The sequence below is a fragment of the Heterodontus francisci genome, chromosome 20 (genome assembly GCF_036365525.1).
Source record: "Heterodontus francisci isolate sHetFra1 chromosome 20, sHetFra1.hap1, whole genome shotgun sequence".
In the NCBI taxonomy this organism is placed as follows: domain Eukaryota; kingdom Metazoa; phylum Chordata; class Chondrichthyes; order Heterodontiformes; family Heterodontidae; genus Heterodontus; species Heterodontus francisci.
Genome location: NC_090390.1, coordinates 76985798 through 77274155, shown reverse-complemented (window position 1 = coordinate 77274155; position 288358 = coordinate 76985798). Strand labels below are relative to the sequence as shown.

The 288358-nt window shown below is 44.3% G+C and overlaps 4 protein-coding genes across 15 annotated transcripts in view; 2 read left to right on the top strand and 2 right to left on the bottom strand.

Annotated features, from left to right (window-relative positions):
* Positions 1-2358, bottom strand: part of sufu (suppressor of fused homolog (Drosophila)) — a 225435-nt gene extending 223077 nt beyond the window's left edge. For 2 of the 5 annotated variants that reach the window (XM_068053061.1, XM_068053063.1), the window contains exon 1: positions 1925-2355. In XM_068053061.1, the coding sequence (XP_067909162.1) occupies positions 1925-2061 (137 nt within the window). In that variant the 5' untranslated portion in view covers positions 2062-2355. Of the gene's footprint in view, positions 1-1924 lie in introns of all 5 variants that reach the window. The other 3 variants (XM_068053060.1, XM_068053059.1, XM_068053062.1) reach the window with 3 other exon arrangements.
* Positions 2359-56526: 54168 nt separating this feature from the next.
* LOC137380751 (alpha-centractin) lies at positions 56527-136843 on the top strand. Of its 4 annotated transcripts, XM_068053054.1 has the most exons (11): positions 56527-56616; positions 92906-92970; positions 108919-108994; positions 110581-110706; positions 115169-115293; positions 116807-117023; positions 119910-120002; positions 121855-122029; positions 131160-131221; positions 132529-132569; positions 135016-136843. In XM_068053054.1, the coding sequence occupies exons 1-11, from the start codon at positions 56569-56571 to the stop codon at positions 135116-135118; spliced, it is 1131 nt and encodes a 376-aa protein (XP_067909155.1). In that variant the 5' UTR covers positions 56527-56568; the 3' UTR covers positions 135119-136843. The 4 variants fall into 4 exon arrangements, with proteins under 4 accessions (XP_067909155.1, XP_067909158.1, XP_067909157.1 ...); XM_068053057.1 differs by lacking the exons at positions 56527-56616; positions 92906-92970 and adding an exon at positions 95685-96015; XM_068053056.1 differs by lacking the exons at positions 56527-56616; positions 92906-92970 and adding an exon at positions 101220-101399.
* Positions 136844-153620: 16777 nt separating this feature from the next.
* Positions 153621-266574, bottom strand: mfsd13a (major facilitator superfamily domain containing 13A). 5 transcript variants are annotated; one of them, XM_068053050.1, is made up of 10 exons: positions 201578-201747; positions 191950-192079; positions 191096-191374; positions 175953-176032; positions 168511-168960; positions 164414-164525; positions 162324-162420; positions 161542-161713; positions 157988-158181; positions 153621-156916 (listed from the first exon to the last, which is right to left on the bottom strand). In XM_068053050.1, exons 3-10 carry the CDS (start codon positions 191276-191278, stop codon positions 156663-156665), a joined length of 1542 nt encoding a protein of 513 aa, XP_067909151.1. In that variant the 5' UTR covers positions 191279-191374; positions 191950-192079; positions 201578-201747; the 3' UTR covers positions 153621-156662. The 5 variants fall into 5 exon arrangements, with proteins under 5 accessions (XP_067909151.1, XP_067909153.1, XP_067909154.1 ...); XM_068053052.1 differs by lacking the exons at positions 191950-192079; positions 201578-201747 and adding an exon at positions 266215-266574; XM_068053053.1 differs by lacking the exons at positions 191950-192079; positions 201578-201747 and adding an exon at positions 202303-202388.
* On the top strand, positions 219086-232434 carry LOC137380972 (uncharacterized). Its single transcript, XM_068053387.1, has 2 exons — positions 219086-219250; positions 231451-232434. Exon 2 carries the CDS (start codon positions 231567-231569, stop codon positions 232182-232184), a length of 618 nt encoding a protein of 205 aa, XP_067909488.1. The 5' UTR covers positions 219086-219250; positions 231451-231566; the 3' UTR covers positions 232185-232434.
* Positions 266575-288358: the final 21784 nt, after the last annotated feature.

The window sequence follows — 288358 nt, the reverse complement described above, 5'->3', positions numbered from 1 at the left end:
TATACTGTCCCCAACCACCACTACATTCCTTTTTGATCCCCCCCACTTGAATGGCTTCCTGTAACACGATGCCATGGTCAGTTAGCTCATCCACGCTTCTCAATAACAGCATTCAGATTGCACAACAATACAGGAAAAAAAAGACAAGGAAGGTCATTCAGCCCATCTTAGCTCATCCATCCAGAAAAACTTACAATACCCTAGAATGCCATCTAACTGTCTCTTGAATGAGACAAAAAGTTTTCATCTATACTACCCTACCTGGAAGACCTTGGTGTCTGGCAGCTAGGTGCTCATTCTAGGCCTTGAGGTAAGAGAAAAAGGAAACAGAGCATTAAAGATAAAGACAAAGCAGACAGCAAGAGGAAAATCAGATAGAAACAAATTGAGACAAAACATGTACAAAAAGGTTACTAGATTTGAACCTTCCATCAGAATTTTTCTTGTATACATTCAACAATATTGTTGTGAAATCAGCATATTTCCAAAATAATCAAAACCTCCCAACATTTTCTGGTTGTATTCATGCCTTTGTCTATAAAGAACAAGATTACCCAAAACTACAAGAGTAAGAAGTATGCTAGGTAGGAGGTCTTGCTTTATGGGAATAAAATTCAAAATGGAATGCCTCAAGAGATCCAGATCTGTCATCACATGGACATGCCTTAATTAACCTGCAAAGGGAGATGTGTCCCAAACATAAAGCCAGAAGTGATCCCTACGTTAAAAGCAAACCTACTGAAATGCATCAAAACTCTTCCCTCCATCAACTGCAAAGGTGCTGTATAACATACAACATGGGATTAGCTATTTTCTAACAATGTAGACAAGGAGGCCAAAGAAAGAAAGAAGTATAAATTGGTATTTAAATAACGTGTACAGCTGCAACGTCAGTAAAAATATATGGCAGTTTAGAATTCAAAGCCAATTTTATGAAATCTCAATTTTATCCTTAGTCCTTTGTGTATGGTTTCAAGATTTCAAAATTTAAAATGACCAAATTACGATCACACCTAGTACACACTGCCCAATAATCTAAATTAATGCAAGTTAAATTTTGAGATATGAATTTGCCATTTTAAAAAACAAAATTACAGAAAAGTTTCTAATAGTTTTACCAGTTCAAATTGAAAGTCCCAAAAGTATGCTTTGAAAGTTAACTTCTTTAGAAGATTTGGATAATTGCTAGTGAGAAAAAAGTAAACCACAAATTTTAATCTTTAAATTCACAAATTACTTACTTTTGTTACAATTATGATGGTGGTGGTTAAGTTAAGTTAAAGAATTAAACTCAAAACAGAAAAATCACTTTATCCACCCATTGACAACACTTTTTTAAAAATAGAAAAACAGACTAGAAAATCCGAAAGCCCGTTTTATTATTAGGACACTACTAGTTTACAAGACTAGTTTGTCTTGAAATAAGCTCAATGGTACAAACAAAAGTTCTTTCAAAACAAAATAAAATCTAATACGCAGAGCAAACTTCAGATGTTTATGTAAAACTACAATAGTTTACTTCTATTCAAATATAAGTACACGTTTGCTTTAAAGCCCCGTGTTAATGGTAAAGATCCAATTCTTCTCAAAGGTTTAACTTGATGGTTGCAGAAATTTTCGTCTAACTTTGCTGCAAATGATTGAGATTAAAAAGGTAAACATTATGCATTCAAGCACAAAAAGATAGAAACTTTTCTTAGATGCAGCGATAAATATTTCAACAAAGAAATCAGTGCAGTACAAAGGAAATCGTTGGGGGGGGGGGGAAATCTAACTTGCCAACACAAAAATAAAAGTCTGCTTTTAAATTCCTCAAATCAAAACGGTTGCGATGCCTTGATTTAAAGTAACTTATTCTTGTTGGATATGGGGCCTCGGGAAACGGGCTCAAGCGGGAGAGATGTTGACGGTCGAGGTAACGTACCAGTACTTGACGATGGCGGTGACTTGCAGTGGATTCGGCTGGTCTGAGTAAAGCCTCCTGCACTCCTGGTAGATAGCGTGCAAACCCGGGGGCAAGAGCGCCGCGATACCGGGGCCGCTAGGCCGCAATTCCTCCATCGGGTCGGCTACACCGACACCGGTTGAGAGACTTCCACCGACTTACTAACTGCTGCGGCCGGCGGGAGATTCTCTCGCTGGAAGTCGGCCTCTTCTAGGCTCAATCCGAGCAAGGCGTCAGCTCCGCTGCCTCCCGTCCAATTCCCTCCGTCCGTCCCGCCTGCCGGCCGCCGCCGCTGTCGTTTCGCTCCGCTCTCCCTCGCGCTCGCTCTGATTCGCTCCCCGGCCGCCTCCCGCTCGCGCTGCCGGCGCTCAACGCGCTCCACTTCGACCGCTCGCGCCCCTCCTGCCAACCGTCCCGCTGCCCCTCGCGCCCCTCCTGCCAACCGTCCCGCTGCCCCTCGCGCCCCTCCTGCCAACCGCCCGACTGGCCTGCACGCTTCTCCTGGCAACCGCCCCTGCCCCCCGCGCTGCTCTTGCCAACTGCCCCCTGCCCTTCACGCCACTCCTGCCAATTGCCCCCTGCCCCTCGCGCCGCTCCTACCAACCGCCCGACTGGCCTGCACGCTTCTCCTGGCAACCGCCCCTGCCCCCCGCGCTGCTCCTGCCAACTGCCCCCTGCCCTTCACGCCACTCCTGCCAATTGCCCCCTGCCCCTCGCGCCACTCCTAGCAACCGCCCCCTGCCCCTCGCGCCACTCCTGCCATCCGCCCGACTGGCCTGCGCGCCTCTCCTGCCAACCGCCCGACTGGCCTGCGTGCTTCTCCTGGCAACCGCCCCTGCCCCTCGCGCCGCTCCTACCAACCGCCCCTGCCCCTCGCACCCCTCCTTCCAACCGCCTGCCTGGCCTGCGCGCCACTCCTGCCAACTGCCCCCTGCCCCTCGCGCCCCTCCTTCCACCTGCCCGACTGGCCTGCACGCCTCTCCTGCCAACCGCCCCTGCCCCTTGCTCCGCTCCTGCCAACTGCCTCGCTCCTCCTGCCAACCGCCCCCTGCCCCTCGCACCACACCTGCCAACCGCCCCCTGTCCCTCACGTTGCTCCTGCCAACTGTCCCCCTGCCACTCATGCTGCTCCTGCCAACCGTCCCCTTGCCCTCGCGCTGCTCCTGCCAGCTGACCCGCTGACCCTCCCGCCACTGCTGCCAACTGTCCCCCAGTCCCTTGTTTTGCTAACACTCCCCCTGCCCTTCGCACCACTGTTGCTGCCAGTTGTCCCCTTGCCCCTTATGCCACTGCTGCTGCCAACTGTCCACCTGCCTCCCGCACTGCTGCTGCCAACTGTCCCCTGCGCCGCTAGTTGTCCCCCTGCCCCTCATGCCGCATCTGCTGCTGCCACCTTTTGCTCTGCCCCTCACGCTGCTGCTACCAACCGCCTTCTGCCCCTCGCACTGCTGGGGCAACCGTCCCCCTGCCTCTCGTGATGCTGGCAGGGGCAACCAACCCCTGCTCTCGCATTGCTGGGGACAACTGCCCCACTTCCCATCGCCACTGCTGGGGCAACCAACCCCCTGCCCCTCGTGCTGCTGGCGGGGCCAACTGTCCCCCTGTCCCTCACACCACTGGCAGGGGCAACCATCCCCCTGCCCCTTCCGCTGCTGGCGGGGCCAATTGTCCCGCTGCCCCTAGCGCCGCTCACGGGACCAACCGTCCCCCTGCCCTTCACTTCACTGCTGCCAATTGTCCCTCTGTTCCTCCCGCCAGTCCTACCCCTTGCCCTGACCCTTGTCTTGCTCCTGACGCTCTCTCTCTCTTTCACTCTACCCCTCTCCCTGCTTTTAATGCTCTCTTGCTGTGCTCCTGACGCCATCTTACTCTACCCTTGCCCTGAGTCTCAGCAAAATCCAGGCCAATATTTTTTTTTAAAACAATATTTATCATCCATTAACAGAACTTCAGACCCAATCGTTAAACACCACTTGGAGGGAGCACTGAGTGTGGCATGGGTGCAGAATGTACTCAGTGTGGGGGACTTCAATGACCATCACCAAGAGTGGCTCGGTAGCACCAATACTGACCGAGCTGGCTGAGACCTAAAGGACATAGCTGCTAGAATTGTTCTATGACAGGTGGTGAGGGAACCAACAAGAGGGAAAAACATACATGACCTCATACTCACCAGTCTGCCTGCCGCAGGTGCATCTGTCCATGACAGTATTGGTAGGAGTGACCACCGCACAGTCCTTGGGGAGACGAAGTCCCGGCTTCACACTGAGGATACCCTCCATCGTGTTGTGTGGCAGTACCACTGTGCTCAATGGGATAGATTTCGAACAGATCTAGCATTGCAAAACTGGGCATCCATGAGGCGCTGTGGAACGTCAGCAGCAGCAGAATTGTACTCAACCACAATCTGTAACCTCATGGCCCCCCACTCAACCATTACAATCAAGCCAGGGGATCAACCCTGGTTCAATGAAGAATGCAGGATAGCATGCCAGGAGCAGCACCAGGCATACCTCAAAATGAGATGTCAACCTGGTGAAGCTACATCCCAGGACTACTTGCATGCCAAACAGCATAAGCAGATTGCAATAGACAGAGCTAAGCGATCCCATAACCAACGGATCAGATCAAAGCTTTGCAGTCCTGCCACATCCAGTCATGAATGGTGGTGGACAATTAAACAACTAACTGGAGGAGTTGGCTCCACAAATATCCCCATCCTCAATGATGGGGGAGCCCAGCACATCAGTGCAAAAGATAAGGCTGAAACATTTGCAACAATCTTCAGCCAGAAATGCTGAGTGGCTGATCCACCTAGGCCTCCCCCTGACGTCCTCAGCAGCACAGATGCCAGTCTTCCAATTTGATTCACTCCACTTGATATCAGGAAACGACTGAAGGCACTGGATTGTGCAAAGGCTACGGGCCCTGACAACATTCCGGCAATATTATTGAAGACTTGTGCTCCAGAACTTGCTGCACCCCTAGCCAAGCTGTTCCAGTACAGCTGCAACACTGGCATCTACCCGGCAATGTGAAAAATCGCCCAAGTATGTCCTGTACACAAAAAGCAGGACAAATCCAATCCGGCCAATTACCGCCCCATCAGTCTAATCTCGATCATCAGTAAAGTGATGGAAGGTGTCACTGACAGTGCTATCAGGCGGCACTTGCTTAGCAATAACCTGCTCAGTGACGTTCAGTTTGGGTTCTACCAGGGTTACTCAGCACCTGACCTCATTACAGCCTTGGTTCAAACATGGACAAAAGAGCTGAATTCAAGAGGTGAGGTGAGAGTGACTGCCCTTGATATCAAGGCAGCATTTGACCGAGTATGGTATCAAGGAGCCCTAGCAAAACTGGAGTCAATGGGAATCAGTGGAAAAACTCTCCACTGGTTGGAGTCAGACCTAGCGCAAAGGATGATGGTTGTGGTTGTTTGAGGTCAATCATCTGAGCTCCAGGACATAACTGCAGGAGTTCCTCAGGGTAATGTCTAGGCCCAACCATCTTCAGCTGCTTCAGTCATAAGGTCAGAAGTGGGGATGTTCGCTGATGATTGCACAATGTTCAGCACCATTCGTGACTCCTCAGATACTGAGGCGATCCATGTAGAAATGCAGCAAGACCTGGACATTATCAAGGCTTGGATTGATAAGTCGCAAGTAACATTCGCACCACACAAGTGCCAGGCAATGATCATCTCAAACAAGAGAGAATCTAACCATCTCCCCTTGAAATTCAATGGCATTACGATCGCTGAATCCTCCACTATCAACATCCTGGGGGCTACCATTGACTGAAACTGAACTGGAGTAGCCATATAACTACAAGAGCTACAAGAGCAGGTCACAGGCTTGGAATCCTGTGGCAAGTAACTCACCTCCTGACTCCCCAAAGCCTGTCCACCATCTACAAGGCAAAAGTCAGGAGTGTGATGGAATACTCTTCACTTGCCTGGATGGCTGCTGCTCCAACAACGCTCAAAAAGCTTGACATCATCCAGGACAAAGCAGCCCGCTTGATTGGCACCCTGCCAACAAATATTTACTCCCTCCATCACCGACACACAGTGGCAACAGTGTGTACCATCTACAAGATGCACTGCATCAACACACCAAGGCTCCTTAGACAGCACCTTCCAAACCTGCGACCTTTACAAACTAGAAGGACAAGGGCAGCAAATGCATGGGAACACCACCACCTGCAAGTTCCCCTCCAAGCCACACACCATCCTGACTTGGAACTATATCGCTGTTCCTTCACTGTCGCTGGGTCAAAATCCTGGAACTCCCTTCCTAACAGCACTGTGGGTGTATCTACCCCACATGGACTGCAGCGGTTCAAGAAGGCAGCTCACCACCACCTTCTCAAGGGCAATTTGGGGTGGGCAATAAATGCTGGCCTAGCCAGTGACGCCCACATCCCATGAAACGAATAAAAAAAAACACTGACTCTTTGTTTACGATCTGAATGTCTGGGAGGGTGAAACCCTTTGTTCTTTAGGTGTTATACCCCTGCAGTCTTTGCTTTTGAAAAAAGTCTTTGTTCTGGGATAATTGTTGTACTGCTAACCAAGATTTCTGTCTTGTCATTAAGCAAGAGTTAATGTGAGATCACCTGATTTCTCTGACTCTAGAATTGTTTTAGCTACTTTGAAGTGCAAAGACTGTCGTTATGCAAAAGAAGGGCTTTGTAGGAATAAACAATAACTGTGACATAAAAAAGTAGTAAAGTCCCAGGTTGGATCTCAAGTCTGTGCTGCCTTCGCTGATCTTAGACAGGTACAGATAGGGGCACAATTGGCCTCAGCATCTCCCCTTCCCTTTCCTTCAGAAGTGCAATACTAAAGTAGGCATTTTGATCCTGTTCCTAATCACAATGCAGTGACTTCTACTGTGGTTCAGTGGGTCAAAACACAATCAAACTTGGGCTGTGATCCCTTCCATCCTTTCCAGTCAAATACTCTGCTAACACTTCTATTAAAGCTTGCCAATGAAAAATGATAATTTCAGCAAGGTTCAAGGGGCAAACTGCCGTTTGTGTATCCTTAATCCAACACTCTTCAGGAGCAGAGAGAACAAAATCTAATTCAGATCATTACTTCAACTTTGGAAATAAGCAAATATGTTGCAGTATCTTATCTGAAGTATTTCTTTCAAATGTTCAATTATTAGATATTTGAATCCGGAGGGCAAAGCATTCATAATTTTAAGCGCAGGTGCTCTATCCACATTTTAGACCGCTCAACTTTTTTTTAATTTTTGGTGGTTTCTTGTGTCTGTCAAGGTGACGAATGTTATTGTTACTGAGCCTAATGCTAACAGTATGCGCTCTCAAATTAAGGACCACTCAAATAAATGTAAAGATACCTCTACCCTGCCTATATAAAATGTCTTAAACCAAAACCCTCAGAAGGGCACCTCCAGCTGCAATAGTGATATTTTCCATCTCACACACACTGAGTGAGGCTGCCAATTGGTATGAAATTAGGACTAGTATTGTGCTGTGGATCCATACTCATTCCGAATTGGGTTCAGGATGTTCATTTTGCACAAAGTTTTTACAGCCAGCATATGGAGGATGTTTTCTAACCATGTGTATGGGCAGATCAACTTGCAACTTGAGGGCTAGAGAAGTTCAGTGAGTCTCTTTGGGGTCAAGGTGGTTCCAAGATGGCGTACCTGGAAATGGCAGATCGGAGCCAAGAATACCCTCTAGGGGCAACTCAATAATCTGACACTGCAGCCTAAGAAGAATTCCAGGACATTACTAATGATTGACCAGCCAGTCTGGTTTGTTCATGGAATTTGTTGTTGGAAGCTGGTTAGACAAGCAATAGAAAACGTAGTAGTGTTCTGTGCTGGTAAGCTTCACAGTTTTACTTGGCTAAACTGCAATATTTTTGCACACACTTGGGAGCCTGAAGTCTTGGCTCTCGTCAACCTGTGCCTAAGTTCTCTCACCTTGGGTAAGTGGAATATGTCGCAATGAGAAAATACATGTTGGGCCAACAAACTATATTTTTGTGAATTTCTCTGTAGCTTGATTTGGAGACTCAAGCAAGACAATCAGTTTCTAAAAGTGTCACACCCCAGATGGTCAAAACCAAAATCAGCATGGACTGTATTCAAATTCAGGTCACTGAGGTGAAAGCAGTGTCCTGAACTTCTGAATCACCAATTTGCCCCAAAATGTTAAACTTTTTTTGAAAAAGTGTTACAAATATATACTTACAGATTTCTCAGAACTGATATTTTGGATACGAAGCCACAAAGCTTCCCATCCAATCAACCCTCCAATTAAAACAACTATCATGTGGTTTCTTTAGGAAAATTTAAAAAAAAATTAATTTAAAGGTGCCTTTGGAACAACATTCTTTTTTTAAATTTGTGATTTTTAAAAAGTCGTAATTGAAATGGAAGCTTATAATGTGTATTCTTTAAGGCAATACTTCCCTTCTTGGTTGGTTCCTTTGAACATAGCATTCAAAAAAAGATGTATATGTATATTTAGGAACACTTGGGAAAAAGAAGGATGGGAGTTTTGACTTCCAGCAAGTTACCTGGGTATAGAACTGTTATTGACAAAAGGAAATGTCATAAGTGGTGGCAGTACATGTTGAAATATTGTGGTTTCATAAAGTATATATGTGTAAATGTACACCCATATGTGTAGTGCCTTCATAAAATGTGAATGTACTTTCTTCAGAATCTAATACAAAAGAAGGAAAAATTGTGGAACAATTCTACTACCTGAATTCTAGTTAATGTGTTGCATAAAGAGACTTCAGACCAGAACCAAAAAGTGTGCAGACAATGGAGAGAAAATAATTTTATAATTAAAGGGCATTTGAGACCTTGGGTCCTTGTAGGGTAATGAATAAGTTTGCAAATTTTGTTTTTAAAAGAATACATGAGGATAAAATTTTACAATATATTATTATTGGTGGTGGTGATGTTTATGCTCTCAGCCGTCATTATCGCTTTTTAGGCAGGGATGTTCCTGAAAGCCAAGTCTGAATGAAGCAATACCTTCAAGTGAATTTGATACCTACAATGTCAGGAGAGCAAGGGGCAGCTTGTAGGATGGCAACATCTATTAATATCAATATTAAATTGACCATATATAACAAATACAATAAATATTTGTACAAGCTGAATAGAAAATTCAGAAGTAAAACCAATTTATTTCTTTATCACATAATCAACTGTTATACTAAACATAAATTATATATTTTTTGTTCAGCTGACTATTACAATTAGGCTTCCTCCCAACACTTTCAATTTATGTTCATAATAGAAAGGTTGCTTCCAAAAGCAGACTAAGTCTCCTTGTAACCAAACCCTTCTTTGAGTGATTGGAATAGCATGATACAGCACCAACAATTGCCCTTCAACTAATCATAAAATACATTGCAGACCATGTGCATGCTGCTGTCTATTTTGAAAGGCAGCAGACATTACTTTGACAAACCATTATATTCCGGCTAAAACTAATAGTCGGATTTATTTCTTCTTCTTCTTTGGCCTCCTTGTCTCGAGAGACAATGGGTAAGCGCCTAGAGGTGGTCAGTGGTTTGTGAAGCAGCGCCTGGAGTGGCAGACTCTTTCACAGGTGCTGCAGATAAAATTGGTTGTTGGGGCTGTTCCACAGTTGGCTCTCTCCTTGCACTTCTGTCTTTTTTCCTGCCAACTGCTAAGTCTCTTTGACTCGCCACTCTTTAGCCCCGCCTTTATGGCTGTCCGCCAGCTCTGGCGATCACTTGCAATTGACACCCACGATTTGTGGTCAATGTCACAAGGCTACATGTCGCGTTTGCAGACATCTTTAAAGTGGAGACATGGGCGACCGGTGGGTCTGATACCAATGACGAGCTCGCTGTACAATGCGTCCTTGGGGATCCTGCCATCTTCCATGCGACTCACATGGCCAAGCCATCTCAAGCGCCGCTGGCTCTGTAGGGTGTTTATGCTGGGGATGTTGGCCGCTTCGAGGACTTTTACATTGGCGATACGGTCCTGCCACCTGATGCCAAGGATTCTCCGGAGGCAGCGAAGATGGAATGAATTGAGACCTCGCTCTTGGCTGACATACGTTGTCAAGGCCTCGCTGCTGTAGAGCAAGGTACTGAGGACACAGGCTTGATACACTTGGACCTTTGTGTTCCGGGTCAGTGCGCCATTTTCCCACACTCTCTTGGCCAGTCTGGACATAGCAGCAAACGCCTTTCCCATGCGCTTGTTTATTTCTGTATCGAGAGACAGGTTACTGGTGATAGTTGAGCCTAGGTAGGTGAACCCTTGAACCACTTCCAGAGTGTGGTCGCCAATATTGATGGATGGAGCATTTCTGATGTCCTGTCCCATGATGTTTGTTTTCTTGAGGCTGATGGTTAGGCCAAATTCGTTGCAGGCGGCCGCAATCCTGTCGATGAGTCTTTGCAGACTCTCTTCTGTGTGGGATGTTAATGCAGCATCATCAGCAAAGAGGAGTTCCCTGATGAGGACCTTCCATACTTTGGTCATCGCTCTAAGATGGGCAAGGTAGAACAACCTGCCATCTGATCTTGTGTGGAGGAAAATTCGTTCTTCTGAAGACTTGAACGCATGTGAGAACAGCAGGGAGAAGAAGATCCCAAACAGTGTAGGTGCGAGAACACAGCCCTGTTTCACGCCACTCAGGATAGCAAAGGGATCTGATGAGGCACTGCTATGCTGAATTGTGCCTTTCATATTGTCATGGAATGAGGTGATGATACTTGGTAGCTTTGGTGGACATCCGATCTTTGCTAGTAGTCTGAAGAGACCACGTCTGCTGATGACGTCAAAGGCTTTGGTGAGATCTCTGAAAGCAACGTAGAGGGGCATCTGTTGTTTGCGGCATTTCTCCTGTAGCTAGCAAAGGGAGAACAGCATGTCAATGGTGGATCTCTCTGATCGGAAGCCACACTGTGCCTCAGGGTAGACATGCTCAGCCAGCTTCTGGAGTCTGTTTAAAATGACTCGAGCGAAGACTTTCCCCACTATGCTGAGCAGGGAGATTCCATGGTAGTTGTTGCAGTCACCACGGTCACCCTTGTTCTTATAGAGGGTGATGATATTGGCATCGTGCATGTCCTGTGGTACTGCTCCCTCATCCCAGCACAGGCAAAGCAGTTCATGGAGTGCTGACAGTATGGCAGGCTTGGTACTCTTGATTATTTCAGGGGTAATGCCATCCTTCCCAGGGGCTTTTTCACTGGCTAGAGAATCAATGGCATCACTGAGTTCCAATTTTGTTGGCTGTTTGTCCAGCTCATCCATGACTGCCAGGGACTGGGCTGCATTGAGGGCGGTCTCAGTGACAACATTTACCCTGGAGTACAGTTCTAGGTACTGCTCTACCCAGCGGTCCATTTGCTTGCATTGGTCAGTGATCGTGTCCCCTGATTTAGACTCGAGGGGGGCGATCTTCTTGATGGTTGGCCCAAAAGCTCTCTTAATGCCATCATACATTCCTCTGATGTTTCCGGTGTCGGAGGCCAGCTGAATACGACTGCAGAGGTGTTGCCAGTAGTCATTTGCGCAGCGCCTGGCTGTTCTTTGTGCAGTGCTTCTGGCTGCTTTAAGTGCTACGGATGTTAACTCACTGGGGGCTTTCATGTAGTTCAACAGTGCAGTGCACTTAGCCGCTATGACAGGTTCCAGCCCTTCAAAGTGAGATTGAAACCAGCCTGCATTGTGCTTCTCACGTTTGCCAAAGGTGGTCATTGCTGAATCATAGATGGCGTCTCTGATGTGGGCCCACTTGGTCTCTGCATCCCCTGTAGGAGTGTTTTGAAGGGCTTTTTCAAATGAATTTAGAAACTTATGTAACAGCTGTGGATAAGAAATTCTGTTAGTGTTGATGCGCGGGCAACCCTTCTGCTTGGAGTAATGTAGCTTCTTTGGTTTGAGTCTAACCTTGCTGCACACCAGGGAGTGGTCGGTGTCGCAGTTCGCACTGTGGAAGCTGCATGTGATTTGGACACTGTTTATGGAGGCTCGCCTTGTGATGATGAGGTCCAGCTCGTGCCAACTTGGGTGCCTCCATGAAACCTGGTGACAGGGTTTGGTATGAAAGTCTGATTTATTTACAAATATATAATTACACCAAAACAGAAAGACAAAAACAATGCTGGCATAGGTACTTCAAGAAACAATTGTATGCTCAAAATATTTTTTCAGAATGCATTTCTTACATAGTTTGGTAATCTGGAAAATTTTCAGAGGCAACAATCTTATGTTGACCTCTTTATGTGATGGTTGTACATGGACAATGCAATTCCTAAGGCAGACTATTGAATCCAAATGTTAATTTTAGAAGCTCAGCCAAACTGAACAAAATATGTTGGGATAAGTTGGCATTACATTTCAGCTCACAAATTAAGTTCAAAGATACAATTTTGCATAGAATCATTTGATGAGTATTCACACCTAGACCAAGCTTCATCTATCCATTAATGCTTTAACCATGTATTTTTAGATTGGTACCTATGACAAAGCATCCACTTCCTGGATAATCTACAGACCAAACTAATTGCCTATATTATTGCAGACAGCTAGGCTCGAGCTTCCATCTTGTCGTTTAGCAAGGAAAGGTATATTAGCAAGAAAAGACCGCTTCTATATTAACTCTTTCTAAAATCAAACTTTCTCTACTTGTTGCAGGATGAAAACTTTGCTTCTGGCTTAATGATATATTTTACTGAGTTCCAGATCAGATTTGCTCTGGGCCAAGAAATTCACCAGACTTGGTGTTCCTGCCTATCACATGTCTTATCTTGAATTATTTTTTCTTTTCTTATTTGTGACAAATACAATACCTTATTATAATTTGAAATGTATGCACACACACAAGGCCAGGATTTATATATAAAGGCCTTTCAATTGCTTATAGGTCCCCCAAGGTGGCTGCTCTGAGGTTCCCAGTAGGCAAGTTGTTCAGCTTTATGTAGGTATGATATTTTCATGTTGCCTCAAAATGTCCAGCAATATCTCGAAGAAGCAATCACAATAATTGACCTAACTTACACAGTTATTCATTTTAATTTACTCTCTTATACTCATGCCTACGTAAATATGATCAAACAAAGGAACGTCAGGATGTTTATCAAAAGGGTCAAACAAGTGATTAAAAACACAGCTGGAGCCACAGCTGTCTGCAAGAATAGAGGCAAGTTCAAAAGCAAAATACTGCGGGTGCTGGAAATCTGAAACAAAAACAGAAAGTGCTAGAAATACTCAGCAGGCAGCATCTGTGGAGAGAGAAACAGAGTTAATGTTTCAGGTCCGTGACCTTTCATTGGAACAGAATATAGGCAAGTAGTTTGGTCTGTTGATTATCCAGGAAGTGGATGCTTTTTCATAGGTGCCCCCCAATCTAACCATACATGGTTAATGACATTAATGGATATATGAAGCTTGGTCTAGGTGTGAATACTCATATCTATTTCTATGCAAAATTGTACCTTTGAACTTGATTTGTAAGCTGAAATGCTAACTTGCTTTAAAGTAAAACCATAGCTTCAAATTTATTACATTATTTTACAGTGAAGAAATTTGATACTCTTTTGGGCCTCCTTATCTCGAGAGACAATGGATACGCGCCTGGAGGTGGTCAGTGGTTTGTGAAGCAGCGCCTGGAGTGGCTATAAAGGCCAATTCTGGAGTGACAGGCTCTTCCACAGGTGCTGCAGAGAAATTTGTTTGTTGGGGCTGTTGCACAGTTGGCTCTCCCCTTGCGCCTCTGTCTTTTTTCCTGCCAACTACTAAGTCTCTTCGACTCGCCACAATTTAGCCCTGTCTTTATGGCTGCCCGCCAGCTCTGGCGAATGCTGGCAACTGACTCCCACGACTTGTGATCAATGTCACACGATTTCATGTCACGTTTGCAGACGTCTTTATAACGGAGACATGGACGGCCGGTGGGTCTGATACCAGTGGCGAGCTCGCTGTACAATGTGTCTTTGGGGATCCTGCCATCTTCCATGCGGCTCACATGGCCAAGCCATCTCAAGCGCCGCTGACTCAGTAGTGTGTATAAGCTGGGGGTGTTGGCCGCTTCAAGGACTTCTGTGTTGGAGATATAGTCCTGCCACCTGATGCCAAGTATTCTCCGAAGGCAGCGAAGATGGAATGAATTGAGACGTCGCTCTTGGCTGGCATACGTTGTCCAGGCCTCGCTGCCGTAGAGCAAGGTACTGAGGACACAGGCCTGATACACTCGGACTTTTGTGTTCCGTGCAAGTTGTTCAGCTTTTTGTAGGTATGATATTTTCATGTTGCCTCAAAATGTCCAGCAATATCTCGAAGAAGCAATCACAATAATTGACCTAACTTACACAGTTATTCATTTTAATTTACTCTCTTATACTCATGCCTACGTAAATATGATCAAACAAAGGAACGTCAGGATGTTATATATAAAGGCCTTTCAATTGCTTATAGGTCCCCCAAGGTGGCTGCTCTGAGGTTCCCAGTAGGCAAGTTGTTCAGCTTTTTGTAGGTATGATATTTTCATGTTGCCTCAAAATGTCCAGCAATATCTCGAAGAAGCAATCACAATAATTGACCTAACTTACACAGTTATTCATTTTAATTTACTCTCTTATACTCATGCCTACGTAAATATGATCAAACAAAGGAACGTCAGGATGTTTATCAAAAGGGTCAAACAAGTGATTAAAAACACAGCTGGAGCCACAGCTGTCTGCAAGAATAGAGGCAAGTTCAAAAGCAAAATACTGCGGGTGCTGGAAATCTGAAACAAAAACAGAAAGTGCTAGAAATACTCAGCAGGCAGCATCTGTGGAGAGAGAAACAGAGTTAATGTTTCAGGTCCGTGACCTTTCATTGGAACAGAATATAGGCAAGTAGTTTGGTCTGTTGATTATCCAGGAAGTGGATGCTTTTTCATAGGTGCCCCCCAATCTAACCATACATGGTTAATGACATTAATGGATATATGAAGCTTGGTCTAGGTGTGAATACTCATATCTATTTCTATGCAAAATTGTATCTTTGAACTTGATTTGTAAGCTGAAATGCTAACTTGCTTTAAAGTAAAACCATAGCTTCAAATTTATTACATTATTTTACAGTGAAGAAATTTGATACACAAAACCTTAAATCAGGCTAGAGAAATCAGCTAGTTGCATTGATAGTGTAGAACAAAATTGCAAGAAAGTTTTGCGGACTAACAGAAATAAGTATTGAGGATTGTACATAACTATCTGGGTGTGAAATTTTTTTTTATTCATTCGGGGGATGTGGGCACCTCTGGCGAGGTGAGCATTTATTGCCCATCCCTGATTGCCCTTGAGAAGGTGGTGGTGAGCTGCCTTCTTGAACCCTTGGGGTGTAGGTACACCAACAGTGCTGTTAGGAAGGGAGTTCCAGGATTTTGACCCAACGACAGTGAAGGAATGGCGGCACAGTGGCGCAGTGGTTAGCACCGCAGCCTCACAGCTCCAGCGACCCGGGTTCAATTCTGGGTACTGCCTGTGTGGAGTTTGCAAGTTCTCCCTGTGTTTGCATGGGTTTCCTCCGGGTGCTCCGGTTTCCTCCCACATGCCAAAGACTTGCGGGTTGATAGGTAAATTGGCCATTATAAATTGTCCCTAGTATAGGTAGGTGGTAGGCAAATATAGGGACAGGTAGGGATGTGGTAGGAATATGGGATTAGTGTAGGATTAGTATAAATGGGTGGTTGATGGTCGGCACAGACTCGGTGGGCCGAAGGGCCTGTTTCAGTGCTGTATCTCTAAATCTAAATCATAGTTCCAAGTCAGGATGGTGTGTGGCTTGGAGGGGAACTTGCAGGTGGTGTTATTCCCATGAATCTGCTGCCCTTGTCCTTCTGGGTGGTAGAGGCCGTGGGTTTGGAAGGTGCTGTCGAAGGAGCCTTGGTGAGTTGCTGCACTACATCTTGTATATGGTACATAGTGCTGCCACTGTGCATTGGTGGTGGAGGGAGTGAATGTTGAAGGTGGTCAATCAAGCGGACTGTTTTGTCCTGAATGGTGTTGAGCTTCTTGAGTGTTGTTGGACCAGCACCCATGCAGACAAGTGGAGATTATTCCATCACACTCCTGACTTCTGCCTTGTAGATGGTGGACAGGCTTTGGGGAGTCAGGAGGTGAGCTAATCGCCGCAGATTTCCCAGCCTCTGACCTGCTCTTGCAGCCACAGCATTTATGTGGCTGGTCCAGTTCCATTTCTGGTCAATGGTGACGCCCAGGATGTTGATAGTGGGGGATTCGGTGATGGTAATGCCATTGAACATCAGGGGGAGATGGTTAGATACTCTCTTGTTTGAAGTGGTCATTGCCTGTGTCACGACCAGGTGGGAAAGGTGTCTAGGGGTCTTTTACTGTTTTCATTGGTCTCATTGTAACAGGGTTTAATTTTAAACACATTGTGTTTTGAGCTCCCCCTTTGGTGAATCCTTGTTCACCACTTTCCAATTATAAGGCAAAGAAATGCGCATAAGCAGGCTTTCTGAGGTTTAAAGAAGAAAGTGAAATTTATTAAACCTTAAACGTAAACTCTAATATGGTTAACGCCAATGGATATACGACGCGCCCACACTAGCATGAACACATGATACACACATGCAAATATGGACAGAAAAGAGCAGAAGAAAACATAAAATGGAGTGGTTTGAGTCAATATCAGAAGAGTTTCTTGTTTACTGTTCTTCAAGCTCACTCTAGTCCTTTTGTAAGTAGTCTTGCTTTCGTTGGGGCCCAGTATTAGTCTTAAACCTTGTTCACTGTAGGAGACTTTTCTCTCTTGGAGTTCATGTGTCTTCAATGGTTTCCGAAGCTGGTGAGAGTGAGATGAGAGCAAACAGGAGAGAGGTGTTCTCAGTCCAGGAGAAAACAGCTATCTGATTTCAAATTCTTTGTTGGATGTTCACATTCAAAAAGCACCAACAGTCAGTTAGTCGTGTGACTAACAAAAACAAGAAATGCTGGAATCACTCAGCAGGTCTGGCAGCATCTGTGGAAAGAGAAGCAGAGTTAACGTTTCAGAAGAAGGGTCACTGACCCGAAACATTAACTCTGCTTCTCTTTCCACAGATGCTGCCAGACCTGCTGAGTGATTCCAGCATTTCTTGTTTTTGTTTCAGATTTCCAGCATCCGCAGTATTTTGCTTTTAGTCATGTGACTAAACTTGCCTCACCACATTTGTTTGTGTATTCAGCCATCTTAGTAGTTAACCTGGAATGCTTCAACGTCTGGTAAACAAAAGTCCATTGTCAATTAAATTGGAGCAGGGAATAGCTCCTTTGTCCTTTGGAGTACTGTCTGTTGATATGCTAATGTCTCTCTCCAGCCAAAGTCTCCAATTGTTTTTTTAAAGCAAGTTCTTTCTTCACCAACAACTGTTTCAAATCACTGTTCATGTGGTGAAATTAATTGTCCTCATTCTTGGCAGGTGGAACATCATTGAACATCATCAAGGGGAGATGGCTAGATTCTGTCTTGTTTGAGATGGTCATTGCCTGGCACTTGTGTGGTGTGAATGTTACTTGCCACTTATCAGCCCAAGCCTGGATGTTGTCCATGTCTTGCTGCATATGGACATGGACTGCTTCAGTATCTGAGGAGTTGCGAATGGTGCTGAACATTGTGCAATCATCAGCGAACATCCCCACTTCTGACCTTATGATGGAGGGAAGGTCATTGATGAAACAGCCGAAGATGGTTGGGCCTAGGACACCACCCTGAGGAACTCCTGTAGTGATGTCCTGGGACTGAGATGGTTGAGCTCCAACAACCACAACCATTATCCTTTGTGACTCCAACCAATGGAGAGCTTTCCCCCTGATCCTCATTGACTCCAGTTTTACGAGAGCTCCTTGATGCCATACTCAGTCAAATGTTGTCTTGATGTCAAGGGCAGTCACTCTAACCTCACCTCTTGAGTTCAGCTCTTTTGTGCATGTTTGGACCAAGGCTGTAATGAGGTCAGTAGCTGAGTAGCCCTGGTGGAACCCAAACTGAGCATCACTGAGCAGTTATTGCTGAGTAAGTCCCACTTGATGGCACTGTCGACAACCCCTTACATCATTTTGCTGATGATCAGGAGTAGACGGATGGGGCAGTAATTGGCCGGGTTGGATTTGTCCTGCTTTTTGTGTACAGGACATACCTGGGCAATTTTCCACATTGCTGGGTAAATGCCGGTGTTGTAGCTGTACTGGAACAGCTTGGCTAGGGGCGCAGCAAGTTCTGGAGCACAGGTCTTCAATAATATTGCCGGAATGTTGTCAGGGCCCATAGCCTTTGCAGTATCCAGTGCCTTTAGCTGTTTCTTGTGATCATGTTGAGTGTATCGGATTGGCTGAAGACTGACATCTGTAATGCTGGGGACCTCATGTGGAGGCCTTGGTGGATCCTCCACTTGGCCCTTCTGGCTGAAGATGGATGTAAATGCTTCAGCCTTATCTTTTGCACTGAACTCCCCTGTCGTTGAGGATGGGGATATTTGTGGAGCCTCCTCCTTCTGTTAGTTTAATTGTCCACCAACTGGATGTTGCAGGACTGCAGAGCTTAGATCTGATCCGTTGGTTGTGGGATCGCTTAGCCCTATCTATTGTATGCTGCTTCTGCTGTTTGGCATGCAAGTAGTCCTGGGTTGTTAGCTTCACCGGGCTGACACCTCATTTTGAGGTATGACTGCTGCTGCTCCAGGCATGCCCTCCTGCACTCTTCATTGAACCAGGGTTGGTCTCCTGGCTTGATGGTAAAGGTAGAATGGGGGATATGCCGGGCCATGAGGTTACAGCTTGCGGTTGAGTACAATTCTGCTGCTGCTGATGGTCCACAGTGCCTCATGGATGCCCAGTTTTGCATTGCTAGATCTGTTCGAAATTTATCCCATTTAGCACGGTGGTAGTGCCACACAACATGATGGAGGGTATCCTCAGTATGAAGATGGGACTTCATCTCCACAAGGACTGTGTGGTGGTCATTCCTACCAATACTGTCATGGGCAGATGCATCTGTGACAGTTAGATTGATGAGGATGAGGTCAAATATGTTTTTCCCTCTTGTTGGTTCCCTCACCACCTGCCGTAGACCCAGTCTAGCAGCTATGTCCTTTAGGACTCGTCCAGCTCGGTCAGTGGTGATGCAACCGAGCCACTCTTGGTGATGGATATTGAAGTCCCCCACCCAGAGTACATTCTGTGTCCTTGCCACCCTCAGTGCTTTTTCCAATTGGTGTTCAACATGGAGAAGCACTGATTCATCAACCGAGTTGGGGGGAGCGGTAGGTTTCTTTGTCCATGTTTGACCTGATGCTATGAGATTTCATGGAGTCCAGAGTCAATGTTGAGAACTCCCAGGGCAACTCCTTCCTGGCTGTATACCACTGTGCCGCCACCTCTGGTGGGTCTGTCCTGCCGGTGGGACAGGACATACCTAGGGATGGTGATGGTGGTGCCAGGGACATTGTCTGTAAGGTATGATTCCATGAGTATGGCCATGTCAAGCTGTTGCTTGACTAGTCTGTGGGACAGCTCTCCCAATTTTGGAACAAGCCCCCAGATGTTAGAAAGGATGACTTTGCAGGGTCGACAGGACTGGGTTTGTCGTTGTCGTTTCCGGTGCCTGGGTCAATGTCAGGTGGTCCATCCAATTTTAATCCTTTTCTTAGGCTTTGTAGCGGTTTGATACAACTGAGTGGCTTGCTCGGCCATTTCAGAGTCAACCACATTGCTGTGGGTCTGGAGTCACATGTAGGCCAGACCAGGTATGGACGGCAGATTTCCTTCCTTAAACGACATTAGTGAACCAGATGGGTTTTTACAACCATCAACAATGGTTTCATGGTCACCACTAGACTAGCTTTTTAATTCCAGATTTATTGACTGAATTCAAATTCCACCATTCGCTCTGGTGAGATTCGAACCCTAGCCTGGTGCTCTGGGCTACTAGTCTAGTGACATTACCACTACACCACCACAAATATCTGCATGTTTGAACAGCTGTTTCCCGAGTTTCTCTGCTTGATTCTCCTGCTATGATCCAGTTAATTCCCTACCATTTTAGAGCTGTTTTACTCAGCTTTTGTTTTTCTGATCCCTTCCACAGGTTGGCTCAGATGACCATTCTGTATTATTCAATAGACTGCATTTGCTGACAACGTTAACGGTAGGGGGCGCTGTTGAGGCACATGCGCAAATGTGGCATGTGCCACTAAAATGTCACAGACTGCGACTTTAGGCAGCTGCCAGGACTAAAGATGGCGCTGCTCAAATAATCACACGGAGGCAACATAGAAAACACATGTCAGCACACAATGGCGGAGTGAGAGAGCGAACGAGCTGGCTGGGGAGTGCGGGCCGGGGAGGGAGTGGGGGAGCGGGCCAGGGGGAGGGAGGGAGGGAAGGAGGGGGGGGGTGGGAGTGGGCCAGGAGGGGAGGGAGGGAGCGGGCCGGAGGGGGAGGGAGGGAGCGGGCCGGGGAGGGAGGGGGGGAGCGGGCCGGGGAGGGAGGGAGGGAGTGGGCCAGGGGGAGGGAAGGAGGGGGGGTGGGAGTGGGCCAGGAGGGGAGGGAGGGAGCGGGCCGGAAGGGGAGGGAGGGAGCGGGCCGGGGGGGGAGCGGGCCGGGGAGGGAGGGAGGGAGTGGGCCGGGCAGGGAGGTAGCGGGCCGGGGAGGGTGGGGGGAGCGGAGCGGGCCTGGTAGGAGCGGAGCGGTCGGCGAGTGGGTGAGCGAACGGCCCGGTGACGGAGGGGAGCGGAGTGGAGCGGGCCGGCGGGGAGTGGAGCGGTCGGCGAGTGGGCGAGCGAACAGCCCAGTGATGGAGGGGAGCGGAGCAGGCCTGCGGGGAGCGGAGCGGTCGGCGAGTGGGCAAGCGAACGGCCCAGTGAAGGAGGGAAGCGGAGCGGCCGGAGACAGCAGCGTGAGGTGGGGGGGGGGGGGGGTGCGTTTTTCTACGCATGCGCCATAAATTTGCAAAGGCAAAAGACTTTCCAAACTTACCCGCACCCGGCGACACCAAGGTCTACGGCCTCTCGCTTCCGGCCCTCTCCATCCAGCCGTTCTCTCCAGGTGCAGATCCCCCATCCAGCCGCTTTCTCCCCTACTTCTCAACTGTACTTCAGGCATTGCAGCTCTCTGCTCCCTGCCTTTTGCATCCCTCTCTTCAGGAGCTTCTGAATTTAACTCCCTCCCACTACCCCCCCTCTACCTTCCCCCTCTCCCACCCCACCCCTTCACAACCCCCTCCCTCTTCCCTCTCCCCCCCACCCCCAAGGACCACACCGCAGTTGAATATCTGAAGTGCAGTTGCAAAGTCGGGAAAATAACATCAAATACCTCAACAATTCCAGGTTTAATTATTGAGAAATTTTATTAAGTGCATTAAACATTCGAGGCACTGCTGTGCATGGATACATGAGTGTTGTGTTGCCAGCATTCCCGTGAGACAGACAGGCCGAGTCTCTGCTATGCAGAACAAAAGAGATTGTCCTTGGAGAGCCTTGTGGTGAATGAACACGTGGCTGTCTATTCCACTACTGTATTGTCCATGTGAAGAAGGCAAAGTCACAAGAGTCTGAGCTCAGTCTATTCTTGGTGAATGTTCCCCAAACGCATTCCAATGTGCGCTCCCACTTCATCCATAAATGCAAGGTTCCTTTCCGTATTGTGACAAACTCCGCAGCATGATCCAGTTGCCTTCGTTGCTTGAATGCTGACCTTAAGTCTCAAGGATTGTTTTCTCAAGGGCATGTTTTACATGAAAAGAAATAAGGAAAGAACATGAATGTCAGAGCTTCCCCCCCTCCAATGAAATTACTGTTGAGCATGCTTTATGTTCTGCAGTAAAGGCATGTACTGATAACACCGCCAATTAATCACTTAGTACCCAACTCAGCTGTAGGAGTCAGGATGATGTTACTGCCCCTATCTCGTGATGGTTCAATGCTGCTCTCAGGGAAATCATGAATGATGTGAGGGTGCTGGAAAAAGAAGCACATTTCTTTTGGACTATGAACATAAAGCAGGCCATTTAGCCCAGCTGTTCCCTGCTAGTGGTTATGCTACTCGTGCGCCTTCCCATCCGCTCCCATTTAATCCTGCCTACTACTATCAGCATCACCTTCCATTTCTTTCGCTCTTATCTACCTTTGCCTTCAAGCAACACTGAGGATGGAGAACGGTGTGGCTGCACTCCCACCTCACCAGTTGTGTTCTTTCTGAATGTTCCCCAAGTGCTTGACCGCTTTGGATGCCCTATCTGCTTGACAGGCAGCAGCTGGCAATTGCGGAGTCTCACAAGGCTCTGCATGGTTGTTTCAAGGGCGGATGGGGAAACATGTGGCTGTGTGTTCATGTGCACGGCTCTAATGGGTGCAGGAACAGAGCAACTTACAACAGGGACTGGAGCACATGTACTGCCTGCACACGTACTGCCTGCACACAGCCCCAGACAATGGAAAGGATTTTAGTGCAGTGCAGTGGACTGGAGCACATGCAGTGCCCCAGACCATGGAAATGTTTTCAGAACAACTTACAACAGAGTCTGGAGCACATGCAGTGCCCCAGACAATGGAAATATTTTCAGAGCAACTTACAACAGCAGAGCAACTTACCTTGGAGCAATCTCCTCTTTCTAATAAAAATGAAGCAGACTGAAATCTCCAAAACGACTAAATAATTGCGAGAAAATGTCCGACGAAACCTCTCCTCCTTCAACTTTCAAAAACTCGCGCCGAAGTTTTGACGCATGCATGAATATCAGAAGATTGACGCATGCGTGAATACCCGTTGGCATTGCATAAAGCGTATGCGCAGAGGCCGACCTGGCGCGTTGCCCGAAAGAGAACACGTCACGCGATGAGGTCATCGACGCATGCGCTAACCAGTCCTGGCAAGCCAGAACGCAGCGCATGCGCAGAGAGCAGGAGACCGTCTGCGCATGTGCGCACCGCGGCGCAGCCTGATGACGTCAGCGGCCGGCTGCGTTGTCAGGAATCACTTTGTATTCAATATGTTTCACCTTTTAGTCCATCCTATAAAGGGGCTGCTCGACACCAATTCTGACAAAAGAATATAGAACTTGCATTTTACAATACCTTTTGTGATCTTAAGACAACCCAAAGTGCTTTGCAGCTTATGAAACACTTTTTGAAATATAATCAATGTTATAATGCAGCAAAGTGCCAGATAATTTGCACGCAGCTATCTGATAATGACCCAATAATCTGTTTTAGCGATGTTGTTTGAGACATAAATATTGGGCTAGTACTCAGGACGAGGGCTTCACCTGATGTGTTAACCTATCTTTTACCTTTGAGAAGCTGTGAGAGTTGCTGTGAATGTTTTTTTAAAATCTTGCATTTATATAGTGTTCCTTCATGACCACAGACTGTCCCAAAGCATTTTATAGTAAGTGAAGTAGTTTTGAAGTGTAGTTACATTTGTAATGTAGGAAATTCAGCAGCTAATTTACGCACTAAAACTCCCACAAACAGCAATGTGATAATGACCAGATAATCTGTTGATTGAGGGATAAATATTGACTGGGGATAACTCCCCTGCTCTTCTTTGAAATACTGGCATGGGATTTTTTTACATCCACCTGAAAGGGCAGACAGGGCCTCAGTTTCACATCTCATCCAAATGACAGGACCTCTAACAGTGCAGTACTCCCTCAGTACTGCACTGGAGTGTCAGCCTAGATTGTGATATATTAGAGGTAAGTGTGCTACCTACTGAGGCACAGAATTCCAGAATTTTCTACTTATATTAATGGAAACGTTGCAACGCAGACTTTTTAATAATAGTCAAACATCAATTACCATAATCATTGGGATGAGTCAAATTAGTAACGGGGAGAAAGTTTTAAAGTGAATATATAGTAAACAAGAATTTGTCGTTAATTTTAACATAAACGCAACAGGTGTTCGCATTGTATTAAATAACATTAATTTTTATCTTTTTGATTTATATGTAACTCAGTATTGAAATGTTTTTATTAATAACTATAGCACTGAGTCTTGGAATTTCATGGTTGACAAGGAATCATTTCCACTGCTGTCACCATGGAACCAGTGTGGAGGTCACAGCATCTGTGTTTTGCCTGATATTGATCTAGTAGGTCACACAAACTTTGTATCTGATGATCTGAGTTGTTAATGAGGCTAGACAGCATGAGGTCATCATTGGAAACCGTTTCCATTCTGATAGGTTGTCAAAGAAAAGGTGTGGCTAGCAGGTATCTTTCCAAGTGACGTGAGCAAAGTAGCATTATGATCAGTTGTCCAATGTTGCAGGTAATGAATTGGTATTATTCTGTTAATAGATGGTGATATGTGTGATGCTTTATTAGTTGATGCGGAGTAAACGTTCTTGATAATATGATTTTATAACTGGCAAGGGAAAGGTGAAATTAATGAAAAAGAAAGGAAGACTTACATTTATATTGCATCTTTCACAGTCTCAGGATGCCCCAAAACACTTTAAACCCAACATAGAAACATAGAAAATAGGAGCAGGAGTAGGCCATTCGGCCCTTCGAGCCTGCTCCACCATTCATTATGATCATGTCTGATCATCCAACTCAGTAACCTGTTCCCGCTTTCTCCCCATATCCTTTGATCCCTTTAGATCCAAGAGCTATATCTAACTCCTTCTTGAAAACATACAATGTTTTGGCCTCAACTGCTTTCTGTGGTAGCGAATTCCACAGGTTCACCACTCGCTGGGTGAAGAAATTTCTCCTCATCTCAGTCCTGAAAGGTTTACCCCGTATCCTTAGACTATGACCCCTGGTTCTGGACTCCCCCACCATCGGGAACATCCTTCCTGCATCTATCCTGTCAAGTCCTGTTAGAATTTTATAGGTTTCTATAAGATCCCCCTCATTCTTTTGAACTCCAGCGAATATAATCCTAACCGACTCAATCTCTCCTCATACGTCAGTCCCGCCATCACAGGAATCAGTCTGGTAAACCTTCGCTGCACTCCCTCTATAGCAAGAACATCCTTCCTCAGATAAGGAGACCAAAACTGCACACAATATTCCAGGTGTGGTCTCACCAAGGCCCTGTATAATTGCAGCAAGACATCCCAACGAAGAATAATGTAGTCACTGTTATAATGGAGGGAAATGCAGCAGCCAATTTATGTACAGCAAGATCCACAAAAAGCGATGTGATAATGACACATTATCTGTTTTAGTTATTCTGATTGAGGGATAAATATTGGCCAGAACACTGGGGAGAACTCCTCTTTGAATAATGCCAGGGGATCTTTTATGTGAGGGCAGACAGGGCTTTGGTTTAACGTCTCCTTTGAAAGACACAAACTCCTACAGTGCAGAGCTCCCTCAGTGATGCACTGGAAGTGCTAGCCTAGATATATATGCAGAAGTGGGTCTTGAACCTACAATGTTCTGACTCAGAAGGGGAGAGTACAAACCACTGAGCCATGACTGACACCTTATATAAAGTTATGTAAGGCAGAACAAGCTGGTAATGGAATAAGTAAAGAGGTGTAAATAAGAATAGCAGAAACATTACCGACAGCTGCTATCAGAAAAAATGGGGAAGGGTTTTCTATGTAAATTCTACTCCCATTTATCTTCCTCTAGACCATCTTTTGTGTCTTTACTTTTCTCATTATTATCTCCTTTGCCTTGCACCGTCATCTCTTTCGTCATTTAATCTCTCCTGCCTTCCACCCTATCAGACCTTCTCTTTTGTTCTTTCCTCAATTCCCCCATTTCTCTGCCTCTGTAGTTGCTTAAACCCTGTTATGTATGTGACGTTTTCTTGTTCTGATGAAAGTTCACACACCCGACATGTTGGCTGTGTTTCTCTCTTTACAGATGCTGCCTGTCCTTCTGAGTGTTTCCAGCATCTGCAGTACTTTGCTTTTGCGTTACTTGACTAGATGATTTCCTTGGAAAGGAATCAACCAGGTCCCAGCAACTCAGACATATCACGTTCCACATTACATTTAATCATCATTATTTCAACTTATTCTTAAAACCTCAACTCCATATATTCATCAAACTCTTCTAAATGTGTCAGTTCAGGAAGTATTATATGCTTTAATTGGGAGTCGAGTTGACCTATCCACCACTCCACACAACAAAAAGAACCTCCAAATTTCTTCAAAATTCTTTTTAACAGGATAGTGCAAAGGCTGGATGATAATTATAAGATCCTTATAAATTAAATGCATATGTAGTTGTTTTTCTAAAGCACATGAGGTAATAATTTATGCTGTTTTACAAAAATCCTCCAGTTGTCATGATTGTTTTGCATTTGTTCTAAGCCTCTACATTTACAGAATATACTTTAATTTTAGCTCTCCACTTCCTTAATGTTGGGTAAACAGAATCCCTGGGCAGCAGTTGATCTTTTCCCAGAGCGTCATGTTTCTACTTTGTGAAACCTTTCACAATGCCTGGATAAAATCATAAACCAATGACATCACATACGCGTTCCATTTCCAAATTTATTATTGGAGATCCATTGGTGGTTTTCTCACCTCTGAGAATGCAGTAGGTTCACTCTCCCCACTCCAGGATTTGAGCATTAATCTAAGTTGATACTCCAGTGCAGTACTATGTGATTTGTGCATGTCAGATCTTTGAATGAGACTTCTGCCTATTCAGTGGGTGTTAAAGATCCCATAAAGAAAGATTTTGCATTTATACTGCACCTTTCACAACCTCAGGACAGTCCAAAGCACTTTACAAACAATGAAGTATTTTTAATGTGTAGTCACTGTTGTAATGTAGGAAACACATGTTGGGTTTTGATAAAGCCTAATATCCAAATGATTTGATGTTGACTCATATTGGTAGCAGATTAAACTTTATTCAGAAAAGAAAGATTTGCTTAACAGAATCAGTGGCACAGTGGTTAGCACCGCAGCCTCACAGCTCCAGCGACCCAGGTTCAATTCTGGGTACTGCCTGTGTGGAGTTTGCAAGTTCTCCCTGTGTCTGCGTGGGTTTCCTCCGGGTGCTCCGGTTTCCTCCCACATGCCAAAGACTTGCAGGTTGATAGGTTAATTGGCCATTATAAATTGCCCCTAGTATAGGTAGGTGGTAGGGAAATATAGGAACAGGTGGGGATGTGGTAGGAATATGGAATTAGTGTAGGATTAGTATAAATGGGTGGTTGATGGTCGGCACAGACTCGGTGGGCCAAAGGGCCTGTTTCAGTGCTGTATCTCTAAACTAAACTAAACTAATCACAGAATCATTACAGTGCAGAAGGAGGCAATTCGGCCCATCGTGTCCACACTGGCTCTCTGAAAGAGCTACTCCCTCAGTTCCATTCTCCTGCCTTCTCCCCATAACCCTGCACGCGCTTCCTTTTCATATAACTAATTCCCTTTTGAACGCTTCAATTGAACCTGCCTCCACCACACTCAGGCAGAGCATCCCAGATCTTAACCACTCACTGCGTGAAAAAGTTTTTCCTCATGTCACTTTTGCTTCTCTTACCAAATACTTTAAATCTGTGCCCTCTCGTTCTCTATCCTTTCACGAGTGGGAACAGTTTCTCTCTATCTACTCTGTCCATATTCCTTGTGATTTTGAATACCTCTATCAAATCACCTCTCAGACTTCTCTTCAAGGAAAACAGTCCTAACTTCTCCAATCTATCTTCATAACTGAAATTCCTCATCCCTGGACCCATTCTCGTGAATCTTTTCTGTACTCTCTCCAATGCCCTCACGTCTTTCCTCAAGTGTGGCGCCCAGAATTGGACGCAATACTCCAGCTGAAATTGAACAAGAACAAGTACAAGTCAACATAACTTCCTTGCTCTTGTACCCCATACCCCTATTAATAAAGCCCAGGATACTATATGCTTTATTAACCATTGTCTCAAGCTGTTCTGCCACCTTCAATGACTTATGCACATATACACCTAGGTCCCTCTGCTCCTGAACCCCCTTTAGATTTGTATCCTTTATTTTATATTGTCTCTCCATGTTCTTCCTACCAAAATGAATCACTTCACATTTCTCTGCATTGAACTTTATCTGCCACCTGTCTGCCCATTCCACCAACTTGTCTATGTCCTTTTCAAGTTCTACACTATCCTCCTCACAGTTCACAATGCTTCCAAGTTTCATATATCATCTGCAAACTTTGAAATTGTGCCCTGTACACCAAGGTCTAGGTCATTAATATATATCAGGAAAAGCAAGGTCCCAACACTAATCCCTGGGGAACTCCACTACAAACCTTCCTCCAGCCCGAAAAACATCCATTAATCACTATTCTTTGTTTCCTGTCACTCAGCCAATTTCATTTCCATGTTGCTACTGTCCCTTTTATTCCATGAGCTACAAGTTTGCTCACAAGTCTGTTGTGTGGCACAGTATCAAACACCTTTTGAAAGTCATGTACAGCACATCAACAGCATTGCCCTCATGAACCCTCTCTGTTACCTCCTCAAAAAACTCCAGCAAGTTAGTGAAACATGATTTCCCCTTAAGAAATCCATGCTGGCTTTCCTTAATTAACTCACATTTGTCCATGTGACTATTGATTTTGTCCCGATTTATTTTTTCTACAAGTATTCCCTCCACCGAAGTTAAGCTGGCTGGCCTATAGTTGCTATACATATCTTTATACCCTTTTTGAACAAGGGTGTAAGGTTTGCAATTCTCCAGTCCTCTGGCACCACCTCAGAGTCTAAGGAAGACTGAAAAATTATGGCCAGTGCATCTACAATTTCCACCCTCACTTCCCTCAGTATCCTTGAATGCATCTCATCCGGCCCTGGAGTTTTATCCACTTTAAGCACAGACAGTCTATCTAATACTTCCTCTTTCTCAATTTTAAACCCCTCTAGTGTCTGACTTAACTCCTCTTTCAACATTGCCTGGGTTGCATCTTCTTCCTTGGTAAAAACTGATGCAAAGTATTCATTTAATACCTCAGCTATGCCCTCAATAGGATTTTCTACCTGGCATCTGTCATAAGCACACTTTTTCTTCTTTATCTTAATCCCTACTTCTTTTGTCATCCAGGGGAGCTCTGGATTTGTTTGCCCTACTTTTCCCTTTCGAGGGAACATACCTTGACTGTGCCCAAACTATCTCTTCTTTGGAGGTAGCCCATTGTTCATCTACTAGTTTTCCTGCCAGATTTTGACTCCAATTTATTCGCCCCAGCTCCATTCTTAGCCCACTACAGCATCTGAGCAGCAGTTTTCAGTACATAAAAAAGAATTATATTGCCCTGGGTAGAAGTTGCAATGGCAGAAAGTGGTCTGCGTCCTTTGACCCATGCACACCACCCCTGCCCCTACCCCTCCCAGTTCTGTCCTTGGTGTCTTTTGACTGCACCCTCTGGCCCATACCCCTGGCTCCGTCCTCTGATTGTTTCTCTTCCTGAAGTCTTCTACACTTTCGTCTGTTCATACCCCCTTTTATTAAATTCCAAACCATTATATTTTACCAGACCAATTATCAATCCACACCCATCATATTACTATCCAAGCACAGACATGCAAGCACACAATGTCCCTGCTGCCTCAAGTTTTGATCACTTATTTTGACTGTTGGGACTGTTGTCAGTGCAGTATTGTAGCACAAAAACAGTGTCTCGACACTGGAGAGTTTCGGATTGTTATAATCACATCCAAATTGATTAGGTCAGTCCAGCTATTGTAGTTCAAAGAAATGTGTCTCCACTCTGAGAGTTTGGTTGTTTTGATCATACCCAAAAATTCATTAGCATATCTGCCTATTCTTGGTTCCAAAGGGAATATAACTGCCTCCATTTACTATCCAACTCTCTCACACTTCTGTTCATAGCTGACTTTTTCATGTAATTTTAGCCAGGTTATTCGTAACTGTGTTAATTGTCTTGCTTCTCCTTCTATTCTATTTGTGCATCACACCCTAAAACTGCCAGCTGCTGGCTCTGAGATTGCACAAGTAGTTAAATATAATAATGGTGTAATGCACCAGGATATACATACTTCAATTAAACATTTATTCTTAATAATTAATGGACACTGGAGGATTCTCAGGTAATCCCATCCCCCAGCAGCCAATTTGCACACACGGTCCCACAAATAGCAATGCGATAATGACCAAATAAACTATTTTTGTAGGTGTTGGTTGAGGGATCAATACCGGCCAGGAAAAAGGGGAGAAAGGTACTGGGGTATGGTTACTCTGGTGCCAAGTTAGCAGTTTTGCTTCAGAAAAACAGAAGAACAGAAAAGACAGGAAAAATACGTCACATTTTCATTTAATATGTAAAAGTATAGCTTTAAAATCTAGCTGCTTAGACAGTGCAGGGGAAACTGGAAAGACCAACAGCTTATTTGTGCCTTATGAAGCTTTGCTTATTCTCTTTTTAATCCTGGTTTTCTCATCTCACGTCTTCAACTTCCATTCACCTATGTCTGAGAGGACAGGACAAGCAACATGTTCCCAGGCGCCACTAATGTTGCTTTTGGCCAGTTGCCCAGAAGGTGTGTGAAGGCAGCTCAGTGGGGACCTGCCAACTGCTACAGCATGGCTCAATTTATAAACGCAGTGAGTTAGGTATCAAAACTGCAGCCCATCATTCTACAGTGGTGTTCCAATGTATGGAACCACTGGAAAGAGACATTTCTTAACATGCAGTCAAAAAGCCTCAGAATCAGGAGTGCATGCTAGCTGTTAGTATATTTGCTCATATTGTTGCTCACAGGTACTCTGGGGCTACGCAGGTAGAAGGGATTGGATAAGGAATGGAGCACCAATCAGGAATAAAACAAGGACCACGGCAGTCTGGAAAACTGGGAGCTGTACTGGGACATGAGGGGCACGTTGAATCAGGAGTGGAGTGGGATATTTCCTATTACCTGGTGCATGGAAGCACCAAAGTGCAGGGTCAGAGGCAGCAGGCAGAGCTGTTCCTGAGATCTTGTTTGGGAACAGAGGCTCTAAGATAAGGAGATCCTGGGCCTAAAACTAGGAGTTAAAGGTACTGAGGCCAGGATGAAGCATTCCTGCGACTGGGCTTCAAGTGTCCTGGGGTTAAGGCCGGGAATGGCAGAACACTGAGATTTGAATTTAAGAGTGTAGCCATTCTGCATGCTGATCCTGGGAATTTAGGTATTCCTGGGTGAGGGTAGGGCGGCAAAGCTGTGCTTCATGTTGCGGCCTATGGATGCAACACCACCCCCAAATTCCAAAATGTGTTCATTAAATTCAGCAAGTAGGACCCCTTGAGCTGTGTTCTGCGAGTTTTGTCTACCACCATTTTCACAGAATGACACTAGTTTGCTCATCCTCTCCCATTGCCAATACTAAACTGAGATCATAACCAAAAAAAGTTGAGTGAAGACGGAAATGGACGTGAATTCCAATTACCTAGGTGTGGTAAATCACATTGCCAGTTTGGTTCCAGTTGCACAAAAACAAATTGAAAGCAGGACTTGCTGACATTTGACATGTCATAGGGCCGGGCCTTGCAGTGTATGCCATTAGCTAGACTTTTTCTGCACCCTTCAGCTCAAAGATTATTGTGTTGCAACTTGCTGGAGGTGTGAGCTGATAATGGCACAGTGGTTGAACAGCCGTTGTTTAGTGGGACATTACTAGGACTGGCACTGTTGCTTACATAACAATAGTAACTACACTTTGTTTCTACAGCATGAATCACAGATGTGTGTGTGGTCCAAAATGTCTTTGGACCAGTTTAGTAATTGTGCAGACAAGTTTCAATCCCACGAGAGACACCATGCAAGCCTATAATAATACATCCCCTAATCTAGATACTAGCACTCACTAAAGCAAAAAAAAAAATCAAAATGGAGTTGTTTAAATCAAACTGAACAGGATTTAAACCTGTGCCAACTCAGTTTGGATTTGACCATAATTCTTCATTCTCAAAGTCCTAAAGCAGTACAACCGCTCAGAAATATGAAGCGGGTTGTCCAAGTGCAGGAATGCATCCTTGAAAATAAAGGTCATTGTCAAAAGCCTTATTCTTGGATGAACAGCGAGTCTTCACTTTTCGTGTACTGGTGCGTGAGATTGTGAATTCATAAGGCCAGAACATATTAGTAAAATGAAAAGGGACAGGTGAGGATGTGGTAGGAATGTAGGATTAGTGTAGGATTAGTATGAATGGGTGGTTAATGGTCGGCACAGACTCGGTGGGCCGAAGGGCCTGTTTCAGTGCTGTATCTCTAAATCAAAAAATCAAATCAAAAGGAAAACATTGCAAATGCTGGAAATGCAGAGCATGTTTAAAGAGAAGAGAGATTATGGTGTTTCAGGTGTGTACTGTTCAGTGTTATTCATCAGTACTGATGTTTACACATAAAATGTCATAACCTGTCTTTTCTCTTTACTGATGCTGACGGATCAGTCTATTTCCAGCATTTTCTGCTCTTTTTAAAAAAAATTCTTTCATTGGTGTCATCTTCTTCCCAGAAGGTTGACTGTCATGATCTCTACCTCTGTCTGGCCTGTGCTGTCCTTACACATTCCGCATAGGTCAACCACATCCAGTCCATTATATCCATCATCCATTTTCCCTCTGCTTCCTTTTTCTATGTTTTCCATTGATCTTTCCTTCCAATAATTTTCTCTGTCTACCTTCTGCTCTAATGATGTGACCGAAATATTGTATCGTTCTCTCTTTGATGTTAGGCACTAATTCCCTCTTTTCTCCAGCCATTTCCAGCACTTCCTCATTAGTCTTTCTGTCTGTGGTCTGTGTAGGATATGTGGAGCATCCTCCTGTATGTCTACATTTTAAAATTTAACAACTGAATGATTGTTAGGATAACATAAAAGTAGCGATTACATCTGTTGATCAAGAGTTTTTTTAGTAAGTCTTTCCGCACTAACATCTCATTGTTTAATCACTACAATATTGGACGTACGTACTCGAGATGGAATACTCTCCATTTGCCTGGATGAGTGCAGTTGCAACAGCACTCATGAAACTCAACATCGTCCAGGACAAAGCTGCCCACTTGATCAACAGCCCATCCACCAGCTTAAACGTATGCTTTCTCCACCACCAGTGTACCATGGCTACAGTGTGTATTATCCACAGGATCCACTGCAGCAACTCACCAAGGTTTCTTCGACAGCACTGCCCAAATCCTCAACTTCCACCATCCAGAAGAAGGGCAGCAGGTGCATGGAAGCACCACCACCTCCAATTTACACACCATCCTAATTTGGACATACATTGCTGCTCCTTCCCCGTTGATGGGACAAAGCCTTGAACCTCCCTAACAGCACTGTGGGAATGCCATCATCACAGACTGCAGCGATTCAAGAATTTTTGTTTTCAAGGGTTATGGAACCAAGGTGGGTAGGTGATGTTAAGGTACAGGTCAATCATGATCTAACTGAATGGCAGAATAGGCTCAAGGGGCTGAATGGCCTACTCCCATTCCTATGTTCCACATGATGCTATGAATGGTTGTTCTCAAGAGCAACTAGAGATGGGCAGAAAATGTGGACCTCACCAGTGACACCCATATCCTAAGAATGAAATTTTAAAACATTCATGATAAACAAAACATTGGGAAGTTACACTATTCATAACTGAATTTCACTAACTTCAGCTTTGAAAACTGAATCTTCTTTCAATATCTCACTCTTTGAAAATAACTCTACACTGTGCAACTCAATGGGTTTCCAGTTTGTGTTACATTTGTGCTTGTGAATGCTCACTCCAGGTACTGCACTGAGTTTGCAGCTATGCAAATACCAAATCCAGGGTAGGCTAAAAGAAGGGCTTTCTAAGAAATTGTATCATTGTTAGTTATTCCAAGGAGGGACCCCATGAACAGCTGGCATTATCTGGGAGATCACATAAGAGCAAAACAAGATCGAGATGGAAAAATACAAAAAAGAACTTAGCAGGAAACTTATGTGAAGGCATTACGTATTTCTGACAATATTCTTTCTAAGGTGAAAGGTGACTTGCCAACATTCATGGAGCAGGACACCATGAAAGTTAAAAAAAAAGGTAAGAGGTAAATGAGGCAATAACAATTTGGTAGTCTGATAACACTGGATAGTCAATGAAACAAGATGTGAAGCAGAAGGCAACAATTGCAAAAAAGAAGTTTAACGTCAGTCACATGGCATCCCATGGAGCATAGAAACAGCAGTAGACCATTCAGCCCTCGAGCCTGTTCTGCCATTCAGTTCGATCATGGCCAACTTGTATCTTAATTCTGCCCATTTGCACTGCATAATCAAAAAATGAGCCCATGAGTAGAATTCAACCTGCAAAGCAGTTACAGAACCTCAAAAAGGCAACTACTAGTCAGTACAGGAAAATATCCTTGCAACATATGTGTTGTTTCTAAACTGCAGCAACCCTTCATAAAAGCACAGCTTGTTTCTCGTTAAAGGTGCCACTATTTGGTCATTAAAAGTTCCTATGATGTGCTGCTGCAGTGGTCTCTTAATTTGTTTTCTCTCCTCCCTCCACACCTCAAGTCATTTTTCTTTGATGGACTACAGTTCCATAGGTGCCAGTGATCATGAATTACCTCTGAAATGTGGCTATTATTCATGTTTGAGCCTTCACAGTAAGTATCAGCAGGCTAATTGACTGCCAAGGCATCACAACTGAATACAACCCCAATCTAATTCTCAATTATCTATTTGCACTGAATGCTTCAATAGTCTTCTTAGTAACTTATTCAACAATCTTATTTATCTTTTGAGTCAAAAGGTTCCACCTGACATCCCTGCTTACTAATTTTTAACCTGGTATTTGAACTGTACGTCATGGTGAACAATTTGCCTGGATTATCTTTGTTCATCCTCTTTATAATCCTGTGAAATTCAATGAGATCGCTTCCTCTTTCTCAAAGAAAACAAGTTCAACCTCCTTAACCTTTCTTCATAACTTAAATTTGTTGACATCCAGAGTCTTTGTTGCTTGACTTTGCACTTTCTCAAGGCTATTAATATATATATACTTAGCCCAGTTAATCACTGTAGATAATTACAAGGCACTGACATACTATTTGAGTAAACATTATTTGTTCTCAGGATGTGGGCAAGGCCACACATATTGCCCAACTTTAGTTGGCTTAAAGTGGTGGTGGGCTTTCTCCTTGAACCACTGCAGTCTTTGTGGGGATGCTGTTCCCACTATGGTGTTAGACAGGGCTGCCCGATTTGTTCCCATTAATTTTAACTTTGTAGTGATTATCAACAACTGACTGCACTGTTAAGCCATTTTAGAGAGCATTAAGAGTCGACTGCAGAGTAAATCTGAAGTCATACTTAGCCAGATTGTTATGAAGGTGCTTCTGTTTTTTTTTTGTTAAAATATTTTTTGAGGTATTCATAGTTAAACTGAAGAAATGTTGGACCAGTTTTTTTCAAGAGAGTCATCAAGTGTTCATTGGAAGAACTGGTTTGGCAACAATGTTTACTGGTTGTCAGATGACTCAAGATAAAAATAGAACAGAAATCCTGGTAAATGGAGAAGATGTGGGCAGAGAAGTGACAGGTGCCCCTTGATAGGACAAACCCAGGAGCAGTAGTGCACACCTGAGAGGGCAACAAACTCACAAGCTTTTGGTTGTAGTGTCAGCGTGTTTTACCTTCTGGAATGAGATAAAGTTAGCCTGCTGCTGAAGAAGTGTCAAGGAAGGAGAGAAGACCAGAACACATTTCACTTTCCAGCAACTCTCTAAAAGACCCTGAGAAGTCCACTGTGTCAATTCATCTCGTTTCCTGTCTTTGAAGAAAAGCCTGCTAAATTACTTCTCAATGCTGCTGAAAAGAACTTCCAAAAGATCTCAGCGACCCATCTACATGAACTCAGAAGTTAGACTGTATGCCAGTTTTATATCTCATCTGCTGTTTTCTTTTCAGGAATGAGCAAGTATTTTTATGTCTGTAACAGAGCTCTGAATATTAAAAATCGCTTTTATTTGTCCGGTTATGTGTGTGTGTGTGTGTGTGTGTGGCTAAGGTAAAAAGGGGACTTTAAAATTTCAATCTGTGTGTTTATGCTTTGCTTCATTACTAGTTAAGACTTGTTTTATCATAAACTGATAATTTTGTTGTTTATTGTTTTTTGTTTTCTTGAGGCTGATGGTTAGGCCAAATTCATTGCTGGCAACTGCAATCCTGTCGATGGGTCTCTGCAGACACTCTTCTGTGTGGGATGTTAATGCAGCATCGTCAGCAAAGAGGGGTTCCCTGATGAGGACTTTCCATACTTTGGTCTTCGCTCTAAGACGGGCAAGATTGAACAACCTGCCATCTGATCTTGTGTGGAGGAAAATTCGTTCTTCTGAAGACTTGAATGCAATCGAGAGCAGCAGGGAGAAGAAGATCCCAAACAGTGTAGGTGTGAGAACACAGCCCTGTTTCACGCTACGCAGGATAGCAAAGGGATCTGATGAGGCGCCGCTATGCTGAATTGTGCCTTTCATATTGTCATGGAATGAGGTGATGATACTTAGTAGCTTTGGTGGACGATCTTTGCTAGCAGTCTGACGAGACCACGTCTGCTGACGAGGTCAAAAGCTTTGGTGAGATCTATGAAAGCAACGTAGAGGGGCATCCTTTGTTTGCGGCATTTCTCCTGTAGCTGGCGAAGGGAGAACAGCATGTCAATGGTGGATCTCTCTGATCGAAAGCTGCACTGTGCCTCAGGGTAGACACGCTCAGCCAGCTTCTAGAGTCTGTTTAAAATGACTCGAGCGAAGACTTTCCCCACTATGCTGAGCATGGAGATTCCACAGTAGTTGTTGCAGTCACCGCGGTCACCCTTGTTCTTATAAAGGGTGATGATATTGGCATCGCGCATGTCCTGTGGTACTGCTCCCTCATCCCAGCACAGGCAAAGCAGTTCATGGAGTGCTGAGAGTATAGCAGGCTTGGCACTCTTGATTATTTCAGGGGTAATGCCATCCTTTCCAGGGGATTTTCCACTGGCTAGAGAATCAATGGCATTACTGAGTTCCAATTTTGTTGGCTGTTCGTCCAGCTCATCCATGACTGGCAGGGACTGGGCTGCATTGAGGGCGGTATCAGTGACAACATTCTCCCTGGAGTACAGTTCTAGGTAGTGCTCCACCCAGTGGTCCATTTGCTTGCGTTGGTCAGTGATCGTTTCCCCTGATTTAGACTTGAGGGGGGCGATCTTCTTGATGGTTGGCTCAAAAGCTCTCTTAATGCCATCATACATTCCTCTGATGTTTTCGGTGTCGGAGGCCAGCTGAATACGACTGTATAGGTGTTGCCAGTAGTCATTTGCACAGTGCCTGGCTATTCTTTGTGCAACGCTTCTGGCTACTTTAAGTGCTACGGATGTTAACTACCTGGGGGCTTTCTTGTAGTTCAACAGTGCAGTGCGCTTAGCGGCTATGACAGGTTCCAGCTCTTCAAAGTGAGATTGAAACCAGTCTGCATTCCGCTTCACACGTTTGCCAAAGGTGATCATTGCTGAGTCATAGATGGCGTCTCTGATGTGGGCCCACTTCATAGAGTCATAGAGTCTTACAGCATGGAAACATGCTGACCATAATACCTATCTATACTAATCCCACCTGCCTGCATTAATTCCATATCCCTCTATGCCTTGCTCATTCAAGTACCTGTCCAGATGCCTCTTAAATGTTATTACTGTTCCTGCCTCCACCACCTCCTCAGGCAGCTCATTCCAGATACCCACTATTCTTTGTGTGAAAAATTTACCCCTTTGATTCCCTTTAAACCTCCTCCCTCTCACCTTAAATCTATGCCCTCTAGTTTTAGTCGCCCCTACCATGGGAAACAGACTCTGGCGATCTACCCTATCTATGCCTCTCATAATTTTATATACATCTATCATGTCCCCTCTCAGCCTCCTTCACTCCGGGGAAAACAGACCCAGCCTATCCAATCTCTCTTTATAACTCAAGCCCTCCAAACCAGGCAACATCCTTGTGAATCTTTTCTGCACCCTCTCTAGCTTAATCACATCTTTCCTGTAGTGCGGTGACCAGAACTGCAAACAGTACTCCAAATGCGGCCTAGCCAACGTTATGTACAACTGTAACATGACATCCCAACTCTTGTACTCAATGCCTCGGCCGATGAAGGCAAGCATGCCATACGCTTTCTTTACCACCCTGTCTACCTGTGTTGCCACAGGTCAACAACACTCCCCAGGGTCCTGCCATTCACTGTATATGTCCTGCCCTGGTTTAACTTCCCAAAATGCATCACTTTGCACTTGTCTGCGTTAAATTCCATTTGCCAATCCCTTGCCCACTTTCCCAGTTTATCTATATCCTGTTGTAACCTTAGACAACCTTCTTCACTGTCCACTGTACCACCAATTTTGGTGTCATCTGCAAACTTACTAATCATGCCCCCTACATTCACATCCAAGTCATTAATATACATGACAAACAACAGAGGGCCCAGCACCGATCCCTGCGGCACACCACTGGTCACCGGCCTCCAATCTGAAAAACAATCCTCCACGACCACCCTCTGCCTCTTATCACCAAGCCAATTTTGTATCCAATTTGCTAGCTCACCCTGGATCCCATGTGTTGGAACCTTCTGGACCAGCCTACCATGCAGGACCTTGTCAAAGGCCTTGCTAAAGTCCATGTAGACAATGTCCATCGCCCTGCCCTCGTCAATCCTCTTGGTCACCTCCTCGAAAAACTCAATCAAATTCGTGAGACATGATTTCCCACGCACAAAGCCATGCTAACTATCCCTAATCAGACCATGCCTTTCCAAATGCATATAAATCCTGTCTCTCAGAATCCCTTCCAATAACTTTCCCACCACTGATGTAAGGCTCACCGGTTTGTAGTTCCCTGGCTTATCCCTGCTGCCCTTCTTAAATAAAGGCACAACATTAGCTATCCTCCAGTCTTCCGGTACCTCACCTGTGGCTAACGATGATACAAAGATCTCTGCCAGGGCCCCAGCAATCTCCTCCCTTGCTTCCCATAGTATCCTAGGATACACCTGGTCAGGCCCTGGGGATTTATCCACCTTAATGCGCTTCAAAACCTCCAACACCTCTTCTTTTGTAACGTTGATATGCTCCAGGATATCGCTGTTCCCTCCCTTGAACTCACTAGCTTCCATGACCTTCTCCATGGTAAATACAGATGAGAAGTATTCATTTAAGACCTCGCCCATTTCCCGTGGCTCCACACATAGATTGCCACACTGATCCTTAAGGGGACCTACTCTCTCCCTAGCTACCCTTTCACTCTTAATATACTTATAGAATCTTTTAGGATTCTCCTTTATCTTATCTGCCAGGGAAATCTCATGGCCCCTTTTCGCCCTCCTAATTTCCTTCTTAGGTGTACTCCTACATCGCTGTACTCCTCGAGGGACTCGTTTAATCCCAGCTGCCTATACCTGACATATGCCTCCTTCTTTGTCCTGACCAGACCCTCAATATCCCTCGTCAACCAAGGTTCCCTAAACTTGCCAGCCTTGCCCTTCCATCTAACAGGAACATGCCGGCCCTGAACTCTTCCTATCTCACTTTTAAAAGCCTCCCACTTGACAGACGTCCCTTTACCTGTAAACAGCCTCTCCCATTCAACTTTTGAGAGTTCCTGTCTGATGCCATTGAAATTAGCCTTCCCCCAATTTAGGACTTCAACCTGAGGACCAGTCCTATCCTTTTTCATAACTATCTTGAAGCTAATTGAGTTATGGTCACTGGTCCCAAAGTGCTCCCCCACTGACACATCAACCACCTGCCCAGCCTCATTTCCTAAGAGGAGGTCGAGTGTAACCCCTTCTCTAATAGGGCCATCCACATACTGCTTCAGAAAACTATCCTGGACACACTTAACAAATTCTTCCCCATCTGATCCCTTAGCACTAAGGCAGTCCCAGTCAATACTAGGGAAGTTAAAATCACCTACTATTACAACCCTATAATTCCTACACCTATCTGTGATTTCCCTACATATATGCTCCTCCAATTCCCTCTGACTATTGGGGGGCCTATAGTATCATCCCATCAAAGTGATCAACCCTTTCTTATTTCTAAGTTCTACCCATATGGTCTCGCTGGACGTTCTCCCCGGGATATCCTCTCTAAGTACTGCTGAGATATCCTCCCTAATCAATAGTGCGACTCCCCCTCCTCTCTTACCTCCACCTTTGTCACACCGGAAGCATTGGTACCCCGGAACATTGAACTGGCAGTCCTGCCCATCCCTTAACCATGTTTCCGTAATAGCTATACTATCACAATCCCATGTACCGATCCATGCTCTAATCCATCCCTTTTCTGCCTGTGCAGCCATTACCTGCAGTGTGACCACCTCACTAAACGTACTATCCACGATGTCCTCAGCATCATGGATGCTCCACAGTGAATCCACCCGCAGCTCCAGCTCCGTAATGCGGGTAGCCAGTAGCTGCAGATGGATAGACTTCCTGCACACATGGTCGTCAGGGACACTGGAAGCGTCCTTAATTTCCCACATAGTGCAGGAGGAGCATATCACGGGGCTGAGCTCTCCTGTCATGACTTACCCTTATATTAATTAGTTACTCCCTGAATTAAAAAATACTAATTACACTAGGGGCCTTGTTCTACCCACTCCAAGCTAAAGTCCTTAAAAATAACACTTTAGTAATACTCACCTTATCACCAGAGGTTTTTTTTTCAACAAAAAAAACTTTCCCCTTATTTTTTAAAGATATTTAAATGCATTAACAGTGGCTACTCGCCCAACCAATCACCTTGCAGCTCTCCTCTGACATCACTGTTGCCATTTTTTTCAAAACTGCGGCGCACTGGAAGAGCTCCACTCTGCTCCACTCCCGGAAGGTAAGAGACTGGGCCTTGATCCTTGGGTTGGATTTATAGGCTCCGCTCTCTTCATTCTCCCCACAGGTCCGCTCCGCTCCGCTCCCGGAAGGTGAGAGACTGGGTCTCGATCCTCGTGTTGGATTTATAGGCTCCGCTCTCGGCGTTCTCCCCACAGCTAAAGGCAATCTTAACTAATGAACCAGTGTTGGCTGCTCCAAATTTTGTTAATCCCTTTAAAATAGCGATCGATGCTAGCGACCTGGGGGTTGGTGCAATCCTATTGCAGGATGATGAATCGGGCATGGAGATGCCAGTAGGGTAATTTTCAAGAAAACTAAATTGCCATCAAAAAAGTATTCCACCGTGGAAAAAGAAACATTAGGACTTTTGCTAGCTTTCAAACATTTCAAAGTATATGTCTGCCAAGACTATAAAGAAACACTAATATACACTGACCATAAACCATTAACATTTGTGGAAAAATTTAAAAACCGAAATGCTAGAATATTTAGGTGGAGTTTGTTGTTACAGCCTTATCATTTGAAAATTGGACATATATCGGGGAAAAACAATTTTATTGCCGGTGCTTTGCCACGAATTTAACTATGTTAAGTTATATGGTTGGCGATGGTACTGTCATGCAGGCCCCCACCTGCCAAGAATGAGGCATATTAATTTCATTGCATGGACATTAAATTTCAAATTGTTGCTGGGAAGAAGAGAAGGCCTGTTACAAGGGGTTGCCAGGCCCCTGTCTAGAAAGACATTTTTTGCATATTAACAGACAGTGTTTGTAGACAAAAGAGCTATCCCCTGCTCCAATACAATCCACAAACAGACATAGTCAAACCAGTTAGTCACATGACCAACCTGCTTGGCAGTCTGGGTTTTTTCTGAAATGTCGAGTTTGAACAAAGAGCCTGACAGAAAGCTGTTTGCTCCTGGATTGAAAAGACTCTCCTGGTTGGCTCGCATCTTTCTCTTTCTCACGGAACTCCAAAAACCGACTGAAGACACATGAATCCCAAGAGAGAAAAGTCTCCTCCTGTGAACAAGGTTTAAGAAAAATACTGGGCCCCATTGAAAAGCAAGATCAACATACAAAAAGACTCTACGGTGAGCTCAAAGAACTGTAACAACAACTCTTCAGATATTGCCTCAAACCTTTCCACTTTAATTTTTCTTCTGCTCTTTTCTGTCTCTATTTGCATGTGTGTATTGCATATGCATGCTAAAGTGGGCGCGTTGTGTATCCGTAGGAGTCAACCGATGTGGAGTTTAAGTTTAAGTCTAATAAAATTTCACCTTTCTTCTTTAAACCAAAGAAAGCCTGTTTGTGCTCGTTTCCTTGCCTTATAATTGAAAAGCGGTGAACAAGGATTCACCAAGGGGGAGCTAAAAACAGTGTGTTTAAAAATATAACCCTGTTACAGTAAGACCAGGTGAAGGCTGAAAGGGAACCCGAGACCTCTTTCTCACCTGGTCATAACAGTACAAAGAAAATTTTGTAAATTATCAGTAGAGTGAATGGGGGCATGAATGTGAAAAAATGTTAGTGTTTTTTTTTCCAGTTTCTATTTTTGGCATTGTAATGGAACGCATTTTAAGAATGATGTTTCATTTCGCCAAGGCCAGAGGTGTCACGGAACTATTTATTTTCTCCTCTGATTAAAAACAGAGTACCTTTAAGACTCTGTTAAAAGCAGTGTAACTTTAAGACAGAGATGGAAGTTTTAGATTTTTGATTACAGTGTGCCACAGCTGCATCTGTTACCTAAGCAACAGCAGGTGAGAAGTCTCAAAGTGTACTGTAACAATTTAATTGTGTGTAAAAAACTGATAAAACCAGTTTTGAGAGACACCAGCGAAGCGTGCTTGCCTTGAAAGAAGAGAATTCTCTCAGCAGAAATTCTACAGTGACCAAAGGTGTGTTAATTGGCTAAGGAGAAAAAAACCCTTTTGAAGCGAATATATTGCTGGAGGTAGCAAAATTCCTTTTTCCTTACTTCCAATCTAAGGAGTCTTTGTTTCAAGATTGACTCTCTCTTGACTGATTGTGTTTTCTGGAATTCGCAATAAAGCTTCGACTGAAATCTACCAATTTTAAAATCCAAACATTGACCTGTCATTATACCCCATGTTGAAAGAACTGTTTGATGCCTGCTGCAGCTGAAGTGCTTTGAATGCCTATCAAGAAAAGACTGTTTCATCAAATCCATGTGGAGACTTCGAATGGCATCTGATTATTTTTACATTAGGATACCTCACCCATCAGGAAAATAACCCACAAGACTTATAACCCAGTTATTTATTTATTCTTAAGAAACAGCTAATTTTTAAAACATAATTTTTTTTTTAAAAGGTTAACCATTGATTTTTGATTGTATGTGTGTGAATGGTTAAAATAAGAAGTTATAAGGTCTTTAGACATAAATTTATCTTAATAGTGGTTAAGATTTAGTTTACTAATAAATAGTTAATTTGTTGTTTCAAGATACCTGGTTTGGTCTATTTTTATTCTGAAGGGTACTAAACTATTTAATTTGGCTGTTTTCTGGTTAGGTGGGAAAACTTTAATAATATGCTGTGACCTGCGGAGTAATAGGACTGAATTGACAGTGCATTGCTCCCGCCTTGGTCATAACAATATGTCTGGCTGTTCTGTCTACAGCCAGTTTAGGCTTGACTATTGTCAATAGGCCTGCAGAAAATACTGCCTCACCCTCTACTCATAAAATCCTGCTATTACACCAGACTCACTGTGAGGGAAAGTATAACCTCAAACTCTTCTTCACCATCACAGCCCACCTGTTCTATCCTGTCCTCCTACCTCACCACTGAACCCTCCATCCTCATTTCTGCCTTTAAATGTCTCTGCCGTCTCTCTCTTCCTTGAAAGCTCCTCCCCCTCAAAAATAATCTTATCTTTTCCCCGTGCTTTCCATTTCCCCTCACCAAATTGCTCCATGTTCTGCTTGGCACTACCTGTCTTCCTAGTAAAGTGTTGTGACACATTTTGTGTGAGAAGTGCTATAGAAATGCCAATTATTGTTGCTCTGAAATTAACTGCACAGCGCAAGAACTATTTGGATTTTGAGTATTTCTGAAAATAGAGACATTTTGTTGAAGCTTTTCATCTTGCACTCATCAGGACAATTCGCAAATTTAGCAAATGTTGTCCAAACGTGGACTCATATCTAATGTTAGACACTGTGTTTTGGGTTTTGCAAGCACAGGCTGGTTGGGTATGGCCTGTACCTTGCCTGTTGCAGACAGTGGAAGGGACATGTTGTTTGATGCGATCCGCCAGTCTTTGGGACATATGGCCTATATACCTAGCATCACATTGGCATTGAAATTCATATATCACATTACCCATTTGTGTGATAGGCAGAACGTCTTTTTGGCTTGATGGCAGTATCCTGTTAGTGGCGAACACCACATGTGTTGCTATTGCATCGTCGCAGCGTCAAACAGCTAGCTTCACCTGTTGCTTAAATTTTTGTGATACATTACCCTTCCAGGGTAATGAGGTAGACTTGGCACTTTTCAGGGCCGAAAGTGATGGTACAGGCCGAAAAAGGTACAAGCCGTACCCAACCAGCCTGTGGTTGCAAAACTCAAAACACAGTGTCCAACATTAGATGTAATTCCGTGATTGGACAACATTTGCGAAATAATCCGCAGTGTGCTAAGAATTACGGTGAAAACCAATTTAAGATTGATTTAAGATTGTCAGTCGGGCTCGCTGTTTAGCGCATCTTCACATACTGGAAGCTACATATAGTAATACAAAGGGCCCTGTTCTTTGCAGACAGAAAGAACATGTACACACATTGCGCCTGTTTCAACTAAACAAAATAAGTGACTAGTTCATTCCTCAGGGCAATGCCTTGACCAATCAGAGTGAAGCTGCCTGGTTTAAATTTCAAACAAAGCTTGGCAGTTAACGGTCAGTCATCCTAAACTGGTGCATTCTCTCTGGCAACACCTCTACCAATCAGAGTCCACTTGCCAACCAATCAGCACTCTTTTCTCTTACGGTATAAATATGTTGCTTCCCTTAATTTGGTATTCCTGAAAATTGTCCTATTGAGTGCAAGATGAAAAGCTTCGACAAAATGTCTCTGTTTTCAGCAATACTCAAGTTCTGTACTACCAAATAACTATTTATTTGGATTTTCTTCTAAATGCCAGTGTTTGTTATCAAAGTTAACAACCTTGAGATACACACACATTGTATGTTGTATTGTCCATTATTATGCAGAGTTCTTGGGATCACGGTTTTAATTCGTACACATTTCAACAGTGACTACAATTCAAAAGTGCTTCAACAGGTGTAAAGTGCTTTGGGGTGTCCTGAGGTGGTGAAAGGTGCTATAGAAAAGCAAGTTCTTTCTTTCTCACAAGTCCAAGAACACAATAGTTCAGGATCAATGTATAACATGCAGATGCCCTGGCAACACAATGGCTTCTTACTTTCTGGGAATGTCATGTAAAAAGGAGACATGTTAAGCCTCAATCATTTGGAGTGATGCTCAGTTTGGTTTAGGAACGTAACCATTTTAAAGCATGGTGCTCAAAAAACAATACAGCTCATAGAGTCATAGAATTATACAGCACAGAAACAGGCCCTTTGGCTCACCGTGTCCATGCTAGCCATCAAGCCTATCTAATCTAATCCAATTTCCCAGCACTTGGCCCGTAGCTTTGTATGCTAAGGCATTTCAAGTGCACATCTAAATACTTCTTCAATGTTGTGAGGGTTCCTGCCTCGACCACCCCTTTAGGTAGTGTGTTCCAGATTCCAACCACCCTCTGGGTGAAAAGTTTTTTTCTCAAATTCATTCTAAACCTTACATTTATGCCCCCTGGTTATTGACACCTCCGCTAAGGGAAAAAGTTTCTTCCTATCTATACTGTCTATGCCCCTCATAATCTTGTATACCTCAATCAGGTCCCCTCTCATAAATAACACTAGCCTATCCAGTCTCTCTTCATAGCTGAAATGCTCCGGCCCAGGCAACATCCTGGTGAATCTCCTCTGCACCCTCTCTAGTGCAATCACGTCCTTCCTATGGTGTGGCAACCAGAACTGTACACAGTACTCCAGCTGTGCCCTAACTAGCGTTTTGTACAGCTCCATCATAACCTCCCTGCTCTTATATTCTATGCCTCGGCTAATAAAGGCAAGTATCCCATATGCCTTCCTAACCACCTTATCTACCTGTGCTGCTGCCTTCAGTGGTCTATAGACTAGTACACCAAGGTCCCTCTGACCCTCTGTACTTCCTATGGCCCTACCATCCATTGTATATTCCCGTGACTTGTTAGTCCTCCCAAAATGCATCACCTCACATTTCTCAGGATTAAATTCCATTTGCCACTGCTCTGCCCATCATACCAGCCCATCTACATAGTCCTGTAATCTAAGGCTTTCCTCCTCACTATTTACAACACCACCAATTTTCGTGTCATTTATTTATTTAGAGATACAGCACTGAAACGGGCCCTTCGGCCCACCGAGTCTGTGCCGACCAACAACCACCCATTTATACTAACCCTGCAGTAATCCCATAATCCCTACCATCTACCTACACTAGGGGCAATTTACCTATCAACCTGCAAGTCTTTGGCGGTGGGAGGAAACCGGAGCACCCGGCGAAAACCCACGCGGTTACAGGGAGAATTTGCAAACTCCGCACAGGCAGTACCCAGAATCGAACCCGACCTGGAGCTGTGAGGCTGCAGTGCTAACCACTGCACCGCCCATCTGCGAACTTACTGATCATACCTCCTATATTCATGTCTAAATCATTAATGTACACTACAAACAGCAAGGGTCCCAGCACCAATCCCTGTGGTACACCACTGGTCGCAGGCTTCTAATGGCAAAAACAACCCTCGACCAACACCCTCTGCCTCCTGCCACTAAGCCAATTTTGGATCCAATTTGCCCTGGATCCCATGGGCTCTTACCTTCTTAACCAATCTCCCATGTGGGACCTTATCAAAAGCCTTACTGAAGTCCATGTAGACTACATCAACTGCTCTACCCTCATCTACACATCTGGTCACCTCCTCGAAAAATTCAATCAAATTTGTTAGATATGATCTCCCCCTGACAAAGCCATGCTGACTATCCTTGATTAATCCCTGCCTCTTCAGGTGGAGATTAATCCTGTCCCTCAGAAATTTTTCCAGTAGTTTCCCTACCACTGATGTTAGACTCACTGGCTTGTAATTACCTGGTTTATCCCTACTACCCTTCTTGAATAATGGTACCACATTCGCTGTCTTCCAGTCCTCTGGCACCTCTCCTGTGGCCAGAGAGGATTTGAAAAAGCCCCTGCAATCTCCTCCCTTGCCTCACATAGCAGCCTGGGATACATCTCATCTGGGCCTGGGGATTTATCCACTTTTAAGCTCGCTAAAACCGCTAATACCTCCTCCCTTTTAATGCTAATTTGTTCAAGTATATCACAATCCCCCTGTCTGATCTCTACACCGACATCGTCCTTCTCTATAGTGAACATGGATGAAAAGTAATCATTTGAAACCTCACCTACGTCCTCCGGCTCCACACACTGATTGCCACTTTGGTCCTTAATGGGCCCTACTTGTTCCCTCGTTATCCTCTTGCTCTTAGTATACTTATAAAACGCCTTGGGATTTTCCTTTATCTTGCCCGGCAGTGTTTTTTCATGTCCCCTTTTCGCTCTCTGAATTACTTTTTTAAGTACCCCCCTACACTTTCTATACTCCTCTAGGGCCTCCACTGTTTTCAGCCCTCTGAATCTGCCATAAGCCTCCTTTTTTTTCCTGATCCAATCCTCTTCATCCCTTGACATCCAGGCTTCCCTGGACTTGTTGGTCCTACTCTTCACCTTTACGGGAACATGTTGGCCCTGAACTCTCACTATTTCCTTTTTGAATGACTCCCACTGGTCTGATGTAGACTTTCCTACAAGTAGCTGCTCCCAGTCCACTTTGACCAGATCCTATTTTATCATATTGAAATCGGCTTTCCCCCAATTCAGTACATTAATTTCTGGTCCATCTTTGCTGCACCTGCTTATAAGGCTTCAAAATCTGTTTCACTCTTTGTGATCATAAGACTTGCCAGGTGCCGATCACTAGGAATCACAATAAGCAGCAAATCCTCTTTGGTTTAAAAATATAGTCTGCAAGTCATAAAAGTAGGTTAAAACCCATTTGGGACAAATAAAGTGAGAAGATTAAAAAATATATAACCACTGTGCATTTCCAGTACTTTCTATTTTCACTTATGACCCAATAAAAGCTAATTTGTTTAGTCAGGTGATGTGTAACCTTGGCATGCCTCTTGATCCTGAGCTCAACTTCTTCCCCACATTCTCTCCAGAAGCAAGAGTGCTTTCAATGATGTCTGACATTGCCCACTTCTTTCCCTATCTGTTCTCCCTCAGCTACCAAAAACCTTATTCCTGATATAATTATCTTGAGAATCAACATCTCCAGTGCCCTCCTTGCCAGGCTCCCTGCCTCTAGCCTCCACAGTCATCACTTCATTCAAAATGACAGAACCCCTCACCTGCACTAAATCCTCATCGCCAAGCTCCATTGACAATGTACTCAGTGAGATGACTTTAGAATTCTCATTCTCATATTCAAGTCACTCTATTGTCTTGCTCCACCTTACCTTAGAGATCTCCACTTGCCACATGCCCCTGTGTCCTCTGCATCTTGTTCTCTACTCTCCACTATTCGTGGCTATTCCTCACCACAACACTGGTGCCCCCAAGAACTCTCTGCCTTTCTGCCTCCCATTACTGGTTTCAAATGTCTCTCAAAATCCTTCTCCTCCATTGTGCGTTTTGTCCCCATCTTAACCCTCTTCAGGTTTCTGTTACCCCCCTTGCTTTTTAGTCCTGTTCAATTCAGAACACTTTGAAACTTCTTCCTGAACGTGAAAAATTTACAAGACTATGGAGAAAGAGCAGTGGGAGCGGAATGACTGGATAGTCCCAGCAAAGAGGCAACTAGGGCATGATAGGCTGAATGGGTTCCTTCCGTGCTGTATCGTTCTATGATTCTATGAGAAGCACTGGAAATGTAAGTTGTTGTTGAAGCACTATTGGAACAGACTAAGGGACAGAATTGTTGGGGGAATCCCTGTGTGTACTTACTCAAATCAGCATCCTACATTTACAGCCAAGTGATCTCAGATTGATAACCACAGTATCAATTCGAGGCCAGCAGCACCAGTTAGATTTTATTTTAATAGCCAATGATTATTTTGCAATTTATTACAAATCAGTACTTTATTATGTTTTAATAAAAAGATTTTGAATGCTGGATATATGAAATAAATACATAACAAGCTAGAAATATATGAAGGGTTAAAATTAACCTGACAGAATTTTTTTATTCACTCATGGGATGTGGGCGTCGCTGGCTAGGCCAGCATTTAATGCCCATCCCTAATTGCACTTGAGAAGGTGTTGGTGAGCTTCCCTCTTGAACCGCTGCAGTCCATGTGGTGTTAAGTACACCCACAGTGCTGTTTGGAAGCGAGTTCCAGGATTTTGACCCAGAAAAGGAATGGCAATATAGTTCCAAATCAGGATGGTGTGTGGCTTGGAGAGGAACTTGCAGATGGTGGTGTTCCCATGCATCTGCTGCCCTTGTCCTTCTCGATGGTAGAAGTTGCGGGTTTGGAAAGTGCTGTCTTAGGAGCCTTGGTGCGTTGCTGCAGTGCATCTTGTATATGGTACACACAGCTGCCACTGTGCGTTGGTGATGGAGGGGGCGAATGTTTGTGAATGGGATGCCAATCAAGCGGGCTGCTTTGTGCTGAATGACGTCGAGCTTCTTGAATGTTTGAAAAGTGACTTTTGAACTGGACAAGAAAAAAGGCATAATTTCAATTTGAGTTTAGCAGAGAGCTTAATACATGCTGCAAATTTTTAATAAACTGACAGTTCAGGACTGAGCACAAAAACTCTCCACCCAAAGTGTTTATTCAAATAAGCTCTATGTAAATTTACAAAATGCCCAAGAAGGGCAACCGATCCCCTGGTGACTTTTCAAACTGAGCCTCGCATGTTCCTTGAACTAAACTGCACGTAGTGTCTAGCCCCAGATGTGATACATAATTTGTTCCAGATTCAGGGAAGCCCTTTACAACAATGCAAAAGTTCCAGTATTACTGTACTCTACCTTTTGTTCAGATTAAAACCTTACTCATGTGGCAGGCTTTGCTCTATTATCATTTCTTTGGTTAATTGCCTTGAACTGAAAGCTTGTAAATTGGGCAAAAGTTTTAAGTAAGATGTTTTATCTTTAAATTATTTCAATATGTGCATTAAGATAAACAGCTCCAGGTATATACGTTATAAGTTTGCACACACACTGTGTTGTCATGATTTTTGACCACACTTTAACATTAAAACTGCCTATGTAAACATTTAGATTTGAAATCTGCAATGTAAACAGTTGCCATGTAATTCCAAGCTCTGAAAAAGAAGTGGCACTGGGCAGTGAGTTTCTTAAGTGTTCCCAGCTTTATTGTCTTGCAGATCAATTTATTGATTTTTATCAACTGATCATGGGCAACATCATAGGCAATTCACTAGTTTTGTTTGCTTTGTAAACATAAGTCGCTCTTGCTGATCACAACAGCTACTCTTTGCATTCCCCCCAGATTAAACAGCTCAAACTTTACCAAATTGCTTGACATCATCAGCCCTGGATGGGTGCGCAAGAACTGTAAAGAGTTGCATAGGCAATGTGCCATGTTCAGATAAAAGTGTGATCAGAAGCACCCTTAAACATATATTATAGAATGACTGCAGCACAGGAGGCAGCCATCTGGCCCATTGTGCCTGGGCTGTCTCTTTGAAAGAGCAATCAAATTTCCCCCATAGTCCTGCAATTATTTTTCCATCATCAAGTTTTGATCCAATTCCCTTTTGAATATATAAGAGTGGGAGTCAATAAACCAGATTGCATTCAAACAAAAATAAGTAGGAGACTTAGCAGGTGCTGTTTATGGGCAGAGGAAAGTCTGCTGGCACAAAACGACATCACAGAATCGTTACTGCACAGAAGAGGCCATTCGGCCCGCCGTGTCTGTGCTGGCTTTCCGAAGGAGTAATTTGCCTAGTGCTACTACCCCATCTTCTCCCACGGCCCTGCACATTCTTCCTTTTCAGGTAACAATCCAATTCCCTCTTGAATGCCTCGATTGAGCCTGCCTCCACCACATTCTCAGGCAACACATTTCAGATCCTACAAAGCGTACAAATCTAAGAGTAAATCAACAGATAAGGCTAGAGAGTACAAAAATAATAAAAGGTCAAAACTAAAGGCTCTGTATCAGAATGCACGTAGCATTCGAAACATAAATAAGTACGATCTGAAAGCCGTTACAGAGACATGGCTGCAGGATGACATAGATTGGGACCTGAATATTGAAGGATACATGGCATTTAGGAAGGAAAGGAAGCTAGGAAAAGGTGGATGGGTAGCTCTGTTAATTAATGATGACATTAGCGCAATAGAGAGGGCTGATCTACGTTCAGGAAACCAGGATGCAGAAGCAGTTTGGGTAGAGATGAAAAATCATAAAGACAAGAAGTCACTTGTGGGAGTGGTGTACAGGCCACCGAACATTACCCACACTGTGGAAAGGGGTATAAAGGAAGAAATAGTGGCAGCTTGTCAGAAAGGTACAGCGATAATTATGGGGGATTCTAATCTACATATAGACTGGAAAAATCAGATCAGCAGAGGTAGCCTAGATGAGGAGTGCATAGAATGTTTTTGGGATAATTTCTTGGAAAAATAGGTTCTGGAGCCAACCAGAGAGCAGGCTATACTATACCTGGTATTGTGCAATGAGCTGGATTAATGAATGACCTCATAGTTAGCGATCATAATATGGTTAAATTTTACATTCAGTTTGAGGGAGAGAAGAGTGGGTCCAAGACTAGTATTTTAAACTTAAATAAGAGCAATTATGAGGGCATGAAGGCTGAGCTAGCTAAAGTGAACTGGCAAATCAGGTTAAGGGATAGGTCAATAGAGATGCAGTGGCAGACATTTAAGGGGATATTTCAGAATAGACAGAATCGATACATTTCAAAGAGAAAGAAAAATTCCAAGGGTGGGACCCGCCATCCATCGTTAACTAAAACAGTTAAAGATAGTATCAAACTTAAAGAAAAAAGCCTATAATTGCGCAAAGCTGGGAGGCAGGTCAGAAGATTGGACAGAATATAAAAAAACAGCAAAGAAGGACTAAAAGATTGATAAGGAAGGTAAAATTAGAGTACGAGAGAAAGCTAGCTAGAAATATAAAGACAGATAGTAAGAGTTTCTAGATATTTAAAAAAGAAAAGAGTTAACAAAGTGAGAGTTGGTCCTATAAAAAGTGAGTACGGGGAATTAATAATGGATAATAAGGAGATGGCAGATGAATTGAACAGATACTTTACATCAGTCTTCACTATTGAGGATACAAGTAACATCCCAGTATTAGCTGTAAGTCAGGAACTGGAAGGGAGGGAGGGAGGGAGGAACTCAAGAAAATTACAATCACCAGGGAAGTGGTACTGAACAAATTGTTGGAGCTGTGGGCTGACAAGTCCCCAGGTCCAGATGTCCTAGGGTGAAAAGAAGTGGCTAGTGAGATAGTTGATGCGTTAGTTTTCATTTTCCAAAATTTCCTAGATTCGGGGAAGGTTCCTTTAGATTGGAAAATAGCGAATGTAACTCCTTTCTTCAAAAAGGGAGGGAGACAGAAAGCAGGAAACTACAGGCCAGTTAGCTTAACATCTGTCTTAGAGAAAATGTTAGAAGCTATTATGAAAGACGTTATAGCAGGGCATTTAGAAATATTCAAGGTAATCAGGCAGAGTCAACATGGTTTTGTGAAAGGGAACTCATATTTAACCAATTTATTGGAGTTCTTTGAGGGTGTTACATGTGCTGTGAATAAAGGGAAACTGGTGGATGTATTGTACTTAGATTTCCAGAAGGCATTTGATAAGGTGCCACATCAAAGGTTATTGCAGAAAATAAAAGCTCATGGTGTAGGGGGATTGTGTATATTGGCATGGATAGAAGATTGGTTAGCAGGAAACAGAGAGTAGGCATAAATGGATCATTTTCTGGCTGGCAAGATGTGGTGTGCCACAGGGATCTGTACTGGGGCCTCAACTTTTTATGATTTATATAAATGACTTAGATGAAGCTATGGTTGCTAAATTCGCCGATGACACAAAGATAGGTAGGAAAGTAAGTTGTGAAGAGGACATATGGAGGCTACAAAGGGATATAGATAGGTTAAGTGAGTGGGTAAAGACCTGGCAAATGGAGTATAATGTGGAAAAGTGGGAAATTGTGCACTTTGGCAGGAAGAATAAAAAAGAAGCATATTATCTAAATGGTGAGAGATTGCAGAGCTCTGAGATACAGAGGGATCTGGGTGTCCTAGTGCATGAATCGCAAAAGGTTAGTATGCAGGTACAGCATGTAATTAGGAAAGCTAATAGAATATTATCGTTTATCGTGACAGGAATTGAATACAAAAGTAGGGAGGTTATGCTTCAGCTATACAGGGCATTGGTGAGACCACATCTGGAGTACTGTGTACAGTACTGGTCTCCTTATTTAAGGAAGGATGTAAATGCATTGGAGGCAGTACAGAGATGGTTTACTAGATTAATACATGGAATGGGTGGGCTGTCTTATGAGGAAAGATTGGACAGGCTAGACTTGTATCCACTGGAATTTAGAAGAGTAAGAGGCGACTTGATTGAAACAAGATTCTGAGGGGTCTTGACAGGTGGATGTAGAAAAGATGTTTCCCCTTGTGGGAGAATCTCAAACTAAGGGTCACTGTTTAAAAATAAGGGGTCGTCCATTTAAGACAGAGATGAGGAGAAATTTTTTTCTCTCAGAGTGTCGTGAGTCTTTGGAATTCTCTTCCTCAAAAGGCGGTGGAAGCAGAGTCTTTGAATATTTTTAAGGCAGAGTTAGATAGATTCTTGGTAAGCAAGGGGTTGGAAGGTTATCAGGGCTATGTGGAAATGTGGAGTAATCAGTTCAGCCATAAACTTATTGAATGGCGGAGCAGGCTGGAGGGCTCAAGTGGCCTACCCCTGCTCCTAAATCGTATGTTTGTGCGTGTGTTCGTAATCGCCTGCTGTGCGAAAAAGTTTTCCTCATGTCACCATTGCTTATTTTGCCAATTACCTTAAATTTGTGCCCTCTTGTTTTCAATCCTTTCACCAATGGGAACAGTTTTTTCCTATCTACTCTGTCCAGACCCCTGATGATTTTGAATACCTCTACCAAATTACCTCTCAACCTCTCTTCTCCAAACAGTCCCAACTTCTCCAATATATCCACGGAACTGAAGTTCCTCATCCCTGGAACTATTCTCATGAATCTTTTCTGTACCCTCTCTAAAGCCTTCACGTCTTTCTTAAGGTGTGGCACCCAGAACTGGACGCAATACTCCAGTTGATGCCGAACCAGAGTTCTATACAAGTTTAACATAACTTCCTTGCTTTTGTACTCTATTCCCCTATTAATAAAGCCACTTTATTTCCCTATTAATAAAGCCACATAATGCTTTATTAAGCACATTCGCAACCTGTCCTGCCACTTTCAATGATTTATGCAAATATACTCCGAGGTCCCTCTGCTCCTGCATCCCCTTTAGGATTGTACCCTTTATTTTATATTGTCTCTCTGCATTCTTCCAACAAAAATGAATCACTTCACACTTCTATGCATTAAATTTAATTTCAGCAACCTGCTTATGTCCTTATAAAGTTGTACACTATCCTCCTCACAGTTCACAATGCTTCCAAGTATCGTATCAATCGCAAATTTTGAAATTGTACCCTGTACACCAAGGTGTAGGTCATTAATATATATCAGGAAGAGCAAGCGTCCTAACACTGACCCCTGGGGAAATCCACTCCTCCAGTCCAAAAAACATCCATTAAGCACTACTCTCTCTTTCCTGTCACTCAGCCAATTTCACATCCATGTTGCTACTGTCCCTTTTATTCCATGACCTATAACTTGGCTCACAAGACTGTTCTGCATCACTTTCTCAAATGCCTTTTGGAAGTTTGTGTACACCACATCAACAACATTACCATCATCAAATCTCTCTGTTACCTCATCAAAAAACTCCAGCCTAGAAGCACAGGAGGAAGTGCAAAAAGGATTTACAAGAATGGTAGCAGAACTGAGAGATTACAGCTAATTGGGAAAGGCAGAACAGGTGGGGATTTTTTTTCATCAGAAAAGAGAAAACCTAGAGGTGACTTGATTGAGGTCTTCAAAATTATGAATGGGTCGGACAGGTAAGACGTGGAGAGAACATTTTCACTATGGGAAAATCCAAAACTACAAGCCATAGCACCACAGCCTCACAGCTCCAGGGACCCGGGTTCGATTCTGGGTACTGCCTGTGCGGAGTTTGCAAGTTCTCCCTGTGACCGCGTGGGTTTTCGCCGGGTTCTCCGGTTTCCTCCCACAGCCAAAGACTTGCAGGTAATCGGTAAATTGGCCATTGTAAATTGCCCCTAGCATACGTAGGTGGTAGGGAATATGGGATTACTGTAGGGTTAGTATAAATGGGTGGTTGTTGGCCGGCACAGACCCGGTGGGCCGAAGGGCCTGTTTCAGTGCTGTATCTCTAAATAAATATAATAAAAGCAAAATACTGCAGATGCTGGAAATCTGAAATAAAAACAAGAAATGCTGAAAATACTCAGCAGGTCTGGCAGCATCTGTGGAGAGAGAATCAGAGCTAATGTTTCAGGTCCGTGACCCTTCAGAAGATAGTTACTGATAAATTCAATTGGGAAATTAGGAAAACGTTCTTATCTCAGAAAGTGGAACTCACTACCTCAGGAAGTGTTTAGGCATATAGCTTAGATGCATCCAAAAGTAAACTAGATGAGTACATGAGACAGGAGGGAGTAGAAAGATATGCTAATACAAAGCAAAATACTGCCGATGCTGGAAATCTGAAATAAAAACAGAAAATGCTGGAAATGCCAGAAATACTCAGCAGGTCAGGCAGCATTTACACCTCATCCAGACACATGTTTTGTTTCTTTACTTGTCCCATTACCACTCCCCTTGGATTTGTACCATGAAACCTTTTGTCATTTAATCTCTCCTGCCCTCCACCCTATCACAGACCTTCCGTTTTGTTCTTCTTCCCCACCTCCCCCCTTTCACAGAATAATACAGTGCAGAAGAGGCCCTTCGGCCCATCGAGTCTGCAACGATGCATTAAAACACCTGACCTGTCTACCTAATCCCATTTGCCAGCACTTGGCCCATAGCCTTGAATGTTATGACGTGCCAAGTGCTCATCCAGGTACTTTTTAAAGGATGTGAGGCAACCTGCTCAAAACCTACTTCATTACTAACTTTTGCCAGTTCTGATGAAATGTCACACAATGCTGAAATGTTAATGCTTGTTTTTTCTCTCTGCAGACGCTGCCTGACCGGCTGAGTATTTCCAGCATTTTTGTTTGAGGGATATGTTGAAAGGCTGAGATTTGGTGGATGGAATGGGAGGAGGCTCATGTGGAGTATAAACACCAGCACAGACTAATTAAGCCAAAGGGCCTACCTGTGTCTGTATATTCCATGTAATTATTTTATGCAAAGGGAGTTTCCCTCTCTGCTAGCTCTGACAGGCAGGGGAAGCTGATGTAATGGTCTAGGGCGGCGCATGCGCGGTTGCCGCCGGCGGTGGGCAAGGTTGCCGAGAGTCCGGGGATGGAGTCGTATGATGTGATCGCCAACCAGCCGGTGGTTATCGACAACGTGAGTAACCGGCCTATCATCTGGGCCTTCCCCATTTTATATAACCGCTTTATTTGAGACGAGGGAATAAAAAATACCCTGCGGACGGGGTGGGAGACATTTATTCAGTTATGGAATATAACGCTTCGAATTGCCGGTCGCTGCCATGGCAGCAGCCGCGCCCAACAGCCATTCACTGAGGGGAAGTAACACCACTGTTTAAAATCCCGCGCCCGATTCTTATGTAAAATACCGGCTTTAGCCGGTTATTAATTCGTACCAATGGTTACCCGTTTAATTCGCCTAATTGGCCGCCCTGTTAGCCGGAGGGAAGAATGGAAGCCTGAGGCCTACCGCTCGGCTGGGCTTTATATGCTGAGCGCCTCGTTGGCCCCGCCTCTGCGCTGATTGGTTCATTGTCGACCGTGACGTCGTTGCACCCCGCCTGATTGGTGCAGGCTGGTGTCAATCCCGATGTGAGCGGACTGCTTCCGGGACTGGTGGAAGCAAAATACTTGACAGAAAAGGAGGATGATCAGTCAAAGCTTCACCTTTCACTCAAAATGTTACTTTTGACATTGAACTAGGGAAGAGTTGATATAGAAAGAAAAACTTGCGTTTATATAGTGTCTTTTAGGAGCACAGGCATCCCAAATAGTTTTAGAGCCAATGAAGTACTGTTTAGTTTAGTTTAGTTTAGAGATACAGCACTGAAACAGGCCCTTCGGCCCACCGAGTCTGTGCCGACCATTAACCACCCATTTATACTAATCCTACACTAATCCCATATTCCTACCACATCCTCACCTGTCCCTATATTCCCCTACCACCTACCTATACTAGGGGCAATTTATAATGGCCAATTTACATATCAACCTGCAAGTCTTTTGGCTGTGGGAGGAAACCGGAGCACGCGGAGGAAACCCACGCAGACACAGGGAGAACTTGCAAACTCCACGCAGGCAGTACCCAGAATTGAACCCGGGTCGCTGGAGCTGTGAGGCTGCGGTGCTAACCACTGCGCCGCCCTCAGATAATGCAGCTGCCAATTTGCACCCAACAAGCTCCCACAAACAGCAATGTGATAATGACCAGGAGAATACTCTGGAGACGTGAGTTCAAATCTCACTGCAGCAGCTGGGGGAATTTAAATTTGGCTAGATATGGATATGGTTTGGAAGGGCCGGGGCGTGCACCAAAACCTGGAAGGAGCGATTAGCCAGGGTACAACACAAGCTGAGCATGTGGGAGCAGTGATCTCTCTCCATTATGGGTAAGAACTTGGTCATCAGGTGCGAGGCACTCATGTTGTTGCTGTACATGGCGCAGGTCTGCCCCATACCCCACTCCTGCGCTGTGGCAGTCACCCGAGCCATTTTCCGCTTCATCTGGGGATCCAAAATGGACTGGGTCCGGAGGGACACGCTGTTCAAACCTCTGGATAAGGGCAGGAAAAATGCACCCAATATCGCTCTCATCCTGATGACTACCTTCGTGTGCGGCTGCATCAAGCTGTGTGTAGACCTCCAGTACGCAAACTCCAAGTGTCACTACGTGCTGAGGTTCTATCTGTCCCCGGTGTTGTGAAGGATGGGCCTGGTCACATTGCCGCAGAACGCTCCATCCAGTTGGACTGTGCTGTACCACCTATCCTTCATGGAAAAGTTTCTGCGGAAAAACACCTTTGACCACCAATCCATCAGGCAGTGGTCTGCACGGAATGTCCTCAAGGCCCTACGGGAAAATGATATGGTGGGTCCTGTCGGATGGTTCCCTGAGCCAAAGTCATTTGGCGGAATGCCTCATCACCAGAACTTTCAAACAAGCACCAAGATGTAGCTTGGCTGGTGGTGAGAAGAGCCCTCTCCGTCAGATCCTTCCTGCACGCCCGAAGTCTCACCCCCTCCGCACAATGCTCTTGAGGTGGCTGTGGTGGGGAAGAGACAGTTGCCCACCTCCTTCTGGAATATGTCTTTGCAAAGCAGGTGTAGAAAGAGATGCAGTGGTTTTTGTCAAAGTTCAGCCCAAGCAGCTCTGTAACACAGGGGTCTGTGCTCTACGTGCTGTTCCCAGGGACACACGCCGAGACAAACATCAACTGCTGCTGGAGGACTATCAATTCAGTGAAAGTCGCCCTTTGGTCTGCCCGAAACTTGCTCGTCTTCCAGCGCAAAGAGTTGTCCACGACCGAATGTTGCAGACTGGCACATTCCAAGGTCCAGGACTACCTGCTGAGGGACGCATTAAAGCTTGGGGCAGCTGCAGCAAAGGCTCAATGGGGAAAAACCACTGTGTAAGGTCCCCCCACCAAGCTGGACTGAGGTGCTGGATCCATGGAAAACCCCTTGAACTGTATCTGGAAAATATTTGTTTGCTGTAAAATGTATATGGCATGAAAAATGAAATGGAAGGGTGGTGAGGCAACTCACTCCTGTATTGAAGGAAACTGACCTCCTTTGCACTGTTTGTATTTTTTGACTTGGTGCTGTTTGGAACTGTTTTGTAATGTATCTTTTACAGATTTTTATGAATAAAGTATTTTTGGAAATAAAAAAAAATTCAGTTAATTAACAAATCTGGAATAAAAGGCTTATTTTGGTAAAGGTGATCATAAAATTACTGGATTACTGTAAAAAAAAAAGTCTGGTTCACTAATGTGAAAATGTAAGAACATAAGAAATAGGAGCACAAGTAGGCCATTCGGCCCCTCAAACCTGCTCCGCCATTCAACATCATTATGGCTGATCTGTTTTGCCCTTAATTTGACTTTTCAGCTCCCCATAATTTTTGACTTGCTTGCCAATGAAAAATCTGTCAAACTCACCCTTGAATGTATTCAGTGACACAGCCTCTGCTGCTCATTGGGGAAGAGAATTCCAAACACTAACAACCCTTTGAGAAGAAATTCCTCCTCAACTCTGTCATAAATGGGAGACCCCTTAATTTGAAACTGTGCCCCCTATTTTACCCCTCATTCTTATCAACTCCAATAAGTATAAGCCCAATGTGCTCAACCATTCCTCAAAAGACGAACCCCTCATATCAGGAATTAGCCTAGTGAACCTTCTCTGAATTGCTTCCAATACAAGAATGTCCCTCCTTAAATAGGGTGGCCAAAACTGTACACAGTACTCTAGGTGCAGTCTCAACAATGCCCTGTACAGTTGTAGCAAGACTTCCCTACTTTTATACTCCATCCCCCTTGCAATAAAGGCCAACATTCCATTTTGCCTAAAATAAAAGCAAACTACTGCAGATGCTGGAAATCTGAAATAAAAACAAAAAGTGCTGGAAATACTCAGCAGGCCTGGCAGCATCAGTGGAGAGAGAAGCAGAGTTAACATTTCAGGTCTGTGACTTTTCATCAGAACTGGCAAAGGTTAGAAAAGAATTAGGTTTTAAGAAAGTGAAGGGGAGGGGGGTGGGGGAGAGAACAGAGGGGAAGGTGTTTGATAGGGCAGAGGGCAGGAGAGATTAAATAACCAAGCTGTCCTGGGCTAAAGACAAAGAGTGTGTTAATGCTTGTGGTGAAAGACAAAGCATTAATCCAGAGAGAGTGTTAATAGCGGTATAGTGAGCAGCTCTAACTACATGAAAAACAGGCACATGGTTATAAGATAAAATATTTTTTTAAAAAGGCCAGTCATGCTCTGACGTTATTGAACTCAATGTTCAGTCTGCAAGGCAGTAGAGTGCCTAATCGAAATATCAGGTGCTGCTCCTCGAGCTTGCGCTCATGTTCACTGGAACACGAGCAGGCCAAAGACAGAAATGTTGGCATGAGAGCAGTGGGGGAGTGTTGAAATGGCGAGCAACCGGAAGCTCAGGGTCATGCTTTCGGACTGAGTGGGGTTTTAAGCAAGTGAGGGGGTGGAGGAGAGAGAACTGCGACAGGTTTCCCCTTGTCCTCACTTTCCAGCCCACTAGCATCCAAAGGATCATCCTCCGCCATTTCTGCCAGCTCCAACATGATGCCACCACCAAACGCATTTTCCCCTCCCCTGCCCTGTCAGCATTCTGAAGGGATCGTTCCCTCTGCGACACCCTGGTCCACTCCTCCATTACCCCCGACACCTTGTCCCCTTTCCACGACACTTGCCCATGCAATCGCGGGAGATGTAATACCTACCTTTTTACCTCCTCTCTCTTCACTGTCCAAGGCCCCAAACACTCCTTTCAGGTGAAGCAGCGATTTACTTCTTTCAATTTAGTATACTGTATTCGCTGCTCACAATGCGGTCTCCTTTACATTGGGGAGACCAAACGCAGATTGGGTGCCACACCTCTGCTCAGTCCGAAAGCATGACCCCGTGCTTCCGGTTGCTTGCCATTTCAAACACTCCCCTCTGCTCTCATGCCAACATTTCTGTCTTCGGCCTGCTCCAGTGTTCCAGGGAACATCAACACAAGCTTGAGGAGCAGCACCTGATCTTTCGATTAGGCACTGTACTGTCTTGCAGACTGAACATTGAGTTCAATAACTCCAGAGCATGACTGGCCTTTTTTTAATATTTTATTTTTTAACCATGTGCCTGTTTTTCATGCAATCAGAGCTGCTCATTATTCTGCTATTAACTCTCTCTGGACTAATGCTTTGTCTTTCACCACAAGCATTAACACACTCTTTGTCTTTAGCCCAGGACAGCTTTGTTATTTAATCTCTCCTGCCCTTTGTCCTATCAAACACCTTCCCCTCTGTTCTCTCCCCCACCCCCCTCCCCTTCACTTGCTCAAAACTTGTTTCTTTTCGAACCTTTGCCAGTTCTGATGAAAGGTCACAGATGCTGCCAGGCCTGCTGAGTATTTCCAGTACTTTTTGTTTTTATTTCATTTTGTCTTCCGAATTACTTGCTGTACCTGCATGCTGAATTTTTTTGTGATTCATGTTTTTTTGTGATTCATTGAGTTGCATTACTTGTTAAGGAGAATATGACAGCTGTACTGCGGGAGGACACCTCAGAGGGGTCGTGCAGCGAGGCAATATGGGTGGAGCTCAGGAATAGGAAGGGTGCAGTCACGATGTTGGGGGTTTTCTACAGGCCTCCCAACAGCCAGCAGGAGGTAGAGGAGCAGATATGTAGACAGATTTTGGAAAGATGTAAAGGTAACAGGGTTGTAGTGGTGGGTGATTTTAACTTCCCCTATATTGACTGGGACTCACTTAGTGCTAGGGGCTTAGATGGGGCAGAATTTGTAAGGAACATCCAGGAGGGCTTCTTGAAACAATATGTAGATAGTCCAACTGGGGATGGGGCCATACTGGACCTGGTATTGGGGAATGAGCCCGGCCAGGTGTTTGAAGTTTCAGTAGGGGAGCATTTTGGGAACAGTGACCATAATTCCGTAAGTTTTAAGGTACTTGTGGATAAGGAGAACAGTAGTCCTCGGGTGAAGGTTCTAAATTGGGGGAAGGCTAATTATAACAATATTAGGCAGGAACTGAAGAATTTAGATTGGGGGCGGCTGTTTGAGGGTAAATCAACATCTGACATGTGGGAGTCTTTCAAATGTCAGTTGATTAGAATCCAGGACCAGCATGTTCCTGTGAGGAAGAAGGATAAGTTTGGCAAGTTTCGGGAACCTTGGATAACGCGGGATGTTGTGAGCCTAGTCAAAAAGAAAAAGGAAGCATTCGTAAGGGCTGAAAGGCTAGGAACAGACGAATCCCTTGAGGAATATAAAGACAGCAGAAAGGAACTTAAGCAAGGAGTCAGGAGGGCTAAAAGGGGTCATGAAAAGTCATTGGCAAACAGGATTAAGGATAATCCCAAGGCTTTTTATACGTATATAAAAAGCAAGAGGGTAACTAGGGAAAGGGTTGGCCCGCTCAAGGACAGAGAAGGGAATCTATGTGTGGAGCCAGAGGAAATGGGCGAGGTACTAAATGAATACTTTGCATCAGTATTCACCAAAGAGAAGGACTTGGTGGATGATGAGCCTAGGGAAGGGAGTGTAGATAGTCTCAGTCATCTCATTATCAAAAAGGAGGAGGTGTTGGGTGTCTTGCAAAGCATTAAGGTAGATAAGTCCCCAGGGCCTGATGGGATCTACCCCAGAATACTGAGGGAGGCAAGGGAAGAAATTGCTGGGGCCTTGACAGAAATCTTTGCATCCTCATTGGCCACAGGTGAGGTCCCAGAGGACTGGAGAATAGCCAATGTTGTTCCTTTGTTTAAGAAGGGTAGCAAGGATAATCCAGGAAATTATAGGCCAGTGAGCCTTACGTCAGTGGTAGGGAAACTATTAGAGAGGATTATTCGGGACACCATTTACTCCCATTTGGAAACAAATGGACTTATTAGCGAGAGGCAGCATGGTTTTGTGAAGGGGAGGTCGTGTCTCACTAATTGATGAAGGAAGGGCAGTGGATGTTATCTATATGGACTTCAGTAAAGCCTTTGACAAGGTCCCTCATGGCAGACTGGTACAAAAGGTGAAGTCACACAGGATCAGAGGTGAGCTGGCAAGATGGATACAGAATTGGCTCTGTCATAGAAGACAGGGTAGCAGTGGAAGGGTGCTTTTCTGAATGGAGGGATGTGACTAGTGGTGTTCCGCAGGGATCAGTGCTGGGACCTTTGCTGTTTGTAGTATATATAAATGATTTGGAGGAAAATGTAGCTGGTCTGATTAGTAAGTTTGCGGACGACACAAAGGTTGGTGGAGTTGCGGACAGTGATGAGGATTGTCAGAGGATACAGCAGGATATAGATCGGTTGGAGACTTGGGCGGAGAAATGGCAGATGGAGTTTAATCCGGACAAATGTGAGGTAATGCATTTTGGAAGGTCTAATGCAGGTGGGAAGTATACAGTAAATGGCAGAACCCTTAGGAGTATTGACAGGCAGAGAGATCTGGGCGTACAGTTCCACTGGTCACTGAAAGTGGCAACGCAGGTGGATAAGGTAGTCAAGAAGGCAAGACCGTTCCGAAGAATGGTCACTGACCCGAAACGTTAACTCTGCTTCTCTTTTCACAGATGCTGCCAGACCTGCTGAGTGGTTCCAGCATTTCTTGTTTTTATTTCAGATTTCCAGCATCCGCAGTATTTTACTTTTATTTAAGGCATATGGCATGCTTGCCTTCATCGGTCGGGGCATAGAGTATAAAAATTGGCAAGTCATGCTGCAGCTGTACAGAACTTTTGTTAGGCCACACTTAGAATATTGCGTGCAATTCTGGTCACCACACTACCAGAAGGACGTGGAGGCTTTGGAGAGGGTACAGAAGAGGTTTACCAGGATGTTGCCTGGTCTGGAGGGCATTAGCTATGAGGAGAGGTTGGATAAACTCGGATTGTTTTCACTGGAACGACGGAGGTGGAGGGGCGACATGATAGAGGTTTACAAAGTTATGAGCGGCATGGACAGAGTGGATAGTCAGAAGCTTTTTTCCAGGGTGGAAGAGTCAGTTACTGGGGGACATAGTTTTAAGGTGCGAGGGGCAAAGTTTAGAGAGGATGTGCGAGGCTATTTATTTACACAGAGGGTGGTGAGTGCCTGGAACTTGCTGCCAGGGGAGATGGTGGAAGCAGGTACGATAATGACTTTTCAGAGGCAACTTGACAAATACATGAATAGGATGGGAATAGAGGGATATGGTCCCCGGAAGTGCAGAAGGCTTTAGTTTCGGCAGGCATCAAGATCGGCGCAGTCTTGGAGGGCCGAATGGCCTGTTCCTGTGCTATACTGTTCTTTGTTCTTTATGTATAAGGACACCCAGGTCTGTACCACAGGATTCTGTACTGCAGCATTACCCACTGTGGTGTATATGTGATTCCAGACTCATAGCAATGTGGTTGACTCTTAACTGCCCTCTGAAGTGGTCTAGCAAGCCACTCAATTGTATCAAGCTGCTACAGAAAAGTCGAATGAGAATGAAATGGGTTGGACCACCAGGTCTGTCCAAAAAGTGGAAGAACTATCCCACAGACTAGTCAAGCAATAGCCTGACGTCGTTATACTCAGCAAATAATACCTTACAGCCAATGTCCCAGACTCCTCTGTCACCGATAGGACATACCCACCAGACATTGCAGCACAGTGGTAGACAGTCATGTGAGAGTGGCCCTGGGAGTCCTCAACATTGACTCTGAATCCCATGAAGTCTCATGGCATCAGGTCAAACACGGGTAAGGAAACCTCCTGCTGATTACCACCTACCTACCTCCCTCCCTCAGCTGATGAATCAGTATTCCTCTATGTTGAACACCACTTGGACATGTGAACATACAAATTAGGAGCAGGAGTAGGCCACTCAGCCCATTCGAGCCTGCTCCACCATTCATTAAGATCATGGCTGATCTGCTTGTAACTTCAACTCCACATTCCCGCCTACCCCCGATAACCTTTCAACCCCTTGCTTATTAAGAATCTATCCACTTATGCCTTAAAAATATTCAAAGGCTCTGCTTCCACCGCCTTTTGAGGAAGAGAGCTCCAAAGACTCATGACCCTCTGAGAGATAACATTTCTCCTCATCTCTGTCTTAAATGAGCGACCCCTTATTTTTAAACAGTGACCCCTAGTTCTAGATTCTCCCAAAAGAGGAAACATCCTTTCCACATCCACCCTGTCAAGACTTCTCAGGATCTTACATGTTTAATCAAGTTGCCTCTTACTCTTGCAAACCCCAGCAGATACAAGCCTAGCCTGTCCAATCTTTCCTCATAAGACAACCCGCCCATTCCAGGTATTAGTCTAGTAAACCATCTCTGAACTGCTTCCAGTGGACTTCTATTCATCCTTAAATCTTCTTTCTTCTTCTTTGGCCTCCTTGTCTCGGGAGACAATGGGTAAGCGCCTGGAGGTGGTCAGTGGTTTGTGGAGCAGCGCCTGGAGTGGCTATGAAGGCCAATTCTAGAGTGACAGACTCTTTCACAGCTGCTGCAGATAAAATTGGTTGTCGGGGCTGTTACACAGTTGGTTCTCCCCTTGCGCTTCTGTCTTTTTTCCTGCCCACTGCTAAGTCTCTTCGATTCGCCACACTTTAGCCCCGCCTTTATGGCTGCCCGCCAGCTCTGGCGATCGCTGGCAACTGACTCCCACAACTTGTGATCAATGTCACAGGACGTCATGTCGCGTTTGCAGACGTCTTTAAAGCGGAGACATGGACGGCCGGTGGGTCTTATACCAGTGACTAGCTCACTGTCCAATGTGGCCTTGGGGATCCTGCCATTTTCCATGCGGCTCACATGGCCAAGCCATCTCAAGCGCCACTGACTCAGTAGTGTGTATAAGCTGGGGATGTTGGCTGCCTTGAGGACTTCTGTGTTGGAGATACGGTCCTGCCACCTGATGTCAAGGATTCTCCGGAGGCAGCAAAGATGGAATAAATTGAGACGTCGCTCTTGGCTGACATACGTTGTCCAGTCCTCGCTGCTGTATAGCAAGGTACTGAGGACCTTAAATAAGGAGACCAATACTGTACACAGTACTCCAGATGTGGTCTCACCAATGCCCTGGATAACTGAAGCATTACCTCCCTACTTTTGTATTCAATTCCCCTCACAATAAACTATATTCTATTAGCTTTACTAATTACTTGCTGTACCTGCATACTAACCTTTTGCGATTCATGCACTAGGACACCCAGATCCCTCTGCATCTCAGAGCCATGCAATCTCTCACCATTTAGAAAATATGCTTTTTTATTCTGTCTGCCAAAATTGAAAATTTCACATTTTCCCACATTATACTCCATTTGCTAGATTTTGCCCACTCACTTAACCTATCTGCATCCCTTTGTAGCTTCCTTCTGTCCTCTTCACAACTTACTTTCCTACCCATCTTTGTGTCATCAGCAAATTTAGTAACCATACCTTTGGTCCCTTCATCCAAGTCATTTATATAAATCATAAAAAGATGAGTCCCCAGCACTGATCCCCGTGGTGCAACACTCGTTACGTCTTGCCAACCAGAAAATGACCCATTTATGCCTACTCTCTGTTTCCTGTTAGCTAGCCAATTTTCTATCCATTCTACCCCCTACACCATGAGCTTTTATTTACCGCAATAACCTTTGATTTGGCACCTTATCAAATGCCTTCTGGAAATCTAAGTACAATACCGGTTCCCCTTTATCCACAGCACATGTTACTTCTTCAAAGAACTCCAATAAATTGTTTAAAGAGGATTTCCCATGTTGACAAAACCATGTTAACTCTGCCTGATTAACTTGAATTTTTCTAAGTGCCCTGCTATAACGTCTTTAATAATAGCTTCTACCATTTTCCCTGTAACAGATGTTAAGCTAACTGGCCTGTTGTTTCCTGCTTTCTGTCTCCCTCCCTTTTTTAATAAAGTAGTTAAATTCACTATTTTCCAAACTAATGGAACCTTCCCCGAATCTAGGGAATTTTGGAAAATAAAACCCAACGCATCACCTGTCTCACTAGCCAATTCTTCTTGGACCCTAGGATGAAGTCCATCAGGACCCGGGGACTTGTCAACCTGCAGCTCCAGTATTTTGCTCAGTACCACTTCCCTGGTAATTGTAATTTTCTTTGAATTCCTTGCTCCCTTCCATTTCCTGATTTTCAGCTATTTCCTATATAGTGAAGACCTTTGCAAATTACCTGTTCAATTCATCTGCCATCTCCTTATTTTCCCTTATTAATTCCCAGACTCAACTTCTTTAGAACCAATGCTCACTTAATTAACTGTTTTCTTTTTTAATATCTATAGAAACTCTTATTTTCTGTTTTTTATAGTTCTAGCTAGTTTTCTCTCGTACTCTAATTTTCCCCTCCTTATCAGTCTTTTAGTCATTCTTTGCTGTTTTTTTATATTCTGCCCAATCTTCTGACCTGCCACCCGTCTTTGCACAAATATAAGCATTTTCTTTAAGTTTGATACTATCTTTAACTGTTTTAGTTAACCATGGATGGTGGGTCCTCCCCTTGGAATTTTTCTTTCTCGTTGGAATGTCTATTCTGTGTATTCTGAAATTTCCCCCTAAATGTCTGCCACTGCATCTCTATTAACCTATCCCTTAACCTAATTTGGAAGAAGCACTGAAGGTAGCAAGGACACAGAACGTCCTCTGGGTGGGGGACTTCAATGTCCATCAGCAAGAGTGGCTCGGTAGCAGCAGTACTGACCGAGCGAGCTGACCAAGTCCTAAAAGACATATCTGCCAGACTGGGTCTGCAGCAGATGGTGAGAGAACCACCAAGAGGTAAAACCCTACTTGACCTCGTCCTCACCAATCTACTGGTCCCAGAATCATCTGTTTATGACAGTCTTGGTTGGAGTGACCAGCACACAGTCCCTGTGGAGACAAAGTCCTTTCTTTACGCTGAGTACACATTCCATCATGTTGTATGGCATTCCCACCAGGCTAAATGGGCTAGATTCAGAAAAGATCTAGCAGCTTGAAAATGAGCTCATTAAAGCACAGTTGTCCATCAGCACTGTAGAACTGTATTCAACCACAATCTGTAACCTCATGGCCTGGCATATTCCTCACTGTACTATTACCTTCCAGCCAGAGGACCAATGCTGGTTCAGTGAGGAGTGTAGGAGAGCATGCCAGGTACTGCTGCTGAATGTCAAGTGAAGGTGCCTAGTGTCTGTCTTGTTGGAGATGGTCATACCTGGCACTTGTGTTATCCGAACGTTACTTGTCACTTAACAGCCAAACCTTCTTCCTGTTGTTACGACCAGGTGAGAGTGGTCCAGGGGTTCCCTCTCAGCCTTTGCCTCGTTTAACCAGAACAGGGTTTAATTTTTAAAAAAACACTGTGTTTTAACTCCCCCTTAGTGAATCCTTATCCACTTTCCAATTGTAAGGCAAAAAAATAAATCCAGACAGGTTTTCTTAGATTTAAACAAGAACGGTAGATGTTTATTAATCTTAAACTCTAATCTAGTTAACGACTACAAATGTGCAATCCGACCACGCTAGCATGCATACGTGATAAACACACATGCAGGTAGAGACAGAAAAAGTAGAAGCAATAAACGGGAAACGTTTGAGGCAATATCTGGTAATTCCAGCCCTTTAAGTTCAATGTGGAGTCTTTGGTTGACAGTCCTACTGTTCGTTGGGGCCCATTTCACGCTTCAGCTTGTTTCGATGTCAGAGTCTTTTCTCTCCAGTCTGGTGGCTTGGGAGAAAGCGAGAGAGAGGCTTCCTTGTTCCAGCTTCCAGTTCAAACAGCCTTCTGATTCTTTCTCTGTGGCACAATTTTAAAAAAACCCAGGTTGCCCAGCAGGCTAGTCATGTGACTAGCTGGTTTGACCACTTCTGTTTGTGAATTCTGCCATCTTAGCAATCATCCTAGTATATGAGCTTCCTCACCTTCAATGTCTGGTGATCACAGTCCATTTTGGGTTAAGTGGACCAGGGTTAAGTGGTGTGCTCCACACATCACTGACCACCTCCAGGCGCTTACCCATTGTCTCTCGAGATAAGGAGACCAAAGAAAGAAAGAAAAAAAGGACCAGCGAATAGTCCTTTGTCTTTCCAAGCACTGTCTGTTAGTATGCAAATGTTTTTCCAGCCAATTGTCTGTTGATTTTTTTTTAACAAGTCCTTTCTTCACTTCAGCAACAGTTTAAAATCAATGTTCATATGACAAAATTAATATGCCTCATTCTTGGCAGCTAGTGGTCTGCCTGACACCATTCTCAAAATTTTCATATACTACATATGAATTTTAACTTTTTATTCAAGTTGAGAATCTCAACTCTATCAACATTTATGAGCATCTTGCACTGCCACTGTAAGTTGGTGAAAAATGCATTATTTAGCAACGTGATTTTATATAACCTCACATTAACCTTGTGCTTTCTCTGTGTGAAATCGGCAGTTTGTTTGAATATTCAAGGTATTTTTTTGCTGTATACTCGCATCCATTAGCAATTGAGTTGATACTGACTGAACCCGTTTGTAATGGGACCATTACAGCCTGCACTTGGAAGAGACTGTCAAGCTATTATATAAAGCTCTGCTCAGGTCTGCAAATGAAACCTGCCCCGAGCCTTACAGAACCACATCGGACTCGAGCCCGACTCGGCCCAAGTCCTTTAAACTTTTCCCGACCTGCCCACCGGAATAAAGTTGATTATATTAAAGAGGTTGTGCTCTACCTTGGATGGAATCGCTCACTGCAAACTAGTGCAGAGTGTTTCCCGCCTTGACGTCCTGGCTGTCACTGTGTCCGACCCGACTCGAGCCCGAATGCCAGACCCGGAGGAGCAACGCGAACCCGACACGTCGTCGGGTCCTGTCTGGCTTTGGTCGGGTAGTCATGCTCTACTATGATAGTACCAGAATTTAAACATAGAAGGTAAAACAAAAATGTGTCAACACTGTACCACTTAGTTTCTATTTGGTGTGAACATAAAAAATATGAGCAGGAGTGGCCAATCTGGCCCCTTGAGCATGCTCTGCCAGTCAATAAGATCATGACTGACCTTTAACCTCCACTCTACTTTCCCACCTGATCCCTATATCCCTTGATTCCCTTAGAGTTCAAAATCTGTAGATCTCAGCCTTGAATGTACTGAGCGACTGAGCATCCACTGCCCTCTGGGATAGAGAATTCTAAAGATTCACAATTCTCTGAATGAAGCAATTTCTCCTCATCTCAGTCCTAAAAGACCAACCCCTTATCCTGAGACTCTGACCCCTAGTTCTAGAATTTCCAGTGGGAGAAACAGCCTCTCAGCATATACCCTGTCATGTCCTGTCAGAATCTTGTATGTTTTAATGAGAGCACCTCTCATTCTTCTAAATCTATAGGGTATTAAGAAAGATTAGAAACGGGGAGAAATGTGTTTGCATAGCAGCGCTTTGCACACTAGGTCGATTCGCTGGAGCAAACTGTTTCACGGGGCCAGTGACTATGTAACCCATATAGTGTTTTTTTTTTAGAGATACAGCACTGAAACAGGCCCTTCGGCCCACTGAGTCTGTGCCAACCAACAACCACCCATTTATACTAACCCTGCAGTAATCCCATATTCCCGAGGGACAATTTACAATGGCCAATTTACCTATCACCTGCAAGTCTTTGGCTGTGGGAGGAAACCGGCGCACCCGGCGAAAACCCACACAGTCCCAGGGAGAACTTGCAAACTTAGCACAGGCAGTACCCAGAATCGAACCCGGGTCCCTGGAGCTGTGAGGCTGCGGTGCTAACCACTGCGCCACTGTGCCGCAGCAGGGGGCTGGGGGAGGGTCGGGGAAGGGGCAGTGGGGTGGGAGCAGTCAGTTTGGGGTGAGCGGGAGGGGGAATTAAACCCAGCGAGTGTGAGAAGGGAGAGGCCCTGGGACTCGCTGGTGGGATTCAGCTGATCTCTGTTCTGCATTGATGTCGATGAAGAATGCTGCGTGGTCGGTGCAGGTAGCGGCCCATGGTGCTGCCTGCCCCCAGGGAATTAACGTAAGTCTGTGTAGCACCACTAGCTACGCAAACAAAGTTCTCTCCCGTTAGAGTAGATGGCTCGGGTGGGTTTGCGAGCAGCAGCACAGGCTTAATGGACTGAATGATCTTCTGCAGTAAAATTCCATTATTCTGTTTCTCTTGCATGTTGTTTTGTTTGAGCTAATTATTTTTTGAAATTGCAAAATACACTTTAATTGGTAGCATAATCATAGTATCAGCACTTTTACTGCCAGAATTGCAAACATAGATGAACAGTTTTTTGAAATAATGCCTTGTTTTATCATCTAGAAATGTCAGCATTACCACTCCCAGGTTAGGTTTACACTTTACCCTTTACACTGTGGCAACAATGTGATTTGCCTTAAATTTCAGAAGACCATTTTGCACCAGCGTCATTTTTTCCCCCTCTTCTCCCACTATAGAACCGAATTTGCATTGCTTGGTGAGTCGGGAATGAAGGCGGTTGGGTCTGCACTTTCCTGCTGCTGAGCAGCTTGCTGGCTTCCCGGTGTGGTACCTACCGTAGCACTGCAATTTTGATACAGCTGTCGGGAAGTGGGACCCGGAAACCTGTCCAAAAAGGGCAAATGAGCAATTGATAAAGCAAATGAGCTAGTTAACTGCACATTGAAGGCCAGATTGCTATTTTGGAAAGGAGGCACAGAAACCACGAAGGTTCTCAAACACCCAGGAGGAGGAGGTGACAACACAATGAGTAGCCAGTTGTGACTACGAGAGATAATCATAAGGCAGCATAAAAGGGGGAAGGCTCAGAGAGGCCTTCATGCTTTGGCTCACAATTGCCATCGCGTGAGTAGAGCACTAGGGCAATTGGATTAGTGAGCCAGCAGGGTTCAAAAGGCAAAAGGTCTGGGTGGTAGTATCCAGGAAGCCTCGATAGTTGAGCTGACAGCAAGCAAGGCCAGACTTGGCAATGGGAATGCAATAATCTGAGATAGGGACAAGTAGCAATGAGGAGCAGCATCTGCAGCAGTGCCACAGGAGGCTTTGCCTATCGAGGAAGATGGTTTCTGATCTGTGTTCCCTCATAGGGGACCATCTTAGATCTCACAGATCTCATGGGCATGCCCTCCCAGTATCTGTCAAAGTCACCGTGGCTTTGAACTTCTTCACCTCTGCTCATTCCAAGGATTGGCATCACACCCTTGGTGGAATTTCTCAGATGGCAGCACATCATTGCACAAGATAGGTCACAATTCCCTGTTTAAGGGGCAGGGGAGAACATAAGAGTTTCCAGTTGATGGGGCAATGCAGGCACAGAGGTCAGTGGGATTTGCCTCCATTGTTGGATTTCCTCAGGTGCAGGAGGTCATTGATTGCACCCATGTGGCTATCAAGGCACCGAGTGAGGAGCCAGGGAAGTTCATCAATAGAAGGGCTTCCGCACCCTAAATATTCAGCTGGTCTGCAACCACAACTAGCGCTTTATGCCAGCATGTCCATGCTATCCTGGCAACTGCAATAATGCCTCCATCCTATGACAATGGCAGATACCACAGCTGTTCAAGGCACCAGCAAGAATCCATGAATGGCTGCTAGAAGCTAAGGGATATCCATTGAAGAGTTGGCTTTTGACAACTTTGCATAACCTTGCAAGGGAGGCACAGAGGCACTTCAGCCAGTGCCATCTGGCCACAAGGGCCACAATTGAGCAGGCCATTGAAGTTTTGATGATGCATTTCCAGTGCCTTCACTGATCGGATGGAGCCCTCCAGTACACCACCTCAAGGGTGTTGTGCATTGCAGTGGTCTGCTGCGCTCTCTGTAACATGGCCCTCCAGAGAGGTGTGAACCTTGAAGAGGGAGAAGCACTGGAACAGCACACTTCCTTAGAGGAGGAGGAAGGTGCACTGCCAAATGGTGCCCATGCTTTGTAGGATGGTTGGCAGGATTGCCTCAAGGCACTCATCAGGATGGCAGGGACACAAGGGCCTCTCCCTCTGATCAAGGTGTCATGCTAGGCCCCCACCTGCCAAGAATGAGACACATAAATTTAGTCATGAACATTGATCTTAAACTGTTACTGGAGTGAAGAAAGAACTTGTTAAACAGATCAGCCGTGGCTGGAAAAGACATTTGCATATTAACAGATGGTGCTTGGAAGGACAAAGGACCAGTCCCTGACACATTCAACCCACAATGGACTTTGATCACCAGGTATTGTGTGTAAGAGGAGTATTCCAGAGACTGCTAAGGTGATACAATCCAAGACGTGGTCAGACCAGTTAGTCACATGACTAACCTGCTTGGCAACCTGGGTTTTCTGAATTGTACAAACAGTTTGAACTGAGGGTGTCTGTTTGCTTCTGGACTGAGAAGATCTCTCTCCTGTCTGCTCCCATCTCTTTCTCACAGAACTCCAAACCCACTGAAGACACATGAACCTCAAGAGAGAAAAGTCTCCTACAGTGAACAAGGTTTAAGAAGAATACTGGGCCCCAATGAAAAGCAAGATCTACCTACAATCAAGGACTCTACAGTGAGCTTGAATAACCGTAACAAAAACTCTTCAGATATTGCCTCAAACTTTTCCAGTTTAGTTTTCTTCTCTTTTCATCTCTATTTGCATGTGTGTATCGCGTATGCATGCTAGTGTGGGCACGTCGTGTATCCATAGGCATTAACCGAATTAAAGTTTAAGTTTAATAACTTTCAACTTTTCTTCTTTAAACCTAAGAAAACCTGTTTGTGCTCAGTTTCCTTGCCTTATAATTGGAAAGTGGTGAACAAGGATTCACCAAGGAGGAGCTAAAAACATGCTGTGTTTAAAATTAAACCCTGTTATAGTAAGACCAGGTGAAGGCTGAGAGGGACCCTAGACACCTTTCTCACCTGGTCATAACAAAGGCAAATTTCACTTGAGCTACACTCGCCCTGTAGGACAGTTGGCTCTCTGATTACCTTCCCCTGAGTGAGAGAGCATATCCATAATGCACACAACTCTGAATTCTTCTATTGTTACCAAGCTTGGATGGAACACAAGACTCCAACAGCCACACTCTTCCCCAACACAGAGCTTGGCCTTGCTTCCCATTTTCTTCCCTCTTTTGCCTTATTGCTATCAAAGAAAGCAAACAACACAAGTCTGGGTGCAACCAACATGTCCATTGTATTGACTCATTCATCCTTAATATAAACACAGAAACTGTCACCCAAGTGAACTACAAAATGCAATTAACAACGTGATGGCCTATGCTCTCAGACGCTCCTACAGAGTGCTCCCAATGTGGCTGGAGATGAGGTGGAGGCAGCCTGCTCACTTGTTTCCGCCTGCAGCTGAGATACCTATGGCGGTCGTCCTCACCATTGGGGGCACCTCCACAGTCTGCTACACTGGTGTCAATGCAGGGGGCTGCCTCTATCTCAGGCAGAGGGGTCAGGGAGGTGGACGATGCTGGTGGCCTGTGGGGAGTGGGTCCCTCATCATCTTTGACTGACTCAGCTCTTAGATGGCATGCATGTCTTTTAGATGGAACCACCAATTGGGGTGCAACAGGTATTATCCACTCCATGCATCTTTGCGCCATTAGCGTCACTGACTGGTTAGTGCTTCAGAATGTGTCATACATTCTGTGCATGTCAGTGCACTGTTGCTGCATCCAGTCAGAGTGATACTGCATATGGCTGTCCATGAGGTTGACCATTCTGTCCACAGAGGAGCTCATACACTCAAAACTCTGAGACACAATGGATGGAAAACATGTGATGAATGGACTCCTTCGTTCTGTGTCCATGACTCCACACTGCCTCAGGGGATTCCAGCATGTGTACACACATCTCATACTGCTGGTGCAGGAACATCCACCTTGTGTGTGACTCCCGAGGCTGTGCATCTCCACCCAGCTGATCATGGCTGTGTCTGTCCTCCATCCTCCGAGGGGAACTCCCCTCAGCTGTCTGTGTCTGCCTTACCACCTCCTGCTCACTCGTGCAGTGCCATTCACCATGTGCCACCCATCCTAAGCTGGATTGAGGAGCCACTGAGGTGAGCGTGTCTGCGCTGGCGGAGAGAGCACTTGAATGATGTGATGGTGCAGGCTCCAGTGTTTCATCCTCCATGGATGACAGCGACGACGTCCCTTTTGCAACTGCAGGCTCCCCTCCACAACTGGACTTGTGGGAGACATGAGAACTTGACTCAGTCAGCTGATGCTTCTACAGAGCTGAATCATGACATTACAATTGACGTAATTCGGAGGAATGCAACCCCTTCACCTGGATATTTTAAGATCATTTCACCCTGTCTTGGACAGATTCCCATCTCCCCATTGCCCACTGTTTGATGTGATGCCGCTCACATCAAATCAAGGGCTGCCTCCTCCAAGGATGTTAAATTAGGAAACTGGGGCACACCACCACCTCAGCGAACTCTCACTCTCTCTCTCACAAATTGTGTGCTCTTTTCTCCTGCAAGTTCAAGAGCGATAAGACAAAGCTGCCCTCCCTCACCACTTCCAGCAGAACGATCACGTGAGATTTGACAGTCTTCAGTGTTACCTTCTCCACAATAGTGCTAGGTTTGTGAGCTTTGCTTAGGGCTCAGTAATGCTCCTGGGCACACATTTCACCTATGTTCAGGAGCACTGTGCATCCTTAGGCTGCTCAGCTCATGTGTATCCTGCTGACACCAGACCTGGAGGCCTTGCATGTGGATGTTGCATTGCATTCACCTTGCCAGATCTAAAAAGGTCATTGAAACGCTTGCGGCAGTAAATCCACCTCCTCCTCACAGCACCGCCGCGACTCATAGAGTTAGCTACTTTCAGCCATGCCTTCTTCATCTGGCTAAGTGGCCTTCTCCTACTCCTACCGCTGTCAGGAAAAACAATGCTTCTCCTTGCTGTCCCAGCCTCCAAAAGCACCTGTAGGGAGGCATCAGAAAAACATGTGGCTGCTCTGCCGCAGGTGCCTCTCCTGGTGCTGGCCCATTGCTTTGCTCTCTCCTTCGTCTGTGGATGAAATGGCCGGCACTATGATGGCTGCTGTTGACCCATTAAATCGGGCCCACTCTGTGTAACTCTGTAATGATGATCTCTATCTTGGGCGAATTAGTGGCCTTTTAAAATCACATTGTGCGTCTATTTCCAACGCGGTGTGGGATCAGGAACTGGAGGTTCCTCTGACGTCAGGGTCCCAACCTCAAAATGAAAAGCCAGGCCATAGTTTCTCCGACATGGGATTGATCATTTATGGTATGCTTTGTGTTGTGGGTGCACGCCCATGAAGAACAGGATTGAGGCTGTTCAAAAGCATTTTGCATAGAACCCTTATGGCCTGTGTGCTGATCCAACAGTCACCCAATACCTTCCCCTAAATCCAACAACCAGATAACAGGTACATAAATATAGAGACAATCTAGGATTTCTTATTTCTTTCACAAAATTACAAAGAGTACTATCCTCATTAACACCTCTACCAAAAATTTTAAATATCAAATTAATCATGTACAAAATTGGCATGTAGATGATAACAAGGTGCTTTCAGATCAAGTACTTCAAGTGACATCCTCGGGTTGTCTCAAAGTGCTTCACACCGAATGAATTTGTTTTGAAATGGAGTCATCAGTATTATGTCAGAAAATGTAGTGGCCAATTTGTGATCAGAAGAGCCCCACAAACAGCAAATGAGATGTGTGTTTATGTCATCTGTTTTTGGTGATGTTGGTTGAGGGAGCAGTACTATGGGATCTTATATGTCCATCTTAACAGTAGAAGGGGCCTCAGTTTAATGTCTCATCCAAATGACAATATCTTCAACAATGCAGTACTATGCTGAAGTGCAGCCTAGATTATGTACATATATCCTGAAGTGGAGGGGTGGGAATGCGTCAACCATGACCTTTTGACTCTCACCGAAGCTGCAAATCTTAGCTTTGTGGTAGTATTCTTACTTCTGAGTCAGAAGGTTACAGTTTCAAGTTCCACTCCAGGATTTGAGAGCACAGTCCAGGTTGACGTTGGTGCAGTATTGATGGCTCCAACTGCCATCTTAGGTGGATGAGAAAAATCCCATCACACTATTTGAAGAACAAGGAAGTTCTCTATGTCTTGGTCAATATTTATCTCTCAACCAACATCACTAAAACAGATTATCCAGTTAGTAAGCTCATTACTCTCATGGCTGTTTACATGACTTGGCCGGTGCACTTCCCTACAGTACAGTAGTGACTACACTTCAAAGGTACTTTGACTAAGGGCTGTGACTTGCGGTGTTCCGCAAGGATCAGTGCTGGGACCTTTGCTGTTTGTAGTATATATAAATGATTTGGAGGAAAATGTAGCTGGTCTGATTAGTAAGTTTGCGGATGGCACAAAGATTGGTGGAGTTGCGAATAGTGATGAGGATTGTCAGAGGATACAGCAGGATATAGATCAGTTGGAGACTTGGGCGGAGAAATGGCAGGTGGAATTTAATCCAGACAAATGCTTGCCTTCGTCGGTCGGGGCATAGAGTATAAAAATTGGCAAGTCATGCTGCAGCTGTACAGAACTTTAGTTAGGCCACACTTAGAATATTGCGTGCAATTCTGGTCGCCACACTCCCAGAAGGACGTGGAAGCTTTGGAGAGGGTACAGAAGAGGTTTACCAGGATGTTGCCTGGTCTGGAGGGCATTAGCTATGAGGAGAGGTTGGATAAACTCGGATTGTTTTCACTGGAACGATGGAGGTGGTGGGGGGGGTGGTGCGACATGATAGAAGTTATGAGTGGTATGGACAGAGTGGATAATCAGAAGCTTTTTCCCAGGGTGGAAGAGTCAGTTACTAGGGGACATAGGTTTAAGGTGCGAGGGGCAAAGTTTAGAGGGGATGTGCGAGGCAAGTTCTTTACACAGAGGGTGATGAGTGCCTGGAACTTGCTGCCGGGGGAGGTGGTGGAAGCAGGTACGATAGCGACGTTTAAGGGGCATCTTGTAAAATACATGAATAGGATGGGAATAGAGGGATATGGTCCCCGGAAGTGCAAAAGGTTTTAGTTTAGACAGGCATCAAAATCGGCGCAGGCTTGGAGGGCCGAATGGCCTGTTCCTGTGCTGTACTGTTCTTTGTTTTTTGTACTTAATTGACTGTGAACTGGGATCATGAAAGGTACTACTGAAGTCTCTTCCTTCTCAGAGCTGCACATAATGAGCAAATATACAGCCAGCTATGATATTGAGCCATTCTGGGAGGATATCAGTTTTGATCCCTAGACAGTGGCGCAGTGGTAATGTCACTGGATTAGTAACCAGAGGCCCAGGCTAATGCCCTGGGGACATGTTCAAATTCCACCATGGTAGCCGGTAGAATTTAAATTCAATTAATTAATAAAAATCTGGAATTGAAAGTTAATCTCAGTAAAGGTGCCATGAAACTTTCATCGATTGTTGTAAAAACCTGTCTGGTTCACTAATCCCCTTTAGAGAAGGAAATCTGCCATCCATACCTGGTCTGGTCTACAAGTGACCCCAGACCCACAGCAATGTGGTTGACTCTTAACTGCCCAGCAAGCCACTCAGTTGTACCAAACTGCTACAGAAAGGTCAAAAAGGTATAAAACCGGATGGACCACCTGGCATCGACTTGGGCACCGGAAATGACAACATCAAACCCAACCCAGCAAAGTTCACCTCACTAACATCTGGGGGCTTGTACCAAAATTAGGAGAGCGATCCCACAGACTAGTCAAGCAACAGCCTGACAGAGTCATACTCTCAGAATTATACCTTACAGCCAATGTCCCGGAGACCACTATCACATTCCTAGGTATGTTGGTTCCACTGGCAGGGGACACTCAGAGGCGGCGGCACAGTGGTCTACAGTCCAGAGGGAGATGCCCTTGGAGTCCTCAACATTGACTCCAGAAGTCTCTTGGCATCAGGTCATACGTGGGCAAGGAAACTTCCTACTGATTACCACCTATCGCCCTCCCTCAGCTGATGAATCAGTACTCCTCCACTTGGAGGAAGCACTGAGGGTGGCAAGGGCACAGAATGTACTCTGGGTGGGGGATGTCAATGTCCATGACCGACTTGGTAGCACCAGTACTGACCGAGGTGGCCGAGTCCTGAAGGGCATAACTGCCAGACTGGGCCTGTGGCAGATGGCGAGGGAGCCAACAAGAGGGGAAAATCCTACTCTACCTCGTCCTCACCAATCTACCTGATACAGATGCATCTGTCGCTGTCAGTATAGGTAGGACTGACCATCGCACAGTCCCTGTGGCGACGAAGTCCCGTCTTCACACTGAGCATACCCTCCATTGTGTTGTGTGGCACGACCAGTGTGCTAAATGGGAGATTCAGCAGCTCAAAACTGGGCATCCATGAGGCGCTGTGGACCAGCAGCAGAATTATATTCATCCACAATCTGTAACCTCATGGCCTAGCATATCCATCACTCTACCATTATGATCAAGCCAAGGGATCAACCCTGGTTCAATGAAGTGCAGAAGGGCATGCCAAGAGCAGCACCAGGCATACCTAAAAAGGAGGTGTCAACCTGGTGAAGTTGCAACACAGGATTACTTGCATGTCAAACAGCGGAAGCAGCATGCAATAGACAGGGCTAAGCAATCCCACAACCAATGGATCAGATCAAAGTTTTGCAATCCTGTCACATCCAGTCAGGTGGTGGACAATTAAAAAAACTAACAGGAAGAGGAGGCTCCACAAATATCCCTATCCTCAATGATGGGGGAGCCCAGCACATCAGTGCAAAAGACAAGGCTGAAGCATTTGCATCCATCTTCAGCCGGAAGTGCCGAGTGGTTGATTCATGTCAGCCTTCCCCTGAGATCATAGAGTCATTTATGGCACAGAAGGAGGCCATGCAGCCATCGAGTCTTTGCAGGCTCTCCACGGAGCTATCTAATCAGTCCCACTCCCTTGCTTGATCCCTGTAGCCCTCAAGTTTATTTCCTTTAAGTGGCCATCCAATTTCCTTTTGAAGTCATTGTCTCTGCCTCCACCAGCCTTGCGGGCAGAGAGTTCCAGGTCATTACCACCTGCTGCGTAATAAAGTTCTTCCTCAAATTTCCCCTGCATCTCTTGCCCCAAACCTTCAATCTGTGTCCTTAGCATCTGAGATGCCAATCTTCAGCCAATTCGATTCACTCCATTTGATATCAAGAAGTAGCTGAAAGCACTGGATACTGCAAAGGCTATGACCCTGACAACATCCCGGCTGTAGTGCTAAAGACTTGTGCTCCAGAACTGGCCGCGCCCCTAATCAAGCTGTTCCAGTACAGCTAAAACACTGGCATCTACCAGATAATATGGAAAATTGCCCAGGTATGTCCTCTCCACAAAAAGCAGGACAAATCCAATCTGGCCAGTTACCATCCATCAGCCGCTTCTTGATCATCAGCAAAGTGATGGAAGGTGTCGTCGACAGTGCTCTCAGGTAGCACTTGCACAGCAATAACCTGCTCACTGATGCTTAATTTGGGTTCCGCCAGGGCCACTCGGCTCCTGACCTCATTACAGCCTTGCTCTAAACAATAACAAAAGAGCTGAACTCGAGGGGAGGTGAGAGTGACTTGCCCTTGACATCAAGGCAGCATTTGACTGAGTATGGCATCAAGGAGCGCTGGCAAAATCGAAGTCAGTGGAATCAGGGGGGAACTCTCCACTGGTTGGAGTCATACCTAGCATAAGGAATATAGTTGTGGTTGTTGGAGGACAGTCTTCTCAGTCCCAGGACATTGCTGCAGGAGTTCCTCAGGGTAGTGTCATAGGCTGTTGGTGCACATGTGTCACAGAAAAAGGTGCAGCATAGGCTCACTAGGAGCAGAATCTTATTGCCTTAGTTTTTAAACGGGAGTCGGGACCATTTCCGGGTCCCGACACCGATGGTTTATGAGCTCCGCCGCCTGTGCGATCTCCCTGGAGGTGACCATTTAACAGGCTGCCTCCGGGAGCCCAGTCCAATTAGGGATGGTGGGCAGGCTGCACAGGAAAGAGGGCCAATGGAATTGACCAAAGCTCTGGGTGGCCGGCAGCACCACCAGGTGAGGTGAGCGCTGCTGCTGTAGTTGGGGGTCCACGAGGGCGCCTCAAGATGGAGGTGCCCTCTGAAGACTTTTAAATGCTTAAAAATAAACAGTGGTCACAGTTGCCAGGCCATTACTGTGGAGGGGGAGACTCTCAACAGGATGGTCTGCAGTTGCAGTTATGGCCCTCTGGCACCTGTTGCTCCAAGGATGGGTGGGGGGGGGTTGGAATTAGAGGAGGCCTCGCAGCAAAGAAACAGTCCATTCAGCTTGTTACAATTCAGCCTGATATATTTTTTATTTTTGAAGCATTATGATAAAGGAAATAATGACATTGTTTCCATGAATTGGCTAGATGAGAATGATAGAATTCAAAGTTAAAATGATCATAAAAGGGAAGATTAGAGCCAAATTCTTTAAACACGGTGATTACGATGTGGAATTCTTTACTGCAAAGGATTGTTGAAGTAGAGTCCATGAATTCTTTTAACAAGGAGTGAGATAGTTGCTTCAAAAAGAGGAACTAGAAGCTACTGAGAATGAGAAAGCAAGTGAGCTTAGATTGCCTGGCTTCTGGGGGAAAAAAATTACCAGCACATATTGGATAGGTTAAATGGCTTCATTATGTGCTGTAATATTGTAAGATTCTGTGATTAACATATGAATAATTAATGCTTTATATGAAATTTATTTGCTCTTGCAATGGGTTAATACCTCCTTTAGAAAACAAGAAATTTCACAAGCATGTGCTGACTGAACATGTGTTAATATTTGCACAGTGTTGCATTTAAAGCTATTGTGAATTTTGAAATAAATCAATTACATGCTCCTGGGAATAAAATAGCACAAAGATTACCTGGACAAATTTGCAACATCATTTATTACATACTAATGTATAGCCATCAGGGCTTGTGCAAGTCTTAGACCGAATTTAAGGAATCTATGTCTTCCCCAACCCACTGCATTGTACTCCTCGGCCTCCCGTGTACTCCACTCCAGGGCCCAAATTTCTTTTTATTTAAATTTTTGTTTTGTAATGCAACCTGTTTTCCCGCTACTCAGCCCCACCACTTCAATTTAAGCCTTGGAATTCGTTGCCACCCAGAGATTTGCTAGTAATTTGTCTATAAATTTAAAAATATACATGGATCACTAACAATGTTTTGTCCGCCAGAAAAATTCTTAAGTACGTGTGTTATGAAATTTTGTGTGATCCAAATAGCCTCTTTGTGTAGCTTCAAAGAGAGCTTACAGGAATTCTTTGAAAATAAATTGTCTTTGGGAGTTTCAATTGCAGAGAGATTAGTGTGTTGTTATGAGGGTTATTTAGCAGATTGGTACCATTACACCATAGGAAAAACCATGCTTAAGCCAAGAGGTTTTAATGTTGTGCCAGTGTATCTTAATTCATCCTGTAAAATTGCTCCCACCAAAGCTCCGCCAGTATTTTACCTGTTATATATAACTCGAAATACTCTCAACCTGAATTTGAAGGAAGAAGTATGACTGTACTGTTGGGTATTTTTCACAGTTTAAGTGGACGTGGTATATACATTTCACACACATGCATTACTGAAATTCTAGTGGAAAACATTGCTTAGTACTGCTGTGCGAGAACTTCATGCTTGATTGAAATCTTAGTAAAAACACTAGTGATACTGGGCAGAAACACTCTTTGTTCTAAAGTTTCCTGAGTCTTTTTAATCATGGTAGACTTGTAAACATGACGAACTCTCTAATAGAAGTCTCCATTCTTTTTTCTTTAACAAATGTTGAATTCTGCATCTCTAAAAGTAATTATAATTAAGTGACTCCCTTGTGTTGTATTTGTGCTGGTAATTGTTGGAACTTGCATTCTTCCCATCCCCCACACCCAAGCACAAAATAATTCCACAATAGTTAACTCCTTTTCTCAGCTAGAGTGCCTGGGGAACAGTCAGTTCCTTGCAGAGTGAGTCAGGCTGTGCAGGATTTGTGCAGCTGACTCTGGCCAAGCCTGGAGCCTTATTAGCAAATCATCACCGTCTGCTTGTTTTGAGTAATATGCCACAGGAATATGAGGAAAATTGTTTCACCCAGAGGGTGATGGGTGTCTGCAATTCACTGCCAGGAACGGGGGTGGAAGCAGAAACCCTTATTTCTTTTAAAGGGTACCTGGACATGCACCTGAAGTGCTATAACCTGCAAGGCTATGGACCAGTTGCTGGAAGATGGGATTAGATTGGGCAGCTAGCTTTTTTTTCCCGGCCAGCACGGGCACGACTGGCTGAATGGCCTCCTTCAGTACCGTAATTTTTCTATGGTTCTGGGAGAATCTAAACAATCATGGGAAGAAGTAACAAACAAATACTGGTTTTGAATCATTTCAAAATGAAAGGCAAAAGAAAACAAATAAATTATAGCTGTCTGGTGGGATGTAGTTATAAAACCAGCCTGCTTTACAAGATGCAAATGATATCACTTACTGCAAAAGCAAAGCACTTACAATTTTATATACTGTATCTGAATCCCTAATTAGTATTTTAGCTTTGCATTTCCCTATGCTTGACTAAGAACAATATACCAGCATCTAGTACAAGCAAGTCAAGGTTCACATATGAACTTAGCTGGAATTTTCTACCTTTTGATCCATTCATACATGATGGACTGAATTTTGTGGAACCAGCGGGGGACCTAATACCATGTTGAAAAGGCAAGGGAAACCCTGCTTCACCCCTTTCGAGTCCACCTAGCTCAATTTAACAGCACTCGGGCAATTAACTACCAGGTGCCAGGGTCCCCGTCCTTAAAAGATGGGGATCCGGTCTCCCAAAGCTGCTGGCCAATCAGAGCAGTTCAGTGGTATTGGCAGGCCACCAGGAGCGGTGGCCACTATCAGTACTACAAGAGGCCCATTACTGGAGCCCCAGACCCCAGGTAAGTGTGATGAGGTTGCTGGGGCCAGGCCGGTAGGCCCCGGCAAGGTGGGTGGGCGCAGATGGTGGTCAAAAGAACAGTACAGCACAGGAACAGGCCATTCGGCCCTCCAAGCCTGCGCCGATCTTGATGCCTGTCTAAACTAAAACCTTCTGCACTTTCGGGGACCGTATCCCTCTATTCCCATCCTATTCATGTATTTGTCAAGATGCCTCTTAAACGTCGCTATCGTACCTGCTTCCACCACCTCCCCCGGCAGCAAGTTCCAGGCACTCACCACCCTCTGTGTAAAGAACTTGCCTCGCACATCCCCTCTAAACTTTGCCCCTCTCACCTTAAACCTATGACCCTAGTATCTGACTCTTCCACCCTGGGAAAAAGCTTCTGACTATCCACTCTGTCCATGCCGCTCATAACTTTGTAAACCTCTATCATGTCGCCCCTCCACCTCCGTCGTTCCAGTGAAAACAATCCGAGTTTATCCAACCTCTCCTCATAGCTAATGCCCTCCAGACCAGGCAACATCCTGGTAAACCTCTTCTGTACCCTCTCCAAAGCCTCCATGTCCTTCTGGTAGTGTGGCAACCAGAATTGCACGCAATATTCTAAGTGTGGCCTAACTAAAGTTCTGTACAGCTGCAGCATGACTTGCCAATTTTTATACTCTATGCCAATGTCTTTGAGGGTGGGGATAGTCTTAGTGGATAGGTGGCCTTTGCTGTCAGGGGTCCTCAGGGGGCCACAGATTGTCACCAAACATGAAGGGTTGCTGCCTCATTTAACTGGGCAACTTCCCCAAGTGGCAGAAGCCCCTCACCCAGCCACTGATACAATACCAGTGGTGGCAGGATAAGGCCCTTAAGTGGCTAATAATTGGGCACTCAAGGGCTTCAATTGGCCTCTGGGCGGAAAGGCTGTCATCAGCCTTTCCCGCTGCCAGCTTAATCACAGGGCGATGGGCACTTCGTCCCCTGCCTTCCGTTGCTATTTTATGCCCCGCCCCACCTTCCATCCCATCTCCCTGGGGTCCATAAAATTCAGCCCGATGTATCTGAATGTTTGGCATATCATTGTTCAATTTGTGAGTTATTTTGTAGTAATTTACACAGGATGATTAGGATGTGGAATTCTCTGCTCCAAATGATTGTTGAGAATTGAAGACAATTTTAGAAATATGCTGTACAATACATAGTCATGATCCTCAATTTGAGGATTCTGATCAACTCAGTTGAACATTTGATAAACAGATTGCTTTTTTAAAAAAAAAGTTCTTTACAATAGAAACCGTTCTGCTTCTGTTGATGTCAGAGACATTTAAAAAGAAAACACCAATTAATAATACTTTTAATTCTAAAAACTACTGTCATTTGGCTAGTGTACCAATATGGTTTAGGAAAAATTGTACTAAAACCATTACATTTTATTGTTGAGATCCAGTGCTTGGAGTTGAATTTCCTCTTTAGTGTTTAGTTTCCTATTTTTAGTGCACTGGTTAACGCCTTGCTTGTGCTATTTTAGTGCAGTCTTTAACCTGCGTTAATTAATGTGCTAAAAATAGCACAGAAAGGAAATTAAACTCCAAAATGTGCTACTCTTATCAAATTACTTCATCACTTCAATCGCCGATGATCGAACTATAAGAACATAAGAAATAGAAGCAGGAATAGACCATACGGCCCCTCGAGACAGCTCTGCCATTCAACATGATCATGGCTGGTCTGCTGCCTCAACTCCACTTTCCCGCCCACTCCCCATATCCCTTGATTCCCTGAGAGACCAAAAATCTGTCTATCTCAGCCTTAAATATATTCAACGATGGAGCATTCACTACCCTCTGGAGTAGAGAATTCCAAAGATTCACAACCCTTTAAGTGAAGAGGTTTCTTCTCATCTCAGTCATAAATGATCAATCCTGTATCCTGAGACTGTGTCCCAGCCAGGGAAAGCAACCTGTGTGTCTACTCTGTCAAGCCCCTTCAGAATCTTGGATGTTTCAATGAGATCACCTCTCATTCTTCCAAACTCCAGAGTGTATAGGCCCAGTTTACTCAACCTGTTACGAACATACATACGAACATACGAATTAGGAGCAGGAGTAGGCCACTCAACTCTTTGAGCCTGCTCTGCCATTCAATATGTTCATGGCTGAACTGATTACTGCACATTTCCACCTACCCCTGATAACCTTCCACCTCCATGCTTATCAAGAATCTATCTACCTCGGCCTTAAAAATATTCAAAGACTCTGCTTCCACCACCTTTTGAGGAAGAGAATTCCAAAGACTCACGACCCTCTGAGAGAAAAAATTTCTCCTCATCTCTGTCTTAAATGGGCGACCCCTTATTTTTAAACAGTGATCCCTAGTTCTAGGTTCTCCCACAAGGGGAAACATCCTTTCCACATCCACCCTGTGAAGACCTCTCAGGATCTTATATGTTTCAATCAAGTCGCCGCTTACTCTTCTAAATTCCAGCGGATACAAGCCTAGCCTGTCCAATCTTCCCTTGTAAGACAGCTCGCCCATTCCAGGTATTAGTCTAGTAAACCTTCTCTGTACTGCTTCCAACGCATTTACATCCTTCCTTAAATAAGGAGACCCGTACTGTACACAGTACTGCAGATGCGGTCTCACCAATGCCCTGTATTGCTGAAGCATAACCTCCCTACTTTTGTATTCAATTCCCCTCGCAGTAAACAATAACATTCTATTAGCTTTCCTAATTACGTGCTGTACCTGCATACTAACCTTTTGCGATTCATGCACTAGGACACCCAGATCCCTCTGCATCTCAGAGCTCTGCGATCGCTCACCATTTAGATAATATGCTTTTTTCTTCTTCCTGTCAAAGTGCACAATTTCCCATTTTCCCACATTATACTCCATTTTCCAGGTCTTTGCCCACTCACTTAACCTATCTATATCCCCTTTGTAGCCCCTTATGTCCTCTTCACAAGTTACTTTCCTGCCTACCTTTGTGTCATCGGCAAATTTAGCAACCATACCTTCGGTCCCTTCGTCTAAGTCATATGACTTGTAAAAAGTTGAGGCTCCAGCACAGATCCCTGTGACACACCACTTGTTGCATCTTGCCAGCCAGGAAATGACTCAGTTATGCCTCCTCTCTGTTTCCAGTTAGCTAGGATAATCTTATCATAGGATAAACCTCTCTTTCTAGGAACCAAGCTAGTGAACCTTTGCTATACTGCCTCCAACACAAGTATATCCTTCCTTAAATATGGAGACCAAAGCTTCACACAGTACTCCAGGTGTGGTCTCACCAAAGCCACGTACAATTGTAGAAAGACCTCCTATTCTTGTACTCCAATCCCTTGCAATAAAGGCCAACATGCTATTTGCCTTCCTAATTGCTTGCTGCACCTGCAAACTGACCTCCTGTGTTCTTTGTATGAGTACACCTAAGCTTCTTTGAACATCAACATTTCGAAGTTTAATGCTTTTAAAAAAAATATTCTGCTTCTCTGTTCTTACTACCAAAGTGCTACCTTACACTTTTCCCACATTATGCTCTATCTGCCACCTTGTTGCCCACTCACTTAACCTGTCTATATCTCTTTCCAGCCTCTTTGGTGTCCTCCACACAACTTACATTCCCACCTAGCTTTGTATCATCAGCAAACCTAGATACTTTACTCTCCATTTCTTTGTTTAAGTCATTAATATTGATTGTAGATAGCTGAGGCCCCAGCACTGATCCTTGAGGAACTCTGTCAGTTACAGCCTGCCAAGTTGAAAATGCCCTGTTTATCCCTACTGTCTGTTTCCAGTCAGTTAACCAATCCTATAGCCATGCTAATATATTATCCCCAACTCCAAGCACCCTTATCTTGTGTATTAGCCTTTTGTGTGGCACCTTATTGAATACCTTTTGGAAATCCAAGTATACTACATCTACTCTTCTTCTTTGGCCTCCTTGTCTCGAGAGACAATGGGTAAGCACCTAGAGGTGGTCAGTGGTTTGTGGACAGCGCCTGGAGTGGCTAAAAAGGCCAATTCTAGAGTGACAGACTCTTCCACAGGCACTGCAGATAAAATTGGTTGTCAGGGCTGTTACACAGTTGGCTCTCTCCTTGCACTTCTGTCTTTTTTCCTGCCAACTGCTAAGTCTCTTCGACTCGCCACTCTTTAGCCCCGCCTATATGTTCACCAGCTCTGGCGATCACTGGCAACTGACTCTCATGACTTGTGGTCAATGTCACAGGACTTCATGTTGCGTTTGCAGACGTCTTTAAAGTGGAGACATGGACGGCCGGTGGGTCTGATACCAGTGACGAGCCCGCTGTACAATGCGTCCTTGGGGATCCTGTCATCTTCCATGCGGCTCACATGGTCAAGCCATCTTGAGCGCCGCTGGCTCAGTAGGGTGTATATGCTGGGGATGTTGGCTGCCCCGAGGACTTCTGCGTTGGAGATATGGTCCTGCCACCTGATGCCAAAGATTCTCCGGAGGCAGCGAAGATGGAATGAGTTGAGACAAAGAACAAAGAACAAAGATAATTACAGCACAGGAACAGGCCCTTCGGCCCTCCAAGCCTGCGCCGATCCAGATCCTCTCTCTAAACATGTCGCCTATTTTCTAAGGTTCTGTATCTCTTTTCTTCCTGCCCATTCATGTATCTGTCTAGATACATCTTAAAAGACTCCATCGTGCCCGCTCTTTGCTGACCTACGTTGTCCAGGCCTCGCTGCCATAGAGAAAGGTACTGAGGACACAGGCTTGAAACATTCGGACTTTTGTGTTCCATGTCAGTGCGCCATTTTCCCACACCCTCTTGGTCAATCTGGACATAGCAGCAGACACCTTTCCCATGCGCATGTTGATTTCTGCATCGAGAGACCCCACTGCCTTGTGGGCGTCTTGAGAGTGACCAAGGCGAAGGGAGTAAACCCAAACAGAAATTCCGGAGCAGAACCCCTAAGGCGGTCATGTGTTACCTTTGGCATGTCTCTGGCGGTTCTTGCAGCCATACCAGTGCCAAATGTCGTGCTCTGCACTCCTTTGGACCCCACTAGGAAGGCCGAGAGGGGGGTTTTGACACTTGGGCAACTCACAACCTCCATACATTCCGCCCAGGCATGTGTTATGGAGAGGGCACTCCAAAGTTGCCTCACAGCGACCAAAACAACACTACATCCACTGGTTCCCCTTTATCTGCCCTACTTGTTACAGCCTCAAAAACCTCTAATAAATTTGTCGAACATGATTTCCCTTTCATAAAACCACGTTGACTTTGTCTGCTTATATTATGATTTTCTAAGTGCATTGTTAAGAATTCCTTAATAATAGATTCCAGCATGTCAGACTAACTGGCCTGTAGTTCCCTGTTTTCTCTCTCCATCCTTTCTTGAATAGCATTGTTACATTTGCTAACTTCCAAGCTTTTGGGACTGTTCTAGAATGTAGGGAATTTTGGAAAATCATAACCAGTGCATCCAGTATCAATGCAGCTACCTCTTTTAGAACCCTAGAATGTAGGCCAGTAGGTCCTGGGGATTTGTCAGCTTTTAGTCCCTTACATTTCTCCAGTACTTTTTCTCTGCTGATATTATTATCTTAAGATCCTCACTCTTATTAGCCCCTTGATTACCCTCTACTTCTGGTATGTAATTTGTGTCTTCTACTGTGAAGACAGACACAAAATATTTGTTCAGCACCTCCGCCATTTCCTTGTTCCCCATGATAATTTCTCCTGTCTCTGCCTCCAAGGAACCAATGTTTATTTTAGCTACTCTTTTTATATATTTACAGTCTGTTTTTTATATTTCTGGGAGTTTACTCTCATTCTGTTTTGTCCCTCTTTATCAACCTTTGGGTCGCCTTTTGCTGGTTTCTTAAACACTCCCACTCCTCAGGGTTACTACTATACTTTGCAACATCATAAGCCTTGTTTAATCTAATATTATCCTTAACTCTGTAGTAAGTGAGGGATGGATCTTGCTGAAAGTGTTTTTTAATGGAATGTATTTTTGTTGAACATTTTGAATTGTTTCATTAAATGTTTCCTGCTGTTTATTTACTGCCATACCTTTAATCTATTTACCCAATCAACCTTAGCTCTCCTCTCATACCCATGTAATTGGCTCTCTTTAAGTTCAAGATTCTTGTTTGGGACTGGAGTATGTCACTTTTAAACTTTATATGGAATTCAATTATATTATGATGACTTTTTCCTAGAGGATCTTTTACTATGAGATTACTAATTAAACCTGCTTCATTGCACAATTCTGGATCTAAAGTAGCCTTATCCCCGAGTTGGTTCCACAACGTATTGTTCCAGGAAACTCTCACAAAAGTCTTCTACAAATTCATCCTCCAGACCACCCTTACCAGTTTGATTTGTCCAGTCTATGTGAAGATTAAACTCCCCCACAATTATTGCATTACTACTGTTACAAGCTCAATTATTTCTTACTTCATGCAATATCAATTCATACTGATTCTACTTCCTGATCTTTTGAACCAAGATCCTTTCTCATCACTGTTCTTATGTCATCCTTTCCAATGAGGGCTACTCCTCCTCCTTTTCCATTCTGTCTGTCTTTTTGAAATGTTCTGTCTCCTGGATTTTTTATTTACCAACCTTGGTCGCCTTGTAACCATGTCTCTGTAATGGTAACTAGATCCAAACCATTTATGTCTATTTGTGCCACTAGTTTATCTATCTTATTGCGAATGCTTCGAGCATTCAGATAACGAGCCTTTAATTAAAATTTTTTACTACCAATCTTTCCATGGACCTTATTCACCAATGCACTATTGCCATTAAACTCTCTGTCCCTTCCTGTCCCATTCTACTTGTCTTTACCCAAATCACTGTACTCTATTGCCTTGAATTTTGTCTTTACATTTCTAAACCTCCCTTCACCTGAGCCCTCTCCCCAACTTTTTATTTAAAACGATCAGTACTTCTCCACAAAGTTATACAGCTCAAAATGTTCCCTGTACATGGCTTATGGAATCTTCATGAATCAGTGAGTTGCTGTTACAGACCTCCACAGTTTATTTTTTCCCACAATTCCTGCAAAGAAATATAATGACTTTCCATTAACACTACCTGTGATATATAAGGAATAATGTCAGTGTTGTGACTAGGATTTCAATGATACTTAGTGTTGAGTGAGTGAGATTTTCATACAATGTCCACTTGAACTGTGGAAAAATATGCAGTAATACAGCAGTAGATTTAGGTATTTTAAACTTGATCTGTGTTTTGAACGAGCTTTCTAAGCAACATGATACCATGATTGATGGTGCAGCTTTGTCAACTGGTGGGAGCAGTTTGAGGTGATACATTGAGTATCACATAAGGGACTGAGTTTTACCGTCCCTCTAGGGATAGGCTGGGAGGCAGTTGTGGGGGGACTGTATAATGGTGAGGGAAGACGGCGGGTGGAGTGGCCATCACCTTCCTGACGCCATGGAATTTTATCAGCAGCGGGGAAGGTAGAGGACAGTCTTCCTGCTCGGAGGCCAATTGAAGTCCTTAAGTGGGAGGTGAGGCCCCCCCCCCCCCAGCCAAGTGGGGAGACCGCTCAGTAAAACCTGGCGGCCTCCCTGTGGGTTGGGGTGGGGTCCTTCCTGATAGGCCACTCTGTGATCCACTGAGTGGTCCCCCTGGCCATGCAGAGAAATCTCCCCAACCCTCGCCGAGGCCTGCCTAATTGGCCCTGGCGACCCTGACCCCACTTAGCTCATGGGGAGGTCACCGTCCATCTTTGACAGCTGCAGTCCCAACAGTGGCCAGTGCTCTCTGTGGAGCTGCTGATACTGAAGAGCTTCCAGCCCTTGGATTGGCTGGCAGCTCTTGGGGGCGGGCTCCCATCTTTTAAAGCTCAGGTGTCAAGCAGCTAATTACCTGTGTGCCGAGAAATGAGGCTGGGGGTCCCCCACTATGCTGGCAAAATTCAGCCCGAGAAGTGCAAGGCAGAACATGTAAGTGGTTTGGTTAAATGTGATTTTTGCTATAGGATATTGTCATCAGTTTCTTTGTGTTATCTTAAGCAACACAATGAAGTACATGGATTCCAGTTTCTTGAAGATCTCTAGAAGGTTTATTAACAGCTAAGCTAGTACATACAATACAGAGCAAACTATCTACAGAACCTTTGTCTAGGGTGTTGCTGTGCAGAATAACTATGGCTTCTGGTCACGTGACTACATCCTGGTACTTAGCTCATTAGCGTACTGAGTTCTTAAAGGAATATCACTCTTAAAGCGATCATACAACAGATATTGGTCTCAAATAAGTTAATTATCTCCAGTGATAATACTATATCTTAGCCAGTGCCTCCCAAACCAGCGACCTATTCCACCTAGAAGGACAAGGGCAGCAGACACATGGGAGCACCACCACCTCCAAGTTCCCTTCCAAGTCACATACCATCCCAACTTGGAAATATATCACGTTCCTGGGTCAAAATCCTATCAGCACTGTGGCAGCACCTTCACCATACGGACTGCAAAACTTCAAGAAGGCAGCTTATCACTGCCGCTGCTCAAAGACAATGAATGCTGGCTTTGCCAGTGTTGTAAATAAATTTTAAAAAATTGTTCCGGATTGAATTGCAAGTGGTACATTGGAAAATCCCCTAGTACTTGCTGTTTTAGTAAAAATAATGTTTGCTGTTATGTTAGAGCACCGGTTTTCAAGCTGAGGTCTGTACGAGAACCACACGGTCAGATTCCAGTCTGTCTGTAGACTGGCAAACTATGAGCTCAGTGCCTTGAGAATTTTGTGTGCTATATTTTTTCTGTGTTTGTTGCATCAATTGCATCAGAAGTAAAACAAATCTGCAGTGGTAACACTATTTTCCATTGAGAAGCTGACACTGTCTTTTGGAGGCGAGGATCTTGTCAATAATTGCAGGGGTCCCTGAAAGCATTCCAGTAATTGCAGGGGCCTCACGCACACAAAATTTGCAAACCACAGTTTCAAAGTGTGTAGGTTAGATGTTAATACTCATGGGTGTTTACACTTTCCATTCCAGGGCTCTGGTGTTGTCAAAGCTGGTTTTGCAGGTGATCAGATTCCAAAGTACTGCTTCCCTAATTAGTAAGTACTTTTCTATTTCAAAATCTATTTTTTTTTAAAAAAGCATTTGTACTGGAATCCTGTGGCTTACACTTATGAGCAATGTAGAATATACAGGGGAAGTGCAAGTTCTGCACTAGTCACATTTTCCACAACCAAACCACCATTTCTGATGTCCAACTTGGGAAATCCATTACCTGATTCTCAAACAAGCTCAGTATTAAGCTTTAGCACATTTTGTTGCAATGAACATATTTACCATATCACGTGCAACAAAAACTTAAGGTTAAAAGTTACCTTTACGGACTTTGATTTTACATTTTGTGTACGGGAAATGGTGTTAAAATGTAATTTATTGTTGCTATTGGTGTTTTGGGAACGTACTGTAACGACTGAAATTCCTGTTAATAAAGATACTCCCCTCAGAACTGTTTCAGTGACTCACTGGGCCAAAGTACTACTCTGACAGTGTCCCTGGACCATAAAGGGAAAATATTGTTCATTGTTCCTGTTCCTGATAATTGTCCATCGAACCCTTCTGAAACTTGATGTTTGTTAGGCTGTTCGGTGAGACCAGTGTCAGAGTTGACTCTGCTGTCCCCCATTGTCAAACAGCCGAGTGACTCTTACAGTCTTGGCTGACATCTGAGGAACAGTCACCTAGGTGAGATACTGTCATTCATGCCCTTGGAACTAACCCCAAGTAATTTTCTGTAGCCAGAGGAGGGAAAGTAGATCAAAATTGGAGAGTTGACTGGATGGGTAATATCAGTTATTCTAAAAACCAGTTTATTGGGTGCAGGGGTGTTAACATAGTAATGATTTTTATGTATGCTGAGCCACCAAAATCACTAAGGGGTTGAAATTTCTCTCTGTGCTATTGCAACCAAATGTATTAAGTATTTCTGTAGTACCCACATATTTACCCTATGTATGAGAAGTCAGCTCATTTCGATGAGATCTGGAAAGTGTTAAGACTGACCGCTCCAATCAAAGCCCCCAATCAAAATATACGATTCTGATTGTGGTGGGAGAAATGCACTGTTAATTCAATCCCGTCCCTCCACTGATCGCCTAACATATCATTTTAAACTTTACAAATTAAAGTAAGACCCAGCCAAATTGTACAATCTATTAACCCCCTGAATGAGGTTAACCAAAGCAGGTGTCTTTAAATCAACAAATTAACTGTTTAATTAGAAAAAACACATTCTTAAACACTACTAAGATATAAACAACATTTAAAATAGAAAACATTAGAGTCCTTGCAGATTTACGCTCCTGCTGGATGTGGAACAGTCCAAGGTTGCTTGAAGTCCTGACAGCCGTCTGATGGGGGGAAAAAAAGGTTTCTCAACAGTAGAACAGTCTAATTTAGAAGTTGAAATTGATGCTTTCCTTCTCTAACGATGAATTTCAACAATTAACAACTTGAAAACACTTTTTTTTTAATGAATCAATTTGGCATTAGAATTTTTGAGGGATAAAAGATTGCCACAATCTAACTTCCCTTCCTTCAGTTTAAGTTATCAGAGATCTTTGTTTTGGCTTGACTTTTTAGAATTTTGAGAGAATAATAAATAAACAGACTAAATTCTCTTCCTTCAGTTTAAATGGTCTGAGAGCCCTCCTTTCAGGTGCTAACACACAACTGTCTATCTGTTTCTCAGTTAGAACAGTCTGTTTCCACTGTAAGCCAGTTCAAAATTAAATTGTAACAATATATCTCTCGATCTCTGGTCCTGAATGGCTGTATCCTGGGCAACAAGAATGCAGTCTTTGCTTCAGCTTCTGGAGCCTGCTGCCTTAAAGCAGTACTGCTCCCTTTCCAGCCTTAAAGGCACACCGCATTCTCCACCCCCCCCCCCCAAAAAAAACTACAGGATCATAACACCTCCGCCCTGGCGGAATAAAATGCCATTCCTGGAATGCTAACTTTTTTTTCACATTTACAGGCATACACTTTTCTAAAATGTTAAGACTACAGCAACAAGTTCCACCAGAACATTTCGGCTTTAAATTTTCAAAAGGTTGTCACAATTAACCCATTTCAAATTTCCAAGCATAGTCTTCCAATTGTTTCGTGTTTTGCTTCCAAGTATCCCTATTGTCCATCAGCTCAGCCAGGAGAACTGCACAGCTAGGAGCACTGACTGGGTTTACTATTCTTTGAGAAGTTTCTCGAGTACCCCTTAACCTATGTGGCATCACTTGACACTGGAAAACCCTGTCTGGTGTAACAGAAGCTGATTTTTTCTTACCCTGGGGTGTCAAAGGAATTTGACAGGTTTCCTACAACACATTTGTCTCTTTAAGACACATTGTGTTGCCCACCCTGCCCATACTGTCCTTTAAATGAGAATTTGGGTAGGAGTCTGCCTTCTTTACCTCAGTGACTTTTCTAGAGTCTCTGCAAATTTGAGCCAACCCACCAGGTTTCGTCATCAAGACCATCTACGAATTCCAGCTGTCCCGACTAGGTTCAACTAAGCTTCAGCATGCATTGTACCTCTGCTTCCACTTGGATCTGTCTGGACCTAAGCGACAAGGATGTTTTAAAGGAATGGTTCCCCCTATACCCACATCATGTGTGGCTAAGGTTGTACATACTGGCTTATCCCTACAAACATTTTGAAACGTTGTAAAAAAACCTGGTTAGGACTTCAAGCTGTTTTACCTCGAAGTGTAAAAGCCTATTGTTTTATTTTCCTAGCCATTTTATATTCGCGAATTGGATAGTTGGAGGTTCAATCTGAGAATTTCCTAGGCCTACTTCTGCCTCATCCTCACGAACCTTTGCCTTCTCAACAGTCCTGATTACCTGACATAACTGTACTGGCTTGTCCTCCTTCCTGTGGTAATATTGTTTGAGCATATTAATGTGACACAACCGGTGATTCTTCCGGCGATCATGGGTGTCAATCAAGTAATCTACCTTACTCACTCTTTTGATCACTATGTGGACCACTGAACCGTGCTTTTAATGGTCCTTCCTGCAATGGTAACAACACTAATCCTTCATCACCTGGTTTTATGGTAGGTTGTGGATTTCCCACCATTTGACAGGTATGGCATGTTCTACAAAATTGTCTCATATCCTTTGTAAGACCTGGCCAGTAATAATGTTTGCTTATGTGTGATTTGGTCTTCCGAATTCCCCTAAGTCCTGCAAAAGGAATGTCGTGTGCTAACCTTAATAATCCTTGTCAATATTTAGGTGGTACCACTATCTGTTCAACAACTGTCCAGTCTTCGTCGGCAGGTCTATGAGGTGGTCTCCATTTCCTCCTCAAAACCCCGTTTGCCATATAATAGCCTTCCGGAACTCCTTTCGTCTCAGCTTCTGACAGAGCCGTCTGTGCCATTCGGTATATCTGTGGATCAGCTTGCTGTGCTGCAATGATAGACGATCTGTTAAACATCTCATTTGGATTATCTAAATCCCCAGATAATGTTTCAGATACTTGGTTATCTATTTGTGGTGCCCCTTTTTCCTCCGACAATGGATCCTGTTTAGCCATTGCTTGGGTAACTACACACACAGGAAATATTCCCAGAACTTGTTCCTGTAATTGCTCCGTTTCGTTAATTTCACTTGGTTCCTCTGTAACTATAGGAGAAACTGATACTTTTGATCCTGCCAAATCATTTCCTAGGAGTACATCAATTCCCTTTACTGGTAAACTGTGGACAACTCCTATAGTAACTATTCCAGATATTAAGTCACTCTCTAGGCGTACTTTATACAAAGGTATGGGTGTACACTCCCGCCAATTCCATTAACTAAAACTTTAGCGTTCAAGGCGCTCCCTGGCGGAAACCTCATATCTTTCCCCAGCAAGAGTGTTTGGGTTGCTCCTGTGTTGCTGAGTATAATGATAGGTTTTCCTGCCTCACTTACAAGATACGGAGTTACTTTCCCCTTTGACAAAAATTCATTATAACTCTCAGCTATTTTATTCTTAACCTCTACACTCCTCTTAGTTTTAGTATCTGGTTTCACATTCACAGCTGTCATTTAAAGTTATAGCCTGGTCTGCTATGCTCTCAGTCAGAGTCTTTTCGTCTACACTAACTTTGCATACCCCAACAAGTCCTATGGGTTTACCTCGCAATTTCCAGCACTCTGAACGAAGATGACCTATTTTGTTGCAATGATAACACTTTGGCTTGCAAACCTCACTTCTATCCTCAGCTGTTTTTCTGACCTGAGGAGGTGATCCTGGGGCATTCCCAGCTGTTCCTTCTTGTCCCCGGCAACTTGCCTTCCTTTCACTCTCCCACTTTCTATCATTCTCAGATTTATGGGGGTGACAGACAAAATAGGTTGGTTTATTAACAAGTTCAAAATCATCAGCAATCTCTGCTGCTTGCCTAGCTTTCAAAACTTTCAAATTATCTATATGAGTTCTCACTACTAAAAGAATGGAGTTTTTAAATTCTTCTAAGAGAATCAATTCTCGAAGGTTCTAATATGTGGTTTATATCTTAAGTGCCCATTTCCAACGGTCAAAATTAATTTGTTTCACCCTCGCAAATTCTAAATATGTCTGCCCAGCCAATGTCCATAAGTTCCTAAACTTCTGACGGTAAGCTTCAGGGACTAACTCACACGCAGCGAGAATAGCTTTTTTTGCCATCTCATAATCTGCAGAAGCCTCTTCAGAAAGCATGGCATAAACTTCGAGCTCTGCCTACCAACCTGCCCTGCATCAGCAGTGTCCAACTTTCTTTTGGTCATTTCATATGTTTGGCAATGTTTTCAAAAGATATGAAAAATGCCTCTACGTTCCTTTCCTCGAACTTAGGAAGAGCCTGTATAAATTTAAACAACTTCTCGCTGGGTCCTGATCTAAATTCAGATTCTTCCTGACCCGACTTTCCCCTGGATTCAAGACTACTCTTTCGTCTTAGTTCCATCTCTTTTAAATTCCCTCTCTCGGAATTCCATTTCTCTCGGAAATGCTCTCTCTTTTTCCCTGTCCTCCAATTCAAGCATACTTAATTGTTTTTCTGCCTCAAGTATTTTCATTTCTAACCGAATCCTAGCCAATACCACTGCATCATTCCCAGACCTACTACCTTTATGTCTCTTGCATTCCCTTTCTTGTTCCTCGTATTCCCTTTCATCTGTATCATCATCATCATCATCTAATTCCAGATGTTCAGCTATTATGTCAATTATCTCTACTTTTTTTGGCACCTGATTTCAATTCCAACCCCAATTTCATTGCCAATTCTTTTAATTTGTTATTAGTTAAAGTTATCAAGTCACTCAGCGAAACCTTCTGCTATCCAAAAAATTCTGCTATAACCACCAATGCCATTACAATGGTATAGACTGTATCCTTATTATACAAGAGACCGGGTTCTTTTAATTTCTTTGTAATTGGTGTCAGATTTAGATCCCAACAATCGAGTTTTTAATTGCTATGATCCCAGACGCGAGAGCAATTAAATATGCTGCCAAACGCAAGACTCCAATTTAAATATGTTATCTCAGAGACGAATAATTAATATGATTCCAAATGCGAGCCCTCCACATTAGGCTGAATCTGATCCCAGATGCGAACCACTGAATTAACTATGATTTAACTATGAGCAAGCCCCCAATTAAAATGTGATTCAAATCTCTAGTGAGCCCCCAATCAATGTATGATTCAAATCCCAGACGAGAAACCCAATTAATATGATACGACCGACCGCTCCAATCAAAGCCCCCAATCAAAATATACGATTCTGATTGTGGTGGGAGAAACACACTGTTAATTCAATCCCGTCCCACCACAGATCGCTTAACATATCATTTTAAACTTTCCAATTAAAGAAAGACCCAGCCATAGTGTGCCATCTATTAACCCCCCGAATGAGGCTAACCAAAACAGGTGTCTTTAAATCAACAAATTAACTGTTTAATTAGAAAAAACAAATTATTGAACACTACTGAGATATAAACAACATTTAAAACAGAAAACATTAGAGTCCTTGCAGATTTACGCTCCTGCCAGATGTGGAACAGTCCAAGGTTGTTTGAAGTCCTCACAACTATCCGATGGGGGATAAAAAGGTTCTTCAACAGTACAACTAATTTAGAAGTTGAAATTGATGCTTTCCTTCTCTAGCGATGAATTTCAACAATTAACAACTTGAAAACACTTTTTTTTAATGAATCAATTTGGCTTTAGAATTTTTGAGGGATAAAAGATTGCCACAGTCTAACTTCCCTTCCTTCAGTTTAAATTATCAGAGATCTCTGTTTTGGCTTGACTTTTTAGAATTTTGAGAGAGAATAATAAATAAACAGACTAAATTCTTTCCTTCAGTTTAAATGGTCTGAGAGCCCTCCTTTCAGGTGCTAACACATGGTTGTCTCTGTTTCTCAGTTAGAACAGTCTGCTTCCACCATAAGCCAGTTCAAAATTAAATTGTGACAATGTATCTCTCGATCTCTGGTCCTGACTGACTGTATCCTGGGCAACGAGAATGCACTCTTTGACTCAGCTTCTGGAGCCTGCTGCCTTAAAGCAGTACTGCTCCCTTTCCACGCCGCATTCTTCCTGACAAAAAAACTACAGGATCAGAACTAAAAGCAATGTGGAGGATGTTTGGTTATCGGATGAGCCTCTTGACAAGAAGTTTTTTCTCCCCCTGAAGTTTCTAGAATATGGGTTCAGTTTTTATGGTTTGAAAAAAATGCTCCCATCAATCAGTAGAATTACCCAGAATCGTAAGTTTATGGCTTTTATTTTGAAGACCTTTTAGTATTCAGGGTAGTGTTGCAGATGGAAATAAAATATGATTGTGCTTACATAGGAATATAGAAACATAGGAGCAAGAGTAGGCCAGTCAGCCTGTCGAGCATGCCCCGCCATTCAATTAGATCATGGCTGATCATCTACCTCAACAGAATATTCCCACGCTATCACATATCCCTTGGTGTCATTAGTATCCAAAAATCTTATCAATTTCTGTCTTGAACATGCTCAATGATTGAGCTTCCACAGACCTCTGGGGTAGAGAATTCCAAGCATTCACCATCCTTTGAGTGAAGAAATTCCTCCTCATGTCAGTCTTAAATGGCCTACCCCTTATTATCCCCTGGTTCTAGACTCACCAGCCAAGGGAAACATCCTGTCTACATCCACTTGTCATGCTCTGTAAGGTTTGGGAAATTTCAGTGAAATCAGCTCTCATTCTTTGAAATTCTAGAGAATACAGGCCCAGTTTTTTCCATTTCTCCTCATAAGAGAATCCCGCCATCCCAGGGATCAGTCTGGTGAACCTCCACTGCACTCGCTCTATGCAAGTATATCCTTCCTTAGATAAGGAACTGTACATAATACTCCAGGTGCAGTCTCACGAAGGCTCTATACAATTGCAGCAAGACATTTTTACTCCTGTACTCAAATTCCCCTGTGATGAAGACAAGTGTCCCATTTGCCTTCCTAATTGCTTGCTGCACCTGCATGCTAGCTTTTAGTGACTCATGAACAAAACCAGCCAGGTCCCTTTGGACATCAACACTTCCCAACCTCTCAGCATTTAAGAAATACCCTGCCATTCTGTTTTTTCTACCAAAGTGGATAACTTTACACTAATGCACATTGTATTCCATAGGCCATGTTCTTGCCCATTCACTTAGCCTGTCCAAGTCCCCTTGAAGCCTCCTTACATCACCCTCACAACTTACATTCCCACCTAATTTTGTGTCATCAGCAATGTTTGGAAATATTACATTTGATCCCCATTTCCAAATCATTTATATAGATTCTGAACAGTTGTGGCCCCAGCACTGATCCTTGCAGTACCCCACTAGTAACAGCCTGCCTTCCTGAGAATGACCTACTCTCTGTTTTCTGTCTGTTAACCAATTATCAATCCTTCCCACTATATTCCCCCAATCCCATGTGCTCTAATTTTGTTTACTAACCTCCTGTGTGAGACCTTATCAAAAGCCTTCTGAAAGTCCAAATACACCACATCCGATAGTTCCCCCTTATCTATGCTACAAGTAACATCCTCAAAAAACTCCAACAGGTTTGTCAAACATGGTTTCCCTTTCATAAATCCATATTGACTCTGCCCAATCATTTCATTATTTTCTAAGTGTCTAGTTATCACATCCTTTATTCAGGACTCTGGTCAATTGTCCCTACCCATTTACAAGAAATTCTGGTACCATGTGGCATTTATTACCTCATTACACTGTATCTGACAATTTTACTTTGAATTATTTTCTATTTACTTTAAGAATTTAGTTTGGACAGACAGACCATTGGTGAAGTCCTCCTTGTGTGGGGACACTTTAAATTCTCCAAGTACGATTGCATTTTATCCTAACACACCAGTTCCTAGTCTGCAAAACCGGACACATGAAAAAGCCTAACTTTACTCTGGGTACGTGAATACGAGACATTTATAGAGGAACTGCAGCATTCACTCCATAGCCGGTGAGGGAACATTTAGCCTGGCATGTTTGTGTTGGAGGATGATTTGTGACATGAGTACTTGCAAAAGAATTTTCTTCTTTTTCAAATTGATTTCTTATCTATGTATCCAATGTACTCCTGAATTGTTCTGTCTGTAATAATCATATGCATTGTTGCTACTTAGAGTGCCATGATTACTTTGGTCACCAGTTCACATTTCTAATAATTAAATAAGACCTAATGTGCTAGTGAATAATGACCAAAATCCAAGACCTGACTACATAAAGCCAGCTAGCTATTTTCCACAAAAAATATTTTTGTATGACACAAATATTAAAACGCGCAAATTACCATAGGTTTCAATACTGCAAGCTCATACACAGACTCCTTTAGTTACATTATTAGCAATTTCGTATGAGTGAAGAGTTTGATGTACAGTCTAAATAAAGCCTTAATTCAAAGTCACTTAATTATCCACTGATTAGAATTTTTCTTGGTACTAAATTCCTGCTTGCTGTATTATTTAAAAAATTTGTTCCCTGGATGTGGACGATGCTGGTAAGTGTCAGCTTGGCTCATTGGTAGCATTTCCTCCTCTGAATCAGAGGTCATGGGTGCATGCCTCACTCCAGGACTGAGTATGTAATCTAGGCTGACTTTTCAGTGCAGTGCTGCGCTTTCAGAAGTACTGTCTTTCAGATGAGATACTAAAGCAAGGCCCTGTCTATTTGTTCAGGTGGATATAAAAGGACCCGTGGTCCTTTTTGAAGAAAAGCTGGGAGTTTTCCTGGTGTCCTGATCAACACTTATTCCTCAAACATTACCGAAGCATATTAACTAGCCATTGATGTTATTGGTGTCTGTGGGCCTTTGCTGTGCCCAAATTGCACGGTGACTGCGCTTCAAAAAGTAATTCATTGGCTTTGTAGTATGTGGGAAGTCGTGAGGAGGTGAAAGGCGCTATGTAAATGTATGTTCTGACTTTTTTTCATTGCTTACTTAATTGTTCTGACAGCAGAAAAGGGCGTTAAGAATCAATGAAGTAGTGTGAGACTGGATTCATGTGTAGGCTTACCAGAGTAGTGGTGGCAGGCTCCATTCCTTAAAAGCTAGTGAAGCAGTTTGGTTTCTATTCCACAGGCCTAGAAATTGGTTCAGTGGCTAAGCTGTTGTGCCAGAGGACCATGCAAAATTGGTTCTCTTGCATCTTCAGGACATGACCAGCAGTATGCCAGTTGCATAAAGGATGAAAGTTGGCAAGTGTTGACTCTGTGGGCAGGGCAGACAAGATGCCACAGGTGGCACAGTTTGAGTATGCCCCACATTTGGGAAAGTAAAATAAAAAGTAATAACCTTTTAGGGCTGGTTTGGCTGCTTTAGGCCCAAGAAAACTGTCAGCAGCATAGTTGGCACATTTATGGGAAATGGTGCTGAAAATGTGGTTAGTTACTGGGTTTGCATAGGAGGGAATGGGCCTAGCTCTAGTTTCAGGGCTACTGAAGACTCTGGGATGCTCTTGCCTATAAAATCAGAGAATCATAGCATGGTCGCAGCACAGAAGGAGGCCATTCAGCCTATCGAGTTCATGTTGGCTTCCTGCAAGAGAAATTCAGCCTGTTTCATTCCCCCACCCTTAAAAAATCATCGAATGGATTTGGTATCTATTTATTTGGCATTTGAGGCCATCCTGGCACAGAATGAACGTGTGAACGCCACATATTATATTGGACTTTTGAGTGCCTGTTTTTGTCCTGGAGAGTGAGCGCTTTACAACCCAATGTCTGGATCAGGGTCATTTTTTCCGATGCCTGTCTATAAATAATCATACTTGTATAACTCCGTTTGAAAACTTGCCACGGTGTGGTTTAAACTGTGTCCTCAAAATATGTTGCCTATTTTGAATTCATAGATTACTCAAAATTAGAAGACACCTTTGAATTATCAGGATTCAGACAGGGGAGGGAGTTGGACCCTCTGGAGGTTAGGAAGTTAATCAGTTGAGAATTTAAATGCCAGAAATTTGACATTGATAGAATTGGAGCATCTACGCTGCTCTTTATGTCAACAGATTTGTAACTGATATGCCATCAATAATATATTGACCTTTAACTTTCAGGCCGTGCATTTCAAATCATAACAACTCAATGCAGAAACATATTTCTCCTCATCTCGCTTCTGGTTCTCTTGTCAATTACCTTAAATAGAAACATAGAAAATTGGAGCAGGAGTAGGCCATTTGGCCCTTCGAGCCTGTTCCGCCATTCATTATGATCATGTCTGATCATCCACCTTAGTAACCTGTTCCCGCTTGCTCCCCATATCCTTTGATCCCTTTAGACCCAAGAGCTATATCTAACTCCTTCTTGAAAACATACAATGTTTTGGCCTCAACTGCTTTCTGTGGTAGCGAGCCGCAAAAAGTGATATTAGGACAGATGACCAAATGTTTGGTCAAAGTGTTAGGTTTTTGGGAGTTTCTTAAAGGAGGAAAGCAAGGTGGAGAGGTGTAAGAAGAGTGTTCCAAAGCTTGGGGCCGAGGCAACGGTTGCAGTAAAAGTCAGGGATGCACAAGAGGCCGGAATTAGAGAAGCACTGATATCATATGTATGTGTATATGTGTGTGTGTATATATGTAAATAGTCGCTAATAAGAACACAAGAAACAGGAGTAGACCATATGGCCCTTCGAGCCTGCTGCGCCATTCATTATGATCGTGGCTGATCTTGGGCTTCACTCCACTTTTCTGCCTGCTCCCCATATCCTTTGATTTCCTGAAAGACCAAAAATCTGTTTATCCCAGCCTTAATGATATTCAACAATGGAGCATCCACAAACCCCTGGGGCAGAGAATTCCAAAGATTCAAAACCCTTTGAGCGAAGAATAGAAAATTCAGGTGAAACGTCTTTACCCAGAGAGTGGTTGTAATGTGGAACTCGCTACCACAAGGAGTAGTTGAGGCAAATAGCATAGATGCATTTAATAGGTAAGCAAGATAAACACATGAAGGAAAAAGAAATAGAAATATATGTTGATTGGGTTAGATGCAGTAAGGCGGATGAGGGTCATGTGGAGCATAAACACTGTCATGAATCAGTTGGGTTGTGTGGCCTGTTTCGTATTGTTAATTTTATGTAATATTATTGTGTTTTTAATATTTTAAGATCTAAATTTTAAAGTAAATCTTTTTATGAAAGTAATTGTAATATCTTCTAATTGGGATTTAAAAAGATGAGCATTATAGGATGGCTTAGGCTGAGAAATCATAGACCGAAAGGCCCAGTACCTGGTATGAGTTACTGGTCTATCAACAAGAGAGATGAAAAGCACATTACTCAATTCCCATCCCTTCGCGCATGCTGTCATATAGTTACCGAAGATAATTTGGGACGGGGAATAGTAGGAATTTAAGATAGTAAGCACTGACAGGACATCAGAATATATTTGCCAGTTCACCAACCTAGTAACAATCCCATTCTCACCAGTATTTTACTAAATCTATTGTTCTTGGTCAAACGGATATTTTACCTCAACACTTTGGGGTTAGAAGTCAGCTATTCGCAAACTATGTTCTCCTCAAAACACAATTTTACCAAAGAGTGTCCAGAGGAACACCATGCCAGTATACCTCCATCAGCAACAGTTGTTGGCTTTTGCTTTGCTCTGCATCTCCAGTGGAGAATTTAAAAACAAGTTTAAATGACAGCTTTCCTCTGATTGCACAGCTCCCAGAGCTGGTGAGAATACTGGTGGCTAGAAGCAGTGTAACGTTGATCTTTTTAGTTGAGAGTCATGAATTTAAAAAAATCTATTTTGGGTGGAAGTTGTGTTATTAGCCACCTTAAATGGAGGTATATATGATATTTCAGTCAAATTACTTTATTTGATTTATATGTAGTATATGCTACAGAGCTGATGTGAGTTGCGTAATCAAGTGAGACTATCAGTTGCCACATGTCTGCAGACGACACCGAACTTTCCCTCACCACCGCCTTTTTTGACACTTCCATTGTCTCTAAGTTGTCAGACTGCCTGTCCAACATCCAGTAATGGCTGAGCATAAATTACCTCCAATTACATATTGGGAAGACAGAAGGCATTGTCTTCAGTCCCCGACAAAAACTCCGCTCCCTCGTCACTGATTCCATCCCTCTCTCTGGCAACTGTCTGAGAATGAACCAGATTATTTGCAACCTCTGCATCATATTTTCAAAAGGCATTCGATAAGGTGCCACACAAAACGTTAGTAGGCAAGATAAGGGCTCATGGAGTTGGGGATAATATATTAGTATGGCTGGGGGATTGATTAAGGGACAGGAAACAAAGAGTGGGCATAACCGGGGTAGTTTCAAGTTGGCAGGCAGGGAATAGTGGAGTGCCACAAGGATGAGTGCTGGGGCCTCCGCTATTTATAATCTATGACTTAGATGAAGAGACAGAGAGTAATGTATCTAAATTTGCTGATAATACAAAGGTAGGTGGAAAGATAAGCTGTGGGGAGGACACAGAGAGGTTGCAAAGAGATGTAGACAGGTTTAGTGAGTGGGCAAAAAGATGGCAGATGGAGTATAATGTAGGGAAGTGTGGGGCTGTTCACTTTGGTCTTAAGAATATAAAAATAAAATATTTTGTAAAAGGTGTGAAACTTGTAAGTGTTGATGTTCAAAGAGACTGGGGTGTGCTTGTAAAAGGAATGCAGAAAGCATGCAGGTACAGCAAGCAGTTTTTTTTAATTCATTCGTGGCATGTGGACATCGCTGGCCAGGCCAGCATTTATTGCCCATCCCTAATTGCCCTTGGGAAGCCGGTGGTGAGCTGCCTTCTTGAACCGCTGCAGTCCATGTGGGGGTAGGTACATGGAGTTCCAGGATTTTGACCCAGTGACAGTGAAGGAAGGGTGATATAGTTCCAAGTCAAGATGGTGTGTGGCTTGGAGGGGAACTTGCAGGTGGTGGTGTTCCAATGCAACTGCTGCCCTTGTCCTTCTAGGTGGTAGAGGTCGTGGGTTTGGAAGGTGCTATCTAAGGAGCCTTGGTGCATTGCTGCAGTGCATCTTGTAGATGGTACACAGTGCTGCTACTGTGCGTTGGTGGTGGAGGGAGTGAATATTTATGGATGGGGTGCCAATCAAGCGGGCTGCTTTGTTCTGGATGTTATCGAGCTTCTTGAATGTTGTCGGATCTGCACCCATCCAAGCAAGTGCAGAGTATTCCATCACACTCCTGACTTGTGCCTTGTAGATGGTGGACAGGCTTTGGGGAGTCAAGAGGTGAGTTACTCGCCGCAGGATTCCTAGCCTCGTGACCTGCTCTTGTAGCCACGGTATTTATATGGCTACTCCAGTTCAGTTTCTGGTCAATGGTAACCCCCCAGGATGATGATAGTGGACGATTCAGCATTCGTAATGCCATTGAATGTCAAGGGAAGATGGTTAGATTCTCTCTTGTTGGAGATGGTTATTGCCTGGTACTTGTGTGGCGTGAATGTTACTTGCCACTTATCAGCCAAGCCTGGATATTGTCCAGGTCTTGCTGCATTCCTACCCGGACTGCTTCAGTATCTGAGGAGTCACAAATGGTGCTGAACATTGTGCAATCATCAGCGAACATCCCGACTTCTGACCTAATGAATGAAGGAAGGTTATTGATGAAGCAGCTGAAGATGGTTGGGCCTAGGACACTACCCTGAGGAACTCCTGCAGTGATGTCCTGGAGCTCAGATGATTGACCTCCAACAATCACAACCATCTTCCTTTGCGCTAGGTATGACTCCAACCAGCAGAGAGTTTTCCCCCTGATTCCCATTGACTCCAGTTTAGCTAGGACTCCTTGATGTCATACTTGCTCAAATGCTGCCTTGATGTTAAGAGCAGTCACTCAAACTTAACCTGTTGAGTTCAGCTCTTTTGTCCATGTTTGAACCAAGGCTGTAATGAGGTCAATGGCCCTGGCGGAATCCAAACTGAGCGTCACTGAGCAGGTTATTGCTAAGCGAGTGCCGCTTGATAGCATTGTCTACGACACTTTGCATCACTTTACTGATGATTGAGAGTAGGCTGATGGGGTGGTAATTGGCCGGGTTGGATATGTCTTGCTTTTTGAGTACAGGACATACCTTGGGCAATTTTCCACATTACCGAGTAGATGCCAGTGTTGTAGCTGTACTGGAACAGCTTGGCTAGGAGTGCAGAATAGGAAGACAAATGGCATGTTGGCCTTTATTACAGGACTAAAGAAGTCTTGCCACGCTTGTACAGGGTTTTGGTGAGACCACATCTAGAGTATTGTGTACATTTTTGGTCTCCACATTTAAGAAAGGATATATTTGCATTGGAAGTGGTACAGCAAAGGTTCACTAAATTGGTCTCTGGGATGAGGGGGTTGTCCTATGATGAGAGGCTAAGTAAATTGGGACTATACTTGCTGGAGTTTTGAAGAATGAGAGGCGATCTCATTGAAATATACAAAATTCTGAAAGGGCTGGATAGGGTAGCTGGTGAGAGATTGTTTCCACTGGTTGGGGAATCTAAAACACAGGGGCACAGCCTCAGAATAAGAAGCCTATCATTTAGGACTGAGATGAGGAGAAATTACTTCACTCAAAGGGTTGTGAATTTTTGGAATTCTCTACCCCAGAATTTTGTGGACGCTGCATCATTTTGTGGATGCTGCCCTACATTTAAGGCTGGGATAGATTTTTGGCGTCTCAGGGAATTGAGCGATCTGGCAAGCGGGCGGGAAAGTGGAGTTGAAGCCTAAAATCAGCCATGATCGTATTAAATGGAGGACCAGGCTTGATGGGCAATATGGTCTACTCTTGCTCCTATTTCTTGCGTTCTTGTATATTTGACCCCGAGATGAGCTTTCAACTTCATATCTGAGCTGCCCCTAAGACCATCTATTTCCACCTCTGTAACATTGCACAATTCCTCCCATGCCTCAGCTCTTCTGCTGAAACCCTCATCCATGCCTTTATTACCTGCAGACTTGACTTTTCTAATGCACTCCTGGCCAGCCTCCCACATTCTACCCTTCGTAAACCTGAGGTGATCCAATACTCTGCTGCTCGTGTCCTAACTTGTGCCAAATCCGGTTCACCCATTACCCCTCTGCTCACTGACTTACACTGGGTCCTGGTTGAGCAACGTCTTGATTTTAAAACTCTCATCCTTGTTTTCAAATTGCTCCATGTCCTGGTACTTTCCTATCTCTGTAATCTCCTTCAGCCCTACAACCCTCTGAGATATCTGCGCTCCTCTAATTCTGGCCTGTTGAGCATTCCCAATTTTAATTGCACCACATTGGTGGCCATTCCTTCAGCCTAAGCCCTAAGCTCTGGAATTCCTTCCCTAAACCTCTCCGTCTCTCTCCCTCGCTTTCCTCCGTATGTGGCTTGGTGTCATATTTTGTTTTATAATGCCTCTGTGAAGCACCTGTAAAGGCGGTATATAAATACAAGCTCTTTTATGTATTGCTGTAACATTATGAAGGTAAAAATCATAAGGTCCTTTTAATCCAAGTAATTCTAAAATATTTCTTTCAGTGTGGGAAGGCCCAAGCATGTACGCGTTATGGCTGGTGCCCTGGAGGGAGATATTTTCATCGGACCAAAAGCTGAGGTACTTTTCTGTTTAACTGGTTTAAAAAATGTTATGTTCCCTGCAATTTTGGATGAATGTTCTGCTTTCTGAGGTACTGTCTGTGTGAAGGAACACTTCTCCTATCCAGGGTCAGCATTTAATATTCCCGGGCCAGGTTCATTAGAACAAAGGGCATGAATGGGGTGTTTGGTAAAGAGTTTTTAAAATTATAAAGGGTGGGACAGTCGTGGCTACAGCAAGAGTGGATGCATTGGTTTTGATCTTCCAGCACTCCCTAGATTTTAGAACGGTCCCCGAGGATAGGAAGAGAACAAACATAACCCTGCTATTTAAGAATGGAGGGAGAGAGAAAATGGAGAACTAGAGGCCAGTTAACCTGACATCAGTAGTGGGGAAAATGCTACAATCTGTTATTAGGGATGTGGTAACCGGAAACATAGAAATCATAATACAATTGGACAGAGTCATCGTGGATTTTTGAAAGGGATATCACACTTTGTTTTTTGAGATTGTGGCCAGCAGAGTAGCTAAGGGGGAAACCAGTGGATGTTGTGTATTTGGACTTTCAAAAAGCATTCAATAAGGTGTCACACAAGAGGTTATTGCACAAAATTAGGGCTCATGGGACTGGGGGTAATATATTAGCATGGATTGATTAATGGACAGAAAACAGAGTAGGAATAAACAGATAATTTTCGGGTTGGGCAGGCTGTAACGCATGGAGTACCACAAGTATTAGTGCTTGGGCCTCAACTATTTACATACTATATCAATGAGTTAGATGAAGAGTTTGAGCATAATGTATCCAAGTTTGCTGATGATACAAGGCTAGGTGCGAAAGTAAGCTATGCGGAGGTTGCAAAGAGGCTGCAAAGAGATATGGACAGGTTAATTGAGTGGCAGATGGAATATAATGTGAAGAAATGTGAAATTATCCTCTTTAGTAGGAAAAATAGAAAAGCACAATATTTTTTAAATGGTGAGACTGGGAAATGTTTGTATTCAGAGAGACTTGGGTGTCCTTGTAAATGAATCACAGAAAGTTAACATGCAGGTACAGCAACCAATTAGGAAAGCAAATGGTTTGTTAGCCTTTATTAGAAAGGGATTGGAGTTATGGGAACAGAGTGGGAATGTGGGATTATGATTACTACATATGTGGCGGATACATATCAACATGTATGAGTTCTTCTGTGTAATATATAGGTAAAGCATGGCTTGAATGTAACTGAAGCTCCCTTTATGTAATATTGGGCCTAAAGTTCATGTCAATATTATGCTGTGGGTTTAAGCATGTAAGCTACTGAATTCCTTGATTGAACTGCTTACAGAATAACAGATATGGGTGGGGAATTAAAAGGATATAATTTCAATGACTGGTTCAGGTGAAGTCATAAAGCATGAAAGCAAAGCTGGAGAAACTCATTAAAATGGCTGGTGGAAGACTTGAAAAAACAATTAGGAAGGTGACAACCTAGAACCACAGCAAGGAATATCTGTAATTACTACAATTTTCTCTTAACCCACTTTTTAAAAAATATTGTCAGCAGAGAAACTGAGTGACATTTTACTACAATAAATCATATTGTGCTTTGATTGATTAGGAACACAGGGGCTTGTTAACAATCAGGTATCCAATGGAACATGGAATTGTAAAAGACTGGAATGATATGGAACGGATCTGGCAGTACGTGTATTCCAAAGACCAGCTGCAGACTTTCTCTGAAGAGGTGAGGTGTATATTTTCAGAAATCTTTTGACTCTCGGGCTGGCTGTATCAGCATTATATTTACTTTATATATAATTCAATGGAAAAGAAACCAAAAGTATTGTTTTAGTGGTATTCACATACAGGTAGTAAACATTACTAGGAAATACACATGATTTTGATTTTTTTCTTCTGAGGTCTTAACTTTCAGCATCTCTGGCATAAGTTATAAATGTTTGATAGAATAAACTGCATTAAATCAGACAAAAATAATAAGACTATACCTCTTTTGGTTTGCTTTCTTTCCAAAGCACTTCATGAGTTTTGCACATAAATACAAATATTCGATTCTTTCTCAGGTTATCTCTCTGTACTTATATTTTGTTGTGTCATTCTTATATTTTTTCTCCTCTTCTGCCATTTTCTCGCTGTACTGTCCTGAATGAGTTAACTTCTCGCTAGGCTTTTGGCACTTAACCCAAGTGGTCACGTGTCATATATTAGCCTAAACAATGTGTTGTAGGGTATTCAGCTTTGAATGCTCTTGCCTCTCATGAAATTCACATGTGCTCCAGAGCACTTTGTTGGAGAACAATTCGGATTGGGAGCCTTGACTAACTTTTGATGTTTTTATAAATAAAGGAATTTCACCCCCTCTGTCTCCTGTTTCTGTCCCACTCTGTTGCCCATGCTCCTTGCATACTTACTGTTTTTCAGTCACACTCACTGGGCTGGATTTTGTTCTCCCCCAGGCGTAGGGTTCCGTGGCGGGGCGGGCCTGAAGATGGCTCCAGATGAGGTCTGCCATGGGCCTCGACGCCGGAAGGGCCCCGCCCGAACCTCACAGCGGCAGCAATGCTCCTTGGCGGACCCCCCCCCCCCCCGCTGCTGAGTGACGGGACCACAATTTCAATATTTAAGTGAATAAAATGAATAAATTTACACAGACTGACCTGCGATCTTGAGGGCCTGCCGCGATCTTCGGCGCGGCTGCCGGCACTCCAGCGCCCTCAGATTCCTGTCTGGGGAAACATGGCACCACACTGGTGGGGAGGAGGGAGGAGGTAGGTTTGTCAGTGCAGGGGGAGACGGGGTCAAATATACGTAATGGGTGTAGGGATGGTGGGAAGGGTTGAACCTTAAACTTTGTGCAGTTTGGTGGGGGGGAAGGTCAGATGTAAAAGGTAAATGTTTTGGGGGAGGGAAGAGCAAATTGTAATTGGGGGTGGGAAAATGGCATTAGATGTCGATTTATTTAATTTTGGGGGGTAGGGCGTTAAAAATTTAAATTGGGCGGCAGGGTTGGCTGCCCTCTAAAAATGGCACCAGCGCCTGCGCACAGACAGCTGACTCCGTTGCCGGGGACAGACAGCCCTCCCGCTGCACAAGATTGGGGGATGGGGGGGGCAGTCCACCCCGGCTATTTAAATGAGCTGCCGTGTTTGAGTTTGCGGCAGCTCTTTGGCGTGTTTTTTGAGCTGATCGGCGGCGGGCTCTTAAAATCCAGCCCACTGCCTTTGTTTCCGGTTAGCTATAACCTCCCTTCCAATGCTTGCACTTTCCCAACCAAGAGGAACAGCTGGATTCTGCTGTTGAGTTTTGAACAGCTCCATGAAAGTGGCATTGAATTACTAGCTCTTAGATGTATGTGGATTTTTTTTAACAGCTTTCCTTTCTCTTTGTGGTGAACATCTAGCCCTTGCTTGCTGTCACAAGTATGGGTGAGGTAAAGCTTCCTGTGTGGGGAATCAGATGTAAATCTTTGACCTCACTCAGTGGTGTAGCAGCATTACCATGCTCTCCTATTTCAGATTCGTTTTTTTAAACAATACAGCTTGAGATTGCTAATTAAATGTAGACAGCTGTTATTTTTCAGTAAGATTAAGCAAAATCAAACTTACTGTAGACTCTAAAATTAAGGTGAGTTCCTTTTCATTTCTAAAAGTCTTTTTTAATATGTAGAAACAAGGAGAAATTAGATTATAATGAATGATGTCCCTTTCTTTACAGAGTATGGTTCCTTTGTTTTTTACCATTGGTCCCCTGATTGAGCAGGCAGGTGACCCACTTCCAAGGATCCAGCAATGTTGCTCTGAAATGGCTGGTAGTTTATGTGCAAGAGTAGGCCTTTGATGTTTTCTTTTTTTAATCTGTGAGCATATATTAGTCCTTCAGCTGGCTCCCTGAAAAAGCATTCCACCCAAGAACCAGAACCCCAAAATTTTAAAGGTAGAAACTACATCTCACTGCTGATGTAGAGCTGCATGGTGCTTCATTGTCTTATTTTTAGTTATTTATTAAACCTGGATTTTTAGTCACACCATTGTATATTTCCAGAGATGTAAAAGTATTGCAACTAGAATCATAGAATGATTACAGCACAGAAGGAGGCCATTCAGCCTGTCGTGCCCTTGTCGGCTTTCTGCAAGAGCAACTCAATTAGTCTCACTCCCCTTTACCTGTAGCCCTGCAGTTTCTTTCTGTTCAGATAATTATCCAATTCCCTTTTGAAAGCTATGATTGAATCTGCCTCCACCACACACTCAGGCAGTGCATTCCATATCCTAACCTCATACACACAAACACACACATGCCCCTGCACACACATAGTAAAAATAATTTTTTCTTCATTTTACCTTTGGTTCTTTTGCCATTCACCTTAAATTGGTGTCCTCTGGTTCTCGACCCTTCCACCAATCGGAACAGTTTCTCCCTATCCTCTCTCCAGATCCCTCATGATTTTGAACACCTCTAGCAAATCTCTTCTCAACCCTCTCTTCTCTAAGGAGAACAGCCCCAGCTTCTCCAAGTTGTCCATGTTACTGAAGTCCCTCATCGCTGGAACCGTTCTCATATATTTTTTCTGCATCCTCACTAAAGCCTTCTATCTGAAGTGCACTGACCAAAATTGGACACAATACTCCAGTTGAGGCCAAACCAGTATTTTACAAAGGTTCACCATAACTTCCTTGCTTTTGTGCTCTAGGCCTCTATTTATAAACCCTAGGATCCTGTATGCCTTTTTAACCACTTTCTCAATCTGCCCTGCCACTTTTAACAATGTGTGCACATATACCCCCATGTCCCTCTGTTCCTGCACCCACTTTAGAATTGTATCTTTTATATTGCCTCTCCTTATTCTTCCTACCAAAATGAATCACTACACACCTCTCTGCATTAGATTTCATCTGCCACGTGTCTGCCCATTCCACCAGCCTGTCTTATGTCCTCTTGAAGTCTATCACTATCCTCCTCACAGTTCACAATACTTGCAAGATTTGTGCCATCTGTAAATTTTGAAATTGTGCCCTGCACACCCAAGTCTATGTTTTTTACTTATTTATTTAGAGATACAGCACTGAAACAGGCCCTTCGGCCCACCGAGTCTGTGCTGACCATCAACCATCCATTTATACTAATCCTACATTAATCCCATATTCCTACCACATCCCCTCAATTCCCCTACCACCTGCCTACACTAGGGGCAATTTACAATGGCCAATTTACCTATCAACCTGCAAGTCTTTGGCTGTGGGAGGAAACCGGAGCACCCGGCGGAAACCCACGCGGTCACAGGGAGAACTTGCAAACTCCACACAGGCAGTACCCAGAATCGAACCCGGGTCGCTGGAGCTGTGAGGCTGCGGTTGCTAACCACTGCGCCACTTTTATTAATATAGACCAAGAAAAGCAGTGGCCTACTACCGACCCCTGCAGAACCCCACTGTATACCTTTCTGCAGTCCAAAAATAACCGTTTACCCAAAAATAGTGTTCGTTTTTCCTGTTTTTTGTTGGAGAGTACAAAGGCAGCTGTACCTCATAAAGAACGTTTTATGATTGGTAATCCAGCAGTTCGTCTTTTACAGTAATAAAACCTGCTTCGACTTTGATTTAGAGCACTGGTTTCATACGACATTCAGCATGTTGGAATAAAAATGTTAATTAATCTTCCTCTTTTAATAATTGGCTAAAATGGAATGTTATTTCAGTAGTGGTAATCATTCACTGCTGTGTTAAACCTACACTGAAGCATCCATTGTTCATAATCAGTAAATAATATCCTCCCACCTGCAGTGTAATTTTCTGCTTGGCAGTACATATTCCCCATATTTCCTGTTCAGTCACACCACCTTAGTTTTCTTTTGTAATTGTTAAATGTATTAAAAAGTAACTTGGTCAGCATGATTTCTCCTGCCCTATGAACTATATCACGTGAACTCTATTTTGCCAGTAAGATCCCGGTTAGTCATTTGTTTGGTGGGATTTTTTTCCAATTAAGAAAATTGCCTTTGGAAAGAAAATTGGATAACATGGACTTTGGTGAAAATTGATGCAGCTTTTTAATCAAATCATCAGGCAACTTTTTATTTTAAATGAGTGTGTTTTGGCAGTTTGAATCATACTACATTTATAGAGCATGTGAGAATCTACTTTGTTAATTGAAAAGACAGTGACATGTATTTTCTATTGTCTCTTTTCCAGCATCCCGTACTTCTCACAGAGGCTCCTTTGAATCCAAGGAAAAACCGTGAACGTGCTGCCGAGGTTTTCTTCGAGACTTTCAATGTCCCTGCTTTGTTCATCTCAATGCAGGCAGTACTTAGTCTGTTAGTATTCTATATTCAGAAATGCACAAATCATTTGAAATGTAACCTTTTGAGTTCTTTCTTTGCCTTTTGTATCATCTGGCCAAAGTATTATTTTCCAGTCTAGTGATTTTTCTTTCCCATCATGTTTTGTTTTTTTCAATAGGGTATGAGTGGTAGCCATTATTCTTCCCTCTCATAGACTACAAATAGGCCTTAATTTATTCTTCTTGGATATTGTTGGTTTGAGAGAGAGGGAACTCCATACTTATTAAGAATGATTGGTGTTTAAATTGGTTCTGCTGGCAGTTGCAACGAGGGATTCCCCAAGTCTCTAGTATGCTTCCTAAATGCATTAACAGAGAAACCTAATCTGATTTGGATGACACAGATTATATTTCTCTCATTTTAGTTTTCTCATTCTTGCCAATGTTCTCCCCTTTAATCCTCTCCTGAAGGCATTGACTCACTGTTGGCTACTGTTCCACAAGTACAGGTCAACCTCAGGTACTTGCTCAAATGGCTATTAGTATTTATGCGAGTCCTGGCAATAAGTTTTGGCAGGCTATTTGACTGCAAATAGTATCACAGCTGAGTGCTTTTCCAGCAGGGGTTGCTGGATTAAGATCAGACGTTGGGATGAAGGCTGGATTGATTTTTTTTTTCTCCCTTCTCCTCTTCTAACCAATGGTCTCACGCCTTTTGTAACTTCAGCTGAGATCAACCAACCCAACACAGACCGGAGATTGGACCTGGGCCCTTCCTGGCTTTTGTGCTCCAGGTCTTTTCTTGGCTAAATCCCATTGGATGTTTTTTAAATTTAGAATCTGTTTAAACTTGCGTTTAAGTTTTAAATTTTATTGATTTTAAGAAATGTACATTTTCAGACTACCAGAAAGGCTTCTCTTCAAATGGACCAAAGAGTAACTAGTTTGTTCAGATGTTTGTTTGTCAAGCTGAACTAATTCTGAATTGGTGTAGTGTAACCTCTCCTGAGTACCCAGTAGTACAGACTACTAAAGTATTACCTTATGCAGACCGTTCCTTCCTAAGTCATGACAAGGTAGATGAAGAAGGTTTTTCAGCTCAATTTATCTCGTCCTTCCAGAATGCCAGATTAGGTGCTTAAGTCCTGTTGGGGCTTGAAGCTGCAATTTTCTTGCACAAGCAAGAATGGATCCAACTGAACCAAGCTACCATTCACCAGCACTGAGCCTTTCACTCCTCATTCGGTCTGAGAAGTGCTACCAAGAAAATGCAAGACCTTCCATTCGGAGGAAAATCTGTTTAGAAGTCATTTCAGATTGTTCCCAAATATCTCTAAGAAGTAACCCAAGAGGTTGATGGGTAGAAGGGGCTTCTTACTGCACAGATTATGTTTATTGAAGGATCCAAAAAAAGACATTTTTAAATAAATACTTGTGGGAAGCAAATATGTTTCATCTGCTTATCTGAATTGGTAAACTGTTCCAATTATTCAAATTTTAACACACTTGGTTTACTTTCCAATGGATTTCTCTTTATTTTTCTAAAGGTATGCCACAGGTAGAACTACAGGCGTGGTGTTAGATTCAGGTGATGGAGTCACACATGCAGTTCCTATCTATGAAGGGTTTGCAATGCCACATTCCATCATGAGGATTGACATTGCAGGGCGTGATGTGTCTCGCTATTTACGTCTGTTCCTTAGAAAAGAAGGATATGATTTTCATACATCATCAGAATTTGAGATTGTGAAAACAATCAAAGAGGTAGAATCTTATATTTTTATTATACATAAATTGATTCTGTTTTACTGCTAATTTGTTTAAAAGTGCAGGGAATATGTTCTCATTTTGTAATTTAAAAAAAGAAATGTATGTCCTTCATTTACCTTAATCAATACAAAGATTATATGCTTTTCAAAATTAAAAATGTATTTTTAATGCAGCATGAGGGAAATAGCAAATTATGACTCCAGTCTCTGCAAAACCTCGGGTACGGTAGCATATTGGTTATGTTACTGGACTAGTAATCCAGAGGTGCGGATTAATGATCCAGAGACATGAGTTCAAATGCTACCATGGCAGCTTTTTTTTATTCTTTCACGGGATGTGGATGTAGCTGGCTAGGCCAGCATATGTTGCCAATCCCTAATTGCCCTTGAGAAGGTGGTGGTGAGCTGCCTTCTTGAACCGCTGCAAGCTCATGTGATGTAGGTACACCCACAGTGCTTTAGGAAGGGAGTTCCAGCAACCGTGAAGGAAAGGCAATATAATTCCGAGTCAAGATGGTGTGTGGCTTAGCGGGGGAACATACAGGTGGTGGTGTTCCCATGCATCTGCTGCCCTTGTCCTTCCAGGTGGTAGAGGCCGCAGGTTTGGACGGTGCTTTTGAAGGAAGCTTGGTGAGTTGTTGCAGTGCATCTTGTAGATGGTACACACTGATGCCACTGTGCGTTGATGGTGGAGGGAGTGAATGTTGAAGGTGGTGGATGGGGTGCCAATCAAGCGGGCTGCTTTGTCCTGGATGGTGTTAAGCTTCCTGTTGGAGCTGCACTCATCCAGGCAAGTGGAGACTTTTCCATCACACTCCTGACTTGTGCTTTGGAGAGTCAGGAGCTGAGATACTCGGCACGGAATTCCCAAGCCTGTGACCTGCTCTTGTAGCCACAGTAATTATATGGTCCAGTTCAGTTTCTGGTCAAAGGTAACCCCCAGAGTGTTGATTGTGGGGGATTCAGCGATGGTGGTGCCATTGAACATCAAGGGGAGATGGTTATTGCCTGGCACTTGTGTGGCACAAATGTAACTTGCCACTTATCAGCCCAAGCCTGAATGTTGTCCAGGTCTTACTGCATATGGACACAGACTGCTTCAGTATCTGAGGAGTCGCAAATGGTGCTGAACTTTGTGCAATCATCAGCGAACATCCCTACTTCCAACCTTATGATGGAGGGAAGGTCATTGATGAAGCAACTGAAGATGGTTGGGCCTACCACACTACCCTGAGGAACTCCTGCAGTGATGTGCTAGGACTGAGATGATTGACCTCCAACAACCACAACCATCTTCCTTTGTGTTAGGTATGACTCCAACCAGTGGAGAGTTTTCCCCCTGATTCCCATTGACTCCAGTTTTGCTAGGGCTCCTTGATGCCACACTTGGTCAAATGCTGCCTTGATGTCAAGGGCAGTCACTCAAAATGAACCTCTTGAGTTCAGCTCTTTTGTCCATGTTTGGACCAAGGCTGTAATAAGGTCAGGAGCTGAGTGGCCCTAGCAGATCCCAAACTGAGTGTCACTGAGCAGGGTATTGCTGGCTAAGTGCCGCTTGATAGCACTCTTGACGGCACCTTCCATCACTTTACTGATGATCAAGAGTGGACTGATGGGGCGGGAATTGGCCGGGTTGGATTTGTCCTGCCTTTTGTGTACAGGACATAGCTGGGCAATTTTCCACATTGTCGGGTAGATGCCAGTGTTGCAGCTGTACTGGAACACTTGGCGAGGGGCACAGTCAGTTCTGGAGCACCAGTCTTCAGGATTGCAGCTGGGATGTTGTCAGGGCCCATAGCCTTTGCAGTATCCATGCCTTCAACCATTTCTTGATATCACATGGAGTGAACCAAATTGGCTGAAGATGGTTGCAAATGCTTCACCTTTGTCTTTTGCACTGATGTGCTGAGCTCCCCCATCATTGAGGATGGGGATATTTGTGGAGCCTCCTCATCCATGTAGTCGTTTAATTGTCCATCACCATTCACGACTGGATGTGACAGGACTGCACAGCTTAGATCAGATCCGTTGGTTGTGGGATTGCTTAGCTCTGTCTATTGCATGCTGCTTCCGCTGTTGGCATGCATATTGTCCTGTGTTGTAGCTTCACCAGGTTGACACCTCATTTTTAGGTATGCTGGGTGCTGCTCCTCGCATGCCCTCCTGCACTCTTCTTTTTCTGCTGCTGCTGATGGCCCACATTGCCTCATGGATGCCCAATTTTGAGTTGCTCGATCTGTTCGAAATCTATCTCATTTAGCACAGTGGTATTGCCACACAACGGGATGGAGGGTTCCCTCAGTGTGAAGACAGGACTTTGTCTCCACAAGGACTGTGCAGTGGTCACTCCTTCCAGTACTATCATGGACAGCTGTGGAATTTAAATTCAGTTACTTAAATAAATCTGGAAAAGAAAGCTACCATCACTAATGGTGACCATGAAACTACTGGATTGTCATAAGAACCCAACTGTTTCACTCATGTTCTTACTCGGTCTGGCCTATATGACTCCAGACCCACAGGTTGACTCTTACCAGCCATTTGAAATGGCCTAGTAAGCTATTCAGGGAAATAAATGCTGGCCTTGCCAGCAAACTTCACATCCCATGACTATTTTTAAAAACGTTTGAATGCTTGGTTAAAAGGTAGTGTGAAACTGCCAATTCAGAAAGGAAGGCCTAATGGCATTCTAGCTTCACCAGATGGCTGCCTGCTTAGTTTCCTTATGGAGAGTTCTGAATTTAGTTTTCATGTTAAAGAATGCCTCGCTATAATTGTCCTATTTCTTTGAGAATCAATTTTTAAAATTATTATTTTAATTTTTAATGTGCATTCAGCCTTTCTGGGAAACGACCTGGCAATTTGTCTTTTTGTTTCACAGCGTGCTTGTTACCTGTCAATAAATCCACAAAAAGATGAAACTTTAGAGACTGAGAAAGCCCAGTACATCCTGCCTGATGGAAGCACAATTGAAGTAAGGCCCCAAACTCAATTCATGCATGGTTGCTAATGTTGCTTGCTCACGTTAAATCACAACAGAAGGACAAGGGGGCACAGGTTCAATCTGGCAAAAGGCAGAATAATGGATTTCCAGCTAGGATAATGGAGGCAGAAACCCTTGAATAATTTAAGAAACAGTTGGATGCTATGATGGGGGAGTGTATGTTTTTTTTTCGGCTAGATGAGGTGAATGACCTTCCTCATCCATATGGTATCCTATGATTTTGTGACCATTGGGCATTCTTTTATTCAATGACTTTTTCCTCGACCCTTTGAAAGTGGAAGAATTGAGTGATGTATACTGTTTGTAATTATGGCAACACTACAGAAAATGTTGATTGTTTCCCCTGTTCTTCCTCCACCCGCTGTGCCAAAGAAGGAACGGATTTGTGTTATGACATAAGAACATAAGAAATGGGAGCAGGAGTAGGCCATATGGCCCCTCAAGCCTGCTCCACTATTCAGTAAGATCATGGCTGATCTTCTAAGTTAACTCCACTTTTCCACCCTATCCCTTGATTCCCTTAGTACTGAACATACGTCTATAAGGTGAGGGTGTCCAGATCTCAAAGGCAATGCAGAGAAGCAATGAGCTGACCCCCTAGGGCTGCATTTTCACTCTGGGGTTGGGGAGGGTGGGAAACCCCCAGTGTCAGAGGAAGAAGTAATGAAAAATGATTTGATAAGCTGGGGCTCTTCACATTGGGAAAAAAGACAACTCAGAGGGAAGATTGTAGAGGTGTATAAGATAACGAATGGGATCAAGAAAGTGAACACAGAACAACACTTTTAGACACGCAAGGCCAGCAAAACAAGCGGGCACAGGTTCAAGGATGTGAAGGGCAGATTTAGGACTGAGGTTAGGAATGATTTCTTTAGACAGCCTGATCAACATATAGATTGAGTTTCCAGAAAGTATCGTTGAATCTGGGAAATTGGATTCATTTTCTGGGAATCATATTTGCAGGTAACTAAAGTAGCATTCTAAGTAGAGCAACCCTCAAAAAGTTATATATTTGATTTAAAAAATTTGACATAAACAAATTATTTAATAATGAACCCAAAAAAAACCTCAGTAATTCTCTGTTATGGTACATTGCATCCTCTAATCAGTCTGTTTTTTCTTTATTCCTCGGTCATTTCTAGTGCCCAACACAATTGACAACTGTTTGTCCCTTCTCACCCTTCTCCATCACTAAATCCATCACTTTACTTAAATGTACATAACTATTAGAGCATTCGACTTCTTACTGTTTCAGGCCACTGTATACATTCATCATTGACCCTTGAAAACAGTAGTGTCCAAGCCTTTTATCTTCATTGGCTCCATAGTTGAGTGCCTTAGAGCATTCTAGGCCAAATATGAAGTTTAAATCCATGTCCCCATTATTTTCCAAATATCTCAAGTTGCTGATACTAAATGGTCTGTATGTTCTGATTCAGGATTTGTCAACTATTAAAGCAACAGTCCATTCCAAACTCCCAGGCCCACATAATTCAAACTAGACAGACAAGTAAGAGATATAAGTGCAAACAAAACTGAGTTGTATAGAAGGATTGCCAGGGCCTGCTGGGCATAGTTTGCATGTCCCCACTTTAAAACTTGCCAGATGTGAACAATGGATGTGTTTCTTTCTACCAACGCACTAATTTTCTGAGCGCAATCATGTCTCAAATATGTTAAATTGTGACATAAATAACAGCATTCTGACCAGAGTGAATGTCTAGAGAAATGCTTAATGTGGCTTGATGTATATATTCTTTTCCTGATTGGTATCCTGTGTAAGCCAAGAACGTTTACAGTTGCATTTCTCTGCTCATTGCAGATTGGTCCTGCGCGATTCCGTGCCCCAGAACTGCTCTTTCGACCTGACCTGATTGGTGAAGAGTGCGAAGGAATCCACGAAGTCTTAGTCTTTGCAATCCAGAAGTCTGACATGGATCTGAGGCGAACGCTTTTCTCTAACATTGTGCTATCAGGAGGATCAACTTTATTCAAAGGTATCCTGTTGAATTTATTAATGAAACTATTTGGGATTTGCAAACTGAGATTGGCTCTGTCATACCTCTGTGGTGTTAACCTTGTCTTGTACAATTTTATTTTTTTATTTTTTATTTTTATTTAGAGATACAGCACTGAAACAGGCCCTTCGGCCCACCGAGTCTGTGCCGACCAACAACCACCCATTTATACTAACCCTGCAGTAATCCCATATTCCCTACCACCTACCTACACTAGGGGCAATTTACAATGGCCAATTTACCTATCACCCCCTACAAGTCTTTGGCTGTGGGAGGAAACCGGAGCACCCGGCAAAAACCCACACGGTCACAGGGAGAACTTGCAAACTCCGCACGGGCAGTACCCAGAATCGAACCCGGGTCCCTGGAGCTGTGAGGCTGCAGTGCTAACCACTGCGGCACTGTGCCGCCCTAAGGTAATCTACACTGATTACCTCCCCACGTTGAAATGCTACAGCCTCTCACCATCATTTGCAGGCTTCATATTCTGTAATCATGAAACTTTTTTTTCAGAAAGCACAATGCATTTTTATACTGAAAAAATAGTGGCAGCACAGTGTTGCAGTACTAGGGAGTTGAAGTATTCGCATAGCATTGGATGCAAGTCTGATTCCCTTTCGCCAAGTTCTTGATCTCAGCCATGCTACTATGTGGAGGTGCTGAAGGCCAGCTATTTTTCTACGGGAAGGGAGAGTCTCCACCCAGTTACATACCCAGTACCTAGTTTGAACTGCATAAGTGAAAATCTTCTAGAAGCTGTTAGTAGAGACTGTACCGTTTAATTGATGCGTTTATTTTTAATTTTAGGCTGCCCATAACTGTGGGAAAAGTTATAGTTAACAAGCAGCAGTTCATAACAACATAGTGATATGGCTGGGTGCCACTCAGAAGACTTGCTGCTTTGTGTCTGATTCTCCACTCATGACAAGCTGGCTGTGGCATGTTAGTGGAGCAAGGATTTATTGCTGTTGCCTTTCCCCTTACTATGAGGATCACTATTGGGAGACGGGCTGTCCCAGCAGCCTGCCTGAAAGGGCAGGAAAGTCCCCATAAGAGCACAAATAAAATCAGGAGCACACCATGTGATAGATCACACAATCAGGAGGAGGCAAATTGGGAGGTAGCCAATGAGAAAAAGAATATTCAGGTGCGACAACTATATTCAGAGCTCCCTCCATCTGGTAATCGAACAAGTTTTTTTTTGTTCCTTCAGTGTGTTCATACTTGGTACTCTTGCCCCAGTTATACTGCACCAAGCCAAGGGTATATTGAAAATGTGTGTCAGTGGAAACCCTCAGTAAAACTTCCCACTGCCCTTGATATTGATTGGGCGGGAGCAAAGTTCTACAGTTGTGCGGTTAAATGTATATACGAGTTCTTGCTACTGTCGATGATCGTTGTACTTATGATAACAATTGACCATCTCTTCGACTGTTTTTTATTATTTGAACTGTAAGTACAGTAGACAGCCTGATTTTTTTTTTTAAGCTTACATTTTAAAAGGTCCCCTCAATACAGCCTATTAGCTGCAGGTGCATGGCCACTGTTGTTTAGTTGTTCTCTCTACTGGTGGCAAACTAAATCAGCACCATTTAATTACAGGTTTGGCATTGATGGGGTGGAAAAGTTCACACTGTATTGATGCAAACATGCAACATAACAGGGACATTCATCAGATCGGAATTTAGAAACAGACAACTTAATATAAGTCTGGAAATTCCTGTTGACAGTATTAATGGAAGAAAACCCATTACATTCATCTGATATTTTAATACCATTGCTAAAGTAGTGGATAAAGAATGTCAGAGAAGTGCACTAAATTGCTTGTCCTTTTTATATTCAAGGTAGAAATCAGAAAATATTTTTCCATCAGTTTTAAATGTTATAGAAGAAAAAGTTTTGCCATTGGTAAAAGAAATTTTAAACCAGTTCAAAGTAAATATCGTAAAGAATTTTTTTGGGGTGAAAAGTCAAAACTGATCATGAACTGCAGTGAAGGATCATTTGGTAAAGGTGGAGTGGAATTGAATTATATTGCCCAGGACTATCGCAAGTTCAATTCCTGCTCAATGCTGAGTTAACGTCAGGGCTGTAGGAGTTTCTATGATGGACATCAGTATGCTTGCGCAGTGGAGAGGAAAAAAATCTTGTGACTGATAGCTATCCTGTGATTCTGGCTGAAAATTTGACATCGGTAAATGTTGGGTCAGATTGGGTGCGGCTAAGATGGCCCCACAGTCAAGTAGCCTGCTCGCTTTCATTGTCTAGGCTGATATATGAAGAAAGACATCACTTCTTCTATGGGAAGCCTGCCAAATAGGCACTTAAATGGACAGCGGCGGGCCTTCCATGAGCTCAAGGCCCGCCCTTGGAGAGCTGCCTGCCAATCAGAGGCTTGCAGTTCTTTCACTGAGCAGCGCCATCACGGAGGCTGTGGCTGCTGCCAGTGGAGCACCTACCCAAGGTCTAGGAGCCTTGCTGGACCCAGGCCACAGGTAGGTCAGGGTGGGAGGGGTCTCGGCTGGGGATCGCAGGGGAGGGGGGTGTAAGGGGGTCAGTAGCAAGGGCAGGAAGGTAGCTGTCAGTGGGCCGAATCTCTTCTGGAGCTGGAAAGCAGCATGCATGGTTTTTCCAGCCATGCTTCCTGTGTGCTGGGCTAATTACTGCTGCGGTGGGAAGAGGCTGTTAATTGGGCATTAATTGCCCTGTTAAAAGACTCAAGTGGCAGCAGGGTGGGAGGGCCGTTCACAGGCCCTCTTGCCTTGGATTTAATTTTAGTGGCGATGGGAAGATGGTGGGTTTCTCCCTCCCCCCCCCACCCCACCCCATCCACCACCACCATCATCCCACCCGACTTTATGCTCTTCTTGCCTCCAAACCTGCCGTGGGGGAGTGCATTAAAATTCCCCCTATCTGTCTGGACCTCATTTATATTGTGGGCTTACCCTATCTGTTGATAGCATTTAATATTTTGCATATCTCAGTGAGGTGTTGCTTTTTGCACTTTCTTTCTAGATTGTAGAGTTGAAGTTTCCCTAATCTTTACTCATAGCTCATCTCTCTTTTAAAAATGCTTTGTTGTAGGTAAAGATTGCATTATTACAATTGTGCTTCAAAAAATTAAATAGCGAGGAGCACGTGGCAATTATTCAACATAATCTCCCAGCATCTCTGTTTGCAGATTTTATTATTGGGGAATGAATTCATCTTAAATAAAACCCATCTTTGATGTCTTTAACAGAAACCATGCAAATAAAAGATTGCACTATGATCAAGATGAAAAGATATTAGCAAGGATGGGAAATAAGCACAACACATGTAGGAAGAATGTGAGCTGTATTCCAGAGTTGAAAATCTACCAGTAAAACGCTTGAATCATTGGAAACAGTATTCCAAGTCTGATGTGGCTCATTAAAATTAACGTAGAGGGAAAAAGTTAATCAATTGTTCCGTTAAAATTAATGGACAGAAAATCCTGCTGGGGCCCAGTGACCTTTTGCCCACTTGCCTCTCCTCCCTCCTTCCCTGAATTCCCAAGAGACCCTCCCGGCTAAAAATTAATAAAATCTGTCCAACCGTTTGAAGGGAAGGCAGTGTTTATTTTCTACAGAGAGGTGGAAGGAAAGGACAATGTGGGAGAGGAAAATGTTCTATTTAGATTGTAAATGCTTCCTGCAAGAGTGTGAAACATGAGTAAATCCTCATAGGGATGCTCCATCTCTTGGAGAGTAGTAGCAATGTTTGTTAGATTCTGAATTAGCTTTTCCAAAGTAGGACTAAGCCTTTTAGACAACAGAAAGAGCACCTTTGGTTTCTTCCACTCTTTTTCAGCACACAGATAAAGATCATCTGATTTTGATACATTCAGTAAAGTAGCAGACGGCTTCACTTAAATTGGACAAGCGTGGCTCTGTTGCATGAATCCTGCTCTCCCATTAAAATTGTTGTTGTGATACCTCATTCCTTCCACTGTGTGCCGTATAACAGAAATTTTAGAACACTGAAACAGCACTTCCACTGTACAGTGCTACATTGCCCCCTAGCGTATACACCAACATAATTAGAGTTTATAGAAAAGGGATGTCCATTTTTCTGTAAGATTGTGTTCCCTTTTTAAGGAGAGAAACAAAAGAAGTTTTGAAGGCATGATATGTTCCACAAACCTGCCAACAACTCCCGAAAAGTGTTTGGCAGTTTCTCCCAATTATGATGGGGATATCAGAAGGTTGAATATTATCCTCCTGTGCTTATTGGATTCGAGTATGTTTTGAGATACAACAGTCTGTGGCCACTTTGTTCTTCCATTCCTATTTGAATGTTAGTTAGAATTGATTACATTGTTTAGCTTTCTTGATGAGTCAGTGAGACTTCACACCAGTAAATAGAACTTATTTTGTCATTCTCAAAGAGATTGAATTCTGGTTATGTTTTAATTTATGTTCTCATAGATACCCCAGGCAGATTGCGTTTATAAAAAGGAGGGCCTTGAATTACATTTGATAGTGTTTTTTTTATTCATTCATGGGATGTGGGTGTCGCTGGCTAGGCCAGCATTTATTACCCATCCCTAATTGCCCTCGAGAAGGTGGTGGTGAGTTGCCTTCTTGAACCGCTGCAGTCCATGTGAGGTAGGTACACCCACAGTGCTGTTAGGAAAGGAGTTCCAGGATTTTGATACAGCAACAGTGAAGGAACGGCGATATAGTTCAAAGTCAGGATGGTGTGTGACTTGGGAGGGGAACTTGCAGGTGGTGGTGTTCCCATGCATTTGCTGCCCTTGTCCTTCTAGTTTGTAGAGGTTGTGGGTTTGGAAGGTGCTGTCTAAGGAGCCTTGTGGCGTTGCTGCAGTGCATCTTGTAGATGGCACACACTGCTGCCACTGTGCGTTGGTGGCAGAGAGAGTGAATGTTTGTAGATGGGGTTTCAATCAAGCAGGCTGCTTTGTCCTGGATGCTGTCGAGTGTCTTGAGTGTTGTTGGGGCTACACCCATCCAGGCAAGTGGAGAGTATTCCATCACACTCATGACTTGTGCCTTGTAGCTGGTGGACAGGCTTTGGGGAGTCAGGAGATGAGTTACTCACCACAGGATTCCTAGCCTCTGACCTGCTCTGGTAGCCACGGTATTTATATGGCTACTCCAGTTCAGTTTCTGGTCAATGGCAGCCCCTAGGGTGTTGATAGTGGGGGATTCAGCAATGGTAATGCCATTGAATGTCAAGGGGAGATGGTTAGATTCTCTCTTGTTGGAGATGGTCATTGCCTGGCACTTAAGTGGCAAGTAACATTCGTGCCACATATCAGCCCAAGCCTGGATATTGTCCAGGTCTTGCTGCATTTCTACACAGACTGCTTCAGTATCTGAGAAGTCGCGAATGGTGATGAACATTGTGCAATCATGAGCAAACATCCCCACTTCTCACCTTATGATTGAAGGAAAGTCATTGATGAAGCAGCTGAAGATGGTTGGGCCTAGGACACTACCCTGAGGAACTCCTGCAGTGATGTCCTGGAGCTCAGATGATTGACCTCCAACAACCACAACCATCTTCCTTTGTGTTAGGTATGACTCCAACTAGCAGAGAATTTTCCCCCTGATTCCCATTGACTTCAGTTTTGCTAGGGCTCCTTGATGCCATACTCAAATGCTGCCTTGATGTCAAGGCCAGTCACTCTCACCTCATCTCTTGAGTTCAGCTCTTTTGTCCATGTTTGAACCAACGCTGTAATGAGGTCAGGAGCTGAGTGGCCCTGGCAGAACCCAAACTGAGCGTCACTGAGCAGGTTATTGCAGAGCAAGTGCTGCTTGATGGCACTGTTGATGACACCTTCCATCACTTTACTGATGATTGAGAGTAGACTGATGGGGCAGTAATTGGCCGGGTTGGACTTGTCCTGCTTTTTGTGTACTGCACATACTTGTGCAATTTTCCACATTGCCGGGTAGATGCCAGTGTTGTAGCTGTAGTGGAACAGCTTGGCTAGCGGCGCGGCAAGTTCTGGAGCACAGGTCTTCAGGGGCGGCACAGTGGCGCAGTGGTTAGCACCGCAGCCTCACAGATCCAGGGACCCGGGTTCGATTCCGGGTACTGCCTGTGTGGAGTTTGCAAGTTCTCCCTGTGTCTGCGTGGGTTTTCTCCGGGTGCTCCGGTTTCCTCCCACAAGCCAAAAGACTTGCAGGTTGATAGGTTAATTGGCCATGATAAATTGTCACTAGTATAGGTAGGTGGTAGGGAAATATAGGGACAGGTGGGGATGTTTGGTAGGAATATGGGATTAGTGTAGGATTAGTATAAATGGGTGGTTGATGTTCGGCACAGACTCGGTGGGCCGAAGGGCCTGTTTCAGTGCTGTATCTCTAATCTAATCTAATCTAATCTAATCTAATCTACTGTTGCCGGAATATTGTCAGGGCCCATAGCCTTTGCAGTATTCAGTGCCTTCAGTCATTTCTTGATTTCATGCGGAGTGAATCGAATTGGCTGAAGTCTGGCATCTGTGATGCTGGGGTCTTCAGGAGGAGGATCATCAACCCGGCACTTCTGGCTGAAGATTGTTGCAAATGCTCTACTGGGCTCCCCCATCATTGAGGATGGGGATATTTGTGGAGCCACCTCCTCCAGTTAGTTGTTTAATTGTCCACCACCATTCACGTCAGGATGTGGCAGGACTGCAGAGCTTAGATCCGATCCGTTGGTTATGGGATCACTTAGCTGTCTATCGCGTGCTGCTTACGCAGTTTGGCACGCAAGTAGTCCTGTGTTGTAGCTTCACCAGGTTGACACCTCATTTTGAGGTATGCCTGGTGCTGCTCCTGGCATGCCCTCCTGCACTCTTCATTGAACCAGGGCTGGTCTTCTGGCTTGATGGTAATGGTAGAGTGAGGGATATGCCGGGCCATGAGGTTATAGATTGTGGTTGAGTACAATTCTGCTGCTGCTGATGGCCCACAGCGCCTCATGGATACCCAGTTTTGCATTGCTAGATCTGTTCGAAATCTATCCCATTTAGCATGGTGATAGTGCCACACAACACGATGGACGGTATCCTCAATGTGAAGGCGGGACTTCGTTTCCACAAGGACTGTGTGGTGGTCACTCCTACCAATACTGTCATGGACAGATGCATCTGCGGCAGGCAGATTGGTGAGGACAAGGTCAAGTAGGTTTTTCCCTCTTGTTGGTTCCCTCACCACCTGCCGCAGACGCAATCTAGCAGTTATGTCCTTCAGGACTCGGCCAGCTCGGTCGGTATTGGTGCTACCGAGCCCCTCTTGGCGATGGACATTGAAGTCCCCCACCCAGAGTACATTCTATGCCCTTGCTACCCTCAGTGCCTCCTCCAAGTGGTGCTCAACATGGAGGAGTACTGACTCATCAGCTGAGGGAGGGCGGTAGGTGGTAATCAGCAGGAGGTTTCCTTGCCCATGTTTGACCTGATGCTATTAGACTTCATGGGGTCCAGAGTCGATGTTGAGGACTCCCAGGGCAACTCCCTCCCAGCTATATGCCACTGTGCCGCCACCTCTGTTGGTTCTGTCCTGCCGGTGGGACAAGACATACCCGGGGATAGTGATGGCAATGTCTGGGTCATTGTAAGGTATGATTCCGTGAGTATGACTATGTCAGGCTGTTGCTTGACTAGTCCGTCGGACTGCACTCCCAACTTTGGCACAAGCCCCCAGATGTTAGTAAGGAGGACTTTGCAGGGTCGACAGGGCTGGGTTTGCTGTTGTCGTTTCCGGTGCCTAGGTCGATGCCGGGTGGTCCGTCCAGTTTCATTCCTTTTTATTGACTTCGTATCAGTTAGATACAACTGAGTGGCAAAGCAATTATCTGCCATAGTAGAGAAAACCCCTTCCCATAGGTTATTAGTGGAAACTGGTGAATAATTGAAGTTTCACTGGAACAAGAAGCAATTGAACAACTGTCCGGGGGCAGCAAAGAAGCTCTCTTGATATTCTGTTTCTTTCAGTTTTTCTTTGGTGTTTTATTTTCAAGTTGAAACGATATGGAACGTAAGAAGCATGTGTAAAAAGCTTTTCCAATCTCCTGAGCAGCCAATAAGTACACTTCCCTCATACTCATCAGGTCCTGATGAGTAGAACTAGTGTTTTATGTAACCAGTGTTAGCTGTACCTCAGTGGGTAGCACGGTCGCCTCTGAGTCAGAAGGTTGTGGGTTCAAGCCCTGCTCAAGAGACATCAGAACGTAATCCAGGTTGACACTCCAGTTCAGTACTGAGAGAATGCAGCACTGTTGGCAGTGCCATCTTTCAGAAGCGATGTTAAACTGAGGCCACATCTGTTATCTCAGGTGAATGCAAAAGATCCCATGGCACTATTTTGAAGAGCAGGGCAGTTCTCCTGGTGTCCTGGACAGCGTTTATCTCTCAACCAACATGAGGAAAACAGATTTTCCAGTCATTATCACATTGCTGTTTTTGGGAGCTTCCTGTGTGCAAATTGGCTGTAAAGTGCTTTTGAACATCCTGAGGTTGTGAAAGGTGATATATAAATGCAAGTTCTTTCCTTGCAACAGCAGTTGGTATTATATCAACTAGTATAGACCATCAGGGTTTGGGCAGGATATAGGTAGATGGCAGCACTGATCTTTTGATCTTGTAGATCATGTAGCACAGCCTGAACTAAAGCTTTTGGACTTTTAGCACCTGTACTAAAACAAGCAGTAATCTGTACCAGCACGGGTAAAACAACTCCATCTCAATTGTTAAAGGATCAAAGCTAAGGGTTGTTAGCACAAGTAAGACAACGGGGCAGGTTTCCATTTGAGTTGCAACAAATCACCTCTCCCACTTAAGGGTGCAGTGACCATTGTATTTTTTAGATGTTTGGACCTCTTCCGCCTGTTTAGCGGATTATGGATGGATTCCAGTCTTGAGCTGGGATCTGAAGCGGATCTGGATCTATTTGGAATTTCAGTCTGCAACATTTAATTTCCAAAACAGATGTTGAGTTCAGCACCATCACCCTGCAAATCCAACATCTGAATGGAAAATCTACTGCGATCGGATGCATGTGAAACAGTGCTGTATTTTTACACTACCTTCACAGACAACTGTTTTTAATTTCCTATGTTTTCTTAATCACAGGATTTGGTGATAGACTGCTGAGTGAAGTAAAGAAATTGGCACCAAAAGATATAAAAATAAAGGTATTGTTACATGTTCTCACACTCATATGTTAGCATTCACCCTTCTTCCTCCTCTGGTTCACAACAACATATTGAGTAAGGACAAGACGCTTGATGGTGGAGTATATGGAACAGACCTTATTGATGTTTGGTTTGAGTGATTGACCCAACTAGAAAAAGAGTAGCTTCCCGTTTATCCTACGAGCTCTCTGAAGATCTGTTGAATACCACACTCCTTTATACATTATATTTTGCCTACATCAAAGGTATATGTCACGGATAAGACCTCATTCTCTGAAAAGTCGACTCATGTAAACAGTTGCAGTTGTTAACTCCAAAGCTACTTCTCTTAAACAAGATTCCTGATGTAACTGTTCTTAACCCTTTAAAGAAGAGGCTTTGTTAACAATTATCTTTCTATACTATAGTTAATGGATCCCTCTACCTATATTTATTACCCGAGCCACTAAAGTTAATCCTTACTCACTCGTGGCTGATGTCATTACGGTCACTTATTTCCTTGCACAAGCATTTCTCTTAAAAACACTCCAATACTAAAAGCAAAAGACAAGTGCTTTCCTGTCACACTTGAAAGCCATCCTGTTTATATTGAAAAGCCTGTTGCTCCAAGACACAAGGAAGTTCGATTATTAACCTTAACTCCTCAAAATGTCCAACATACAGCTCTCCAGGATGTCCAACATCATATGCACACATATGCTTCCACATCTGTACACTCTCACCTCGATTGTTTTTTAAAAATCTTTGAGCTTGGGAAGAGGGTTAGGTAACTCAGCCCCTCGAGCTTGTTCCACCATTCGATTGGATCCTGGCTAATCTGTATAATTTTTTGTTTAACGACCAAGGTAGATTTAAACTTGCATTCTCTGACTTATTAATCCAGTATCTTAAGCACAACACAACTATATACCCTACTCTCATACGAACACACGGTCATAGGCAAGGTCACACCCAGATGTTCCCACTTTTAGATTCAGTACAAAGATAGAACAATCACAGTTGTACACATTAACAAATTAACAGTATAGTTTTCTTTTAAATGAAGTTTTTAAATATTTAATTTTCAGAATATTGTAAAATCTGCTGAATATAGGACTCTAGAATCATCAGTGCCGGTGCAGCTTCCTTATACCATATGAAAGATTGTATTTTAGAATAGTTTCTAGAAAATATTAAAAATGTTTTAAAAATGATTTAGAGCCCCTAAAAGACTTGTTGCTTTTCGCTGCATTAGACCTTAGGGATATTATATAAACATTTGAGGTAGAATGAATTAGTTTATTCTTTGCATATGCGTTTCATTACAGATCTCTGCTCCTCAGGAGAGGCTATACTCCACATGGATAGGGTAAGCGCTCATTTGTTGGTGATAACATGCACTGTAGCTGCTTAAAATGTGACATAGCAAAATATAGTTTGGTTATGTCCCTGTCTTCATGCTCTGGTTTGCTTGCCTTGCTTATCTGTTGTGCTGCACATCACAGAACAACCTCCAAAATATAATTCATTTTGTCAATTAGTACTTGTACAGTGCCATTGATATAAAAATCAGTGGGGTGTTTGATTGCTATGGAACCAATGAGCTGTATAACGCCCATTCCTTTGGGTCTGCTTTGAAGAGACATTGGGGGTCATTTTAACCCCATAAATGGGTGGGTTTTGGGTCAGGTGGGATGTAAAAATGTTAGGAATCTCAAACATGACCCCATCCCACCACCAGCCCACCCACTTACAATTATAATGGAAGCAGAACAGGAGACAGACAATCAACTCACTCCCGGGAGGCCGGAGATCATTTAAATATTATAATAAGGATACGTGCCTCAAATGTAATCTCCATTTTAAATTTCACCTTCATCGGCTGGGTTCCCAGGGCCTCGGGGAAACCTGGCAGCTGAAGGGAGGTGAGGACTGCAGGTGTCTTTCCACATACCTGCTTCCCCATCCCCCCAGGCTCAAATATCTCCTCACCACATCAATAGATATCTCCAATCTCTCCTCTGGTTCCGCCTCTTCCACACCCCCTGCCATTCCTCATGTACCTTTGGGTCCCAGAGAGCCGTGGATGCTCTGTCCTTGAGTATATAGGCCTCCTTTGGTGTTCCTCGTGGGTGGTCTATGGGACAGGCTGGGTGCAGGGAAGTCTAGGAGGCTGGGAAGGGGTCAGTTCAGACATAGAGGCTGAACAGATTGGCCTGAACATAGACTTAGCCCAGAGACAGGAGATGTTGGTTGGGCAGAGCAGAAAGGCTGAGCAGGGTGGAACCTGACCATACGGAAAAAACACTATTTAAAAAAAGTAAAGAATGCTCAAAACAATTGAAGTAGAAAGCTGGAAGTTAGAAAATAAAATGCTACCTTTTATATTCTCGTGAAAAGAGCTTAGGGCTCAGTAGGCTGAAGGAACGGCTGGCTGCCATTGGTGGAGAGGTTAACATTGGGTATGCGCAAAAAGTCAAAAATGGAGGGTGCAGATATCTGAGGGTTGGAGCGCTGAAGGAGGTTACAGAAATCGGGAAGGGTGGGACTGTGGAGGGATTTGGAAACAAGGATGAAATTTTAAAATCGAGGCGTAGCTGGAATGTGAGCCCACTTAGGTCAGCAAGGAGTAATGAGTGAGCAGGACTTGGTGCAAGTTAGGATACGGGCAGCAGACCTTTGGATGATGTCAAATTTATGGAGGGTAGGAGATGGGAGGCCAGCCAGGGGAGCATTGGAATAGACAAGACTAGAGGTAACAAAGACATGGCTAAGGCTTTTAGCAGCAAATGAGCTAAGGCAGGAGTGGAGGTGTGCGATGTTAGAGATGAAAGTAGACAGTCTTGGTGCTGAAGAGGATATGTCATGGGAAGCTCATCTCAGGGTCAAATAGAACTCTAGATTGGAAATGGTCTAGTTCAGCTTCAGACAGTTGCCAGGGAGAGGGATGGAGTCCGTGGATAAGGAACGGAGTTTGTGATAGGGACCAAAGACAAGGACTTCAGTCTTCCCACTATTAATTGGAAAAGATTTCTGCTCAGGCAGTACTGGATATTGGACAAGCAGCAGGACCAGTGACAGCGGAGGCATCGAGTGAGGCGGTGGTCATCTTTGTATATGTGGAAACTGACATAGTGTTTTCAGATGTTGTCGGCGAGGAGCAGCATAGCAGCATGTAGATGAGAAATAGGAGGGGGCCAAGGATAGATCCTTGGGGGACACCAGAGGAGTGGGAAGGGAAGCCATGGCAAGTGATTCTCTGACTTTTACTGGATAGATAAGAACGGAACCTGGCGAGTACAGTCCCATCCAGCTGGACGACAGTGGAGAGGCGTTGTCGGAGGATAGTGTGGTCAACTGCGTCAAAGGCTGCAGGACAGGTCAAGAAGGATGAGGCACGATAGTTTATCATGGTCCAGTCACTCATGATGTCATGTAACTTTGAATAGTACCATTTCATTGCTATGGCAGGGGCAGAAATCTGATTGGAGGCATTTAAACACGAAGTTGCAGGCGAGGTGGGCATGGATTTGGGAGGTGACAGCACCTTCAAAGACTTGAGAGGAAAGAGAGGTTGGAGATAGGGTAGTAGTTTGCAAGAACAGAGGGGTCAAGCGTGGGTTTTTTTGAGGAGAGGGTTAATGGCATAATTACCAGATTTTTAAATAGATTAGCAATTAAAAATAGAGCAAAGAATTCCTGCCCATTTTTTTTGAAAATGTAACAAATATAGTATTTAAAGGGTCAATCAGTAAACAGGAAAGGATACCTCTGTGGTATAATGTTCTTTCAATATATCATTATTACATTTACAGAGGTTCTATTCTGGCATCACTTGACACATTTAAGAAAATGTGGGTGTCCAAGAAGGAGTACGAGGAAGACGGGGCAAGAGCAATCCACAGGAAGACATTCTAAAGCACTTGGCAGAGTCGGTCCATACACAAACTCACTCTGATGTAAACCTTGCTTGTCTGGGTATGGTGTATGCCTGTGAGAAGGTGAATGTGTGTGTATATGAGAGCACAGAAGAGATACAAAGACTGGTTTTGGGACACACATGATCAAAATGAAGTGTTTTGATCATTTTTACTGTTTCTCTCCACCCGCCCCGCCCCCGCCTTTTACTTTTCCCTCCAATTGTATTGTCATTCACTATTAACATTTGTATATAGGAGTCCAACTATATACACTAAAATATGCCAAATGTATTTGGCTACATCCACTGTCTGTAATTTCTTTGAAGTTTTCATCATAAGCCAGAGTAAGCAATGAGAGGAAATGAAAGCTCCTGAGGCAGTTGAATGGATGTTAAAGGTGTGGTATGAATGGTGATTTTTAACAGGCTTTTGTTTCTATTGCTTTTGAGACTGGTAAGGAATTTATAACCTTTTGTGCGTAGACAAATTGCACGTTCTGATGTTCCTGATTTTTAAAAAAAATATATCAGCAGAGCTCTGTATGAATATATATATATTATATATATATATCCCAGTGCTTTTTGTCTGTGTCTAGTAACACTAACATATACTGGCTTGTGTGCCCACTAGCTGAGGTCCTAACCCCTGCAGGCTGCAAACATTTTGAGATATTTAGTCAGATGTTTATGGAGAGAACAAACCAACAGGAAAACCCCTTAGAAAAAAAACTTGTAGTAAAGTTGTGCGGCATGTAATATAATTTTTTTAAAAGTTATTTTTCTTTATTCTTAAATGTTTTAAGCTAAGCCAATACAAACAGGTTCAGAAATCCCAGCTTAAACATTGGTTGCTGCATGTAAGAAATGCAACAAATAAAAATAAAAACGTGTCAGTAATAATAGGCGAGAAGTAAACGCAATGCCGTCTAAAGCCAATCGCAAACAAGTGTCATTCAGATTGCCACCCCGATCATATTGTGTGCAACTCTGGTTTGCTAACTATTGGTTCAAGGAGAGGAATGCAAAACGGTAGGTGGGGCTGTAGTTTTAAGTATTTATTTACCCACCATTGTCACTGCAGGGGTGCAGTGGTGGGAGAAAAGAGAAGGATATTGCAATTTAAGTTGCTAAGAATCAGGAACAAAATTCAAACCTATGGCGGAGAGCCTTCCTGTTAAAAACTCTGAATGTTTAGCATGAAAGAAACAAAAAATGTGTTTATTTTAAAATGAAAAGCTGATGTTTAAGCCTTAGAACTGTTTGTAGTGTCACTTATATCACTACAGTCAAGCGGTAATACATGATGTTATAAGTGCCAGTCATTTTTTTTTTAAAGTGCAGTTGTTAATGTCAACTGTAATGAAGGGAACTGCTGCCATGCCACTGAACATGTTTTGCTCAGAGTAAATACAACACAGTAGACAGGGTCTTCCTTTTATTGTTTAGAGTTCATATGAATGGTAGACAAAATTGTTTAAAAATTTTACCTTAGCACATATGTCTTGGCAAGTCAGCAAATTGACTGAGGACGCCACTGACATTAGCTTGTCATGGCTGCTATATATCTAGGTCTCCTGTACGATGAAGAGTTTGAATAGGTCCATTCTGACTGTAGCTTTTACTATGTTATCATCCAATGTTTTACCATGCAGAAGTATTGCAAACTGTGCTGCCAGGTGATGCCACTGTACTTGAAAACCTTAAAATAAAGCTGTTCAAAAGTACTCATGATTGCTTTTTTTAAGCGGTAACGTGGGGATCAGTACTCCCAAGCATAAACAAGCAGGCTAGAAATGTTTTCACAGTTATTAGGGCGTGGAATATTTTACAAATGGCTACTGCATTAGAGTCAATCAGAACATTTGAAAAAGAATGAACAAACTTGTATTGGCATAGCACCTTTCATTTCGTGAGCATGTCCCAAAGCACCTCCATAGCCAGTACATTTTCATAGACTCATAGAAAGTTTACGTCACAGATAGAGGCTTCTTGGCCCATCGTGTCTGCGCCAGCTGGAAAACAAGCCACCCAGTCTAATCCTACCTTCCAGCATTTGGTCTGTAGCCCTGCAGGTTACAGCACTTGAGGTGCATATCCAGATACCTTTTAAATGAGTTGAGGGTTTCTGCCTCTACTACCCTTTCAGGCAGTGAGTTCCAGACTCCCTGCACCCTAAGTGAAAAACTCTTTCGTCATCTCTCCTTTAATCTTTCTGCCAATCATTAAGTCTATGCATCCCCCCAGTCACTGACCTCTCTGCTAAGGTGAATAGACCCTTCACATCCACTCTATCCAGGCCCCTCACAATTATGTACATTTCAATCAGATCTCCATTCAGCCTTCTCTGTTCCAAGGAGAACAACCCCAGCCTATCCAATCTTTCCTCATAGCTGCATTTTTCTAGTCCTGGCAACATCCTCGTAAATCTCCTCTGTACCCTCTCTAGTGCAATTACATCCTTTCTGTAATGAGGTGACCAGAACTGCACACAGTACTCAAGTTGGGGCCTAACCAATAAGTTATACAGTTCCAGCATAACCTTCCTGCTCTTATAGTCTATACTTCAGCTAATAAAGGAAAGGATTCCATATGCCTTCTTTACCACCTTATCGACTTGTCCTGCTACCTTCAGGGATCTATGGACTTTTACTCCAAGGTCCCTCACTTCCTCTACACCTCAGTATTCTCCCACTTATCATGTATTCCTTTGCCTTGTTTGACCTCTCCAAATACATCACCTCACACTTCTCCAGGTTGAATTCCATTTGCCACTTTTCTGCCCACCTGACCAGTCCATCAATATCTTTCTGCAGCCCACAGCTATCCTCCTCACTATCTACCGCACAGCCAATCTTTGTGTCATCTGCAAACTTCTTGATCATGCCCCCTACATTTACGTCTAAATAGTTAACCTATACCACAAAAAACAGGGGACCCAGTACTGAGCCCTGTGGAACGCACTGGAAACAGCCCTCCAGTCGCAAAAACACCCGTCAACAATTACACTTTGTTTCCTGCCACTGAGCCAATTTTGTATCCACCTTACCACATTTCCCTGGACCCCAAAGGCTTTTTTTTAAACCAGTCTGCCATGTGGGATCTTGTCAAAAGCCTTGCTAAAATCCATGTAGACCACATCAACTGCACTACCCTCATCAATCTTCCTTGTTACTACTTAAAAAAAATTTGATCAAATTGATCAGATAAGATGTTCCCTTAACAAATCCATGCTGATTATCCTTGATTAATCTGTGCCCTTTCTAAGTGACAATTTATCCTGTCTCCATAGATTCCAATAATTTTCCCACTACTGAGATTAGACTGACTGGCCTGTAATTATTCGGTCTATCCCTCACTCCCTTTTTAAATAAAGGTACAACATTAGCAGTCCTCCAATCTTTCAGCACCACAACTATATCCAGCAAGGACTGGAAAATGATGCTCAGACCTTCCGCTATTTCCTCTCTTTCTTCTTTTAACAGCCTGGGGTACATTTCATCCAGCCCTGGTGACTTATCAACTTTCAAGGAGGCTAATCCCATTAATACCTCCTCTCTCCCTATGTTTATCACAACCAATACTTCACACCCCCTCTTCCTTAACTACAATATCTACATCGTCCCCTTCTTTTGTGAAGACAGATGCAAAGTATTCATTAAAAACAATACCATTATCTTCCGCCCCTACGCACTGGTTACTTTTTTGTCTCTAATGGGCCTTATTCTCTCCTTAGTTATCATCTTACTCATATTGTTAAAATATCTTTGGGTTCACCTTGATTTTGCTTGCCAATATTCATGTCTTAGCTTTCCTAATTTTCTTTTTGATTTCACCCCTCCATTGTCTCTACTCCTCTCGGCTTTCTGTAGTATTGAGTTCTCTTTGTCAGACATAAGCTTTCCTTTTCTGCCTTATCTTACCCTGTCGACTCCTTGACATCCATGGGGCACGAGATTTGGCTGTCCCACCCTTTTTCTTTGTGGAAACATGTTTACTCTGAACCCCTTGAATGCCTCCCACTGCTCTGACACTGATTTACCCTCAAGCAGCTGTTTCCAGTCCACTTTCGCTAAATCACTCCTCAGCTTAGTAAAATTGGCTTGCCCCAATTGAGAATTCTAACTCCTGTTCTATCATTGTCCTTTTCCATAATTATGTTAAAACTAACTGAATTATGATCGTTACTACCAAAATGCTCTGCCACTGCCACTCCTTTGCACCTGCCCATCTTCATTTCCTAAAACTAAGTCAAAAACTGCACCCTCTCTTGTTGGAAGTGTGATGATTGATTACCTTGCTTCCTTGCCAAACAGTTTGAACACAGTAAGACTCCACATCAGCAAATAGGATAAAATACCAAATCTACTTTTGGTGATGTTGGTTGATGGATGAATTTTGGCCAGGACCACAGAATTTTTACATCTACCTAAAGAGGCAGGCAGGGTCTCTTAAATGTCTCATCTGAAAAGGCAAAACTACTGAAAATGCAGCATTCACAGTACTGCACCGGAGCATCAAATAGAAGAAAGGTGTTTAATAAAAGGAGTTTGAGTAGTCCAGCAAGAAAGCTAGTATGCCATGGGTATAATGCATTGTATGGCTTCTTTCCTGTACTAAAATTCCTATGATTCATATTGTATCATACCCATCCCTTACTACCCAACTAAGGCAGTGAACTAAAAATAACAGAAAATGCTCAGGTCAGTCAGCCTTTGAAAGAGAAAATTAGGTTGATAGATTACATACAAATATACGAATTAGGAGTAGGTCATTCAGCCCCTTGAGCCTGCTCCACCATTTGCTAAGATCACAGCAGATTGTCAGCCTCAACTTTACTTTCCTGTCTACCTACTATAAACTTAGACTCCCTTGTCAAAGAAGAAACTATCTAACTCGGCCCCAAAAATATTCAATGACCCTACCTCCATTGCTCTCTGGGGAAGAGAATTTCACATAGTATTAATGCTCGAGAAAAAAATGGCCCTTCATCTCAGTCTTAAATGAGACCCCCCTAATTTTTAAACTGTGTCCCCAAGTTCTAGTCTCTCCTATAACTGGAAACATCCTCTCAGCACCCACCCTGTAAAGTCCCCTCAGGATCTTATATTTTTCAATAATATCACCTCTCACTCTTAAACTCCAGTGGATACAGGCCGATCCTGTCAAACCTTTCCTTCATCCCAGGAATCGGTCAAGTGAACCTTCTCTGAACTGCTTCTAATGCAATTATATCCTTTCTTCAGTGAGACCAAAACTGTACGCAGTACTCCAGATGTGGTGTCACCAACACCCTGTACCATTGTAGCAAAACTTCCCTACTTTTATATATCATTCCCCTTGCAATAAATGACATTCTATTTGCCTTCCTAATCACTTGCTCTACCTGCATACTATTAGTACTATTACTACTTCTTAGGCAGTCCCTCGGGAATGAGGATGACTTTCTTCCACTCCAGGGTTGTGGGTCCTTAGGTGACTGAATAGTCCAATTCTAGATCTACACACTCTGCCACAGGTGGGACAGGTGGTGTTTGGTGAGGCAAGTGAATGGGATGCTCGAATTTCTGAATGCTCCTTCCACTGTTTGCACTTGGTCGCTGCCTGGGCATGTCGATGTTGTTCGAACTGGCTGGTACCTTCACAGAAGCGTCTTCTCCATTTTGGGCAGTCTCAGGCAAGAGGTTCCCACAAATCAGTGGAGATATCACTTTTTCAGGGAGGCTTTAAGGACAATTTTGTAGTGTTTCCTCTGCCTTCCTAGTAGCTTCATGCCGTGACAGAGTTCGGAGTAGAAAGCTTGCTTTGCGAGATGTCAGGCATGTGGAAGATGTGGCCCACCTACCGTAACTGACTAGCCTGGCCTGCCACTGAATTAGCAGGATCTTGCAGAGACAGCACTGGTGATATCTCTCCAGGCTTTGAGATGTCTGTGGTACAGTGTCCATGTCTCCGACGCATACCGGAAGGCAGGTAACACTGTGGCCCTGTAGACCATGAGCTTGGTGCCAGGTTTGAGGTCTTTGTCATCAGACACTCCTTTCCTCAAATGACCTAAGGCTGTGCTGACATACTGGAGGCGATGCTGAGTTTCATCGTTGTAATCTGCCCTTGTTAAGAGGAGGCTCCCAAGGTATGAGGTTTTCCACATTGTCGAGTGGTTCGTTGGGGGACAGTGTTGTGCTAAAGGAGCAGACTGGTAGAGGACCTTTGTCTTCCGGATGTTTAACTTAAGGCCCATTCTTTCATATGCTTCCGTGAAGGCATAGGCGAGGATTTGAAGCTCGGCCTCTGAGTGTGCGCATTCGCAAGCACCCGAAGCACTTGCTGTATCTACAAACTAACTTTTTGTGAATCAAGTACCAGGGCACACAGATCCCTCTGTACTGCAGAATTCTGCAATCGCTCTCATTTAAATAATATACTGCTTTTCTATTCTTCCTGCCATAGTGGACAAGTTCACATTTTTCCACATTATACTCCATCTGCCAAAATTGTGCCCATTCACTCAACCTATCTATATCCCTTTGCAGACTCTATGTCCTCCTCTCTTACCTATCTTTGTGGCATCAGAAAATTTAGCAACCATACATTCAGTCTCTTCATCCAAATCATTTATATAAAACAGCAAATAGTTGAGGCACCGATCCCTGTGGTACTCTATCAGTTACAGCTTGCCAACCCGAAAATGCTCCATTTATCCCGACTCTGCCTCCTGTTAGCTAACCAATCCTCTATCCATGCTAATATGTTACCCCATATACCATGAGCTCATTTTGTGTAGTAGCCTTTGATATGACACCTTAGCAAATGTCTTTTGAATATCCAAGTACACCACATCTACAGGTTCCCTTTTATCCACCTTGCTTGTTACTTCCTCAAAGAACTCTAAGGAATTAGACAAAGACCATTTTCCTTTCACAAACCATATTGGCACTGTTTGACTGCATTAAGAGTTATATGCCCAGCTATAACCTCCTTAATAATAGATTCTAGCATTTTCTCTAGGACAGATATTAGGCTAACTGGCCTGTAGTTTCCTGCTTTCCGTCTCCCTCCTTTCTTGAAAAGAGGAGTTACATTTGGGGAACAGCCCATCAAAATCCAACTGCTGTGCTTTGTGTCAAATTTTTGAGGTGTTTCCAATTTTTAACCTTTGTGCTTTTATATTTAGATTTGCGCTTTGTGTTGGCAATTTTTATCTGTACTACTTTGTGATTTGTGCTCTTTCAATGGGTTCAAGAAAATTGTATTTGTACTTTATTATACATGTCGGTGTTTTGCACTTTTCTAATACTCTAAATTCAAACTTGTTTATTTCAAAATTATCTGAATTTAATTTTAGCACTAAATTTTAGCTGTGTTATTTACATCAAATATTATACAATTCAAATTTTTGGAAAAAATTATTCAGGAGTAGACTATACAAAACTTTAAACCAATTTAATCTTCCATCCATTCTAACCAAGAATTAAGTATATTTTTTTTAAATGCATGTAACACATTTTTCTTTGACATCTCTCCACACTTTGGTCCCCAATAAAGAGGATGGGTATCAACTTCGACAAGGGTGACCATTGCACATTGGAACCTTGCTCAAGTGGCCATTATTCAGGTAGGAGCTTTGACATTGGGCATCCTGCAGATGCACAAAGGGGAGCCTGATCCTGTCTTCACCTGATACGAATAGGTCTTACAATGTATACCCCAGGCCAGGTTGCTGTATAGCAATCAGGAACTGGAACCTTAGCTGATTTTACTCTTCCCTAGCCCAATTGTGCTGCAGCTAATTGTAGTGCCTCTACTTCTGGTTCATTAGACATCAGCTAACGCAGCAGAGATTGGACAATTGATCCCAGGGCCCTCAATGGCTCAGAAAGCTTATTTGAACTGTTATGTGGCCCAATAGAATATATGTGTTCTTAAAACAAATAACTTGAATTTATTTTGCTGAAATGAAAGTCCAAAGTGATTAAACCAAGTGTAAAATGTGTTAATAGGTGCAGAGGGGAAATCACATTATCCAATGCATCTAGGGTTGCCAACCTTTGAAGATTGTACTGGAGGCTCCAGGAATGGAAGATCAATCAACAGGGGACTGTTGTGAGCAACACAGGAGAAACATCCCAGGGGCAATAATAAAAAATTGTGTCTTGTTCATTTTCTTTGAACACTTCATTAATTAGTCACAAAAATATTGGAGATGGAGAAGAAATAAGGTTGTTTCATTAACAGTCAAGATTAATCCAGTTGGACAAAGTCTGTTCCCTTTCTAATTGGCTGGGGAAAGGCAGTGCGCCTGAAGGATGGGCCAATGGCAGGAGTGTGGGACAGGATGAGTCACAGCAGGTCATGTCATGAAAACTCCAGGAACACATCCAACCAAAATTGAGAACACAACTGCAACACTACTGATGAGCCACATTAAATTATGTACAAATACAAAAATAACTGTAGTAAAAGGCTAGGTGGTCCATCGAACCCAATCATTGTGCAACTGAGCATCATGATTCCCAGTAACACTCCATCCACCAGCAGCCAAATAATCTCCCAAGACGTAACATAAAACTTAGACCTGAGGGACCATCTATAATCGTCATTTTGGTATGAGTAGGCTGATCTTTGGTATGAGTAGGCTGTGTTCTCGCACCCACACTTCTTGGGATTTTTTTCTCCCTGCTGCTCTCACATGTGTTCAAGTCTTCAGAAGAAGGAATTTTCCTCCACACAAGATCAGGGGGCAGGTTGTTCAACCTTGCCCATCTAAGAGCGAAGACCAAAGTACGGAAAGTCCTCATCAGGGAACTCCTCTTTGCTGACGATGCTGCTTTAACATCTCACACTGAAGAGTGTCTGCAGAGTCTCAGACAGGTTTGCGGCTGCCTGCAACGAATTTGGCCTAACCATCAGCCTCAAGAAAACGAACATCATGGGCGGACATCAGAAATGCTCCATCCATCAATATTGGCGACCACGCTCTGGAAGTGGTTCAAGAGTTCACCTACCTAGGCTCAACTATCACCAGTAACCTGTCTCTAGCTGCAGAAATCAACAAGCGCATGGGAAAGGCTTCCACTGCCATGTCCAGACTGGCCAAGAGAGTGTGGGAAAATGGCGCACTGACACGGAACACAAAAGTCCGAGTGTATCAAGCCTGTGTCCTCAGTACCTTGCTCTATGGCAGCGAGGCCTGGACAACGTATGTCAGCCAAGAGCGACGTCTCAATTCATTCCATCTTTGCTGCCTCCGGAGAATACTTGGCATCAGGTGGCAGGACCGTATCTCCAACACAGAAGTCCTCGAGGCGGCCAACATTCCCAGCTTATCCACGCTACCGAGTCAGCGACGCTTGAGATGGCTTGGCCATGTGAGCTGCATGGAAGATGGCAGGATCCCCAAAGACACATTGTACAGCAAGCTCGCCACTGGTATCAGACCTACCGGCCGTCCATGTCTCCGCTTTAAAGACGTCTGCAAACGCGACATGAAGTCCTGTGACATTGATCACAAGTCGTGGGAGTCAGTTGCCAGCGTTCGCCAGAGCTGGCGGGCAGCCATAAAGGCGGGGCTAAAGTGTGGCGAGTCGAAGAGACTTAGCAGTTGGCAGGAAAAAAGACAGAAGCGCAAGGGGAGAGCCAACTGTGTAACAGCCCCGACAAACAAATTTTTCTGCAGCACCTGTGGAAGAGCCTGTCACTCCAGAATTGGCCTTTATAGCCACTCCAGGTGCTACTTCACACACCACTGACCACCTCCAGGCGCTTACCCATTGTCTCTCGAGATGAGGAGGCCAAAGAGGAGGAAGGCTGATCTCAATTTGATCCAAAATAGAAGCACTATGACTCATCTGAGCACCGCCTGGTCCCGTGAGGAGAAAAATCAGTCATGATTAGTGCCCATCACTATCCAGTCATTTCTGCTGATAAATCCAGAAGAATGGATTTTGGGCAGCAACACAGTTAAAACAACCCATCAGCAGATGCAGTCTGGCTCAAGATAGAGGAATGAGCATTGGGGCAAGGTCTCAAAAAGCTGTTGTTTGCAGAACTGTACCCCAACATAAACCAGTGCTTTTGCAAGGAGGGGAGTAAATTGGAGCACAAAGATAGTTTCCCACACACACTTTCCCCTCCCCCATGCCAGAACCAAAAGCAAATTATACCCTACTAAAAGACAGGATTTTGTACATTTGTTTTGTTTCTATTCCTTTATCTAATGGTGATTGGGGGGGGGGGTGGAAGAATTAAAACAATACATCTACAAATTGATAATAGGGCAAATTTAGTCCATCAGCATATCTATTAAGCTTAACATTTTTCAAATCTAGGAAACTGTTTGGGTAAAACAAACTTTCCTTTCTCCCAAGTTTGAATCCAGTCCACTGATGGCATGAAAGCTTCCACTCACTCTTAGTAAAATGAGTTTGCCGAGTCTTAACCCAGTTCATAAAGAGCGAGCGTGAACACACAATCGCCCAAACTTCCCCTAATTCAGTACCAATGAACACAAATTACAGTGTCAAAGAAGCCAAATGTACAGCACACACCCTACAAAACTGTACACACTGTTGTCATGCAATTTATGGCAGAATAATTACAAAGATATAATTCTGTACATGGCATAGATTGTATTTGGAGCAGGCATTCCCACATTCCATGAGCACCGCACTGTGCTTTTAACATTTCAATTTTAATAGAGAAAAGCTTGATTAAGTACTAATGGAGAACATGATGAAAATATAAACCTTCCAGTTCACCATGACTAATCCTTCACGCATTAACTCAAATATTTTACTGGGGTTCTGCTCCGTCCATGATAGCATGCACTGTACTGTACAGTTTGACGGCTCCACTTCCAACAGTTTCAGAGTGAAGAATGGAGTGAAACAAGGTTGTGTCCTAGCCCTCACTCTGTTTGGCATCTTCTCCATGCTCCTGACCTTCGCTTTCCCTGCATATACAGAAGGAGTCTACTTGCTCATGAGGTCAGACTGCAAGTTCAACAATTTATCAAGGCTGAAAGCGAAGACAAAAACACATCACATCCTGATCAAAGAACTCCTCTACGCTGATGATGATGCGCTAGTCACTCACACAGAAACTCAGTTCCAAAGACTCATGGACTGTCTCTCTTATGCCTGTAACTTGTTCTCCTTGACTATGAATGTCTAGAAAACAGTGATTATGGGACAAGATGTTGCACCTCTGCCCTGATCACACTAAACACCCTACTGGAAGTGGTTAGCAAATTCTGCTACCTTTGGTCCACGGTGACAGACAATCTGTCCCTTGATGCAGAGCTCCATACATGCATAGGGAAAGCAGGTACCACCTTTGGCCAACTTGCAAAACGTGCTTTGGAATACCACCAAGCTGACCCTTAATACTAAGCTGATGGTTTATAAGACTTGTATTCTCTGCACCTTGCTGTATGGCTGTGAAACTTGAGCAACTTACAGCTACCAGGAAAAGAAACTCAAATCACTTACATCTTCAGTGTCTGCAGCGCATTATGGGTATATCCTAGGAGGACAAAATCGTGTTGGCACTAATCAGAGGCGGCTTCAGTGGATCAGACACGTCTGCAGGATAGAAGATTGTCGCATACCCAAGGACCTTCTGCATGGTGAGGTAGCCGGGGCCAGATGACCAGTGGAGCACCCAAAGCTCCTCTTCAAGGATGCTTTCAAGCATGACGTGAAGGCCCTAAATGTCGACTATCGCACCTGGGAGTCACTAGCTGGTGAAAGAGGGAAATGGCGACACATCCTGTGCACTACCACAATGATCAGTTGCTACAGCAGCTTGACAACAGGTGCCAACGTCAAAAACAACTCTCAGCGTCACGTGGCAGCTTCACGTGCAGCTCTTGTGGCAGAACCTGCTTCGAGGATTGGCCTTCACAGCCATCAGCAAAGGTGCACCAAGAGACGACACCTCACCTAAATGGATTGTTTGCTCTGTGTCCATCATCTTTCATTGAGTTCAACTTTCCAGAATGTGTATACAGAATCCTGTTATCAGTACAGAGTTTGATATCAGTTATCTGCTTTTACAGGAGCACAATGAAAAGGTGACAACAGCTCCGCACAATACATTACCGCGCTAAGCAAATCCGGAAGGTCTCAGCTTAATCCCTGTTCTGTGCTGAATTCACTCAGTCAAAACAGAGGTGGGCACGTTATAGTTGAGTTCTATACTTCATATGGAGGAGAGGACAGCAGGGAAAGAGGAAAATGGCCACTATTTTCAGAGTTTGGCTCAGCTGATAGCACTCTTGCCTCCAAGCCTGAACATTATGCATTCAAATCTCACCCCAGGATTTAACACTTAATTTAAACAGACATTTCAATGGCAATGGAGGGAATGTTGCATTGTTGAAGAGGCTATACCTTGGCTGAGACACTAAACCTCGAGTATCATGCCTAATTCTGGCATCACACGTCAACCAAAATATTGAAGACTTGGCAAGGGTGGAAGGACATTTACTAGAATGGTACTGGGATTGAGGAACTTCAATTGGGTAGAAAAACTAGAGAAGGCGGGATTGTTCTCCTTAAAGCAGAAAAGGAACGGGGAGATTGAACAGAGGGTATGGATAAACAAGGAGAAACAGTTTCCACTGGCAGGAAGACACAGATCTAAGATAATTGGTAAAAGAACCAAAGTGGTGACGTAGAAATTTTTCTTTGCTGAGCGAGTTATAATCATGAATGCACTGCCAGAAGGGGTGGTGGAAGTAGATTCAACAGCAACTTTTCAAAGGAAATTGGATATATGTTTGAAAGGGAAAAAACTGGAGGGCATTGGGAAAAAGCAAGTGAGTGGGACTAATTCGATAACTCTTTCAAAGAGCCAACACATGCAATTGGGAGGGGGGGGGGGGGGGAGGGGGAAGAGCAGGGGCTCGCTCTTTCAGAGGGACAGCAAAAATGGGCTCCTCCAACACCATATGTTTCTATAACCATGTCCTATCTCTGCCTGTTCAGTTAGAACATGTATCTTTAAAGTCTTTCTGAAGGACAGGGAATTGCCGCAACACTATCAAAAAAGTGTTAATTCACATTGTTACTATATTTGGGACCTTGCTGTGCACATTGTAGCTACAACATTTGTTAACCCAATAGTTTTTTTTCATTCATTCATGGGATGTGGGCGTCACTGGCCAGGCCAGCATTTATTGCCCATCCCTAATTGCCCTTGAGAAGGTGGTGGTGAGCTGCCTTCTTAAACCTCTGCAGTCTATTTGGATAGGTATACCCACAGTGCTGTTAGGAATGGAGTTCCAGGATTTTGACCCAGCAACAGTGAAGAAACGTCGATATAGTTCCAAGTCAGGATGGTGTGACACTTGGAGGGGAACTTGCAGATGGTGGTGTTCCCATGTATTTGCTGCCCTTGTCCTTCTAGTTGGTAGAGGTCGTGGGTTTGGAAGGTGCTGTCTAAGGAGCCTTGGTGCATTACTACAGTGCATCTTGTAGATGGTACACACTGCTGCCACTGTGCGTCGGTGGGAGGGAGTGAATGTTTGTAGATGGGGTGCCAATCAAGCGGGCTGCTTTGTCCTGGATGGTGTTGAGCTTCTTGAGTGTTGTTGGAGCAGCACCCATCCAGGCAAGTGGAGAGTATTCCATCACACTCCTGACTTGTGCCTTGTAGATGGTGGACAGGCTTTGGGGAGTCAGGTGGTGAGTTACTCGCCTCAGGATTCCTAGCCTCTGACCTGCTCTTGTAGCCACAGTATTTATATGGCTACTCCAGTTCAGTTTCTGGTCAATGGTAACCTCTAGGATGTTGATAGTGGGGGATTCAGCCATGGTAATGCCGTTGAATATCAAGGGGAGATGGTTAGATTCTCTCTTGCTGGAGATGGTCATTGCCTGGCACTTGTGTGGCATGAATGTCACTTGCCACTTATCAGCCCAAGCCTGGATATTGTCCAGGTACTGCTGCATTTCTACACAGACTGCTTCAGAATCTGAGGAGACACAAATGGTGCTGAACATTGTGCAATCATCCACAAACATCCCCACTTCTGACCTTATGATTGAAGGAAGGTCATTGATGAAGCAGCTGAAAATGGTTGGGCCTAGGACACTACCCTGAGGAACTCCTGCAGTGATGTCCTGGAACTCAGATGATTGACCTCCAACAACAACAACCATCTTCCTTTGAGCTAGATATGATTCCAGCCAGCAGAGTGTTTTCCCCCCAACTCCCATTGACTCCAGTTTTGCTAGGTCTCCTTGATGCCATACTCAGTCAAATGCTGCCTTGATGTCAAGGGCAGTCACTCTCACCTCACCTCTTGAGTTCAGCTCTTTTATCCATGTTTGAACCAAGGCTGTAATGAGGTCAGGAGCTGAGTGGCCCTGGCGGAACCCAAACTGAGCGTCACTGAGCAGGTTATTGCTAAGCAAGTGCCGCTTGATGGCACTGTTGATGACACCTTCCATCACTTTACTGATGATTGAGAGTAGGCTGATGGGGCAGTAATTGGCCGGGTTGGATTTGTCCTGCTTCTTGTGGACAGGACATACCTGGGCAATTTTCCACATTGTAGGGTAGCTGCCAGTGTTGTAGCTATACTGGAACAGCTTGGCTAGGGGCGCGGCAAGTTCTGGAGCACAGGTCTTCAGTACTATTGCCGGAATATTGTCAGGGCCCATAGCCTTTGCAGTATCCCGAGCCTTCAGTCGTTTCTTGATATCACGCGGAGTGAATCGAATTGGCTGAAGTCTGGCATCTGCGATGCTGGGGACTTCCGCAGGAGGCCGAGATGGATCATGAACTTGGCACTTCTGGCTGAAGATTGTTGCAAATGCCTCAGCCTTATCTTTCGCACTAATGTGCTGGGCTTCCCCATCATTGAGGATGGGGATATTTGTGGAGCCACCTCCTCCAGTTAGTTGTTTAATTGTCCACCACCATTCACGGCTGGATGTGGCAGGACTGCAGAGCTTAGATCTGACCCGTTGGTTATGGGATCGCTTAGCTCTGTCTATCGCAGTTTGGCATGCAAGTAGTCCTCTGCTGTAGCTTCACCATGTTGACACCTCATTTTGAGGTATGCCTGGTGCTGCTCCTGGCATGCCCTCCTGCACTCTTCATTGAACCAGGGTTGGTCTCCTGGCTTGGTGGTAATGGTAGAGTGGGGGATATGCTGGGCCATGAGGTTATAGATTGTGGTTGAGTACAACTCTGTTGCTGCTGATGGCCCACAGCGCCTCATGGATGCCCAGTTTTGCAGTGCTAGATCTGTTCGAAATCTATCCCATTTAGCATGATGATAGTGCCACACAACACGATGGACGGTATCCTCAATGTGAAGGCGGGACGTGGTCTCCACAAGGACTGTGCGGTGGTCACTCCTACCAATACTGTCATGGACAGAAGCACCTGCGGCAGGCAGATTGGTGAGGACGAGGTCAAGTATGTTTTTCCCTCATGTTGGTTCCCCCACCACCTGCCACAGACCCAGTCTAGCAGCTATGTCCTTTACGACTCAGCCAGCTCGGTCAGTAGTGGTGCTACCGAGCCACTCTTGGTGATGGACATTGACGTCCCCCACCCAGAGTACATTTTGTGCCCTTGCCACCCTCAATGCTTCCTCCAAGTGGTGTTCAACATGGAGGAGTACTGACTCATCAGCTGAGGGAGGACGGTAGGTGGTAATCAGTAGGAGGTTACCTTGCCCATGTTTGACCTGATGCAATGAGACTTCATGGGGTCCGGAGTCAATGTTGAGGACTCCCAGGGCAACTCCCTCCCTACTTTATACCATTATGCCACCACCTCTGGTGGGTCTGTCCTGCGGTGGGACAGGACATACCCGGGGATGGTGATGGCAGTGTCTGTAAGGTATGATTCCGTGAGTATGACTATGTCAGGCTGTTGCTTGACTAGTCTGTGGGACAGCTCTCCCAACTTTGGCACAAGCCCTCAGATGTTAGTAAGGAGGACTTTGCAGGATCGACAGGGCTGGGTTTGCCGTTGTCGTTTCCAGTGCCTAGGTCGATGCCGGGTGGTCCATCCGGTTTCATTCCTTTTTATTGACTTCGTAGCGGTTAGGTACAACTGAGTGGCTTGCTAGGCCATTTCAGGGGGCATCTAAGAGTTAACCACATTGCTGTGGGTCTGGAGTCACATGTAGGCCAGACCAGGTAAGGACAGCAGATTTCCTTCCCTAAAGGGTATTAGTGAACCAGATGGATTTTTACAACAATCGACAATGGTCTCATGGCCATCATTAGACTAGCTTTCAATTATTAATTAAATTCAAATTCCACCTTCTGCTTTCGTGGGATTCGAACCCATGTCCCCAGAGAATTACCCTGGGTTTCTGGGTTACTAGTCCAGTGACAATAACACTATGCCACCGCCTACCCTTAACAGGATAGCAATAGTGATTACACTTTGATGAATATAAAGCATTTTGAGATTTCCTGATAAATAAATGTAAATTCTTTTTTTTCCTAATTCCTAATCTGTGTAATCCACTGGAAAGTATGCATGTGTGGATATCAGGCAAGGCTGACTCAGACTCCAGTGTATCTACCTCCAATACTCCAGAACTTGCCACACCCCTAACCAAGCTGTTCCAGCACAGCGACAACACTAGCATCTATCCGGCAATGTGGAAAATTGCCCAGGTATGTCCTGTGCACAAAAAGCAGGACAAATCCAACCTGGCCAATTACTGCCTCATCAGTCTACTCTCGATCATCAGTAAAGTGATGGAAGGGGTCATCGATAGTGCTATCAAGCAGCACTTGCTTAGCAATAATCTGCTCGCAGACGTTCAGTTTGGGTTCCGCCAGGGCCCCTCAGCTCCTGACCTCATTACAGCCTTGGTTCAAACATGGACAAAAGAGCTGAACTCGAGGTGAGGTGAGAGAGTGATTGCCCTTGACATCAAGGTAGCACTTGACTGAGTATGGCATTAAGGAGCCCTAGCAAATCTGCAGTCAATGGGAATCAGGGGGAAAACTCTCCGCTGGTTGGAGTCGTCCCTAGCGGAATGGAAGATGGTCTTGGTTGTTGGAGTTCAATCATCTCAGCTCCAGGGCATCACTGTAGGAGTTCCTCAGGGTAGTGTTCTAAGTACAACTATCTTCAGCTGCTTCATCAATAATCTTCCTTCAATCATAAGGTCAGAAGTGGGATGTTTGCTGAAGATTGCACAATGTTCAGCACCATTTGCGACTCCTCAAATACTGAAGCAGTCTGTGTAGAAATGCAGCAAGACCTGGACAATATCCAGGCTTGGGCTGATATGTGGCAGGCAATGACTTTCTCAAACAAGAGAGAATCTAACCATCTCCCCTTGACATTCAATGGCATTAACATCGCTGAATCCCCCACTATCAACATCCTAGGGGGGAGAGGTTACCATTGACCAGAAACTGAACTGGAGTAGCCAGATAAATACCGTGGCTACAAGAGCAGGTCAGAGGCTAGGAATCCTGCCGCGAGTAACTCACCTCCTGACTCCCCAAAGCCAGTCCACCATCTACAAGGCACAAGTCAGGAGTGTGATGGAATATTTTCCACTTGCCTGGATGGGTGCAGCTCCAACAACAATCAAGAAACTCGACACCATCCAGGACAAAGCAGCCCGCTTGATTGGCACCCCATCCACAAACAAACATTCACTCCCTCCACCACCAACGCACAGTGGCAGCAGTGTGTACCATCTACAAGATGCATTGCAGCAATGCACCAGGACTCCTTCGACAGCACCTTCCAAACCCGCAACCTCTACCACCTAGAAGGTCAAGGGTAACAGATGCATGGGAACACCACCACCTGCAAGTTCCCCTCCAAGTCACACACCATCCTGACTTGGAACTAAATCGCCGTTCCTTCACTGTCGCTGGGTCAAAATCCTGGAACTCCCTTACTAACAGCACTATAGGTGTACTTACCCCACATGGACTGCAGCATTCAAGAAGGCAGCTCACCACCACCTTCTCAAGGGCAATAAATGCTGGCCTCGCCAATGCCGCCCACATCCCAGGAACGAATATAAAAACAAGTCAAAGAGGTTGCCATGAATCTGCAAAAGTGTTCACCCTTGGAGAGGTTACAGCGGATATGTCAATGTGTGAAAATCTGTGTCAGACAGGAAATAATTTCTGAAAAGTAACTTTAGAATTAGTTTCACAAAATGCAATTTTTGTACGGCACAGAAAAAAAAATGATTAAGTTTTTTTTGAAATCCAAGGTATCTCAAGTTTAGAGAGGAAGAGAAGTTTAAGTTGCAGTCTTTTTCTCAACACTGCCATCAGCGAATATCAAACATATAAGAATGGGCAGAACAGAAATGGCACAAAAGCAGATTCAGCCAGTGAGAAGCTGCTGCAGAATTTCATTCAAATTTTTAAACTTAGCTAATTCAACCCACTCAAGGCAAAGAAGGGATCAACCCCTCTTTCAGATAATTTGCTTCTTAAAAAACAAAACAGCAAGTCAAAGATGACATAGAAACCAAGCAAATTTAAATGTTTTGAAACAAACAAGCCTTTTATTTTGTTGCTGGTCAATTAATTAATATTTCAAAGGTCTTCAAAATACTGTAAGCATTTAATATATAATGAAAAGTCCTGGCTTAAACTTAAACTACAACTTAAAAGCAGATCAATGACTCATTTCACAAAAGTCTTCATCTCATTTCATACCTCAACACACAAACATAATTAAATATTCTATATTTGATTTCTTTTTCAGAATCCAACAGCGGATTTAACAGCAATACCTTTGAGCCAGTGTACACAGTAATGTAAAGTACAATGTTACTGCTGCAATCCATGGGAAGGAACATCTGATCAGGAAGAAACATTTACCCTGCAAATTGGTCTGAAGCAGGACATTTGTTGCATACACAGAAACCCAATGTCAGCACCGGAATGTGACTCCTGCGCTCCAGAATCAGGTCGGGGACCAATTCTTAATTCACGCGACAACTTTGGCATCTAACTATGCACCGATACTAGGGTTGGTCATGTAAAAGCAGGCTCAAATAAAAGTCAGCAGTGATCGCCCGGGCCCTCCAGCAATTTGCTACAAGGCTGGAAGATGGCCACCCATTAGCCCCTGTACTGGAGAATGGAAGCAAACCTGGAGAGTGGGAGAAGTTACAATGATATTTAACAGCTTGGAAGTGGATGCAATATAAAAGTCAGGATCACTGCTTGGGAATTTCATCTCAGACATACAGCTGCAAATGGAAAAACTAGATACTCCAAGTCAACATAGTACACAGTGAGGTCCACTGGACTGTACCACAGAGAGGGTTGAGGCAGATCCACTGCTGCAAGTTCCCAGTCTGATGCTGTTGGGAGGAGCTGACTGTTGGCCTGGCATTTCCCCACAGTCAGAGTGGGAGAGTCTCGTACACATTCTAATAACTGACTTTGCAGCAGCACTGGCAGCCTGGGAGAGAGAGCATCCTGCCCATCATCTAAGCTGGGGAAAGTGGTGGCATTAGGCTAGTGAAAAATGCTATATTACTAAAAGGAAGCATCAAGGGAGCAATAAGCAAAAATAAATCTTATTTTCTAAGTTGAAGCTGTTGCACAAGGCAAGTTATTCAAGACCTGATGCAACCTCAGTCAAAATACATGAACTTGTTTTTTCTCTGCACTACCTCCAAAACCTGATATGATTTACATTGTCACAGAAAAGACAGAAAAAACAGGAATCCAACTACCTGAAGAACTATTAAAATGAGTGATGAACATACAAAACTGAGTGACTGACAGGAGAAGACTTGCTGATCTGTCAAGCCTGCCCCACATTCATGATGGCTGGAGCATAACTAGCTATTTCTCTGCTCCAGGTTCCACCCTCCAGCCAAATAATCTCCTGGGAGAGACAAAAAAGAAAAGGAGAAAAGCCCAGGACTAATAAAGGAAAAAATTCTCTGGAAAATAAATATATGCAAGAATCTATAAATGTATTTATTTGAAAAATAATTTATGCAAGTCTTTCCAAATACAATTGGCATCTCTGGTGATGTTAATTTACTGTGCTATTACTGATTGTAATTAGGCATTCAAAGCTTTACAAAAGAAACTCAAATGATTTTTAAGCACAATTTACAATAAAAGCTGGACGAATTAAGTTGGTTTAAGATCCACAAGTGAGTGAAATATATTATTCAAGACTTATTTCAACAAACCAATGCCTCCAGTTGCACATAAAATAAACCATACGGGACTCCCTTCAGGTTTCAGTTTGCACATTATTAAACACGTATTACAATGCCAGATGATCTGTGACCTCTTTATAAATTAATATGGTCAAGTACGATACCTATAAACCTTCCTCTACTCACCAAGAGCCTCCATTACACAAGGCGGAAGTTGCCAACTTCTGCGGGTGTAAAACTGGCAAAAGCAGAATTTCTTGGTGTACAGCAGACAGCTACAATGACTGTTCACAGTCTGGTATGAAGAAATTACTGGCACACTTTGGGCAATTGGCCCCTATGATGCTGACTGCTCAAGAGATCTCATTACCAGGTCCTTCTCCGTTGTGCTGCTCTATACAAACTTCGCCAAAGCCACTGAAACAGATCCAATTTTGTCTCACTCCCACTGCCTCTATTTTTCCTCTAGTGAATTCCATTTCTCATGCAGGTGAGGGTTGTTAATGCAGTGGAATGGAAAATTTCCCATTGTGGACATTAAGTGTTAGCAGTAAGCACTGACTCCCAGATTAGGTACAACATGGTTAGATTCAAGATAAAGCTCCCTCTTCACTGCTCCAACAATGTGCCACAGCCACCATACTGCACTATTGTGGCATTCTGCTATTTCTTACACCAGCCATCCTGTAGCCTCAATGAAACTGCTAATTTAACGCCAAATTGAGAAGTTTGGTGCTTAAGGCTTATGCCCACTTGGAACTGGAAACAGACAGCAGTGTGGCTTTGATTTGGGTGGAATTTGAACCCAGCTCCAAGAGGTGAAAGACCAATACCTAACCCACTGTATCAGCCAGTGCACACAACTGCAGTATGTTGATGTTATAGAACGTCACTCAATGTGAACGCTGAGTGGGATACAAAAATCAACGTGACAACGCCAATCTTCAGTTCAATCCAAATTCAAAAACACACATGCAAATAGTTGGCTCCAAGAGTGATGGATTGATAGTGGAATTACATTCTGCTGAATCTCATGGCATGATAAGGGATAACAAACTCTGCAAATCTTAAGACCTTGTGCACTCAACCAAAAGGTTCTAAAAACATATCCTAGGCTTCAAAGTCTGGTGTGGTCCCCTCCAGTGAACCATAAAAAGTCAAGTAAAAAAATTTGTTAGGCACAAGGAGCTTATTAACCATTAGTTGTAAAACACATAGAACTTGCTACATCAACGAGGTCTCCAGAAGGTCACATCTACACAAAAACAAATGTTGGTCCAATGAAGGTGGAGGATTCCATATCCTGAACTGAAGTGACAGTCATTAAAAAAAGTTACGTCTAATCTACTAGAAATGGCAGACCTTGCTGGCTCCTATAGATTCAGGGTGGTGACCTAAACCGCTTTAATGTCCTGTAGGCCCTCCTGAAATGTGCTCTGCCTCAATGATTTTATTGTCTGGAGTCTTTTACCATGGAGGCTGAACTGAGACCAGGCTAGAAGCTGCAGCACAGCACACGTGATGGGAATGAAGACTAACAGGTAGAAGCACCCGTGGCGGATTGCCGTGATCCAGGCTACGTTTGGCCCCACCACTGGCTTTGTGCTCACGATATCACGTAGTGCATCATGCTGAAAAATGTCATACCCTGAAAAACAAAATCAGAGATCACTGAGAAAAATAGAAACAAATAGAAAAGCGATACAAGAAGAAATACTCTCAAGAGGTAATTTTATCATAACCCTTCTGTGGGAAACTGACAGAACCCGATCAGCAGTCAGCTTTATACCCTGCCTGGTTTCACTTTCCTATAACTTCAATGGGGAGTAAATTTGGGTAGGTGTGAATGGACAGTCAACCTGATCCAGTCAGTTTTCGGGTGGGTGGCAGCCTAGAACAAAATCAACTGCAAGGTCTCCAACCAGCATTTGAGGGATAAGTGTTGTCCAAGACACCAGGGAAAGCCCCCTGCTCGAATAGTGCCACGAGATCTTTAATGCCCAAGAGAGGGCAGTAAGGACCTTAATTCAACATCTCATCTGAAGGATGGAATCTCCAACAATGCAGCACTGAAGTGCCAGCCATGACTATGCGCTTCAGTCTCTAGAGGTGGGAGTGATCCCTCAATCACTGATCAGCCCAGAGTGCTGCTACTGAGCCAAAGCTGATACTGTTACTTTATTAAACTGTGACTGTATTCTTGTTTATTTTGGGGCAGGGGAGGTGGGGGGGGGGGTTGGAAAGAAAGGTGCAGTTGCTGGCCAGAAATTGGCTATTCCATTCCTAAAAATTGTTTCAGAATGGATTAACTTGTACCTTCATGATCTGACAAAAAGGAGCTCAAATCACTAATAAATCCAATGGGCAATTCAGGAGAAACATTTTGTTTCAACCAGAGTGGTTGGAATGTGTAATTTGCTCCAAGGAATAGTTGAGGCCAAAAGCATAGACACATTTATGGGGAAGTTAGATAAACGCTTGAGGAGAAAGGAGTAGAAGGATATGTTGACAGGATTAAATGAAGTAGGGTGGGAAGAGACTCGTGTGAAGAATTAACAGCGGCACAGACCAGATGGGCTGAATGGCCTGTTTCTGTGCTGTACATTCTATGCAAATAGCAAAAGAGTAGTTGTACAGTAAAGAGAGTTGGAGCAGTCAGAAACGATGACACCAGTCCTCCAGATTAAATAACTGACCCAATAGCTGTGAAATCAGCTACCTGTGTAAACATACAAAAGCCATGTCCCGATTAATGGGGCAAACGTCTGTCCAGGTTTGGTTACCAAGGCAACCATTCCAAATAGCAGTGCCGATGCTGCCTGCTTCCTCTTGTTCATCACAAAATCTTCATCTACAAGGTCGGAAATGACCAGGTTCAGGAGCTTGCATGTCCCCTCTGTGAATACCCGGTTACTAGAGAATGACACACACACAAAACATCTGTTAGAGGAAGATGAATCACAAAATAAAAAGTTAATTAATGGAGTGATTTTGAAGTTGGAAAAAAAAAATGATACTTCTGTCTGGTGCTAAGGGAACCATCAAACTTGCAACCGCATATATAAAATAGGAATATTTCAACTGAGCAGCACTGAGCAACATACAATTTGATGCCAATTCATGGAAATAAAAAGTGACTATCCATTCAACTAGAACAAGTGCACATAAAAAAGGGATGGAAATGGATCTCAAATCCATGTTATGATACGAAACTGAGGAACAATGTGCAGTTTCCTTTTTGCAACCTTTTAAAAATGTGACACGTCTATACATTTCCAAAACATGTATAAATGAACAAACTACCTTGTATTTATATAGCATCTTTAAGAGCCTCAGGACATCCCAAAGAGCTGCACAGCCAATTAATTACCTCTAGAAGTACAGTTGCGCTTGTAATATTTGGTTGTAAAGAACTTAAGGCCATAACAAGGTGGTGAAAAGCACTATATAAATGCCAGTCTATTCGTTGTACTGGCATCAGTGGTGGTGGGGACCATAAAAGGAGGAGATGGATCATCCACTCGGCACTTCTGGCTGAAGATGGTTGCACACACTTCAGCCTCGTCTGTTTGCACTCATGAGCAGCTCTGCCATCATTGAGGTGGGAAGTTCATGGTGCATCGTCCCCCTGTTAGCTGCTTAACGGCCCACCACCATTCATGGCTGGATGTGACAGGATTGGAGAGCTTTGACCTGAATCAGTTGGTTATGGAATTGCTTAGCTCTGTCTATAGCATGTTGCTTCCGCTGTTTAGCTGCCTTGTCGTCCTTTGCGTTGTCGTTTCACCAGGTTGGCACCTCATTTTCAGTTAAGTCTGGTGCTGCTCCAGGCATGCTCTTCTACACAAGGAATGAAGAATATGCTGGGCCACAAGGTTACAGATCGTGATGGTACACAGTGCAGTTGCTGATGGACTGTAGTGCCTCATGGATACCCAGTTTTGAGCTGTTCTTTACTGCATTTAACGTGACAGTAGTGCCACATGACACAATGGAGGACGTCCTCACTGTGAACAGGGGACTTGGATCAGCATGAGAACTGTTTGGTGGTCCCTCCTACTATTGCTTTCAAGGACATACACATCTCCAACAGGTAGATTGGCAATGACAAGTTCAAGTAGGTTATTCTCTCGTGTTGGTGTTCTCACTATTTACTATAAGTTCAGTCTGGCAGTTATGGCCTTCAAGACTCGGCCAGCTGTTAGTGGTGGTATTACCATGCCACTTTTAGTGATGAACATTGAAGTCCCCCACTCAGAGTACATTCTACGCCCTTGCTATCCTCAGTACTTCCTCCAAGAGGTGTTCAACATGGAGGAATATGGATTCATTATCTCAGGGGGGCAATGAGGAGTGTTTGAATTGATTTGGGAGTGGGTGGTGGGTGGGAAACAGGGAGGATAAAGATAAATTTAACTTCTAAAAAGTTAAAAGTAAATAACTGAAGGGCATACAAAGAGCCCAACTGGATCATTGTTTGAATTTATCACTCTCCATTTCTGTTTACCAGAATGGAATCTGGAATTTTAAACAGATATAGACATTTTAATGAATTTCTGGCAATGCTAATTACATATAGTCAAGTAATAAAACAATGAAACACAATGCTAAGCTCATTAATAGCAACTACTGAGTCACAACATTTACCTTTTTCAAAGGCACAGAATTTTTATGTTACATCAGTTACAATACACCCCACAGCAAGACCAAATGGTGACCAGAAATGCTTCCTAAATGCAAACCACAACATATTTTACAATATGGGAAGGAATTAATTTGTCATCTTTGTTTGTAGTCATGTTACTAAGGAAAGAACGTATTGTTAATTTAATATACTTTTGATCCAACAATCCAACAGCCAACAGACTACAATGCAGCAGTCACTCAAGATCAAATCAGTTGTTTTTTTTGGATCAGTTTTCAATATATTATTTGATTCCAATCCTTATACCTCTTTAAAAGCTACCATAACAACTAGGAACAACAGTTAATATAGAAGAACCTAGTAATAGTAATAGGGCGGCACAGTGGCAAGCACAGCAGCCTCAGGGTCCTGGGTACTGCCTGTGCGGAGTTTGCAAGTTCTCCCTGTGACCGCGTGGGTTTCCGCCAGGTGCTCCAGTTTCCTCCCACAGCCAAAGACTTGCAGGTTGATAGGTAAACTGCCCCTAATGTAGGTAGGTGGTAGGAGAATTGAGGGAAGGTGGGGATGTGGTAGGGGACATGGGATTAATGTAGGATTAGTATAAAATGGGTGGTTGATGGTCGGCACAGACTCGGTGGGCCGAAGGGCCTGTTTCAGTGCTGTATCTCATATCAAAGTAACATGGACTGCACAACCAGAAACAGAGACTATGACTTTGTAGCAGCAACGTGGGAGCCCATAATACGGAGATGTAGCTCGTGACTTTAGCATAGTAGCTGTGGGAGCATATTTACTGGCACTGTGTTGTATTCTTTTTATTTGTCAGTAAGACTAGAGTTTCAGTTTGTCAGCTTTCAGTAGAGTGTGGTACTATTGAATTTGAATTGAATGCTATGAGAGGATAAATAAAACTGAGCAAAAAGTAGCATGTGAAGTTTCATTTTCTATTTTGAAAACGTGGACCATTGGAAATAGTCAAAATGCCGATTAACTTTTTTGAAATTATGCTCAACTCCAATAATCAATTCAAATATAATCGTTTAGAAGTTACATTCCTTACCTCAAAGAGGGAAAATAGCTTACTAGATTTGGTCCTTACCAGTTGTGTCTGAGCTCCATCTGAGGGGAACATCTGAGCAACAGTGACCAAGGAATCACCAGAAGAGTCGATTATGCAAATCACTGCTGCAGATAATTTAATGCTCATGCCAGGTTTCATGAGCACAAAATTTTTTTTTATGAATAAGGGGGATTTGGAAGAGGTTCATTGGATAGAAATAGCTAAAGTACAGAAGACAAATTGTGTTCTTTTAAATCTATATCTATAGACAGGTGTTAAAATCTGAATTGTTTCTGGGATAAGCTTGAGGGTTAGCAATCCTGCATCTGAATGGGGCTTCTTGGGGACAGTGTAGGGGAAGAGGAGGCCAGAATCCAAGTGATTGTTCCCAATTTCCTTTGCTTCAGCTTTTCAACAAGACAATTAAATAATTTTGCTTAAAATTGGATGCTGTTGCTTTTCATTGGCAACTGGAGCAACAATTTCTAATGGTTACTGATCATGGGTCAACAGGTTTACCAAATGGGTTTTCAACTTTGCAAGTTCTATATAGGAACTGCTGCTATACCTGGCTATGAAGAAACAAAGTAGGTAGATATGATCTGGTCCCGCCAGCAACATGATCAAGCTCAGCACCAATTTTAAGAAGAACAACCATCGGATAACCATATACACTCCAAATCTGTGGCACAGTGACAGGAAGTAAAGGTTGTTTAAATGTGGAGCAATGTACGATGCACCTAAAAAAAGAAAAAAATACTTCAATTTTTCCTCCATTTTATTCCATTCTTGGAACATTCCTCTACGTTTTCTCCTCCAGCCAGAAAGAAAAACAACAATCTATAGCCTTGCTCTAACCTACTATGCCATCTCACCCCAGTTAGCTATTTATGCAATCACCAACTCCATCCCTCTCCCTGGCCACTGTATGAGGCTGAACAAAAGTGTTTGTAATCTTCATGTCCTATTTGACCTGGAGGTAAGCTTCTGACCCCAGATCTGCACCACCACTAAGACCGCCTGCTTCCATCTCTAACACTGCCTCCTCTGCCTCAGTGCATTTGCTGCTGAAACCCTCACCTAGGTTTTTGTGACCTCTAGACTTGACTATTCCAATACTTCCCTAGTTGTCGATAAAACTGATTTTGCAACCCATCTTTGCCTTCATTGTACTACTTCACCAAATAACGCACAAACAATTCATCTGAAGAACACGGTTACTGGATACAAAGATAAACTCCCATGGCATCTCCAACGCTAATACAGACTTACTCCAACTTAGGGGTGGGGGGAGAAATATCACAGCTGATCCTGTCAATCATCATCTACAATCAAATGCACGGTGCTTACCTAGGAGAAAGGAACCCGTGGAGAGTGAAATCTTGTCTGATAGGAGATGCTCCAGAAACAGTGGGAAGAAATTACTGTTGAAGTGGCAATGAAATACCTTTTTAAAAAAAAAAGGTAGTGTTTAACAGCAGCTGATCTCAGAGAAAAATGCATTATTACTTCACTAAAGTCCCACATAGCCAAATTTCAGCCATTTTTCTATTTTCTTGCCTCAAAATGTGATGATGATTCTATTCAAGATACTTTCTCCTCCGCCCAAGCTCCCCCTTGCTCTTCCACAGAATTCACTTCTAACCATTGTGTAATGGCACACAGATCCTCCAACATGCCAGGTATGTTGAATGATTTTGTATCTGGCTTTTCACTCAGGCTTTCCATTATGTTTTGAATTTTTCTTGTGTGAAATGCATCAAAAGTATTACACATGGCTGAAATCCTGTTAGAACACCTCAAATTCTGTGAATTGTAACCCAGATCTCTCATTTGATAGATTGAAGAGAACCATGACAAAAAAAGCCCATTTCCCAAAATCCAACAACCAAGTGCAACCAAACTAATATCTTGGGTTCAAATATTGCAGATGCCGGAAATCTGAAATAAAAACAGAAAATGCAGGAAATACTCAGCATCTTTGGAGAGATACACAGAGTTAATATGTCAGGTCAACGACTGTTTGCCAGTTCTCTTCAAAACTGCTGCAGACCTTCTGAGTTTTTTTTTTATTACTCGTTCATGGGATGTGGGTGTTGCTGGCTTGGACAGCATTTATTACCCATCCCTAATTTCCCTTGAGAATTAAATTTTCTGTTTTTATTTAATATCTTGGGATATTTAGAAACAACATTGCCATCTTCCCCACAGCCAGCACAAGATGTCTCTTGGCATCTACCCCACTGTCTAGTTTGCTGTCTTCTTCCTCTTAGTCCCAAGTATCTTTCCACCTTGCCTTGCAGAGTATTGCAACAATTGAGACTGCTGTAACTGATTAGACAGTTTTCCCAATTCATGCTATCCAGGAGTACATTCTCCCAATAGAATCTTCAAAGACAGGGTGAAATAAGTGTAGCTTGGAAGTCTCAGGAACTGCTTATTTTCACCTTGAAGATTGCATCATCAGGTCAGGTATTGCTGGATACAGAGTGAAGCTATGAAAATGAACTTGTCAAATGCAAACAGAAAAATGCATTTTCTTTCACAACAACATCTAGACAATGCTGACTTCTCATTAACCAAAACAAGTTGATTGGTATGTTTTGATTTACTTCTAGAATGCAGAAATTTGCATACAACTCACCTCAGGCTGAGATTTCTTCTCTCCCCAATTATTAATGTTAAGTGGTGACTCAGTGGAGCATCAGTCAACAGATGATTGTCCAAAATGTCAAGAGATTTCCTGGCATTCAGCAATTCACAAAGGTTTCCACCTCTCAAACTGCCTCAGGCTTTTGCTACCAAAACTCTCATTCATGACTGGCTGGCCTCCCATAATCCACCCTCTAAAGTGAAGTCCATCCAACACTCTGCTGCACTTATCCGAACCCGTACCATATCCCGCTCATTCATCATCCCGTGCTTGCTGATCTACATTGGCCCACAGCCCTGCCAATACCTCAAACATGAAATTTTCATCTTCCTTACTGTCTCTTCATGCCCTTGCCCTTCTCGGTCTCTAAAACCTCCTCCAGTCCTACAATTCTCTGCACCCTAACTCTGGCCTCTTGTGCATCAGCCCCCTCCCCTTGCCCCACTATGGCAGCTGTTCAATCAGCTGTCCAGGCCCCAAGGACTGGAATTCTAAATAAAAAGCTCTGCACCTCTACAACACACTCTCCCTCAAGACCCACCTTTAGCCAAGCTATTGCACTTCTGTGAAGCACCTGGGACGTCTTACTATGTTAAAAAGGCACTATGTTAATACAAGTTGCTTTGTTGTGCAATACCAGAGGTGTCATTCTGTAATCCTTGCACGTTTAGACATCATTAGCTGACTTTCTCTGCCAAATCTTTCATCGTGAAATACTAGGAAATATTAAAAACCAAAAATTGAAACTCAAAAGGAACCCCATGGAACTAAGTTCAGTTGCACTTACCTGCACCAGGTTCATGGACACAAACCAAGCAAAGTTCCGATGCCTGGATAGCTGTTTCAAGTATTCTGCCAGTGTCAGTTCCTGAGCAAGAGGCGCTTGATTAACGTATAACCTGTGCAGAATCCAGAAGAACTGCATTAGAAAAAGTCACTTTAGTAGTTAATCTGATGTCAGAACAGATCCTGGATATCCAAAACTCTCAATTCCTCTATCCTCCCAATTCCATTAAGAGTCAGAAACTTTGCAGTGCTCAAGAATTTTGAACAAACCATTACAAAAAGAAACCGAGGGAGAGCACGAATCAAGAGAAAAATTACAGTACTATTTTTCAACGTGGTTATTGTACTTCAACAAAACAATCATTGCATTTGTTTCATGTTTCAGCCTTTACTATGCTTTCCACAAACATGGACATGGAGAATGGACCAAGGATAGATACTCGGGGGTGGGGGAATTCCAGTGGCAATGGGAAGGGGCTGGAATAGAAGCCATCGCTGGAGCTCCTTTGGCTATGATCAAATAGAAAGTAATATTACCTAGCAAGGGCAGTCTCACCAAAGTGGACAGTGTGGTTGAACAATCAAAAGATGTAATGAGTTCGAACAGCATTAAGACAGCTGGTGCACCATGGGACACAGTCATCAAGGATGTCAATTGTGACTTTTACGAAGGTAATTTAATTACTGTGGCAGAGTGAAAACTTGATTGCAGAAATTCAAGCAGAGACTTGCAAGAAAGGCCACAGATTCGGGAGATGACAGTGTATTCAAGGATTGGAAAGGAAGTCAATCCGCACTGTTCCCTTCATAACCACTTGCCAAGAAGGCCAATAGCGGTCGTCAGCCAAGCAAGCCTCTTGCAAGGGTGAAGAATCAAAATGTCAACTTTCATAGGAGTATTTACAATAAATTTAAAATATACACAAGTTAGAAAATGTAAGGCTTAAAAAGGTTCAGGTATCTTGCACTGAAAGTTTTCCCCCTCAAAAAAATGCATATTCCTGTTACAGAGAAAGATACAATATAATAATTGTGGCATATATGAACTGTGCAACCAGCACAAGGTATTAACCACAATGAGCCAATGTCTGATAGATTGGTGCCTATCCCTTCCATTCAGGAATAAATCAATTATTCACAAGCTTTTCCATAATAGTCGCTTGGTAGTACAGAACTTGAGTATTGCTGGAGAGAGAGAGACATGCTGACAACTTTTCATCTTGCACTCATCAAGACAAGAATGTCAAATTTCCAAAGGAGCAACAATTTATACTGCATGAGGAAAGGGTGCCGATTGGTCAAGGCATTGCCATGGAAAATGCAACAATTGCTCCCACACTTTTATTTAATTCAAAAAAGGAACAAAACACGTTCCTTTTGCCTACAGAGGACAGGTCCATGAATATATGTAGCTTCTAGCAAGCGTAAGTGAGCCACAGTTCCCTGGTGCATTCTTCACAGCAACCCCTCGATCAAAGTTGACTTGCCAACCAATCAACACCCTTTTCTCATGCAGCATAAATTATTGCTCCCTTTGAAATTTGGCACGCTTGCTTTTGTCCTGATGAATGTAAGACAAAAAGCTTCGACACCATGTCTCTTTGTTCAGCAATACTTTCAAATAATGCTCCATTAGCAGTTCAGGTTTTCTTTTGAAAAAAAATTACCTCCCAATACTACTAGAGATCTCTCACAAGCCACACACAAATGCCAAGGACATTTATTCTCCCACCATAGGCTGGCAAGATTAAGCCAGTATTTAACTAACACGCTCAGCAATCAGGAGTAATGCCAAAATAAATGGATGCTGCTTTGATTTCGCTCCCTTCCCACTACAGCCAGAGCAATATGGTCTGCAAGTATTGAAAGTAGATTGAAGAGGCTTCAATACTTCATAGTATTGGAGAAACTTAAGGGACTAAAATCTAACAAACCTCCAGGACCTCATGGCCTACATCCTAGGGCTCTAAAAGCAATAGCTGCAGAGATAGTGGATGTGCTAGCTATGATTTTGGTTGTATTGTAAAAGCAGAATATTTTTCAAAGCTGTGCAACTTAAGTGTCGATGTTCAGAGAGAGACTTGGGTGTGCTTGTACAAAGAATGCAGAAAGTTAACATGCAGGTACAACAGGCAATTAGGAAGGCAAATGGCATGTTGGCCTTTATTGCAAGGGAATTGAAGTACATGAATAAGGAAGCATTGCTACAATTGTACAAGGTTTTGGTGAGACTCCATCTGGAATACTGTGTGCAGTTTTAGTCTCCACATTTAAGAAAAGATACAGTTGCATTGGAGGCATTGCAGCGAAAGTTCACTAGATTGGTCCCTGGGATGAGGGGGTTGCTCAACAATGAGGGGCTGAGTAAATTGGGCCTGTATTCTCTGGAGTTTAGAAGAACGAGAGGTGATGTCATTGAAACATATAAGATTCTAAACGGACTGGATAGGGTAGGCACAGATTATTTCAGCTGGTCGGGGAAACTAAAACACGGGGACACAGTCTCAGGATAAGGGGCCAATCATTTGGACTGAGATGAGGAGAAATTACTTCACTCAAAGGGTTGTGAATCTTTGGAATTCTCTACCCAGAGGGTTGTGAATGCTTCATCGTTGAATACATTGAAGGCTGGGATAGACAGTTTTTTTGGTTTCTCAGGGAATCAAGGGATATGGCGAGCAGGCGGGAAAGTGGAGTTGAATCCCAAGATCAGCCACGATCATTTTGAATGGTGGAGCCAGCTTGATGGGCCATATGGTCTACTCCTGCTCCTATTTCTTGTGTTAGTCCATGCCTCTAGGTTACTAATCCAGTAACGGCACAGTGGCGCAGTGGTTAGCACTGTAGCCTCACAGCTCCAGCGACCCGGGTTCAATTCTGGGTAGTGCCTGTGTGGAGTTTGCAAGTTCTCCCTGTGTCTGCGTGGGTTTCCTCCGGGTGCTCCGGTTTCCTCCCACAAGCCAAAAGACTTGCAGGTTGGTAGGTAAATTGGCCATTATAAATTGCCCCTAGTATAGGTAGGTGGTAAGGAAATATAGGGACAAGTGGGGATGTGGTCCGAATATGGAATTAGTGTAGGATTAGTATAAATGGGCGGTTGATGGTCGGCACAGACTCGGTGGGCCGAAGGGCCTGTTTTCAGTGCTGTATCTCTAAACTAAACTAAACTAAACATACGATCATACTCCCAGCATATGTGGCAAGTACTGGGGTTCAGCAAAGTAATTGGTAGGAATATGAATCCCTCAAAAAAGAGACAAGGTTTCCATTATAGGTTTTCTATTCATTAGATATAAAATAACTAAAGAAATAAAATAAATGACATTTTGAAGGTGCTTTTAATGTCTGAAATCTTATCTGGATTACATCAAGCACGAAATATCAATGTGTTTATGAATGGCAAAAGGAAGTATGCATGAGCGCACACGCTAGAAAGGGCAAACCAGATTGTTTTTTTGTCTTCGAAGATGGGTGCCTAATGCAGTTAGCGAGCTGAGAACACCCCCCGATCATACAAGTCTAACGGTTAAACATGTTTATAATCACATTTCCTGCATATAATTAGGAAAACCTGAACTAAATATAAACCACTCGCATTTACAGAGGAATTCAGAAATCCAGCATAAACTGACATTAAAGTTCTATTGACCATTAAGAACTCTATATAAATTGTACTTGCACTCAAAATATTTTACAGACATGGAGCAGGCAATCTTTTCAACACACACTAAAAACAAAATTAGCCAATACTCTACACATATTTTCATAGCGTGGAAAGAGGCCCCTGAAGCCCTTTGCTGCTCTATATTGTCTTTTAAAGTACCCATCTGATATAATTACATGAGTTAGCTCAGTAGCTTATTGCAATGCACACTTGAACATGCATCAGGTGGGATACTAATGCAGAGCTTTATGGTCATGTAGCAAATCACCCATATTCTTATTTTGATCGAGAGAGAAAAGGAACTTGGTATTGAAAGCCATTCAAGGCAAAGTACAGACCATTCAGCAATATAGAACAAGTCATCGGAACCCTTGACACAGAGAGAGGAGTCTGTGTGGACAAGTGGAAAAAATTGAGAAGAAATAAATACTCACTCATTTAGCATGGAACTCCCCTCATATTTGACTTGGACCTCCAACTGAAATCGTTGTCTGAGAAGCCAGGTGCATATACTAAAACCTAGCGTCGAAAAGGCAGCCATTGCTACACAGAAGAGTCTAAATGAGAGAAAGTTTTCCTTGTTCCAGACTGCATAAGACATAAACACAGACAAGGAGCCAAGTGCACTGAAAAGTGAACAATAAAAATTCAATCTAGTCCTGTCCTTCTCCGATACTGCCAGGTCTGCCAGTAAAGCATTATGATTAAGGTCCACCAGCGTGAGGAATCCATCATAGAGACAAAGGCAGATGAGAAATTGTATTCCTGGGCTGGCCCAAACCACCCAAAAAGAGAGGAATGACAAAGCAAACAGAGGACCATTTCGCATCAATGTATTCAGTCGCTTCAGCACTACTTCTGGAGCAGATATTACAGTACCTGACCTGTAAGAAAATATTAACATTAGATTCATTAAATACTAGTACATGCTGTGCCAAACTATACAGTCATATTACTAACACTAGTTGACCTTCCATGTGGTTACTGCATGGCCTGCAATTAAAACCATTAAGTCGGTCTTTGCCGAGGATGTTACTGACTAGGCATGTCGGAGGGTCCAGGGCTTGTACATTAATTCAATGTTTGACCAGATCCATACCTTCATGCTGACAATTTCATCGAGAACTTAAAATAGTTAAAATGTTGGATTACTTTAACTTTAAATTGTCATAGAAATGTAAACACTACTTTGCGTTTAGCATGGAATATAATTCTTCAATTTGATTGGTCCTTGCTAACCATGTTAACAGGTGCCAAATCAAGTTGGAACCTGATATACTCATACAAAGACATTGAAACAGAGAGACACACATACAAAGAGGAGAAATTATGCAATTATTTTAACACAGTGGACAATTTTACTCTCCAGAGAATTTAAGCTGCTTATATTAAAAAAGGTTCCCAGAATTATTGAACAAATTTATTAACAGAGAGGAAGTATTAAGGGGTTTAACATCTTTGAAAGCAGATAAATCTCCAAGCCCAGACAAAATCGGGTAGGTGGTGGCTTAGTGGTATTATCACTGGACTAGTAGCCCGGAGACACAGGGTATTTCTCTGGAGACATGGGTTCGAATCCCACCACAGTGGGTTTTTTTGTAAAAACCCATCTGGTTCACTAATGTCCTCCAGGGAAGGAAATCTGCCGTCCTTACCTGGTCTGGCCAACATGCGACTCCAGACCCACAGCAATGTGGTTGACTCTTACATGCCCTCTGAAATGGCCTAGCATGCCACTCAGTTGGACCTAACCGCTACGAAGTCAATAAAAAGGAATGAAACCGGACGGACCACCCGGCATCGACCTAGGCACCGGAAACGACAATGGCAAACCCAGCCCTGTCGACCCTGCAAAGTCCTCCTTACTAACATCTGGGGGCTTGTGCCAAAGTTGGGAAAGCTGTCCCACAGATTAGTCAAGCAACAGCCTGACATAGTCATACTCACGGAATCATACCTTTCAGACAATGTCCCAGACACTGCCATCACCATCCCCGGGTATGTCCTGTCCCACCGGCAGGACAGACCCACCAGAGGTGGTGGTACAGTGGTATACAGTAGGGAGGGAGTTGCCCTGGGAGTCCTCAACATCGACTCCAGACCCCATGTAGTCTCATGGCATCAGGTCAAACATGGGCAAGGTAACCTCTTGCTGATTACCACCTACCGCCCTCCCTCAGCTGATAACTCAGTACTCCTCAATGTTGAAGACCACTTGGAGGAAGCACTGAGGGTGGCAAGGGCACAAAATGTACTCTGGGTGGGGGGGGCGTCAATGTCCATCACAAAGAGTGGCTCGGTAGCACCACTACTGACCGAGCCCTAAAGGACATAGCTGCTAGACTGGGTCTGCGGCAGGTGGTGGGCGAACCAACACGAGGGAAAAACATACTTGACCTCGTCCTCACCAATCTGCCTGCCGCAGATGCTTCTGTCCATGACAGTATTGGTAGGAGTGACCACCGCACAGTCCTTGTGGAGACGAAATCCCGCCTTCACATTGAGGATACCGTCCATCGTGTTGTGTGGCACTATCATCATGCTAAATGGGATAGATTTCGAACAGATCTAGCAATGCGAAACTGGGTATTCATGAGGCGCTATGGGCCATCAGCAGCAGCAGAATTGTAATCAACCACAATCTGTAACCTCATGGCCTGGCATATCCCCCACTCTACCATTAACATCAGCCAGGAGACCAACCCTGGTTCAATGAAGAGTGCAGGAGGGCATGCCGGGAGCAGCACAAGGCATACCTCAAAATGAGGTGTCAACCTGGTGAAGCTACAGCAGAGGACTACTTGCATGCCAAACTGCGTAAGCAGCATGCGATAGACAGAGCTAAGCGATCCCATAACCAACGGATCAGATCTAAGTTCTGCAGGCCTGCCACGTCCAGCCGTGAATGGTGGAGGACAATTAAACAACTAACTGGAGGAGGTGGCTCCACCATCCTCAATGATGGGGGAGCCCAGCACATTAGTGTGAAAGATAAGGCTGAAGCATTTGCAACAATCTTCAGCCAGAAGTGTCGAGTTGATGATCCATCTCGGCCTCCTGCGGAAGTCCCCAGCATCGCAGATGCCAGACTTCAACCAATTCGATTCATTCGGCGTGATAAAGAAACGACTGAAGGCACTGGATACTGCAAATGCTATGGGCCCTGACAATATTCCGGCAATAGTACTGAAGACCTGTGCTCCAGAACTTGCCACGCCCCTAGCCAAGCTATTCCAATACAGCTACAACACTGGCATCTACCCTGCAATGTGGAAAATTGCCCAGGTATGTCCTATACACAAAAAGCAGGACAAATCCAACCCGGCCAATTACCGCCACATCAGCCTACTCTCAATCATCAGTAAAGTGATGGAAGGTGTCATCAACAGTGCCATCAAGCTGCACTTGCTTAGCAATAACCTGCTCAGTGACGCTCAGTTTGGATTCCACCAGGGCCACTCAGCTCCTGACCTCATTACAGCCTTGGTTCAAACATGGACAAAAGAGCTGAACTCAAGAGGTGAGGGGAGAGTGACTGCCGTTGACATCAAGGCAGCATTTGACCGAGTATGGCATCAAAGAACCCGAGCAAAACGGAGGTCAATTGGAATCGGGGAAAATCCCTCCGCTGGCTGGAGTCATACCTAGCGCAAAGGAAGATGGTTGTGGTTGTTGGAGGTCAATCATCTGAGCTCCAGGACATCACTGCAAGAGTTCCTCAGGGTAGAGTCCTAGGCCTAACCATCTTCAGCTGCTTCATCAATGACCTTCCTTCAATCATAAGGTCAGAAGTGGGGATGTTCGCTGATGATTGCACAATGTGCAGCACCATTCGTGACTCCTCAAATACTGAAGCAGTCCATGTAGAAATGCAGCAAGACCTGGACAATATCCAGGCTTGGGCTGATAAGTGGCAAGTAACATTCGCGCCACACAAGTGCCAGGCAATGACCATCTCCAACAAGAGAGAATCTAACCATCTCCCCTTGACATTCAATGGCATTACCATCGCTGAATCCTCACTATCAACATCCTAGGGATTACCATTGACCAGAAACTGAACTGGAATAGCCACATAAATACCGTGGCTACAAGAGCAGGTCAGAGGCTAGGAATCCTGAGGCGAGTAACTCACCTCCTGACTCCCCAAAGCCTGTCCATCATCTGCAAGGCACAAGTCAGGAGTGTGATGGAATACTCTCCACTTGCCTGGATGGCTGCAGCTCCAACAACATTCAAGAAGCTCGACACCATCCAGGGCAAAGCAGCCTGCTTGATTGGCACCCCATCTACAAACAGTCACTCCCTCCACCACCGACGCACAGTGGCAGCAGTGTGTACCATCTACAAGATGCACTGCAGCAATGCACCAAGGCTCCTTCGACATCACCTTCCAAACCCACGACCTCTACCAACTAGAAGGACAAGAGCAGCAAATGCATGGGAACACCACCACCTGCAAGTTCCCCTCCAAGTCACACACCATCCTGACTTGAAACTATATCGCCGTTCCTTCACTGTCACTGGGTCAAAATCCTGGAACTCCCTTCCTAACAGCACTGTAGTTATACCTACCCCAAATGGACTGCAGCGGTTCAAGAAGGCAGCTCACCACCACCTTCTCAAGGGCAATTAGGGTTGGGCAATAAATGCTGGCCTGGCCAGTGACGCATACATCACATGAATGAATTAAAAAAAAAAATGTATGTTAGGCTGTTAAAGGAAGCAAGAGAAGAAAAAGCAGAGGCTTTGACCATCATTTTCCAATCCTTTTTGGCTGTAGGCATAGTGCTAGAGGACTGGAGAACAGCTAACATTGTACCATTGTTTAAAAAGGGAGAAAGGGATAGATAGCATAATTACAGGTCAGTCAGCCTAACCTTGGTGGTGGGAAAATTATTGGAAGTAATTCTGAGGGACAGGGTAAATCTTCATTTTGAAAGGCACAGTTCAAAGACAGCCAGCACTGCTTTGTTAAAGGAAGGTCATGTCTGACTAACATGATTGAATTTTTTGAGGAGGCAACATGGAGGGTCAATGAGGGCAATGCATTTGATTAATCTATATGGATTTTAGCAAGGCTTTTGCCAAGGTCCCACGTGGCAGACTGGTCAGGAAAATAAAAGCCCATAGGATCCAGGGGAACTTAGCAAGCTGGATCCAAAATTGGATCAGAGGAAGGAAGCAAAGGGTAATGGTCAGTGGGTGTTTTTGTGACTAGAAGACTGTTTCCTGTAGGGTTCTATGGGGCTCAATACTGGATCCCTTGCTTTTTTGTGGTATATAATCAATGATTTGTACTTGAATGTAGGGAGTACAATTCAGAAGTTAGCAGACAATACTAAAATTGACCGTAATGAAGAAGAAAGCTGTAGACTGCAGGAAGTTATCAATGGACTAGTCAGATGGGCAGAACAGTGGCAAAAGAGATCAATCCAGAGAAGTGTGAGGTAATGCATTTGGGGAAGGCTAACAAGGCAAGGGAATACACAATAAATGGTAGGATTCTGAAAAGTAGAGAGGAACCTTGGAGTGCAGGTCCACAGATCCCTGAAGGTGGCTGGACAGGTCGATAAGGTCATCAAGAAGGTTTATGGGATATTCACCTTTATTAGCTGAGGCATAGAATATAAAGAGCTGGGAGATTATGCTGTATAAAAAACACTAGTTAGGCCACAGCTGGAGTACTGCGTGCAGTTCTCGTCAGCACACACCAGGAAAGAGGTGATTGCTCTAGAGGGGGTACAGAGGAGATTTACAAGGATGTTGCCTAGACTGGAGAATTTTAGTAACAAGGAAAGATTGGAGAGGCTGTGTTTGGGCTTTTTTGGAACAGAAGAGGCTGAGGGGTGACCTAGTTGAAGTGTATAAAATTGAGGCGTCTAGACAGAATGGATAGGAAGGCCCAGTGCCCCTTGGTTGAGAGGTCCATAAGCAGGGGGCATAGATTTAGGGTAAGAGGTAGGAGGTTTAGAGGGGATTTGAGGGAAAATGTTTTCCACCCAGAGGATGGTGGGGATCTGGAACTCACTGCCTGAAAGGGTGGTAGAGGCAGAAACCCTCATAATATTTAAAAAGTACTTGGATGTGCACTTGAAGTGCCGTAAGCTACAAGACTACGGACCAAGAGCTGGAAAGTGGGATTAGGCTGGATGGCCATTTGTCGGTCAGTACTGACACGATGGACCAAGCGGCCTCCTTCCGTGCTGTAAATTTCTATGTTTCTGATTTCTATGACTACATTTTTATAATTCGAAAGTGATGGAGGAAAAAACATTGTTAAAAGCTTGGTTTACAAGCAAATGAAAACCCAGTTGTTAAAAACAATGCATGCTCAAAACCATTTCAATTCACTTTTACCCCTCAACTGGAAACTTGAAAAAGAGTTGCATTAATTCAGTCAGTCCTTCTTTCCTTTACAGAGGATGACAAACATAACGACCTTCTGTGTTTATTACTGTACCACTGTAGGACCAGGCTGCATTTGTCTCCAAGCTTGCCACTCCCCTGCCACACCAGGCCACAAATCATTCCCTGGTCGAGAGAGCAGAGTGCTGATATTTGCCAGGACTCAGTTATCAAGCTTTAAATTAGGAGTGTCGACAGGGGATAGCCAACTCTCAGATTTCCCATCTTATGACATTTCCAAGCCTAGCAGCAAGGCCAAGACCAGATAGGGTGGGGGTTGGGCAAGTGGAGAAACTGTACGTAAGGCTATATGCCTTTCGCTCTGTGGCACAGTGGACATGAGTACAAACACTTGGTTTTAATTACATTTGGCAGCTTGTCATAATTGTGAGTTCAGCATTCTGTCAGTGTTAAATGAAACAACTTTAAAAAGCTACAAGCACATTCACTCAACAAGAAACACAGAAAATCTTCCAGCTGCTGCTGTTTTTCTTACCCGCTCTCATTTTTCACTATGCTTCCTACCTGCCTATTTAAACAGAAGTTTTAATCTGTTTTGCACTGAATTTCTTTCCTGTAACTTGCATATTTCTAATCTTGTGTACTATTAATTCTCCCTCTTCAGCTCAACAGTATTCTTCATAGAGTCATTAGGCTATGTGTAAAAGGACATGGGCTGAATTTTAATTTCTTCCTCTTTCCTCTCACCCGTCACTCCCAAATACGCTTTCATGCTGGTGAAGTGCTTAGACTTTCCTGGACTATAAACTACTATGAAAACCAGCTGAGCCATCAGCAGAGGCTGAAAATTCAATAACAATTTAAACAAAGGCTAGAAGAATCTAGGTTATGCCCAAAGGAAACTGCAATTCCGAGCTACTACTACAGACCAATCTACAATGTAAACTAAATTATGAATAAAGTAGGAACATAGTATGCTAAATGCACTCAACCATTTATGGCGATAAAGCATTAAAAAATGTACTCGGGCTGGAAGAACAGTGCCAAAATAGCTCAGCGGCTTAAAATAAACAAGGCCACTGGAAAGTACAAAAAGCCAACTTTTTTTTTTAATTTGCACACATTAATGCTGATCAAACATACATAAATGAACAAAGGATGGAATTCATGAGATTTGTTCTAACGATATATATGCACTTGGCATGCATGAAAGCACAAGCAAATACACATACTGAAAGTGATTTTACAGGAGTCCATTAAATAACTTACATAGATTTTACTTGAAACAGCAGCTTGTATTTTTCATTTAGTTTGTTACTTGGTGTGTGGATACTAGATGCTTAATAGCGCGTAGCCATTGTACCATAGCACTAAGAGCTCAAAGCAACACTTTCATATCAGGCACAGTGTAAAATAAGCTCAAGCATTTTGCTGTAATCCATCTAGCTTAGAACATATAAAAATTTACACAGTTTCTCCATTGAACAGAATGCCAATTATTACTTACTGCTGTGTGCTCAGAAATGAGCGATCACTGAGCCACCCAAACAATGGATCATTAAGACTGTTCCATAAGAGAAAAATGGTCTGAAAGTAAAAAAGAAAAGCAGATTAAAACAGAAGAAAATGAGTAAGCAGCAGCACCTAGATATAATACTGAAGGGGGTCAACCAAGTAAGTAAACTCATTAGTAGCCTTTGGAACCTGAAAGTATCCTGACAAGTGACGGTTAATCTGCAAAATACCCTCAATATTTACTGTTCCATGCAAACAGTTGAAACATTACTTAGATGATTTGCCATAGTTAAGTTATCCACAACATTGTTTCCTTATTTCATTCTTTTTTCTGACTTGCATGTTTCCTCAAAAGTCATTCAAGGACAATGCTGACAAAAACAAAGATAGCTGAAGTTATTGATTTGTTCTAGACATTCACAAGGAGTGCATTACAGATGAGCTTCCAATATACATCAATATCCTGAATTTGGCTACAGGAGCTAGAATTTCTTGAAAATGTAATGAACAACAAGGAAATTAGCAGATTTCATGAGGACATGGAGAGACTGGTGAAATGGACAGACACATGGCAGATGAAATTTAATGCAGAGAAGAGTGAAGTGATTCATTCAAGTAGCAAGAATGGGGACAGACAACATAAACTAACTAGTACAATTTTAAATGGGGATGTAGGAACGGAGAAACCTGGGAAGTTCAGGTACACAAATAGTTGATTATAGGACAAGTTGGATAAAAGTGTTAAAGAACGTATGGGATCCTTAGCTTCACAAATAAAGGCAGAGTACAAAAGCAAAGAAGTTATGCTAAATCTTTAAAAATCATTGGTTAGACTTCAGTAAACGTAGCGTGTCCAATTCTGGGCACAAAAAAGTTCAGAAAAAATGTCAAGCCCTTGAAGATGATGCAGAGGAGATTTACCACAATACTACCAGATATTAGGGACTTCAGTTATACGGCGAGATTAGAGAAGTCAGGATTGTTTTCTTTAGAACAGAAAAGATTAAGGGGAGATTTAAGAAGTTTTGAAAATTGAGTTCTTTTTGTATTCATTCATAGGATGTAGCCATCGCTGGCAAGTCCAGCATTTATTGCCCATCCCTAATTACCCTCAAGGTGATGATAGTAAGCCGCCTGCTTAACCGCTGCAGTCCTTGCGGTGAAGGTATTTCTACAGTGCCGTTGGGCAGGTGTCATGAGTTTCTTTGTGTTACTTTAAGCAACAAAATGAGGTACGTGGATTCCAGTTCCTTGAAGATCTCCATAGGGTTTATTAACAGCGAAACTAGTAATACAATATAGAGCAAACTATACACAGAACCTTTGTTTAGGGTGTTCCAGTGCAGTGTGACTATGGCTTCTAGTCACATAGTGCTTAGATCATTAGTATACGGAGCTCCTCAAGGAACATTACTCTTGAAGCGGTCATACAACATACCCCTTTCTTTCCAAAGAAAAAAAGTCTTACAGGCTGTAAGTAAAAACATATAAAAATGGATAATATCAAAATAAGTAGAGTTAGGATAGAGATTATAAAATTTGCAAGTATCAAGGATAGGGATTGTGAAATTTACGAGTGCAGAGGCTTAAGAGTCCATAAATCGTTTTGGTGGTTTGATAACTCTTCCAGACCTTGTTATGGTATAACCCTTTGGCAACACATATGCAAGCCAAGAACAGCCAATGTGTTGGTTGCTGTCCCGTTGTTCTGTCACATCCTCATCGGAGTGTGTTCTTTTGAGTTCTTTGTGCGCAATTGGAGTATTGCACGCTTCTCTTAATTGGCTTCAGTTCCTCCTCGACACTGCTCCATTAGATGATGTAACCTTGTAAGACCTAGGCTCACTGCATACTTAGGATAGCTCTGTGGGTAAGCATGTTCTCATTGTGGGGCATATGATACTGACCTTTTGTTCTACATGTAGTTGAGGTAGTTCCGCCCATGTATGTCAGTCATGCACCATCTTCACTCTCCCTTGTTTTTCGAACACTGTCTCCTGCATCTCAGAGAATTTGGACAGATGATGGCTTGGCAGAATCTTTCTCACCTGTCTGCCAAACATGATCTCTGCTGGTGACGGTAAGCCCAAATGGCCCAGCAAGCCACTCAGTTGTACCTAACCGCTACAAAGTTAATAAAGAGGAATGAAACCGGACTGACCACCCAGCATCGACCCAGGCACCGGAAACGACAACGGCAAACCCAGCCCTGTCGACCCTGCAAAGTCCTCCTTACTAACATCTGGGGGCTTGTGCCAAAGTTGGAGAGCTGTCCCACAGACTAGTCAAGCAACAGCCTGACATAGTCATACTCACGGAATCATACTTCACAGACAACGTCCCAGACACTACAATCACGATCCCTGGGTATGTCCTGTCCCACCGGCAGGACAGACCCACCAGAGGTAGGGGAAGAGTGATCAAAAGGAGGGAGGGAGTTGCCCTGGGAGTCCTCAACATCGACTCCAGACCCCATGAAGTCTCATGGCATCAGGTCAAACATGGGCAAGGTAACCTCCTACTGATTACCACCTACCGCCCTCCCTCAGCTGATGAGTCAGTACTCCATGTTGAACACCACTTGGAGGAAGCACTGAGGGTGGCAAGGGCACAAAGTGTACTCTGGGTGGAGAACTTCAATGTCCATCACCAAGAGTGGCTCGGTAGCACCACTACTGACCGAGCTGGCTGAGTCGTAAAGGACATAGCTGCTAGACTGGGTCTGCGGCAGGTGGTGAGGGAACCAACACGAGGGAAAAACATACTTGACCTTGTCCTCACCAATCTGCCTGCCGCAGATGCTTCTGTCCATGACTGTATTGGTAGGAGTGACCACCGCACAGCCCTTGTGGAGACCACGTCCCGCCTTCACATTGAGGATACCATCCATCGTGTTGTGTGGCACTATCACTGTGCTAAATGGGATAGATTTCGAACAGATCCAGCAATGCAAAACTGGGCATCCATGAGGCGCTGTGGGCCATCAGCAGCAGCAGAATTATACTCAACCACAATCTGTAACCTCATGACCCAGCATATCCCCCACTCTACCATTACCATCAAGCCAGGAGACCAACCCTGGTTCAATGAAGAGTGCAGGAGGGCGTGCCAGGAGCAGCACCAGGCATACCTCAAAATGAGGTGTCAACCTGGTGAAGCTACAACCCAGGACTACTTGCATGCCAAACTGCATAAGCAGCATGCAATAGACAGAGCCAAGCAATCCCATAACCAACGGATCAGATCAGGCAATAGTACTGAAGACCTGTGCTCCAGAACTTGCCGCGCCCCTAGCCAAGCTATTCCAGTATAGCTACAACACTAGCATCTACTTGGTAATGTGGAAAATTGCCCAGGTATGTTGTGTCCACAAAAATCAGGACAAGTCCAACCCGGCCAATTACCACCCCATCAGCCTACTCTCAATCATCAGTAAAGTGATGGAAGGGGTCATCAACAGCGCCATCAAGCAGCACTTGCTTAGCAATAACCTGCTCAGTAATGCTCAGTTTGGGTTCCGCCAGGGCCACTCAGCTCCAGACCTCATTCCCGCCTTCGTTCAAACATGGACAAAAGAGCTGAACTCAAGAGGTGAAGTGAGAGTGACTGCCCTTGACATCAAGGCAGCATTTGACAGAGTATGGTATCAAGGATCCCTAGCAAAACTGAACTCAATGGGAATCAGGGGGAAAACACTCTGCTGGTTGGAATCATACCTAGCGCAAAGGAAGATGGCTGTGGTTGTTGGAGGTCAATCATCTAAGCTCCAGGACATCACTGCAGGAGTTCCTCAGGGTAGTGTCCTAGACCCAACCATCTTCAGCTGCTTCAATGACTTTCCTTCAATCACAAGGTCAGAAGTGGGGATGTTTGCTGATGATTGCACAACGTTCAGCACCATTCGCGACTCCTCAAATACTGAAGCAGTCCGTGTAGAAATGCAGCAAGACCTGGACAATATCCAGGCTTGGGATGATAACTGGCAAGTAACATTTGCGCCACACAAGTGCCGGGCAATAACCATCTCCAACAAGAGAGAATCTAACCATCTCCCCTTGACATTCAAAGGCATTACTATAGCTGAAACCCCCACTAACATTCTAGGGGCTACCATTGACCAGAAACTGAACTGGAGTAGCCATATAAATACCATGGCTACAAGAGCCGGTCAGAGGCTAGGAATCCTGAGGCAAGTAACTCACCTGCTGACTCCCCAAAGCCTGTCCACCATCTACAAGGCACAAGTCAGGAGTGTGATGGAATACTCTCCACTTGCCTGGATGGGTGCAGCTCCAACAACACTCAAGAAGCTCGACACCATCCGGGACAAAGCAGCCCGCTTGGTTGGCACACCATCCATAAACATTCACTCCCTCCACCACCGACGCACAGTGGCAGCAGTGTGTACCATCTACAAGATGCACTGGAGCAACGCACTAAGGCTCCTTAGGCAGCACCTTCCAAACCCGCGACCTCTACCATCTCGAACGACAAGAGCAGCAGATGCATGGGAACATCACCACCTGCAAGTTCCCCTCCAAGTCACACACACCATCCTGACATAGAACTATATCGCCGTTGCTTCACTGTCGCTGGGTCAAAATCCTGGAACTCCCTTCCTAACAGCGCTGTGGGTGTACCTACCTCACATGGACTGCAGCGGTTCAAGGAGGCAGCTCACCACCACCTTCTCAAGGGCAGTTAAGGATGGGCAATAAATGCTGGCATAGCCAGTGAAGCCCACATCCCATGAATGAATAATAAAAAAATATATATCCATAGGTGTATCTCTGTATATCGTTAAATAAGCAATTTAATTGTGCAAACCATTTGCTCGCCAAGACCATTAGATCTAGGGTAGTGTGGTGAGGAAGTCATATGGTTTACACTCCATTTGGCACACATATCCCCGAAAGGTTATCCTGCGGCCCATTTTCAGAAAGAATTTCTTTAGGTGTACCAAACAGACTGAATATGGCACCCAATGTGTCTGCAACAACTGCACTTGAAGTGGCTTGTATATGTCTGACAATTGGAAATTTGGAGAAATAAATCGGTGACTAAGAAAAAGTCGTCTCCATTCATGCTTAAATAGATCAGTGGCAGTTTTGGACCAAGGGACTGATGGAATTTTGTGAGGGTGTAGAGGTTCTTTACGTTGTTGTGGTTGGTGGCTCTGGCATGCCTTGGACATCCTCACTAACCTTTCGATGTCACCGTTGACCCCTGGCCAAAAAACAGTGTCTCATGCCAGTCAACTCGTTTGCTCTATACCCATATGGCCTTGGTGAGGTTGTCCTGTTAGAGAGCTTTGGGCACAATCACTTGTCTTCCCTTGAAGGTGACGCCTCTCGAGATACCGGGTTCATCTCCATAAGACCAAAAGCAGCGGAGGGTTTCTGGCACCTCTTATCGTATATAATGATTCTCCACGGTGCCTTCAGTTGTGGGTCATTTGCTGTTTCTGATTGCAGTTGGTCAGATTTGTGCTGACCAAAATGCAGTAAATCGATTTTGAGTACATCTCCCACCTTGATGTCCATACTGTCTGCTTGTAGATCCAATGGGACTTCTCCATTCTTGTTCGGATTTGGCAATCTGCTCAGCGTATCCAAGGTGACCATTTTGGTACCTGGTTTGTAGTAGACGAAGTTGTAAGCCTGTACTTTCACTAAAAGTCGCTATAGTCAAGGTGGTGCGCTTGTCAATGGTTTACACCAGATCGTCAGTAGTTTGTGGTCAGTTTCCACTGTTAACTGCTTACCGAACAGGTGGTAGGTGTGGAACCTTGTGATCCCAAACACCAGAGCAAGTTCATCACACTCTATGTTTGAGTAATTGGATTGTGCGGAGGATAAACTTTTGGATCCGAATGCAATTGCTTTGCCATCCTGCAGGATACACACTCCTAGCCCTGTGAGGCATCAAAGTTCCAGGGTTGTCTTCTTCCTTGGATCATAGTACTGCAGGATACAGGTTTCTGCTGACAATGCTTGCTTGAGAGACTCAAACATATGCTGATGGTCCTCCTGCCATACATATGGTACGTCTTTCTTTAAGAGCTCTCTCAGCGCTGATGCGGTCAGAAAAATTTCAGATATATAGTGCTAAGTAGTTGAAAAATCCAAGGCACCTCTGTAAATCTTCTTTGTCTTGTGCAGTAGGCATATCCCTTACATCTTAGACTTTGCCTGAGTCAGGACTGATTCCACAACCTGAATAGATGGAGCTCAAGAAACTGATCTGACTTATTCACCAGGCACCTCTTGCTGTTAAAAATGAGCCCTTCGTGACAAGCGACTGCCAGTGAGTGAAGATTTCGATCATGCTCTTCTTTGGTTTTGCCCATTTCCACAATATCAACAGCAATGCATCTACATCCAGGCACGTTTTCTATAATTCTGTCCATCTGCAGCTGAAACAGATCTTGACTGACAGATAAGCCAAATGGTCCTCTCTGGATACAATATCTTCCAAATGGTGTTCTGAAGGTGGTGACTTCCTAAGATTCCGGAGCTAGGTGTACAGACCAATATCCATGTTTAGCATCCAATGTGAAGAATTTGGCTCCTGTGAACTTGGGATTCAAGTCCCTTAGTGTCAGAGGCAGAGACATTGAACAAATATTTTGTGTCTATCTTCACAGTAGAAGACACAAATTCCATACCAGAAATCGGCAGTAACCTAGGGGCTAAAAAGAATGAGGAAATTAAGGATATTGATATCAGCCGAGAAAAAGTATTAGAGAAACTTGAGGGACTAAATCTGACAAGTCCCCAGGACCAGATAGCCTACATTCTGGGGTTCTAAAAGAGGTAACTGCAGAGATAGTGGATGCGCTGGCTATGATTTTCCAGAATTCCTTAGATTCAGAAATGGTCCCATCAGATTGGAAGTTGGCAAATGTTACACTGCTTTTTAAGAAGGGAGGTAGAGAGAAAACAGGGAATGACAAGCCAGTTAGCCTAACAGTCATTAGTAATAGATTCCAGCATCTTCCCAAAGTCTTAACATTACACTTGGAAAAGCAGAGTACGATTAGAACAAGTCAGCATGGTTTTACTAAAGGGAGATCCTGTTTGGCAAATTTAGAGTTTTTTGAGGAAGTAACTAGTAGGGTAGATAAAGGGGAACCAGTAGATGTAGTTTACCTGGATTTTCAAAAGGCATTTAATAAGGTGTCACATAAAAGATTAATAGGCAAGATGAGGGCTCATGGTGTTGGGGGTAACATATTAGCGAGGATAGAGGATTGGTTAACAGACAGCAAGTAGAGAGTGGGCATAAATGAGGCATTTTCAAGTTGGCAGGCAGTGAATAGTGGGGTGCCGCAAGGATCAGTGCTGGGGCCTCAGCTATTTACACTCTATTTTAATGACTTGGATGAAGAGACAGAGAGTAATGTATCTGAGTTTGCTGATGATACAAAGCTCGATGGAAAGATAAGCTACAGGGAGGATGTAGGGAGGTGGCAAAGAGATACAGACAGGTTAAGTGAGTGGGCAACAAGATGGCAAATGCTGTATAATGTAGGGAAGTGTGAAGTTGTTCACTTTGGTCGTAAAAATAGAAAAGCAGAATATTTTTTTTAAAGTGTAAAACTGGTAAGTGTTGATGTTCAGGGAGACTAGGGGGTACTCATATAAAGAACGCAGAAAATTAACATGCAGGTTCAGCAGGCAAATGGCATGTTGGCCTTTACTACAAGGGGATTGGAGTACAAGAATAAAGAAGTCTCACTAAAATTGTACAGGGCTTTGGTGAGACCGCACCTGGAATACTGTGTGCCGTGACTCCACATTTAAGAAAGGATATACTTGCACTGGAGGCAGTACAGCGAAGATTTACTAAATTGGTCCCTGGGATGAGGGGGTTGTCCTATGAGGAGAGGCTGAGTAAATTGGGCCTATATTCTCTGGAGTTTAGAAGAATGAGAGGTGATCTGATTGAGACATACAAGATTCTGAAAGGGCTTGACAGGGTAGAAGCTGAGAGGTTGTTCCGTCTGGTAAGGGAATCTAGAACACAGGGACACAGTCTCAGGATAAGGGGCCAATCATTCAGGACTGCAATGAGAAGAAATTACTAAGAAGGGTGTGAATCTTTCCAATTCTCTACCCCAGAGGGTTGTGGATGTTCCATTATTGAATACTTTTAAGGCTGGGATAGATGGATTTTTGGTCTCGCAGGGAATCTAGGGATATGGGGACCGTGCAGGAAAGTGGAATTGAAGCCCAAGAACAGCGGAGCAGGCTCGATTTGCCATATGGTCTACTTCTGCTCCTATTTCTTTGTGTTCTTGGAATCTTGTGGGGGCATCTGTTTAGGGAGAGGTTTAGGTGCCTCAGATCTGGTCATACTCTGATTGCTCCATCCTCCTTTAGTACGCACATAATTGAACAGCACCAGTTAGTGCGATGATGCGTGTGGTGGATGATGCCATTGCGTTCCATGTCATCCAACTCGTGCTTAAGCTTTTCTTGTATGTGCACGCTGTACTTTCTTGCGGATAGTCACAATGTTGAGGTCCTTACACACTGGTAGTCCTGCTACTGCTGGTCTGCTCGTGTCTACTAAGTAAAATATTTGTGGTTTCCATACTGACTTGCCATAGTTGCATTGCTTTGTTAGTGTGCCACTGCAGTTTGATCATCAATTTTCAACGACCCCGGTACATATCCTTAAAGATCTGGACTGGTAGGATATTTACACTAGTTCTCGTGCCAATCTTAGTCCTGCATCTGTGTTTGCCAACTTTCTTTGGGCACATGATATTAATAGTAGCAAAAGCTTTCAGCTGTTTGACTTCATCAACACAATACGTCAGGTTCACAATGTGAAATGCCTGCTTGACTTCTGGCTAAGAATCGTTCCACTCAGTCTTGTCTCTGGTCTATTTCGCTGTGAACTTGATGTATTGCCTGGCGTTTACGCAGGTTTCTTGCTGTGATTGCCATATTTCTGTGTCTGTCTTCCGTTTGTTTGTGTCCTATTGGTGACTTCTGGCTGTATCTTTGGTGCCAGGTTTCTTGCATAAGTGGCCCTGTGTCCTTTTGCACCGCACACCTTGCACAGATCTTGAAATGCAGGACAGCTTCACGGTGAGTGGGACAAACAATACTTACCACAGCTTGCTTGCTTTTTGTGAGCTGGTTGCCATGCTGATGCTGTTGTCCAGATACAACGGCTTCATAGTTCCTGCCATCTTCTAGCAGCGTATCAATGCTATGACCTTTCTTCCCCACCCCCTCAAAGGGGTCTTTCCGAAACACTTCAATAGGTGTTGAGACAATCACCAACTTCATTAGTCACTCCGACAACTCAGTTTCTGAAAAATCACACTCGTTGCCCTTACTACGGTATCTACTGACGAACTGATCTATTGACTCCTGCGGCTGTTGCCGGTATGACATCAATTCCAGGCGATGAATTCTAAAATTCACTCTTAGCCGAAGCGGATCTTCTAGCACTTTCCGCATCTTTGTGGGATCTTTCCGGTCCTCTACAGACAAGCCAGAGATTTTGATTCTGTATAACCCCTCAATTCTAACGGCTTTCAGTATTTTCCCAGCCTGCTTCTCTGGTTCTGTAACTGCTTGGTCTATGAAGCTTAACTACATTCTTTGTTTAAAATGTTGAACTCTGATAGGATATCAATGGCCTTCCAGCTCACACTGGGAAATTTGATACCCATCCTTCTGCTGTTCTTTTGCTTTCTACTTTATGTTTAACTTTGTTCAGCTATGTGTGTGCTTTCAGCACTGTACTTATGACTTTTCTATTTGTGGCTTAAAACTTGTTCTTTTAACTCTGCAGTGTTCCCCCTTTAAGAAATTTGTTTTTTCTAAGCTAGTTGCTTTGATGGAGTGTAACATGTGCTTGATAGCTTTCTGTTTTTTCTCTTTCAGCACTTTGCTTATATGTTTATACAGCTATTCGATAGGCAGTTCGAATGTTTCCCCTTTGCTTTTTTTTTTGCTGGTACTTAGCTCATTAGCACACTGAATTATTAAAAGGACATCACTCAAAGTGATCATACAACAGCAGGGAGTTCCAGGATTTTGACCCAGTTACAACAAAAGAACGGCAATATATTTCCAAGTAAGAACTGTGTGCGACTTGGATGAAAACTAGCAGGTGGTCATGTTCTAGTGAGCCTGCTGCCCTTGTGCTTCTAGGTGGTAGAAGTCACAGGTTTGGGATGTACTGTCGAAGAATCATCTTGTAAATGGTAGATACTGTAGCTATGGTGCACCTGTGGCAAAGGAAGGAAACATTTAAGGTGGTAGATAGTGTGCCAGATCAACCAGACTGCTTTGCCCTCCATGCTGTTGAGCTTCTTGACTGTAGTTGGAGCTACACTCACGCAGGCAAGTGGACAGTATTGCATCATATTCCTGACTTGTGCCTTGTAGGTGGTGGAAAGGCTTTGGGAGTCAGGAGGTGCATCACTTGCCACAGAATACCCAGCCTGACACCTGCTCTTGTAGCTGCAGTATGTGTGTGATTGACCAGAAACTTAACCAGACCAATAGTGACCACCCCCCCCCACCCACCCCCAGGATGTTGACAGTGGGGGAATTGGGCAATAATACTGAATGTCATGGGGAGGTGGTTATACTCGGAGATGATTATTACTCTATCGTGCCACACAATTGCCAGGTAAATGAGAACACCAATATTTGTTCACAGAATAAAAAAAACTGTGCTATATTTTGTGTGAAATAGACACTACGCATATGTAATATTAGACAATATAATCCTTGTTAACCAAATCTAATTCTGATGCAGCTTTTCACAAACTTAGCTGTCCTCTCATAAATAACCATGAAGTGCAGGAAAGTATAATGTTAGAGATTTATTTTCCATTCTCACCAGTGGAACAACAAAAAAATGAAAATTTTTCAAATCATTGTACAATTAAATATTTTCTGCAATCACCTTTTAGGATCACTGCTGATCTTCAACATCCCTGGACACCAGGGTCTGATACAGACTGTTGGGAAATTCTGAAGTTAAGGAGAGTGACTCACATCCAATTCTTCTTTCTTGTGGAGAATCATTTGGCCTTTGCTCAGTATGTCCATGGCACAGGGCAATCAGAAGCCGGTACACTGTGGCTGCAGTGCGTCCGGCTGCATTTAGTGACACCACTGTACTACAAATAAAGAAAATGGTCTACTCTCAGAAGGATTGAGAGGATAAGGCACAGTGCCAACTCTACCGATTTTAGAGGACAGCGCTAACACTTGCTTTATTATGCTGTGTTTATTAGTTATTTCAGCATCAACAAACAGAGAAATGTGACTACCATGCTGTATTGTAATGAATACAAACACTGACACCTTCCTTAATAATATAAAAGCGAAATACTGCAGATGCTGGAAATCTGAAATAACAAGAAATGCTTGAAATACTCAAGCAGGTCTGACAGCATCTGTGGAGAGAGAAGCAGAGTTAATGTTTCAGGTCAGTGACCCTTCATCAGAACTGACACCTTCCATCAGCATAAAGAAGCTTTTAAGTGGTTATTTATTTAAAAATAAAGAAAAAGCTAGTTGAGCACTTCTTTTGTTGAAAGTGCATCCCCTTTTTTCTAGAAGTGACTGTTTAACTTTGTGATACTTTCAATTTCTTCACTTAAAAGTTCTCAAGGATTGTCTCCCTCCCTCTCCATACTAGGATTCTCCAGCGAAGTCCATTTCACCCAGATTAGCGTGGCATCCTGCCACCGCCCCACTTCCGCTACCCAAGGTTGGTTAGCTCACAACACCTCTAAGTTGCAGTCAATATGCTCTGCAGTCGCTCCAGGACACTCCCCACTATTAACAATAGTGGAGCAGTCAATATGAAGACTGAACTCCAAAGGTCTCAAGGGTAGCAATTTTATTGCTGGCTTCAAGATAGAGAAAACAGAAACTCAAAACAAATTATTTGCTGCTATGAAAAAGAGAGAACTTAGAACAAAACTGACATGCCTTCCTATAAAGAAAAGCTGCATCTTAAATATAAGAAAGCCACAACAGAATCAATACAATATTTTAACAGCAACCTTTACTTTCTTCTAGTGGAGAAAATAAAATGGTTTTACTTGTCAGCTAGGAACTGTCATACCCAGCAGTCAGTCTGCAGTGCTGCAAAGCATTTCTTTAAAAAGATCACCAGGGAAGACTACGCACATCATATAGATCCTTTAAGATGGCAGGACATATTGAGAGAGTAGTTATCAAAGCATATGGGATCTTGGGCTTCATAAATAGAGGCATTGAGTACAAACCAAGGTAGTTATACTGAACCTATATAAAAGATCTAGTTAGGCCACAACTAGATACTGCATCCAGTTCTGGTCACCTCAAATTTAGGAAGGATGTGAGAGTTCTCAACAGGCTGCAGAGGAGATTTACCAGAATGCTTCCAGAGATGAGGGATGTTAGCTACAAGGTTAAGTTGGAGAAGCTGGGGTTGTTCTCTTTGGAGCAGAGGAAATTGAGGGGAGATTTGATAGAGGTGTGCAAGATTCTGACAGGTTTAGATAAGGTAGACAAAGAAAAGATGTGCCCATTAGTTGATGGTACAAGGACTAGGCGACACAGATTTAAGGTTTTCTACAAGAGATGCAGCAGGGATGTGAGAAAGCATTTTTTTTAAAACTCTGAGTGGTAATGACCTGGAACTCTCTGGGTTGTGGAAGCAAAGACGATCAATGATTTCAAAAGGAAATTGGATAGGCACTTGAGGGAAATAAACTTGCAGGGGATAAGAGTGGGGGAATAGGACTGACAGGATTGCTCGAGAGTCAGCATAGACTCGATGGCCGAATGGCCTCCTTCTGTGCTGTAATGGCTCCATGACTCTGACATCAGGAAGAGAAGTTAAACATTACACAATTCTAACACAAGAAACAAAGCATTCTGCCCAGCGTGGCTTTTCAGCTCTCATTTTCTGCCCCTGCTGTCTCTCTAGGCAGCCTGCTCAGCTTCAGAAAAGGAGAAACTAAACAATTACTCTTGCTCAGAAATAAAGAAATCATTTAACAGAATCTCAAATGTATCTATTAACAGGACCAAAACCAAGCCCCTCACGCCAAAACATTACGTTAGCTGCATTATTAAAATACCCAAATTAAGTGCTTAACTGATTAATGATATTAAATATCAAGTTATGTTCCTGAAATACTTAAAACATATTTCCTTCTTAGAAAATTTAAACATTTAAAAGTTTTTGCTGAATTTTTTGAGATTACACAAATTAGTTAAAAGGCAGGGCCACAGCCAGTTTGCTGGAAGTGTGGAGATAGTTAATGTGCAAACTATTCCCATGCACTGTAAATGTGTTCCAAGTGGTGTGGAGAGAAGCACGTAGGCTGGCAAGTACAGAGACGCTAAGATTCTCAACAGTGATCGTACATTTTGTTCTGTACAGGCAAAGTCTTAAATGGTTATGGTTTAAAAGACCCACATTTTAAACAAGATTGTGTGCTTTGAGATGCAGGATCAATTGCATGTAGTTTTAATCAAAGGAACAACAAAGAAAGAATGTATGCACTTTTACACATTTTACCAATGTGCACCTGTAAAGGTTCAGCAAAGAATGATTATTCCATATGCACTCAAACAATAAATGGACAGAAATATGATTTGCATTGATCAAAAGAGTTAATCAGAAAATAAACATGGCAAGTACGAAAAAGTCTATTTACTGCCCCATTCAAAAATAACATTAAAAAGACAAAGTACTAAAGTAATACTGACAAATGAGGATAGCAGGGTGATTGAAAGGCAAGCTGCACAACCTCAATTCACCTCCTACAACAGACTGAATGTCCATATGCAAATCAGAACACTTCCAAGATTATAGTCTTCACAGGTTTCTACAGAAATGAAGAGGGGGAAAAAAAACTCTGAACCCCTTTATATTTCTAGAAACTGTAAATCAACCTGTAAGCTGCATTACCATTGTCCAGGGTAAATGTATTTTTCAACATGTGAACAAGGTATACAAGATACCATGCAAATTGTAATGATCAGTAAACTAATGTACACAGACTGAATGGATAAATAACTACTGTGAAAAGTTCACCAGCCTACAACTTTCACCTTCCACTGCATTATTTTAAAAATGGAATTGTGGACAAGTTTATCTTCAAGTTTCAAAATTACAGTTTCTCATTTTTTTTTTCATTCCACCAAGCCCATTCACATCTCAGAAATAGAAATTGAAGAGATTATAAAAATACTCCTAACGTTTTTACAAGGTGTACAATTACTCTTTACAAGTATCTTCAGCAAACCCAAACAGATGACTGAACTTTGAAACTTAGATCTTATTTACATCAGTACCTAATCCTTTGTACAGAAGAAAAATGAACTCGTTTTTTTTTAAACTAGTACACACAACTGTTTTATATCTTACTATTCTTAAAACTTGAACTGTCCCAAGAGCTTTTCAGAATGATGCTGCTTACTGTATTTCATTACCTATTACGGATGGGATTTGAAGACAAACAGAAGTGCATCTGTCTTCTCACAAGCCACTATAAGTCATTTTAAAAATGGTCTAGACTACAAAATTCATTCATAAACTGAGTGCAATCTACAAAATTTCTCACTTTAAACAGATATAAAAAGGGAAGTTTTGATTCAGAAAAACATATCTGGAATCTGGTCTCATTTTAAGCCACGATCTTAATTTGCCTACTGAATTCTCCACTTAAATAGCAATTGGAAGTAATGCTGAACCAGATTATTGATAATCAGAGAATGGAAATTAAGGTTGTATTATTGCAAGACTAGTATATGTGGTTGATTACTGCAGGTTGCAAAGGCTAGTCTTGAATAAAAATCTTACAGCAACAAAAAAAGGTTAGAATTTTCAGGAATGTTGAATTCGTCTACTAATAGGTTTGAGCAATCGACAAAGGAGAAGTTATACTGCTCATTTCACTTCTTACAACAGACAAAACAATGCAACAAAGTTAACAATGGCATTAAAAAAATTCTATTAAACATTTTAGATTGATTGCCCTGGAAGACTAACAGCTGTGACCACGTATCCCAAGTGTTGACAGAAAAGTTATGGGATTGCTGCCAAATAGAACTAGGAAGAAAAAGTAGAGTATGTAAAATATTCACTCACCTCACCAATCCAGAAAGATACTTTATCGATTTTGTAAACAGATACAAATGTATCTACATAGTATAGGAGGAACACATTATGCAGAATGGAGACGAACAAAGATAAGGAACCGTACAGCACAGCTGTAGGTATGTCCAGGCAGCTCAGTGGTCTAATTCCCATGACTTCAGCAGTCCATTGCATTGGAGCACAAGCTTCTTTACAGTCATTTCACTTCTGTCTTTGGCAGTGAAGTCTCAAATTTACGACAGCAACCAAAAGCTGCCAATCCGGGGTAAGCTATGAGCAGCAATCCAAAAAGATAACATTAGTATATTCATTAGAATCAAAAAAACCCACAATACTCAACCCAACAATATACTGCACAAAATCCAAACTGTTACATTCCCCAATACCAATCACCAGTGCTCCTTCTCTCTATGGCTTCTTGTATTACACACAATACAGCGTGGCTGTTCTCCCCACTGGACAAATCAAAACAGAAGTACATATTTCACTTGGATTATAAAGACAGGGCAGAAAAGTGTGGTTTGCATTTCATGCACAGTTTAGCAGATGGATATTGAGTTCTGATAGAGAAATTACTTTTGTGTTTAAACACCAAAATAAAATGGCTATTCAAGCAGGTGTTTTTCCCCCTACTTATTTTAGAATCTGACTGAATGCCTGAAGTTACGTGTGTGGACATGTAATGAAGCCCAAATGTTTAAAGTCCAGGCAGACTGATGTGACAAAATTCTCTGCTTTCCACTTTTGGGAAATTTTGCAAATAGACACAACAATAAACACAAACCATTAAATAAAACACATGTATAATAATATATAAAATTACAAATGCTATCATTTCAACTTACCTGCTGCTGAAACTCTCATCCATACCTCTGTTACCTCTACACTTGACTATTCCAATGCACGCCTGGCTGATTTCCCTCATTCTACCTCCCAGAAATGTTGGGCAACATAGGGCCTAGTGAGAAGGAGGAACTGTATAAAATCAGTATTAGTAGGGAAATGGTGTTAGGGAAATTGAAGAGATTGAAGGCTGATAAATCCCCCGGGCCTGATAATTTACATCCCAGAGTACTTAAGGAAGTGGCCCTAGAAATAGTAAATGCATTGCTGGTCATTTTTCAAAATTCTATCGACTCTGGAACAGTTCCAATGGATTGGAGGGTAGCTAATGTAACCCCACTATTTAAAAAAAGGAGGTAGAGAGAAAACAGGGAATTGTAGACCGGTTAGCCTGACATCAGTAGTGGGGAAAATGCTAGAGTCCGTTATAAAAGATGTAATAGCAGAGCACTTGGAAAACAATGACAGGGCATCGGACAAAGTCAACATGGATTTATGAAAGGGAAATTTACTGGAATTTTTTGAGGATGTAATTAGTAGAATAGATAAGGGAGAACCAGTGGATGGGGTGTATTTGGACTTTCAGAAGGCTTTCGGTAAGGTCCCACATAAGAGATTAGCATGCAAAATTAAAGTACATGGGATTGGGGGGAAGGTACTGACATGGAGAGAGGACTGGTTGGCAGACAGGAGACAAAAATGTTTTTTTTTCCCAAGTGGCAGGCAGTGACTAGTGGGGTACCACAGGGATCAGTGCTCAGACTCCAGCTATTCACAATATATATTAATGATATAGATGAGGGAATGATATAGATGACACAAAGCTAGGTGGGAGTGTGAGCTGTGAGGAAGATGCAGAGAAGCTCCAGTGTGATTTGGACAGGTTGAGTGAGTGGACAAATACATGGCAGATGCAGTATAATGTGGATAAATGTGAGGTTATCCACTTTGGTGGCAAAAACAGAAAGGCAGATTATCTGAACGGCGATAGATTGGGAAAGGGGGAGGTGCAGCGAGACTTGGGTGTCCTTGTGCACCAGTCACTGAAAGTAAGCATGCAGGTGCAGCAGGCAGTTAAGAAGGCAAATGGTATGTTGGCCTTCATAGCGAGAGCATTCGAGTACAGGAGCAAGGATGTCTTGCTGCAATTCTACAAGGCCTTGGTGAGACCACATCTGGAGTACTGTGTGCAATTTTGGTCTCCTTATGGAGGAAGAATGTTCTTGCTATGGAGGGAGTGCAGCAAAGGTTCACCAGACTGATTCCTGGGATGGCAGGACTGACGTATGAAGAGAGATTGGGTCGATTAGGTTTGTATTCACTAGAGTTTAGAAGAAGGAGTGGATCTCATAGAAACCTACAAAATTCTAACAGGACTAGACAGACAAGATGCAGGAAGGATGTTCCCAATGGCAGCAGAGTCCAGGACCAGGGGTCACAATCTAAGGATAAGGGGTCACAATCTAAGGATAAGGGGTAAGCCATTTAGGACTGAGATGACGAGGGATTTCTTCACCCAGAGAGTGGTGAACCTCTGGAATTCTCTACCACAGAAAGCAGTTGAGGCTAAAATCATTAAATATATTCAAGAAAGAGTTAGATATAGTTCTTAGGGCTAAAGGGATAGGGGGAGAAAGCAGGAACAGGGTACTGAGTTTGGATGATCAGCCATGATCGTATTGAATGGCGGTGCAGGCTCGAAGGGCCGAATGGCCTACTCCTGCTCCTATTTTTCTATGTTTCTTTCGGATGAGACGTTAAGCCAAGTATGCGTCTGCCTCTCAGATGAGCGGCAGAGGTCCCATAACACTATTTTGAAGAAAACGAGGGGAGTTATCCCCGTTGTCCTGGCCAATATTTATCCCTCAATCAACATCAGAAATAACAGATTATCTGGTCATTACTACATTGCTGTTTGTAGGAGCTTACTGCGTGCAAATTGGCTACTGGGATTTCTACATTACAATGGTGAGTACACTTTCAAAGTGCTTCATCAGCTGCAAAGCTCTTTAAGACAACCTCTGACCCTGAAGGGCAGTCTACAAACGCAAATCTTTCTTTCAAACGTTACACAACTGATCACAGGACTTAAAGGAATGGCATATGAGGAAAGACCAATGACCCTGGGTTCGTTCTCTCTTGAAAGAAGGACATGTAAGAGAGAAGTGTTAATTACAAAAGGTTTGGACAAATTGGATCCAAGTAAGCTTTTCCTCAGTGTATAGAATTTAAGGACAAAAAAAGAAAATGGGAAATGCAGGAAGAACTTTTGTTTACTAAAAAATTGGTGGCAAGGAGATGGAACAGATTACCAACATAAATGGTGGAACAAGAAACCTTAAAGGGTTTCAAGATGGAATTTAGGGTTATTAGACAGCCAGCCAGGGAGTTCTGTGGACTGGACAGACTAACAGTTTCAGGCGGGAGGAGAAGACAATGTCTAGGTTAAAGTCTCACCTCAATATTCATCATTACAAAATAACTAATTCCAGAAAAGCTTCAAAATCAATTGCTAAGCATTGGGACGAACAGTGTGTACTGTCTGAATAAACATCTACCATGCACACCAAATTATTACCTTAAACAGCAATCCAAGTATGACGGAAAAAAGCAAACATCCTTGGTTTACTTCACAAATGTTGAGATTTGGCAAATACACTTAGAATTAGGGTTTTGCAAATGAAATATAATTCATCACAAATTGAAGATTTTGCTAAAATTATTCCAACTGAAATCACTGTCAGACAAACAACAGTTTGTCAACCTGAGCTGTTGAATACAATGCGATACAGTAAGATTCATATTTGATCCCTAATCCATGTTCGATTTGTTTTTCTCAGCTGGAACAGTAATGCTGCACTACAATTGGCCTCAATCTTTTCAAGCTAGAGGCTGGGACCATCATCCCAGACAGTGATGTACAAGAGGCAACCAGCTGGCCAAGTGGCCCACCAGTTTCCTTGAACTGCTCCACTAATGTCTTGCCGTCTCCTACATTCTTTGCACTTAGCAGAAACAGACTTCAGTAGCTATGGACAACTCCTTAAACTTCCCAGATCTGAGGGTCGAGAAAATGCTGTTTCGATTTGACCAGTGGCCTTTTCCAATCCTTGACGCTCAGGGACAAGAAAGGCTTGGAAGGGAAGAATAATGGTTGGCGGGGGGCATTGCTTTGTGTATGTGGTCACTGTGTGCTTGAGGTTCTCACTGTGTGTGTTTGGGTGTTTTGTATCTTTCATTGATGGGGGAAGGGTCCAGCTTCATTCCATAATCATTTGTTACTCACTCACTAATTTTGCCACATGTATCTATTCCCCAGATCTGAAAAGTTAAACATTCCTAGTCGAGTTCCTACCCCCTACCCAATTATCCATTTGACGTGTATCATCGGACACCAAAAGCTGTCCTCAATATTAAAGCACAATCATGGAAATTTCAGTACAAAAGACTGCCATTCGGCTCACTATGTTGATGCCCCAGCTCTCTTACCATCAATATTTAATCCAATCCAATTGCCTTGTACCTTTTAATGCCTTTCTAATTTAAATGCTTATATAATTTCCTCAAGTGTCATGACCGACTTGGCTTCAATACAAGTTAATGGTAAAGCATTCTGTTTCTGGTACATCACTGTCCAAGGATACACAGGAAGAAATGCTTCTTGGGCAAAAGGTTATTGTGACATTGGCACCCATACTAAACCATAAACCTCTTGTCAGGAGGAGACAGAGAAAGGTAGTGGGAATAAATTTCCTCACTTCTTGGATTAGGGGATGTAGCCCATCCCTAATTACCCTTGACAAGTGAGTGGCTCGCTAGGCCATTTCAGAGGGCAGTTAAGAGTCAGCCACATTGCTGTGGGTCTGGAGTCATAGGTAGGCCAGACCAGATAACAAAGGCAGATTTCCTTCCCTAAAGGACATCAGTGAACCAGATGGGTTTTTTGACAATCAATGATAGCTTCATGGCACCATTACTGAAATTAGCTTTCAATTCCAAATTTTTATTAATTAAAATTCCACCAGCTGCCGCGATGAGATATGAACCCAGTGTCCCCAGGGCAATAGCCTGGGCCTCTAGATCACTGGTTCAGTGACATTACCACTATGCCATCACCACCCCATCCCTAACGTGGGTGCGAAGGCCAATTGCAGTGTCTGTATTGCCTTCCCTGCTGATCCAGTACTGGATGAACAGAAATGTCCTCCAATTATAGAGCCATTGTCTTCAATCCTAGCTAACTCCGTCCCTCTCCCTGACAACTACTTGAGGCTGAACCAGACTGTTTGCAACCTTGGTGTCATATTTGACCCCAGGTTGAGCTTCTGACCACATATCCCCACCATCTCTAAGACTGCCTAGTTCCACGTCCATAACATTGCCTGACTGCATCCTTGCCTCAGCTCATCTGCACTTCTATTACCTCTTGACTATTCCAATGCACTGTTGCCCAGCCTCCCAATTCTATTCTCCATAAACATGACACCATTCAAAGTCTGATGCACGTGTCATTACTCAAACTCCCATTCACCCAAGTGCTCACTGACTAACATTGGCTCCCGGTCAAGCAACGCTTCTATTTTAAAATTCTTACCGATGTTCAAATCCCTCCATGACCTCGCCCCTCCCTATCCATGTAAACTCCAAAAGTCCTACAACCCTCCAAATATCTGCCCTCTCCTAAATTTAGCCTCCTGTGCATGCCTGATTTTAATTACTGCACCATTGGTGGCTGTGCATTCAGCTTTCCAGGCCCTAAGCTCTGGAATTTCTTTCCCTAAACCTCTCCACCTCTTGTCTTTTAAGATGTGCCTTAAAGCTACCTCTTCGACCAAGCTTTTGGCTACCTGCCCTAATGGCGTATTAGGCTCAGTGCCAAAATTTGCTTTATGAAGTGCCTTGGGTGGTTTATGTTAATGGCACTATACATTACAATCTCCACCCACATTAACAGCCAAGCCTCACCTGCGAACAGTGGCCACTTAGTAAAGGCACAGGAGTGCAACCAGCCCCCGATAAACTATACGAGCATGGAGTTAATATATTCAGAAAGGCTGGGAGAAAACTGGTATCCAGCAGTAGAAAGAAAATAACTTGCAGTTATATAATGCTTTTCTAGACCTCTGGACATCCCAAACCACTAAGCCAATTAACTACTTTTGAAATGTAGCCACTGTTGCAATGTAGAAAGTGCAACATAATTGTGTACTGCCAGGTCCCACAGACAGTCATGAAATACCAACCAAATGATTTGTTTTAGTGAGGAAGGTTCAAGGATAAATACTGGTCAGGAGACCAGGGAGAACTCTTCTGCTTTTCTTACGAAATAGTGCGATGTAATAGTTTACATCCATCCGTGGGCGCAGACAGAAGCTCAGCTTAACATCTTATCCAAAAGACAGCATCTCTCAGTGCAGCGCTCCCACACTATGGCACTGGCATCAGCCTAGATGTGTTCAAGATGCCAGAGTGGGAGTCAGAGATGAGTGCTACTACTGAATTGAGGATGACACACAACTGAATCAACTGCGTGGAACGTTCTAGAAGCATCTGTCTTGCCCAACAGGTCATCCAAGTGTGAAGTGGGTCGGTGTGTGGATAAAGATATTTTTTTAAAAGTTACCCAAAAATTCACAATATTAACTAAAAAGGCAAGAGAAGGCCATGCAGCCCATTAAAGCGTACCTCTCAAGTATACTCATTCCCCAGTTGCATTTTGAATATCCCTCATTTATCTCCACTACACCACCAAACCAATTATTCCAAACAATTTTCACCATTTAAAAAGATACTGCCAATATTGGATTTAAAATGCAATTTTCACTCATTTAAAATACAAGATACCTAAATAACCACCCCTGCCTCAGCCTAGCTGCTACTAAAACACACACAGTGGCGCGGTGGTTAGCACCACAGCCTCACAGCTCCAGCGACCCGGGTTCAATTCTGGGTACTGCCTGTGCGGAGTTTGCAAGATCTCCCTGTGAACTGCGTGGGTTTTCGCCGGGTGCTCCGGTTTCCTCCCACAGCCAAAGACTTGCAGGTTGATAGGCAAATTTGCCATTATAAATTGCCCATAGTATAGGTCGGTGGTAGGGGAATATAGAGAAGGTGGGGATGTGGTAGGAATATGGGATTGGTGTAGGATTAGTATAAATGGGTGGTTGATGGTCGGCACAGACTCGGTGGGCCGAAGGGCCTGTTTCAGTGCTGTATCTCTAAATAAATAAATAAAACTCTCATCCATTCTTCCACTACCTCCAGACTTATCTATTCCAATGCTTTCCTGGACGGCCTCATCTTACAGCCTCCATAAATCTAAGCTCATCCAAAACGCCGCTGGCCATATTCTAACTGGCGCCCTTTCATTGACCTGCACAGACTTCCAGCCCACCAATGCTTCAATTTTAAAATTCTCAACCTCTTAAAATCTCACCTTGGCCTTGCCACCCCAATTGCTGTAACCTCAAGCCCAACAATCCTCCCACTTTAAACTTTTGTGCACATCAACCCCTTTGTCCCACAACTAGCACCCATGCCTTTGGCTGTTTAGACCACAAGCACTGGAATTCCCTCCCTAAACCTCGATATTTCTCCACCTGTCTCCTACTCTGATATCTTCCTTAAAACTTATTTCTTTGTCCAAGCTTTTAGTCAGCCTTAATCTCTCCTTCAATGGCTCGGTGTCAATTTGAGTCTCACTACATTCTTGTAAAGTACCTTGGGATATTTTTCTGCATTAAAAGGCACTACACAACTGCAAGTATTTGTTCAATGATTAGAAACAGAACACAGCCTGCAACGTATTACAAGGCGATAAAAACGGAGACTGAAGTGATGAGAGATCCTGAAAGCATAACCCGAGTGATTATTTAATACCAAGATGCACCCTTTGACTTGTGACATGCATGAGTGTTATTTTGTATAAAAATCAAAAACACACAAGGCTTTCATACGATTGTGTATTTCATATTAGTTGTAAAAGCTTGCTGTCAAAACTGCATCACTTAACAAGTAGCAATGGTACCTCATTACTTCAAAAGTAACATTAGGGTTTTTCCTTAATCTCAGTCGGGTGATATCATCAGTTTCAGGGTATGAATCTAATTTTAGAGTTCAAATGACAAACATACAACAATTTACTGTTATATGAAATTGGAGAAAATCTCAACTTATTTTACAAGAAGACACAGAACAGGAGAATTGAAAAGTTAAGGAGCAGAGTGCAAATGCACTATTGAGACTTTTTACAAGGAAAGAAGGAAGAGAGTGGTTGTGGAATGGGGAGGGGGTGGTGGGGAGTCAGGAAGCATGAGGGTGTATATATGTATGTGTATATAAATAAAATAATCTCACCACAACCAGAGTCAAATTACAGTCTTAGAATCGCTGCAAGGGATACATCATTCAGTGAATACAATAAACATATAAATACTAGTTACATGTTAAAAATACAAGTTTTAAACAACCACAGTTAACTATAGTAATTGGGGAAAAGAGGAAGTTTAAAAAAAACAGCCAATCTTCTTGCAAATACTCATCTCTCCATAATCTTGCAGCCGTAAACTTTTGCCACTACATGCGCACTGATCAATTCCTTACAAGTAGACATTTCCCTGTGAGTACTTTTTTTTTAAATGAGTATAAAAGGACTGCGATCTCCTACTCCTTCCCCCCACCCCAACCTCTGGGTATAGTAAGGGAAGGGGGGGGGGGGGGGGAAACTGAGAGCAAACCCACACTGACCGGCTCTCCCCACTCCAGTCCCGACGGAACGGCCCCAGACCCACATAGATACACTGTCGTAATAAAAGCAAAATATTGCGGATGCTGGAAATCTGAAATAAAAACAAGAAATGCTGGAACCACTCAGCAGGTCTGGCAGCATCTGTGAAAAGAGAAGCAGAGTTAACGTTTCGGGTCAGTTCCGAAGAAGGGTCACTGACCCGAAACGTCAACTCTGCTTCTCTTTTCACAGATGCTGCCAGACCTGCTGAGTGGTTCCAGCATTTCTTGTTTTTATTTTAGATACACGGTCGCCCTGGGGAAGGCCCCCAGACCCATACTGACCTGCTCACTCCTTGTGAAGGGCCCCAGTCCCACAGTGACCTCCTCTCCCCCTGGGGAAAGGCCCCAGGCCCGCAATGACTTCCTCTCCGCTTGAGGATAGGCCTCAGACTCGCCTGCTCTCCCTTCTCCACTCAGGGAAGGGCCCCATGCCCATACTAACTCCTCTACCCCTGGGGAAAGGCCCCACACCCACGCCGACCCCTCTCCCCATTGGGGAAAGGCCCCACACCCACGCCGACCCCTCTCCCCATTGGGGAAACGCCACACACCGACCCCTCTCCCCATTGGGGAAAGGCCCCACACCCACCCCTCTCCCCATTGGGGAAAGGCCCCACACCCACGCCGACCCCTCTACCCCTGGCGAAAGACCCCAGACCTACACTGACCCCTCTCCCCATTGGGGAAAAGCCCCACACCCACCCCTCTCCCCATTGGGGAAAGGCCCCAGACCCACCCCTCTCCCCCATTGGGGAAAGGCCCCAGACCCACACCGACCCCTCTCCCCCATTGGGGAAAGGCCCCACACCCACACCGACCCCTCTCCCCATTGGGGAAAGGCCCCACATCCACCCCTCTTCCCATTTGGGAAATGCCCCACACCCACGCCGACCCCTCTCCCCATTGGGGAAAGGCCCCACACCCACGCTGACCCCTCTCCCCATTGGGGAAAGGCCCCACACCCACGCTGACCCCTCTCCCCATTGGGGAAAGGCCCCACACCCACGCCGACCCCTCTCCCCATTGGGGAAAGGCCCCACACCCACGCTGACCCCTCTCCCCATTGGGGAAAGGCCCCACACCCACGCCGACCCATCTCCCCATTGGGGAAAGGCCCCACACCCACGCCGACCCATCTCCCCATTGGGGATTTTCCCACACCCACGCCGACCCCTCTCCCCATTGGGGAAAGGGCCCACACCCACCCCTCTTCCCATTTGGGAAATGCCCCACACCCACGCCGACCCCTCTCCCCATTGGGGAAAGGCCCCACACCCACGCTGACCCCTCTCCCCATTGGGGAAAGGCCCCACACCCACGCTGACCCCTCTCCCCATTGGGGAAAGGCCCCACACCCACGCCGACCCATCTCCCCATTGGGGAAAGGCCCCACACCCACGCCGACCCATCTCCCCATTGGGGATTTTCCCACACCCACGCCGACCCCTCTCCCCATTGGGGAAAGGGCCCACACCCACGCCGACCCCTCTCCCCATTGGGGAAAGACCCTACACCTACACTGACCCCTCTCCCCATTGGGGAAAGGCCCCACACCCACGCCGACCCCTCTCCCCATTGGGGAAAGACCCCACACTCACCCCTCTCCCCATTGGGGAAAGACCCCACACTCACTCCTCTCCCCATTGGGGAAAGACCCCACACTCACCCCTCTCCCCATTGGGGAAAGACCCCACACTCACCCCTCTCCCCATTGGGGAAAGGCCCCACACCTACACTGACCCCTCTCCCCATTGGGGAAAGACCCCACACCCACCCCTCTCCCCATTGGGGAAAGACCCCACACCCACGCTCCCGCTTTTAAGGGAGGCGCCCCATTCTTACCGTTAATCCTCCCAGTGCTTCATCAGGCAACAGCTGTCTGGGAAATCTCCATCTGCCAGTCCACAGAGCCCAGCTCCTCCCACATCAGCCGAAGCCCCAGTTTAGCCGCTACTTCTCCCTTCTCCTAGCCGGCGTCTCATCTTGCCCGCGCTCAGCGCTCCGCTTCCGCCCTCCGGGCTGCGCTCATTGGTCGGAGTGTACCCCATCCGAAGACGATCCCGCGGTCGATTGGCTGAAACGACTGTCACTCAGGCTGGAGGGCTCAACGGCCCTCGCTCCTGCACATGCGTGCGATCTTGGGCCGGTTGGCCGGGGTCACGCATGCGCGCAGAGCGGGGGTGGCCGGCAAGAGAGCGCTCGCGTACGCACTTTGATTGACAGCTGGTGCAGACGTGGCGACCAGGGTCTCAGAGGAGGTGGGATTGGGAACTGCAGAATTCGCGGTAAACAGGCTTGAAGGAGAACAGCGGACGGAGAAAAACAGGAATATTCGGAAAATATCGTTTGCAATAAAGTTCTCAAACGAGAGCGGAAAAAAACCGTTGTCTTTTATTTCTATGAAAAATAACCTCCCAGTATTTATTGCTTCAGCTTATTCCCAAGAGTAAAGTTTGCAAACAATAGCGCTAGTTTGCAAATATTTTACCTGGTTGAAACTAACATACCTCGATAAAATACAAATGCTAGTTTTTGCAATTATTTCAAAGAAAAAGGAAACAACCTGCCTTGATCTTGGGTCTTGCATGACGTCCCAAAGATGTGCAGATATGTACTTTTGCACAGTGGTCACTGTTGTAATTGTAGGGAAACGCAATTTATTTAAAGTGACTGTGTTGCTGATGCCTGGCTACATCCAGCCTCCTTGTCCAAAAATCTGATTGCATCACATTAGGGAATAGCGTCATAAAAATGACGCGCGTTATAATATTGGTTAAAGTCATGGGAAATGTGTACATGCTTTCACAAACATTGTCTACCTGCTTATCCTTTAATAACTTAAAACTCCCAATGCAGATGTGAGCCATACAAAGTAGGAGCTGTGATGCCCCCCATGGTATAGCCCCTTTCTAGACTGACATGGAGAACAGCCACTGAGATAAAGTACCAGAGGAGCCCACTGACAGCTGCATAACTTGGGTTGTCAACCCTCCAGGATTTGCCCTGTAGTCTCTAGGATTAATCTCCAGAAGGCTGCTAAAAAAAAATAGGGCTTTAGAAAAAGTAGTTTTTTGTCATTTTCTTTGAACACTTTTGTTAATTAGTTTAAAAAATATTGGAGATTGAAAAAACATACAAACATATGAATTAGGAACAGGAGTAGGCCACTCGGCCCCTCGAGCCTGCTCCGCCATTCAACAAGATCATGGCTGATCTGATTGTAACCTCAACTCCACATTCCCGCCTACCCCAGCCTACAGCTGTTTGAGGTTTGGGGCGGTTGGAGGCAAGAGGTTATGGGGTGGAACCTCCAGGGTAAAACGTCCAGCTAAAGTTGGCAACCCTATGTGTAACAGTGCTGCAGTCCGAGTTAGTGACTTTAGAATAGGAGGGAATAATTGGGGGAAGAAACGGAATTTAGAACTCTTAAAAACAAACTGCCGCTTGCAAAGTGCGTTTGAGATGAAAGGGAATGCTATATTTAATGTGATGAGAACAGAAAGTGCCGGAAATACTCAGCAGGTCTGGCAGCACCTGTGGAGAGAGAAACAGAGTTAACATTTCAGCTCTGTGACCCTTCATATATATTTATTTACTGTATTGTTGACCAGTGGGATCTGGGAATTCATATCTCCACCAAAATGGAACTGACTATGAACTAACCCAAACTATCCTCTATTACACCACAGAATTTAAGCGACACATCAAAAGTAAGACTAACATGGAACGGTAGCGTTTGTTATGTCACTGGACTAATAATCCAAAGACCTAGACGAATGATCTGGAGACATGAGTTCAAGTCCCACCAGAGCAGTCGGAGAATTTATCTTCAATTAATGGATTAAATCTGGGATGAAAAGCTAGTATCAGTAACAATGAACATGAAACTACCATATCGTCATAAAAACTCATCTGGTTCACTAATGTCCTTCAGGGGAAGATGTGGTTGACTCTTAACTGCCCTCTGAAATGGTCGAAGAAGCTACTCAGTTGGAGGTGGCTCACCACCACCTGCTCAATGGCAATTAGGGATGAGCAATAAATGCTGGCCTAGCCAGCGACGCTAACATCCCAAGAATGAATAAAAAATAAGAATCATGGTGACTGAAACTACAGGATTGTTGTAAAAACCCATCTCATTCACTAATGTCCTTCAAGGAGGGAAATCTGCTGTCTTTACCCAGTCTGGTCTATGTGACTCCAGACCCACAGCAACGTGGTTGACTCTTAACTGCCCTCTGAAATGGTCGAGCAAACCACACAGTTCAAGGGAAATTTGGGATGGGTAATAAATGCTGGTCTTGCCAGCAATACCCACATCCCATGAATGAAGTAATTGGACTTTCTCGTGCGTGGCCATTTTCGGAATTGTTTTTCTGTCAATGACACTGGGACAAGTGACATCCTTCAGTGTCACGTGAAAGCAAGGATACTACAGTGTTACTTTAATGTGCCTCTGTTACAAATTTGTGAGCACCATCATGATTTCTTTGAAAAGTTGTTGTGGTTAATATTTCTTGTGCCCCATTCTGAGGGTAAATTCAGCAATTCCTCACTCTGAACATCACTTGAAGGAAGTGCAGGTTGGAGAATCAGTGCAATAGATCATTGTATATCCCACCCAAAGGCCCTTCAAATGAAGCTCCCCATTTAGCAGCATAGAATAATTAAATTTATTCTTCAACATGCTCCTGTTTACAATGAACAGAGATACCCTTGAAACCGCCTCTTAGAACATCCACATGACATTTAGAGAGATGAGTAATTAAGAATTCACTCTGAGCAGCTGCAAGGGCCCATTTTTCGACTAACCGATTCTCTCTACTCTTCAATGTGGTGATTCTTTGATGGGTTATGTTACAATGGCCTCAGACATTTCCTGATACTTCCCCAATCCATGTACAATCTTTGGTAGTGAATAGAGGACAGGCTACTCCAGTATGTTGTGCATCACCCTGTCCTTGCCCAAAGCCTACACAGGCAGACCTTCAGCAAGTGTTACTATACTGTGATCATGAGCGAGAATCTCCATAACCAGTGGGTACTGCTGTCTCCTCGACATTATAATGTTATAATTTTATTGTTGAGTCATTCTCATTTCTTTCAGTTGCTTTATTAAGCTTATTAGTTTAATTGGATGTTTTGTTTATTTTCTTATATTAACATGAAACCCATATTACAATTTTTTTTTTCACATGGTGACACTGGGGCACCTCCACATCATGCCTATTGGTTTAGTTAAAAAAAAGTCCAGAGTAACTGAGTCCATTTGTAACTGAGCCCCTACTCCTGGGTTGGTTGAGATCAGCTTATTTCATGCTGACCAGGTATAGATAGCTCAGCTACCTTCAGCTGCTTCACCAGATATCTCCTCCATCATAAGGTCAGAAGTGGGGATGTTCACGGATGCTTGCACATTGTTCAGTCCCATTTGTAACTCCTCAGATACTGAAGCAGTCCGTGCCTGCATGCAGCAAGACCTGGACAACATTCAGGCTTGGGCTGATAAGTAAGTAGCAAGTAAAATTCGCACCACACATGTGCTAGAACATAGAACATAGAACAGTACAGCACAGTACAGGCCCTTCAGCCCAAGATGTTGTGCCGAACCTTTAACCTACTCTAGGAACAAACTACCTACATACCCTTCATACTACTATCATCCATGTACCTATCCAAGAGTCGCTTAAATGTCCCTAATGTATCTGCTAGGCAATGACCATTTCCAACAAGAGAGAATTTAACCATCTTTCCTTGACATTCAACAGCATTACCATCGCTGAATCCCGCACCATTAACATCCTGAGGGTTACCATTGACCAGAAACTCAACTGGACCAGCCACATAAATACCATGGCGACAAGAGCAGGTCAGAGTTTGGGTATGCTAAAAAAAAGTTGAATTTATATAGTGCCTTTCACAACCACTGGACATCCCACATGCTTTACAGCCAACAAAGTAGTTTTTGAACTATTGTAATGTACGAGACATAGACAACAAACAAAGAGACTATTGATGAGCTGAACAAATTCGAGATGTGGGCATATAGGAGGATGTTCTGCATATCCTACACATTCAGAAAGACGAATGAGCAAGTGCCGGAAATGGTTGAAGAAAAGAGGAAATTAATGCATAACATCAAAGATAGATACAATACTCTGGTCACATCATTGGACCAGAAGGTAGAAAGAGATCATTATTGGAAGGAAAGATCGAAGGAAAATGCAAGCGAGGGAAGCAGAGAAGAAAATGGATGATGGATATAATGGACTGGATGTGGTTGACCTATGCGGAATGTGTAAGGACAGCACAGGACAGACAGAGGTGAAGATCCATGACAGTCAATCTTCTGGGAAGATGATGACACCCATGAACGAAAAAAATGTAGGAAATGTGGCAGCCAATTTGCACACAGCAAACTCCCAGGAGCATCAATGACCAGATAATCTTTATTTTGCGATGTTGATTGAGGGATAAATATTGACCAGAATACTGGGGATAACTCCCCTGATTGTCTTTGAGCCAGCACCATGGGATATTTTACGTCCACCTGGGAGGGTTTAACGTCAGAATTCTGTGATGAGTAACTCACCTCCTCACTCCCCAAAGCCCGTCCATCATCTACAAGGCAGGATTGTGATGAAATACTCTCCTCTTGCCTGGATGGGTGCAGCTCCAACAGGACTCAAGAAGCTCAATACCACCCAGGACAAAGCAGCCCGCTTGATCCTCAAGCCATCCAGCAACTTAAACGTTCACTCTGTCCACCGTCATGCACAGTGGCTGCAGTATGTACCATCAAGATACACTGCAGCGACTCGCCAAGGCTCCTTCAACAGAATCTCCCAAACTTCTGACCCCTACCACCTAGAAGAATAAGGGCAGCAGATGCTTGTGAACACTGCCACATTCAAGTTCTGCTCCAAGTCACGCACCATCCCGACTTGGAAATATATCGCCGTTTCTACATTGTCGCTGGGTCACAGGCCTGGAAGTCCCTCCTGAACGGCACAGTAGGAGTACCTACACCGTATAAACTGCAGTGATTCATGAAGGTGACTCACCACCATCTTTGCAAAGCCAAATATGAATGGGCAATAAATACCAGTCATGCCAGAAATGCTCACATGTTGCAGAATGATAAACAAAAATCAAACCAGAGATTGAACCAGGGAATTTTATAGCTCATATATTCAGTAAGTAATCAGAAAAGTATCTGGATCATTTAGTCAACAATGCTCATGGTTTTTTTGGGACATAATTCTCCCCAATATTTTTTAACTTTTCTCTAATTATTCAAAAATACTTTTAATGAGGCTTTCCAAATTAAATACTGAAGTTGTAGTACAACAAAACTTGGCAGAGTCTGATTCAGTTTGACAGCAATAAAACTCAACAACGCTCCTCGATGGAAGCAGATGTCATAATTATGCATTACAAATATAATTGGCTTTTCATAGTGTTATCCAGGTCCGATATCCAAAATCCGGCACCCTCGGGACTGAGACTGTGCTGGATTCAAAATTTTCCCAGATTTTGGACAATAAAATTGGTAGCCTATCCTAGGCCAAAATCAATGAATAGGAGATACCTGTATATGAAATAAATATGAAAAAGAATAAATAATAATGTATTAGAGTCATAGATTTATACAGCACAGAAACAGGCCCTTCGGCCCATCGTGGCTGTGCCAGCCATACAGCACCCAACTATTCTAATCCCATATTCCTGCACTTGGCCCGTAGCCCTGTATACTATGGCGTTTCAAGTGGTAATCTAAATACTTCCTAAATGTTGTGAGGGTTCCTGCCTCTACCACCTCTTCAGGCAGTGTGTTCCAGATTCCAACTACCCTCTGGGTGAAAAAAATGTTTCCTCAAATCTCCCCTAAAACTCCTACCCCTTACCCTAAATCTATGCCTCCTGGTTATTGGTCCCTCTGCTAAGGGAAAAGGTTTCTTCCTATCAATCCTATCAGTGCCCCTCATAATCTTGTACACCTCAATCATGTCCCCCCTCAGCCTTCTCTGCTCCAAGGAAAACAACCCTAGCCTTTTCAGTTTCCCTTCATAGCTGAAATGCTCCAGCCCAGGCAACATCCTGGTGAATCTCCTCTGCACCCTCTCCAGTGCAATCACATCCTTCCTATAGTGTGGTGACCAGAACTGTACACAGTACTCCAGCTGTGGCCTAACTAGTGTTTTATATAGCTCCATCATAATCTCCCTGCTCTTACATTCTATGCCTCAGCTAATAAAGGCAAGTATCCCATATGCCTTCTTAACCACCTTATCTACCTGTGCTGCTGCCTTCGGTGATCTATGGACAAGTACACCAAGGTCCCTCTGACGCTCTGTACTTCCTGTGGTCCTGCCATCCATTGTGTATTCCCTTGCCTTGTTAGTCCTCCCAAAATGCATCACCTCACACTTTTCAGGATTAAATTCCATTTGCCACTGCTCTGCCCATCTTACCAGCCCATCTATATCTCCCTGTAATCTTAAGGATTTCCTCCTCACTATTTACAACACCACCAATTTTCATGTCATCTGCGAACTTACTGATCATACCTTCTATATTCACATCTAAATCATTAATCTACACTACAAACAGCAAGGGTCCCAGCACCAATCCCTGTGGTACACCACTGGTCACAGGTTTCCAATCCACTCGACCATTACCCTCTGCCTCCTGCCACTAAGCCAATTTTGGATCCAATTTGCCAAATTGCCCTGGATCCCATGGGCTCTTACCTTCTTAACCAATCTCCTATGCGGGACCTTATCAAAAGCCTTACTGAAATCCCTGTAGACTACATCTACTGCTTTACCCTCATCTAGTCACCTCCTCGAAAAATTCAATTAAGTTAGTTAGACATGATCTCCCACTGATAAAGCCATGCTAACTATCCTTGATTAATCCCTGCCTCTCCAAGTGGAGATTAATCCTGTCCCTCAGAATTTTTTCCAATATTTTCCCAACCATTGATGTTAGACTCACTGGCCTGTAATTACCTGGTTTATCCCTACTACCCTTCTTGAATAATGGTACCATATTCACTGTCTTCCAGTCCTCTGGTACCTCTCCTGTGGCCAGAGAGGATTTGAAAATTTGTGTCAAAGCCCCTGCTATCTCCTCCCTTACCTCACATAACAGCCAGGGATACATCTCATCTGGGCCTGAGGATTTATCCACTTTTAAATCCGCTAAAACAGTTAATATTTCCTCCCTTTCAATGCTAATATGTTCAAGTATATCACAATCCCCCTTCCTGATCTCTACACCTACATCGTCCTTCTCCATAGTGAACACAGATGAAAAGTAATCATTTAAAACATCACCTATGTCCTCCGGCTCCACACACAGATTGCCACGTTGGTCCCTAATGGGCCCCACTCTTTCCCTGGTTATCCTCTTACCCTTAATATATTTATAAAATGCCTTAGGATTTTCCTTTATCTTATCTGCCAGTGTTTTTTCTTGCCCCCTCTTCGCTCTCCTAATTACTTTTTTAAGTGCCGCCCTACACTTTCTATACTCCTCTAGTGCCTCCGCTGTTTCCAGCGCTTGGGATCTGCCATAAGCCTCCTTTTTTTTCCTGATCAAATCCTCTATATCCCTTGACATCCAGGGTACCCTGGGCCTGTTAGTCCTACCTTTCACCTTAACGGGTACATGTTGGCTCTGGACTCTCACTATTTCCTCTTTGAATGACTCCCACTGATGTGATGTAGACTTTCCTACAAGTAGCTGCTCCCAGTCCACTTTGGCCAGATCCTGCTTTATTGTATTGAAATCGGCCTTCCCCCAATTCAGTACCTTTATTTCTGGTCCATCTTTGTCCTTTTCCATAACTACCTTAAATCTTACAGAGTTATGGTCGCCATCCCCGAAATGCTCCCCCACTGACACTTCTACCACTTGACCGGCTTCATTCCCTAGGACTAGGTCCAGTACTGCCCCTTCTCTTGTAGGACTTTCTACATACTGGCTCAAAAAGCTCTCCTGTATGCATTTTAAGAATTCCACCCATTTAAGCCTTTTGCACTAAGACTATCCCAGTTAATATTGGGGAAGTTGAAATCCCCTACTATTATTACCCTGTTATTTTTACACCTCTCTGAGATTTGCCTTCATATCTGCTCCTCTATCTCTTCCTGACTGTTTGGAGGCCTGTAGTACACTCCCAGCCAAGTGATTGCCCCCTTTTTGTTTTTAAGTTCTACCCAAATAGCCTCATTTGAGGAACCTTCTAAGATAGCATCCCTCCTTACTACAGTAATTGACTCCTTGATCAACAGTGCAATGCCACCTCCTCTTTTATCCCCTCCCCTGTCGCGCCTGAAGATTCTATACCCTGGAATATTGAGCTGCCAGTCCTGTCCCTCCCTCAAGCATGTCTCTGTGATAGCAATAATATCATAATCCCATGTGCTAATTAATGCCCTCAATTCATCTGCCTTACTAGTTAGACTCCTTGCATTGAAATAGATGCAATCCAGCCTTGCATTTTTCCCTTGTGCCTTACCAGGTCTATATTTGCTCTGCCTTCCAGGCAGACTCACTTTCTGTTCTATATTACCTGCTACGGTACTTCCACTCTGTATCCCATCCCCCTGCCAAATTAGTTAAAACTCACCCCAACAGAACTAGCAAATCTCCCAGCAAGGATGCTTGTCCCATTCCGGTGCAGGTGCAACCCATCCAACTTGTACAGGTCCCACCTTTGCCAGAAACAGACCCAGTGATCCTGGAAACTAAAGCCCTCCCTTCTGCACCATCTCCTCAGCCACGCATTCATCTGCTCTATCCTCCTATTTCTAAATTCACTAACACGTGGCACCGGTAGTAATCCAGAGATTATAACCTTAGAGGTCCTGCTTTTTAATCTGCTACCTAGCTCCCTAAATTCTTGTTGCAGGACCTCATCCCTTTTTCTACCTATGTCATTGGTACCAATGTGTACCACAACCTCTGACTGCTCCCCCTCCCCCTTCAGAATTTTCTGCAGCCGCTCCATGACATCCTTGACCCTAGCACCAGGGGGGCAACATACCATCATGGCTGGAGTCACATTTGCGGCCACAGAAACGCCTATCTGTACCCCTTACGATAGAATCCCCTATCACTATAGCTCTTCCACTCCTTTGTCCCCCCTGCTGTGCAGCAGAGCCATCCTTGGTGCCATGGACCTGGCTGTTGCTGCTTCCCCCTGGGAGGCCATCCCCCCCAACAGTATCCAAAGTGGTACATCTGTTTGAGAGTGGGATGGCCACAGGGGACTCCTGTACTACCTACCTGCGACTACTACTCTGCCTGGTGGTCACCCATCTCTTTTCTGCCTGTGCTGCCATTACCTGCAGTGTGACCACCTCACTAAACGTGCTATCCACGACGTCCTTAGCATCACGGATGCTCCACAGTGAATCCACCCGCAGCTCCAGCTCCGTAATGTGGGTAGTCAGTAGCTGCAGATGGATACACTTCCTGCACACATGGTCACCAGGGACACTGGAAGCATCCCTGATTTCCCACATAGCGCAGAAGGAGCATATCACGGGGCTGAGCTCTCCTGCCATGACTTACCTTTAAATTAATTTAGTTACTCCCTTTAAAAAATACTAATTACACTAGGGGTCTTGTTCTACTCCAAACACTACCCACTACAATCTAAAGTCCTTAATAAATTAATTTAAGTAGTACTACTCACCTTATCACTTGAGGTTTTTTGAAAAAAAACTTTCCCCTTTTTTAAGCAATTTAAATGCACTAACAGCTGTTACATACCCAAACAATCACCTTGCAGAATTCCCGTGATGTCACTGTAAGTTTTTATTTCCTCTTTTCGAGTCTCAGCGCGCGCTGAAAGACACAGGGAGCCAGCAGCCGCTCCGGATCAGCTTCCTCCCCCCACCTCACCACCCCCCGGGTCCGCCAGCTGCCACTCCGGATCAGCTTCCTCACAGGTCCTCCAGCTGCCGCTCCTCTCTGCTCCCAGGTAAGTGATGAATGAATTGATGCAGAAAAGTATCCTTGACCCAAGGAATTTCAATGGTTCTGAATTTTTATTCAGTAACTTAAACTGTTGCAAAAAAAACATCCATATTTTGCTGCAAATATATAGAAAAACACCATCTGCAGGTAGCTTAAACACTTAAATAGCGCTCTAAAGGTAAATTCAGTGAATGATAAAGTGACCACAGGTTCACTGATGAACTGGCTTGACCAGCTTAGTTGTTCATTAGTCTCGCCTCTAGAGGACCCTGTTCTGCAAAATGGGTTCTGACTATTTTCAAAAATGTTCAGATTTTGGACAATTCCAGTTTTAGGAATTTGGATATTGGACCTATATTACTTTTCATTTATTACAAAATTATATTCCAAAATTAATTAAAAAGTTGTGTTTATGTTCATGTATTTCAATACATTTTCCCTTAAATACTTTTTTATTTTCTTCCATGCTTAGGTTCCCCTGTACCATGCCCACCTAAAGAACCATATGGAATCTTTGCTCTCAGGCCCCTGCCAGTGCTGCTGGACAACTGAACTGAAGAAGGAAGTTCTTCAGTTTGATCCGCCCTCTAGATATTCCTCCTTCTTGCACTTCATTCCGCCTTTAACATAGTAAAATGTCCCAAGGCCCCCTACAGGAGTGTAATCAGACAAAAACTGACATCGAGCCTAAGAATGAGATGTTAGGACAGGAAAGAGTTAAGTTTGAAGGAGCCTCTTATAGGAGGCGAGAGAAGTGGAGAGGTTTTAGGGAGGGAATTCTAGAGCTTAGGGCCTGGATGGCTGAAGGAACGGCCAAAGTGAGGAACTCCTCCTGGGTAAGAATTTCTCTGGTCACTATATGTAGCAACCTTGTAAATGAATTTGTGAAGATTTCCTCTGACTGACATTTGTAGCAAACCACAAACTCATTTACAACATTAACATGCATAGTAACCACAGCAATGCTTCCTACCACTTGAGGTATTGTGCATGCATTGTGAAGATTATAGTGCAGAACTTCAAAAGGACACAGGCAAGTTGGTGGAATGGACAGACATGTGGCAGGTGAACTTCAATGCGGAGAAATGTGAAGTGATTCATTTTGGTAGAAAGAACATGGAGAGACAATATAAAATAAAGGGCACAATTCTGAAGGGGGTACAGCAGCAGAGAGACCTGGGTGTATATGTCATTGAAGGTGGCAGGACAGGTTGCAAGAGTATTTAATAAAGCATACAGTATCCTGGGCTTTATTAATAGGGGCATAGAGTACAACAGCAAGGAAATTATGTTGAACTTGTACATGACACTAGGTTAGCCTCAGCTGGAGTATTGCATCCAGTTCTGGGCACCACACTTTCGGAAAGACGTGAGGGCATTGGAGAGAGTACAGAAAAGATTCACGAGAATGGTTCCAGGGATGAGGAACTTCAGTTTTGAAGATAGATTGGAGAAGTTGGGACTGTTTTCCTTGCAGAAGAGAAGGCTGAGAGGAGATTTGATGGAAGTATTCAAAATCATGAGCGGTCTGGACAGAGTAGATAGAGAGAAACTGTTCCCACTCATGAAAGGATCAAGAACTAGAGGGCACAGATTTAAAGTACTTGGTAAAAGAAGTAAAAGTGACATGAGGAAAAACCTTTTCACGCAGCGAGTGGTTAAGTTCTGGAATGTGCTGCCTGAGAGTGTGCTGGAGGCAGGTTCAATGGAAAAGGGAATTAGACAGTTATCTGAAAAGAAAGGGTTGCGGAGAGAAGGCAGGGGAATGGCACGAAGTGAATTGCTCACTTGGAGAGCCGGTGCAATCACAATGGGCCGAATGGCCTCATTCTGTACTGTAACAGTTCTGTGATTCTGTGAGGGACAAACATATAGAAACTAACGGTGAGAAAAAGACCGACTGGACCATCCAGCCTGTCCCATATAACTGCGATGTCTTGAGAATCACAATGTATACATTCTCCATCCCACCCGGGAAGACAGGTAAGCCCGGAGTTTCCACTCGGTTACACTTTTTTTCAGCATATTTGCCCAAAATCAAACTAACCAGTGCAATGGACTGCCGAATTCTAAGCACAAATTGCGTTCAGCGCAAATCAAGTTTCTGTGATCTTTTGCATTAGTTTAAAAAACATTGTGCTAGAGGAAGACCCTGCCCACAAAACTGAACATGCCTCCCAGGATGAATTAATCACCATTTCTACTTATTATGTTCATTTGCGAGCCTTCAAGGAGGCTCTAAAACGTAAGCTGGTTCTTTTGGGTGCAAGGACACTAATAGGCACATTTTAAAACGTTTTGAATTTCCTGGGAAACTGATGAGTATAGTTAGAAAATAGTTTTGTATATTTTTTATAGTCATTTCTAAGCATTTAAAACCGGGTTACTTAGAGGTGAGTCGATTGACACTGAGTAAAAATGCTTTTTTTTTGTGATAAATGTCTTTTCAGCAGTATGAATTAAACTTTGCCAAGTTACCACTTGCAAATACATCAAGGATATTTTTAAAGCAATTTATTTTTGAGTTTAAAAACATTGCCCAATTGCTCTGGTTCATGGCAGATTTTGATGTTTGGCAATATGCAAATGAGTTTGAGCAAAAACTCAGAGGTGGGGGAAAACACTTTTCAAATTGGGTGTAATTTTGGGCTCAGTGTGTGCCCATTTCGCTGATTGCATCCAAAGTAGAAACTCTACCCCATCATCTCTTAGGAGGCACTGGATACTGCAAAAGCTATGAGCCCTGACAATATTCCGGCAATAGTACTGAAGACCTGTGCTCCAGAACTTGCCGCACCCCTAGCCAAGCTGTTCCAGTACAGCTACAACACTGGCATCTACCCAGCGATGTGGAAAATTGCCCAGGTATGTCCTGTACACAAAAAGCAGGACAAGTCGAAACCGGCCAATTACCGCCCCATCAGCCTACTCTCAATCATCAGTAACGTGATGGAAGGTGTCATCAACAGTGCCATCAAGCGGCACTTGCTGAGCAATAACCTGCTCAGTGATGCTCAGTTTGGGTTCCGCCAGGGTCACTCAGCTCCTGACCTCATTACAGCCTTAGTTCAAACATGGACAAAAGAGCTGAACTCAAGAGGTGAGGTGAGAGTGACTGGCCTTGACATCAAGGCAACATTTGACAGAGTGTGGCATCAAGGAGCCCTAGCAAAACTGAGGTTAATGGGAATCAGGGGGAAAACCCTCCGCTGGCTGGAGTCATACCTAGCGCAAAGGAAGATGGTTGTGGTTGTTGGAGGTCAATCATCTGAGCTCCAGGACATCACTGCAGGAGTTCCTCAGGGTAGTCTCCTAGGCCCAACCATCTTCAGGTGCTTCATCAATGACCTTCCTTCAATCATAACGACAGAAGTGGGGATGTTCGCTGATGATTGCATAATGTTCAGCACCATTCGAGACTCCTCAGATACTGAAGCAGTCCATGTAGAAATGCAGCAAGACCGGGACAATATCCAGGCTTGGGCTGATAAGTGGCAAGTAACATTCGCGCCACACAAGTGCCAGGCAATGACCATCTCCAACAAGAGAGAATCTAACCATCTCCCCTTGACATTCAACGGCATTACCATCGCTGAATCCCCCACTATCAACATCCTAGGGGCTACCATTGACCAGAAACTAAACTGGAGTAGCCATATAAATACTGTGGCTACAAGAGCAGGTCAGAGGCTAGGAATCCTGAGGCGAGTAACTCACCTCCTGACTCCCCAAAGCCTGTCCACCATCTACAAGGCACAAGTCAGGAGTGTGATGGAATACTCTCCATTTGCCTGGATGGGCGCAGCTCCAACAACACTCAAGAAGCTTGACACCATACAGGACAAAGCAGCCCACTTGATTGGCACCCAATCTACAAACATTCACTCCCTCCACCACCGACGCACAGTGGCAGCAGTGTGTACCATCTACAAGATGTACTGCAGCAATGCACCAAGGCTCCTTAGACAGCACCTTCCAAACCCACGACCTCTACCAACTAGAAGGACAAGGGCAGCAAATACATGGGAACACCACCACCTGCAAGTTCCCCTCCAAGTCACACACCATCCTGACTTGGAACTATATCGACGTTCCTTCACTGTCGCTAAATCAAAATCCTGGAACTCCCTTCCTAACAGCACTGTGGGTCTACTTACCCCAAATGGACTGCAGCGGTTCAAGAAGGCAGCTCACCACCACCTTCTCAAGGGCAATTAGGGATGGGCAATAAATGCTGGCATAGCCAGTGATGCCCACATCCCATGAATGAATAAATAAAAAAATCTGATAAAAACCCAGGTCAATTAAGGAAAAAGGAAATCTGGAAATTTCCGCTCTTGGACAATTGAAACTACTCTTGGAGATCACTCTGATTAACATTACAAAGTCTGAGGTGATCTCCGTCCCAGCCAGAAACAGGCGTGAACCTTGAAGTAAAAACAAGAAATGCTGGAAATACTCAGCAGATCTGGCAGCATCTGTGGAGAGAGAAGCAGAGTTAACGTTTCATGTCAGTGACCCTTCATCAGTTCTGATGAAGTTTCAGATTTCCAGCATCTGCAGTATTTTGCTTTTATTGAACCTTGAAGTGTAGCTTTTGATGTTCCTTTATATTTTTATAACCCGTACTTGTTTCCTGCAGTCCAGATATTCTGTACTCAGGTTTTCCACATGTCCTCTTAGTTGTGCATAGCAAAGGAAAACCTTAACAACAAATGAAAATAAAAAATAATCAAATTGAATAAAAATTTTTAAGGCCATAGACAACTTTTAAACATAATACATATTTAGGGGTGTGACAGTAAAGTGATTATGGTACTGGATTAGTAATCTAGAGGCCTAGACTAATGAGCTGGAGACACAAATCCAACCACGCCAGCTGGGGAATTTAAATTCAAATAATTAATTAATTAAGGAATTAAAAAGCTAGTCCTGGTAATGTAAAACTACCAGATTGTCAAAACACCCGTTTAGTTCACTGATGTCCTTTAGGGAAGGAAATCTGCCATTCTTACCTGGTCTGGCCTACGTGTCCCTGCAGACCCCCAGCAATGTGGCCAATTCTTAACTTCCCTTTGAAATGACCTAGCAAGCCATTCAGTTTAGGGATGGGCAATAAATGCTCACATCCCATGAATGAATTAAAAAAGTAAACATACATTTACATAATAATATATTTTATTTTTCTATATTCACTGCAGTGTTCAAATATCTAACAGTGATGTAAATGAGTGACTGGTTTGATCAAGGTTCTCCTGTCCATAATCATTGGTTTAATTGGTTATTTTCCACTTGGTTATTAACCACTATTTCTCAGAAATAATTTATGAGGGTTGATGTTTCCGACTTGTGCCTCTGAAGAAGTCCTATTTGTCCAGCTGTAAAAAGGATAAAGAAGAAAGAACTTGCATTTATATAGCACCTTTCACGTCCTCAGGATGTCCCAAAGTGCTTAGCACCTAATGAAGTGTTGTCATTGTTGTAAAAAAGGGAAAGACAGCAGACAATTTGCACACAACAAAGTTCTACCGACAGCAGTGAGATTTAATGACCAGATAACCTGTTGTTTAGTGACGCTGATTGACGGGTAGCTGTTGGACCAGGTCACTGGAAGAACTATACTGCTCTTTTTTAAATAGCGCCAGGGAATAATTTATCTTTTTGCCTGAGAGGGAAGCCAGTTTCCTCAGTTTAACATCTCATCTGAAAGACGATATGGCTGTCCCTCAGTACGGCACTGAAGTGGATTATGTGTTTAAGTCTCTTGAGTGGGGCTTGAAACCACAACATTCTGACACAGATTCGAGAGTAGCTATCACTAAGCCAAGGGTAATGCTTTATTACTGTTAAGTAGAGCATTCCTCCAGTTCAACTCTGATGGGTGTCAGCTGCCGAGAAGTGCATCAAAAGGCTATAGATGGAATATGATAAGACACATCCTCCAACTGCTCACACAGGTTTCACTTCATTCGTTAATTAAATCCAATCTCTTAAATGAGTGCATGTCAGACAAATCAGATCAATTTGAAGCTGCAGCTGTAAATCCCAAGAATCACATTGCTTTCTTTCTGCAATCTGTCCATGTCTGAGCCAACAATGTCTCTCATTCTAAGATCTGCAGTGATATTTGTAAACAGCAACCCATTAGACACTGGGCCATTGTTAACTAGACACTTAATGGAGCAAGCACAAAATAGAAGAAGAGACTGATGCTCCCTCTATGCATGTGCCAACGTCATGGTCCTTGTCACTCTCTGACATTACATCATAGAGCCTTCAGGGGTAATTTTGACCTTGAGCGCTAGTGGAAAATGGGCAATATCGGATTGCCTCTCCTGATTTTCATTGCCTTAGCAATATCTGTGGAGGATTCACTGCAGAGCCCACACCCCAACCCTCTGCTGTGCCTGGGTGTAGACTCTTCCTCTCTTAACCTTTCCTATCACTCTGCGGTATGACAGCTCAGCTGTCACTCCCTCCTGGTTCTCAACTCTTTCATGAAGTTTATTGCACTGAACAGATAGCATCCTTTTGCTGTCAATATTCTTGCAATCAACACTGGTAAACATCAACTACCTTTGACCCGGCATATTTCCCTCTCTGTAAGCTAATCAACTTGCGGAATTATCTCAGTTACATCTTCGCAAGTTCCTTTCATACATCCAGCCATAGCATTTCCCAAGGGCATTTCCACACTATCTGATTTGGTTCTCTCATACAGCACCATCTGTTCCGATCTTCTAAACATTGATGGACTATTTCAATATATTATGATTTTAAAATATGTAAAGTACATTATATTGCTGTACATGAGAATCTCATGTTGTTACAACCAAAACAACAGCAAACAATATTGCATTGAGAAGTCTTAGCAGCGAATCAGCCAAGGACTGCTGTATTGTCCACTTTTGTCCTTGTCTCCAGCACGGACTCAATGGGCTGAATGGCCTCCTTCTGTGCTGTAAATAACTCTGACATTTGCCCAAGGCCTCATCCAAGAGAGTTAAGGTTGAATTGGACCATGAACTTAGTTAAGTTGCAGATGGTGCAGAGTGTGCAGTGTTGGTCATCCATTAGAGGAAAGTAAGCAGTTTCTGTGTTGGAGAGGATATGGGGTCACGCTGATTCCTCCTTCATCCCACTTCTTATCTTTTAATTCTTTATTCGTCCCTATCTCCACTTCTCTCTCTTTCCCTCCCATATACTTCCCTCTTCTTTACTCCTTCACTCTCTCTTGTTTCTTACTGCACCTCTCCTCCCCTTGTTTCCACCTTTCTGTCTTGTTTTCCTTTCGCTCCGCCTGGTTACAGAGTCACACCTAGCGGATGTGACGGCCTCTCGGGGTTGTATTAGGTGTTAAGTGCGGATGCAGGGTGAGGGGAGCGGCAGCAGAGTTCAGACAGAGGTGGCAGGGACATCGGGCAGAGATCCAGGGAACTGAGTTGCCTTTCTCGCCAGTAACAGGCATGGCTGTTGTGCGCTGGAACTGATCAACTCCTCTTAGTCATTGTGGGCACCCAGGTAACTAGTTCAACACCTGAATTTCAGCCTCTGCCTTAACAATCTCTGCTCCTTGTTGCATTTCCATGATTTTTTGCGTTTCTAACGAGGCAATTTATGGAAACTCTTTCGTTTTAAATCCCTAAAACGTAACAAAAAAGTACATTTAAGTCGATTTAGTCTTTCTCTTCCAAGCAATTCCGGTTGGTGTAAATTATTTCAGGTGAATTACGGTTGAAGAATTCTCTTTAAGACATCAGCATGACTGGTTACTACCGACTATTGTTTGGCAGATTTTTTCAACTTCAGAAACATCAAAGAATTCTTCATATTTATGATCCTTTTGAAGTTTTAGTGTTAAAAAAAATGATAAGCTAGCCTTTGAGTTTCAAAGCAGCCAGTCCACGTCCTATTTCCTTATTCCACAAATCAGTGGAATCGTGATTTCCTCCAGACTCCATATATCACAGGAAATGAGAGGTCAGGTAACCTTGTCCTGTAAGGTGCTTTGTATCAAGTAGGCACAATTGTTCTGAATCACTGTTGCGTAGAGCAGTAGTAATTCACATTTTCACAAGGTATGGGAGAATGTGATTTCGAATGATCGTACCCCATAATTCTATATTTGGCTTCTTACAGCTTGTTTTATTTATATGGAGCCAAGGAAAGGAATTTATGCTAAACCATGGGCCAGAATGTTACAAGCCCCGCAGGAGGGCGCTGGAGACGTTTGGGTGGGGGGTGGGGCCTGAAATGGAGTGGGAGGCAGGGGTTGCCATTCCCATCGTCATCCTGCCCCCACTGCAATTTTACAAGCAGCGGTGGAGGTGACAAACTGCCCACCCACCTCACGCCAATTAAGGCCCTTAAGTGGCCAGTTAATTGCCACTTAAGGGCCTCCTTCCCACCACCGCTGGTATTTTACCAGCGGAAGGCAGGTGGCTCAGTAGCTCAGAAAACCGCACAGTAAAATGTGACGGCCTCCTTGCGGTCTGTTGGGGGTGGTGGGGGGGGGAACCCTCCTGATCGGACAACTTGTGCCCGGCGAGGGTCTCCACCCCCTCCACCCCTGCGGGCCAAGCCGTCCCCACTTGAGCACATACCCCCACCCTTGAACGACACCCCTCCCCCCCCCCCCCCCCTTTCCTTGACGGGGTCTAGCCGATTGTCCCCGGCAAGGCCCAACACACAGCTGTAATCTGGGGCAGTCTCAGCTGTGGCCACCGCTCCTGGTGACGCTGCTGGGGCTGAAGAGCTGCCAGCCAGCTGATTGGGTGGCAGTTCTTGGAGGCGGGACTTCCTGCCTGAAGGCGGAAGTCCTGCCTGAGGCCGATTAAGGGCCTGGACCATGTACAGCACGGCAGAAGTGGGCTCGCCACCCACTTTTTTTGCTGATGGGCAGGACATCCGACCCATTGTAAAATTCCGGCCATTATAAATCACCAATTAGGCCCCAGCTGGAATGTCGTCTCCAGTTTGGGCACTGCAGTTTGGAAAGACGTCAAGGCCTTGGAGAGGGCATAGAGGGGTCTTGCCACAATGGTTGCAGGGATGAGGGACTTCAGTCATGTGGTGGGACTGGACATACTGGGATTGTTCGGCTTAGAGCAGAGAAAGTTAAGGGGAGATTTAATTTAATGTTCAAAGTTCTGAAGGATTTTGATGGATTAATTAAGGCGAAACTGTTTTCACTGGCAAATGGGTTGAGAACCAAAGGACACAGATTTTTGATAATTTCCTAAAGAAACAGGCTGGGAGTTGAGGCAATTTTTTACAGACTGTGTTTTTAAGATCTGGAATACACTTCCTGAAAGGCAGGTAAATTTCAAAAGGGAATTGGGTAAATACCATACTTGAAAATAAAAAATTGGAAGGGCTATGGGGAAAAGCAGAACAGTGAGACTTTCAATGTGACAGCACAGGTACGATGGGCCAAATGGCCCCTTATGCTGTATGATACTATGATTGCATAACATTGTAGTCCAGTTGGGCCTCGCTGGAAGTGCATATGTGACAGCTGCTCATGAGCACGTCATCTGGCCCAGTTGACTCCTCTCCCAGTCGAACAGCCGACAATGCTCAATATCATGGAAAGACATAGATGTGACTACATAGAAACAGGCCATTCAGCCCAACCAGTCGTGTTTCTTCCCCCCCCAACACACCCACACACATGAACAGATACCCTATTCCCATATCCCTTCAGCCATTTTTCCTTTATCCACTAACCCTATCCAATTTAATCTTCAATGTTTTTTTTTATTCATTCATTCATGGGATGTGGGCATCGCTGGCCAGGCCAGCATTTATTGCCCATCCCTAATTGCCCTTGTGAAGGTGGTGGTGAGCTGCCTTCTTGAACTGCTGTAGTCCATGTTGGGTAGGTACACCCACAGTGCTGTTAGGAAAGGAGTTCCAGGATTTTGACCCAGCGGCAGTGAAGGAACGGCGATATAGTTCCAAGTCAGGATGGTGTGTGACTTGGAGGGGAACTTGCAGGTGATGGTGTTCCCATGTATTTGCTGCCCTTGTCCTTCTAGTTGGTAGCGGTCGCGGGTTTGGAAGCTGCTGTCTAAGGAGCCTTGTTGCATTGCTGCAGTGCATCTGGAAGATGGTACACACTGCTGCCACTGTGTGTCAGTGGTGGAGGGAGTGAATGTTTGTAGATTGGGTGCCAATCAAGTGGGCTGCTTTGTCCTGGATGGTGTCAAGCTTCTTGAGTGTTGTTGGAGCTGCACCCATCCAGGCAAGTGGAGAGTATTCCATCACACTCCTGACTTGTGCTTTGTAGATGGTGGACAGGCTTTGGGGAGTCAGGAGGTGAGTTACTCACCACAGGATTCCTAGCCTCTGACTGGCTCTTGTAGCCACGGTATTTATATGGCTACTCCAGTTCAGTTTCTGGTCAATGGTAGCCCCTAGTATAGTGGGGGATTCAGCGATGGTAATGCCGTTGAATGTCAAGGGGAGATGGTTAGATTCTCTCTTGTTGGAGATGGTCATTGCCTGGCACTTGTATGGCGCCAATGTTACTTGCCACTTATCAGCCCAAGCCTGGATATTGTCCAGGTCTTGCTGCATTTCTACACGGACTGCTTCAGTTTCTGAGGAGTCTTGAATGGTGCTGAACATTGTACAATCATCAGCGAACATCCCCACTTCTGACCATATAATTGAAGGAAGGACATTGATGAAGCAGCTGAAGATGTTTGGGCCTAGGACACTACCCTGAGGAACTCCTGCAGTGATCTCCTGGAGTTCAGATGATTGACTCCAACATCCACAACCGTGTTCCTTTGCGCTAGATATGACTCCAGCCAGCGGAGGGTTTTCCCCCCGATTCCTATGGACCTCAGTTTTGCTAGGGCTCCTTGATGCCATACTTGGTCAAGTGCTGCCTTGATATCAAGGGCAGTCACTCTCACCTCACCTCTTGAGTTCAGCTCTTTTGTCCATGTTTGAACCAAGGCCTAAATGAGGTCAGCAGCTGAGTGACCCTGGTGGAACCCAAACTGAGCGTCACTGAGCAGGTTATTGCTAAGCAAGTGCAGCTTGATGGCACTGTTGCTGACACCTTCCATCACTTTACTGATGATTGAGAGTAGGCTGATGGGGCGGTAATTGGCCAGGTTGGACTTGTCCTGCTTTTTGTGTATACGACATACCTGGGCAGTTTTCCACATTGCCAGGTAGATGCCAGTGTTGTAGCTGTAGTGGAATAGCTTGGCTAGGGGCGTGGCAAGTTCTGGAGCACAGGTCTTCAGTACTATTGCCGGAATATTGTCAGGGCCCATGGCCTTTGCAGTATCCAGTGCCTTCAGTCGTTTCTTGATATCACGCGGAGTGAATCGAATTGGCTGAAGTCTGGCATCTGTGATGCTGGGGACTTCAGGAGGAGGCCGAGATGGATCATCAACTCAGCACTTCTGGCTGAAGATTGTTGCAAATGCTTCAGCCTTATCTTTCGCACTGATGTGCTGGGCTCCCCCATCATTGAGGATGGGGATATTTGTGGAGCCACCTCCTCCAGTTAGTTGTTTAATTGTCCACCACCATTCATGGCTGGATGTGGCAGGACTGCAGAGCTTAGATCTGATCCGTTGGTTATGGGATCGCTTAGCTCTGTCTATCGCATGCTGCTTACGCAGTTTGGCATGCAGATAGTCCTGTGTTGTAGTTTCACCAGGCTGACACCTCATTTTGAGGTATGCCTGGTGCTGCTCCTGGCATGCCCTCCTGCACTCTTCATTGAACCAGGGTTGGCCTCCTGGCTTGATGGTAATGGTAGAGTGGGGGATATGCCGGGCCATGAGGTTACAGATTGTGGTTGAGTATAATTCTGCTGCTGCTGATGGCCCACAGCGTCTCATGGATTTCCAGTCTTGCATTGCTAGATCTGTTCAAAATCTATCCCATTTAGCACGGTGATAGTGCCACACAACACAAAGGAGGGTATTCTCAATGTGAAGGCGGGACTTCGTCTCCACAAGGACTCCTACCAATACAGTCATGGACAGAAGCATTTGCAGCAGGCAGATTGGTGAGGACAAGGTCAAGTATGTTTTTCCCTCGTGTTGGTTCCCCCACCACCTGCCGCAGACCCAGTATAAAGAACAAAGAACAAAGATAATTACAGCACAGGAACAGGCCCTTCGGCCCTCCAAGCCTGCGCCGATCCAGATCCTCTCTCTAAACATGTCGCCTATTTTCTAAGGTTCTGTATCTCTTTTCTTCCTGCCCATTCATGTATCTGTCTAGATACATCTTAAAAGACTCCATCGTGCCCGCATTTACCACCTCCGCTGGCAATGCGTTCCAGGTGCCCACCACCCTCTGCGTAAAGAACTTTCCACGCATATCCCCCCTAAACTTTTCCCCTTTCACTTTGAACTCGTGTCCTCTAGTAATTGAAACCCCCACTCTGGGAAAAAGCCTCTTGCTATCCACCCTGTCTATACCTCTCATGATTTTGTACACCTCAATCAGGTCCCCCCTCAACCTCCGTCTTTCTAATGAAAATAATCCTAATCTGCTCAACCTCTCTTCATAGCTAGCGCCCTCCATACCAGGCAACATCCTGGTGAACCTCCTCTGCACCCTCTCCAAAGCATCCACATCCTTTTGATAATGTGGCGACCAGAACTGTACGCAGTATTCCAAATGTGGCCGAACCAAAGTCCTATACAACTGTAACATGACCTGCCAACTCTTGTACTCAATGCCCCGTCCGATGAAGGAAAGCATGCCGTATGCCTTCTTGACCACTCTATTTACCTGCGTTGCCACCTTCAGGGAACAGTGGACCTGAACACCCAAATCTCTCTGTACATCAATTTTCCCCAGGACTTTTCCATTTACTGTATAGTTCACTCTTGAATTGGATCTTCCAAAATGCATCACCTCGCATTTGCCCTGATTGAACTCCATCTGCCATTTCTCTGCCCAACTCTCCAATCTATCTATATTCTGCTGTATTCTCTGACAGTCCCCTTCACTATCTGCTACTCCACCAATCTTAGTGTCGTCTGCAAATTTGCTAATCAGTCCACCTATACTTTCCTCCAAATCATTAATGTATATCACAAACAACAGTGGTCCCAGCACGGATCCCTGTGGAACACCACTGGTCACACGTCTCCATTTTGAGAAACTCCCTTCTACTGCTACTCTCTGTCTCCTGTTGCCCAGCCAGTTCTTTATCCATCTAGCTAGTACACCTTGGACCCCAAGCGCCTTCACTTTCTCCATCAGCCTGCCATGGGGAACCTTATCAAACGCCTTACTGAAGTCCATGTATATGACATCGACAGCCCTTCCCTCATCAATCAACTTTGTCACTTCCTCAAAGAATTCTATTAAGTTGGTAAGACATGACCTTCCCTGCACAAAACCATGTTGCCTATCACTGATGAGCCCATTTTCTTCCAAATGGGAATAGATCCTATCCCTCAGTATCTTCTCCAGCAGCTTCCCTACCACTGACGTCAGGCTCACCGGTCTATAATTACCTGGATTATCCCTGCTACCCTTCTTAAACAAGGGGACAACATTAGCAATTCTCCAGTCCTCCGGGACCTCACCCGTGTTTAAGGATGCTGCAAAGATATCTGTTAAGGCCCCAGCTATTTCCTCTCTCGCTTCCCTCAGTAACCTGGGATAGATCCCATCCGGACCTGGGGACTTGTCCACCTTAATGCCCTTTAGAATACCCAACACTTCCTCCCTCCTTATGCCGACTTGACCTAGAGTAATCAAACATCTGTTCCTAACCTCAACATCCGTCATGTCCCTCTCCTCGGTGAATACCGATGCAAAGTACTCGTTTAGAATCTCACCCATTTTCTCTGAGTCCAAGCATAACATTCCTCCTTTGTCCTTTAGTGGGCCAATCCTTTCTCTAGTTACCCTCTTTCTCCTTATATATGAATAAAAGGCTTTGGGATTTTCCTTAACCCTGTTTGCTAAAGATATTTCATGACCCCTTTTAGCCCTCTTAATTCCTCGTTTCAGATTGGTCCTACATTCCCGATATTCTTTCAAAGCTTCGTCTTTCATCAGCCGCCTAGACCTTATGTATGCTTCCTTTTTCCTCTTAGCTAGTCTCACAATTTCACCTGTCATCCATGGTTCCCTAATCTTGCCATTTCTATCCCTCATTTTCACAGGAACATGTCTCTCCTGCACGCTAATCAACCTCTCTTTAAAAGCCTCCCACATATCACATGTGGATTTACCTTCAAACAGCTGCTCCCAATCTACATTTCCCAGCTCCTGCCGAATTTTGGTGTAGTTGGCCTTCCCCCAATTTAGCACTCTCCCTTTTGGACCACTCTCGTCTTTGTCCATGAGTATTTTAAAGCTTACGGAATTGTGATCACTATTCCCAAAGTAGTCCCCTACTGAAACTTCAACCACCTGGCCGGGCTCATTCCCCAACACCAGGTCCAGTATGGCCCCTTCCCGAGTTGGACTATTTACATACTGCTCTAGAAAACCCTCCTGGATGCTCCTTACAAATTCTGCTCCATCTGGACCTCTAACACTAAGCGAATCCCAGTCAATGTTGGGAAAATTAAAATCTCCTATCACCACCACCCTGTTGCTCCTACATCTTTCCATAATCTGTTTACATATTTGTACCTCTATCTCACGCTCGCTGTTGGGAGGCCTGTAGTACAGCCCCAACATTGTTACCGCACCCTTCCTATTTCTGAGTTCTGTCCATATTGCCTCACTGCTCGAGTCCTCCATAGTGCCCTCCTTCAGCACAGCTGTGATATCCTCTTTGACCAGTAATGCAACTCCTCCACCCCTTTTACCTCCCTCTCTATCCCGCCTGAAGCATCGATATCCTGGGATATTTAGTTGCCAATCATGCCCTTCCCTCAACCAAGTCTCAGTAATAGCAATAACATCATACTCCCAGGTACTAATCCAAGCCCTAAGTTCATCTGCCTTACCTACTACACTTCTTGCATTAAAACAAATGCACCTCAGACCACCAGTCCCTTTATATTCATCATCTGCTCCCTGCCTGCTCTTCCCCTTAGTCACACTGACTTCATTATCTAGTTCCTTACAGGCTTTAGTTACTACCTCCTTACTGTCAACTGACCTCAATTTGTTCCCATCCCCCTGCCACATTAGTTTAAACCCTCCCCAACAGCGTTAGCAAAAGCACCTCCAAGGACATTGGTTCCAGTCCGGCCCAGGTGTAGACCGTCCAATTTGTAATAGTCCCACCTCCCCCAGAACCGGTCCCAATGTCCCAAAAATCTGAACCCCTCCTTCCTGCACCATCTCTCAAGCCACGCATTCATCCTGACTATTCTTTCATTTTTACTCTGACTATCACGTGGCACTGGTAGTAATCCTGAGATTACTACCTTTGAGGTCCTACTTTTTAACTTGGCTCCTAACTCCCTAAACTCTGCATGTAGGACCTCATCCCGTTTTTTACCTATATCATTAGTGCCTATGTGCACAATGACAACTGGCTGTTCACCCTCCCCCTTTAGAATGTTCTGCAGCCGATCTGAGACATCCCTGACCCGTGCACCTGGGAGGCAACATACCATTCGGGAGCCTCGTTTTCGACCACAGAACCGCCTATCTACTCCCCTTACAATCGAATCCCCTACGACTATAGCCCTTCCACTCTTTTTCCCGCCCTTCGGAACAGCAGAGCCAGCCACGGTGCCATGGACCTGGCTACCGCTGCCTTCCCCTGGTGAGCCATCTCCCTCAACAGTATCCAAAACGGTATACTTGTTTTGGAGGGAGATGACCGCAGGGGACTCCTGCGCTGCCTTCCTGCTCTTTCTCTGCCTTTTGGTCACCCATTCCCTTTCTTCCTCAGCAATCCTAATCTGCGGTGTGACCAATTCACTAAACGTGCTATCCACGACCACCTCAGCATCGCGCATGCTCCAAAGTGAGTCCATCCGCAGCTCGAGAGCCGTCATGCGGTCTAACAAGAGCTGCAGCTGGACACACTTCCTGCACGTGAAGGAGTCAGGGTCATCAGCCATGTCCCTGAGCTCCCACATTGAGCAAGAGGAGCATGATACGGGTCTGAGATCTCCTGCCATTTTTAATCTTAAATTTAAACTTAGTTAAATGAAAAAGGAACGAAAAGTTTTTACCAATCACAATAAAACCAGAGAAATCGAAAAAGCCTTACCTTATAAACACCCCACCGAGTCCTTTTTTTTGGTTAGAGGAGGAGGGCGGGTGGGAGACACGACAAGTGTGGTGTCTCGGGTTCAGAAACCGCCCAAATATATAGTGTTTTACTTACCCAGCAGCCCCCTGGCCTCCGCCGAAAAACAAAAGGAAATTAAATTTACTTTCAAACCGACCTTCCCAGCTGCTCACACGCTCACACTCTGCTCCCGGGTCCTTCAGGACTCGGCCAGTAGTGGTGCTACCGAGCCACTCTTGGTGATGGACATTGAAGTCCCCCACCCAGAGTACATTCTGTGCCCTTGCCACCCTCAGTGCTTCCTCCAAGTGCTGTTCAACATGGAGGAGTACTGACTCATCAGCTGAGGGAGGGCGGTAGGTGGTAATCAGCAGGAGGGTTTCGTTGCCCATGTTTGACCTGATTGCATGAGACCATAGTTCCTGCCTCAATCATTGTTCCTGGAAGTGAGTTCCACAGTCTCACAATTCTCTGTGTGAAGAAGTTTCACCTGTCCACTGTTAAACTTAGAAACATAGAATATATAAATATCTTACATTTAATCCTGCATCCACATCCCCTCATCCTTGACCCTTCAACTACTAGAAACAGTCTACTTCCTTCTATCCTATCCCACCCTTTCACAATTTTAAACACAGACTATATCGTTCCATAATCTGCATTGCTCTAACGAAAAAAAGAGCTAGTTAGTCAAGATTTTGTTTCTATTTATAATTCCTCATTCCAGCAGCATCCAGTCAGTATGTGTTGAACCCCAACTAAATCTGCAATATCCTTCCTACAGCGTGGGTGCCCATACTGCACATAGGACGCTAACCAAAGTTTTATTAAGGTTTTTAAGGAAGCTCAAAATTGCCTCTTGGCCTCTATGTTCTACATCTGGTGCGATGAAACCTAGATTTCACTCAGCTATTTTTTTTTAACTGACTTATCAACCTGATGTGCTGCCTTTAATCTTCCCCCAAGTCCCACAGCACCGACCCTGCTTCCATTAAGGGTATAATTACTGCTGTTACTTTCTTTAAAAAAAAGTTATGTGGCTATGGGAAAAGAACAGGGGAGTGGGACTACTTGGATACCTCTACAAAAAAGGCAGCATGGGAGGGATGGACTGAATGGCCTCCTTCAATGCTGTAAGATTCTACATGCAAGTGTGTCCAACTCTTTCCATTCCCAACATGGAACTACCAGGTTAGAACTGTAGACAGGCCTAAAGGAACAGCTACTAAAACCAAATGAAAAGCAACTGGTTTCTAATCATAAATAGGAAAAAAAATAATTTTTTCGATCTCTGATTCCCCTTACAACATGCATTTTTTTGAAGTGCGTGTTAACATACATGGGGGAAAAGAGCAAATTCCTTTTACAATTGAGCTTCACTACATTTTCATTTAAAGATTACATGCCCTCGGGAAATCCCAAAAGTGCTCCGCACCAACTGGATTTTGAAATGCAGCCACTGTTATGTAGGCAAACACAGCAGCTAATTTGCAAACCACAATGTCCCCATGAACAGTTATGTGACGAGTGACAAGTTAACCTTGTTGTGGTAACATCGATGGAACGATGAACATTTGAACAATACACTGGGCGATCTCACTGCTCTTATTCAGAAAAGTGCAAGAGGATTGTTTATGTCCATTGTCTAACTGATGAGATGATAAACTTAAGGCCCTGTCTGCCCTCTCAGGTGAACAAAGATCTCGCAGCACTATTTCTATAGAAGAGAAGGGGATTTCTCCCTGGTGTCCTGACCATTATTTGTCTCTCAATTGACATCATTAAAACAGATTTTATGGTCATTATCACATTGGTGTTGGTGGGAGCTTGCTGTGCTCAAATTGGCTGCAATGTTTCCTACATTACAACAGTGACTACACTTCAAAAGTACTCCATTGACAGACAAGTGCTGTGGAGCTGTCCTGAGGCTAGAAAAGGTGCTATATAAATGCAAGTCTTTTCTTTCCCAATTGTTTAATCGTTCTCGGGATGCAAGTGTCACTGGCAAGGCCAGCATTTATTGCCCATCCCTAATTGCCTTTTAGAAGGTGGTGGTGAGCCGCCTTCTTGAACTACTACAGTCCCTATGGTGTAGGTACACCCATAGTGCTATTAGGGAGGAAGTTCCAGGATTTTGACCCAGCGACAGTGAAGGAATGGCGATATAGTTCCAAGGCTGGAATTTTACACTCCTCCCCCTGCAGGAGCGGGCTGTAGGCAGGGAGTGGTGGCAAAATTGAGTGGGAGGTGGGGGGAGGTGGGGAGGGTGGTGGTCGTTCCTGTCGCTTTCCCACCCCTGCTGCAATTTTACAAGGGGCAGCGGCGAGAAACAGCCCGCCCACCCCAGGCCATTTAAGGCCCTAAGTGGCCAATTAACTGGCACTTAACGGCCTCCTCCCACTGCTGCTGGTATATTACCAGCAGCGGGTAGGCAGCTCAGGACCCCTAGGTGGCCGCCCAGTAAAACCTGGCCGCCTCCGTGCGGGGTGTGGGGGGGGGCCCTCCTGATCAGGCACCCTGTGCCCCACGGAGGGCCCCCTTAAAGCCCAACCGCCCTCACTGGAATACATCTCCCTGCCCCCCAACCAGCCAGTTGTCCCCGGCGAGGCCCCACAGACTTACCTCTTTTCCGGGGCCGATGTCCCTCTTGCTCCACTCTCTAGCTGCAAGCCCTGCAGTGGTCACCACTCCCGGTGGCACTGCTGGGACTGAGAGATACCGGCCCGCTGATTGGCCGGCTGCTCTTGGAGGCGGGACTTCCTGCCGCAGAGGGGCAGAAGTCCCGCCCGAGGCCAATTAAGGACCTGGGCCACGTAAAATCATCGCGTGGCTCCCAGGCCCGGCAGAGTTGGGCTCTCCCCCGACTTTTCGGCCGGACGTAAAATTCCAAGTCAGGATGGTGTGTGACTTGGAGGGGAACTTGCAGGTGCTGGTGTCTCCATGCATCTGCTGCCCTTGTCCTTCTAGGTGGTAGAGGTTGTGGGTTTCAAAGTCATATGGGGCCTCAATTTAATGGCTGTTCTGAAGGACAATGCGAGACTACCTTCAGAACTGCATTCTAGTGCCAAGCCTAGATTATTTCTTGGAGTGGGGCTTGAACCCACATTTATTTTGACCCTATAAAAATACTACCAACTTTAAGGCCAATTATGTTTATTCCTTTCTAAAAGTTCCAAATGCAGTATTGCCACAGAGAGTCCAGAACAATGTAATCATTCCAGCCTGTCACAGGTCCTTGTGAATACTACTAAACCGCACTCTCTTTATAGATTTAGTGGGTAAAATTGCCTGTGATGGTATTTGTTGCAGGTTTGTGCATTTGTAAGAAATATCTGTGTCTGCTATTTTAATGCATTAGTTACCCATTTAAGGCAACGGGCTACTACCTGCAATAAAATAATGCACAGGCGAATTTTATACAAATGCATTTATTACAAATACTGTTGAGAAATCTTTGTATTTACTTGGTTAAAGGAAATGTAAAGGTGGGAAAAACTGTGTTTTCTTCTCTTCACAGCATCACAAAATGTCAGCACTGAAAAACACAACAGAACATCAGCAGCAGTAACCCTCGACATATAAATCCATGTTGTGAACAGTCATACTGGCGTAGTGGTGGAGTCCTGAGCCAACATGTACCCAAATGCTGGGTTCTCTGGATCTCTTATGCCCAGGAGATTCATGACCCCTGCAGAAGCCTTTTCGCTACCTCCCATTCAGATGCACAATTTTTCCAGCAGGCCCCTGACCATAGTCATGACAGATGTGGACAATGTCCAGGAAGGAACAGGGAAACATACTGAGTACCATCATTTCTACGGGACCCCCTATTTCTATCCATACTGGTACTTGCCACCTGTAAACCCAGCAGCATACATGTACCCCTCGTACTACCCATACAATGGTTATTTCCCACAACAGCGCATGCTCAGCACAGCTGGTTGGCCGGAAGGCTTTGCCATGAAGGGGGAGTTGCAGTGGGGTAAGATGGAACGTGTTTTCGGACCCAAGAGGGAACTGCCCAACTTTGTCCAGGATGAGCTGCGGAGGGTCTACGGTACCTACCCCAAAACAATTGTCACTGTCACCTACCAGAATGGGGAGTATCTGGTGAAGGGAGACCCCAAAGTTGGGGAGCAGAAATATAAGATGGAAAAGAAAGTCATCAGGAGACCGCCTACCCCCAGCGACGAAGAAGGGGACAGTGTGAGTGAAGTGATGGAGAAGCGTAAAAGGAAGTCGAAACGCTAACTGTGTTTTCATAAGACGATAGGTAAAGCAATGAACATCATGACTGCATTCTTGAGAGGTTTGATTCATTCAAAGGACTGAGCTAATATGACATTGTAACACAATGAATCATAATGGGTGATCAAAGGTGCTTGAGATCCCACGTTTGTTTGGACTTATCAGAAACTCCAAAGCTACTCAATCTGCAATTCACTTCCTGGAAAACTATTGTTTTATGTAATTTATATATTAAATATATTTTAATCCTCAAGTTGATAATTCTTGAATGACCCCAGTTTATTGAAGTTGGGGGTAACAGTAATGGTTACGCTTACTGTTCTTAATTCCTTCAGAAGATGGTGTTGTATCATCTTTCAAAAACCCAATATTACAGGAATGTCTGAAATAAAAACAGAAAATGCAGGAAACACTCAGCAGGCCAGGCAGTATCAGTGGAGAGAGAAACAGAGTTAACGTTTCAGGTCGATGACCTTTCGACAGACCTTGCACTATTTTCTGTTTGTATTTCAGATTTTCCAGCTGCAGTATTTTGCTTTTGAGCACAAAAATAAAGGCTGACTCTCGAGTACAATACTGAGGGAGTGCTGCACTGTCAAAGGTGCCGTCTTTCAGATGAGATGTTAAACCAAGGCCCTGAATGCGCTCTCAGGTGGATATAAAAGATCCCACAGCACTATTTCGAAGATGTCCTGGCTAATATTTGCCTCTCAATCAACATCACAAAGACAGATTATCTAGTCATTATCACATTGCTGTTTGTGGGAGCTTGCTGTGTACAAATTGGCTGCTGCATTTCTTACATTACAACAGTGACGACACTTCAAAAGTACTTCATTGACTGTAAACTTTGGGACGGCTTGAGGATGTGAAAGGCACTATATAAATGCAAGTCATTCTTTCTTTCCAAGAATGTTTGTTATTCTGAGTTGTTCCGCATGTATTGCTGCCAGCCTGTTACAACAAACACAGTTAAAACGATAAAAAAACATAGAAAATACTAGAAACAGTCAGCAGATCAGACAATATCCATGGAGAGAGAATGAAAGTTAATGTTTTAAGGTTAATGATCTTCGTCAGAACTCTCATCGGAAGCAAAATACTGCAGGTGTTGGAAATCTGAAATAAAAACAGAAATTTCCGGAAAGTCTTGATGCAAGGTCACAGACCTGAAACGTTAACTTTGTTTCTCTCTTCACGGATGCTGCCTGACTCGCTGAGCATTTCCAGCTCTTTTTATTTTTTATTTCTGATTTTTAGCATCTGCAATATTTTTGCTTTAGTTTTGCAGTTAAAAGTCCTACAGCTCCCTCGGATTAACTGTGATAAAGTCTGTGGAAGAGTCATCAATATTTTCAAAATCTGTGAGTTAGTAACAATGTTCTATCCCCAGTCCATTGAAACCACTGGAAAACAGTGTAATAGCGTAACTACACAGCGAGTGGTTCGGATCATGGATGCAGATTCCATCATGGCCTTCAAAAGAGAACTGGATAATTATCTGAAGGGAACAAATTTGCAGGGCGACAGGGATGGGGTGGGAGTGGGCCGAGGTGAGTTGCTCTTGCAGAGTGCTGGCACGGAAATGATGGGCTGAATGGCCTCTTTCTATGCTGTAGCCATTCTATGATACAATGATTTTTTAAAAATTTGTTCATGGGATGTGGGTGTCATTGGCTATGCCAGCATTTATTGCCCATCCCTAATTGTCCTTGAGAAGGTAGTGGTGAGCTGCCTTCTTGAACTGCTGCAGTCCATGTGAGGTAGGTACACCCACAGTGCTGTTAGGAAGGGAGTTCCAGGATTTTGACCCAGCGACAGTGAAGGAACGGCGATATAGTTCCAAGTCAGGATGGTGTGTGACTTGGAGGGGAAGTTGCAGGTGGTGGTGTTCCCATGCATCTGCTGCTCTTGTCCTTCGAGGTGGTAGAGGTCGCGGATTTGGAAGGTGCTGTCGAAGGAGCCTTGGTGCGTTGCTGCAGTGCATCTTGTAGATGGTACACACTGCTGCCACTGTGCCTCGGTGTTGGAGGGAGTGACTGTTTGTGGATAGTGTGTCAATCAAGCAGGCTGCTTTGTCCTGGATGGTGTCGAGCTTCTTGAGTGTTGTTGGAGCTGCACCCATCCAGGCAAGTGGAGAGTATTCCATCACACTCCTGACTTGTGCCTTATAGATGGTGGACAGGCTTTGGGGAGTCAGGAGGTGAGTTACTCGCCGCAGGTTTCCTAGCCTCTGACCTGCTCTTGTAGCCACGGTATTTATATGGCTACTCCAGTTTCTGGTCAATGGTAGCCCCTAGAATGTTGATAGTGGGGGATTCAGTGATGGTAATGCCACTAAACATCAAGGGGAGATGGTTAGATTCTCTCTTGTTGGAGATGGTCATTGCCTGGCACTTGTATGGCGCGAATGTTACTTGCCACTTATCAGCCCAAGCCTGGATATTGTCCAGGTCTTGCTGCATTTCTACACGGACTGCTTCAGTATCTGAGGAGTCACGAATGGTGCTGAACATTGTGCAATCATCAGCAAACATCCCCACTTCTCACCTTATGATTGAAGGAAGGTCATTGATGAAGCAGCTGAAGATGGTTGGGCCTAGGACACTACCCTGAAGAACACCTGCAGTGATGTCCTGGAGCTCAGATGATTGACCTCCAACAACCACAACCATTTTCCTTTGCGCTAGGTATGACTCCAGCCAGCAGAGAGTTTTCCCCCTGATTCCCATTGACTCCAGTTTTGCTAGGGCTCCTTGATGTCATACTCGGTCAAATGCTGCCTTGATGTCAAGGGCAGTCACTCTCACCTGACCTCATGAGTTCAACTCTTTTGTCCTTGTTTGTACCAAGGCTGTAATGAGGTCAGCAGCTGAGTGGCCCTGGCGGAATCCAAACTGATCGTCACTGAGCAGGTTATTGCTAAGCAAGTGCCGCTTGATGGCACTGTTGATGACACCTTCCATCACTTTACTGATGATTGAGAGTAAACTGATGGGGCGGTATTTGGCCGTTTTGGACTTGTCCTGCTTTTTGTGTATAGGACATACCTGGGCAATTTTCCACATTGCAGGGTAGATGCCAGTGTTGTTGCCATACTGGAACAGCTTGGCTAGGGGTGCAGCAAGTTCTGGAGCACAGGTCTTCAGTACTATTGCCGGAATATTGTCAGGGCCCATAGCCTTTGCAGTATCCAGTGCCTTCAGTCGTTTCTTGATATCACGCGGAGTGAATCAAATTGGCTGAAGTCTGGCATCTGTGATGCTGGGGACTTCAGGAGGGAGCCGAGATGGATCATCAACTCGGCACTTCTGGCTGAAGATTGTTGCAAATGCTTCAGCCTTATCTTTCGTACTGATGTGCTGGGCTCCCCCATCATTGAGGACGGGGATATTTGTGGAGCCACCTCCTCCAGTTAGTTATTTAATTGTCCACCACCATTCACGACTGGATGTGGCAGGACTGCAGAGCTTAGATCTGATCCATTGGTTATGGGGTCACTTAGCTCTGTCTATCGCATGCTGCTTATGCAGTTTGGCATGCAAGTAGTCCTGGGTTGTAGCTTCACCAGATTGACACCTCATTTTGAGGTATGCCTGGTGCTGCTCCTGGCATGCCCTCCTGCACTCTTCATTGAACCAGAGTTGGTCTCCTGGCTTGATGGTAATGGTAGAGTGGGGGATATGCCGGGCCATGAGGTTACAGATTGTGGTTGAGTACAATTCTGCTGCTGCTGATGGCCCACAGCGCCTCATGAATACCCAGTTTTGCATTGCTAGATCTGTTAAAAATCTATCCCATTTAGCATGGTGGTAGTGCCACACAACACGATGGACAGTATCCTCAATGTGAAGGTGGGACATCGTCTCCACAAGGACTGTGTGGTGCTCACTCCTACCAATACAGTCATGGACAGAAGCATTTGCAGCAGGCAGATTGGTGAGGACAAGGTCAAGTATGTTTTTCCCTCATGTTGGTTCCCCCACCACCTGCCGCAGACCCAGTATAGCAGCTATGTCCTTTAGGACTCGGCCAGTAGTGCTGCTACCGAGCCACTCTTGGTGATGGACATTGAAGTCCCCCACCCAGAGTAGATTTTGTGCCCTTGCCACCCTCAGTGCCTCCTCCAAGTGGTGTTCAACATGGAGGAGTACTGAGTCATCAGCTGAGGGAGGGCAGTAGGTGGTAATCAGTAGAAGGTTACCTTGCCCATGTTTGACTTGATGCCATGAGACTTCATGGGGTCCGGAGTCGATGTTGAGGACTCCCAGGGCAACTCCCTCCCTACTGTAGACCACTGTCCCGCCACCTCTGCTGGGTCTGTCCTGCCAGTGGGACAGGACATATCCAGGGATAGGGATTGCAGTGTCTGGGACATTGTCTGTAAGGTATGATTCTGTGAGTATGACTATGTCACGCTGTTGCTTGACTAGTCTGTGGGACAGCTCTCTCGACATTGGAACAAGCCCCCAGATGTTAGTAAGGAGGACTTTGCAGGGTCGACAGGGCTGGGGCAATACCTGGTAGTTACAGTCCTTTAAGTTCAATGTGGAGTCTTTGGTTGCTGGTAAGTCTTGCAATTCGTTGGGGCCCAATTCAGGCTTCAACTTGTTCCGATGTCAGAGTCTTTTCTCGCTTGAGGTTTACGTGACTTCCTTGGGTCCGGTGGCTTGAGAGAAAGTGAGAGACAGGCAGGCAGACAAGAGACCTGCTTGGTTCAGCTTCAGTTGCACACTGCCTTCTGTACCTTTCTCTGTGGCACAATTCATAAAACCCCAGGTTGCTCAGCAGGTTATTCATGTGACTAGCTCCTTATTTGGGAACAGTCTCTCCTGCGAGGTTTGTGGATTTCAAAGCTCTCGGTGGTGGGGGGGAGGTGTAGTGCTAACTCTTACAGACAAGATGTGGAACCATTGTCAGGCCAATCTCTGTTAATTGAATCAGTGATCGATTCCTTTCTCTCTCCAAGTACCGTCTCTTAGTATGCAAACGTTCTTCCAGCCAAGTGTCTGGTGATCTTCAAACCAGTCATTTCTTCACTCCAGCAACAGTTTAAAATCAATGTTCATATGACAAAATTAATATGCCTCATTCTTGGCAGGTGGGGGTCTGCATGACAGAAGCAAAAGTGACATGAGGAAAAACTTTTTCACGCAGCGAGTGGTTAAGGTCTGAAATGCGCTGCCTGAGAACGTAGTGGAGGCAGGTTCAATTGAAGAATTCAAATAGGAATTGGACAGTTATATGAAAAGGAAGAATGTGCAGGGTTTTGGGGAGAAGGCAGGGGAATGGAACTGAAGAAATTGCTCTTTTGGAGAGCCAGTGCAGACACGATGGGCCGAATGGCCTCCTTCTGCACTGTAACGAATCTGTGAATCCACTACCCCTGACTCAGAATGAGAACATTACCAACTGACATACAATGTTGTTGGAACAGCTGTTCTGAGTTTTCTGTTTTCATCTCATAGTTCCTGCATTTGTAGTTTACATCTTGAGATGTCTCCCGTTGTGATTGAAAATTCCTGACTTTTCCAGCCATTCATCAGATGACCATTCCTCACAATCCCATGGCACTATTTCAAAGAAGAGCAGGGGATTCTCCCCGGTCTCCAGTCCAATATTTCTCCTTCAATCAACATCACAAAAATAGATTATCTGGTCATTGTCATATTGCTGTTTGTGGGATCTTGCTGTGTCCAAATTGCTGGGCGCATTTCCTACATTACAGCAATGACAACACGTCAGAAGTATTTCATTGGCTGTAAACTGTTTTGAGGGTGTCCTGAGGTTGTGGAAATCTTCTTTCTTTCACTGAAGCTGCCCCAAGAAGCTTTGGGCTGGATTTTATGGAGGTGACAGGGGTTCCACCTCTGGGACCAAAAGCCGGGGATGGGCGGGGGGGTCTGCGGGGGGAACAAACCTCTTTAGCGCTCAGCGGGACCTGGGGCCGCATCTCATCAGCGGCAGCCAATTAGGTGGCTCTCATCCGGAGACCACCAGGAGGCTGCCAAGGTTCACCTGGTGGTCTCCCCATATGGTGAAAGGCCACCCCCAGATGCACTCGTAAAATTCCAGCGGAGGCAGGAAAAGGCCCTTAATTAGCCACTTAAGTGGCTCAGTTGGGCTCCGGACGTGCGGGCCGTCTACTACCTTTCTCACCGCTGGCAAGGTGGCACGGCAGCGGGAAGGTGATGGGCACACCATCTGCTACCTTCCTGTGCCAATTTGCCAGCCTTTCCGCTTCCCAGCCTTTTGAGACCCAGTTGGGTCAGTGCTTTGGACCAGCAGCTCAGTGTAACAACAGCATCCTCTAGGGGCAGACATAAACATTGCAGGTGCAAACCGAGCACTAAACTCACCAGCAGAGAGCAGCAATGTGAGTCCCTGACTCTGCCTGCATAGAAGTCTTGCAGCAACCTTTAAATCACTGCACCTGCATTCTGTCACTCTGCTGCAAAAGAATCTGTCCTGCATAATGAAAGGACAGGATTTCACAGTTCTGCAAACCCAGGTTACTAAATGATACACTTTTTAAAACAGGGGTGTCACATAAGGAGGGCAAGATATTCTTGCAGCTGCACAATTGAGCTTCAGTTTCAGAATTGTACAGATGTGATTAAAGTTGGGGCAGTTTTTTTTTTATTGTGGGTGCTTTCCAGGAACTAAAGGGTTGACGTTGTACTGTACAATCTCCTCTGGAGATCTTCCTTTCCCGGCCTCCAACCTCATTCTTCCCCAAATCTCTTAAAGGCCACTTCTACGTCATTCCCGCGATCCACAGAAAGAACAGTCCTGATAGACCCATCGATTTAGCCTCCTCTTGCCTCACTGAGCTGATTTCTTCCTACGTTGACTATTTTTTCTCCTCTCGTCCGATCTCTATCCATCCACATCAGCAGCTTTTCCAACACCATCTACCACTTTAACGGTTTCCAGTTTCCAGTCCCTAACCAACTTCTTTTCACTATGGACGTCCAGTCCCTTTACGCCTCCATCCCCCATCAGGATGGCCTGAGGACCCTCTGCTCCTTCCTTGAATGGTGGTCCAACCAGTTCCCATCCACCATCACCCTCCTCTGCCAAACTGAACTTCTCACATTAAACAACTTCTTTGACTCCACTCATTTCCACCAAACAAAAGGTGTTAAGGGAACCCATATGGATCCAATCTATGACTAACTTTTTTTGTGGAATATGTGGAACATTCTTTGTTCCAGTTCTACTCAGGTCCCCTTTCTCACCTCCTTTTCTAGTACATTATCTCTATAATTGATGTCATCTCCTGCTCTCGCCCCAAATGGAAAATTTTATAAATTTTGTTCCAATTTTCACGCTTCTCTCACCTTCACGTGGTCCATCTTTGACTCTTCCTTTCCCTTCCTCCCTTTCTCTGTCTCCTTTTTGCAACAGTATTCACTGTAAGTTCACAGACTCCCACAGTTACCAGGGCTACACTACCTCACACCATACTTCCTGTAGAGTATCCATTCTTTCAGTTTCTCCATCTCCATTGCATCTGTTTCCTTCCATACCAGTGCTTCCGATTGACCTTCCTTGATCTTCAACTGAGGATTAGGGCCCTTGACTGTGTGCATTCTGTAAGCTGGTCAGCCGTTCACCCAAGGTATCTTACCCCAAATATTGTGGAATCTTGCCTTACTCTTGATATCAATGGCACATAACAAGGACACATGAAGTATTTGTTCTCACAAACTACTTTATTTACCTTCTACCCAATCTGTATAGATATACACACTGTACTGGTAGTTGGTAACCCTGTGTGCAAGAGTTCATCCTCACGTGGGCAGTCCGCCAAACAAGTTCTCTTCATGTCTTCAGTAACTGACCAGGTCACTCTTCCCAACTGCAGCAACCATGTCCCTGTGGGCTTTATATCCCTTTCTGATCCTGGTCCCTTGACAGATAAGGTAATATCTCGAATTGGGGAGTCATCTGATTGGGTTTCAGTGCCTTATCAATCCCACCCTGCATGTGGTCATAGCCTGCTCTCAACAGGAGGGGGATGGGGTCTTAGATGCATACCAGCAATGGATGTGATATCTGCATCTTGATAAAGCAGGAGGAAACCACACATATTCCGAGAGGCCCTTGTCTATGAGAGCTGTTGTAGACAGAGTGTCTGATGGTGTAATAATCTGAGTCTACCACTTTAGTGCCATGTCCTGACTCATCTGTGTGTGTGTGTGTGTGTCTATGTCCAATTAAACTCTCTTTATTTTTTAAAACTCCAATATGAGCCCCAGCGATGATGTTTTTGATCAGAATTCTTCTCCCTTCGTCCCGATGTCCTCCGCACTCCATGTTTTTACCATCTTTTGTCAAATTCTGCACACAAAATCACCAAGTCCCAGTTTACATCTGTAACGAGCATATTTTGCAATTTAACAGTACAGTTAAAACACAAACTGAAATCCAGCAAAAACTGTTATAAGCAGAGAACTGAATAAAAACATGGCATAAAAATACATCCTCCTTACAATTCCTTTTTCCGCACTTCTACTCTCACCCCTTCCTCTCTCTCCCAGAACCATGATAGAGTTCCCCTTGTCCTCACCTTCCACCCCACCAGCCTCCATGTTCAATGGATCATCCTCTCCCATTTCCGCCACCTCCCGCATGATACCACCACCAAACACATCTTCCCCTCCACTTTCAGCATTCCGAAGGGACCATTCCCTCCGTGATACCCTGGTCCATTTTCCATCACCTTCAACATCCCCACGCCTTCCCACGGCACCTTCCCATGCAGTGCAGAAGATGCAACACCTGTTCTTTTATCTCTTTGCCACTGTCCAAGGCCCAAACACTCCTACCAGGTGAAACAGCGACTTACATGTACTTCTCTCAATTTAGTATACTGTATTCACTGCTCACAATGCAGTCGGCTCTACATTGTGGAGACCAAATGCAGACTGGGTGACCGCTTTGCAGAATACCTCTGTTCAATCCGCAAGCAAGACCCCGAGCTTCCGGTCGTCTTGTCATTTTAATTCTCCACCCCATTCCCACTCTGACCTCTCTGTCCTCGGTCTCCTGCACTGTTCCAATGAAGCTCAACGTAAGCTCAAAGAATATGTGCCTCATCTTTTGATTAGGCACTTTACAGTCTTCTGGAGTCAACACTGAGTTCAACAATTTTAGACCATAATTTCTGCCCCCATTTTTCAGTTGGCAGCTGTTGGCGATTCTGCTTTTTCCATTTACCTCTCCTCTAGACACATCTTCTATTTCATTACTTGCTCCATTACCATCTCCCTTTGCCTTGCACCATCATGCCTTTTGTCAGTTAATCCCTCGTGCCTTCCACACTCCACCAGTCCATGTTTCCCTGACCCCAATTTTAATCACCCTGCTATTGGTGTCTCTGCCTTCAGCTGCCTGGGCCCTTGTCTCTCGAATTCCCTCCCTAAACCTCTCCACCCCTCTTCCCTTCTTTAACCAAGGTGTTGGTCACGTGACCTAATATCTCCTTACGTGGCTCAGTGCCAAATCTTGTTTGGGCTGTTTTGCTCATTAGAGGTGCACTATAAATGCAAGTTGTTGTTGTTATTGGCCTTCTTGTGCACAGTTCTGGTCTCCATATTACAAAAAGGATATCAATGTACTGGAGAAGATGCAAAAGACAATTTTTACAAAGATGATTATGGAACTGAGAGATTATATATAGCAGGAAAGATTGAACAGGATCTTTTCTCTAGAAGAAAGAAGACTGAGAAGTGACTTGATAAAGATCCTTAAAATGATGAAGGAGTTCGAGAGGGTAAACAGAGAGAAATGCATTCACTTGTCCAGGATTCAAAACCTAGGGGTCATAAATATAAGATAGTCACTAATAAATCCAATATGGAATTCAGCAGAAACATGATTACCAAAGAGTGATTAAAATGTGGAACTCATTATCACAAGGAATAATTGAGGTGAATAGCATAGATGCATTTAAGGGGAAGCCAGATAAACACATGAGGGAGAAAAGGAATGGAAGGATATACTGATGGGGTCAGATGAAGTGAAGTGGGAGGAGGCTCATGTGGAGCATAAAAACCAGCATAGACCAGTTGGGCCAAATGGCCTGTTTCTGTGCTGTAAGATCTATGTAATATTATTGGACCTTCCCAGCCATCAGTCTTGGTCAATCTGACAAGTTTCCTAGGAGGGGGGGAGTCGATGTCGGCTGATGCACACCCCTCGTGCATCGGGAACAGGAATGCGGCAGGACAGCGAGACAAAGGAAGAAGGATCGCTCATCTTGTGTCAGAGGCTGATGCTCACTGTTGGCGGGCAGTTACCAAGCTAGGGAACTGGGTCCACAGACCGAGCATTGTGTGAGTTAACAGTCTATGGAACTCAGTTCTCACAGCTAAGTACTGAGTTAAGCTTCAATCCGCGTTCAGATATCACCCGCACAAATTCACCTTTAAAATCACCTACACTGAAACAGTGCTTCAGTAAATAGACAACAAAACTTTCTAAAAAGAAACTCACTCGGGGGTTTACCTGTGACTTTTACTGATTAAAGTTGCAGCAATAGATGTAATATTACTTGTTCCTTTGGTTTGTAAGATTCATAGGACTACAAGTAATATCCAAAGAATAGGTGGGTTTTTATTATAACTTAAATGGAATATAGATATATATATACACAGCTACTACACGAGCACAGCTACACACTTCTTACTCCATTGGGCTACACCCACGACTCCCTGGTCATGTGTGACACGACATCCCTTCCTCTGGTGACCTTCACTTACAGCCTCCTAGTGGTCCCACAACAATAGCCTCTTTGGGCTGGATTTCCTATGCTCGCTACCGAGATCAGCGGCAAGCTTCAAAGATGGCGGTCCGCCTGTGTGGACCACTCATCACAGAGCTGCTGCAATATTTATCATAGCAGCTCATTTAAATGGCCGGGACAGACCGCTCCCCCCACCCCCCGCCCGATAACATGGAGAGGGCGGGCAGTCCATCCCTGGCAATGACGGCAGGTGCCACTAAACAGGATCGCAACGCTATTTTTAAAGGGCTTTGAGCCCTACATTGTTATTTAAATTTTTTAAGGGAAATGTGTTGTAAAAAATAAAATTTATTGATCTAGACCCTCTCCCACACCCCCAACAAATCTACATTTAACTCTTTGCCCCCTCTCCCCCCACAAAATAATTACCTTGTGCATCTGACCTCCCCCCCCCATCCAAAGTTCACAAACTTTCATCTTTACACCTTCCCACCATCCCCTACACCAATTGGAAGAGTTTGACCCCTTGCACCCCCCCTCCCCCCCGCACTGAAATACTTACCTGCTCCCCCCTCCCCACCACTGTTATGCCTCAGAGCAGGTAAGTCATTAATTCCTTCATTTGCATTTTTTTCAATATGTAAATTTGGCTCCTGTCGCCGAGCGGCGGCGGGGGGTTGCCACGGGGCCTCGCTGCCACCGGCAATATGGGGCCAGGCCTTCCCGGCATCGGGAAGTGTGGCGAGCCTCTCCCAGAGGCATTTTCCAGCGCTAGCGCACACAGCCGCCATGACCCCCGATGTCGGGGTGGTGGGCTGTAAAATCCAGCCCTTTATGTCGCTTATGACTGAAGTTTTGAACTGTGCTGGGGTTACAAAGGGACAAGAGAAGGTCCTTTCACCCTTTGAACCTATTCTGCCATTTCATTAGATCATGGATGATCTGCAGCTCAACTGCATTTTCCTGTTTTCCCTCCAAATTCCTCCATGACCTCACCCCTTCCTCTCTCAGGAACCTCCTCCAGACCGACAAACCTCCGAGATCTCTGCTCACCTCCAATTCTGGCCTCTTGCACATCCCTGATTTTAATCACTTCAACAGTGGCGGTTGTGCCTTCAGCTGCCTGGATCCAAATCTCTGGAATTCCCTCCCTCAACCTCTCCGCCTCTCTCTCCTCCTCTAAGATGCTCCTATCTTTTTGACCAAGCTTTTGGTCACTGGTCCCAATATCTCCTTGTGTGACTTGGTGTCAAATTTGTTTGAAAGTTCTCCTGCGAAGTGCCTTGGGTCGTTTTACTCTTGTTAAAGGCGCTATATAAAAGAAAGTTATGGTCGGTATACCTGCCGCTACATAAATGAAAATTGTGGTTGGCATACCTGCCACGTTTGATAAGACACTCCTTAAACAGCACCAGCATCTTCCCGAGTGCTGTTCTTCTCCTCAACAGTGAATGTCAGCAGCCTATTTAACTGTGGAAGCATCACAGTCGAGCTCCAATTCGGTTCTCACTCTGGAGGAGGAAGTCATGCTAAAATTTTCCCCCCGCCCTCCCTCCCTAAACCAGAGCTGCTGAGGAAAATTGCAAAGCTCCTGCTGGCAAGTTGAGGTCAGGTAGTTCAGGGCAAATAAACCTGGGGCTTCCTAATCTATTTGGTTCCGATTTCCACCAGGAGGTGTGTGTTTCCATTGAGGAACTTGTGGCCTATGTGGGTGGTGAAAGGGGAGATGATCAATGATTTCAAAAGGAAATTGGATGGGCACTTGAGGGAAGTAAACTTGGAGATAGAGTAGGACTGACTGGATTGCTCTGCAGAGAGGTGGCATGGAATCGATGGGCTGAATGGCCTTATTTTGTGCCATAATGATTCTGTGACTAGCAGCAAGTCATGTTGTTAGGCCTGCCCATCTCCTAACACTTCAGTTACACATTACTGGTTATCATGCAAATATGACCTACATTTCCACCAGTCGCGAGTCAAGGACAGTTCAGAGTGGGAATGTAAACTAGAAAGTTATGGCCTCCCAAAAGACTCATTGCAAAGCTCCCGTAGGCAATGAGTTTGGGCTCCAAAGCAGTTAGTGTGGGTGTCACTAACTAGTGCCCTCAATTCGCCACTAAATTGGTCATTTCACACAAAAGGTGCCCAAATAATTTGCATGGCAGATGCAGTCTGCTCCCTGACAACGTTGGCCACCACTGACGTCATCAGACGGGCTCCTGCTCTCTGCGCATCCGCTGCGTTCCGGCTTGCCAGGACTGGTTTGCGCATGCGCTGATGACATCATCGCGTGACGTGTGCCTCCGGGCAACGCTCCTGGTCGGCCTCTGCGCATGCGTTTTACGCAACGCCAACGGGTATTCACGCATGCGTCAAGCTTCAGATATTCACGCATGCGTCAAGCTTCGGCACGAGTTTCTGAAAGTGGAAGGAGGAGAGGTTTCGTCCGACATTTTCTGGCATTTTATCGCAATTATTTCGTCGTTTTGGAGATTTCAGTCTGCTTCATTTTTATTAGAAAGAGGAGATTGCTCCAAGGTAAGTTGCTCTGTAAACATTTCCATTGTCTGGGGCACTGCAAGTGCTCCAGTCCACTGCACTGCAGTAAAATCCTTTCCATTGTCTGGGGCTGTGTGCAGGCAGTACATATGCTCCAGTCCAACGAACAGCTTTCCATCTAAACGGTCACTTTCATTTCTGTAAAGTTTATATGGAGTGCCTTCTGTATTTCTTATCTCATCTCATGTTTCCCGTGTGGTCCCTTAATAGCCTTCCTGAACTGCAAACATCGATGATGGCAACTTCAGTCAATTCCACAGAGCAGTTCCTTGCCACCTTCACAACCCAGGAGTTTGAGAGTTATGACGACTTCAGCAGTAAACTGAAGATGTTTCAACAGGTAACATGGTCTGCAGGCACATTCTGTGATGTTAACAATGCTGTTTAAATGTGATTTGCTGTTGTGTTTACAGGCATTGGGGAGTCTATTTAAAAAAGTGAGCAACGATACGCTTGAGAGGGAGAACAAGAGACGGCGAATCGAAATTCCCATCCGCTTTAAGTATGCCTCGGTGAGGCTGTGCTATGTACACTATGGGCAGCCACGCGTCCGTTCTACTGGGGTGAGATGGAGTCACGTCATGTGCCACAATCCATGGACCCTGAGCGTTTCACCCCCTGGCCTAATGAGCTGATGGACCATACATACACCTGCCTGTTCACAGCTCCACATCCCCCACCTGCGGGACACTCTTCTTGCTGTTCAGTCACACTGGCAGAGCCAATCACCGTGCCGATGGACACTGATATTCGGCCCCCTGTTCCTGCACCCATCAGAGCAGTGCACATGGACACACAGCCCCCTGTTTCCCCATCCGCCCTTGAAACAACCATGCAGAGCCTTGTGAGACTCCGCAATTGCCAGCTGCTGTCTGTCAAGCAGAGAGGGCGTCCAAAGGGGTGGGTGGGTACTAAGTGATTCATTGGCGGTGTTCTCAGTACATGCCTTTACTGCAGAACATAAAGCATGCTCAACAGTAATTTCTGTTAGGGAGAGAGGGGAGAGAGGGGGTGGGGAGGTGGGTGGGAAAGGGGGAGGTGGGGGGAGAGGGTGGAGGTGGGGGGGTGGGGGTGTAGTGGGAGGGAGTTAAATTCAGAACTGCCTGAAGAGAGGGATGCAAAAAGCAGGGACCAGACAGTTGCAATGCCAGCAGTATAGTTGAGAAGTAGGGGAGAGAGCGGCTGGATGGGGGAATCAGCAGCTGGAGGGAACGGCTGGATGGAGGGGGCCAGAAGCGAGAGGCCGTAGAGAGCCGCGGGGAGTGAGCGGCCAAAGACATTGGTGTTGCCGGGTGCGGGGACCGGCCGGTACATCTTTTGCTGTTGCAGGTTTATGGCGCATGCACAGAAAAACGCACTCCTCCTACCCCCCACCCCCGCTCCCGCCCCCCGCTGCTCTCTCCGGCCGCTCTGCTCCCCCCCCCCCCCTCCCCGGCCCTCTCCGCTCCGCTCCCCCCCCACCCCCAGCCCCGACCCTGGCCCCAGCCCGCTCTCTCACTCCGGCCACTGTGTGCTGCCATGTGTTTAGGTTAGGTTGCTTCCATGTGATTATTTGAGCAGCGCCATCTTTAGTCCTGGCAGCTGCCTAAAGTCGCAGACTGTGACGTTTTATTGGCACATGCTGCATTTGCGCATGTGCCACAGCAGCGCCACCTACTGGTAGCGTCGTCAGCAAATGCAGCCTTTCCTGACAGCGTGAAGTAGTCTGGGTGACTGCCACTAAGTGGCGTCTGACTTGCGTTGCCCCTTTAAGAAACTGCATATCTCCTGCCACCTTGTGGAAGGTCTGCACTACTGCGAGAGTAGAGTTCCTGTGTCTGCAACAGAAGAGGGCACATTCTCCGACTGGTACTGTTCCTGTGGAGATGCATAATTCTCTCACACTAAATTCCTGTGTGCATTCTTTTATTGCAGAGATTAACCCATTTAAAATGCATGTATTAATCTTGCATTTAAAAAAATAAAGAAATTTGCTGTGAACTTATTACAGGGAAAACTCAGTTAGAAAATACACTCCAAGATCACAGGATAGTTACAGATGAGCAAGTCCAAACAAACCCAGCCATCAGGATGCTGCAGTCACAGCTCCCAGGTCACTGAACAGTGAATCTATGTGACGACAGATTGAAAAATCCAATCCATTTTCTATCCTAACCTAATTTATTCAGTCACGTGCCAATTTTTTTGATTGCAAAAGTTGTAGGCTGAAAAACAAACTGCAGGAAGAATAATATGGCTTTTTCCATACTGGAAACTGCTGCTCATTTGTTCACAGACTTTTTTTTAATGGAAACGCTGCCAACCAGGCCCCTTCCAGAAACTTCCATCTGTAAAAACAAAAGATTTTTTTAAATTGAGAAACTTTGGCAAAGGGCCCCAGCTCATTGTGCAAGACATCACGATGTACTGGTCAGGTGATGTCAGGGTTAGGTTTTAATAAACCAGTGAATTACAGCTGGAAACGGGGGGGAGACTGACAGAGGCGAGGAGCACCACAGGTTTGAGGTTCTGGGAAAGGGTGGGTAGGACGAGGCAGCTGAGATAAGGCTCAATCACGACACAATGAGGATCCAGGGAGAAAGCCTGTACAGAAGACATGGGCGGAGGGGAGGTGGGGTGAATCCCAGGGTAAGTTCCAGGAGCCACCCGCTGGGAACGTCTGCTGTTGACCCTGGAGATCCTCTACTTTGAAGCCCACATCACTAGCAGTATAGCTTAGTGTCCAGAGGCTGCACGCTGCATGATGTTATGCCATGGACAAGGGGAGGAGTCATTCTATCCTCCGCCCCCACGGCAAGGCGAAGGTCTGGCCTCATTGGCCCACTTTGTAACGCTTAAATAAAAAACAATTTCTGACCTCTAACCTCCGGGGTCTCCGGGTCACATTCCTTGGCCTGAATCCCCAGGCAGGCCCCACATGTGCCAACTGGCAGCCTGGTACCACCAGCCCCGACAGGCTACTACAGGCTAGAAACGTGCACAGACCCAGCACTGAGGGTCTCCTTCTCTTGCACGCACCCCAATCCCCTCCATCCACCCCGCCTCCATCCAGCACCACCCTTGATGGCCTTGGCCTTATTTGGGATGGAGGGAAGCTCCGCCTCCTCTCTCAGCTGGCCAATCGGGAACTCCAGCGTAAGAGTGGGACTTGGTGTGTCCACGTCCTGACCTGTTACAGTTAGGCTGTGGATAGTCGACCACGGAATGCTTGAAGCTTGGAATGCGCGGCCTGAAAGGGCAGTGGAAACTGATTCAATAATAACTTTCAAAAGGGAATTGGATAAATACTTGAAAGGGAAGGAAATTACTGGACTATGGGGAAAGAAAGGGGAGTGGGACGAATTGGAGAGCTCCTTCACATAGCCGGCACAGCCACGATGGACTGAATGGTCTCCTTCTATGCTGTAAGGTTCTATGATGTAATGGATGCTCACAACAATGTCCTGGAGATTAATTTTTAAATCCTGGAGACTCTGGGGCAATCCCGGAGGGTTGGTAATTGGAAACCAAACAGCATAAGGAGTAATGAGAGAAGAAAATTCTCTCAACTGTTACAGCACATGCAAATTCTGACTCTACCAAAAACCCAACCAGTTTTATGTAAATCAAACCAGCACAAACAGGCCTGTCACACAATTATTGTCTTTTTGTACTGAAAAATTAAAGGTGTAGTTGAGGCTTTGCAAAGTTTTGATGCATCAGCTCCCGGCTAAAAACAAAACCAAATACTTGTACCAGTTAGTAAGCTGGATTAGAGATTCTGTGGTCCTCTGGATTAGGGATTGTATGGTGCACTGGATTAGAGACTGAGTGGTACTCTGGATTAGGGATTGTATGGTGCACTGGATCAGAGACTGAGTAGTACTCTGGATTAGGGATTGTATGGTGCACTGGATTAGAGACTGAGTGGTACTCTGGATTAGGGATTCTGCAGTCCACTGGATCAGAGACTGAGTGGTACTCTGGATTGGGGATTGTATGGTGCACTGGATCAGAGACTGAGTGGTACTCTGGATTAGGGATTGTATGGTGCACTGGATTAGAGACTGAGTGGTACTCTGGATTAGGGATTGTATGGTGCACTGGATCAGAGACTGAGTGGTACTCTGGATTAGAGACTGAGTGGTACTCTGGATTAGGGATTGTGTGGTGCACTGGATTAGGGATTCTGCAGTCCACTGGATTAGGGATTGAGTGGTGCACTGGATTAGGGATTGTTTGGTGCTCTGGATTAGGGATTTAATGGTACACTGCCTTAGAGATTGAGTGGTGCTCTGGATAGGGATTGTGTGGTGCTCTGGATTAGGGGTTCAGTGGTGCACTGGATCAGAGTCTGAGTGGTGCTCTGGATTAGAGATTGTGTGGTGCATTGGATTAGGGATTCTGCAGTCCACTGGATTTGGGATTGAGTGGTGCTCTGGATTAGGGATTGTGTGGTGCTCTGGATTAGAAATTGAGTGGTGCACTGGATTAAGGATTCAGTGGTGCACTGGATTACGTATTGAGTGCTGCACTGGATTAGAGATTCAGTGGCACATTGGAGGGATTTAAACACAAAGCCCAGAAACCGCTTTGTGTGTTGCTAGTAGATGAATGCTTAACATGCTAAGATAATTGGCAAAAGAACCAGTGGGGAGATGAGGAGAATCTCTTTATGCAATGAGTTATGATCTGCAATGCGCTGCCTGAAAGGACAGCGGAAGCAGATTCAATCGTAACTTGAAAAGAAAAATAAATGCAGGGTTATGGGGAAAGAACAGGGGGAGGAGTTGGGTTGAATGGACAGCTCTTTCAAAGAGCCAGCACAGATGGGATGGACCAAATGGCCTCCTTCTATCCTGTAAGATTGTGTTTGCATGATATTCCTCTGTCCACTATTTTAACTAAAACTCCCTACTCCATTTGAAAGCAGTAAGTGATTTCATTGCTTTAAACCACAGGGACTGTCACAGACAGTGAATTCTAGGCTGACATCTTTAATGTCACTCAGATCGTGAGGTCAGTGGAATCATTTTCCGTGGCACGATATGGGCTGTGTTTTTGTGGCCGCTCTTCAGCTAATCCTTTATCTTGCCCACAGGATGTCTTTCTTCCTGAGGGGATGCGATGTGATCTACGATGACTAAATTACAGAAATGACGAAAAGCTAGTGGATAGATACAAAACATAAATTTAAAAGGCAAATGGAATGTTGACCCTTATCGGCAAGGGGGTGGATACAAAGGGGTGGATGTTATGTTGCAGTTATAAAATGCTCTGGTTAGACTGTGTGCAGTTCTGGGCACTGCACCTCAGGAAGGATACAGTGAAGTGGGTGATTCATCAGAATGATACCGGGTACCAAAAGGGTTAAATTATAAGGACAGGTGGCATAGAATAGGCATGAGTATGGAAGGTCCTCATCAGGGAACTCCTCTTTGCTGACGATGCTGCATTAACATCTCACACTGAAGAGTGTCTGCAGAGACTCATCGACAGGTTTGCGGCTGCCTGCAACTAATTTGGCCTAACCATCAGCCTCAAGAAAACAGAAATCATGGGACAGGACGTCAGGAATGCTCCATCCGTCAATATCGGCAACCACACTCTGGAAGTGGTTCAAGGGTTCGCCTACCTAGGCTCAACTATCACCAGTAACCTGTCTCTAGATGCAGAAATCAACAAGCGCATGGGAAAGGCTTCCACTGCTATGTCCAGACTGGCCAAGAGAGTGTGGGAAAATGGCGCACTGACACGGAACACAAAAGTCCGAGTGTATCAGGCCTGTGTCCTCAGTACCTTGCTCTACGTCAGCGAGGCCTGGACAACCAACGTATGCCAGCCAAGAGCGACGATTCAATTCATTCCATCTTCGCTGCCTCCGGAGAATCCTTGGCATCAGGTGGCAGGACTGTATCTCCAACACAGTAGTCCTCGAGGCGGCCAACATCCCCAGCTTATACACACTACTGAGTCAGCGGCGCTTGAGATGGCTTGGCCATGTGAGCTGCATGGAAGATGGCAGGATCCCCAAAGACACTTTGTACAGTGAGCTCGCCACTGGTATCAGACCCACCGGCCGTCCATGTCTCCGCTTTAAAGACGTCTGCAAACGCGACATGAAGTCCTGTGACATTGATCACAAGTCGTGGGAGTCAGTTGCCAACGATCGCCAGAGCTGGCGGGCAGCCATAAAGGCGGGGCTAAAGAGAGGTGAGTCAAAGATACTTAGCATTTGGCAGGAAAAAAGACAGAGGCGCAAGGGGAGAGCCAACTGTGCAACAGCCCCGACAACCAATTTTATCTGCAGCACCTGTGGAAGAGCCTGCCACTCTAGAATTGGCCTTTATAGCCACTCCAGGTGCTGCTTCACAAACCACTGACCACCTCCAGGCGCTTACCCATTGTCTCTCGAGACAAGGAGGCCAAAGAAGAAGAAGAAGCAGATAAAAGACTAAGCGGTGATCTGCTAGAGGTGTGTAAAATGGTGAAAGGGTTTGACAAGGTAAATATGGAGAGAAATAATTTACTCTGAATGGGGGGAGGATAATCTTAAAATTAGAACTAGTCCAATCAGGGCTGATGTCAGGATGCACCACACGTGACCACTGTTTTGTGTGTGGGTGGGTGGGGGTGTGTATGTGTGGGTGGGTGGGGGTGTCTCTTGGGGCAAGGTGAGGGAAGGTACAAAAGATTACAGAAGTATTTTGCAATGTGAAACCTCCATGAGACTCCATGAGTGTCCACTGACAACGCAGAGTGTGAGCAGAACGATCGCCAACATCATCAGCGCGTCCGAACATCTGCCAGTTTGCCAGTATGAATTCATGCATGCGGGGACCGACGTCAGCATGCAATGGCGCCAGGCGTAATGACGTCCAAAGATTGCCTCACCCCTCAATGGCTGCAATCGCAGCCTCCATTTCCCCTCAAGAGTACCCCTCTTCAGCCACTAGTCTCGTTGCTTCCCCACCCGACCTCCCACTACCCCTCGACAGCTTGCTCCCATCCATGCCGCTTCAGCTGCTTGCTCACCACTTCCCAACACCCGCCCCCCCCAGCAACCCCCACCCACGGCCACTCTCGCTCCCTACCGCGCCACCCAGAGAAGTGGTGGGGAACGAGCTGCGACGGTGCAGCAAGCGGCCGAGGCAGGACGGGGCAATGCGGGAAGTGAGCCGTCAAGATGGGGAAAGCAACAAGGCGGGGAGCGCGTGGCTGAGGGGAGGCAATGATGAGGCAGGGAGCGAGTGACTGAGGGGAGGCAATGGCGAGGCAGGGAGCGAGTGCCTGAGGGGAGGCAATGGCGAGGCAGGGAGCGAGTGCCTGAGGGGAGGCAATGATGAGGCAGGGAGCGAGCAGACGAGTGCAGGAGGAGCAGCAAAGAGAAGCGGCGATGGCAGGAGGGAGCGGGATACTGTTGGGGGTGGGATGTAGGCAGCGATCACAGCCATTGAGGGGGTTTGGGTTTAATTCATTATTTGTGACAAATTGAGCCGCGCCATCTTTATTACTGGCAGCTGTCTGAGAGATTTCAGTGGATGAGGCTGCATTTGTGCATGTGCTAATAGTGTGCCACCTAGTGGTTGCCTTGTCAGCAAACGCAGCCTTCTTTCAATTGTGTGCATCATGTTCAAAGTCAAGACAATGGTCATTCAGAGCGTTGTCATTTTCCTGCCCTGTTACTGGCACGACTCCATTTTTAGAATGTTTTCACCTGGTGGTCATCATTCCCCAGCCAGGATAAGGGGTCTTCAATCTAAAATTGTCATTAAAAGACTGAAAAGTGTCCACTGACACCACTCTGTCAGCCACTGAGTTGAAGGTCAGGTGGGACTTATGGCAGGGCTCACAACAAACAGGTTATTTCACAGCAAACACATTCTATTTATGGAGTCCACTTAAAAAAGTCTCTACCAACTACACCGACAGAACTCATGACCGTAACTGCAGCAACATCTCCCGATAAAAGCAAAGCGATTTTCCAAGCAAAATATAACGAGTGAAGGATAGTTACATTCACGCCACACAAGTGCCAGGCAATGACCATCTTCAACATGAGGGAATCGAACCATCTCCCCTTGACATTCAATGGCATTACCATCGCTGAATCCCCCACTATCAACATCCTGGGGGGTTACCATTGACCAGAAACTGAACTGGAGTAGCCATATAAATACCCTGGCTACAAGAGCAGGTTAGAGGCTAGGAATCCTGCGGCGAGTAACTCACCTCTTGACTCCCCAAAGTCTGTCCACAATCTACAAAGCACAAGTCAGGAGTGTGATGAAATACTCTCCACTTGCCTGGATGGGTGCAGCTCCAGCAACACTCAAAAAGCTTGACACCATCCAGGACAAAGCAGCCCGCTTGATTGTCATACCATCCACAAACATTTCCTCCCTCCACCACCGATGCACAGTGGCAGCAGTGTGTACCATCTACAAGATGCACTGCAGCAATGCATCAAGGCTCCTTCGACAGCACCTTCTAAACCCGCGACCTCTACCAACTTGAAGGACAAGGGCAGCAAATGCATGGGAACATCACCACCTGCAAGTTCCCCTCCAAGTCACACACCATCCTGACTTGGAACTATATCGCCGTTCCTTCACTGTCACTGGGTCAAAATCCTGGAATTCCCTTCCTAACAGCACTGTGGGTGTACCTACCCCACATGGACTGCAGCGGTTCAAGAAGGCAGCTCACCATCACCTTCTCAAGGGAAATTAGGGATGGGCAATAAATGCTGGCCTGGCCAGTGACGTCCACATCCCATGAATGAATAAAAAATAGTTACATAATGCAGATGATGTGCTCTCATCCCCATTAAAATCAGTCTCAGTCATTTATAACGTGATTGACAGGATATTATGCAATCAGCTCCATTCTGAACAGGAATAGTGTGTCGCATTGTGGAACTATGAATGTGAGAACATAAGAAATCGGAGCAAGAATAGGCCATTTAACCCCTCAAGCCTGCTCTGCCATTCAATAACATCATGGTTGATCTGATTGTGGTCTTTACTCCACTGTCATGCCTGCCCCTGAGATGAGAGAAGAGGAGAAATTTCTTTACATAAAGACAGTTGTTGGAACTTTGCCACAGGGAATGGTTCAGGCAGAAGCCATTGCATATTTTCTGGAAAATTTGGATTAAAATTTGAAGCAGAGGAAGATTAAGGGCTAAAGGGTTGTTGTGGCAAAGAACCAGCCCAGGCACAATGGGCCGAATTAGGGCCAGAAACCTCCATGGCTCTACAGATATGACAGCTGAGCACTCTTATGTAAGTCACTGCACCACAGCCAGATTTTCCTTTGCTGAGTCCAGGGACTTTGGGTGAATTACAGTCCCCTCAGGTCATCCAAAACTCTGCTGCCTCTATCCTAACTTGCACATCGCCCATCTCCTCTGTGCTCGCTGACCTACATTGGCTCCCGGTCAAGCAGCGCCTCACTTTTAAAATTCTCCTCATTTCCAAATCCCTCCATGGCCTCGCCCCTCCCTATCTCTGTAATCTCTTCCAGCGCTCCAACCCTCCGAAATCTCTGCTCTCCTCCAATTCTAGCCTCTCGCCCATTGTCGATTTTAATAGCTCCACCATTGGCGGCTCTGCTTTTAGCTGCCTAGGTTCTAAACTCTGGAATTCCCTCCCTCATCCTCCTTTCCTCTTGATCTCTCTCTCCCCTTTAAGACAGTCCTTGAACTCCGACCTCTTTGACCAAGCTTTTGATCACCTGTTCTCATATCTTCTTAGCTGTCTTGGTCTCAAATGTTGTTTGATACTGCTGCTGTGAAGCACCATGGGACATTTTACTACATCAAAGGCGCTAAAATGAAAATTGGTATTGTTGAGTGTTTCGCTCTGTTTTGGCGAGCACACAACAAGCCAGTGGAGGGGTCAAATCAGTTTTCATTCATATTGGTCCTTTGGATATTGGCCATCTTGATATAACGGTGTTGTGAGATAGACACTTCAGAACATGACAGAAAGGCCCATTACCTCATTGGTAAGATATCCTGGAGCTGGTATGAGTAAATAGTTTTAGATATGACAGGCAAAATGCACCTCTCTGGCCCTGCGCCGAGTGGCCACGGGCAGAAGTGGCAGAACAGTCAAACCTGCCTTCAGTGAAAGTCACAGTGATTTATATATGTATATGTAGAACATTCAATGAATCTCCTCCGTGAATCAAGGACTTCACCCAGCAAGCAGCCAAACCATACAAAACAGGAAGTGTTCCAGTTCAACCCTCAGTCCATGCTGAGGTAGCTGATTCTGGTCGAGGTGGGGGTAATGCAGGCTTCATCTGGGTGGCTGGAGGGAAAAGATCAGCCAGGGTTCACCATCTGATTACTGGAAAGTGTGTGGGTGTGTGGTCACAGGTTCAGACGCAGGGCTTCAACTGCTGTGATGTAACTTCCAGGATAGTTATCATCTGGGTTCACGCTTGATGTGGAGCCACTGGGACCCATGTAACGGAGACTAGCTGGTTGTATCATAGCCCCAGTCTCAGTAAGTGCAGTGAAGGGAAGAGAATGTGAGGGGGTGCCTGGAGGAAGGGACATGAACTGCTCATTGCAGTTTCAGCCACTGTGGCCAGCTATAAAACAGTCCAAAAATAAACACTTTCTAATATCGCCAGTATCACGTATTTCAGTGGAAATGAAAGCATGAGATTCAAACCACAGCCAACTTCCCACATAAACCACAGGGTTTCATGCAAATCAGCAAGTCATATAATGAAGTAAATACACTGCAATGAATGGGCAAAATCAGACTGGTGCAGGTGTTATCATTATAGTCCCATTACAGAATTCAAAACTCACTCACAATCCATCTCACCAAAACGTCACTGAACCCTAACACTGCTACCTGCTAGTGTTAATCATGCAGAGATGTGATTGGCCCTTCGAGCCTGCTCCACCAATCAATTGGATCACAGCTAATCCCCACCTCAACTCCATATCCCTTTCATACCATTGCCCCAACAAAAATCAGGCACTCTCCGTCTTGCAAAAGCTTCAATTGCAACCCCCCCATCCCCCAGCCTTCATGGGGAAGAGAATTCCCGATGACCCTTCCCCCCACCCCCCCCCCCGCTCCCCCATCACGTCCCATTGACTGTGCCACTGAGGTCCCCATAAGAATTGTGAAATGGAACTGTCAGTTTTACCCTTGTGCTCTGCTATCGATATCCAGGCATCTATTCAGAAAGAGAAAAACAGGGCCCCTTATTAACTCAGCGTCAGGCAGAGCAGTACGGGCAGGGCTCCTTTGTGTTTGGGAATCCCACAAAATTGGGTTTCCCTCCTGTCCTGCCAAATTTCAAGGCAGGACCTGATTTAGCATTTTTCTTTTGGTCTCCATTTCCGAGGTGCAGCCAACCAGATTGCGAGGCTGGCTGGGTAGGCAATTCACACCAGACTGCAGCTGAGGGAGGAGGGAGGGAAGGATCAGAAAGACAGGAGTGGGGGGGTTGGGGTGGGGGGACATTTTGGCTTGGGTGGGGTGGGGGAGATCAGATTGCAGGGGGCGGTGGGCAGGGTCCAATCACAGGAGGGAAAACAGGTTGACTTGGTGGGCTAGGTGGGGAGCTCTCCTGCTCCTTCTTGGCTACAAGCAGGGCTGGAAAGACACTTAGCATTCCTTGCCTCTTTAGCTACTGCGCTTCCCGATCCCATGGGGAAAACCAACTGCCCAGAAGAAATAAAAGCTGAGGCAATTAGCCTCATTATAATGTCAAATATGCAACCCTCCCCCAGCTCCCATTAAAACTGAAACAGGCTGGTTCGAGGCAGGTTGTGTTTGGGTTCGAGTTGGAAAGATTTTTACAGCCCACCCAACCCAACCCCACCTGTTTTTGGGGGTGAAAGTTCCCCCTACCCTGTGTTACACAAAATGATGTTTAAGTTATTTTTAAAACTTATTTTATTTTATTTTTTAACAATGTGCCTGTTTCTCATGTGGCACTTTTGGACAGAGCTGCTCATTATTCTACCATTAACACTCTCTCTGCACTAATGCTTTGTCTTTCACCACAAGCATTAACACTCTGCCTTTTTCCCATGACATCTTTATTATTTAATCTCTCCTGCCCTCTGCCCTATCACACACCTTCCCTTTTGTTCTCTTCCCAAACACCTCTCCCACCCCACACCCTTCATTTGCTTAAAACCTATTACATTTCTAACCTTTGCCAGTTCTGACGAAGGGTCACTGACCTGAAACGTTAACTCTGCTTCTCTCTCCACAGATGCTGCCAGACCTGCTGAGTATTTCCACCACTTCCTGTTTTTATTTCAGATTTCCAGCATCTGCAGTATTTTGCTTTTATTTTAGTGATATTTAAGTCTATAGAGCAGACATGGGGTGAAAATGTGATCAGGCGGGTGCATCATTAACACTTTGAGGTTGTGAGGTCACAATGGTCTGCAACATGTTATGACTTTTAAAGAAAGAAAGAGTTGCGTTTATATCGAATTTTTTGCAACCTCAGGATGTCCCAAAGCGCTTTACAGCCAATGAAGTACTTTTTGCTGTGTTGTGAAGGAATCCAGTCTTAATAAGGGTTTATTAGATTAAAAGAGTTATTTTCTTATGAATTAGGGATTAAAAAAATTAAAAGCAGGGTTCATAAACGTGCCAGGACACGCCCCGATGGTCAAGGACACAGCATAATGGCCTCTTCCGAAAAACACAATGCCTAGGCTCTGAAAAACTGGAAATCGCTTCCAAAAGTCATGAGCATTGCCACCTCAGTAAAGGCACTGATAATACAGGTTTCGTAAATAATCATTGTAAGTTACTACAGTTTAACAATGGATAACATGACTTTCTACGGATGGACTTAAATCACCTGTCAACTGTATCTAGGAAACCTGGGTTATAATCTTAAAACACAATTGGGTGGCTCAGAAGTGCACCACCATTTGCTACTTCCAGCGTCCCGTTGGCTCCAAGGATGTGTTGACCAGCATTTCTGCTCACAACTTCCTGCTGCCTCAGCCTTTTCTTAGAAATTAAATATTGTGGATTTTAATTAGAAATTTAAAAAGTTATACAGCCTTATTTGGGAAATAAAAGGGGATGAACCTACTTGTAAAAACTAGTTATGCAGCTTAGAAACAGTATAAATATTGGAAGCACACAGTGGATCTTTAGATTTGTTGGATTCAGTCCAGCGTCTCTCACAGTAAAGGTACGGTTTACTGTGACGCAGTAACTATAGCTCTTCCCTTCATTGGGATAGAGGCATCTCATTAAACTCTGTAGCTTTCGACTCAGGGATTTAAGGTAAATGTGACTTTAAATGTTGATGGCTAGCTTAAATATTTTACTGGAACAATGTTTAGACATAATAATTGGATTCTCTACTAGAAACAAGATGATATTTTCTTTTTCTGCAACGATTAATGCTGCAATTGACTTTCCCACAAATGAGAATTGCATGTTCAGTCCTTCAATAAACTTTTATATAATTTCAAAATTATATTTTGGGACTCCCCACCTTATGGTAAGCAATCTGTCATCACTCAGATTTGCTCAGCAAACTGCACTTTCACTGTTGAGGGCAGGAATGGAGGTGGACTCAGCCCAGAAATACTGGGGCCGACCGTTGTGCTGGTTTCCCGAACCAATGGGGCGGGGGGGGGTGCAGTTTAACAACCTGGAGGTGTGTACCCAGAGGCAGGCCAGGGGGCCAGCACTCCAGGCAGGCCTACAGGCCCTCCCTGCCTGCCTGGGTGTGGGTGTAGCCAAAGGCTACCCTGTAGAGGGACTCCCCAGCTCCACCCCACCCCAACAGTGGTGGCCTGGTTGCTGAATCTGTTTTTTATTTAAAGATTTAAAACGTTGGCGACAGGGTGCCTCCATGTTGAAGCACCCTCTCAGTTACTTACCCTTTACTGCAGCCTACTGCTTCTGTCAAGCTAGAAGGCCTCTGATTGGCCCTCCAGCTTCCGGAGCCTGCCTGCCACCCTTAATTGGACAGGGAATCTGTCTCCATGCCAATTAAGGGGGCGTCTCCGTAAAAATCCCAAAGAGTGACTGTTTCCCCCTCTCCACCTGGACGTGGGTTCAGGACCTAGAAACACTTCCAACTCCTGTTTCCTAGCACCAGAGGAAAAATCCAATCCTATGTTTGGAATTTGTGAGATTTTATGCCACATTGAATCACTATCTCCCGGCAGGTAACACATCAGGGAGAATGAATACAGCTGATTTTCTTCATCCAACTTTCTCCCTTCTTCTCCTGATGGCCCTGACACATGTACTTGTCCTTCCCTGGGTACCTGAGCGAACTGATCTATCTTCATATGTGACTCTAGGTTCTTGGGCTATTCACCTGTGAAGCGCATCACACAGCTCAGCCTGACTTTCTCCTCACACAACGTTTGAATGCACCCTCCAGCAGCAAAGAACCATGGAACCCATAGAAAAATTACGGCACAAAAGGAGGCCATTCAGCCCATCGTGTCTGCACCAGCCCAGAAAACTAGCCGCCCGATCTAATCCCACTTTCCAGCACCTGGTCTGTAGCTTTGCAGGTTACAGCACTTCAGGTGCATGTCCAGGTACCTTTTAAATGAGTTGAGGGTTTCTGCCTCCACCACCGATCCGGGCAGTGAATTCCAGACACCCACCACCCTCTGGGCGAAAAAGTTTTTCCTCATGTCCCCTCTAATCCTTCTACCAATCACCTTAAATCTGTGTCCCCTGGTAATTGACCTCTCCGCTAGAGGAAACAGGTCCTTCCTGTCTACTCTATCTAGGCCCCTCATAACTTTGTACACCTCAGTTAAGTCGCCCCTCAGCCTCCTCTGTTCTAAGGAAAACAACCCTAGCCGATCCAATCTTTCCTCATAGCTGCAACTTTCAAGCCCTGGCAACATTCTTGTAAATCTCCTCTGAACTCTCTCCAGAGAAATTATGTCCTTCCTGTAATGTGGTGACCAGAACTGTACGCAATACTCCTGCTGTGGCCTAACCAGCGTTTTATACAGTTCCAGCATTACATCCCTGCTTTTGTATTCTATTCAGCAGAGAAGCAAGGCACACTGAACAAATCCAATCACCATGGAGCAGTAATCAGCAAAGCAAATAAGAAGCTGACCCATGTACCCAAACCAGTAAAGCACGAGACTGAAGATAACACACTTACTCTGTCCAGTGATCCATTCAAGCTCCATCATCAGCAGTCTCCAGTTTCAGTTACCACAATGATCGAGAGAGAGTCAGTGACTGGAGGCAGTGTAGGTAAGAGAGGACAAAATTGTAAGAGAGAAACTGGAGAAACATGGGACAAGATTAACAGTCACTTGGACCAGGGTGATTAATTAAAGAAAGCCAGCACAGATTTGTTAAAGGCAAATCGTATTTAACCAACTTGATTGAGTTTTTTGGTGAGGCTACAGAGTCGGTTGATGAAGGTAATGCAGCTGATGTAGTGTACGTGGACTTAGAAACATAAAAAATAGGAGCAGGAGTAGGCCATTTGGCCCTCCGAGCCTGCTCCACCATTCATTATGATCATGGCTGAGCATCCAACTCAGTAACCTGTTCCCACCTTCGTCCCATACCCTTTGATCCCTTTAAACCCAAGAGCTATATCTAACTCCTTCTTGACAACATACAATGTTTTGGCCTCAACTGCTTTCTGTGGTAGCAAATTCCACAGGCTCACCACTCTTTGGGTGAAGAAATTTCTCCTCATCTCAGTCCTGAAAGGTTTACCCCATATCCTTAGACTATGACCCCTGGTTCTGGACTCCCCCACCATCGGAAACATCCTTCCTGCATCTACCCTGTCAAGTCCTGTTAGAATTTTATAGGTTTCTATGAGATTCCCCCTCACTCTTCTGAACTCCAGCGAATATAATCCTAACTGATTCAATTTCTTCTCATATGTCAGTCCAGCCATCCCAGGAATCAGTCTGGTAAACCTTCGTTGCACTCATAGCAAGAACATCCTTCCTCAGATAAGGAGACCAAAACTGCACACAATATTCCAGGTGTGGCCTCACCAAGTCCCTGTATAACTGCAGCAAGACATCCCTGCTCCTGTACTCGAATCCTCTCGCTATGAAGGCCAACATACCATTTGTATTTTTTACTGCCTGTTGGACCTGCATGCTTACCTTCAGCGATTTGTGTACGAGAACACCCAGGTCTCGTTGCATGTTCCCCTCTCTCAGTTTATAGCCGTTCAGATAATAATCTGCCTTCCTGTTTTTTCTACCAAAGTGGATAACCTCACATTTATCCCCATTATACTGCATCTACCATGCATTTGCCCACTCACTCAACTTGTCCAAATCACTCTTCATCTTCCTCACAACTCACCCTCCCACCCAGTTTTGTGTCATCTGCAAATTTGGAGATATTACATTTAGTTCCTTCATCTAAACCATTAATGTATATTGTGAATAGCTGGAGTCCTAGCACCGATCCCTGCGGTCCCCCACTAGTCACTGCCTGCCATTCAGAAAAAGACCCATTTATCCCTACTCTTTGTTTCCTGTCTGCCAACCAATTTTCTATCCATCGCAATACACTACCCCCAATCCCATGCGCTTTAATTTTACACGCTAATCTCTTATGTGGGACTTTGTTGAAAGCCTTCTGATTTGCAAAAGGCATTTGATAAAGTGCCACATAAGAGGCTTGTTAGCAAAGTTAGAGCCCATGGAATAAACAGGACAGTGGCAGCATGGACACAAATTGCACTAGACAGGGTACAGAGGAGATTTACGACAGTGCCGGTCGAAAAACGATCCATCTATTCTAATCCCACCTTCCAGCATTTGGTCCGTAACCCTGCAGCTTAAGGCACTTGAGGTGCATATCCAGACCCCCGCCCTTTCCCCAAAGCGCTGCATTTTATTTCCTTTTGCAGGATATAAACATTTCCCTTTTGAAAGTTACTACTGAATCTCCTTCCACCATCCTTTCAGGCAGTGCATTCTAACTCATAACAATTAGCAGTATAAAAAATAAATTCTCCTCGTCTCCCCTCTGTTTCTTTGGCCAATTACTTTCAACCTGATTCATCTGGCCACTGACTCTGCTCCCACTGGAAACAGTTTGTCCCTATTTGCTCTATCAAAAACCCTCAAAATTTTGAACAGTGCTATCAAATCTCCCCTTATCCTTCTCTGCGCTAAGGAGAAATATCTCAGCTTCACTCGTTTGTAGGACTTGCTGTATGCAAATCAGTTGCCTACATAACAATGCCACTGGACTTCAAATAATTTCATTGTCTGTGATGCACTAACTGATGTAACAATATGCAATGTAAGGTACTGTTTATATACAAGTCTTTCTTTAAAGCCGTAGTGGAAATTCAGATTTGAGGTGGGATCATCTTATATATGTTTCTGATAATTGCCCAGCTTTGGAGAGGTGGCAGTAAATGTTCCATCTTTTTTATTTCCTCTCTATTAAAGATTACTTCTTCCCCGCTTGGAACCTTCCTGAGAGCCTCAACACATTAAAACAGTGACTATACTTCAAAAGAACTTCATTGGCTGTAAAGCGCATTGGGATCTCCTGAGGTATGTAAGGTGCTATATCAATGTAAGATCTTTTTTCTTTCTTTCAACAAAGTTAGGGTCTCATGGGAGTATCATTGATGAAATCCTGTTTGCTATTACACTGAGTAGCTGCGATCTTAGCTAAAAATACTCACATTTAACCTCATTTTTACCTGGGCCATTGCTGGATGTCAATCAAGTGTAAGGGATTTGCTTCTTCACAGGGAGGGAGTTTAAACCACAAAGCCAAGTCACATTAACCATTCTGTCAGGCAGAAGGGTTGCCAACCCTCCAGAATTGCCCTGGAGTCTCCAGGAATTGAAGGTTCATCTCCTGGACACTGCTGCGAGCGACCGGGGGAGAAAAAATCATAGCAGCATTAAAACTTGAGTTTTTTCAATTTCATTGAACACTTTCATTTATTATTTCTAATGATATTGGATATAGCGGAAAAGACTGTTTAACTAGGTGGAGTGGTTGGAAACGGGAAGATGGAGATATGTGATGAAACCTCCAGGATTATGCCCAACCAGAGTTGGCAACTCTATCAGATCCAGCAGTGTCTCACATTATGAGCCCTGTGTTTAATACCCATCTGCATACATACTCCTAGACTGGAAGCACGCTCATCATTACTCAGGCAGCTAATTAAGAAATCCGAGCTGAGGAAGATGAGGAAGTACATGACATCCTTTCCTCTATGGGACCCATGACCTATGAGCAATGGTTAATTCTGTATTCACGTTGGAGCCAGTTTAGGTTCAGACTGGCTGTAGACTCATGTACAGTAAGACTTGTTGAGTTCTTCTCTGGGGCCTGGCTTACAAATTACCAACTGTATTTTCCTTTCCTCATAGGTTGTCAAACGTGGGTCCCCAGACCCTGGTGCGTCCTTGGGGTGATGCCGGGGAGGGGCGGTCTGCAAGGCTGTCAGCTTTCCATCCACCTGTTATCAGATCTCTGATATTTGTGGTCTATTGACACACTATTATAGTTGCTGTACACTAATAAAGCAACCCGCTTGATTGACACCCCATCCACCACCTTAAACAGTCACTCCTTCCACCGCCGGCACACAGTGGCTGCAGTACGTGCCATCTATAAGATGCACTGCAGCAACTCGTGAAAGCTTCTTTGACAGCACCTTCCAAACCATGACAAAGGCAGCAGACGCATGGGAACACCACCGCCTACAAGTTCCCCACCAAGGGCACACACCATTCTGACTTGGAACTATATCCGTCACTGTCGTTGCGTCAAAATCCTGGAACTCCCTACCTAACAGCACTGTTGGTGTACCTACACTACATGGACTGCAGCGGTTCTTGAAGGCAGTTCACCACCACCTTCTCAAGGGCATTTCAGGATGGATAATAAATGCTGGTCTTGCCAGCGATGTCCACTCCCATGAATGAATTTTAAAAATTGTTCCTTTGGGTAGATGACACAGCTCTTCAGGTATTGGGACAGGGTGACACTTGGGAGTGTATCACCGTTAGCAGAAGTCCCTGCAAATATGTCCTCTACACAGAGAATCATTGGCTTCTTTAATGCCAACGCAAATTTTCTCTCTAATTGCATTGAAATTCATTTATCAGTAAATGGTTGCTCTTATTCTCATTTCTTTCACTCTTTTGCTGCCAATATTCTTCCTTCCTCCTTTCCTGAAGGCATTCACCCTCTTGGGTACTATTCCTGGGTACTATTTTCCCTTCTGTACCTTTTTCATAAGCCAGCCTAGACAATGGGCCTTAAAAAGGCTATTCAACAGGGTATGCGTCACAGGTGAGTCCAATTCTGTCCTCAACTGGCAACAAAAATTGCATACTTCCAGCAACTATTGTTAGACAGATATCAGGAGTAAAAACTGAGGTCAATTTTCCTCTCCACCTCCCCCCCCCCCCCCCACCCAAGGAGATTGAAGCCAACTGCAGTATTCCACCGACCACCTCAGCTAAGATCAGCCAATTCAGCACTGACCGGGGATCAAATGTGAGAACCTTCCTGATCTCTATAGCTCAGCCATTCATTGCCATGGGTGGTTGAGTCACTGGGGGAGATTGATTCCATTTTTAGGTCACTATTTGTTGACTTGTATTTCTTCAGTTGGTAGCACTTTTGCCTCCGAGTCAATAGGTTGTGTGTTCACAGTCTCACTCCAGGACTTGAGCACAAGAATCTAGACTGACACTTCAGTGCAGTACTGAGGGAGTACTGTACAGTCGGAGGTGCCAATTTTCAGATGAGACATTAAACTGAGGCCCCGTCTGCCCTCTCAGGTGCACGTAAATGGCATTCTTTCAAAGAAGGGCAAGGGAATTCTCCCTGGTGTCCTGGCCAATATTGATCTCACAATCAACATTACAAAAACAGATAATCTGGTCATTATCACACTACTGATTGTGGGGCTTCACTGGGGGCCAAATAGGCTGCTACATTTCCTACAACAGTGACTACCCTTCAAAAAGCTGTAAATCACTTTGGGATGTCCTGAGGTCGTGAAAGGTGCTATATAAATTATTTTTTGTTGATGGTTAAGGTTTTCTGTTTGACTGGACTAAGACTGAGCATAAGTGTATAATCAAATCGCACCATCTTGTTTAGTTTCCTTGGAATACAAAGAACTCTCGTTTCTCTGACTGAAGTAATGAAGCATTAAACACACACGTGTGTGATCGATATGGCAGTGAAGGTGTACAAGCCAATATTCATTGTGTGAGTGAGTTCGTCTTTCCTCTACTCACCATTATCAATCCTTCCCCACCTAATCACCTCCCAGTTCCAACACAGTGCCCACTCCCCCCTGCACTTTGTGAAATGTCATGAGATTGAAGGACCTACACAAGAGGAAGTTGTTTGAATATACGTTTCACTAAATTCGATTTGTTGCTTTGGCGTATTTCCAACTGCCTTTGCCCTAAAGTGATGCTCGGATATAAAGCTTACATACGCAAAGTTTCTGCCAAATATCCTTTACACTATTAATAATAGAACGTTTTTACCATCAGCTTATTAATCTAAAAAAAAAATCAACGTCTTGGTGAGGGTGAAAGAACTGTCGCTCAAACAACAAAAGGCTCAAAAATAACTTCAGTGAAACATGAACCGAGAGAATGTGGAGACACAAAAAGCACACTCGCAGGTGTCAATAAACGTTGAAAGCAGATGGTTAAAGTTCAGGCGTAAGCTTTGGAAAGAAACTCACCCAAAAAATACCGACTGCAGACTTCTGCAAAACCAGATATGGCGTTGAGTTCCCCACTAAATCTCCATTCAGACTGACGGTCAAGTCCAGGATTGAGCGGCTCTCCAGATCCTCCACTTCTTATCTCTGCTGGGATTCGGTTTCCAGTGACGAACAGACTCAGTTTTCCTGGAGCTGCCACTTCTCCCGGTTTGTCTTATGGGATTTTCTCAGAATTGAGGAAGCAGTGGGAGTGTAGACTTGCCCACGGGAATGTAACAATACTGATGATTCAGCTACAGAGAAAGGTTCTCTCACTTCTCGTTAAAAATGGATTTCTCGGGGGGGAAAAAACGTGGAAATAGTTTTCTTCTGCAACACGCTTTCTTTCTCTCTCTCTCTCTCTCTTTGCTCCCCAACCCACCTGCTTTTAGGATCTTGCAGATTTTGCAGCACTGTAATTGTGTCAGTTGAGCCTCGGTGGGTCGCAAGGACTCTGGCCTCTGAGTTTGGAAGTGTGAGTTGAGGACATGTAATCAAAGAATGGTTGCAGCACAGAAGAAGGCCATTCGGCCCGTTGTGCCTGTGCCAGCTCTCTGCAAGAGCAACTCCTCTAGCCCTGCAATTTTTTTTTCCTCTCCAGATAATTATCCAATTTTCTTGTAAAAGCCCCGATTGAATCTGGGTTGAAATTGCTCAAAATCATTTCCCAGCCAGCAGAGGACCCCTTGTATCTCCCTCATTCAGGACGGGAGTTACTCAGAATAAAGAACAACAACAAAGTGCATTGATGTGGCACCTTCTTTGTAGAGCGTTATCAAACAAAACCAATGGTGGAGTGATTAAAATTGGGGATGCTCAACAGAGGAACATAGGAAATAGCAGGAGTAGGCCATTCAGCACCTCGAGCCTGCTCCGCCATTCAACTAGATCATAACCGATCTTCTACCTCAATGCCATTTTCCCGCACTACCCCCATTCCTTTGATATCTTTAAATGTAGAAATCTATCAATCTCTATCTTGAACATACGCAGACTGAGTCTCCGCAGCCCTCTGGGGCAGAGAATTCCAAAGATTCACCACCCACTGAGTGAAGAAATTCCTCCTCATCTCAGTCCTTAAATGGCCTACCTGTTATTCTGAGACTGCGTCCTCTGGTCCTAGACCCACCAGCCAGGAGAAACATCATTCCTGCATCAACCCTGTCGAGCACTGTAAGAATTTTGTACGCTTCAAGAGCTCAGAATTAGACAAGTACAGATATCTTGGAGGATTGTGGGGCTGGAGAAGATTACGGAGTTGGGGAGTGTCCGGGGGCCAAGGAGGAATTTGAAAACAGGGATGAGAATTTTAAAATCGAGGCATTGCTTAACTGGCATCCCGTGCAGGCCAGTTAGCGTAGGGTAATAATTGAATGGGAATTGGTGCGAGTTAGGACATGGACAGCGGGATTTTGGATGACCTCAGGTTTATGGAGGGCAGAATGTGGGAGACCAGCTAGGAGTGTGTTAGAACAGTCAAGTCTGGAGGTAACAAAGGCATGGATTCGCTGCTCAAGATGCTGTCTCCTCTACACTGGGCAGACCAAATGAAGATTGAATGAATGCTTTGTTGAACTCTTTTGTTCAGTCCACAAACATGACTCTGAGCTTCCGGATACATGCCATTTTAATTCTCCATCCCATTCACAGTCTGATTCCTCTGTCCTCAGCCTCCTATTCTGTTCTTGAACCATCATCCCTTTTATCATCTAATCTCTCCACCCCTCCCCACTTTCCCTGCCTCTGTACTTGCTTAAAACCTGTTACATCTCTAAGTCCTCTCACTGCAGATGCTGCCTGACCTTCTGAATAACTCCAGCATTTTCTGTTTCTATTTAAGGTAATACATTAATAGCACTCAATATTTTGGGATTTAAAGTGTTTGCTTAATCATTCAAAACTCCAGGTACAGATTTGGATTAGGCAGGTTTGTAGCCTAGTGATGGACCAGAGAATTACACACAGGTGAAATTTAAAGGGATTTAGACAATTAAAGGGAAGTGGCGGAATATGAGAATCCTTGCAACTTTGGGAAAGGCTGAAAGGTTCTCAACACATTTCCAACTATTTCCAAAGGCGAAGGAGGAGAGCGAGAGGTAAGGAAGCCCACAGGTCTGCAGGAAAGTGACAGAGGAGCTCAGAAGATTAACCTGGTTTAATGATTGTAGATGTAGAGGTTGAGCAATGCCATAATTTTAAATCCTTGTGTTCAAATCCCTTCATGACCTCGCCCTTCTCCCTATCTCTGTAATCTCCTCCAGCCTCACAACCTTCCAAGATCTCTGCACTCCTCCAATTCTGCCCTCTTGCATATCCCCGATTTTAATCGGGCCACTATTGGCTGTGCCTTCAGTTGCCTAGGCCCCAAGCTCTGGAAACTAAATCGTAAGAAGTACAAGTAAATCATTGTTTCACCTGGTAAGAGTGTTTTGGGGCCCCAGATGGTGGGAAGAGAAAGGGTGAAAGGACAGGTGTTGCATCTCCTGCACTTGCATGGGCAGGTGCTGTGGGAAGTGGGGGAGGTATTGGAGGTGATGAACCAGTGGACCAGGGTATCGTAGAGGGAACAGCCCTTTCAAACTGCTGAAAGGAGAGGGAAGGGTAAGATGTGTTGCACAATGATGTGTTGCACTGGAGATGGCTGTTTTCAGATCTCAGGTCATAACCATTGCTCCCATTTTTCCAGACAGCAGTCACTGGTAATGTTTCTGCTGTTGGCATTTACAGCTCCTCTCGGCTCATTAACATATTATCATTACCATTCAAAACCTGATTTACACATGTATAAGGTAACTGGCCCCAGAGGATGTTCTGGCCCATCTCCTAAATTGGCTTCATTTTCAGCTAAAGTCTTGCTGTTCCAGGGTAACAATGCATTAGGGACATCAGTACTTACATGAAACACAAACAGAACGTGCTGGAAATACTCAGCATCTGTGGAGAGAGAAACCCAGGTATGTGACCTTTCATCAGAACTGGTAAAGTTTAGAAATGTAATACCCCTGACCAGATCTGCACTGTACCCGGCAGGAAGATCTCTGATAGTCTCGCGCTACTCAGGGATACGTTCGCCTCTATACGGGACAGGGGGGTGGACACCTGCCTCATCAGCCTGGACCAGGAGAAGGCTTTTGACGGGATATCGCACACCTACATGATGGACGTGCTTCCCAAAATGGGGTTTGGGAAGGGAATCCGCAATTGGATCAAACTGCTCTACACAAACATCAGTAGCACAGTCTCAATGAATGGGTGGGAATCAGAAAGTTTCCCAATCAAATCTGGAGTCAGACAGCGCTGTCCTCTCTCCCCTGTCTTGTCTGTTTGCTGTATTGAACCCTTTGCTGAGTCTATTAGGAAGCATGCGGGCATAGGAAGAGTGACAATCCCAGGCAGCGGAGGCACTCAGGTAAAAGCCTCCCTGTACATGGACGACGTCGCCGTCTTCTGCTCGGATCAGCTGTCCGTTCGCAGACTGATGAGCATCTGCGACCAGTTCGAACTGGCCTTGGGAGCCAAAGTTAACCACGGCAAGAGTGAGGCCATGTTCTTTGGGAACTGGGCCGACTGATCCTTTGTCCCCTTCACCGTCAGGTCAGACTACCTGAAGGTACTGGAGATATGGTTCGGAAGGTGTGTGCCAAAACTTGGAAGGAGCGAGTAGCCAGGGTATACCATAAACTGAGCATGTGGGAGCAGTGATCTCTCTCCATTGTGGGTAAGAACCTAGTCATCAGGTGCGAGACACTCACGTTGTTGCTGTATTTGGTGCAGGTTTGGCCCATACCCCACTCATGCGTCGTGGCTGTCAGCCGAACTATTTTCTGCTTTATCTGGAGATCCAAAATGGACCGAGTCCGGAGGGACACGATGTTCAAACCTCTGGATAAGGGTGGGAAAAATGTACCCAACATCGCCCTCATCCTGATGACCACTTTCGTGTGCGGCTGCATCAAGCTGTGCGTGGAGCCCCAGTATGCAAACACCAATTGTCACTACGTGCTGAGGTTCTGTCTGTCCCCAGTGTTGCGAAGGATGAGTCTGGTCACATTGCCGCGTAACAATCCATCCATTTGGACCGTGCTGTACCACTGTCCTTCGTGGAAAAGTTTCTGCGGGAAAACATCTTTGACCACCAATCCATCAAGCAGTGGTCTGCACGGAGTGTCCTCAAGGCCCTACGGAAAAAGGAGATGGTGGATCCTGTCGGATGGTTCCCCAAGCAGTTATCTGGCGGAATGCCTCATCACCAGAACTTTCAAACAAGCACCAAGACGTAGCTTGGCTGGTGGTGAGAAGGGCCCTCCTCATCAGATCCCTCCTGCACGCCCGGAGTCTCGCCCCTTCCGCACACTGCCCTCGAGGTGGCTGTGGTGGGGAAGAGACGGTCGCCCACCTCCTTCTGGAATGTGTCTTTGCAAAGCAGGTGTGGAAAGAGAAGCAGTGGATTTTGTCGAGGTTCATCCCAAGCAGCTCTGTAACACAGGAGTCTGTGCTGTACGGGCTGTTCCCAGGGACGCACACTGAGATAAACATCAACTGCTGCTGGAGGACCATCAATTCGGTGAAAGACGCTCTATGGTCTGCCTGAAACTTGCTGGTCTTCCAGCGCAAAGAGTTGTCCATGACCGAATGTTGCAGACTGGCACATTCCAAGGTCCAGGACTATGTGCTGAGGGACGCACTAAAGCTTGGGGCAGCCGCTGCAAAGGCTCAACGGGGAAAGGCCACTGTGTAAGGTCCCCCCACAAAGCTGAACAGAGGGGCTGGACACATGGGAAACCCCTCGGGCTGTATACACCAAATATAGGTTTGCTGTAAAATATACATGGCATGTAAAATGGAATGGAAAGGTTGTGAGGCAACTCACTCCTGTATTGAAGAAAACTGATTTCCTTTACACTTTTTGGCATGTCAACTTGAAGCTGTTTTGAACTGTTTTGGAATGTATTTTTTACAGGTTTTTATGAATAAAGTATATTTTTGGGGGAAAAAATAGGCTTTGAGCAAGTGGAAGTGGGGGGATGGGGAGGGCAAGAGACATTAAATGACAGATGTCACGGAATGAAAGGCAAAGGAAGTGGTAATAGTTATAGTAAAAGACATGGCATTAGTCCAGAGAGAGTGTTAATTGCAGAATAATGAACAGCTTTGTCCAAAAGCAAAAACATGAAAAACAAGTTTAAGACAGGCACGTGGTTAAAATATAATAAAAATAAAAAAAATAAAAATAAAACATTGGCAGTCATGCTCTGAATTTGTAAAACTCAATATTGAGTCCAAAGGCTGTGGAGTACTTACATGGTTGCTGTATGTTTGACAGTGATATCAGTGGTCCTGCAACAGCTTAGGATGTAGTTCTAACAATAACTTAACAGAACTGAGCAGAAGAATTGTAATATGAATTGAATCCCAATGATGTTATGAAAAAACATTCCTAAGTCAATGTCAAAGTATACTTGAATAGTAATGTGAACCTTGGTTAGACCACCTTCGAAGTACTGTCAACAGTTCTGGTCTCCATATTGTAAAAAGGACATAGAAGCACAGAAGAAGGTGCAAAATAGATTTACTAGAATGATACCAGAATGGAGAGGTTATACTTATCGGGAAAGGTTGAACAGGCTGGGGCTCTTTTCTCTAGAAAAGAAAAGACTGAAGGATGACCTTATGGAGATCTTCAAGATTATGAAAGAATTTGATTGGTAGAGATAGAGAAGGGGTTTCCACTTGCACAGCGAGACCAGAGCAGGAGTCATAAATATAAAACATTCATTCATAAATCCAGTAAGGAATTCAGGTGATACTTCTTCACCCAAAGAGTGGTAGTGGTTAGAATGTGGAACTCACTACCACAAGTGGTAGTTGAGGTGAATAGCATATATGCATTTATGGGGAAGCTAGATAAACACATGAGGGAGAAAGGAATAGAAGGATATGTTGATGGTGTTAGATGAAGGGAGAAGGAGGAGGCTCGTGTGGAACATAAACACTGGTGTGGACCTGTTGGGTCGAAATAGAGGCCTGCTACCCGCGTGAACCCGACGGGACCCGACGACGTGTCGGGTTCGGGTCGAGTGGGACCCATCTTCCAGGGCCGGATTTCGGGCTCGGGTCAAGTCCAGATCGAGTCGGGTCGGATCGGGCCAGACAAACATGGTAAGTGCTCTGCTGGTAAGTATTAAAAATAAAAAAACTTACCTGAGCTGGGAGTCCGGGACGAAACTGAGTCTGCACAGTGAGCGAGTGACGTCACTATGACGTCATCACGCATGCGCTGCAGCTTCTTACAAGTCCGATGTCAGGAACGTAAGTAAAGGGATGGTTGGGTTGGGCCGACTAGTGGCGGGTTCGGGTCAGGCCGGTCTTGGGGCAAAATCGGAGGGCCTCGGGCCGGGTCAGGCTCGGGCCCGCTGTGGTTCGGTCGGGTTCGGGTCGGATTCTCTTTCCTGACCTAAAGCAGGCCTTTAGGTCGAAAGGCCTGTTTCTGTACTGTAAATACTTTGTAATACTTTGTAACTTTTTTATGACATGACAGGATGACAACTAAGAAAACCTTTCCTTTGTCTGTTTACAGACGGGAAACAAAAATCTTTACAAAACCAGCAGTTGAACATGGAAGCATAGATTAATATAGCTCAGAATGAGACCATTCGGCCCATCGTGCCCGTGTCGGCTCTTTGAAAGAGTTGTCCAATTAGTCCTACTTCCCTGCCCTTTTCCCCATAATCCTGCACTTTTCTCCCTTCGAGTATCTATCCAATTCTCTTTTGAAAGTTACTATTGAATCTGCTTCCACCGCCCTTTCAGGCAGCACATCCCAGATCAGAACAACTCGCTGCATAAAAAAAAATTGTTCCCACATGTCGCCTCGGGCTATTTTGCCAATTACCTTAAAACGTGATGTTATTGCGATAGAATAGTACTGTCGCTCTCTGCCCTCTCCAAACACATCATAACACTTTGTCAAATAGACAATGTGCCCTTCAATTCATGGATTCTAGATGCCCTTCTAGTGCCTCCCCAATGTGGCTGTTCTTCATTTATGAACCTGACCAAAGGGACCTCATCTGTTAAAAAAGATACCCGCATAAATTTTATTACAAAACATCCCATGCTCAAAGGTCACAAAGTAGACGACAAAATATCATGAGTTTGTCGACACAGCTAATTCTGGGAATCACACAATAGTGGGTAATGTGCAACACTTGATATAACCTCCCACACTCATTTGTAATAGTTGGCTGCCAGATGACTAAGCTATCAAATATAATCCATAGTAAGGGCAGACACTGGTTAAAAATATGCTGCTAACATGCAGCTGTCTGGATGGCTCAATGGACAAATTCCTCTTAATCCCCCATCTATGCTATTAAACATAGAAACATGTAAAGATTTATGGCACAGAAGGAGGCCATTCAGCCCATCATGTCCATGCTGGCCGGAAAAGCACTATTCAGCCTAATCCCACCTTCCAGCTCTTGGTCCATAGCCCCGTAGATTATGGCTCCTCAAGTGAACATTCAAGTTTTTTTTAATGCAATGAGGGTTTCTGCCTCTACCACTCTTTCAGGCAGTGAGTTCCAGACCCCCACCATCCTCTGAGTGAAAAAAAATGCTCCTCAACTCCTCTCTAATCCTTCTACTAATTATTTTAAATCTATTCCCCCTGGTTATTGACCTCTTTGCTAATAGAAATAGATCCTTGCTATCCACTCGATCGCAGCCCCCCATAATATTATACACCTCAATTTAATCTCCCTTCAGCCTCCTCTGTTCTAAAGAAAGCAAATCCAGCCTATTCAATCTTTCCTCATAGCTAAAATTCTCCATTCCTGGCAACATCCTTGTAAATCTCTTCTGTACCCTCTCTGGTGTCATCACAGCCTTCCTGTAATGTGGTGACCAGAACTGTACACAGTACTCTAGTTGTGGTCTAACTAGTGTTTTATACAGTTCTAGCCTCCCTGCTCTTGTACTAAAGGCCTCGGCCAATAAAGAAAAATATCCTAAATGCCTTCTTGACCACCTTATCTATCTGTCCTGCTACCTTCAAGGATCTGTAGACATATACTCCAAGGTTGTTATGTTCCTCTACACTTTTCAGGATCCTACCATTTATTGTGAATTCTCTTGCCTTGTTTGTCCTCCCCAAATGCATTACTTCTGGATTGAATTTGACTTGACACTTTTATGCCCATTTGTCCAGTCCATTAATATCTTCCTGCTGTTTACAGCTTTCTTCCTCACTATCAACCACATGGCCAATTTGCATATCATCTGCAAATGTCTTTATCATGACCCTACATTCAAGTCTAATTCATTGATATATACCATGAACTGCATGGGACCCAGTACTGAACCCTGTGTAACCCCACTGGAAGCAGCCTTCCAGTCACAACAACACCCGTCACCCATAACACTTTGCTTCCTGTCACTGAGCCAATTTTGAATCCAACTTGTCACTTTCCCTTGGATCCCACGAGCTTTTAGTTTCATGATCACTCTGCCATGTAGGACCTTGTCAAAAGCCTTGCTAAAATCCATGTAGACCACATCAAACAAAAAACATGCTAGCCTCATCAATCCTTCTTGTTACCTCCTGAAAAAAATTCAATCAAGTTAGTCAGACACAACCTTCCCTTAACAAATCCATGCTGACTGTCTTTGAATAATCCAAGCCTTTCTAAATGACGATTTCCACCATCTCTCAGCATTTTTCCAATAATCTGTCCCCCACTGAGGTTAGGCTGACTGGTCTGTAAATTACTCGAGCTATCCCTTCCCCCCTTTTTAAACAATGGTACAACATTAGCAGTCCTCCAGTCCTCCTGCACCATGCCTGTAACCAGCAAGGATTGGAAAATGATGCTCAGAGCCACCACTATTTCTTCCCTTGCTTTCCTAAGCAGCCTGGAATACATTTCATTCGTGTCTGCTGATTTATCCTCTTTCAATGATACTAAACACCTTTTTTCCTCCCTCACTGTGTTTATCCCACACAATATTTCAATATTTCACACTCCTCCTTCTCAACTACAATGTCTGCTTCGACCTCTCTTGTGTGAAAACAGATGCAAAGTATTCATTAAGAACCATGCATCTCCACGCACAAGTTATCTTTTTGGTCTCTAATTGGCCGTACTCTTTCTTTAGGTATCCTCTTGCTCTTCATGTTTCATAAAATATCTTTGGGTTTTCCCTGATTTACTTGCCAATATTTTTTCCTGTTGAATTTCACCCCTCCACTTTCTATACTCCTCTAGGCTTTCTGCAGTATAGCTACATCACCTGTTAGCTGATCTCTTCCAGGTCAGTGGTAAAGGCACGACAATTGGCTTCAGTTTGCCTGTGGTGTCAGCTGGAGCTCAATGGGTAGCACTCTTGTCTCTAACTTAGAAAGTTGTGGGTTCAAGACCCACTCTAGGACTTGAGTATAAAAATCAAAGCTGACAATCCAGTGGTACTGATGGAGTGCTGCACTATTGGAGGTGCTGTCTTTTGGATGAGAATTTAAACCAACTCCCAGGCTGCCCTCTCAAATGGGCATAAAAAATCCCATGGCACTATTTCAAAGAAGAGAAAGGGAATTTCTCCTGGCCGATATTTATCCCTCAATGAACATCACAAAAAACTGATTATCTGGTCATTATCAAATTGCTGTTTGTGGGAGCTTGCTGTGCACAAATTGGCTGCTGCATTTCCTACATTACAACACTTCAACAAAGTACTTCATTAGCTGTAAAGCACTTTGGAATCTCCTGAAAGGTGCAACATAAACTTTATCTCTCTGAACAAAAAAAAGCAAATGCTGGAAACACATAGCCAGTCAGGCAGTAATTTGTGAAGAGAGAAGCAGAGTGGTGTGCACTACTGGGGTCTATGTGTCTTTCTTCCATGACATTCCCAGGCCATTTCATCCATCTCCACATTGCTGGGTTTTCCTGCTTCCTTTCCTGTCTGCTATTCTGCTGGATTCATTTACATTTCCTCTGGGCCCATCTTTTGTTTCTATACTTGTCTTATTATCACCTTACTTTGCTTTGCAGCATCAGTCCTTTTGTCACTTAATCATTGCTGCCTTCCCCACTGTCTCAGACATCGCCTTTGTTCTTTCATCCCCCACTCCCTTTTCCCTGGCTCTGCACTTGTTTGAAAGCAGTTCATCTCTAACATCGAATCACAGAATGACACAGCCCATCGCGACTGTGCTGGCTTTTTGAAAGAGCTATTCAATAAGTCCCACACCCCTGCTTTTACCCCATAGCCCAGCAAATGTTTTCTTTTCAAGTATCTGTCCAACTCCTTTCTGAAAGTTACAATTGAATCTGCTTCCACCGCCCTTTCAGGCAGCGCATTCTAGATCACAGCAACTTGCTGCATAATTGTTGTTCCCCTCATGTCATCCCTGGTTTTTTTGCCAATCACCTTAAATCTGTATCCGCTGGAAACAGTTTCTCCTTATGTACTCTTATTAAAACCCTTCAAGCTTTTGAATACCTCTATCAAGTCTCCTCTGAACCTTCTCTGCTCTAAGGGGAACAACCTCAGTTTCTCTAGTCTCTCCATATATCTAAATTCTTACATCTCTGGTCCCATTTTAGTAAATTTCCTTCAAAGCCTTGACATCCTTCCTTAAGTTTATGGCCAAGAATTGGCCACAATACACCTGCTGGAGCTGAATCAGTGGTTTTTAAATGTTTAGCATAACTTACTTGCTTTTGTACTCTGTGCAGCTATTTATAAAGTCGAGGATCCCGTATGACTTTTGAACAACCTTCTCAACTTGTTCTACCACATTCAAAGATGAGTGTACGTACACCCCCACTCCTTCCTGTTGCTGCACCAATTGTACCATTTAGCTTATGTTGCCGTTCCTCATTCTTCCTACCAAAATAAATCATTTCATACATCTCTGTGTTAAATTTCATTTGCCATGTGTCTGCCCATTTCACCAGTCTGTCTATCCTTCTGAATTCTATTATTCTTGACAACAGCAGTCAGCATGGATTTGTTAAGGGAAGTTTGTGTCTGACTAACTTGATTGAATTTTTTAGTTTAGTTTAGAGATACAGCACTGAAACAGGCCCTTCGGCCCACCGAGTCTGTGCCGACCATCAACCACCCATTTATACTAATCCTACACTAATCCCATATTCCTATCACATCCCCACCTGTCCCTATATATTTCCCTACCACCTACCTATACTAGGGGCAATTTATAATGGCCAATTAACCTATCAACCTGCAAGTCTTTGGCATAACCTCCTTGCTCTAATACTATAGGCCCCGGCCAATAAAGAAAAGCATCCCATATGCTATTTACGGAGGTAACAAGGAGGATTGATGACGGTAGTGCACTTGATATAGTCTACATGGATTTTAGAAAAGTTTTTAACAAGGTCTCACATGGCAGACTGGTCAGAAAATTAAAAGCTCACGGGATCCAAGGCAAAGTGGTAAGTTGGACCCAAAATTGGCTCAGCCGTGGGAAGCAAAGTGTGAACGGGTATTTTTGTGACTGGCAGGCTGTTTCCAGTCCTTGGTCCTTTGCTTTTTCTGGTTATATATCAATGATTTAGACTTAAATGTAGGGACATGATTAAGTTGCAGATGAAATGCAAATTGGTCATGTGATTGATAGTGATGAAGAAAGCTGTGGACTGCAGGAAGATAGCAATGGATTGGTCAGGTGAGCAGAAAAGTGGCAAATGGAATTCAATCTGAAGGAGTGTGAGGTAATGTATTTTGGAAGGGCAACAAGGCAAAGGAATGCACAATAAATGGTAGGATACTGAGAAGTGAAGAGGAACAAAGGGGTCTTGGAGTATATCAGATCCCTGAATGTAGTCGGACAGGTAGATAGTGTAATCAAGAAGGCATATGGGATGCTTTTCTTTATTGGCCGGGGCCTATAGTATTAGAGCAAGGAGGTTATGCTAGAACTGTATAAAACACTAGTTAACCTGTATACAGTTTTAGCCATTGCATTTCAGGATGGATGTGATCACACAAGAGAGGGTACAGAGGAGATTTATGAAGTTGTTGCCAGAATGGAGAATTTTAGCTATGAGGAAACATTATTGGATAGACTGGGTTTGTTTTCTTTGGAACAGAGAAGGCTGAGGGGAGATATAATTGAGGGGTCTAAAATTATAAGGGACCTAGATAGAGTAGGTAGGAAGGACCTATTTCTGCTGGCAGGTAGGTCAATAACCAGTGGATATAGAATTAAAGTAATTGGTGGAAGGATTAGAGGAGAGTTGAGGTGAAATTTCTTTCACCCAGAGGGTGGTGGGGGTCTGGAACTCACTACCTGAAAGGGTGGTGGAGGCAGAGACTCTCATCACATTTAAAAAACACTTGGATATGCACTTGAAGCACCATAACCTACAAGCCTACAGATCTGGAAAATGGATAGCTCTTTTTTAGCTGGCACAGCCATAATGGGCTAAATGGCCTCCTTCTGTGTTGTAAATTTTCTATATTTCTCACTGAAGAGATGACCAAAGGCAAAAGCTAACAGGAATGAAACAGCAGCAGTAAAATGTTTTTAGTGGGAATCAGTTTGAAGTGAAACTGCAATTTTGTTGTCAATCTAAATTCTAACAGAGACGTCTGCAAACCAATGGGCTTGAACTTCTCGCTCACCTCCTCCAACAGCTTCAGCAGCAAAACGCAGTATATAACTGAACCCCACAACACAAGAAGACTCCAGATATCAGCTAAGAAGACAGAAAATGAAATAGAAGCGGCCTCAGAAAGAAGGAAAAAAACAGCTGTGGTTGGTGAGCATTTTCTCTTATCTAAACTAGGGAATTTTAATCAGGGTAAATATAACATTAATAAGAAAAGGAATCTTCTGAAACTTGGGTAATTTATTAAGATTTTATTAGTAGTAGTAAGGTTTACTAGCAGTGGTAAAGTAGTGGGGTTTATTAATTATAAATTAACTAAGAAAAATAAATTAATTAACATACAATCAAGACAGCAGGGTATGTGATGTGTTGCAGCTGCAATACGTGGGAGCTGGTGGACGTCAATGTGATTCACAGCAACAACATCTGCAGTAAGTGTCTGCGGCTCGAGGAGCTTTGGCTCGGAGTCCATGAGCTTGAGGCCGAGCTACAGACACTGCGATGCATCAGGGAGGGGGAAAGTTACCTGGACTCTTTTTCAAGAATGCAGTCACACCCCTTAAGATAGAGTCTTCTGATTTGGTCAGTGGTCAGGGTCAGGGGGGTGTGTGACTGTGAGTGAGGCAGGTAAGGGGATCAAGAAGGTAGAAGTGGAGGAGTCTCAGCCATGCAATTGTCCAACAGGTTCGAGGTTCTTGCAGCTTGTATGGATGAGAGCAAGGGCTGCAAGGTAGATGAGCGAACTGACGGTGGCACCATGGTACAGGAAGCCATTCAAGCAAAGGGGAGTAAATAGAAATGTAGTGGTAGCGGGGGACAATATAATCAGGGGATAAACGCAGTTCTCTGTAGCCGAGAGCAAGAGTCCAGAAGGCTGTGTTGCCTGCCCAGTGCCAGGGTTCGGAATATCTGCTTGGGGTGGGAGAGGAACTTGCAGTGGGAGGGGGAGGATCCAGTTGTTATGGTCCACGTGGGTACCAATGACACAGATAGGACTAGCAAAGAGGTTGTGCTTGGGGATCTTGAGCAGGTAGAGTATAAATTAAAAAGCAGAACCTCAAAGGTAATAATCTCTGGATTATTTCCTGAGCCACGAGCAAATTGGCACAGAGTAAATAAGATCAGAGAGTTGAATACCTGGCTCAAAGACTGGTGTGGGAGAAATGGATTTCGATTCATGGGGCATTGGCACCAGTACTGGGGAAAGTGGGACCTGTACCTGGTCTTCACAAGAACTCTGCTGGGACCAAATTGAAAGAAAAACTGTACAATTCTGCAATTATGAGTGGCAAGTTAGAAGATTGGACAGATTTAAGAACCAGCAAAGGTTGAATAAAAAATAATAAAGAGGTAGAAATTAGAGTGTGAGAGAAAGCTAGCTCAAAATATAAAAAACAGATAATAGGAGTTTCTTCAAATATTTAAAAAGGAAAAGAGTAACTAAAGTGAGTGTTGATCCTCTAGAGAGTGAGTCTGGGGAATTAATAGTGGGAAATAAGGAAATGGTGGTGGCATTTTGTGTCTATTTTCACTTAGACTTAGATAATTTCTCAAAGATACTTAAAAATCAAGAGGCAAAAGGGAGGGAGGACCTTAAAACAATCACCATCACCGGGAAAAAGGTGCTGGGAAAACTATTAGACATAAAGGCTGGCATCCTAGGGGCTTAAACGAAGTGGCTGCAGAAATAGTAGAGGCTTTGGTTATAATCTTCCAAAATTCCTTACATTCTGGAAGGGTTCCAGTGGATTGGAAAATTGCAAATGTAAAACCTTTATTCAAGAAAGAAGGAGACAGAAAGCAGGAAACTATAGGCCAGTTAGCCTAACATCTATCATAGGAAAATTGCTAGAATTCATTATTAAGGAGGTTTTAGCAGGATACTTAGAAAATCATAATGGGATCGACATGGTTTTGTGAAAGGGAAATTGTGTTTAACTAATTTCTTAGAGTTCTTTGAGGAAGTAACAAGCAAGGTGGTTAAAGGGGAATCTGTGGATTTGGATAAAGGTGCCACATGAAAGGTTACTACACAAAATAAGAGCACATGGTGTAGGGGTAACATATTAGCATCGATAAATGATTGGTTAGCTAACAGGAAGCAGACAGTAGGGATAAATGGGTCTTTTTTGGGTTGTCAAGCTGTAACTAGTGGAGTGCCACAGGCATCAGCACTGGGCCTCAACTATTTACAATCTATATAAATGACTTGAATGAAGGAACCGAATGTATGGTTGCTAAATTTGCCGATGACACCAAGATAGGTAGGAAAGTAAGTTCTCAAGAAGAGGTAAAGCGCCTATAAAGGGATATAGATAGACTAAATGAGTGGGCAAAAATTTGGCAGATGGAGTATAATGTGGGAAAATGTGAACTTGTCCACTTTGGCAGGAAGAATAAAAAGCAGTGTATTATTTAAATTGAGAGAGATTGCAGAACTCAGTGGTACAGAGGGATTTGGGTGCTCTGGTACATGAATCACAAAAAGTTAGAATGTAGGTACAGCAAGTCATTAGGAAGGCAAATGGAATGTTGGTGTTTATTGCAAAGGCAATGGAATATAAAAGTAGGGAAGTTTTACTGCAGCTTTACAGGACCTTGGAGAGACCACATCTGGAGTACTGTGTACAGTTTTGGTCTCCTTATTTGAAAAAGGATATAATTGCATTAGTGGCCATTCAGAGAAGGTTCACTCGATCCATTCCTGGGATGGACAACTTATCTTATGAAGAAAGGTTGAACAGGTTGGGCCTGTGCCATTGGAGTTTCTAAGAATGAGAGGTGATCTTATTGAAACATGTGAGATCCTGAGGGGATACCGAGAAGATGTTTCCTCTTGTGGAGGAAACTAGAACTAGGGGACACAATTTAAAAATAAGAGGTCTCCCTTTTAAGACAGAGATGAGGAGAATTTTCTTCTCTCAGAGGGTCGTTAGTCTATGGAATTCTGTTCCCTAGAAAGCAGTGGAGGCTGGGTGATTGAATTTATTTAAGGCTGAGTTAGATCGATTTTTGATGGACAAGGGAGTCAAGGGTTATGGGGGGCAGACAGGGGTTGAGACCACAATCAGGTCAGCCATGATCTTATCGAAGGGCGGAGCATGCTCGAAGGGCCAAATGGCCTACTCTTGTTCTTACGTTCCTATGTCCCTTTTCATCTCTCACCATTATCTACTGACTTAAGCAGGTTTCTGGACATTTGATGACGAGGAGTGAAAACTGATGTCTTTGTGGGGGTGGGGGGAGGGGTCAGTTGGTGGTGTGAGAAGACATTTCTAGCCATTGAATAAGTGGAAACTCACGTGAGTAGAAAGTGCTGTTTCTTTAATTTCCTTCTCTGTATATGGTCCCTTAAGTGCGTTTGTGTCTCTTATTTGTTTTCAGTGTTGAACCTACTAGTGGAAGGAATGGGCACATCCATTTGCGCACTGAGTGGCAATACCTAGGGCTGACACAGGCCACTATGATATTGACCTCTGCCTTTGCCTCTGGAGATCAAAAGCCTTCTATATGGAGGGCACGCATGAGCACTCAGTTGTCCTTTCAAAGGTGCTCCAAGCCTATTGTAGTTTACAGATCCTTGACCTTAATGGAGTACTAATTAGGTGCCTTCACTCAAAATGTCACAGCTGTCTTTTGTCTTTCCAGATGTTAAGGGATCTCTGTGTGTTTCCAGCATTTTCCATTTTTATTTCATATATTTCCAGCATTCACAATTTTCTTTTTTTAATCTATCCAGGCAATTATTTACTTGGCTGAGACCAGGCAAGATGACATCTGTAATATGATTGCATTTTTTAAATAGTAAAAATGCGCTTTAAAAGAAATTGCACTTTTTCTTCATCTTTCTTCAAATATGTCTCAACATTATGCTGGCTATCAACAGATGGAAAAAAAGAGCTGCCCCACACACCTATTACAATGCTACTCTGAGTCTGAAACTGGTTGCTAGGATGTTGCTAAGAGCAGCTCATAGAAATTTTCTTCCAATTATCTCCTCCCTCACTCTGGAGAAATACATGACCTTTTGATTCTTCCCCACAGTGATCGAGAATTCAGCCATTTGGCGAAATATAAGAGAGGTAATTGAATAGTTAAGTACTGACTTCTTTCAAATGTTCACGACACAAGGATTGAGCAAGATGCCTTCCTAAAAATAGATAATCCAAGTAGAATTATTGACTTCAACAAAGGTGAGACTGCTAACATGGCTCCAAACAAATACATCTACAGAGGTAGCTGGTGTAGTACTGAGAGAGACAAGTGATAAGATTTGTGAGGTGTTGATCATTTTGTCAAAGTTAATGAACTGTGAGGAGGTGTATTGAATTGGAAACAGGCTAACGTGATAGTCATTTTGGAAAAAAACAGGCAAAATAGATCCTGGCGACTAAAGACTTATTCGACTTATATGGACACAGCTTCACCCTATAAAATTCTCCTGATTTGGAGATCACTGCTCTTTTGTTGGCTGTCCTGTCTTCAGCCTTATAAGCAGGTGGAGAAGTTGCACAAACGGAGACCACACGAGTTAAATTGTCTTATGATAACAGCAGTGTGAGAAATGGTCCATCTTCCTATTGCTGATTTTTCTACTGCTTCACCTCAATGACCACAATAACAATCCTCTCTTTGAGTTTCATGGTTTATTGGATGAATTTGCACTCCTGACACAGTGTGAATCCACAGAGGTCATCCAGTAAGGTCCATCTACCACCCGTGACATGACGTAGCTAGCTCTATTCTGTCGACAAAAGTAATTTGTATTAGCATTGCATAGTATTTTGCTTGCTATCTAGCTCATACAGTTGTGCTGCTCTCCATTGATGTTTGTATGCTCAGCTACTTTACTTATGGGGAGAAATGTGTTTAAAATCAGACTGTGTTTTGATGGCATTAGATTGGTTATAGACTTTGTATACAGCTTAATTTCCCCCATGTCCATGGCTGAGTCAATAATTTTGTCAAATGTCCATGGTGCAACATGTTGGTGCCTATCCCTGGGCTGAAGATGGTTGCAAATATCTCTGGTTAGTTGTTTAATTGTCCACCACCATTCACACCTGGATGTTGAAGGACTGCAGAGCTGTCCATTGGTTGTGGAATCGCTTAGCTCTGTCTATTGCATCCTGCTTCTACTGTTTAGCATGCATGTAGTCCTTTGTTGTAGCTTCACCAGGTTGGCACCGCATTTTTAGGTATACCTGGTGCTGCTCCTAGCATGCTGTCCTGCGCTCCTTGTTGAACTAGAGTTGATCCACTGGCTTGATGATAATGGTAGAGTGAGGGATATGCTGGGCTATGAGGTTACAGATTGTGGTTGAATACAATTCTGCTGCTGATGGCCCAGAGTGCCTCATGGATGCCTGGTTTTGAGCTGCTAGATCTGTTCTGAATCTATCCCATTTAGCACGGTGGTAGTGACCCGCCATTACTACATTCCCTAGCTACTGACTCCATTGCTCTCCATGACAACTATCTAAGGCTGAACCAGACTGTTCTCAACCCTGATGACATATGTCAAGATATCTGCTACCATTAAGACCGCCTAGTTACACTTTCATAACATCGCCCAATTCTGCCCCTGCCTCAGCTTATCTGCTGCTGAAACCTTCATTCATGTTATTGTTACCTTGAGACTTGACGATTCCAACACACTCCTGGTCAGCCTCCCACGTTCTATCATCTGTAAGCTTGACGCCATCCAAAATTCCGCTGCCCATGTCCTGACACACGCCAAATCCCGATCACCAATACTCTGTGTTCGCTCATCTACATTGGTTCCTAGTTAAGTTCGATTTTAAAATTCTCATCCTTTTTTCAAATCCCTCCATGGTATCGTCCCTCCCTTTCTCTGTTATCACCTCCAGTCGCACAACCCTCCCAGATATCTGCATTCCTCTAATTCCGTTCTCTTGAACATCCCCAATTTTAGTTGTTCCACCACTGGCAGCTGTACCTTCATCTGACATGACCCAAAGCTCTGGAATTCACCACCAATGCTCTCTGGTTCTCTACATCTATTTCCTCCTTTAAGTGCTCCTTGAAACCTACCTCTTTGACTAAGCTTTTGGCCATCTGCCCTAATATCGCTTTATGTGGCTCAGTGTCAAATCTTGCTTCATAACGCTTCTGTGAAAAGCCTTGGGATTTTTTAACATGTTAAAGAGGTTGTATAAATACAGGTTGTTGTTATTGCACTTTAATGTAGTACTACACAGGAGTATGTTCAGACAAAGACTGACACCAAGCCAAAGAAGAAGATATTGTTTTGTAGGTTCAAAAGTTTCATCTTTAGTTCCTAACGTTTTTTCAATGGTATCCTGCCAATGTGCTTTCAATTTCCAGGATAATAATTGGCTTTTTCCTCAATTACTTTCCAAACCTGAACAATAATGTTGACATTCGGAACATAGCAGTTGTTCAGCTGTACTACATGTTGTGGTTTTTGGTGGCAGGATATTCTAAAGTGCCATTATGTTCCAAACACTCATTTGAGGTTATTTTTATGCAACTTATGCGAAGCTTCACAAATCTACAGCAAAAAGCACAATGGGCTCTCATCCACAGTCAGCAATAAGATACTGAGTAGAGTTGTAACCAAAATGTTACTCCTGTGAACTCTTTATCAATATTAATCTGGTCCTGATCCAGTGTATTGTATCTTAAAACTGTGATTAGCTCCACAACTGTAATGTAGTTTGTATTAATGTACAATCCCAGTTCTGTTTGTTGAAAAGTATCACTTCACACCACAACAGAAGGTGGAATTTGAATTCAATTAATAAATCTGGAATTAAAAGCTAGTCTAATGATGGCCATGAAACCATTGTCGATTCTTGTAAAAAACCCATCTGGTTCACTAATGTCCTTTAGGGAAGGAAATCTGCTGTCCTTATCTGGTCTGGCCTACATGTGACTCCAGACCCACAGCAATGTGGTTGGCTCTTACATGCCCTCTGAAATGGCCTAGCAAGTCACTCAGTTGTATCTAACCGCTACAAAGTCAATAAAAAGGAATGAAACTGGACGGACCACCCGGCATCGACCTAGGCACCGGAAACGACAACGGCAAACCCAGCCCTGTCGACCCTGCAAAGTACTCCACAAATATCCCCATCCTCAATGATGGGGTAGTCCAGCACATCAGTGCGAAAGATAAGGCTGAAGCATTTGCAACAATCTTCAGCCAGAAGTGCCAAGTTGATGATCCATCTCGGCCCCCTCCTGAAGTCCCCAGCATCACAGATGCCAGACTTCAGCCAATTCGATTCACTCCGTGTGATATCAAAAAACGACTGAAGGCACTGGATACTGCAAAGGCTATGGCCCCTGACAATATTCCGGCAATAGTACTGAAGACCTGTGCTCCAGAACCTGCTGCGCCCCTAGCCAAGCTGTTCCAGTACAGCTACAACACTGGCATCTACCCAGCGATGTGGAAAGTTGCCCAGGTATGTCCTGTACACAAAAAGCAGGACAAGTCCAACCCGGTCAATTACCGCCCCATCATTCCACTCTCAATCATCAATAAAGTGATCGAAGGTGTCATCAACAGTGCCATCAAGCGGCAATTGCTTAGCAATAACCTGCTCAGTGACGCTCAGTTTGGGTTCCACCAGGGTCACTCAGCTGCTGACCTCATTACAGCCTTGGTTCAAACATGGATAAAAGAGCTGAACTCAAGAGGTGAGGTGAGAGGGACTGCCCATGGCATCAAGGAGCCCTAGCAAAACTGAGGTCAATGGAAATCAGGGGGAAAACCCTCCGCTGGCTGGAGTCATACCTAGCACAAAGGAAGATGGTTGTGGTTGTTGGAGGTCAATCATCTGAGCTCCAGGACAGCACTGCAGGAGTTCCTCAGGGTGGTGTCCTAGGCCCAACCATCTTCAGCTGCTTCATCAATGACCTTCCTTCAATCAAAAGGTCAGAAGTGGGGATGTTCGCTGATGATTGCACAATGTTCAGCAGCATTCGTGACTCCTCAGATACTGAAGCAGTCCATGTCGAAATGCAGCAAGACCTGGACAATATCCAGGCTTGGGCTGATAAGTGGCAAGTAACATTGGCGCCATAGAAGTGCCAGGCAATGACCATCTCCAACAAGAGAGAGTCTAACCATCTTCCCTTGACATTCAACGGCATTACCATCGCTGAATCTCCCACTATCAACATCCTAGGGGCTACCATTGACCAGAAGCTGAACTGGAGTAGCCATATAAATACCGTGGCTACAAGAGCAGGTCAGTGGCTAGGAATCCTGAGGCAAGTAACTCACCTCCTGACTCCCCAAAGCCTGTTCACCATCTACAAGGCACAAGTCAGGAGTGTGATGGAATACTCTCCACTTTCCTGGATGGGTGCAGCTCCAACAACACTCAAGAAGCTCAACACCATCCAGGACAAAGCAGCCCGCTTGATTGGCACCCCATCTACAAACATTCACTCCCTCCACCACCAGCGCAGAGTGGCAGCAGTGTGTACCATCTACAAGATGCACTGCATCAACACACCAAGGCTCCTTAGACAGCACCTTCCAAACCCACGACCTCTACCACCTAGAAGGACAAGGGCAGCAAATGCATGGGAACACCACCACCTGCAAGGTCCCCTCCAAGTCACACGCCATCCTGACCTGGAACTATATCAACGTTCCTTCACTGTTGATGGGTCAAAATCCTGGAACTCCCTTCCTTACAACACTGTGGGTGTACCTACCTCACATGGACTGCAGCGGTTCAAGAAGGCAGCTCACCACCACCTTCTCAAGTGCAATTAGGGATGGGCAATAAATGCAGGCCTGGCCAGCGATGCCCACATCCCATGAATGAATTAAAAAAAACATTCTATTAGCAGCACTTGCTTAATTGCACGCGGAACGATACTCAGAACTCCATTAATCTTTATATCAAACTGCTATGTAATACAACATCTAATTTCTTCATTTTATTTACTCTGAAGCTGATTTTTGTCAGTGGCTGGATATCCAGAATTATTAAAACACGGTTACCCAATTAAGGATTTTCATTTTCTGTTTCTTTTAACAATGTCATCACACTCTGGCAGTTGCAAATGGGGCTGAAAATGGAGAATTGCACAGTTTGAAAGAAGAAAAATGTAATGATATTCAACAACAACTTGCTTTAACTTAGCACTTTTAATGTAGAAAAACATCCCAAGGCAGTTCACAACAGCGTTATCAAAGAAAATTTGACACTGAGCCACATAAGGAGATGTCAGGACAGACGACCAAAAGCTTGGTAAAAGAAGTAAGTTTTCAGGAGCGTCTTAGAGGTGGAGAGGCAGGGAGGTTTATGGAGGGAATTCCAGAGCTTAGGGCCTAGGCAGCTGAAGGCACGATCGTCAATGTTTGAGTGATTAAAATTGGGGATGCGCAACAGACCAGAATTGGAGGAGTGCATTGGTCACAGAGAGTTGTGCAGATAGGGAAGGGAGAGGCCACAAAGGGATTTGAAAACAAGAAT

Coding starts and splice junctions, on each gene's coding strand:
- LOC137380751 (XM_068053054.1), top strand. CDS start 56,569: ATGGAGTCGTATGATGTGATCGCCAACCAGCCGGTGGTTATCGACAAC. Junction 108,995..110,580: donor TCATCGGACCAAAAGCTGAG/GTACTTTTCTGT, acceptor TTGATTGATTAG/GAACACAGGGGCTTGTTAAC. Junction 120,003..121,854: donor CTGATGGAAGCACAATTGAA/GTAAGGCCCCAA, acceptor TGCTCATTGCAG/ATTGGTCCTGCGCGATTCCG.
- mfsd13a (XM_068053052.1), bottom strand. CDS start 191,278: ATGCAATGGACTGCTGAAGTCATGGGAATTAGACCACTGAGCTGCCTG. Junction 176,033..191,095: donor TATCTTTCTGGATTGGTGAG/GTGAGTGAATAT, acceptor TTTTACTTTCAG/ACCATTTTTCTCTTATGGAA. Junction 158,182..161,541: donor CTTTGTTTCTTCATAGCCAG/GTATAGCAGCAG, acceptor GTCATTCTCTAG/TAACCGGGTATTCACAGAGG.
- LOC137380972 (XM_068053387.1), top strand. CDS start 231,567: ATGTACCCAAATGCTGGGTTCTCTGGATCTCTTATGCCCAGGAGATTC.